Source organism: Caloenas nicobarica, chromosome 3 (genome assembly GCF_036013445.1).
Source record: "Caloenas nicobarica isolate bCalNic1 chromosome 3, bCalNic1.hap1, whole genome shotgun sequence".
Lineage (NCBI taxonomy): Eukaryota > Metazoa > Chordata > Aves > Columbiformes > Columbidae > Caloenas > Caloenas nicobarica.
In genome coordinates, this window is record NC_088247.1 from 52,802,019 (window position 1) to 53,058,992 (window position 256,974).

The 256,974-nt window shown below is 41.2% G+C and overlaps 4 protein-coding genes and 1 long non-coding RNA gene across 10 annotated transcripts; 3 read left to right on the forward strand and 2 right to left on the reverse strand.

The window, feature by feature from the left end:
* The first annotated feature begins 4,626 nt into the window (after nt 1-4,626).
* On the forward strand, nt 4,627-9,590 carry LOC135987269 (uncharacterized). Of its 3 annotated transcripts, none has more exons than XR_010605985.1 (3): nt 4,627-4,754; nt 5,628-5,912; nt 9,428-9,590. It is a non-coding gene; the product is annotated as an uncharacterized LOC135987269 (long non-coding RNA). The 3 variants fall into 3 exon arrangements; XR_010605986.1 differs by lacking the exon at nt 9,428-9,590 and adding an exon at nt 8,438-9,420; XR_010605984.1 differs by lacking the exon at nt 9,428-9,590 and adding an exon at nt 7,419-8,423.
* A 578-nt stretch (nt 9,591-10,168) lies between these two features.
* CEP85L (centrosomal protein 85 like) lies at nt 10,169-161,611 on the reverse strand. Of its 3 annotated transcripts, none has more exons than XM_065630892.1 (13): nt 161,556-161,611; nt 111,886-112,047; nt 82,416-83,182; nt 42,632-42,753; nt 28,892-29,009; nt 26,944-27,120; nt 24,496-24,648; nt 24,067-24,221; nt 22,318-22,435; nt 21,943-21,993; nt 16,313-16,420; nt 15,727-15,940; nt 10,169-14,607 (listed from the first exon to the last, which is right to left on the reverse strand). In XM_065630892.1, exons 1-13 carry the CDS (start codon nt 161,566-161,568, stop codon nt 14,444-14,446), a joined length of 2,322 nt encoding a protein of 773 aa, XP_065486964.1. In that variant the 5' UTR covers nt 161,569-161,611; the 3' UTR covers nt 10,169-14,443. The 3 variants fall into 3 exon arrangements, with proteins under 3 accessions (XP_065486964.1, XP_065486963.1, XP_065486965.1); XM_065630891.1 differs by lacking the exon at nt 161,556-161,611 and adding an exon at nt 128,778-129,063; XM_065630893.1 differs by lacking the exons at nt 10,169-14,607; nt 15,727-15,940; nt 16,313-16,420; nt 161,556-161,611 and adding exons at nt 17,335-19,143; nt 128,778-129,065.
* Nucleotides 60,958-69,554, forward strand: PLN (phospholamban). Its single transcript, XM_065630894.1, has 3 exons — nt 60,958-61,112; nt 66,409-66,443; nt 69,082-69,554. Exon 3 carries the CDS (start codon nt 69,203-69,205, stop codon nt 69,359-69,361), a length of 159 nt encoding a protein of 52 aa, XP_065486966.1. The 5' UTR covers nt 60,958-61,112; nt 66,409-66,443; nt 69,082-69,202; the 3' UTR covers nt 69,362-69,554.
* Nucleotides 161,612-205,481: 43,870 nt separating the features above from the next.
* MCM9 (minichromosome maintenance 9 homologous recombination repair factor) lies at nt 205,482-252,827 on the reverse strand. Of its 2 annotated transcripts, XM_065630758.1 has the most exons (13): nt 252,648-252,827; nt 251,588-251,858; nt 246,764-247,077; nt 244,650-244,731; nt 243,344-243,544; nt 240,737-240,862; nt 239,333-239,452; nt 219,131-219,305; nt 217,050-217,252; nt 216,115-216,318; nt 214,540-214,622; nt 209,839-209,984; nt 205,482-207,657 (listed from the first exon to the last, which is right to left on the reverse strand). In XM_065630758.1, exons 2-13 carry the CDS (start codon nt 251,736-251,738, stop codon nt 206,088-206,090), a joined length of 3,375 nt encoding a protein of 1,124 aa, XP_065486830.1. In that variant the 5' UTR covers nt 251,739-251,858; nt 252,648-252,827; the 3' UTR covers nt 205,482-206,087. The 2 variants fall into 2 exon arrangements, with proteins under 2 accessions (XP_065486830.1, XP_065486829.1); XM_065630757.1 differs by lacking the exon at nt 252,648-252,827 and having other exon boundaries at nt 251,588-251,923.
* On the forward strand, nt 221,363-232,813 carry ASF1A (anti-silencing function 1A histone chaperone). The gene is made up of 4 exons (XM_065630759.1): nt 221,363-221,711; nt 225,270-225,385; nt 229,844-230,020; nt 232,316-232,813. The coding sequence occupies exons 1-4, from the start codon at nt 221,603-221,605 to the stop codon at nt 232,526-232,528; spliced, it is 615 nt and encodes a 204-aa protein (XP_065486831.1). The 5' UTR covers nt 221,363-221,602; the 3' UTR covers nt 232,529-232,813.
* Nucleotides 252,828-256,974: the final 4,147 nt, after the last annotated feature.

A 256,974-nucleotide genomic window follows, 5' to 3' on the forward strand; every position in this document is an offset into this window, starting at 1 on the left:
AGGTCCCCAAAGCCTATGAGGCTTTCTTTCCAAATCTTTGTCTGCAGAAGTGTAATGGAAGAGACTTTGAAGTCTCGCAGGCACAACCAGTGACCCCTTTCATTTGCTTCCCTGCACATCTCACTTTGGAAGAGCAGGTTTATAAACAGACTGCTATAGTTTGACTTTTTTTCAGTACTTCTAAATAATAGAGGTGCCTGAACACATCTGCAAAAAAGGTAGCGAGCTGAAGGGTTGGGATGGACGGTGGTTGGTCCCAAACATCTTCAGAAGCTACTGCACTTCCTTATGGAGAACTGAGATGTGACCATTCTCCTCTATACGATAATTTAAGTTTTGCTAAAAATGTGTAAACCTCTCCTGTCTCCCATTTCCAGCCAACACAAATTCCCAGTAGGAATGGGGCAGCTTTATTTGTGTGGTTGGCTGACGGCCAGACACCAGCAGGAGCCTGGGCAGCAGCACAGGGCAGATCAGCCTGGCCAGCTGGACCCGCTGCCCCGTGTTTGCTGTCAGGATAAACAAGTTTGCAGCTGTTGTTATGGAGATAAATTAGGACCAAAGGCTGGTTTAAAATGCTTTTTTTCCCCTTGTCTTTGCAAGAGAAACAGAACAGCTAATGGAGGAAGCAAATTCCTTAGCGCATTAATAATGTAGCCAATGCGCCCATTGCTAGGGTAAGTGTTGTTGGTGATTAAATAATGACTGCTGATAAATCACTAATAAAGATAAACGTTCATCCAAGACAAATGGGGATCCGAGCCCTCTTTTTCTTACTGTAGAATGCAGGCATCCGAATAGTTTTGCTGAGAGTACTCAGGGAAAATTGCAGAGCAGAAATGAAGCTTGAAGGCTGGGGAAAGGATCTTTTTTATTACTATTATTATTCCCAATGATGTCTCTACAGCCATGTTTGTGCTGCTGACTGAAAGGAGACCAGAAACGCAGCTCTGCTCCCCAGGGCCATGCTCTGCTCAGGGGTCAGCCCTGCTGATGGTGTGAAGTAGAGCTTGGGAATAAAGGTGGCAGCTGAGCCCAGAGCCTGAGCCTGGTCCCTCTTTTATTATACACAGCAGGAAACTTACTGCTACCAGCCATTAGAATAACTGCTGAGAGCCATGGCAGGTAATTGGAGACAGGGAGCACAGCGCATGGACAGTGAATTTTCTTTAAGGAAAGCAAAGGCACCTGAAGAACCTCAGTGTGGGTTAAGGAGAGCAGCCCCAGGCTGCAATGGGCTTGGAGGAGGTGGGAAGGTGCTGGGGGCTCCTCATAGCACCCCCAGCCTCCCAAACAGCTTTCTACCCCAGGAAACAGTGCGATGGGGAACACACTGGTCGGGGTTTATCGTGTCATATCCGAGCATATCCTTGCTCAGATGAGAATGGGGAACACTGTGACGGCACAGATCTGCACCAAGAGCCAGAGGAGATGGAAAACCAAAGGAGATATTTGTTGCATCGCTGCTGCTTTCAACCATGTCCTGGTGGGAAAGTCCCTTTTAGGATGACTTCTTCCTGTACACTTTGGTGCTCTTTGCAGCTATTTTTTACAGGGGGCACCACAACAGGCAGAGGAAGGTCACTTGAGAAAGGGACAGTCACACTGGGGCAAGTTTGAACGAGCCAGCATGGTGGCTGGTGGTGACAGTGAGAGTTACCACGTCCCAGCTGCCAGAGCTGTGGTGTCTGGTGCTCCAGGTTCACTGTGCGCTTGCTCTGAAATTCATCCCTCATCACGCTTCACTGAGCAGTAGAGCAGGGTCCTACACCAATCGTTTGTGGCCAGCCAGCCCAATGCTCAAAGCTTTTTTGTGCCCAGAGGAGAGTTGTGTGTTCAAAAAGACACTGCTTGTGGGAGTCTCTGCATTCACACATTCAACCTTAGCCTGGGGTTTTCAAAAAAGCCAGACTTATAACATCCATGAGCTGTGTTTTTAAATTTCTAGGTTTTTCTTGGAGCTGGAAGTTTTGTTTTGTTGGTTTGTAGGTTTTGTTTGTTGGTTGGTTTGGGTTTTTTGTTTTGGTTTGGGTTTTTTCCCCCCTTTTGCTTTATCTCCCTTCCTCTCCCAGAATGTGCTCTTTTACAGGTGACAACTCCCTGAATGACAGGGAGCATCTCGAGAAGGTCCCTTATGCTTTGAAGCTCTCCCTGAGACATAGTGAGGCAGCCAGGCATGAGCAATCCTGACATGTACTGTATGGGTTATCTCTGTGTCGGTGATGGTTATGATGAAACCTCTCTAGCTTTTTCCCTTTCTCCCTCTGGAGAATGAAGAGGATCAGCTTGTTAGAAAGACTTTGATGGCATCTACTGCCTGTGCTTTGAATGAGGGGGCTGTATTGCACAGGATTTTCTTGGCATGAATGGATAGTCTTTATTCTTCAGGTGAATTCACCTTATTTTCACGTGAATTCAATACAGTATTTTATTAGCTGTGCTATTGGACCCTTTTCTCCAATCTGCTTTTTGTTTCTTTTGCTTTAAAGAAACTGCTGGTAATACTGATCCAAAAGGAGGTACTGACAGTTTCCCATTTTGTTCTCCTCTTCATAATGATCTTGGTAGTTACAGGTGCTTACATACTAACAAATTAACATGAGTCTTAAAGACCTGATAGCCATTTCATCAGTTTTTCTTTTGCAATAACTTGTTATTCCACTTGCAGAGTAAGTTTTCTTCTTCCTGGTCAGTACTCACATGCCCTTACCCTTTTAACCAGCAATGGTACGAGCGTAGTATGTTGTGAGGACAGCCTCCTCGCCGGGCAGCCTAGTGATGTGTGCTCTTGCTGAACACTGAGCCAAAAGTGTTAAAAAATACTAAAGATGCACTCCATCAGTAGATTAGCCAATGTCTTTCTGTAGCTGTGCTCCTCAAGGCTGCCCCTCTGTAAAGGAGAAGCCTTTACTTGAATAGAGTCTATGTTGCTTTCAGCCAGAGGCGCTCGGGTGTTTCTAAAATGGACTGTGACAGCGTCACCTTTGCTTCTGCACACTGCAGTTGGGAAGGGTTGTGCTGTTGAATCTGCCTTAGGAGAAGGCCAGACACATTATTCATTAGCTAGCAAAATGTCGAGTGGGTGCAGGAGCGATTGATGGTACAAAAAGAAAGTGTATGAGAGCAGGATGCACAGGGTTTTATGTCAGGATTGGCTTTGTCTCTTGGTTTTGGTTTGTCTGTGCCAGGTATGGGCAGCAAGGGCTCCCCCAGCTCCCTTCCACTCTTCCCAACGCTCAAGCCAATCCAAGTCTCCCTCTCCCTCTCCACTGCCACTGTGCAATGAGGCAATACAGCAAATGTCCTGATGTGCTTGCCGAGTGCCTGGAGTGCAGGCACAAAGTTTATCCAAGGAGGAGCCACGGGAGGCAAGGCACTGGAGTGCACTTCGGCTTGCTGTCCTTCCTTGTATTGCAAGGATGGCAGAGTGAGAGAAGGGTCATTAATACCTGGGATCAGCTTTTAAAGCGTTACTAAGTGGTAATGAAAATCTTTGAGTCATGGCTGAAGAATATTTTCACAGTACCTGTTGGACTAAGACGACCGGTGCTACCGGTCTGTGCCATGAGGACAAATCCCCAGTCAGATGCTGCTTCTGCTCAGCACGGGTTTGCCAGCACCTGGGAGCATTTGCTGCTTCAGGCGCATCAGCAGGAGTGTGGGAGATGTAGTCTACACCAAGCAGAGTATTCTTCATCTGGCACAGCTAAAGACCGGTCCCTAAAATGCAGTAAGATACCCAGGTAGAAAGACATCCTGATGGGCCTTCTGCGCCCAAGAGAGGAGGGTTAAGATCCCATAGAGTGGGGCTAAGATTCCATGCAGCTGGTGCTCAGGCATGAACCAAGGGGACAGAGTCAACTGCTTTTTTCTTTTTAATCTGAAGGAAATTGAGGGCACTGTAAATACACCACTTGTGATCGCCACAATGCTGAGATCTATCCACTTAAACAAATCCTGTACATTTTGTTCTGTACATTTTGTCCTCATCAGTGATTTAAATCTCTGTTTGCTTGGCCAGGACTCTTCCTTGCGAAACTACTTGATTTCTGTAATTCTGATGTTCCTTCTCCTGATTGGGAATGAGAGAGCATAATGTCTGCTGTTTGTCAAGGGATCAAACAGCTGTGCCTGAGCTTTTGAAGTTTCTCACAATATTTTCTAGTTCATTTTCCCTTTAGCGTTGCTCATACAGTGCCAAAAATATGAGCAGGGGCCTTTTGATTAGGAGAATTAAATCCTGGAGTGATGCTGGCATGCAACAGCAGCCACTGCTGCAGTGGTTCTCACCTCCCCGTGTCTGTACCTTAGAGGCGAGTGGCACCGGGAGGTGCCACGGTGGCTACTGGCACTGCAGGATGGGGAGGAAAAGCACTGGGGTGCAGCTGGGAAGAGGTGCCGGGAGCTGCTCCTCCGTAAATTCAGGGGCAGATGGACACAACGGGAGAGCAGTGAAGGCAGCATCAGCTGCCTGTGGCAGGCAAACCTCTGCTCCACGCAGCCCCGGGATGCTGAACGATGCTCTGCCGTGGTGCTCGTTTCCCAAGAGACCACTTCCCAAAAAAGCCACATGCCTGAGCAACGCGCTCGCTTTTTCCGCTCTCTCGGTCATCCCTCTGCAGGCACGCGAGGCAGCAGTGTGCTGCCGCAATGCAAAAGGACAGGGTGACAGTCCCCGAACCACGGCTGAGTGGACCCTGATGGCGGGGAAATCCGGCCGACCCAGGGAATTCAACAATCAACAGGCTGATCTGGTACGTGATGAAAGAAAACCTAGATTCTGCACTAGTTCTACAGAAAAAGGAGATAAAAATAGTTCTGTTTTCCTGCAGCAGTACCCGTGAATCCAGAGAAATTGTGCTGTATGTAAAGGAAATTATAACTTTTTGGCTGAATTTGGCCCTTTGGGTACTAGTCAGGAAACTTTTTAAGGTTTGTTCCCCCTCACCTCCCCATTTTATGAGGAATGGATTTAGTTCTGTGCAGCTCCACTAATCTTAGTTCTGGGAATAGGACTGTTTTCCTGGATTACTGATTGCCATGGGGCTGCAGGGGATTTGAGACAGGAGATGTAGTATCCCAGTTTTGTGGGTAGATTGAAAACCACTAATTTTTTTAACATCTAATTTCATATACACAGTGAATGCTGATGAGTGGAGATGCTATTCAGTTCTTGTGGAAATTTTCATCCAAGATGCTTTCCAAAGGAGCCTGTGTAATCTCCACTTGACAAACACATACACTGAGGCACTGAGACGGAGCTACTTGCCAAAAGCTGCCCAGCTCACCCCAACCAGAGCAGGCAGCACCACGGTTGGGCATTCTCTGCCTATTTTGAAGGACATGGCACCTCTGAAACAGGTTTCAGGCATGCCACAGATGTAAGGTTGACCTCTTCTTGGTTAGTTTGTATCACAAAGAAACAAATTATTCACTCTGTACGCGGAAAAGATTAAAAGCATTCAAAAGTCAGATTTAGAACGTGTAAGTCCAGGGCTAATTAATTTCTTTTTATTAGGAGGCCAGTTTATGTAATACATTTTTTTTTCTTTAATTAAATGAACGGTGGTCGGTATTGTAGAAATGTGCATATAAATAATAGTACTATGGTGCTGTGATATTTTTAGAAATTCTTCCTGGACATTTGTGTGAAGCCCTAGACTTCAGACACAGAAAATATCACTACTGCCACTTCAGACTACATCTCTGTGAAACCTCCTTGAAATTCACTCTTCTTCGGTAGCTGCGTGGTGGCCTGTGACCTCCAGCAAGATGCTTTGCCGCTGTTTTACCATGGCCTATAATCTCATCACAAAGGTGCCCTCCTGGGAAGCAGCTGTTACACGTTTGCACCCTCTCAGCCTCTGGAGAAACAAACCCAGTGACAAGGGCAGGTCTCGTTTCCCAGGCAGGTTAGTACTGTTCCCTGGGGTCCCCCCTCACTCACCGCAAATCGGCACCGTGAGCCCCATGCAGCAGGGGCAGGAGCAGAGCACTCTCGGGTGGAATGAGCAGAGGGTTGGCACCTTCCTCCTGCAGCCTGAAACATAGAGGGAAACCGCCTCCCTGTTGCATATTCACCCCTTAGCATCAGAGCTGCTTAAGATGAAGGTCCCTACCAGCTTCAGACATCCTGAAACAGAAATGCAATCTGATGGGGTATAGAACCTTCTCAAACGCATTCGTGCTGTAGCCCAAATGCCAGCCCATGGGTCTGTAAACGGCAGCAAGGGCACAAGGCTGCTGTCGGCAGGACAGCAACTGTGCTCTTCTTTCAATCTTGTACCAGGAGCCACTTTCCTGCTCTGCCGATGGACACACTACACCATGTGCCCTTTTCAGGGGCAAATAACAGGGGGAAATAACAGTAGCACCCCTCCTTTTTTTTGACAAGTAAGAAAAGCCCTCAGATAAAATTGCTGATTTCTTTTCCGCAGAGGAAGGATTTCTGTTTCGGACTCCAGAACTGCTGGAAATCCTTTAATTCTCAAGTGAGGTATTATAAGGCCAAAGTCATCTTTTGTTTACGCAGGCTGGGATGAGTGATCAGCCTTGAGAAAGTAAAGTTTAGCCAGTGACTTTTTTTTTTTTGCCGAAGTATCACCTGTGTATTTATTCTCACATTCTCCATATATTTTGGATTCAGGCTGCACGAACTTTGCTTTAAGCTGTCTGGGATCCCCATGCGGTGAGCTGCTCTCTCAGCCATTGGGGTAGTTTGCGTGCTGACCTTCATAGCCACCACAGTAGCACGTTGGGGAAGATTTGGGACTTTTTTGAAAATGCCAGCACTTTGAGAAAACAATTTGCTTTCTGAATTGGTGAAAATCGAGGTGTTTTCAGCTCCTCTTACCTCCAAGACTCAAATGGATGTCTCTGAGATACCAGGGTCTGAGCGGACCATCGCTTTTGATTAAAAGTCTTGCAACACACCCCATGCTGGGCCATACCCAGCACCAGGAAGGTTGTTAACCTGCCATGACTGATTTTGCCTGCACACACAGTTTGGGCTGGCTCCATGCACGCAGCCACCTGGGCAGGAGCAGTCCCGGGCTCTGAAGCTGCCACCGGCCAGGTGCAGGATATACTCACTCACTGGCTCTTCATGGTGGTCGTTAACTTTTATGAATGAGGGTGAAGGAAAGGGTGTTGGAAACAGATTGATTATAATCAGCTTTTGATTAAAATGTTTGAACCATAATTTATACTAAATCACAGGAATTAAGGCAGCGGGCAATAACGTAACTAATGATCCAATTGTCACTGGCTTGTATAATGAGGCCTGTCTGGGGACCGATCAGATTATACCATCAATCAAACCCCTTCTCAGCACTCCCTCCTGCAGCAGAGCTCTCTGCAGGGCTACATACACCTGCATCAGCTCCCTTCCAGCTCTAACCTTTGTTTTTTCTCCCCAGAATGATGAGTTCCCATGAGGGGGGCAAGAGTTCCCATGAGGGGGGCTGCAGACGGCTGAAGTTTGATCATCTTCTGGCCACTTCAGGGATGATTTTTCTGGGACGTGGCTGTTAAAATCTGGCCTCTGGCTCATCCCACACACCACGGCCAGTTTTGTGTCTGTGAGGCCACAGAATCACAGAACGGTTGGGGTTGGAAAGGACCTCTGGAGATCATCCAGTCCAACCCACCTGCTAAAGCAGGTTCACCCAGAGCAGATCACATAGGAATGTGTCCAGCCGGGTCTTGAATGTCTCCAGAGAAGGAGACTCCACAACCTCCCTGGGCAGCCTGTTCCAGTGCTCTGACACCCTCAAAGTAAATAATTTTTTCCTCATATTCAGATGGAACCTTCTGTGCTTCAGTCTGTGCCTGTTGCCCCTCATCCTATCATTGGGCACCACTGAAAGGAGTCTGGTCCCATCCTCTTTGACACCCACCCTTGAGATATTTATAAACGTTGATGAGATCCCCTCTCAGCCTCCTCTTCTCCAGGCTGAACAGACCCAGCTCTCTCAGTCTCTCAAGAAAGACGCTCCAGGGCTCATGCAGTGGGGAACAGGCCCCGTGCTGGGCCAAGTTATGGCTGGGACTGGGTCCTCTCCCCAACATAGGCTGACAGCAGCCAGGCTCTCAAATACCCTCCTGGGGCCAGCACAAAACGCAATACAACACGTTAGGTCTGGGAGGAGTTTTTTGCATCTCCATGGAACTCAGGGACTACCTGTATTCTCGGTTTTTAACATAGGGAAGATGAGCTTTTTTGGATACTAAATTCTATTTGGTTCCCCCTTGAGGAGTTTTCAGTCAGAAAACTCTCTTACCACAAACTTTAGCATTACAATTCACTCTCTCAGCAACAAACCAGAACTTGACAATGGTTTACCTTTTGCTTTCCTCCAGGCAAATGCTTTCACAGGTACACAGACCAGTAAATCAGTTTTCTGGTCTATTAATAACTATGGGTTGCATTCTTCAGGGGAGCTGCCAAACCGCTCATGAGTGAGCCCCGAAGCATTAGCTGAACCTATCAGGTATCCCACAAACTGAGCTGGCTTCAACTCCACAACTTGAATCACACCTTCACCTCTGTGAAACTCAGACCTGGGACACCAAGGAAAGAAGTAGAAAAGCACCAGCCAACCCCCAAAGGCGGAATAAATCACACAAAGTAGGAAGAGATATATGCACATACTAAACCATCATTAAATGGTGTCATTCACAGTATATGCTTTTCCTTGCCACTTGGAAATTCTCCAGGTATACTGAACCCATTCATTTACAAAACAACCCACCCAGCATCATTAGCACAACCTGCAGAATTGCTTAATTTACATAACATAGGTGATGTACCACAGATTCAACTGTTGCAAGTTGTCCCCATTCAAGATGCTGCAGTGTTATGTGCAGCATTGTTGATGGTTTCATTTTTATCCACATTTGGAGTTGTATTTTGTTTGTGGCATAAAGGCAAGAGAACATTTCCTACCACTACTATTGTTAGCAGTGCTTTAATCATGACACTTTGAAACCTAAACCTGACTTTGAGCAGCAGTTCACAAAAGGTCACCCTCAGAAATCTTATGGAAAATTGGCATCTGTGCAGCCCTTCACATACATTTATACAGGGCAGAGAATGTTTTCAATTGAGCTAGAAGCCCATCATTCAACATTCAGTCAGAAGGCTGGAGAAAAGCAAGTGATCTCTACCATATATAATGCATTAGCTAATTGCAGTGAATTTCCCAGCGTCTTTGCAAAGAGGTAGTGTCAACTCTCGTGCTCCATGCCAGGCAGCATGCTGGGGTAGGAGGGGGACACCACTCCACATACAAAGCTCACTCAGCACTTGGTGCTCCAAACAGGATCTAAGATTTCTCGCAGGGAGCTGTCACAGAAGAAACCACTTTGGGGTGACCCCACTTTCCTCAGCACATTGACGAAAATCCTTAACCTTTGACTTTTCCAGAGGCTGCACTCACTTGACACGGAAGGGAAGTCATCGTTGCTGGGTTGTGTTGGACTGTACTGACCCACAGTATTTCATGCAGCAGGGATTTCAGACTGCCTTTACTGCTCAGTCTGACCAGCTACCCATCTGTGCTTTCTAACTGAAAAATAATAATTAAAACACATCCTTTCTGATCTTCAGTTTTCTCCTTGGTACCATACCTGCTGCTGGTTTTGTTTCACCATCCCACTTTGGTGTTTTTGCCCCGTGTGACTGGCTTGGGGGCAACCACATGTTCCAAAGCTGATGAATCTTTCAGCATGTTCAAAAGTAGCTATCATCACACTCCTGCCTACTGTTTCATGCCAACTTAGTCTTTTTATAAGTCCTACCTGTTATCTCTCCAACCACCACCCGAGACAGACAAAAGCACCACCTGCCCAAAGAGCCAGCAGGGACTTCACAAGGAACTCTGCTCTAAAATACTTCTGTTACACTGATATATTTTTGCTACCAAGGCCTTGTTGTTTGTTTTTTAAATTAATGCCAGGAAGAGAGCTCAGTCAGGTTGTATTGAAGCAGAACTACAGACCACTGAAGGGAAGCTGGGGTGAGTGCTGGGAAGATCCTTCACGATTTGTCTCTTGTCTCCTGCCCTTGGTCCAGCTTTGGTCACTTCTGTCACATGCTGCATATTGGACAAATGAGAAGCATGAAAAAAAAAAAATCACTTTTGTAACAAAATTTATTTTTGCTCTGTGGATACAAATCCCAAACATCAACAAACAAATTCCAGTGGAAAAATACCAGTCATTAACAATGAAAACTTTTATTATTATTTAATAAATAGAACTTTGGCATTCAAAATTCTAGCTGTAAATCCTACTTTAAAAAAAATTACAAAAAGAGGCAAGAACAACAAGCCTAAAGCTGAGCCAGCCAGTGGCTCCTTTACTTTTTATAATGAACACATTGTGATTTAAGTCATGACAACTCTATTTACATATGAGGTATTCTGAGAGGTTCAAAAATTGAACCCAATTTACACAACTACCAGTCTTCAGGGACTGATCCAGTACATATGTCAGCTGTGCTTTTAAAAGATAGCTCCAGACACTCCTACCCACTGAACTAGTGATATACTGCAATTAATATACACAAAATAAACACATTATGATTTGAGTTTCCTGCTCACGCTTCGTATTCAAAACCGCTGCATACTACGACCAGCCTAACATTCAGAGTGTACACCCAGTACGCAGTTTAAGTACTTCTGTTTCTAGACGTTATGTGAGAGTTGTTACTATAGAACGTTATAAACAAAACACTAGCGGGTAAGAGGAAAACAAGGTGCAGTCATCAGCATTCTAACAACTTATCTCAAGTTCAAGGGGAATTTACACTTACTTCAGGCACAAAAGGCACAAAGGTATGCAGCTGTGGAATTAATATTGCTAATGAGCTACTGGAATAAGTCATCCCTTTAGATAATAACCACTGATTTGTTTGCTGCCTAAGAACGTAGGTTAGATCAGAAGATCTTTTCCCCACTCATGACAGAACTTGTCACATCAATGAGAAGAGCCCAATTATACCTCCAACTCCACCTGTGGAACATCATTGACACGGACAATGAAAACTGGAGCAAACTACACGCACACGGAGCAAGTGCAGCGCGCCGTGTCTGCCTGCGCCAGGGCAGCAGGTGGGGCAGGATGCATTTGCTGGCTTTGTGCTCTTACCCTGCAAGAAAAATGTCCAAAAACTCATTTGAAACAAAAACCAGGCAGCGAGGGGGAAGGAAGCCAGGAAGGAAGCCAAGGAAGGAAGCCTTTTGAAGTGAAAAGGACAAAACTTCAGCTCCGTAATGACTTCACGGCCACTGGCAGCTGCGAATGCTGGAGCCTGAGTGGGTGGTTTGAGCCACCCCCACAGTGCCACACAACTGTCACACTACTGAGCTGCGCAGCTGAGGCCACCAACCTACACCACAGTCACACAACTGAGCTGTGTTACTTCTGTACAGTAAATACACAGCATCGGCTATAGCTTGTCCAAATACAGTTACTCTCCAAGTCTTCTTCAAAATACATTCTTGAATACAGTAGTTACTGTAAATATTTTCTAAGGGATTGTATAAATTCAATCTGAAACGATACAAAAAGTTACTGTACAAATTTGCTGACAGCCAGAACGGTACAGTGTCCATTCACTAGAGGTTGTTATTCAGCCCTTGAGATTGTCCAATAGCTACAGAAAAAGTTGTCATGACTAAATCTAAGCAATTCCAACGTTAACATTCATTAATCGACTTTGTATTAAATATGCTGAATGAGACCACACACACTATATTTTAACCAATTAAACAACCATGCATATCTTAGACAAAGCTTATTCCATTTAGAGGCATCTGTAAACTGATGCATATATAGTAACTGCTACTACAACAACAGGCCAAATTTTAAGAAATCAAAGCAAAATACTGTATCACTATAGTCAATTGGTAGCCTGCATCTTTGGCTCATACATCCATCATTTACCTCTCCACTGTCATTTGACTGAGGCAGATAAACTCAAGGGTTTTTAAAATCAAGTGCTTTAAAGTCAACATAAATATTACAGGTTCTGTAATAAAAATATTACAATGCAAAATTACAGCACTGCAATCAAAGTATTACAAATAAAATGGGACCTCCTTCCTGAGGGACTTTCAACTAATACTTGAAGAGCATAAAAGCTCCTGAAGTGCTTTGCAAATAAAAATTACTGATCTCAACTCTGCAGTGCAGTGTCACCGTTTAACATGAGGGACACCAGCCAAGTGACCAGCTTAATAGTTCAAAGTGACTTAAAATCTGCTCCTCTCTAATTGCTCTATTAAACTCTTTGTTATTTCCACCCAATTTAGAAAAGTGTGTTGCTTGGTAATTTTTTATAGATACGTTTCTATCTAAGGAAATAATAACATGTAACTTAGGTGTTTCTTCTCTCCCTAATACTTCATTATCTGAAATGCTATTGCACTCTGACAGACACAGATGCCATGAACAGGAGACTGTTGCTTCCCTGCAGGGCCAAACCCCACAAACCGCATCGAAGGAACGAGCCCAGGCCCCGGTCACAAACGCCAACACTGTCAGAGGCACAGGAAACTCTGCAAGCCCATGTGCACAAAGATCTTTGTTTTCAGTTGTGCCCTAGTGTAAAAGCGCACCCTCAAACCTACAGAAAGAGCACTGAAATTTAAAACAAAATGGCCTTGTTTTTTACCTTGAAGTAGAGATACTAGGCATTTTTCACTTGAGATTTCATCTAGACACTGTTTTAGTGCTCACAGGAGCTGAACAAGTCAGATTAATCTATCTGAAAACACCATGTAGCAATAACATAAATAGTAACCCTATTTTTCACAAATTATTCCATGTGTACGTTCTGGATAGAGAAAACTGTCAAATAAATAAGTCCACATAGCTAAAAAAATTAAATCACTAAACTATATATATAAAAAAACGGTAACTGTTTAACATTGAACAGAAAGCAAAACATCACGAAGTTAAAACTGGTAACCAGTCTACATTGCTATACAATTTTTTTCTAGTAACATAAATATAATCAGAAAACCAAAGATATTAACACTTTTGCCATAAAAATCTTACCCTAGAATTGACTTGGTTCTAATCGTTAAGCTTTCTATGAGATTTCTGCTGTTACCCACACTATGGGTCAGTTGACTGACTTGCACATTAGTCATTTGTTAGTCACAGCCTTCTTTTAATACACTATATGTAACTGATGCCCATAATTTCCTTAACAGTGGGATTTGAGAGTGATTTTGCTCTTTGCAAGTTTTTGTTTCCTTCAGTTAAATACTATTTTACACCATGCATAACTGTGCAACTAACTTGCAGTAATGTTCCAAGAAATTAGAAGCATTTATGTCATCTGTCCCATAGGAGTGGAACAGCACAGCCAAGTGACACTCACTGAATAAACTATGGAACATGATCTTATTTTTTTACCGTAATTGCTTCCTACATAAATGGAGAAATCAAGAATTCCCAAACAATGCGGAAAACTTTGCAGTCCTCAGATAACCAAATACTTAATACTGCTAAGTGGAATCGTTCTGTTATAAGCCCTGATTTTATCAAATGCCAAACACCCGGTTTGCAGCCTCAGCAGAGGCCTTCAGGGATGGAACACAGACCAGCCACATTTTAAAATGGGGATGACATAAGAGAAAAATAAGTATGGTACAAACGCTAAAATACAGTCTTTTTTTTTTTTTTCCTGACAGCCACATACTATGCTGCAGTTTCATGCCTTCCAGCTTATCTGGGTTTGTCACAAACTTCAATGTTATTGAAACTACTCACAGCGATGTGAGAATGCTTAAAACCATTTTATACAGCTATATTTTATGCACTTCATCTGCATAAAGGAGTTATAACTTGGTTTGTTTCCGCTATTGGGCAAACAAGCTAGACATCCATTGCTAGAAACATCTTTCCTATATAGAATTTTTTAGGCAACTTGAAGAGTAAATGCTCCAAGATTGTTCCACTTGCAGTTCCCAGAGTGAAGTGCAGTTGCAGAAGCCTCTGGCTTCACCACATACAGCTCCAGGTCCTTCAACCCTCTGCTCTCATTTCAGAACACAGATAATTCCATACAAACCCTTGATGAAGGAAAGGACTGAGACTAGTAGCAGCACAGCTGTTTTGATGCTCTGATTCCAGAAACTAGGTGAAGTAATAAAATGAGCCCTAATGAAGGAAGCAGAGTATCCAACTGAATCATTCTTCACAGCTTGTTCCTACATTCAGTAGTTTAAAGATTTCTTGTAGTTTGTACCACTCCGTTCAAGCGATGACCCTCCCCTCTCCACCAGACTCCCCAGATTCAATATGCACAATTCTCAGAGATGCACATGCGATGCTATTTGCAGTCTTCCGATATGGCTCCTTAACAGAAATGCAAAGACCTGTGACACAGCAGCATTTAATAAGTCATTTGCTACTAGATGAAATGTTGTCATTGAGTAATGCAATTGTCCCCCATGTCCTGAGCGTAACGGTCCGACATTATAGTCCTTAATTCATCAATATCTTTTCGTAACTGACAAACGTCCAAGAGCTTCTTCGAAAGGGTTTCTGTGCTGTGGTAATTTTCATTCTCTTCAGCTGAACAGCTCAGCGCTGTGAAAAACAACACCTGAGGTTAAAGCTCTAGCAACCACCCTTTGTGAATACGTCAACTAGTAAGTCCCCCTTGAAATAAGGGGTAGGTCACTTCGATTACATCAAGACAAATAATGCTTTAGTATGATGAAAAGCCAACAAAATGTGGTACTGTGTGAACTTAAAATCAATTCAGAGCCCATCACTACTTCTCAGAAAAACACGCTTTGCTGTTTGCACCAAGATCGAGACATGCTGAAGTCCAACAGATCTCAACAACAGTGAAGAAGAACTGGCTTAGAGATTTTGGAGGTTTCCACTTTCTAGAGATTTTGGAGGTTTCCAGCCACTCAGAAAAGAGAGGTAGGAGGGCCTGGGAAATGGGGCCATGTAAGGTGATGAGATGGTGCTACAGATAAGCTGCACTATCCATCCTGCTGGCTGATGATGGTCTTGTGGACTTTGAGACTAGAATATGCTGCACTGCCCAGTACTTCAGAGAGTTACAGTGCAAATGAGCCTGTGTGGCATGTAGTAGCTCTTGCTGCACGGGACACTACGCTTTTACCTTTCTACCTTGCCGAAGGCCCAGTTCAGCAACGAGTCTATCTGGTTAATTCTGCTTAACACCCAGAAAACAGTATGATACATTGAGGTAAAAAAAAAAAAAATGTAACAGTTTATTAAACTTGTTAAAAGAAAAGACCTAACACCAACTCACTACACTAAAGCTTTGTCTGACTGGCCTTAAGAGTCTGCTTCTCATCTCCTGGTTCAGTTTACCAGCTTAGCACGTGCTGAAGCCTAGATGTGCCATTAACAGCACTGGAGATGGACTTGCCCAGCACTAGGCTTATCTAATACATGCAGACACCCAACCCAGCCCCAAACCAGACATACACACAGCTACCTTCTCTCCTGACATGACAAAGACCTGTGTAGTCATGCATTTAGCAGCTCAGGTCTACTAAAAAGCCCAGCTTTTCCAGAGAGCTCCAGGAGTGTACTTCATGCACAAGTCGCATATCATGGGGGACACTGGCCTGTCCAGCTGCCAGGTTCAAGCACCACTTAGCTAAACTGTTATTCCTGTGTGCCAAAACACTGTTAAGCATTGGAATGGCAACAATCACTTACATCTGATTCCCAGCAGCAGGGAAAGGTTAGGCTCCTTGCCTTGAGCTCTCTGGGTGAGAATACTGCATAGTGCTTTCAAGTCAAACAAGCAATGGGACATCTCCTTGAACAACTGGTCTGCGACTGGCATCTTCTCAGATACTGGCTGCCTGGACTGCTCCACCTGCCGCATCTGCTCCTTCAGGGAAGCATTTTCCTCCATCAGTCTTTGGTTCTTTGTGAAAAGCAAATAGGAAAAAGGAAAAAGTTAGTCTGCAGCATGTACTGTAGCAGAAAGTTTCCTGTTTCAAACCACAAACAGTATCATTAAACATAATTAATTTCCGTACATGTAATCAGTATTTCTGTACCCTTCCAAAGCTCTTACGTGGCTGTCTAGTTCATGTTATCATTGCTTAGCAGCCTTCACTCTTGAAGCTCTCACTTCCTGAAGTAGGGATGGTATCTATTATATGTCTGCACAGCAGCCAGCACGGTCAATATGTATTTAAGCTCATAGAGCTCTACCATGAGATGTTATAATCAATTTATAAGGTTCTTCCCCGCTGGTGTGGCCAGGGGTTGGGTTTTTAGAGTCTTTACTTACTTCAGAGAGAACTTTGTTTAACTGCTCTATATTCTTTTCTTTTTCTTCAAGATCATTTGTCATCTTCTGAACTACCAGCTTTTCTTGCAAAAGCTTCTCTTGCATAGACTAAATGGAATGAAAACACAGGTGATTTATATTAGCATTGACAAAAAATGCACCCTCAGTAAATTTCTAGAGTTTCAGTTATTTATTGCTTTTGTATTAATTCTTCATTTTTTATTTTCTACCATTTTCACCTGGTAATATTCAACCGGATCTCAATAGCTCTCTGTATACTAAGACAGCTATTCCAAATATCAGTGAAACTCTTTCAATAAGCACTACCTGTTTAGAAACAAAAAGACTATGTATGCAAAACATTCCTCCAATACGGAATGCATGAAGTCTAAAATAACCAGGCAATATTGCTTATTCTAACCAAATTATTTCACTTTAAATAAGCAGCAAATTAACTACAGCTAATCTTCATTTGTGCAATTCCAGGTTGTAACTGAACTTTTTTTTTGGCCTTTATTTTCCACAAAGACTGTGATTGGACTTCCCACAACCTTTTGCAACACAGAACTCTCTTCCCTTTCTACACAGCTGAGAAGAAAGCCTTTGACAGTTGATACAGCCTCTTTAAAACCATTGACACACAAGATAAATCAGAACAGCCTACACAACACTACTGTGCTGAAAAAACAACAGCAGGCAAAAAAGTAACTTTATAGTAACTTTTACTGTAGTTTAGAGTATCATTTTCAACAGATACAATAATTACTAGTTTCTGTAATGAAAAGAGCGGTAGGTTTCTAGGATGCTGTTTTACTTAAGCATTGGAGCTTTCCAGGACTGACTTCCAGATCAGTCACGAGCAGCAACAAATAACTACTGCAACATGGAATCAGCTGCTGTCAATTCCCCAGTTTCCGCCTACAGAGTTGAAACTGAGAAATTCAGAGATATTTCCAAAGTGGATTTTTTTTTAATGAATTCAGCAAGACCACAGGTGTCTTTGTTGTTAAAAATCACTCATATTTATTCCACTAGTGGGCTTTTAGATCTGTAGATATGTCTTTCCTAGAAAAATTCAGAAAGAGGGGTATTCAAACCACCTTATCTGAATACTAATAACAATGAATAGTGATTAGATAAACTCCGGATAGTTTAAAACAGACAGATCCTTTCAGCTTTCACAAAGGAAAAAAAAAAAATCCTCTTCTGTCATTAATGGTATTACTCACAAATCCAATGCTGTGCTAGCACAGTGCATATAAAGTGTCCTCCTCATCCCTAGCTCAGCACGTTAATATATTAAACCTGTTGCCCAATTTCAATTATAAGATGCAAATCCTATCCCATCATGCTCAAAATACCGCTGGAGCACTGGTGACAACGGTGCATGCCTTGGCACAGTTTGACTGTAACCTTCCACAGAGTGGAACCAGAGGCCATGATGGAGGGAGGAGACGTTGCATTTGAACTGATTTATGGAATGACACTGTCCCAGAAGAATGTTTTTTTCTTAAATCTCTGTGGGAACAATCCTAATGATACTTCTTCCAAAGCAGAGAGAACTGTCTCACAGGGAATTCTATATGGTAGCTTCAATAAAATGCTGTAGAAAGATCAGTGTTGCTCTTTAGTAAGAGATATGTTTAAATTGCTGCCCTGTGACTCTGCAGCTTTATTCAAAGACAGAAAAAAGTCCAAGCTCTCCACTTGACCAAACCACAGCAAATTGTGTCAACCTATGTTGGCTTTGGTGTCTTAGGAAAACAATTTGGCTTTGGAAAAGAAGCCAAATTTACTCTTGTGCAAGTTGCTCCTGAGACGTATGAAGAATGGAACTTTCAGGGCACCAGTACTGAGGACTGTAGCACATAGGAGAATATGTCTATACATGGGCCTGCCCTTTACCATGTATGTGGCCTATCACTTGGCCAAGAGGCCATTTAATTGACTTGCCAGCTGTAAGAATTATTAGTGCTGACGAGAAGGCAGGAAGTAACGAGAGGCAAGGCTGGGCTGACGGTGAGCGGAGTTTTCAATGGCCTGGCCACTGACTAAATTTCCCAACGCATTCCGGTCAACACCGCACACGCAGTGAGAAAAGCCGGTACTTTGTCACACCCTCTGCAAAACTGAAAAACAGCGGTGCTAAAGTTTACATACTCGATAAGGACTAAAAAATCCACACCTTATTTTCATGTAAGTAATAAGAATCAGTAGTCAGAGCCCAGAAACGACTGCTTGTTTTTAAAGCTGTTTTCACACACTTGACCTGCTTCTCAGTTCACCCCCCACAATGCCCTGTGAAAGGAAGAGCTGCAGTAACGTGGATCCTAAAGATAAGCTGTGCGAGAAGTCGCAGCTTCACACTCCAGCGGGAGGAAGGGGAGGAAGAACGAGGGCCCTGCCGCACGTCAGAGGAAACACCCGGGGCCGGGTGAGGGCAGGAAATAGCTCCGCTTCAGAGATTTCCCTCGCTGTGCCTGCAGATGAGTTCGACCCACAGTGGTGTTAACCTATCTCCTTTAGTTTTTTTAAAAAACATTCCCTACTGAGAAAAATGGCCATATTGAGTCAGACTGAAGGTCTCTCTCGCCGTTGGTCTGCAGCCAAACAGAAGATGCTTTGGGAAAAGGAGGAGAACAGGGCAATACAGTAATAGCAGGTGCCCAAAACACCCTCCCAGCTTCCAAGTATCTTCAAGAGTGTTTGATGTGCTTCTCTTCAGGGACACCCAGAGCCCCAGTCACATGTAACAGTACAATCACTCCCACGTTTCATGTTTGTGTCAACGCCAAACATTGAAGGTTTGACTGTGCAGCCTTTCTGGGTACCTGGTGAGGAATACAGGTTCAGAAATATCGCCTTTCCCAGTGTATTTTCAGAACTGCATCTGCTGCTAAATTTACATGACTGTGCAAACTACTCAAAAAACAATTTCTAGAATACTCCAAATAACGTGCACATGTTCAGCTCATGAGTTGTACCATTTAACAGGAACTACTGGAAGTGGAAATCAGTGTTTATTTCTAAAAGATACGCCTAACTTCTGTCATTCTCTGCTACCTTAAAGCTCAGAAATAAAACACATGCTTACCAGCTTGGCCAAGCCCACAGTGCTCTGATTTCCCAGTGCTCACAGTGCTGTGAGTCATCCATACTTCACCCTTACTTTTTCCATACAATTTCCAAAGTTACAATTTGGTGGCATTACTTCCAGCCTGGCACAGTTTGTGTTTATTGTGACGCACAGGATTGACAGATGTACTTTGGGTAACACAGGCATTGTACAACCTGACTTATTTCTACTGTATTTTTCACACCAAACCTGTTAATTGTGTGATATCTACATTAACCATGTAAATACAGGTTTTTTAAACACCACTCTCATCCATAATTTTTCTGAAGACGTGCTATATATGCAGCATGACATCTTGTCAAGACCAACCAGAATTTTAATCCCTCACACTCAGGAGAACAAATCAACCAAGCAAAACCATACAAGGAAGATCAAAATCATTCCACTATGATTACAAGCAAATAGAAACTGCTGTCTGAAACAGAATTTCTTTGTTTTCAGCTTGCAAGTTAAAAACAATGAACTAAAATACCTTCTCAAGTATAAGTTTAGAACATGGCAGAAGACGGGAAATAAAATGAGATCTTCTGAGCTGAAGATAAATTGTATCTCTGTGCTGATAAGGGAATTCAGTTTCTAATGAACTAATTTTCAATGCTTCCCAGGGAACAAATGGGGAAGGTAAGGGACATCAAGCATACAAAGAAGCCACTGTAGTCTACAAGTAATTTGAGGGCTAATACCATTTTCAAATCTTCTGTCCTTATACAAAATACCTCAAAAGAGGAAAAGAGAAAGTCCCAGATGACAGAACACCCCTCTGTTCACAGACTGTCACAACCACTCAGCATTTCCCAGTCCCAGCTCCCTAAAGTCGCTTCCAACTAAGCACACAGAACAGCCACCTGTGTAACATGCATAAAGATTGCTAGTCTCAAGATAAAGGTGATGGAGACAAATAGATCAGAAAGTTTAGAAAATATGAAAATATTTAGGTTGGTGATAATACATTTAGGCAAGTTGTGCATATTTCTGATAAGCACAACAAATACACATAGTATATATGTAAATATTCTTAACTAAACTATGAAGATCTCAGAAAGGGAGTTCAATTAGAACTTTTTAAAAAAATTATGAAACATCAAAAACCGCATCTTCCTGTGCCACAATTTTTGCATGTAATAGGCTGTTCCATGAAAACATCTTTATTTAACAATTTTTGTCTTCCTAAAACCAAGAGAATCTTAGATCATTTTGCTTTTCAGTTTACAGATGCATGTTATGTTGCAACTTAAATTCCTCTACTGCTTCTCTACAGATGTATTTAATACATTTTAATTTAATTAAGCAAAAATATGGTCGTAGACAGGAATGAAGCCTGCTATTTACCTGCACAGTAGAGAAAGGACACAATTTAATGGTGGAAGATAATTTACTTTCAACAGCTACAAATAAGCAAACTTGACTCCAGTGTGCAAAGTGAAATAAGAAAGCACATTCTCTCAGCCAGTGGTATGCAAGCAGTTTCTTGTCTCTTGATTATTTGGGTTCGAGCTCCGTAGAGTGCTCCCTTCCACTTTGGAAGGAGCAGGCATTTGGCTGATTGTTTTATTACCATTTTGTTGTTCTTCCAAACCTAATGTACACAGAGCCAAAGCAGAAGCACCTTCTCAAGGGAAAACCCTGTCACTTCTGTCTTTCTGGAGGGCAAGGAAGCCAAAAATGTGGAGACATATGCCAATCTAGAAGAATGCAGCTAGAATTCATTTAATTTGGCTTCAGGATTTGCTGAAAGCAGATGTTTGGGGCATTTTTTAAATGCTCAGATTTTTCTAGAGCATATCATACCTTCTTCCCTATTACCTGTATAACATTTCCTTTTCTCCACAACAAACTCTGGTCACTAAGTAACTTTCAAGCATCAGGAGGCTGTTGTGTTAATCTGATCCACGAAGCCACAACTGACTCCCAGCTGACAACCTCTGCTGTCTTGAAAAATCCTTGGCTCCAAGCTAGGTGCCCAAGACCCGCCAAGAAAGTTACGATATCGAAGTGAGTGATGAGTCAGAAAATAGTTCAACAGGCACCTGCTTAAACAACGTGAAATGTGAAGCGGCACGGTTTAGAAGGGCACCTGTCTCTACTAAAGATGTCAGCAGTGAAGCTCCTCATAAATACCGCTTTTTGTACTTTGGATGATCATCTGAAACCCAAAGTTGGATGAGAGGCTTCACCATTACTTACGGAGGCAGTCCTCACACTTGAAACAGGCAGCTCTCATATGACATCCACTAGACCAGCAGAAGAAGGATGCCATGTAGCAACAGTTTTTCACTTCATGCCAAGTATTGGCAAAGTGCTAAACCATACAAACATCAATAACATTATGAGCCTGTAGGAGAACACTGGTCAACTACAGGCCATAAGATTAAGTTCTTGGCATTTCTACCTTTGCTTCCTATTTGGGAAGATAAAAGGATGAAATGCAATTTCAGTAATGTTACCTTTATGAACTAAAAACAGAGTAAATAACAGAATGTACACATTTCCTTACCTGCATGTCTAAAATCAGTCCAGCTATCTGATTTTGTTGATTGTCTATGACCTAGAATATAAAATTGAGCAATTTAAAAGGCTGGAATCTCTTTAGATGCTTTTTTTAAAAAAATCACCTTACAGGTATGTAGCCATAGATTTTTAAATGGGATCTTTGAAAACGTCAATGATAAGACAGAGAGTTTAACTCTGATAAAAGAGGAAATTCAAGCAAAATAAATGTACTGAACAGAAACACGTATTGAAAAGAAATTTGAGTTAGCAACAAGGGTATAATTCTTTAGTGAGATATTTATTTCTAAAATAAAAAAAAAATAAAGAAATGCAGGACTCATGGTTAAAGATGTCCCCAGCAGATCATTTGCAGACTCACCTTACTGGCTTTCTCATTCTTTTCTTTAAGACATTCATTCTCGCTTTGAAGCTGTTTTGTGTCCAACATGGGAAGGCGAATACCATCTTCCAGGCATTTTTCTACTTTCTGCTGTAAACTGTCATCCAACATGAAAGAAAAATTAAATGCACTGACCGAAACCGAAAGGGCTGTGTGTTCTAGTAAAAAATTAGAAAGTTGCACCATCTTCCAACCAGAACTGTAAAACCATATCAGGTTGAATCCAGCCTTACGAATGAGCAAACCAACAGGGGATGAATGATGCAAAAGCCTAAATTACTGAAGTTACTGCGGCCCTGACAAGAACAGATCCATTCATGCAGGAATGGTCTCATGGGCCAGATTCTGTGCTGCATCTCCCAAAAGGCACAGCTTGAGCAGTATGGTGTAGGGAGAGCGGGCAGAGAGGAGCAAAGAAAAGCTCTGTGGTGTTCACAGCTGCTCTGTGCTCCAGTGGGAGGCAAAGCCAGCACCAGCATAGATCAGAGGAGTCTTTAAACCTCTCAAAATTACCATAGCTTCAAAATCAGACTCTCTCACTGTGGCATGTACAGCTCAACCCAGAGTCCAGAACCAGAGGCTGCACTGAGGACTGATGGCCTGTCCTTCATGCCCTCTGTGACGTGTGAGGGGGAGCATGAAGCCACTCCTGCCAGCTGCTCCCACACGAGGGCACAGCCTTCAGACTCTCTGTAGCTCAACTCAAGCTCCTCGGTGTAGCCAGAGGCTTTGCCTGCTCACCCTCTCTCAGAAAGGAAATACATTTTATTAGTGTTAATCTTGCTGTCTAATTTAGAAACCAGAGGCCATCTCAGCTATTTGTAGGCTTTCAAAAACGACAAAATGATCCTGCTCTAGATTATGATGGCAGGAAGAAAAAAGGCCTTTCATTGGTAAGATGGAAACAATGCATCAACAATTTGGCTGGCAAGGTGTCCCAACCAGCTTGCCTTTCATCATGGAAACACTTTCAGACTCCTGTGGCATGCACCTTTATCCAATGGAGGGACAGTGAACTGTAGTAACAACCATATAAATTATCAAAACTGATTCCCTCCTGCTTCACCTCTCCCCCCGCTCCTTTTTTAAAAAAATAAGCGTTTAAGTAGCTCTCCTGATCTACAATGTACCATAGTAACAGTGTCTCCATGTCTCATCTGGAATCTTCTCCTGGATATCTATCCCATTTGTTTTTTCATAGTTATGCAAGTTCAATGACAGCAGATTAGCTACAGCTAAACCTCTCTGTAAATACCCCCACGCTCAGTGAAAAGGTAAGAAACAGCCACAATTTATCAAACTGTTGACCCTTCCCCGATATACCCATCAGCTAATATCCAAGGAGCTTTTCCACAGCTTGTGCAGGATTAGTTATCAAATACGAGTGCTGACAGCTTCTATACAATGCCCCTTTGCTGCACACAGTTATTCTATCCTTTATCTGGGAGCAGGCTATGATGCCATTGCATGTGTCCCACATCTTTAAAAAAAGATAGTAAAGAATGTCCTAGGCAGACTCTTCTCTGTGTTATTACTTGCAACTTGACACAAATCAAAATCTTACTGGATTTCCTATTGCACTACATTGTCATTCTGCACAGTAACAGATTTATGCCATGAAAAAATCATCAGCATTGTAACAGATTTAAGAGTGTAAATAATGTTAGGTCTTGACATCGGGTGGGAAACACACCCGTTTCAGGGCACAGCTCCAGCAGCTGTTCATACCTCTGTACTGTTGTGACCAGCTCTTTTTCTTTTTTCTTCTGACACACCAGTTGCAATTCTCTCTCTCTGCACTGTGATCGGGCCTCTGTGAGCTTCTTTTCCAACTCAGTCATAGTTTCTTGAAGTTGCTTGTTCTTCTCTTCTAGAATTTGCAGCTAACACAGGTTACATTAGTCAGACACGATGTCACATCAGCAAAAGGGCTTGCAACAGGCCACAGCCTTGCAGTTACCTTCTGTCTAATCTTGGGCCCATTTCACTTATCCCAGTATGAGAATCCCTAATAGCTACAGTGCTTTCTAAAACATTGAAATACTTCTCTTCCTAAACAGATGGGGAAAAAATGTGTTGAAACAACAAGATTTGACAACAGATATTAGGGAGTTTACTTGTATTTTTAAAACGTAAACCAAACTCCTTTTACCTTACCTGTTTACTCTGCCCTTCTATATCATCCAGCGTTGGTAGGTCAGCCAGGTATTTTTCTAAGGTTTCAATTCGTCTTTGTTTTTCTTTGTTTTGCTCAGACTCTTTCTGGTATTTCTTTTTCAGGCTATTAATAAATCGGTCTCTAGTTTTAAGCTAGAAGAAAGTAAATGTTTTATGATTACAGTGGAAAATAGACCTGCTTTAGAAGCAGACGCCGATCACTCTTCAAGAATTGTACTCTCAGCTGCATGAAATGGTTGGTTACTGCAGAAAACAAAACCAAAGCATGATTAATTCCAGCAGCTCTAAGTCACAGACTCACACATGACTTCAAACCACAGTTCCTTCACCTCTGCCCAGAACACTCCATGTACCTTGAGATATAAAAACATTCTAGTTCAACAGTTTAAATATGCTTTATTTTCTCACCAGTAGGGAAGTTCATATGCAACAAATGATAAAGAAATATTTTACTACTACTTCTTCCTCTGGCCTGGAAAACAACTTAAAACACAGGGACTTAAGATGCCTGTAGAGAAGGTGTGTTAAGAAAGCCACTATTCGGTTCTGATGACCTCTGATGTAATTTCAAGACTGTATCAAAGTCAGATTTTTGGCTCCAGCTCTTCTTGGGTTAATTTCTTAATTGTCCATCAGTCTGGAAAAGTTTTTTTTCTTGTTCTGTTTTTTTTTTAATAGTGTTATTGTTGTCTGCACTCCTGGTACTTATTATACTTTGCTTTATTGCTTAGGTGAAAAAAGGGGAAAGGAAGGCAGAAAAAAGGAGTATTTTCCAGTCATAGTCCAAGTTAATAAAAAACAGTATCTCTCTTGCTGGAACCAAGTTGTAGCAATCCACAGATAAGAAACGCTTGTCAACTACAGTAAATGCAAAACATACTTTTATTTTGGTGCTACAGACACCCATCTCACTGAGAAATAAATGTGTGACACTGTCAATGCAACAGTAACAGAGCCTACTGAAAAGTTAGAGTAAATAATATCTGGAAAGTTTCTTCCAGAGATGGCCTTCTGTATGGGCCACAAAACCAAAGACTGCCAAAAGGCTGGAATTCTTTCTCACCTCAATGTTAACACCATTTTCCCCACTCCCTGGCCAAATCTGGTTTTGGGATGAAAAAAACTTACCTTCTCCAAAGAGTCAGGCATTCGCTCGGAAATAACCCTAGCATAGCTATTGGCAACAATCCCTCTGATCAGTACAGAAATTCTGTTTTTGTCCCCTAACATCGGTCGCTGACCCGAGACACTAAACCTTTGGGCCTGGGCTGCTCTCCGGGTGAGCACAGCAGAGAACTCGAAATGGCAGAGAACTCATCCCCAGGCTCAGCACCCAACAGGAATGCTGCACAGCTCCTTCCACCCTTTGCAGTCTTCCCTCAACCAGAACAATGCTGATTTTATTACCAAAGCACATGCTCTCCCTCCCTGCCCTTTCTCTCCTTGAGAGCCTTTTGTTCAGCAAACAGAACGTACAGCCCACCCTGTGACACGAGCACTGCTGCACAGGTCCTTACCACTACCACCGCCTGCAGCAGCATTTTCTACACACTGACTAAAAGCTGAGACAGGAAGAAGCAGCTCCATCCAATTTCTGCCCTTCCTGAACGCTACCCTTAGTGAAGAGCATACTGAAGGGTTCATAGGAATTAGCAAGGCAGAATTCAAGATGAATTGTGCTTTCTTCTTTGTCTTCCCATGTGCCACTTCACTGTATCATACTGCTCCTACCTCTGGAACCTGCATTAACATAAATCTAAGTCCTGTAGTAAGGCCCAGTGACCAAAGAAGGTATCAGTGACAATGTATCCCTAAACATGAATTAAGAGCCACTTGGTCAATGGCACATTCCTGCTTGCAATAAAGGCAGGCTATCAGAACATTCAAAACTACCCCTGGGTATTATTTCAGCCTCCAAAGGAACTCCTTGTCAAGAAAGCCCTGCCCAGAACACAGCCATCTAAGCTCCTTCTTTGCCTCAGACTAAAGTCTACTCTGCACATTCCAGCAAAGCTACAAGAGAATCACTTCTGCTTAGTAGGCACGTACAAGCTCTAAGTACATCTCAAAGCATGAGGCCCACACTTACAGGCCATGCTGAATATGGAAATTTAATTTTCACACTCTGTGGTTTTAAATGAAACTTTATTTACTGTAATAATAAACACTTGAAGCTACATGAATTCTCAGAGCTTAGCAGCTTTCTTCGAGTTTAACCAATACCTTTTTAGGATGCATTAACTACAAGTTCAGATTTATCCATTGCCAACACCTACAATCAGTAACTATCCATCTTTCTATCACAGACAGTTTAGTTATCTTTTGAAAACAGCTCAGCAACCCACATACTAAGATGTTTTCTAGCAAATAAAACATATGCTGCTATAACAATGTCAAAAGGAAATTTGGAACATGAAAGACACTTACTTTCTCCTCCATCTTCTTTTTCTCCTCACTAGATTTGTTTGAAATTTGTTTTACGAATTCACTGAGTTGTAATTCCTTATTCTCAGCTGCTGCAATCTTTCGCTCAAGCTCCTCAAGGTGAGATGTCGATCTTTCTGAAACATGTGGTTGCAGTGACGTGCTCTCATACTGTGGTTGCTTAAAAAAAGAAATAAAATAATAATACAAATGAACACACACATACCACCATATACTTAGGCAGCACAGCAGAAAAGAGTCCTGCATTTTCTTCCACTGTCAGGAAGGATGTGGTTTGGCTTTTCAAACACTAAAATACAGACTAACAGCATGTATTTCAGTAATGTTGAGCAAAAAAAGTAAAGAAGCCTTTGCATTCACAACACAAGCAAATGAACATTGTGAGGCCACTTTCCCCTCAGACTTATGGAAGAGGTGTGACCTTTCTTCCAAAGGAAATGCCTGAAAATCCAAACAAAAAGTGTTTTCAAAAGAAATCACTGCCATTGCATTATCATATCATCCTCTAAGAAGACAAGCACTCTATTAAATGGCTATGGCTATAGTAAAGTAAGAGATGCTCCAATCTCAAGATCCTTCCAAAGCAGAACATTAGTACTACTCAAACCTTAAAGTTATCACACCTGAGGTGCAGAGGGGTGCGGGGACAAGCCTGAGAATACAGCTACAGTCAGAAGGCAGGCCTCCTACCTTCTGGCCTGTACACCACAACCCTCCTCCCTTTCCACTTCATGCAATTCAATATTACTCTTCTACCTCCACTGCCCACAGACAGAAAAGCACGAAATGGAAATCAGCTGCATTTGGGATGAAAAAGGAGATGCATCCTATTAGGCTTTCAGTTTCAACATTCTTTTAACAACTTCAACTGGTATCTTTAAAGAAATTACACAGGCAGTATTTTTAACTAGTAACGTTCCTTCAGCAAAGCATTAAGCGATTAAAACCTCCATTACAGGAGATTTGCATTTGCAAGTGAATCTTGTAGAAAGCACACAATTCAAGGAGAAAATCCAATATATTATAAACTTTCTTAACTCCTTGAAATATGAAAGATGAATGCACCTGCTGCTTTATTCAAAGTGTGTTGTGGTACACTAAGATATGTACACTAAAACTTCAGTTTCTGCAGGTTTTTTTTTAATCTTAATCTGGACAGAATTTTAAAGTATTTCATAAGAGAACTTCTGGAAGCAGCAAAAACCACATTCCTAGATGTCTGAAAAAGTTTTTGAGTATGTAACTTCAAGGCTCTACTTTAATTTCTCTCCTGTCTCACACAAACCAGATTGTCACCTGATGCACAGCTGTGTTATTCTAAGGACATAATTAATATCATGCTGTAGTACACCAGCTGACATCCTGGTGCCATGTTAGTGACAGAAAATAAAGTAATAAAAGAGGGACAGAAAAGCTATTTCTCTGCGAATCTGCCTTTAATATTCTTTCTGCATTGCCTTTTAGATACGTGTTTTGCAAAAGTATTCCACCAGTCTGTCTTCACACATCTGTTCCACCTATTTATCGATACAATCTAACCACCCCTTTGGGTAGCACCTCCTTCTCCTCAGAAAACCTTCTATCAAGTTGCTTTCAGATACTCTTAGCAAAACTACTTTATCTTCTAATACCTCCCTCTGTAACTGTGCTGCAGTCAGGCTGTTAAGCCCTTGTTCTTACAGTGTCACAATCCCTCATTCTTACTCCATACAAGTATGTACCTAACGTTAACGTAACTTACATTTCTGCAAATGTAAACTACAACACTTAGAGGGTATTCTCCTCCATGTAATTCACAGCTATACAATTACACAACCATCAATGATCACAAAAGCTCTACATTTTAGCCTGTAGTAAATTCTGAACATGCTTTCAGGTGTCAGTCACTGGGCAATGGAAAGCTTTACTAACAGTAAAATATCCATCCTACCTGCAAATTAGTCACATAAGGTTCTTCGCAGTTTGCAAGATGGCTCAGTCTTGCGTGTTGAGCTCGTAATTCATTCTCCCTTATTCTCTGATGCAAATTGTTAATTTGCTGCTTTTGCCTGTAATACACAGATTTTATTTGAAAGGAAAGAGAATGGAATAGAGATTAAAAAAACATAGAACTTCAGACTTATACTGAAGAATACTGTAACAATGCTATCAGATTACCCTGGACCTACATTAGCTGTGGACTTTTTCCCACAGCAGCCAAACCAAAACTAGTCTAGTTTACCACTGGAACTGGAATCTCATCAGGAGATGAACTATTAAACCACAGTTGACACGTATAATAACTAACTTAAGCATATCCCAAAGGATCTCTGCTCAATTGGCAATAATAAACAAAACTTGTAGAAATATGACTGTAAAACTCTACCAATTTAGAGGGGTTGAGGGAGGCTTCTGTTGCCATTCGCTCCTAGGGCCAGAAGTGTAAGCAGGAAAAAGCCTACAGAAAGCAGAATGAAAACAAAACAAAACTGACATCTTCATTTTACTTGCATTTCTGCTCAGCCTCTCTCTTTTTGCCAAAGCTGACTTTTGACACAGGTTCAGGAGATTTACAAATCAAGGGGAGCAGAAAGAACTTAAGAAGAAAAAACTCATTATATAAGATAGTCAGCACGGCTCTCCTGCAAGGTCTTCTTTTTGCTTTGCTGAAGACCTTCTCCTCAGCTGCTTTACGTAAGATGTTCCTTACTCCTCGGATAAATACCGCACTGCATACTAAGCCAGAATTAACCTGTTACACCAATGGCTTGGCCAGCGTGCAGCAGAAACAGTATCACTGTTATATCACTATTTAATTATATCACTATTTAAATCATGACTGCATTTGAACCAGCATGGCAGCAGGGCAAATAGAAGGCAGGTCTGGGCCCCAGCCTACGTTAGAGCCTGCGAGATGCACTGTGCTCTCCATGGTGTGATGGGCACCTCAATAATAGACCCCAGAACAGCGCTGTCAGCACCCATCAGAAACACACACAGCAACCTGCTCAGTAAGCTTAAAATCACTTTTGTGCACTCCTTTAATTTCCCTTTGTACCTTTTTTTTTTAAAAAAAAAAATACCAGGACATATTTGGATGCAAGCATGAAATTGTTTCTCAAAGCTTCACCTCTAAGCATCCAGTATGATCAGCTTTTCTGGAAATGATGATGCTGAACTGAGATTACTAAAGCCCATGCTAAGAGGATATAAATGGCAAATGCAGGTTAACGTCAAGGGAGAAGACCTGCCAGTGCACACAGTGGAAAAGCAAATCTTCTAAAAGTACAGAAAAAAAAGATCAGAGTTGGTTTGATTTTTTTTAAATTTGGAGAGGGTCATATTTAAGAAGAGCATCTTGGAAATTTTACTGTAAGTGTAAAAAATATGTATTATACCACCTATAAACTAACACAAAAGATGCATTAGTTGAAAGTGTGTCAACTGTAAATTTTAAGAGGAAAAATAAGATGCAAAAACCCAATTAAAGGGAGTATCTTAGCTACGTACATTGTCCTATCTAGTCACCAGCCAACTGTATCTCAATTATCTGGTTTACAAGAGGAATTCAGTATTTCAAAAATAATGAATATATTACAAGTTAAACTTTTAAGCTATACACATTACAGAAGACATGGCGCATGCCTGCAGAATATCTTTATGTTTCCATATTTTTTATCTAGAAAGAAAAGTAATGAATGGAAAACCAGCATAAACAAGTTGCAATTTGGTAGTATCTTAGAACAATTCATTCAATGCGATTCTTAAAAACAGAGAAACTGAATGTATTTACATGATTCCATCATAAGCCTTAAAATATTCTGCATCATCACAGGTGATTTTGAGGCTTCCCTCTTCCATTCTACTATCTACATGGAACAAGCTTGTACAAATAGAAAAGGAGTACGTAACACTGAAAGATTTCGTACACTTCTGGTTGGTGTCTGTACGATGACACTACAAACAAAAAGCTTCACACCTATTTTGGAAGAAAGGGATTTAAGATCAGGTAAAAGAATCTGCTCTTAACTTGTAACAGACCTTATATGAGCCCAAGAGTTTGTATAACCATATGAGAAAATAGAAAACCTTGATGACTTCTGTGCATGCTTGGTCACAGAAATCAAAATAATTTACTGTGAGTTGTCTTAACCTACAAATAGAAGTAATTTCTCATTTTTTATCACCTTATTACTTACTAGACAGATCTATTAAAATCTCTTTGCTCCATGTGTTTTGAAATTATTTATCCATTTGTCACTTATCCCTTGAAGGCACTAAGTGATTTTCTGTTTGTGGCTGACTGGAACTTAGCAGTGCCTTCTTTCACAGGCAGGATTTCAATAGCCTGAACTAAACATTACAGCCTGGAGTACATGTTTTAAAATATTTTTTAACTTCTAATATAGTTTGAGCTACATTACCATATTTCCTTTCATAATCCTTTCCCTACCATACCAAATCCCTGCAGGAAAAAGGTGAGACAAATTAATCCGTGATGAAGCAGAGCCACACTAGCACAGAGCATAACTAGCTTGCTTCTTTTCACTCTGCAAAGCATGGAACTCTCCCCCGTTAGAAAACCTTGCCAACAAAACACACTGTACAAATGTTTTAAGGCTGTGTAGATCTCACGACTTCTTTGCATAACCGCCTCTCTGAAAATATCATTAACCTCATGGCATCCAGAAACAAAAATTCTGAAAACAGCCCAGCATTCAAAGCAGAATAGAAGATAAGCACCATAGAAACATATTTACTATTTACATACAATCCTAGACTTCATACCAGATGCATTTTATCACTGATGTTCTCATATGCTAAGACAGTTTTAATCCTGTTAGCCCACAGCTGTTACTATTAATCCTCTGCATAACCACAGGCTGTGAACTTTAAATAAAGGGAGTGTAGAGAAGTTCAAACGCTCTCAGAAACACAGCTCACGTATTGCAGGGGAACACTGTCCCCAGAAGCCTCTCTATTACCAATCAATCATCCCAGCACTTTCAAAAACAAACGAAAACAAAGCACACCAAACCAAAAATCAACAACAAAACAACCTTCAGCATTAAGGTATCCAAAATTCTGCTCAGATAGAGGGCAACTGCCTCTCTGGGTAGGCCAAAACCAGATATAAATAAACCTGAAACTGAGGGATTTTACCTTCTAGGCAGCAACGCTACTGTCACCCTGTACCAGCTCTAACATTTATAACCTCGTGTGAATCCTCTGTGTTCGTGGAGGGCCAGACTGGAGCAGACAAACTCTGCAGCTGTTGGGACCAATGCTGGCAAACTCTACTCTTCCCTTTCTCTGATCAGCTGCTAACACACTCAGCTCTTCCCAAGGGTTCGAGATGTTCTAAAAAAAGATTAAATTCACTTTTTTGGGGGTTTTTTTTGGCCACAGATGCTAGAGCTACACAGCTGCACTGCATCAAACTGACTTACTCCTTTTCCTGTAACTTTCAACGCAGGAATTTCATCACTCAGTCTTACACAGGAATGAAGTCTTCAGAGACTGAGCTCCTCAACCTTTTGTGATTCCAGAAGCCATCTGCATACCAGTGGGTGCAGGCTGTGGTCTGAGCTCAAGGCATGTGGGAATCTGACAGGAGCCCACCCTTGACACTCGCGTTTACAGAAACCAGACCACCGCTCACACAACCAGGTTCAAAGAAAATTCTGTACCTAAGCACCATGGAAACGACTTTCCTTCACAAAATCCCTGATTTGTTTTGGTTTTTTTCCATGAGTGGGTGTTACAATTCTATGTTGATGGCAAAGAGTTATTGGCATATTACATGAACATCATGGGAGTTCTCACATAGTTTTATTCAGCTCCTCTGTCTAAAGAGAAAATACTCCATAAATTTCTCTTCGTTTGTCTTGACATGTCCCCCGCTTACACTCAGACTTCAGGAGAACAGAAAAGGAGGCAACAGCCTTCTCTAAAGCCATCAATCAACCAAAAAGATTGAGAGGGGAGAAAACTTTGTTAAAAAAGTCACAAAAGGCAGGAGGAATGAAAAACATCCTCTTGGGAGGGACATTTAAAAGTATTCCTTATTTAAATTGATGCTTCAGAAGAACATGTCATTAAAAGATGTATAAACTTGAACTCTTCTATCCAATCAATTAATACAAACATTACACTAATAACATTGTTTTCACGAACAGTTCTGGCATAAATCTTTCCAGCTGTCCCTCAAAGTGTAATATTGTCTCCAGGAATGGGATGGCAGTGCAGAAGCAAACAGACAAAAAGAGAACTGAAACTCCTTTTGACCTAGGAGAAGACTCTCTGGTACACAGAAGACCATGGCAGTTACCCACAGAAGAGTTCTACAATGAAGACACTGAAGGCATTGTCAAGTATTTTTCTTCAGATACAATGATTTTAGGGCTTTTTTTTTTCCCCCTCAAAAGCAACCTGCTTGTTGTATTTTCACTACCATTACTATCATTATTACTTTTGTTCTAAAAATTTCACTGATACCCTGGACTATGCCTTTTCAACCAATTTTTTGAACCTCCAGCAACAATTTATAAATATCCTGAGATGGAATCCTCCCTGTGCTGCTCCCAGGTGCACTCTTTCCGAGAGAACTCAGCTGAAGTGACAGGTTATCCAACATACGTGACTTAAGTGTTCTATGTGCTCTGGGGTCCCCTATAACCACCTGTTTTGTCCCAATTCCCATACGTCAGTTATTCACACACTAGCTAGATTATTTATGGAAAACTCCACTATTTTCACAACGTAATGACTTTGGCTTACTTCCAGGTCTTGTAAAACGCACACATCTTTTGTTCTCTTTTCTTTATTTCATTGTGCATTCTTAATTTTTGTAAACAATATTTCAAGGCTTCAGTCATGTTTCACTACTGCAGATCGATGACACATTACATGGAAGGAAAAGTTACAAACCTAACATGGCAGATCACAGACTTTTCTCATCTTTCCAGAATTGCCAACTATTATCGCTACACAAACCGCTGGCACTAGAGACTAGGCTACCTAAAATGTTGATTCTGCAAAGCTATTTTCATGGCATTTAAGGAGAGCAGTTCTCCTTACCTGGCTTCCTGCCTGCCACAGATACCTCCACTCCCAGAGGGACAGAGGGACATCTCTGTGGTGAGCCCAACAATTTAAATCAAATCAAAGCACATCAATTATCAGGAAGCTAAAAGCCCACACTTGAAGGACTGAAACCGATGAGGTGACATATGCCAGCATGGTTCTGGCAGGTCTCTGCCAATGTCTTTTGCTGCAGAAGAAAGTAAAAGCCCTTGATCTTGAACATTGCTATGTTTGGGCAGAAAGTCAATTCTGAGCAGCAAGCATTTGAGAAGGGTGGTTCACTAAATGTCTCAAACTTCCACCTTTCTCATGCTGAGGGGATGGAGGGCAAAAGTAAGTCCCAGCATACTTTCAACCAGTTATGCACCTAAGGAAAACAAACACTCTTTTTAAGCCCTTGCAAACAGCAAAACAACCCACCAGCAACCCTCTTCTTTTGTAACACAACAATTAGCATGGCCTAACATCAAATAACTGCTTCTAGCTTGCCTAAAGCCAGGTCTGCAAACAAGCAGCTCACTTTCAGTCAGTATATGGAGATGACAAGAAGAAAATGCACTAAACATTGTGCTGCCCCATCTGTTTGGGGACAGGCTGCTGGTGTTCCTGCTATGCCCTGGACATCAGCCCTCAGCCCCTCACCAGATCATGGCCCCCTGTCCACCAACTCAGGCTCCCCAGGAACCCCTGGCCCTCGTGGGACTGGAAGGGAGAGAGCAGAGTGAGAAGTTACTGGGGTTGAAGGAGCTGTGGGGTTAAAAACAGGGACAGCCACCTTGTAATCTGAACAATGCTGGCCCTGAGCAAAACTGTGGGGCTGGTCCCTGGAGCTGGGGCCCTGGGATAACGCTGAAGGCGAGGGACTGACTAGGGAGGGCTGCTGAGGAGGAGAAGCAAGAGTCCAGGCAGCACAGCTGGGGCTCTCCATCCCCTCTCCTGCACACCATGGGTACTGCTCAGCCAAGCTGCCACAGCTGGAACAGCGACCCACCCCCTGCTGTGCCCACCCTGGCACTGCTGTGCCAGCAAGAGTTAGTGCTCTTCTGCACATCCGAGAAGGGAGAAAGGCAGGCCAAATACTGGCCTTAGTGGTAAGAGCATCACCGCACTGGGACACTTGTATTTAAAGACTGGACTTAGAAATGTGGGCTAAGGAATGACCAAAAAAGGTTTCACATGTGTGTTTCAATTACGGGTCTACTAAATTTGCAGTCTCTCTGTCCACAGACAGTAAGGGGCTGCTTCTGGTGGTGCATCTTCCCTGTGCCACTGTTCTCTGCAGACAAACACGGGGAAGGCAGCATACTGTGCCCCATGAAACTGCAGCCAAGCTCCCTCCATCCAGGGTGACTGTGATTCTACTTACAAAGCTGGCTAGAATCCAGAGGAAGACTACTGCTGCCACTTGACGCTAACTGGATCCATTCAAATCAGCAGGGGGAGGAGGGGCACAGATATCGATTTTGATTCATTTGTAGTTCTGTCCGTTAGGTCAAACAATCCCCTTTGAAAGCTCCAGTCAGCACGAAGGACATGAATAGGAGAGAACAGCACTCAGCTGAACACACATAAGCCTGGACTGTCTTCAGAGAGCAGCATTAATAATAAATAAGCTGCTTAATATACAAATTGCTTCTGTGTATGTCTCAAAAACATTAATATGAGATAACTGACATTCACATCATTTTCTCATATTCACACAGGACAAGCGGACTGTGGACATGTGCTTACACAGGACAGACACTCATATATGCATTCGTCTGGAAATAAACCACATTTTCTTCAACCTGGGACCAACTCATCTGTTCTCTATAAACCCATCCTACCCTCACTTATTCTAACACGAAAGAGCATTTAAAAACCCACATCTGCCAGAGAAGCACTTCTTGCCCTCAACTTTTAAGAGCCTTCAATTAGTGTAAATCTAAGTCCTACACTACAAATCAAGATAAAGGTCCAGGCTCTTCAAACGCTTCAGGGACTTTAGAAGAGAGCTTCTTCCACCACAGAAGGGACACTAGTAACTTCATAAAAAATAAAATAACAATTGGTGCTTACCTTCAAAAGTCATGAGTTAATGAGAATGACTTGTTTTAGGTGAAAATGCTTGAGCAGATTTCTCAGAATCAGGATACAAAGTAAATATAATATGGATCCTTGTGTATTACAGATATAATTTATTCCACTCCACAGTTGGAGGTATGCTGCTTTCTTTTGCTGCTTACGAAGTTGGATACTAATTTTTATATCCCTTTGTTTTAAAGGCATGATCCCTTGGGACCAGAAGTGCAAATGTGCAGCGTACTGATAGGGAAAGAGATCAGTAGTAAACAAAGTCCTGAAAACAATGTGAATACATTTTCTATAATTTGGAAGACAATGCCAAAAAATTCCAGCATCAGCAAAGCTCATGAGAAAAAAATTATCTCAAATTTCCTATGCAATAAAGTCTGGGGGTTGGGTGAAATTAAGAGCCTGCAGTTCAAAGTGAATACTATCTTCCTACCAGTCACAGGAGAACTTATCTTGAAGAAAAGATGGGAACACTGCTGCTCGGAGTCCAGAGTTGATCTCTGTTCTGGAGGGACTGTTATTAAGTGACTTTTCTGGCTTGCATAGGAATTTGAAACGCAAGCCTGGCCCACAGGAGGTAAGCTAGTGCTGAAGCAAGGCAGGCAGGAGCACAGTCAGCAAATGCACTCTACTTTCCAAAATGCTCCAGGCTGCTTAGTCAGGGGTTGTGCAGCAGAGTGGGACACAGACATAACTGCTCAGAGGACTGCACCCTTCCTCCCATGGGGGGAGCTTTTCAACTCCTGCAGTCTCCTGACAAGACAAATAAAGAGCAAGCCTTGCACCTCCCCTGCTGTTCTCAGCTCTGCCAAATACTAGAACTTCCTAAAGATACTTCGATCCATAGGACAGAAAATGGCTGAGCATCAGTTCCATAGAAAAGGGCCTGGGATTGCAGCTGACCGAAAGCACACGATGTTGTACAGCAAAAGGCAAACACTACACCAGCACGGTCTGTGAGGCAGATGAGCGCTCAGCCGCAGGGAGGCCTTGACCGGCCAGTTTGGACGCTTCAGGGAAGAGGTACTCCTCAGCTGGAGGGATCTCAAGGAATAACAAAAGCTACCAGAGGTCTAGAAAATATGACCTAGGCGGAAAGACTAAGTCATATTAGGAAAAGTTTCCTAATGTTTCAGCTAATTACAGCAAGGCTGCAGAACATCTGCTATTGCAGATAGCAACAGCACAGACATCTACCAGGAGTGACACCACTACAACTTGTCTTCCCTAGGGCCTGGAAGAAAGGTTAGATAAGTCCTTTCTAGCCCTACACTCTCTCACTAATGCCAAGATATACACCATTATGTGAAAACTAATGCTAACAAATTCCATTTCATTGATATTACTAGTATTTACCTCTGAAAGGGTGAACTTTTACAACTGCTGAAACAATTACTCCACATCAAAACCTTCCTGGAAGTTTACCAGCCCAAGATACAAGAGCTTCAACCACAAGCTACCTGGGTGACTGCTGATACCAGAAGATAAATGCATCTTTTTTGATCTATTATTGCAAGCGAAGAATATTTTACACAGCAAGACACTGAGGAGGTTCCTCACAGCCCTACTCCCTGCACAGAACTCCCAGTTACACATGCATGTGTTCAGACCATGGGTGGCAAAAAACTTCAAAGCTTCCTCAAAAATGATATCAAATTATCACTCAAGTGGATATGCTAATGCTACAGATCTTAACAGACCATCTCGAGAGAATAAAAGCTTTACACCAGAAGTAACATGAGTGCTACCAGAGCCCATACAGTTTGATGTCACCTGCTGAAGTCAGGACAACTTGACACAAGGCAAAGAAAGTCTAATTCTATTGTCCAAATGAAAACATCATAATTCAGCTACGGATGGAAAGCTAGTGATTTGGCAACTTGTTTTAAGAATGTGAATGTTCTTATGCCTTGAGGAATGACAGCTATTCACTAAAATTATACTTCTGTATCTACTCTTCCTTAAAAAGCTGTTCAAATGCCCTTAAGCTGTCTGGCAGAGAACATCACATGCACAGTGTTACTCTCAGCAGCTGATGTCATATGTTCAGATATTTGGCATTTATTCACACACGCCCTATATGCAGTCCCTGCCAAACTAGCAGTGCCAGGACCACACTAGAGACATCTACGGTGGTTGGCCAGTCTCAAGAGGCATTCGCAAGCGTACCAGATGCTGTAATTTCAGTGTTGTTGATGTACTGAACAGAGGAGCAACACAAAAGAATTAAAATGTGATGCTGTAATTTTCTAAACCAATACAAACACTGTTGGCTCCCTCTGGTGCTAAATATAACGTAGTGTTACACACTAAACTGCCAGAGTAGTAAGGCAATGATAAAATCCAATCATTTTCTACAGTAGGTGACAGACATTCCAGTAGTAAGTGTTACAGCAGCAGATTTCATCTTACAGACAAAATCATTAAATCCTTATTCACAGCCTGTAGCAACAGCTTTTAGATGGAGAAGACAGGACACACACCTTTAAGTAGTGACATGGCAACCCACGCACGCACGTGCCAGGTTCCCTTCCTCACGCCATGTTTTTGATTCCTTAAAAGTATGGTCTCCATCCCATTTTTTTAAGAGCAGACAAACAATTTCAAGCTCTGATTCATTAAACTGGCAGTGATTCCTGGAGTAGTTTTAAAAGGCAAACCAAAACCACTTTTAAATCTACCCATTTATGCTGTGTATACTTATGCTTAAAAATATACATTTGTGATGCCAAATGGACTTACAAATCAAATTGATTTTAACTGATTATTACTAAATCTGCTGTTTGATACAGTGTGTGGAATAAAAATCAAACCACTTGATCTATTCACAGATGCAAGTGGCTGTTTGGGTTTTTAAAAATTCTTTGCACAGCTTTGAATTTCCAGTGATACAAACCATCTAAATATGATGACTTACACTGAAAACAATATTCCTTGTATAATTTTTAATGACTATTTGAAACTTGCTTCCCACTATTCCAGACTGTTAGATTTCCAATGCAAAATAAGGAGGTTTAATAATCTAATCCAGAAGGGCTGGATTTTGGTTGCCTCTTTACCATCATCTGGAAAGAAGGGAAGCAGGCAGCAGGTTTTCCTTCCTTCTCCTGCCCCTCCTCTCTTTCTTACCAAGATTAAGGTAGAACAGCTGAATGATACTGCCCTGTACAGAGCCCTGCACATTTTCTACTTATCAACAGATTTAAGCACCGCTATGCAGAACAAGGTGTGTGGTGCCAAATCATGTTGGTCTCCTGCACCTCCCAGATTAGCAGGATCTAATCTCTCCCCCATCTCTCTCCAGCTTTTCTCCCCGCCCAGAATTAAGCAAGTCTTGCTGGCATCCTCCAGTCACCAGTTTGTAAATTCAGCATCAATTCTGTAATTTAACTACCACCATCTTGAATCCTAATTAACCACACTTTAGCAAACTTTATATTTTTATTTTAGGTCACTATTCCCAAATAAATTCAAGTTCTGCAAAGAAGTTTTAAGCAAGCTCAGGAAGACTAGGAGCTGGAAGACTCATGTGTACTCATGTGTTAAATCTGGAAAATAACAAATTTTCACTTAGCGCCTTGAAGAACAGTATTATTCACACTTCAGTCTTCTTAATACCCTACCTAATAAGAAATATAACAGTAGTGCTTTATAATGGGGTTCTATTTCTACAATTTTGGACAGCAGCTATATATAATTTTCACCATGAGTGAAACCAAAAATATTTTTGTCATAGAAAACACTACCTCTTCTTAAAAATAAAAAACCACACCTGTTGTAAAATCTTTCTAAATATGCAACATCACTTTGTACTAATTAAAACAGATGGGCTTTATTATTTTAAAATAACTTTACTTCATTTTAAAATAATAACTTTCAAGGCAAATATTTTGCCCAAATGGAGGGTTCAACATTCAAAAAAATCCCTTTTCTGGGATGTATTATTATACTGCATTATTATAATTTACACCATTCTTAACTGTAATACCAAGTGTCTACTTAAAGGAAATGACTGTAACATCACTAAGTGGTCTTTTGTTTCCCTTCGATAGCTTCCAAAGCGTATTTTGCCTTTTCAGTTGAATGAAAAGGAATTATGTCAACTGAGTTTCGCTCATAAATCCAGAAAGAACTGTTTTCACTAAGTTGCACAAAAGTATGACTTGTACAAAAAAGGAACCAGCACACTGCCATTGGATATCAAGAAATAGCTTTTCTTCCTCAACATGGACAGTATCAAGTAACATCAGCAGGCAACCAGATTACAAACTGTCACTTTGGAAACTTCACTCTTGACTGTAAACGTATTTCCAGAGTGTGAAGAATAATGTGAACTGCTTCTTTAGTTGCCATTGTATAACAAGCCTCCACGGCGAGCACAGAGGATGACGTGCTCAGCAGAGGCACCGCAGAGAGCCCCAGCCATTGTGGGCAACGCGCTGACTAATGCTGCTGACAGCTTGGGCCCCGAGAGGTGGGCTGCAGGTTATATAGCATCACTACTGGTATAGCAAGCCTGAAAAAAAAAAAAAAATCTGTAATTTAGACAGCTTTTAAGCAGCTGATCAAAAGGCTCTGACAGAGGAGATCTAAGCAACAGTTCAGAATAATTCCATTTTTAAGTGCTTATTGCCTTGGGAGACCACTACCTCTACAGCAGAGCTGGCAGAGTGGGATGGTGTATCTGTGCCTCAGCTGCTGCAGTTTGTAACTTTATACTCCACCTTCAGATGCAGGGGCAGGTAAACACATCTTCACATGCCACAAACTGGGGAAGCTGATGCTGACCTTCATCACAGCAGGTCAAGGGAGGCTCCTCTCCTCCTCTACTCTGCCCTGGTGAGGCTGCATCTGGAGTACTGCATCCAGTTCTGGGCTCCCCATTTTAAGAAGGACAAGGAATTACTGGAGGGAGTCCAGCAGTGGGCTACGAAGATGATTAGGGGACTGGAGCACCTTTCTTATGAGAAGAGACAGAGAGCTGGGTCTGTTCACCCTGGAGAAGAGGAGGCTGAGAGGGGATCTCATCAACATTTATAAATATCTCAAGGGTGGGTGTCCAAGAGGATGGGACCAGACTCCTTTCAGTGGTGCCCAATGACAGGATGAGGGGCAATGGGCACAGACTGAAGCACAGGAGGTTCCATCTGAAAAAGAGGAAAAACTTCTTTACTTTGCGGGTGCCAGAGCACTGTCTAGAGAGGCTGTGGAGTCTCCTTCTCTGGAGACATTCAGGACCTGCCTGGACACATTCCTGTGCAATCTGCTCTGGGCGAACCTGCTTTAGCAGGTGGGTTGGACTAGGTGATCTCCAGAGGTCCTTTCCAACCCCAACCATTCTGTGATTCTGTAACCACCACAGTATCAGCAGAGGTACTGGCCAGATTACATGGGGACAGAAACATGTTCATCTTAAACCACTGCAATTCCTTGCTCTGTTGCAACAGAGAGAGGAACAGATCTTGCACAAGCATAATTTTCCATGTCCCAAAGTAAATCATGCCCGAGTTGTCTATCTCCACTCATTAAAAGAAAGGAACTGCTAGATGAAATATAAAAACATTCACAATGGATGCCTGACATTACTGTTATCAACACACACCTGCTTTACACAGTTCTCATGCTGTGGAGCAAACTGTCAATAAGAGGGCACAACTATTTCAAGATCAGAACAACCACTCCTCTTTCAGCCAAGAGCCAAGAGTTTATTATCAAAACACAGACTAAGCCAAATGATAATTAGGTCAAATATAAAAATGCCCTTCTTAAATGTCCTACATCCAAACTCTGCAGCTCCTGATGACATCTAATAATTTAGCTTGAGCTTCATTAAGCTCAAGCCCTTTACTAAAAGCACATTTGCCTTGTTAAGCCTTCATTTTCTCCAAACAACAAGAACTCCATTAATTACTTCAGATATACTAGAAACTTCACAGCAGTGAGTTGCTACCAAGGCCCATTTCAGATTGATAGCAATTTTAATAAGAAGTGATGTATTTACTGACATGTAGATCCTGGATGTAATATTTTATTATCTGAATAATATTAACAAGCATTTGCAGAGGATTTTACCACTGAACGTTACTGCAAAGGCCAGTTTCTCAAAGCATTATCAACTGGCTTCAAATACATTGCATCACTGTACTTGTTATGGAAAAGAAAAATCAGTGCAGTTTACCATTTTTTGTCTTTCATTCCAAGACCTGTACAAGCAGAAAGATCTCTGATACCACCCCCTAGACTGGTAAGACGTGAAGATGGGGAAGCTGACAGCAGAACTGGCTGTCTGTCTCACTCTCCCTTTTCCATTGCAGAGGCATTAAACCCTGAAATAAATTTCCAATTCTGTAAAAGACTTTTAGCCAGCTACCAGCCTTCTCTCCTAGCAAGGATTAGCTCACATATTTGTGCATAAATATTTTCTGGACTGGAATCTGAAAATTTTACTCAGTAAGCAGCTCTCCTGAAAGTTTCTACATCATAGCTTTTACATTATCAAGCCTAATCAATGCAGCAGAAGCAGGCTACTCACCGATCGATCACAATCTCTTTCTGTCTTAGCAGCCCCTCTTTAATTTTCATTAGAGATTCCCAGTTGCTGAAGTCCTGATAGCTGGTAGCTGGGTAACTTTGACGAGATGTTCCTGTTGGAACCTGCATAAAATAATTGTAGAATTAGCCTCCAAAACAGTAAAGATAAATGCCTTAATATCTACGAGGATATTTAGTAGTTTGTTGTTTCAGAAACCTAACCATAGTTTTCCAGTTTAACTCAGGCTTGCTTTATTTAGAACAATTGGATTTACAAACAAGTTTCTTGAAACAAACTTGAGTCACAAGTGTCAGTGATTTAAAAATTATTTTATCATTTCTCTCCTAAAGAATTCATAGCTCTGAAAGCAGTTTGAAATGAAAAGCTCATTTAGAATTTAAGTACTTAATTAAGATGAACATGACAAAATGTTCATATCCTGCTGCAATGCTGTAGTGCTACAAACGAGGTAGCTTAATAGCTTTAGACCTGCTGGTAACTGCAGATAACAGTTACCATTCTTTTCACTTGTTTGACTCCCACCTGTAACTTTAGCATTCAGAGAAACTCCCCTAGATTTATGCCTACTTAAAAGACAGAATATGGAAATGTAACTCTGGGTAAATTTGAACTGTTTTCAAGAATAAGTTTCACAAACAACATGTTTCAGGCTTTCCTTTCATCTTCACAAAAGCCAGGCTATGTCTCTCAACAAACTGAGTATACTGGTTGAACTAAATACGAAAACCAACAACATTACAGTTTGGAAGTAAACACCTAACTGGGATGTTTAATCAAGACATTTTTATACTCAGAATAGAAAAAACATTACAAGTATTTGTATCAGGAATTCACATAAGGGAAGGTTTAAGTTAGAACTTCTGTGATCAGACTGAGGGATCTCAGCATCGTCTGCCGTGAGGTATCATCTAATCTTCTACCAGTTTTTTTACCACTGAAAAAAAAATTTCTCTTTTTATTATCTAGGAGGCATCCTGGGCTATGTTGCCTTTTTATGTTTTTGGAAAAGAGTAGCGGGGAAAAAAAAAAAAGTGAAAATAAGGCTATTTTTTTTGCTAAGTTTAAATAGATTTTAGGATATTTTTACTTGTGTCACTCTAAAATGTTTTAGATTTCATTTGAAGCTACAATAAACTGTATTAAGACCCAGACATATCACCAACAACCAAAATCACATAAACATCTGCTTGACTTTGAATTCTAACACGGAATGGAGAGACTTCATTGCCTAAATCCCCGTACCACGATGTGCTGAAGTCAGGAACCAACTACTGACAGCTGTGGTCTCTTCTGTAAGCTGAAAAAGTATTTTTTCCCATCCAGGCCTTAATGACTGGATAACCGGTGTTCTTTGAGGAAAAAAGTAAAATGTGAAATAATATTGAAATCAAATCTTACCTTAAAAAGGTTCACTGATTTGTGACTATGGTTAATATTTCTTGTCCTATGCTCATTCATTATAACATCCCACGGGCAATAAAAAACATGAAACATTTGAAAATTTTTTCAATTTTTGCACCTAAAGAAGTGCCTCCTACAACTGCTTACTAAAGCATATTCTAGATTTGAAACTTTCATGGGAATAAAACATGCCACATTTGCAATTTCTAGGAAGTCAGTCCACTAAACCTACACTTGTTCAAGGAAGTTCTGTCAAAGATGGCACCGTGCTCTGCTGGGAAGCGAGGAATGGCAAAGCTAAGTGTTGCTTGGATAAAGATCTATCACTCATTTCTTAACATTTGCAATTGATTTAACAGTTGTCTTGCTTCATTTTTCATGCACAATGATCAATATTAGCATTAAAAAATCCTAAATTAGTGATATCGCCTTGGCCTTTTTTTTGTTTGAGCAGTACTCTAATGAGAAAGATAGCAAGCCATGATTCTTCCTGTAAGTAATACATGTGCAGAGTCTGTAAGGATCAATGAATCTAAAATTAATTTTGCCTGGGTCAATCCAGACCAGATAACTTCAAAGTCATCTTTGGTGCTTACAGAATACCTTAGGATTGTCACATATTGTTCTGTATTACAGTTATCCATGTGACTGGCTGAATTAACAGGCTCCAGCACAAAGCTATTTCACTGAAGTCTCTCTTAGTCACAACGTGCCATGTCGTGCAGTATAAAGTGACAACATCAGGAACTGTCACTGTACTTTGTGTCAAGAAATTTTTGCTTTGCTTCTCCCGCTAGTCTGCTGAATGCTTTTCTATATCCTCCTCAATACTATTACACTACAGTCAAAAAAAAGAGAGAAAGAAGCAGTCCTTAATGCAGTTGGGATTAGATCTTTAGTATTCAGAGACAGAAATTCCATCTCTACCCAAAAGAAACAACCCACAAGAGTTTGACATGATAAACAGCTAATATACGGCTTTATAAAGCCAAACCAACCCATTATTGAGCAAGGTGAACTTTTTCTTTCAGACTGAACTATAAAAATGACGATATTAAAGACAACTATTTAAATGTGAATTCATATTAACTGAAAACATTTTGGAAGCCACCAATGGTTTCTCTAGCAAAAATCTTCAAAGCAAGTCCATCACTTCAATCAGCACCTTTCCAAACTTTATAGTTTGGATTAAAATTAGAAAGAAACCCTTCAACCTTCATACAATAAGTGACTAAACAAGAAGTCAATCAAATACTAAGGCTGCTAAAAAGCAAGGCAATAAGTTTTGCAAAGTTAAAACAGAGTAATATTTTGTCAATTAGATGTTAACAGTAGTGTTTGGTTTTGTTTTTTAAAAAGTCTAACATATATGGCCTCCTTAGCTGACTGACCAAGATGCTGCTTGGCTTTGGAATATATCTAATCTTATAGAGTACAGGCCTGCTGTATTTACATATATAGCAACAAATAAAATATTATTTTGTATTATAACTGTATGCTTCAATTTGCCACCCTGAGCAGATGAAAACAACAACAAATATTTCTGTTTCTGACATTGTGTTTCAGACAAGTAAAAAAAAAAAAAAAAAAAAAAAAGAATATGCTAAAAATACTTCTTAGCACTGCCCAGAATAACAAGACACTTCACCCATTTATGAGCACATGGTGTTGACTACTCCAAACAGCTTTCTAGCTGCTTTGAATGGCGTGGCAACACAGGGGGTCCACTACATTTGATCGTTTTGTCTCCTAAGGACATCAAACCAAATAGTGAGAGCAAGATACACTTTTAGGACTCATATACAGAAAGCCATCCACAACTCCAAGTCCTCAGCTTGAATCCTCCACATCTACAAAATAAAACACCAGCCTGAAACACATAGCATTCTTTTCCATCTGCCCTAGAAAATACAACTATTTTTGTCACCTGGCACCTCTTCCAAGTATCAGCTTTGGACTGAACGTCTGTTCAGTTCAAACTGTATCCTTTGCACACTGGCGTCCAAAGGTCCTCACTAGCTTGTTTTTTGACAAGGGCTTGGCCTTGACTTTCACGACCTGGCAAGCCTTCAAGTCACTGCTGAGGCACAGCTAGCTGCTGGGAAAAAAAATAAAAAAAATCTTTGCTGTACTAGCCTATATGCAAATATTTATTACTGGAACACACATTGCTGACTGATTCCATCATGTTTCTTAACAGTGGGAAAATAATTTTTCTCTGGAGTAGAGGGTAACAACATTTGGATAACTTAGGCCAATAACGGCTGTGTTTTTAATTACGCTAATTAAAATTATCTTTTCCAACATGCTTGCAGTTTGTCCCAGAGGCCCTCCAGTGTCGCAGCACACAGAGTAACACAGCATTCCATGTTATATGCTGTATCACAAAGAAAAGATGGACTCCAAAAAATGTTTAAATGACAGCTAATCTCAAAAAAGCAATAGATTTTAAAGATTTTTTTTTTCCTGAAAGTTGCAGTTTAAATAATTTAGCACTGTCTATACTACAACTGTAAAGTCTTCATAGCCCATTACTAACAGCAGAGCACCAAAAGTTACACCAAGTCAATGATCCCTTTTGGCCAACTGCTTGCACTGCCCTACGCTACCATAAAGCCCCTCCATAGGTCTCATTTTTCTCTCGCTGCATTTTACAGGCATTCATTACTCAGGAGAAAGATAATTCCTTGTATCCACAGCTAATCCAAGGCAAAAAATTGGCACAACCAGTGTCAGCAGGAGCACAAATAGTTGCTTTGGTTGGACTGACAGTGGAGGAAACAAATTGGAGCATCCCCAGGGGCTGTGCTTCAGGGGCAGAGGCCTTGCCCTCCTACCTCGCTGGGTGACAGGGAGAGAGAAGAGGTGGCTGTGGCAGCAGCAAGCCCAGATGAACTATTATCAGAGAGATGCCTCTTGCTCTTCGCTCCCCTGTGATGGGAAACGGATTAGATGTGTAATGGCAGAGCAGCGGCCACGGACGAGCTCTGCAACTGTTCCCCACCCTGGGTAAGAAATGAAGAATTTACCCATCCCCTCCTCCCCAAGCAGATTTCTTCCTAACATAAGGGCGAGTGGTTTGGCTCACAACAGCTCCTCGAATTCAGACAATCTCACAAGATCATCCATCTTCTTGCCAGCAAAACACAACAGGGCTGGTGGCTCCCATGCAGGAAAAGAGAAGAGGCTGGAACCATGGATCAGGCCATAATTTTGAGTCACTTCAAAGCACCGCAAGTAATCATTTCTATTGAAAGAGGCTGTGCCTTGCTCATGTGCACTAGAAAGAACAGAGCCACAAAGAAGCATTGTAACAGTTTCCCAGATGGGTAAAAACAAGGCTATGGCCTGATTCAAGAAATCCTGACTTGAGGTGTCTGTATTTCACCACCACCTACATACTCTGCTCCATCTTTGCCTTTTAGGGGAGACAGTGTTTCTGCTCAGCAGGATATAATCACTACAGTTCTTGGCAGCAACACCTGGGCTGTATCACATTTTGCTATACTTTTACACATCTCCAGCAGTCATGGGGGAGAGAACATCCAATTGTGCCCTTGCACCCTTATTCCAGCCGTGGTACATGTGGTATTCTTTGGAGAATTTTTAGTAAGGAAGAGCACATAATTAAAGTCAAAATTAAAACATCATCAAATTGTGAGGTACTAAGAACTGTATTGTAGAGAGGTTAGCAAGGACAACAGCAAGTGACGAAATCCAGCACATTAAAAAAAAGATAAGAAATTTAAAAAATGAATAAGGCTTGGGGAAAAAAAAAAACAAAAACAAAAACCAAAAGCCACACAAACACATTCTTTATATAGAAATGCAACTGCAAAGTAATTAAGATAAGAGAAACGACAACTACTAGGAAGAATTACTTTGACAGGAGTTCACAATTTAACCTGCCTGAAAAATCAGCTTAATGCAACTCAGGATTGCTTATGTATGATATGTCAGGTCACAGAGAAAGGGGGTGAGGGAAAGAGTAATACAGTGACTTTAAATAGCTCTGGCATAAACCCAGCTGGAAGAATACGTTCAGTTCTGGGCATCGTACTACCAGAAAGTCACTGAAATAGTATAACATGTTCAAAGAAGAGCAACTCTAATGATTAACAAGCTTAGAAAGAGTGATTTATGAGTAAAGAGCTAAATACCACAAAGGCTGAAGAGACAAGAAATCAGCCTGCAAATACTTTGTTTCCTAGGCTGAGAGTCCAAGCTTGATGGAATGAAAATTGAGATATGACAATTTGGGCTAAAAGTATCAGGAGACAAAACCAAACAGAGCAAAAGCAACCCAAACTAAAAAGAAGGGGGAAAGTACTGAAAGCATCTCATGAACAACCGAAAGAAGATTCAGATTTTAAGATCAACACTGAATAAATTTTAGGAGGTAAAGGGTTAGTCAGTCCTTACTTGAAGATACATCAGGATGATTTCTTAGGGTTAAATTATGCTGGGAACAAATACATGTGACTAGAGTTAGAAATGACTATACTATGCTGAGAGGAGAATGGCAGCTAGGCTCCAGCCTCGTAAACTGAAAAACAAGATCAAAACTCATTTAAGAAAGGGCTTACCTTAAAAATATATAGCTATAGTTGAATTACATGGATGCTACACTAATGATTTCTACAGAATAAGCAGCCAGCATGACAGATGCACTAATTATCATCTTAGTTTGCAGAAGTCTAAATTGGCGTTGGTAATTTGGAATCTAAAAACTGACAACCAAAAAAAAGGACAATTCCCCACCCCATTTTCATGGTTTTGGTTCGGTTTGGGGTTTTTTTGCCATTAGAGAACCAGACCCATTCACTTCGGCGTTGCACTGTCACAGAGGGATTTACAAAGCAAGCACATTAAGGCCTTTGCTAGTGCACTAACCCGCTCCTTCTCCTCTTTGCAGCAACTGTTTAAAATTGGGATAATGAGTTGTTCTCTGCAAGGGGAAGCCAACATGCCTCTCTTCAGTGAGATGGAACCACATTATTGCATCTGTTGTATGACTTTTTAAAGCTTTTCCAATAAAAAATTAAAATGCTAATGCTGGCTATTTACACACAACATCACTATCATTGTATCCTTTAGAAAGCGAAAAGCTTTCAAAAAGAATAGGCAGTAACAGCATTAAAATCCCTCCAAAAAGCAGCACTCCCTCTAGCCATTAAACTTTTTTCAAGAATGTTTGTCGAAGCCTCCTTCACAAATGAAATACCCAATGCACACAAGGCGTCACACGCTTTATTAGAGCTCCTATGGACTTGACCCACATAAGCCAGAAGGGAATCTGACTGTCCTACGAGTTACTGTTATTTGTACAGTTACTTCTTCCCCAGCGTTGTTTATAGTGCAGCTGAGGCTTCTGAACTTTATCAAGGTCAGGTCTGATAACCACAGCAAGAGAGGAAGACGTGATCCCTTACCACAATAGCTTACAAACGAATTAAGAGCAAAGCATAGCAAGTATGTTGTTGCTGGGATACTAAGAGAGATGAGAGAAAACAAACGCTAAGGTCAGGTATGCTATGCACCACCAGGGAAAAAAAATAAATAAAAAACCACAGACTTTCGCTACTGATGGCATAGTTATAGGATTTTGATGGCAACTGCACTGTCACTTAAATGTGGCATAAATTTACACTGTTATCAAAGGGAGAGTGCCTGTTCTCCTGCCCCCTCTCACCACTTCAAACATTCATTCCTTTCAGCTCCCTCCTGACAGCCCTGGTTCTACACTCTCCCTCCATCCCATACACATGATGGTTACTTGTACCGAGGTCAGGCTCCTATCAGATTCATTGCACAAGGCCATGTGAAATCTAGTGCTGGCACACACTGTTAAGTGGAAAAGCAGGGTATGAGATGACACATTTTGCAGTGGCACAGCTTTGTGCTGGATTAGTATGAACATGCAACCACAAGTTGAATTATCTCAACTCCAGACAGTGCCAAACGCTCCAAGAGTATGAGTTTGTGGACTGAATATTTTCTCAGCTACTGAAGAAAAATACTGCTATGTATTTGCTGTGACACTGTCAAGTCACCGGCCAAGATCTGATGTTTAAATATGCAATCAGTTTGAGAAAAGGAACTTCCACATGAAGGTGGCATACGAGAAAAAAAGAAAAAAAAACCAACACCAACACACAAACACAAAAGCCTCCTGCACTTTATCTTTCAAATAGTCCTGTGCTGGTTATCTGAATTATGATAGCACACACAGGACCAGCAGCAGAGTCTCAGCCTACAGTCTGAGTCTGTATGTGTGACAGATCTGTATGTGCTCAGAATCTGCATCCAGCAGGCTTACTGAATAAACCAGGAATATAACAGGGGATTTGTAATGCAAGTGAACCGAAATGCTGCCCGCTGCTTAACTGACAAGGTTTCATTCCCTCTAGCATCCTTGATGGTTTTGTGCAAAAGTCTCAAACAACAAAGAAAGCCGCCTCTGAAAAGACTTTGCAAGATCCCTGCAGATGCACGGTGTCACCGTGTGAGGCAAGGACAGCCTCATGACAAGAGGCTGCAGCCACCCAGCAGTCCTCCGGGACCTTCTCATCTCTGCCACCTTCAGCGACTGCCTTCAAGGGTGACACCGGCACTCCCAGAGCCACACATGAGATTATATACCCTCTTCTGCTTATCATCCCATGAATGATTACACTTCTCTTGCTTTTATGTGCTGTTATAACGTTCCTTTATACTCCAGGCAACGCCAATATTATTTTTGTCAGAAATCCTTTCCGTTTATATTCTGGCAAATGTTATGAACATGAAACACTTCTAGGTGCCACTTCATATGACGTTAAAAGCAACAGTGCCTGGAATTTTCCACTGATAACAATTGGGTCTTTCCTAAGTATAGAAGCACTTGTTTTATTAAGTGTTCATTTTATCTTCCAATTACATTAAAATGCAAATGTTCTTTACTAAAAAGAAAAAAAAAAACCAAACCTGGAGATGAAAGGGAGCTTCCATAAGGAAAAGTAGCACGACCAAAAAGTGGCTACAGTTTTTCAAAGCCCATAAAAAAGACCATTGTTTTAAGTGCTGCAGAAATGTAGGACATACACTAATCACTAAGAAATTTTATGAACTGTACAAGTAAGACAGAAATAGATTAGAAAAATTGAATAATTGGGAAGTCAAGATAAATCACAAATCAACCATGAATGGAAGCACCCCTAAAAGTAAAATATCTCAGTCACTTGCACTCAGGCATCTCAATAGAGTTCTAATCTTCTATAAAATCTTTGTTAAATGTACATTGCTAATATGTACAAATACCTGTTTACTAAGGGCCAGTGTTGATTGCTCATTCATTACTTATTACTCCTGCACACAGCCAAAAGAGTGGATGCAAAAGTGACCTAGAACGCAAGCCAAAAGGTATCTATTTTTTGCCAGGCTGCAGGAGCTCTGCAAGGATGAGTAAAAGGTGCCATAAGCCTGGCACAGACACCAACAGGAGTCCTTCTGTAACACCAGGGTGATGAAAGGGAGTGCAACTTGGGAGAATATGAGAAGGGAAAAAAAAGTGAATATTTACTTGCTGTGCAGTAATTGCAAAAGAAAATTTAAAAGAACCTAGTAAGCATCAGATTCTCGTAACAAAACATGAAAACATAGAAAAAGAGAAGTAAACCACTCTGAATTGAATGTGAAGCAGGATCATATATTTGGGAAAACTGATGCTCTGCAAATTCTTTATCAAAGGTCCCAATTTTTCAGACAGAAGCTCTTTAGATTCTGTGACGGGTGTTGGTCCCTGAACCAGAACACCGAGCCTCTCCTTCTGTATTGTTTGTTTTAGCTTTTAATGACTTTAAAAGAAACATGAGCCTTGAGTGTAATACACACCACATTTAACTGAAGTTAAAAACAAAAATCTCCCACAAAAATAAAGCAGAAACATTCAAAATATTTATACGACTACAAACTCACATATTCAGACAAACTCACAAAAGCACACTTTATAAATAGCAATCCAGAACTAGTCTCCACGGACACTTGAAGACAGAATGGAGTCTGGCAAAACTACTGGAACCTGTGCATTTCAAGTTTTGCAGATTCAACTTCTGTACATGTTACAACTGAAAGCACACAGGAAAGGAATTATTAGGTAATACACTGTTTTCCACTCCCTTTTAGGCTGATAAACCAAAGTAACAAAGAATGCCCTGCAACCCCCACTTTGTTCTTCTCCAGCTCTTACTACCATTAACATAGATTTTAAAAAGACAAGGATATTCTATAAACAGCAGCAAGTGAGGGATTTAGTAAAATCACTGTACTGGGGATTGGAAGACAAAAACAAGTTCCCTACAAAAACAGTCTCATGCAGGGTTAATAATATGGATGTTAGAGCTCTGCACAACATGGGTACAGTCCTCATTTATGTGTGTTGGTGACTACCTTGAAAAACTTAAGCAGATAGAAAAATTGGAGGCATACTCATATTTTCTGACCCCACTGCAGGAATTCTTCCTGGAGGAGCTAGCTGTGTTTCAGCCAGCAAACCATGCAGGACAGCACGTGAAAATATTTCCATTGTTTCAGGGGGGGAATTCTACCACCAACCCTGTACAGCATCACATAAATAACAATTATTCAGCCACTTGCTCCAGAATTTGGGAAAAAAAACCCCCTAAAACCAAAAACAAACTCGCATGGAGACACCATGTACCTGCGTGATTTTCTAAATTTCAGAGGGAATTGCAGAGCCTTGGTACCTCTGACAAATCAAGTCCTGGAATCTCACAAGGGAGACATTTGAAAATCGTGGCCTGAAACTTCTGCGTCACTGACTGAAGAAATGTCACCAGTTTAACAACAGACTCTCTGGGAAACTGGGAACCACACAAGCATGGAAGGCAGTCACACAATTTGTGTGTGGAATAAGTGACGGATATTTAAACTGTTTGGCTTCAATCCAGATTATGAACCTTTCCCACTTGAGTTTATGAGGGGTACTTGAAACGCACTTGTCTCTAACAAAAGTAGCAGGATGATGTAGGGGTGCGTTTGCACATCCGTGTCAGTGTGTGAAGGTGTTTGCCTTCTTTGGGAGATAAAGTGGCGGGGGGGGAGCCCCAGCACCTTCTTAATATAAGCAGAAAGCACAGGAAGAGTTTGCACTAAAACACAAATATCGCTTCCACCACCTGCAATTTGTACTTGTCACTTGTAGGTCTCCAAGTACCTTGAAAAATAAAGTATCCTTATAATTCTCATTCTACAGGAAGGAAACAGAAGAGTAAAGACAATTTGCCCAAGGCTCTGCAAAGAGCACCAAAACACAGCAGAATCTCTAGTGTGGAAACCATTTTGTAAACAAAATAAGAAAAATAAACCTCTTGAATTAAGTTTTTGATTGAATTTAAAAGAAAAACAAGGTTCTTATCCATCCCTAACATCCTTGGAGCCAATACAGAGACAAAGCTGTATCTTCTGTTAGAGAGGATCTGAATCTACTTTTCATCATGCTGGAAAACATCACACACACAGAGGAAGGTCTCCTGATGCTCCAGCTGGAGACTCCTTTTTGTGTCAAATACTGAGAGAATGAGAGGGGAAAATGATTCCCAGCATCGTGATGAGCCACTCTGCTACAAGTGGGACACCTGCAGCAAACCCTTCCTAGTATACTCCCTAATAGTGCATCAATAATATCAAACATTTTTAAAGAACTAAAAGATGGTTCAATAACAACTAGTTCAAAGCTGTATGTACACCTTTTCACCTAGTTCCTCTGTGAGTGAAGCTCAAAATAGCTTTCTTACAGTCTTTGAAAAATAATCAAAAGAAACATGCGCAAACCTGGTACTGCAGACGAGATTCAAAGTCATCATTTTTCAAATTCCAGTCCACTGCTACTTCCATGAAGCTAAACACTATCCACTAGTCAAATTTAAAAGGCTTGCTAATTCTCAATTCACCTCTCTACCCTGTCATTACTACTCTATCACCTCTCTACCCTGTCTATCATTATTTTAGACAAAAGGAAATCTGCAAAGTCCTCCATAGGTGGAAAGAAGCACCAGGAAGCCCAGGTGGTCTGTAAGGAACTCAGGAGATCCTCCATACTTTTGCCTTTGTAGTCCTATGTGCTAAAAAAGTCATAATGAACATTTAAGCAGGTGGGCTTTCCAGCTACTGAACCCTATAAGCATATTTGAACACCCTTTTTCCTTTCTCTTCCCTTCATCAACTATGCTCATACTCTGTCCATAGTGGTAGCTAATATAATGTATTAAACTAACCTAGTAAAACTGTATATCCTTGATCAGTATACTTCTTAATCTACATAGGAGTTACTGCAGTCTGAAGAGTCTGAAGAGATGTTTAGTCTCTTCTTCTAAAACTAGTACTAGAGTAAGCCAATATAACATGAATTAGGCAACTGTATTTTAACACAGAAGGCGGCTCACACAGAAGCTGGCGAAGTTCATCTGTCAGAATGAACTACCTTTGTTTTCATTTTCTAATTCACGGAGATGTTAATGCTATTTTTATACCAAGTACTCATGTAACTGATAAAAAGGACTCTATTTCAAAACCACAGGACCAATTCATTTGAGGCCACAAAAAGAGGCAAGCAAAATTTCTTCTGTAAGAAGAAAGTCATAAAAGGCGAAAGAGAAGCTCTCCACATCATCTCGGTGGCCCAGCAGTGACAGCCGAAAGGACCTTCGAGACTCTACTTGACAAAGTTTCCACATTCCAGTGAGTGACAACAGAACTTCCATGAGGGAAGCAGCTGCCTGTGACAAAATACATAGTCACAAAATATTCGTAAGATCAGGAAATCTGTTCTTGCTATTCAGAGATTGTCTAATCCAGAGGAGTAGAACAACGTTTTTATTTTGGCATATCTGAAATAGAATAAAGAAAAATATGAATTTTTGTACCTCAAATTCTCAAATAATAGAGTTTAGGATCTTAATTTGCTGAGGTTCTAGGAGCGAAACAAAATTTTATTTTCAAAATAAAGGATGTTTTTCCTGCATATGTAATTGTGAAACAGCAATTAATTTCTGAAGAGGTAAAACACATTCCTCTATTTAAATAAACTTCGGTGATTTCTGATGAATTAAAAAAATACCTTCGTGTTTTAGCTATGAATTGCAAGTAACAAAGAAAGAGATAGACAGATGACATTCACTATGGGAATTGTGCTTGTCTGATTTATAGCCACTCAAAAAAAAAAAAAAAAGAGCAGGGCAATGAGTAGATGAAATAAGTGAAAAGAAATGCGCCATTCTGTAACACCAACCAACAGAAAGAAAAGTAATTATGGTTCACATTTTCCGTATGCACATCTCAAAGCAGGACTGGCCTGAAAACCCTGTAACCATCTGACATGTTGATCTCACTGAAGATCCCAGGGAGAGGCAAGGTGTTGTGGCCACTGGTCTACACGCTCCCACTCCACACTACATGAGAGTGGTCACTGCAATACTCTGCACAAGAGAATTCTCCAGCTTCTCAATGCTACTAACACGCTCACGACTTGGGCAATGTTTATGCACTTCTGTTAGGACAACTTAGAGCTGAAGATAGGTAGCAGCTGAATCTAAACCCCAACTGTTTCCCCTCCATTCTGCAGTTACTGTTTAAGTGGAGATAATCCAGCACCACCACTTCGCAACTGGAACATGGTCTTCCAACTTTATCTCTCCTTCATATGCCTTTGTCCCACCGCTCATCCATCACTCATAACATGTCAAATAACACAACTAATCTCTGTGCTTCCTAGAACAGCTTATCTCAAAGACACTCAACACAGTTTCTTAGGTATAAGCATCTCAGCACACCACCTAAAGCACATTGTTCAGCTTAACCAATTGAGAACACCAGTAAACATCAAAATACAGTTCTCCTGAGCATTTCATAGAAATAAAAAACCTTCCACTGTAAAGAAGATGACCAAACCTCATGTACTGTATCATGTTGCAATTTTGAAGACACTTTGCACCACTGCACTTAACTGGTACTATTCAATTATTTGATTTTCAATCTAGTAAAAAAGTACACTTCATTGATATGAAAGCAACCAGATATTTGAAAGAGCATGGCTTTTTGTGCTGTCAATATTTTATGGCAAAATATTTGATTCTGTGCTAACTGTGTTGCCTCCAAGTGAAATAAGTGCTCCCTATAGGGATATGGGGAGGCCACTGTGGATTTTCCGAGCAAGAGCCAGACAAAATTTCTTGTTCCCCTTCTTCTCTCCTAACACTGGGTCAAAGCACCAAAGACAATAAACAGGCGTTACACTCTTCTGAGCCCTGTGATCCACCTCAGCGGTTAAAATTTCATGCCAGTAACAGCAATTGAAATGAAAACATTCAAGCTGACCTTTCCAAAAACGTCTTTGGTTAGTAACAAATCAGACTACTCGTCCTGCCAGAGCATTCCCAAAATGAGAAATATTTCAGTCCAAGCTGTATAATTTTCTATTAATTTGTTTTGTACAGTTTTTTAAAATCACTTTGCAGTGGTACATTTCAGAAGTTGCAGCTTCAAAAAATTAAGTTCACCTTGTTTATGAGGAACAGAATGCGAACATCAGACTAATTTAATGACTGTCTAGTACTTATGAAAAGGAAATACTTCTTGTCTCAGAGGAGAAAAACCCAATGCAAAGCCTAGATTTCTCAGCAGAGCTGTTTCCTGTAATACTGACTGTAAGTCTCACTGTAGAAGCAGCAAGTCTGCAGCCTCAGACAGGTAACTTCGTCCATATACACCCAAAACCCATTGAGACTCCAGGGGTGAGTGAGAATCACTAAAGTCAGATAAGCATTACTGGATGCATCAGGTAAAACACACAAACATATCAGTCATAAATCTATTTAGTACAAACAAGAAAACTCAAAGGCACAAAAAAAATATCTCCGCATTAATTTTGGGTCACAATAACCCCAGACAGCACTACAGGCCTGAGGAAGAGTGGCTGGAAAGCTGCCCAGAGGAAAAGGATCTGGGGGTGTTGATTGACAGCCAGCTGAACATGAGCCAGCAGTGTGCCCAAGTGGCCAAGAAAGCCAACAGCATCCGGGCTTGTATCAGGAATAGTGTGGCCAGCAGGACTAGGGAAGTGATCATTCCCCTGTTCAGTTTTGGGCCCCTCACTTCAAGAAGGATATTGAGGTGCCAGAGGGAGTTCAGAGAAGGGCAACGAAGCTGGTGAGGGGTCTGCAGCACAAGTCTGATGAGGAGCGGCTGAGGGACCTGGGGCTGTTCAGCCTGGAGAAAAGGAGGCTGAGGAGAGACCTTATCACTCTCTACAACTACCTGAAAGGAGGTTGTAGCATGGAGGGTGTTGGTCTCTTCTCCCAAGTAGCAAGTGATGAGAGGAAATGGCCTCTAGTTTCACCAGGGGAGGTTTAGATTGGATATTAGGTAAAACTTCTTCACAGAAAGGGTTGTCACGCATTGGAACAGGCTGCCCAGGGAAGTGGTGGAGTCACCATCCCTGAAGGTGCTTAAAATATGTGTAGACGTGGCACTTGGGGACGTGGCTTTGAGGTGGACTTGGCAGAGTTACCTTAACAGTTTGATTCGATCTTAAAGGTCTTTTCCAACCTAAATCATTCTATGATTAGGTTATCTCCTTATCTGATGTAAATCTGGAATGCTGTTCACAACAGCTGAAAACATTGCTTTTCCTATAGTTTCAGAAGGAATAAAAAACTCCCATCTCCCTTTAGGTTGTATTAGACCTGCAGGACAAATATAACTGAAGGATACATTAGTTGGGTCCTTTCCCTTCAGAGATTAGCAAAAAGTGTCTCGTAAACCACATTTACTGATACCTGGATGGCAACAAGCAATCACACATGCTGCACAAAGCATCCAGAATTGGGCCAGAAAAATACTGGTTACAGAAGGGGAAGATCTCATTCTAGTGTTCAGCTTCAATACCAAAATCTGCTCTTCTATCCCACCTACACAAACAAACCAGTGCACATCTGTGGGATTATCCACTTCACCCTTCTCTTCAAGTTACTTTTAAAGCAAATGTGTACAATGCAAGAACCTTAGCCATGTGAAATCGTCAAGGTAGACTTGCAGTATGAGAGCAAACTGGAGCAGCACCATGAAATAATGCACTCACCTGAGTACTCAAACTCACTGCTGATTTTCTTTACTTGTGTATTATAAATTTCTATGCAGTCATGGATTATCAACAGATCCAGATACTGACATTCAAACTCATTACACAGGTTATACAGGTGCCCAGTGTCTACAACTGGAATTTTAAAAATTAGCACACAAAAGGCAAAAATATAATAGTCCAGGAAATTATTGCCAATGTGAATAGAAGTCTTACTATTATTTAAAGAAAGAAGCTGGTATGCTGAAGTATAACACATCTCTTTTTGGACATTATCCCAAACATCAACTGGTCTCTAAATAAATTTATGAGAGGAAACATGCTCTGGTGGCAGACTTCTAATCCCACTGGAGAAAGCCCAGATCATCTCCATTTAAGGTCAAACAAGCAACAGCTGCACATTTTTGTTCCCCAGAACAAAATAAAGCAGACCAGAACCTCCAACACAGATTCCTTTTTAAAAGCTTTTCCTTTGTGATATCCATGGGTTTCTGGACCCATTCACTCAGGGGTGAATCAAGCAGTACAACAATGTGCTCATATATACTGTCTATACCTGTCAGACTGACACATCCCTTGAGCAGCACTTTGGCATCTGCCTCAGAACCCCACCAAAATCCCTGTGAGTTACACAAGGGAATGACACTAACCCGAACTAGAAAAATATTCGAGCGCGCGTACCCAAACAAGCTTGTTGTCAGAGAAACAACATCGATACAAGACGTACAACAACCATGTGGTCTGAATTTGTGCGTGTTATTGTTATTTAATGAATATATTTTCAGTCCTAAAATTTCTATCCAAGTTAGACATTTACAGAAGCATGAATTATATTTCTGAGATACTACTACTTTTATTAATGCCTTACCTTGCACATTTAAGTATCATCTCTTAAAAAGAAGACTAAGCTATGAATGTGTCAGCAGCTCACAAACAAAATCAGCATTCTTTTGAGGTATCTTATTTCTAAAAAGCTCTAAAATGATGATTAGGTCCTACTCGCTAACAAAAAAAGCTGAGAATTTGGGGTGGAGTAACTAAATAACATGATCATTTTACAGCGACTCAGTAAAACGGAAGAACTGGCATCATAGCTACTGCAGTGCTGGGTGTTGGACTTTAATAACAAAGTACAGAGGTAAATTTCAACAGTAAAAGTTTTGTATTACATCTTACAAAAAGGAAACAATGCAATGATAGCAGTACTTTTGTTGGATGACAGAATGCAATAAAACCATGACACTTGCCTCATAAAAAGGCCAAATACAGTTTGCTTGACTGTGAGAGATTTATAATATTAATAATGCCATTATAAGTGAATTATGAAACCTTTTGCAGTAGTAAAGAACTATCACTCCTCACTGTGGAGATATTCAATTAACTTTCAACTGAAATATGTGACCTCAGATTTCCTGAGTTTGATACTAAAGGATAGCAGAAGTTGTCAGATTTATTATATTAAAACTGAGTTTCTAACTTCAACTATGTTATTAACAATTTTGCAGAGAAGCTAAATCTTATTTACAAAAATGAAAATAGAGCTCAGTTTGAAACAAGGTGGTACATTGACTCCAAGGTCTTTTTGTCTCTGGTTTGTAGCATGAATCACAGCAAGGCTTATAGGGAATACAGAAAACCAAAAAAACTAAGCAAAAAACACCCCTCACCATGTCTGGTTTTCTGCTCAAAGCCAAGCACTAATCTATGCTAAACAATGATTGTCAAAACTGGATCTGTAAGCGTGCAGAGTTAGGCCAAGCTGCTGTATTTTTGCCTGCAATTCCCAAATCATGAAAAGGCACCCGCTGTCACCTGCATCTGCATGCTGAGCTGATGCTGGATGCTCACACACTCAACAGGTCGGTCCTTTCACACCCAGGAAATCCTCCACTTCCCAGATGCACAAAACCTACTCCTCATATGCACTGTGGTCTGATTTGTCATTTCCCAACACAGGATAATGTACATAATCTGCAAAGTAGCATCCAGCTGCTGCTCCTATCCAAACAGAATGGGTTCTCAAAAATCAGTTTCCAGCCACCCAAGGTTGGGGGGGGGGGGGGGGCGAGAAAAAGGTGGTGTATTATGTGTTTTAAAGAAGAGGTTAATACTTCAAATTATATAGGAATGATACATTTTGGAGATGAATTTATAAAACACCAGATTTTATTTGGGAAAAAAAAAATTCCCCTAACCCACAAATTAATTTAAAAGGTTGGAAGAGGCTTGAAATACAGAAAAATTACATTAGTTCAAGCATTGTCAGAAGAAAGATGATACTGGAAAACACACATCATACACTGTAAACTGAATACCAGCTGCATAACAGGATTTTCAAAACTATACATACTGAAAGTGTAGTTTAAGAAATCCGTTGTACAAAAGAAAATCATTTCCAGTAAAAAACCCACATGAAATGTGATCACCCACACTAGAGATTTAGGGGTTTTTATGATGAACAAACATTAGTGTAGCAGAAGTACCACATCCAAAGCAGCTCCCAGAACAAATTCCCATGCAAGTTCTTGTTAAAGAAAAGGCCAGGTGTGAGGAAGCAGCTCCCTCCGCTTCCCCACTGAAGGAGCCCAGACCCCCTCACCCCGGGGCTGCACGGTGGGCTCCCCGGCACACGGCTCCCCTTGCCCCAGGAAAGTTGTTGCCTGTGTTTAGTATATCACGGCTGTGGACAGATTTAGAGGAGCCACTGCCTGTGTCCCAAGGCAGAAATGCGACCAATCACAACTTGTGGGCTGCTGAATGACACCGGCAGTCCTGCCTCAAACTTTTGTTATTTCTTTCCCCTCGAACTACTTCAATTGTTCCCACAACTTGGTCACAGACTCGGGACAAGTTGCCAGAGATCTACAGACACTTCCCACAGCCTGGAGCGGGCTCCTCTGTGCTTCACTAACAGCCACACCAGAGGTAAGGAACCTCTTTTTTTATGCTTTTAATTCTTACAGCAAGGCACTGTAGCTGTAGTTTTCTACAAAAACTCTGCTACTCAAATTAACAGCTGGTTATAATTGCTTATCAAAAATACAGAAATGTAGGCATTACAGCTCTGAGTCAAAAATATAATGCTGTGGGGGACATATTTTAGGGATAATAAAGGCAACTGAGATTTTTCTACATGCTGGTGAAATACTAGCTGTCCTTGGGTAGATGATTCACACAAGCAGCAGTACACCAGAAGGTGAGAAGCTTTCATTATCTTCCTCAGACCTTTGTCTCTCCTTTTAAATTTAAATACTTTTGTTGTTTTAATACAAAAAATTCACAAGGCAAGTAATTAAGTTAAAGATTTGTAGAGACACTTTTGTTTCCCCAAAGCTGCCTATCCACAGCCCAGCAAAGATAAGTGCTGAAAGAGCTTTTAACTCAGAAAAGCATTTTTCTGATCTAGCACATTGAGAAAGCAAACTTTTCTTTCTATACAATGAAAAAATACCCTTAAGTAAAAAATATAAACATTTTATAGCAACACCAGAACTGAAATTGTATCATGTTACTCAAGCTGCAGTTCAAGCTACAGAATTTATACAGCATTCGTGCTGTGAATTCCTTTAAAGGTGTTATTTTCTCCTTCTGGTCATTGTAACTGCCAAACTTGTCCTAGAATGCTTCTAATAACAGATAAATCATTTAGCTAGGATTTGTAACATCATGAACTGAATTTTGAATGCAGAAAGTAATCCGTTCGTGTCCAACTAAGGAAAGCACATACACACTGTACAACAAAACACAACCCCAGCTTTAAAATGACTGCAAACAAAAAAGAGTGTATCTCAAACAGAAACATGTCACAAAGGACATTTTAATATTTAGATATACAAACATTTTTTAAAAGGAGTGTGATTAATGAATGTTAAGGTCTCTAAGGAATTCCTCCTCCTCACAATCATGTTCCCCCTTCACTCAACTCACACCTTACTACTTATGTCTGCTTAAGGTTCTGGTTTTAGAAGAGACAGACTTAATATAGACCTTAATCTTGTGAGGTGTGTTTTCCCTGTTAACGAACAGACACACCTCATTCCTTTTCCTATTATTGACTGGTAGGTACCAGGCAAAAATATAAGCAGGTGCTTGGTTTTGTGCTCAGCAGCCTTATGCCAGTTTTGAATAGACAAGCACTGGAAGTGTCCGGACGTCCTGTTACTCACAAGGCAGACAATCTGTTATCGAGTTCTCTGGAGGCTGTTTCCAGGAGGCAGAAGCAGCACTTCGACCTCCCAGTGCCTTCAAACCAACATCTAAGATGAACAAGAAGATTGAGAGACAGACTTCTGTCAAGGCTAAAGTTAGAGTTTAGTTTAGTTTGCATTTATTCTACCATGCAGAGAATGCTTCTCTCCTAATACATATGCTGCATAAACTCTCGATTTTTAAAGGTGTGTGTAAGTATACACGTATAGATGGAACATACACACAGAAACTTGACTGCTGTAGGCAGCTCTTTACTGGAACGCATCCATAGCTACCACAGGTTAGATGCCCGTGCAGCTGAATTCTGTCCTGTCACAGAGTTAGGGAACTGAAAATAGATAACATTGCGGCTCAACTGTTACATTAAATCTAAAAATTTCACACCGATAGCATCCCATGTCACAGACATCCAAACCCCGAGTAACGACAGCTGACAGTCATGACAGAACCATGTGCTTTCATAGCAGGTGACAAATGTTATGAATGACATGTGAAATATCACATTTAGTTGATGGCAAAAACCAGTTTTCTGGGGTTTTTTGCCACACTCCTCAAGACAACAAGTTATCTGTATTCAGAGAGATTCAGATCTATGCGTATACCACGTTTCTATTTCAAAATATCGCATTTATTTTTCATCCTCTTAAGAGTTATGTTGTATAATATGAAACTCACTAAAATCAGTCTATAATCAGCACAAAGGTGATTTTCACTGATTTTTTCAGACCATCAGCAAACAAAAATCTGTGGGATATACCTACACAGCTACAAGAACAGCTTTTTATTTGCTTTAAGATTAATTTGATTTAGGAATATCCTAACTAGGTAAACAAAAAAAATCCCACAGGAAGTAACATTATGTTCCCTAAACTACAACACACTTTAGAACTAGAAAATTGCTCTTGCTTTCTAGAGATTGATATATGGCTTAAGAGGACTTTCCTGGCATCAAGTTACTTCTCAGAAGTTGAATTTGTTTACTATATTCTTCTCTCAATCGATGCCATGTTGTTGTCCCCAAGCTGCTAAAAAGGTTACTGTTACTCATTAGGCAAACTATCTGTTATGTTTTCCATACAACACCACAACTTGCAGCATGCCCTTCCACTTCCACCTTTTACACATGCTAGATGTATTTCAATTTGCACTTCAGTTCCAATTGCACTTACTCCATTTCCTATTAGCAAGCAGTGTTATACAAACCATCAGGTCCTAAAACCAAACTTGAAACTATAACAAGTCAGGTAGTCAGTCCATGCAATGGAGGAAGGAGTTAATTTCCTAGAAGAAGGTTACTGCTTAAAAGGCAAATCATATCAACAGATGGAAAATGAGTACATAGTTATTATACATCTCATTTTGATTAGGGGAACAGATGAGTACAGAGGCTGAAGCACCTGGCCAAGATCCCCCTGCATGGTCCTGCAGCAGTTGCAGGGAATTTGACACAGAGTTTATAAAGCGGCCCAAAGCATCAGCTAACAGACCAGCACACCAATTAAGTCCCAGTTATCCACAAGGTATGCAGATAACTTCCAAAACCCAAAATGCCAAGCCTGATGTGTTCAGCTATTCATCAGTGTAATGTCTTTGTATCTACACTTTTCGCATTTTCATGGACTCAAAATACAGGTAAAGGCTCTTACTGGCGATCTTGCTTCTAGAACACTGAGAACACCAAAGCTAACCCAAAGGGTGATTGTAAAAATAATTAATAAGAGAGGGGAAAAAAAAAATCTAAATTAAAGTGAGAGGTTTTTGCTATCCTCTCCCAAACATATGAAAAGCATTGACACTTCAGTACCAGACTCTAAAACAAAAGGTAAAAAGACTGATACAATTTTAGAGTTTGCTTTTCCTATTATCAGCACTTCCCAAACCAAAAAGTGAGCTGGATTGTTGCTTCTTCCTTTATCCCAAAGAAATGTTTTCTGCATGGGACTGAAAAAATGATATTCTACGCCACAAGTCAGTCTCTCTAGTTCTCTTCAATGACTTAATGTACTCCAGCTGCAGTTTTATATTCCTTTGCACAATTCCTTGCTCTTTTTCCACACACCCACTCTCTTCCTCTGCTGTACCACTGTCTACATTCTTGCCTTCACCCACCCCAGTCTTTGGTTTTGACCTCCAGCCCTTTCTTTCCTCTTTCATGCCTGCCTCTTAAGAAACTAAAACAAAAGCAACACCACAAGAAAAAAAAGCAAGCCACCTTTCTGTTTTCTGTAGTTAAGCTTTTGAACTGGCTAACACCCTTAATACCCTTCTTCACTGACACAACTGCTTAGTGCAACACTCAGCCTAAAATCAGAATAATCAACAGAATTCTGCACCCTAGTGTAGATAAATACAAAATCCAGCTGCTGGGGTAAATCCTAGCAACTCACCTCTAGACTACTTTGTTCTTTTTACAAAAATATAAAATTTTTTAAAAATGACATACCTTTATAAATCACTTCTATACTTGAAAACCTGTACGTGACTTCTGGTTTATCCTTGGAAACTTACTCACTGAAGTGACAGCAGCGAGACCCTCTAGAGGTCTCTAGAGTCAATTCAGACTGCTTCCTTCTTCACTCCCTTATCACCCCTCATCTTCCTCAGTGAAAAAGGACAATTTTCAGACTTGGAGTTCTCAACTGCAGTGACTGCATACCGTCAATGAGGAGGTATTTTACAGCAGGGTTCAAAACAAAGCAATACAACTTGGAACAAGATATATACATTAACAGAGGACAGCTAGTGAAGATGACACACATGCCTACACATCAACTGCAGCTGCTGTGCACAGGCAGAGCTTTAAAACTCTGCAATCTCCTATCCTCTTGGGGCCACACAATCCACCGACAATGGCGACAAAGGGCTCCAGGTTCAATTCAAGTGACAGCATTCAGTCCTGCATGCAGGGTTCTTCTTTGGTTTAGCATTGCACACACAAATCTTTAAACCTATCTCCTCTGATCATGCAGAGAATGCCTCTTCCTGCCTAGGAGTATCACACTGCTCACACAAACAGCTACAGGATTCTCTTTGGCCAGGTAATTTTTGGTAACAGCTCTAAACACATACTAGACTATGGATCACATAACTTCATGTGACTTTTTGCATAACTATGTTTATAGTTATTAAGACATTTATTTTCAAGTGATGAAACTGAATTACTGGCTTTCGGGGACATCTTACTGTAAAAATCTATGCAATAGACAGTTACACAATATTACTTTTTAACAATGCCTTTTCAGGGCTCAGATATGTCCAACCTCTTCTATTCCACTGATATCATTGCTGCATTTAGTAAACATATGACAGGAAACAGGCCTTGTCTAAAATTGCTGTGGCATTTTCAAAGGAGCCAAATTTATCCCATGTGACTTCAACAGAGTCAGTGCGGTTGCACCAGGAACAAGTGTGGCCTACAGCTTTCACTTGGGTCACATATCTCCTCTCATTGTGAAGGACACCCAGGAACAGAGATAAAAATAACCTAATATAAATCAGTGAAACAGTCACATGTCAGCAAAGAAAGCAATAATTGTGATCGGTGACTCATTTTAGGGCAGCGGGCACAGGGGATCCCCTACATAGTAACATGCAGGGTCAGCCGTGTGACCCTTCCTGCAGATTCGTACTGTGCACAAGTCAAGCCTTTCGCATCCATTAACACCACTGGATTAAACACACAACTGCACAGCAACGCAGGCAACAGCGGCTCTTGTGCAATACTCAGTCTTGTCACACAGGAGTAACACTGCTTGACTTAAAAAAAAAAGTCAAATATAGCTTGTCCCTTTGCTGCACTTTCCTTTCAAGAAGTGGTATGTGCATGCATAGTATTTCCTAATATTAATCTAAAACACAGGCATGGAACTAAAGAGCAGAAAACAGCTGCTATTTTTGGCAATGATCAGCCTTCATTTCAGTGTAATTATTTTTCAGGTTGTCCATGTTGACCTTGATAGCCACCCATATGCAGCTGTGTTACTGAGTCTGTTTCTCTTTCTGCACACTTTAGGTGGGTGACAGCGTCATGGAGGATTAACAAGCAAGGTATGTGTTTATTAGTTGAAGCCATGCACTTCTAAAGACAAACTTGTTGAAATACAGAAATGGAATTTGCTTCCTTCACTTACAAGAAAACTTCTCCCACAGACAAACTAGATAAAACAACATCTAGGCATTTTAAAAAATTCCAAACTCATGAGTTTTGAAATCAAGAAAAGCAAGTTACTCTCTTTTGACCTTTCCTCATCTCTTTTCTATGCCATTTTCTAGCTGTAAAAGGTATGCATTTTAACTTACGCTACCTTCCTTTTTTTAAAATCCTTTTGTATCACCTGTCAGGTCATGTATGTTCAAACAGCTCATGTCAGTCTGACAGCTTAACTGAGCTTTCTGAGATATTGCCTGCTCCCTCAGCAACATCAGTCAACCTCTCCAAAGGAAGATAATTTTTTTCCCCTCCTTGATGGATCTTGCCATCTCTTCTCACCTGTGCTGGCCTCGCATCTGTGATACCCAACCAGATAATGCTGACTTTTACAGAAGCATTTCAAAGCCACAGGTCCTGCACCTCGAGTCCTGCAAGTGAAACACATGCAGCAACACAGCAGCACGGCTGCTTGCATATGTGCAAAAACATATAGTACATATTTTACATCGGTAAAAACTCATGCTGTTCCGGTCCTGCTGAGGGCAGACAAGACGACAGTTATGTTGTTGTAACAGGTCACACAGAGCCCAAAGACTAAAGGTTGCACACCCTGTGCATTAAAAAAATGATGTTAAGTCATCCTCAGGAAATACTGTTCTCTGTGCAGTGTCTGTTGCACAAGCTGGTTACACAAAGTTTTCTGTACTAGTGTAAGTCTGTTAGTAGCTCACCCACCGTGCCTTGTGTAGAAAAGCATAAACAGCATAATGCACCCCAGCCCGTACTGAGCTGGAGAATGAATGTGCCTTCAGCCAAATCACTTGAGAATTGCTGTGCACGTCTTGCTTTTACTGCACTTGGGGCAGGCAGTGACCAGCAAAGAGCTAAGCACAATGTACTTGGCAAGCACCTGAACTGCTTAAGTCACTACAGCATAAAGTCATACAAAGCTGAAAAATTATAGCCACTATGAAATTATAGTTACTATGAAAGTCAACTATGAAGTTCCCGTTGTGTGTTTCATTAGTAATAAAGTTAAGATCAACTATAGCTAAAAACATCATAACAAAATCCGACGTTCAGTTTTGAAATGAGATGTCATTACATGGAATCCTCTAAAGGTATTAAAATATCCATGTGTAATCTGGTTTCTTTTAAAAGTCTCCCTTTAAATACCAACACTGCCACTGGCAGCACACCTATTCTGTTCATACAGCACTATTTGACCCTGCAGTCCAATGTGGAGGGACTAAAAAAAGAGTCTGAAATTCAGACACTTCTGTTTCATTTTAAGGTTCTTCGAATTTGAGCCACATCTAAAGAAATTCATGGTCAACGAAGTGTCTCTGATTCAGTCAGGATCATCATGTAATTTGGGTGGCAGATAGCTAAGCAATGGTTTTCCTTCCTGTGGCATATATCAGTAGATAGAAATTTCATTTATTGCAGCCCCGCCCAGGGGAAAAAAAAATGACAAGAGGCGGCCTTCTGTCAAAGATATGACCATGGTATAAATTCATAAGACATTTAGGGGCAAGTGCAGTTTTAGTAGTAAAGTTTGAGAGCTGTATATATCATCATCTTGAAAACCTATTTTCCACCTTGCAATAGCACCTGCAGAACCCATCTCATTATGAGCTAAGCAAGCATGTATCAAAGCCAGCCTCTTTCCATGGAGGATTCATACTGCAGGGTTTTACGCCACAAATATTTATTTAGAGTTTTTAGACAACTGTGCTTCCGTTTGCCACTACTTGAAGTAAAACTCTCACTTAAGAGACACAGTTATATACTTTATACATATATACACTATATATGTACGCTTTATGTTGTTCCTCATAGCAGCCCTCTACCATTGCACCTACATTTTGTAAACAGATAGTCCTAAATGTGTAACAACAAAAAAAGTAGGCCTTACTCTGTTTTGTCTGTTGAGAAATATACTACTAAAATTCCCTATAGCAACAATACATAAGCTTTTAATTACACACCATAAAGAATTTTTACTTTGAATGGAAATGCTTCAACAAGATTTCTTTTCCTCCCTTCCAAAATAAGATACTGGTAAATCAGATGATCTGCCTGGGTCAATAACAGGCAGGCAGCGATATCCAGATCTCCTGGGTGAAAGGTCTGTGACACCAGCCATATCACCAGGCTTTCATATGTGCTTGAACAAATAAAGCAGGGGAGTGGGGTGGGTATGGAAGTCAGCCATCGCCTTTTCACAGACTGAAGAATGAAAAGATTAGGATCTAAAGCAATGATCTGGGTAAATTCCACATACCCATAAATTGCATTTTACAATTCTTCACCACTGCTAAGAAGCAGGTGCTCAGTAGGCTTCAAGAAGAAAAGCAGAACACAGATCACAACTTGAAAAACAAAATGTTAAAAATTCTGTTTTGAAGTAAGAACACTGTAACGGCAGTCTGTTTATGTCAGGCTTTTTAGAAGTTTAAAACGGCCTCCATCTGCATTCATTGAAACACTTGACTTCTGCATTTCTAACTCTTCACTTTCCTGCTTTCCTAGCTCCACAAAGGCTGTCTAAAACAAAAAGAAGATAATAGGCACTTTGCACTGTTCCTGACAACTCTTCTTCTTTCCTGCACTCCTAAAACCTCTGATTTGTGCCCTCTGCTTTCTTGTTGCCATGGAGAAGGTCCAATACATAACCCGCTCTGCTCTGCGGAGAGCCTCAACTATTGAGGTCAACCCACAAGCACGCCAAAGGCTCCAAGAGCTCTTTGTGAATTTCTGCCTGATTTTAATTTGCCTCTTGTTGATCTGTATCATTGTGATGCTCCTCTGAAGCTCCAGCACTTCTCTGCACTGTCCTCTAGGAAAGTCACCCCAGAGGGAAGAGCCACCTACATCCACAACTCCCAATGCACGGATCCTCTCGCGAGAGGGGCTGGCACTCGGACTAGAGCTGTACGCCAGCCCTCGCTCTCTTCTCTTACTACCTGCTACATGTATTAAAACCATACTTCTTCTGTGCAGAACAGTGTGTAGAGCCTGTCGTTAAAAAGCTGTGCATGACCTAATTTGTCTGTCTCAACCAAGGGATGTCTTTCTGAATGGGGTAAAGTACTGGCTCTTCATGGAGTTGGTAAGCTCCTCAATGTTGTAGCTAGATCACACAAACAGCAGCTTCACTTTTGGGGGGGCCTGAGTGGTTTCAGGTTTCTCTGAAAATCCTTAAACCCTTGGAGAGGATCCAAATTTGGTCCATGTCTGCCCAAAGAGCTCCATGCACACAGCCCTCAACGCATCCCAGGAAAATTGCTCTGCTTAACTCAAGGTGTTCCATCTCTCCATTATGAGATGAAGGCATCCAAACTGAGAACAAACCAAAAATCTCTTCTAATCCAAAAATAACAATTGCTTCTTATGCTGTTCTCCCTATTTAAGGGAACTTATATATACATATAGATGTATATATGTATCTATTCACACACAACTTGGATCTGGGGGCGGAGAAAAAAAAAGCAACTTCATTCATAGTATTTTTCACTAGATACATCCCTACAGAACTAAGTGACATCTGGAAAGTTCTTTCAGTGTGGTTTAGCAGGAAAAAAATTGACACTACGACACTGGTATCAAAGATCTAATTTTCTATAGTCTTTTAACTGACATGACAATTGGTACAGCTCAGAAATAATTCTCAGAGTTCTTAATATTTGGCTTCAGACAACTTTATTATGGTCTGCTGTAATTTATGTAATAACCTCTTTAGCTTAAAACTACAGAAAACTTGGTACGTGCCAGTGTCACACAAAGTGGCTTATATCTGATGTGGTAAAGAGAAAGGTTTAGGTCACCCTTACTGTTGTGATTGACATGTATCATACAAATACAAGACACTACCACCTTCAACAGCAAATGCCTGTTAGAGAACAAGCACATATTTTCCTAAAATAAATTATACATAAATAAAATTAATTACAAACTATTACACACAGGAGGGAAAGCATTGCAGAAATATCTTTTCAACTTGTAAACCACAGTCTATACCCGTAAGAGATGAAATTTCTATTCTAGCATTTGTCAGTAACAAGACTGAGCAGTAGACTTCCAACCCTCCTACAGGTTGCTGGTTTTCAGCTAAACTCCTAGGTGCTTTATGCAGTTTTCAAATTGAAAGAAAGCTCAAGAATCAATAGACAGAGGTCAAACAGACATCCATTTTTTTAAACAGGCATCCTTCTCTACCACTCTACATAAGCAATCCTATTGATGAACACAGTAAATCAAAACAAATTTACCTTAATCTTGTATTCTGCCTTCAAGACTTAATATTGCATGAGTAGAAGTTGGCAATGAACAGGTGAGCAGGAAGGGAAGAAATCTTTGGAAAACCTGTTTTCGATAGAATGCAAGCAAGTGCAGTGGTGATTTACTTCCTATCTGGCAAATAGATATGCTCAGACCAGACCTCTGAAATAAGGTTAATCGCTAGAGGAAATTAGCTACTGCATAAGGATTAGGGGAAGCACTGATGAGATCGGCAACACCACCCCTGCTTGCAAGTTAGTATGTGAATTATATTGATTTAAACTGTCCATATGAATTTCAATTTCCATTTCATGCATTCTGACCGCTCTCACAAATGCATGAGATTTTAGTCAGTGAACTTTCCCTATTAATCCGTCGTCTTAAGAACAGCCACAAACACAGTGCACTTCATAGCGGGAGAGGGCAGAAAATAGAAAAATCTCAACTTATTCTCTTTTTAAATCTATATTTTTGTGATGGATAGGATTTCCAGTTTTAATTTGCTTTGGAGGTGTTTCAAAAGACTTCAACTGGAAATAAACAACAGTTTTCCAGTACTGAAAACTCCCTGAAGAAAAAAGGTGTTAAGAGCAGACTACCAACACATACATTCTGTGGACACGTTGGGATTATACTTTCACAAGCCAGTAACACAGGGTGTTTCAAAAAGATGGACCCAATTTGAAATCACTACTGCTATGAAATCGGGTCCATCTTTTTGAAACATCCTGTATATACAAGTTAAAGTAAAGCATTGCTAAAAGAAATTCAAAGCCTCCCCCCCAACCCTGCATAGAAACAAACCCACCCCTTTCCTCTTATGTACCCAAAAAAACATTATTTATTTAAAAAACAAGAAATAAACAAGAACAAAACAAGGTATAAATAAATTGGAAGCCCTACTGTTACTTTACAGCAATGCAGATAAGTTGCATGTACTGTATGGTTGATTTGTGTCTTAGGGTTCTGCTGATCTGAAATCTGCTGCCATCCTCTATATCACTCAATGTCAACTGAACCCAGAGTTTGAAAAAAATAAAACCTTTTGTATATAGTGCATTCTTCTTCGTACACTTATATGGGCTTTAAAACTAACATCTACTGTATTTTTATTTATGAAAATGACTGCTTGAAAATATATGAATGCATAAAATAAGATACTTACTTACAATTCCATTGAGAAAGAAGCATCCATTCTAGCACCTACATATTAAAGTTATGTGAAAAAGACCTAGTCATCACACAGCCTTCTGGTTCTTTATACCTCTGTTTATTCTGTTTCAGTTTTCAACGGTAATTTTGCCTATTTTGTGATGTCCAGATCACTTACACGTACCTAATTCACACTCACCAACTAGTGCACATCAGCAATCCTAATTAATTTTATGAATGTGTAATCTAAATCTCACTACTTTTATGAGCCATAATAAAAATTCCAAACACAGCACGTAGCTTGGATTAAGTTTTCATTTCTCTGTTCCACTCCACCCAAGGCTACATCTTCCTGCTAAGTTCACCTTACACACTAATAGTGAACAAACCCAGCAATTTTACACTGGAAAAGAGTTGAATCAGGAACAATAATATGCCGGTTTTAAAGATGTCTCCTCAGCCAGCTCTTCAACAAATATTGATAAACCTACTCATTTTTCTCTAGGTGAAGACATGATCCATTTCAGAATTAGAAATTTTGTTCTGATCGAGACTAGTCAGTAAGGCAGCTTAGAGGACAGCAGGTACTCGCATTTCTTCACTAAAATTCAGAGCAGAAAAATGAACGCATTCATTCAGAGAGTATTCTGGGTCATATCTGGAAGCATACTAATATACTACAGATTACAGACCACATATCTGTATTTGTATGGGTATTTAATAAATAGTGTCTGTTAGAATACAATTAAAAAAATATTTGTGAAGTCCTACAAGATCCATAGGTATTTTCAATTTAACAACAGATGTAGTCCTTTTAGCTTTGACCTGGATGTTAAAAACTGGAAAAAAAACCCCAAACAGCCAACACCACCACCACCACCACCACCCCTTCTTTTGGTTATGGAAGGAGATGAGTGAACATCTCTTGTTCACTGCAAGGATTAAAAACAGAACCATATATTTATGAGGATTACTTTAAAAACTGATGCTCCTTTCAGTAAGAATCCTGGTGTTTTAAATTATTTAAAATAGGCTCTAGATTTATTCTAGTATCTGACCATTATAGGCCCTAGATTCATTGTAATATCTGACCATTAGTTTAGTCAAGCTGATTGCTCTATAAGCCTGTTATTTTATTTAAGATAAAAGAATGCCAGTTCATTTTCTGCCATCAAACTACAAAACTATAAAACACTACCCTCTTGTGATCATTCCTAAAAACTTAGCTCATTATTAAAAGAAAGTCTTGGCAACATTTCACTGTTAGGGCTGAGTGGTTGTCTTTGTTTCTCTCATTTATATATATATATATATATATATATATATTTCTATATATAAAACACAATTGCTAAGTTATTAATGCTATCTTAAAACAAGTTGTTACGTATGTGCTATTAAAAGCACTAAGGATGCATCCTCTGCCAGTGCAATCCAGGTTCTTAATAAGGCGTTTGCAAAGCCACGGTGACTCCTGCCCAGCGCTGCTGGCAGAACAGAGCATGGCCTCCCACACTGGGCCGTGCCAGGCCCTAGAACCAGGCCCTAGAAGGGTAGGAGACACTCCTGGTCACAGAGGTACATTCTGCTCACATGAGTAACGTTTTCTCTTTTGAAGTGAATTTTCAACAATCTAGTGCCGAAACAGATTAAGTCTTGAGGATAGCCATTCGTTTGAAAAATCTAATGGGCCTGAAGAGTACCACACACATTTAAAATTGAAATAAATTAAGAGCCAAACTGTATAGAATTCAAGTCCTTTCTTCATTAATCGGTCCTTTGCAAGTTCTTCAATAGTGAAATGAAAACCATCATTAATTTTATTTTGTTTATTATTATTTTTAAGGTATTTGGGAAAAAAAAAGAGTCCTATATGAACATCCAATTCTAGTTACTGTAAACAAACATATTTCTCTTAAGTGGCAGAAACTAAAACCAGGTGAACAGCTGAGGACACGATGAAATTCATATAAATCTACATTGCTGATGACTGAAGGAGCAACCCAAAGCTACAATCACGAGTCTGCTGCAAGCACAGGAGGGCGGACTGATGCACATTATGGATCTCGCTAACAACAGAGGTCTCAACTTGATACTCAATTTTCTGCTCATAGTCTTGGTTCTGGTGCTCGCATTTATCCTTGTGAAGCTGATGTGAACTTTTATGCAGTTCTGGTTCCTTCTCAAATCTTGTTTTGAGGGTTTTGCAATGATAATGTAGACACTTCAAACTATCTGAATATAAATATGCAAAGACCGCAGAGACTGGAACAATTAGAGAAAGTGTTCACATTCCGATTTTATCGGAAAGTGATCCTAAAAGTTGCACACAGTTACCTACCCGACACTGAGTAAAGAAAGCATCTAGAGCACTGCTGAGTACGTGAAGAAATCCAAGGATGTCAGGATATCAGCAGTTACTGTAGTTTTCTCACTGCTACAGCTGACTTTTTAAATATCTACAACAGATCTGCAGCCTTCAAGGAACGTCACTTCTGCAAAGGGGACTACAGAAATCAAACTTTTAAAATGGAATTTCCGTAGAATGTGTACTTCATGGGAAATGACACAGATACAGCAGGAAGGCAGAATGAAATATGTTCACTGGGTTGACAACATGCATCAAGTTATCTGTGGATGGCAAAAGCAGAGATGATGTTGATGGAAACAAGGATATCCATGAAACAGAGATAAGTCAACTTTAAATAAGAAAGCATAATTGTTAGTTACATCTTTTTTCATACCTATGGCTCACAGCAACACCGTAAGAGCCAGAAGCCATTAGTCTTACCCAGCAGTATCAAAAGAAGCTGTCAAAACAACTGAAAACCAACCATTAACAAGGAACTCTGCCTACGAAGTCCTTAACCCCGCCACGTACATAAGTAGTAGGTGCGTGTGCTCAAACGCCAAGAAGTGTGCTACATCCTTAGGTCGGATTTACCACTTAAGCGCAGGTCAAGTGTGCAGCGTGGGAGCCCTCAAGCCATATCTGACACACCACTTGCTACGTGCTAGTACAATCATCCAGTCCATAGCTCGTCCTCATATTAAGCACACAACAGCAGCTTCTTACAGGACCTTCTTCTACAGCCCTTTGCAGGAGGATGCACTTTCCCCACGGGTCCCTGGGAAGGACAGTGACCTAGAGGACCTCGCTTCTGCTGGTGTTATTTGCCCCGAAGGTACCTTTACACACCTGAGATATGCTGGGAAAGATTGGGGCCAAAGAGCTTACTCCTGGCATCCCTCTTTTCCAAGTACAACGTGGGAGCCAAGTACACCCACGCATATGCATTGTACAGTAAACTTAATGCGATACACACACAGCAGATGTTGCTCCTGGGGCGTGGGAAGCCTCAGCTTCCAGCTCACTACTGCCAACAGCACATCCCTGATTCTGCGCATACACTGTTGACCCAGCACTGCTCACAGTTGCTGAATATCATACAGAGCTGATCTGCTCATGTTCATACTCATGATTTCCAGATCATTACTGTTGTTGTGGAGTGCTTTAGTTATCTGGAGGAGACCCATCTAAGTTGGATCTACAAAAAGACTTTTCAAAGGAAAAAGCCAGTTTGTCTAGGGAAAAAAAGTTCTACCATTAACAGGCATCCACATTTCGCTCTGTGCTACCTGCTCCAAAGCTGAGGCAACACCAGCTGGGCAGCATGGACAGTCTCTCATCAGCCCCCAAATATGTCCAAATAAACATTTAAAATAGCTTCTGCAAACTAAACATCTATAGCTTTATGTTGTTATAGTAATATCAATTCCTGTCTGTTTGCATTTAAAGCAGAAAGCTCTGCACAGCTACATCTCTGTAAGCACTTTATCACTTATTTTGATCATCTTGAAATATTCTGCTTTTAAAAAAATCTGTAAATTTATATACGAGGAATATGTGTAGTAACAGTTACGCAGTTATGTATTTAGGAGGATTTCTACTAGTTTTTTTTTTACATAGACGGCACAAAGTGTACCACAACCACAGAAACTGATATGAAGCCCGCTCCGGTCTGAAAAGGAATAAAACCAGTTTCCCCAACAAAATGGCAACTCACTGATAACTGCGCAGGCCTGCACAAAGCTTATTGTCTGTATGCTCTCCTGTATATTCAGAAATTTTCCTACCTTATGGAAACCACTATCATAAGTTCATAGTGAAAAATCAGACGAATGAGTTAGCCCTGACAAAAATAAAAACCACATATTCCTTTTTATTAAGAGAAGAAAGATGAGTCTACTGCCACCAACAATCACTTCCAGATGCAAAATTACATACAAAGTCAGTCTATAAGAAACTCTGCCATTAGCAGTTAGAAACAGTCCCAAGGTACAATGCCAGTCTCCTCTCAGCCAGCAATGAAAATTACAGGATCTTCAACAAATGTTGAAATACTCTGCTGAAAACTGAAAGATGCATTTTCCTGAGACAACATATGAAATTGGCAAAGATATCAGTTAAGCGATGCCAAGTCTCTTTTTGCAATCAAGCATGGTTCAAGTTTGGTTTCCCATCGTCTGCCAGCACGTACTCCAGACTGAGCCCACATATGCACTGGAACAAATGCAGTCCCAGTTGTTGAACTACTAACTTCACAGCAAAAGGAAAAAAACCATAAAAGCTTAATTGTGGCTCACGGTGAATGAGTTCACTCTGCTAACTGAAGGTGACAATTCTTCAAGTCAGAAAGTTTTATCTTGCTGGAAATATGGTTTCATCAAAATGTGACATGGGAAAAAAGTTGGTATGAATCAGTTTTAGTTTTCTGATCTGTCAGGATCATAAGTAAAACTAGTTTTGAGTTGACATTTAGGAATGACATTTTCTGTAGCAACAATATTATATGAGGAATGTTGTAACTTTTTCTTTCAAATAAAGTTTTACAACTTTTGTTTACCAGTGTTCAGGTATGCATGCAGTTTACTTTCTTCTGTGTTTTGTAATGAAGATTGTTTAGTATCTCTAAATTTCTCAACACATTAACATTTCCAGTAACTTTTATATACATAGTATAAAAAAGGCAGTAGAGTAAACCACATACATTAAAGGAAAAGTATGCATTTAAGCCATTTCCATCTGTTATCTCTGCTATATTCTGACACAAATTAGCACACCATGAAGAAATCATACATATATCCCATACACTGGAAAAAACAGAGATTCATCATGTGATGCCTACAACATTGTACAGAGCTAATAAGCAGATATGAAACTTTCTGAAACCTTGCTTCTCACTGTATTATCTCCCACAATTTTAAATGCATGCTTTCATTTTAAACCTAATTCCTTGACTAGCATACAGTATGTACCTAGATATGTTCAGATAATACAATAGCTAACAGGATCAGTCTTTAAAAATGCTTTTACATGAAAACATACAGCCTTTCAATCCAGATTTGTATGGCCTCCCAGTTCAGTAAATGGGAACTGGTATCATCCGTTATTAGCATTTTTTCCCTTAACACTTATCTAATCACACCCTTACTTACTTTGGGGGTTAAAAAAATAAAAAAGTATTAAAATAGTAATGTCTGCTGACATATCAGTGGTACATTGAAGTGTACAGTGGAATATAAATTCTGCATGGAAATTATTTTCATTGAAGGATTGTTAAAATCTGGTCTGTGGAAATGCGTAGGAGAACATTCATCTTCAAAAAGCACACATTAAATAGTACACATTAGGTAGAGAAAAGAATTTCCATATACAACTCCATGATGTTGCACAATAACCACAGACCAGATCCTCTCCAGATATTTATTTCTGAAACATACAAACATCACATCCACAGCTGAAGAAGGCACCTTCTCTGAAGATGCGTCCTCTTGATCCACAGCATCAGTTGCAAACCCGACATCATCCGGAAGAAGAATCAACATAGCTGTAGGTTTTCTACCCAACACTCTGAATTTGCCTTACAGTGCACAGTAAACACTTTATTTTAAAAATCATGGTTTACAATTGGAATGGAAAAGCCACATTACAGGCCTTCTAATTTGGGGAGCAAAGCGTAACAAACAATGGGTAGATGCTGAGTTCAGTCAAATTCAGACTATTAAGGAAGGAGACAATCTTAATTTTGAGAGTAATTAACCTTGGAACAGCTTTTAAGGGCTGTAATACGTTATGCTTTACAATAAACTTAAATTCAAAGCTTGTCCGATTTTATAAAAATAAACCGTAATTCAGAGTTTTGTGGAGTAAGCTGTTTATACTAGTCCACAAAGGCATAAAAATTTACTTGTAGACTGTATTAAGTCCAATAGCTGTTCCTGAACTATCAGTCCTCAAAATCAATGCAGAAAACTGTTGAAGTGTATTCTTGCTTCCTTAGTGATGGCTGCCCTCTATAGCTCTCCTACCAGCCTACCTTGGAGATACACAAGGCTGCTTTAGATTATCAGTTAAAGCTAAGTTCATTTTTTTCTCTGTTGATGGAAATGGTGGTTTTAAAGTAAAAAGATTATAAACTGTAGTTTTTTCAGTCCTGTAAAAAACATTGTATTTCCATCAGCATACATGCTCATTAAAGGCAAAACAGCAAAAATAATCTCCACTAAGGGGAAAAGAAAAATAGAAATGTTTCTACAGGGGTGGGTTTTTTCCCCCTTTTATAAATCACCAGCTTCCTCTAGCAAAATCTGCTGCTTTCTGCTCTCTCTCTTCTGTATGTATATATTCTACTTAGGAAACTACAGTTTTCTTTGTTTCTCAGAAACAATAGTATATCAGTTCCCAGGTGCATATATGGTGATTTAGGGGGGTGGGGGAACAAACAAAACAACAACAATGCAAAACAAAACACCCCTCCCCCCCCCCAAAAAAAAAAAAAAAACCAAAAACCCAAAAAAACCCCATAGCACAGTTGTAGTATCATAGAATATCAAGTTAGAAGGGACCCATAAGGATCAAATCTAACTGTGTGCTTCTTGCAAGACTACCTAAGACTCAACCATAGGACTACGAGCGTCATCCAGGCACTCTCTAAACTCTGACAGACTTGGTGCCATGACCACTTCCCTGGGGAGCCTGTTCTAGTGACCAACCAACCTCTCAGTGAGGAACCTTTTCCTAGTGTCCAACCTGAAGTTCCCCTGATGCAGTTTCATACCATTTTCTCATGTCCTGTGACTGGTTACTAGAAGAAAGGAGATCAGAAACTCTGCCTCTGCTGTTCCCCCATCCCTCCCACCCCATGAGGAAGCTGTAGACTGCCATGAGGTCACCCCTCAGCCTTCTCCAAGCTGAACAAACTAAGTCACTTCAGCTGCTCGTCATAAGCCTCGACCTCAAGATCTCTCACCATCTTTGTTGCCCTCCTCTGGACACTCTCCAGTAGCTTAATATCTTTTTTTAATCCTGTGGCTCCCAGAACTGCACACAGTGCTTCAGGTGAGGCCACACCAGTGCAGAGCAGAGTGGGACAATCACCTCCCTCGCTCGGCTGGCAATGCTGTGCTTGATGCACCCAGGACACGGGTGGCCCTTTTGGCTGTCAGGGCACTGTTGGCTCATGTCCAACTTGCTGTCAACCCAAAGCCCCAGATTTCTTTCCACAGGGTTGCTCTCCAGCCTCTTGTCCCCCAATTTGTACGTATAACCTAGATTAACAGTTGGACTCTATGATCTCAAAGGTCTTTTCCAACCAAAATGATTCTATGATTACCCTGTCCTTAAGCTAAGGTTTCTTAAAAAAACCAAACCAGAACAACAATAACAAAAAAACCCCAGGTGTCAAGACAGGAAGACCCATTCTCCTTTCTTCACCTCTTCTGCCATCCCTCCTCAAAGCTGTAACTTCTGGGCAGAAAGAGAGAGCACGGAGGGACAGTCAGCAGAGGATGCCTGTAAGAGCCCAAAGGCTCATTGCTCTTGCACACGGTGTAACTTTCTGTTTCCCTGGATCCTATTTCACAACATCTCATTTGAGGAAACAGATCACATTTCAAGGCCCATCAATGCAATTTCAAGTCATACCAATGAAAGCGCTTGCTAAGGCCACCAGGAACCTCCTCCATACCCCTTGTGCCCTTAATTACTGTCAGACCCCTCTGGCGCCCCTTGCAAACAACCAGAGGGTCAGGGTAACCAGACCAAAGGCTGCATCTTCAAGGACCTCCCCTGTTTTCCAGAACTGACCGCACAGCTGACAGGATCATTGCTTCCTAAGTCAGGGGCTAGCTGGACCCTGTAACACATATATCAATACTGATGCAGGTATAAAAATAAAAGGAGCAAGAAAGTTTTAAGCAAAACTTCATCCTGTAATCTTACAACCTCAAAAACCTGAAAAGATGCAGCACCATTTTATGAATTCAGCCAAAGAGATACATAATGCTTGTGCTCCCCCTATTGGCTCTGTCCTCAAAAACACAGTTCAGCATCAACGCCTGCAGCAACATTTTTTAATAGCCATAATAATACCTGTAGGGTTTCATCTGTTTCAAACGTGAAACTTTGCTTCCATATAAAAAGATGACACTATATTTAATCATAGAGTGAGAAAGCATTTATGAGAAGACAAAAGCTGGGAGTTGTTTTGACCTAAATAAGAGTTTCTGAAACACTCATCCTTAACAAAGTGTTGTAAAAGGTACATACAAGATGATGAAGAGCCATATACCTAAATGAAGGAAAGAAGTAAATAAAGCTTACTCTGAATATATATTTAAATCCAGAAAGAGAACCACCGGGCACAGTAACCTGCATGCGACCCTCCCAGCCAGCCCTGCTGATGGCTGCAGCCAGTGTCACATCCCCCAGGTGCTCGGGAGGACGTGCAGGAAGGACTGGGCTCAGCTCCTCCGCAGCACCCTGCTGTCGCCCCGCAAGCCCTCCTGTGCTCCCCAACACCACCGGCAGCTGCCAAGGGTCCGTCTGGCAGTGCCCCTGACCCAGCCTCAGCAGTGAGCCAGCTTCTGTCACCAGCTTTGAGAGGACACCAGCAGCCTCCTTTCTCTACCTGGGTAATTTCTCAATGTCAAAATCTTCAAAAAGCTTAGAGAAGGATGAGTGTTTCTGTAGTAATAAAGGTGAAGTGTGGCTACCTGGAACAATGTCAGCTTTTTAGAGAGATCCTTAAGGATTAATATTAGTTCAGCCATATTAATCAACTTCAAGTTAAAAAAAAAAAAATATTAAGAGCATGACTGGATCTTGAGAACCTCCAAACTTGTCACTCTTTCCCTTCAATACACAATGGAAGAAACGACAAAATTTGAGCACAACTTTCTGTAAATTACTTTATATATCTTCAGACTGGAGAAAACAGGTATTTGCACATACAGCTAGACTATCTCTGCTTGGCTAATACCTTGGTCAACCTTAAATTGCCTTTCAGGAAAATCTACATATTCTAATCCACTTGAGATCTTTTTTGGCAAGCCAAGTTTACTTACACTGGTAAAACCAAACATTTAGATTTAAAATACTGCTTTCCTTCACAAACTATCCTTTCCCATTAGGATAACAGCTGGAAATTAAGATTGTGAGTTGTCTTGTTAGAAAGGGTTATCTGACTCTTAAACAACATTTGATGTTTTCTATATGAAAATACTTCAAGTATGACACATAAAACCTACATGTTATTTTATTTAAATACACCAGATTAGCTGACTATTAGTTGACTCTAACTAACAAGCAGTAATTCAAACTGAATTCCATTTTTAAGTCCTAGTCATAGTGATATTGAACATTCATCCTTCCACCATGCAGGAATCATTCTTCTTTCAGTGAACGCATAAATGAAGCCTCCTTGTAAATACATTAGATCAAAATACATTCACAAACCCCCACTACACTGTGACCAAAGACTCTCTTAAGAGCTACTGAAAATGTTGATGAACCTCTTACTTAGTCCAGCCTCAGAAAGATATGCTAGTCTCATGCAGACACGCACACCTAATCAGAGTAAACCTGTTGCTGTAAATAGAACAAGGGGTAATGATTTTAAACTAAAAGAGGAGAGAGATTCAAGTTAGACATGAGGAACTTTTTTTTTTTTTTTTTTTTTTTTTTTTACATTGAGGGTGGTGAAACACTGGACCAGGTTGCCCAGAGAGGTGGTAGATGCCCCATCCCTGAAAACATTTGAGACCAGGCTGGACAGGGCTCTGAGCAACCTGATCTAGTTGAAGATGTCCCTGCTCATTGCAGGGGGGCTGGACTAGATGACCTTCAAAGGTACCTTCCAACGCAAATTATTCTATGATAAACTGTCAGCAAATGTCAGGGGAAAAAAAAAAAAAGTCAGCACTCAGGTAATAAAGAAACACACAGTAGCATTCCCAAAGTTTAAAAACATCATCATCACCTGGTTAAGAGGATCTGTTCACTTTCTGATTTTATTAAAATCTGGCTGATGTTATTCCTTAGATATAACACATGGTGCCACATGATGGCACCAAACACCAAGCTTTAGCCTTACCTGCACAGGCTGTTCACCTCCTGTTCTAAAATCTTCAGGCTGCTGCACATGCCATGCAGCTACACCGTAGGGCTCCCCAGCAGTCCTGCAGTCCAGAGGGTTTGCACGTAACTGTTCTTTAAGCCACATTTGAGTCCTCACTGCTGGCTGTATGGGAGCTCCACCCACAGCCTGTTGTCCCAGAGTTGCGTATCTCTGTCCGAAAGCTTCACAACTGGCTGCCGTAGGTTTGCTTTCAGGTAAGGCACTGTAGGTCAAGTCTAAGGCATGTCTCCTACTTGAGGAATCTGAAACAAAATCGTCTTTGCTGCACGTTTCAAATTTGTATTTGCAGTCCAGTAGAGAAGATCGCCTTTTCCCCATTTCTTTGTCCTCAATTTTTAGCAACTCCATGCTATCATGCAAACAACTCGGCCCATTTGTCCTTAACTGTGGTGACACAGCTTTGTCTGTACTAGCCCTGGAGTCCACTGAATGACTACTACCATCTTGGCTGAAGGTATTTGGTGAGCTGAGTTTAGACAAGGAGGACCATTTTCTTACAGGTCTTGCATCTTTCATGTCAAGAGAATTGTCCAGGGCACCCGGACTTCGGCCTCCTCCTGACCGTACAAAGCTTGTACTCCATTTTGATCCATCAGACTTGAAAGCTTCCCTGTGTCTGGAGAGTGAAGAGCTGGCATTAGACGGCATCACATGGGCAGTGGGAATAGAAACCAGTGATCGGCTGGGCTTAAACGAGGATGTACCACTTGAAGTTGAATGATCTGGGAAGAGAGATTTATCATGTAAGTAAGTAAATACAGAACTCATATATTAACATCAGTGCCCAGAGGGAAAACATCAAATTTGAGGTGAAATGCAAAAATAGAAGTAAACGGGTTTCTTGACAAAAGAGGGTCTTCTGAACCATTCAAGATTATGAGAATCGAAACCTATTGAAGTGGGAGATTTTCAAATTTATTTTGCTCAGGTGGTGCCACCATCATAAAAAGAGACCTGTACTAAGCGGTGGCAACAGCAGCTACAGATACAATTTTCAGGCTCTGGGCAGAAGTAGCTAGTAGGGGGCTATGTTTTGGATTTGTGCTGGGAACAGTGTTGACAATTCGGGGATGCTTCAGCTATTGCTGAGTAGCGCTTACACAAAGTCAAGACCTTTTATGCTTCTCACAGGACCCCATCAGCGAGTAGGCTAGGGGTGCACAAGAAGCTGGGGGATATCCAAAGGGATATTCCACACCCTATGATGTCATACTCAGCAATAAAAGTACGGGGAAGGTTGGCTGGGGGGTTGCTGCTCAGGGACTGGCTTGGCATTGGTGAGCTGGTGGTGAGCAACTGCCTGCATTTGCATCACTTGTCTTTCTTGGGTTTTCTTTCACTCTGTTCTTTCTCTTTTCCTTACAATGTATTATTAATTATTATTTTCAATTATTAAACTGTCTTTATTTCAACCCACGAGTTTTCTCACTTTTACATTTCCAATTCTCTCCCCCATCCCACCAGGGGGTGGGGGCAGGGTGGGAGGTGAGTGAGCAGCTGTGTGATGCTTAGTTGCTGGCTGTGGTTTCAACCACAACAATTCCCCAGGTGATTTGCTAAAAAAATAAGATTTTGAAAAATTTTATGTTCCATTTAGGTTTTGTGTTATTTACAGACCCAAACACAATAACACATAGATTTCATGAATTATACTACACACAGTTTCTATCTCAAGCTAAAATATCAAGAACGGATAAATGAGCGAGGTGATATTCAGGAGGGGATGGAAAAGCAAAGTTGAGAGATACAGGAGAGGTTGCTGGGGACTGGCTGAGCGCTCTCACACGCACAGCGACATGTGCTTGGCACCACAGGCTGTGGACAACCAGAAATAAACACCTAATCCTCTCATTAGAGGATCAGCTCCTACCAAGTCACATGGCTGCACCTTAGCAAGCACATATTGCTCATTAAGTTAATGGCAGATAGACAGAATGAAAGTGCTCTAATTGAAAGATTCCTTTGAGGTCCTTTTTGCCAAGAGTGAGACAGATACACTCTCCCTATTTCTCTCACCCTAACTGAGAGAGAACTTATTTCTTAGGGATTTGTCAGCTGGTACAAGAGTTCCCAGTGGGAAGAAAACAAACAAACAACCAACCCACACCACAAAACAAACCACACAACCAAAACACACCACACACAATTGCTGTAGAATTGGCATACCCAGCCTGATGGCTAGTACTAGGTTCATGTGATTTAGTGAAAGCCAGAACACACTATTAATTGGGCACCCTTTCAAATGATCTATTTGACTCAATATACCATGCCACGGAGAGAAGTAAGAGAGCTTCCAATGGTGCAACAACTTTTTTTAAATGGCAGCACTTCTTTTTCTACTTATCCAAATAAAGACATCCTTATCCCCAACTTGCATACTCCTTCCTGTTTGGGACCAGACTTCCTCACTCCTTGCACAACACAAAATAAAATAGCCCTACAGCCACACTCCTCATGAGAAAAAATACATTGTAGCCCACAAAATCTAGTTCCTGGATTGAGACCTGTTTATTACACACTTGTCTTCCAGCTCCTAAAGGAGCCAGGGCTCCTAAGGTGGGAATTTCTGCAGAAGCCTTTCTGCCTCCTACTGAGTCACTGTCCCACCATGTACCCTCCTGTTTCAGAGCATAAGCCCACACCACCTTGTCTCTTGCCTCTACCCAGCCACCTATTTTCACAGCAGCTACAGAACACAGCTATTAATACCTTTAAGACTTGACAAGACTGTCAGAGCTGGCTGAAACAGACCAACGGTTTAAGTGTTAATCACAGGATGCTGCTGATGGCCACAAAATACACACAAAATGCTCACGTTGGAGAAAGTGAAATGGAGAGAAGAATACTACTAGCTTGTTACCTGATGGATCATGTTGCTAATAAAGGTGAGGTACCGTTTTTTACATGCAAGAGGAAAGATCTTCCCACTCCTCCCTGCACTACTTTCTTAAAAAGTCTATACTGCAGGGAGAAACTTCTTCCTTGGCTTTTTTTTTTTTGTCTTGACATTGCTTAGGAGGTGGGACATGTTAAACCCGAAGACAGAAGTCCACACAACCCCTTTCAAGTTGAAGGAATTGTGGTCTTCTGACCAAACACATCTGTGCCCACGGCTATTGCATCAGTGGAGGCAGAGCTATGCAATACTACAAGTTCCAAAAAACTGTGATATGCCTGCCACATGTAACTAAACTGCACCTGGCAGAGGCAGAACCAGCTTCTCTCAGCTCTGCCTTCCTGGTAGCGCAGCTGACACTTGCACAGCCAGCCACTACAAACCAGGTAGGTACATGTTGCTACACTGCATGGCAGGGCCTGCAGCTGCCAGCCTGCTCTGCAACAGGAATAAAGGTACTCAGTCATCTCTGGCTGAGGACACCAAAGCAGTGACAAGAAGGTGAAAGAGGTACAGGACATGATGGAGCTGGAGTCTCAAATATCTATGTTATGAGACGCAAAGTACAGGGTTAGGGTCCTGCTTTCTGGGGGCATTCAGCAGAACAGCAGGGAGATACTCCTGCTCTCCTCCTACTCTCCTAGCTAGAGTAGGGAAGAAAACATAGTAGAAAGAAATGCACCTCTTCTTGTACAGGTAACTCCTTAGTCTGAGGCTGCTGCCTTTATAGCACTAAAGCAAACTAACTTTTGTTATATACCTTACTCAGAGCTGAATCTGACACTGCACAAAGTCAGTTCTGAGAAAGGAGCAGTCACAGGCTTTTTTATATCCAAACAAAGTATATTAGAATTCAAAAAGAACTGATTATGGGGACCCATATGTTTGGCTATACATATTTCTACAAGTAGAAATGTCACATCTGCAAGAGAAAGGTAAGTGAAGAAACCCTATCTGTATGCATAGATCTGCAAAAGTTAAATACAGTTCCACACCTAAAAAATTATAGTAGTACTCAATATAGCATTTTCAGTCTGAATTACTGATTTAACATCACCTACACACAGTCTTCCAACTAGAATTAAAACCTATAATTATTAGAAGTATATGATCTTCAGCTGTTTTTATTAGAATATAGTTAATATACGATAGGTTTTTATTTTTCCCTGTTCTACTCTAAATTTAAGCCCTGAGTTAGATTCAAACTTCTTTTCCTCACTTCTGATTCTAAATGCCTCTAGCAGATTTATACTTGGAATGCCATATACATCCAACTACAGCTGATGGACGTGTCTGATAATTAATCTGAAAGTGAAACACAGCAATTTTGGCTTCAAGTTGTCCTAATTAGTCTTCCCATTAACGCTTAGTGAAACATATGAGGAAATTCATGCCACTTCTTAGAGCATATTGCTCCAGTCTGCCTTGACTGCATGCTCAGCTGGAAAGAGAGCCGGTCTGCATTCCGAAACATCTCACAACACAAAATGCATGACATTCAGAAATTTCATTTAAAATAAGAGAGAACCCAGAAAGTACCATGAAACTTAAAAGACATAACTACTACTGTAGTCACAGAAATAATCTCCATCTGGCCAAATCCTGCCAAGGACTACTTGATCCAAGCAGTAGATTTCTTCCCTTCCGTACCGTCAAGGGCAAGCAAATGCCTAGTTGAGAACTAAAAGTGCTCTCCTCTCAGCATTACTCAGTTTTCACTTAACTGAGCTAGTATTTATCTGAAGATTACAGGCACTCTTTCACCTGGCTTGTGTGACTCCAGAGTCTTTCAATGCTTAAGGCTGCTCTCACTAATGAAAACTTAAAGAGAGGAGAAAAAAAATTCTAGCTGCTACTGGTTTTCCTTTGAACAGCATCAATGTTATACGTCAAATTTTGCTCTTCAATTATCCTAATAACTTTTGGGGGGGCCCACTACAAAGCTCTCTGGAGCACTTCTCTAACAGGTGTGACATTTTAATACCTGATCCAATACTTCCCAAATCAAATAAATAAGAGTATTGAAGAAAATGCATTTTAAAAACACACCATAAGATTTCTACCCCATAACAGCAGCAGACGGAATTAAAAAAAAAAAGCCACAAAGAAGAGTATTTCATATGTCTTTCTTACTATCTTGTGTTACACTTCTGAACTACTTCATTACTCCATATCTGGCATAGAAAGTAATGTAATAAAATCAATTTTCGTCTTAATAAAAACCTAAACACAGGCAGAAAGCACAGCAGACACTCCCTTCTGAAGAAGAGGGAGAAGAAAGAAATCCTCCAATATAAAACTAATGAACACCTCCTACCCATTCACATTTTTCCTGTGCTATGCTTTTTAAATCACTAGTGCCAACTATGTTTATCGAAACAAGAAAGTCTCTGAAGCAATTTCTCAGGCCAAATACACAACACAACCATTCGGCTGCTTAAAATCCTCATGTGTTGCCCAGGCCTACCGCTCAAGAGACAGAAAAGTTTCACTGTAACTCTGAACAACTTCTTTAGCTGCAAAGTGACACTAGTGCTATAAAACCCCCTCTACAAGATATATTTCTATATGTGAAGTTCTTCACTAGTGCCAATAAGATATTATCAAACAACAGCAATCAGCTAATACAGTCACCCAGTACTAATCGAAACCAAAATGCGTATGCTGCATGTGTTTATGGGATGCATGTGTGTCTAACGCCATTGAAAACAGAGAACCTTCCTTGTGTGAACGACTTTGAAATTTGATATTCTATCCACGCTATAATTAGAAAGCCCTGACCACGGAAAAAAACACCAGTATTAAAAACAGCTGACCTTTTCTTCCTGCCCTCCCCGCCCACCCCCCAAAAATACTGACACAGATTACCCCAATCCAGGAAAATAAACTGAATTGTTCTTATTAACTGGGAAGAAGATAAATAGAGGAAGTCAAGCCTCCACTATAGAAACTGAAGATCTTGTACCTGACTGCGGTTTAGTGTACAGAAGTTCTTACATCCATTATAGGATGTCCATTCTTCTGAACGCTTTTCTGAACTGCTCTGTAACTCTTAACTGCATGGAGCCCGGCAACAAGCCACAAGCAATTACAGCGTCCAACATACGACTTACTGAAGTGGCCATGAGCCTTCACTCTACCACACCAGCATGTGGCTGCCTCCCAAAAACCTTCTGCAGAACAGCTACTTTAACAATAGAAGCGTTTAACTCTCCCGAGAGTTGGTCAAAAGACACAAGACCCTGGGATGACGTGCCATGACAGCAGTATTCACGCCACACACGTGTTCCCCCCTACCTACCTGCTTACAAATTGGACCGGCCTTAGTGCAGCACAGATAAACCAATGAGCCAACAGAGACATTTCAAAACAAACAGGCAGGAGGCCAGCCCTAGCAAAAAGCCCTGCAGAGACTGACTCAACACCTCTGGAAGCAAAAACATGCCTTTGCAGTAGCAGTCACAGGAACAGTTTGGGTTTGGTTAGTTTATTTGGGTCAGGTGGGGGTTTTTTGTTTGTTTGTTGTTGTGGGATTTTTTGTTTGGTTGTGGTTTTTCGCTGGTGTTGTGGTTTTGTTTTTGTTTTTACTGTTGAGAATCTTCACCATTCTCTTTACAAGCCCTGTTCATATTATTTCAAGTTTACTATGTCAAAATGTAAGAGGTGAATGGAGAAAACTCTGCAAATAAATCTCTTCCAAAGAATAATCAAATACAAGCATGCATCACAGATAGCCGTATCAGAAACGGAAGCGCTGCAAACACAGGAGAGAACTGTTCAGACATTTAACAAGTTCTGTATGAGAAAGCAGGCCAAAATTGCTCATACTATTCCTAAACAGTACTTGTTTACAAAGTGCTGCGTTTGTACAGGAGGAAACCAAAACAAAATAACCACCAACAAAAAAAACTTAGTAGAAGCAAAATATAATTTAATACTAAAGTAAGAACGCTAAATACTAAAATACTTAACTGCCAGTAAACTGAGTTGCCTATGTCACACCTACCCCCACAACGCAAAAAGTCACATGGTGTTCAGAAGCAAGTTCATTTAATGTTATTCAGAAATAAGAAGTAAGTTCACTGGCTTCCAGCATCACCAGTTACCACACTGGCAGCATCCATCAGGACTGTTTTACACAACAAGTGCATAGTAAACTCTGAGGCAGTTCTACTTTAATTCGAACTAATTCCTGTAATCTACTGTGTTGCATACCAAAAAGAACACAAGTCGTACCTACAAACTTGCTAGTTTTAGAAGCAGAGGTAATTTAAAATCTACATAATTCACAAAGAATATGAACAGTACATGCCTGAATAATACAAATGCAAACTTTAAAGGTTGCAGCTGTGACAGAATCTTTAAAATCTGAAGCAATTTTGTTGTTTTTATTACTTCCCTTCAAACAGCATCATCATCGAGTAAGATGTGTGATGAAATATTGATCAAGTTACTACCCCTGAGCAATGTTATTGTAGAGAGATGGGAGAAGGAATAAATGGTAGGTCAGCCTCAAACCTGCAGAAATCAAAAAATACTACAAGAGCAGTTTGAAGGATTTTTAGTAAATGGAGCAGAAAGCAGTGTTGGCAAGAGTGAAAGCTGTACACAGAAGTACTAGGGCAGAATACACACCCAAGGAAGGAAACACAGAGCTAACACTTGAGTTCCAGCAAATAGTAAACAGTTTCTCTGATACCCTTGCGAATAAAAGGAATGCTACATATGTATGAAAGTATTTTAACAGAAGCTTGCCTAACATATCCTATCTAACTTATAATGAACTGGCCACTTGGTATCATCTTCATTATCCTCTTCTACAGTTAATGATTTTCCTGTTTTCCATTTGCAACATCTCACTCATTTCCACAACCCTTCCAGCAAACTCACCTTCTCCCTTGTTTGCTAGAGAGGTGATAAGGTTGCAACAATCCTACTGAGTGTAAGAAGCAAAGATAATACTCCCAACTTTCAAAAAAGGGGGAGTGGGAAACAACTATGTTCTGAAGTTTGGTTAATGAAGCTTAACACGAAGTCATTGTCACTGAACAAGAAAAAAGCTGTAATTTTATTTTGCTCAATAACAAAGTATTTAGTCGTAATCACAGAATCACAGAATGTTAGGGATTGGAAGGGACCTCAAAAGATCATCTAGTCCAATCCCCCTGCCAGGGCAGGAACACCTAGGTGAGGTTACACAGGAAGGCGTCCAGGCGGGTTTTGAATGTCTCCAGAGAAGGAGACTCCACAACCTCCCTGGGCAGCCTGTTCCAGTGTTCCGTCACCCTCACTGAGAAGAAGTTTCTTCTCAAATTTAAGTGGAACCTCTTGTGTTCCAGCTTGAACCCATTACCCCTTGTCCTACTGTTGGTTGTCACCGAGAAGAGCCTGGCTCCATCCTCGTGACACCCACCCTTTATATATTTATAAACATTAATGAGGTCACTCCTCAGTCTCCTCTTCTCCAAGCTAAAGAGAACCAGCTCCCTCAGCCTTTCCTCATAAGGGAGATGCTCCACTCCCTTCATCATCTTTGTGGCCCTGCGCTGGACTCTCTCCAGCAGTTCCCTGTCCTTCTTGAACTGAGGGGCCCAGAACTGGACACAATATTCCAGATGAGGTCTCACCAGGGCAGAGTAGAGGGGAAGGAGAACCTCTCTCGACCTACTAACCACTCCCCTTCTAATACACCCCAGGATGCCATTGGCCTTCTTGGCCACAAGGGCACAGTGCTGGCTCATGGTCATCCTGCTGTCCACCAGAACCCCCAGGTCCCTTTCCCCTACACTGCTCTCTGACAGGTCATTCCCCAACCTATACTGGAACCTGGGGTTGTTCCTGCCCAGATGTAAGACTCTACATTTTCCCTTGTTATATTTCATTAAATTTTTCCCTGCCTAACTCTCCAGCCCGTCCAGATCTCGCTGGATGGAAAGTCATTTACTTGTATTTCCCTACTTTCATACTATTTGAGCCCTGTTTTCAGCTTAACACAAAAATTTGCCCTTATTTCACTCAGATTTACTTACTTCTCCAGAATACAGTATTGACAAGGAACATAGCCTATAAAAGTTACTAATTCAATTGTATTCAATTATAGTAGTTAGGGTACTGAAATATTGTTTCAGGAGTCTGCTCTTTGAACACCACTCATCAGAACACAGCATTCTCCAGCTTGATTTATTCAAAAAGTGGCGTCCCATAGTTGAGAAGTCATCACTGTACATCATCAGGTTTCTACCACACTTTCCAAGATGGTAGACTTGGCAAAAGCCTCATTAGTGAAGCTGTTAGATTCCAGCAATAAGAACAAGCAATTAAATGACCACATGAAAGGGCAGCATCTTCATATGATGTCGCCTTAGCACTACAAATCAATCTCTGCATTCCAGTGACCACTTCAAGAGCCAAAATTCCTAATTCCATCAGTTAAGTTAGATGACAAGAGGCAATCTGAGTATCTTCCCACAGAATTGTACATGGGTGATCAAACCAGAATCAATGCCAAAATGAAGGACACAATTAAGATTATACATTTGCTTTCTGAGGATCATACATTATCAGCTTAAAAACCACTACACAGGAAAGAGACAGGCTCAGTAGTGTTAGTTTTCTCCTATGTTCTACTGCAGTAAGGTTTGAGGTTAAAGTTCCCAATATTAATTGAAGTTAAAAGACATTTGGCAGAATGACCTGTCATCCAAACCATCCCCTATTAAAAATTAATGTACATTCCCTTGAAATGCAGAGCTGATTTTTTTGTGTGTGCAAGAAGATAGCAGGTCAAATGATCCACATGCTGCTTAAAAAAAAAATTCCTTTAAAGTAGCTGTTTAGCAGTATCGATTATCTCAAGTCTCAAATAATAAAACCTTTCCAGTCTATTTCAACAAATAAAGCTCAACAAAAACTTCTAACAACATTTTGTGTTTTGCAACAGTTGACTTCAGAGAGTGTACAAAGCTAGTGCAACAGTTTTTGATAGAGGAAGCAAGTACAAACTCCACAAATAAACAAGAAAAAGGAAACACCTATGAGTGGTACAGTAAAACTCCTGGGATTTACTGTGATAAAACTGAGGTTTTAACAGGCACTAGGTATATGCGTGCAGATGGAAAAAAAGTTAGAAAGAAGAAGAAAACCTCCAAGCCCCCAACATATCACACAGACCCCAGGTACACATACTGCTTAAGGGATTTTAACATAACTGGTATTTTACTATTTAATACAAAATAGTACTGCCTACTAATATTTCTGTGCTGTGACAATTTGCCTAGCAGTATCTAGGCTAATAATACTCAGATGGGGAATCCACTACTCCAGAAGAGAAACATCTTCAAACAAATTTAATAACTTCCTACTTTTGAGCCAGATCTGGGTCAAATTAGCTCGCTCACATGAAGCCCATATTCAGAAGATGATCTAACAGGGAGCTGTAAAGAAGAGTAGCACTGTACAGAGGTGGGAGGCTGCCCCTCTAATATCAAGTCAGGTCCCAGTGCTGTGGCAACAAGGACAGCTTCAACAAGGTAGCACACAGCTCAAAAAGCAGCAGAGATGTTTTACAGGAAAAGATTATTCAGCAGAAAGAAATCATTACACCAGAGTCAACTACTGCAAGTTTCTATTCTGTTTTCCCTACTGTACTCAATTATTACAGATGTCCATGTCAGAGAAATGTTGAAGTACAGATTCATTAAAAGCACACAAGGCAAATACAATACTATGGGGTATTTAACTGAAGCAGAAAACATTTCACTGACTGTACCTGATCAGAGTCAAAAGTAAACAGCAGGTAAGCCCAAGAGCAAGTTTTTATTCTGTGTCAGTCAACGGAAACAGATTTTTTCATAACTACTATTGGTCCAAGCTTTCCAAGTCCATCCAAAATGAAAACTGGGTTTCTGAATCTGATTTGTCTGCTAAATTAATCTACAAAGACAAAGGCTACCTTACATAAAACGTCCTTAGATAAGAAAACTGAGCATGTTAAGATCAAAGTATGTCCTAAAAGAATGAACTCGTTTTACCAGAATACAACAAACCTTTTGATTTACGCATTTTGCCTCCTTATCCCAAGGACATCACACACCCAGTGCCAAATATAATTGTGATTTCTGGAAACACAATAAAGGATGCTCTGAACCCTCATTTTCAAAGTTAAACTTTCACAGCAGCAACTGCCACACACACAAAGAGATGGCCCCCCCATCCTCAATGCTTTCTCTTCGTGTATCCCTCTGCTTACCAGCTCTTCTGCATTGAGCTTTCGTGCTATTATTAGTGCCGCACATACACGGTGTTTGACCGAGAACTGTGCTGCACAATGTTCACATGCTGCTGTATGAGTACATGTGAGTAACACTCAACTGGCCACCACAAAATAATAAAAATAATATGTACAAAATGTGGATGCTCTATATATATGAAGAGCAGAAACTGAACAAAAAAGAAATTTTGTACCCGATAGTATCTATGTTCCTTTTCCAGCAATCTGGAGCTATTTTAAGAAATAGTTATATAACTAAGTAGAACAATTTTTATACTAACAGCTTCTATTCCGACCCCCCAATAAGAGGATAAAGCAACATTCCAGAACAGTAGTCACGTAATCAGGCAACTTCATTTTGTTGAAATAAAAGTATGAGTGAAAACTTACACTTCCACAGGGATTTTTTTTTAACTTTGTGGTTAGTTGTTTCTTTTTTTTTTTAAAAGCCTAGATCTTAACTTGCATTTGCCTTTTTATGAAGGCCATCTACAGCTTCCAATTCCATTTTCCAGCAACAAGCACTTAACGGTGAAGACATGCAGAAATCAAATATCCCTTTAGGACCTTCATTAGAAGTAATGGCTGAGGAAAAAAAAACAACACAACACACACAACAACAACAAGCAACACACACACAAACAAAAAAAACCCCACAACACAAAACAACACAACAAACTATGGATGTCACAATATACGTGTCCTCCTTCCTTTCAGAATCTGCAAGATACCCGTGCCAAAAATACCATCAACTTCAACAGCCACCAGATACTCCCTCTTGCTGGCATTACTTCGTCACCCCAGCTAGGGATAACTCCAAAAAAAATGGAGTAACTTGGCTCATCAGAGCAGAAATCCACCCCTGCCCTCCAGAGGGGAGAAGTCCTGGGTATTTTTCTTATCTGTAAGAGAACACTCAGTAGCAGGAACATACCTACCCCTCCACTTTCCTATTCCAAGACAGAAGCTGTACTTTCTCATGCTCCAAATGAAACTTATTTGTATTATCACAACGTTCTAACTTACTTCAGATGTCATCTCCCGCAACAGCACTCCCAGATTAGCTAGGCTGATACCCTTCAGCAGAGAAACCACCTCATCTAAAACATGAAGGTAAAAGGAGGTGCACACAAGGAGAGTCTCACACAAGGAGAGTCAAAAGGAGAGAATCCCTCTAACCCAAGGGACCACAGCAAAACCTGAGGATTCCCATAGAGCACTGTCATTCCATGCAGTTAAAACTGTGTTGCTGACCAAGGTGTATATCAATCCCTTACATTTTATTCATAAGTAGTCAGGAACAGAGCCTACAATTTCATGTCAAGTAACTTTAGAAGGTTAAATCCTACTTTCAGCTTCCAAGGAGACTAGAGTTCCTGGCTAGGTTTTTGAGATTTTTCTCTCTGCTCTTACTAAGATGGTCTTTAGCTTAAAAATATCATATTTAGATTCATCTGGTACCCGTTCTGCTAACCATTAAGCAGTGGACCTCTCATCTTGGTTCACAGTCTGCCAGGAATAGTTCTTTCTAACAGGAGCAGCAGCTTTCATCTTTACACTAGTCTACATAGCGTGGAAGACAAGACATACCTTAATCTTCATTTTCTCTCCCAATCTCATACTCCAACCCCATTTCCTCTCCTGATTTCCCCCATCTGAGCCTTACATGCAGCAGTCATCCTTCCAGTCTACCTCTGCATTCTCACTTTGGGACCTCAGCTCAAAATTATAATCATAGAACAGAATAATTTAGGTTGGAAAAGACCCTTAAGATCACCAACTCCAGTCGTTAACCTACGACTGCCAAGTCAACCACTGAAACATCACTAAGGGCCACATCTACAGGTCTTTTAAATATTTCCAGGGATGGGGACTCAACCACTTCCCTGGGCAGCCTGTTCCAATGCCTGACAACCCTTTAATGGGTGACCTTTCCAAGTATCACACAGGCTTCTGTACAACAGTGCAAGACTGTCTGTCCACCTCCTTCCACCTTCCCCCTGCTGCAGGCAAAGGTCAGGCCACGTCACCAACCACAGCCAGCTTGGTGCAGTGCTGCCACTGCTAGGTACTGCTTGGAAGTGGTTAACGTACCATGAGCAATTTACTTAATGCACTTTGGGAACACCTGCATCAAGCACTAATCCCTTCCAAGGGCCAGAAATCTTTGCCAGGAATCCCAAAAATTCAGCTGTTGCCTCAGGAATAATTTAGCTCACTGGGGAAGTCTCTCCCCTTCAGATGCTGATCCCCTAACGGTGAAAGACTGATATCCTAACAGTAGCTTATACTCAACTGGAATAGGTTTGCTGAGGACCTAACAATCTTGGCCTACCTAATTACTTACCAAGACATGGGAAAAACCAAGATACTAAAACAACCTAATTAAAAAACAAGCAAAAAACCCCACCCCCATAACATAAAATGAATACACACAAGAGCAAAATACAGTATTGTAGAAGTAGACCTAGCTATTTTCTACCTTTTAAATTCTTAGTTTTGTTACTCTACCCTTCATTTACTATACAAGACACCCTCCTTCCATTCACGTTTCTTGGACACCTTAGGTCTTGGGTAACAAATCAACAGTATACTCCACATGTAGGTCACCATCTGGAACCCAGCTCAGGTCTGAGGATTAACCTTAAATTGGATTTAAGCGTAGCTCTATTTCCTACAGAAGAAGTCACATTTTATACTTCAAAAATTAAGCATTGTTAACCTTGTTTCCCAAATAAAGAACAGGAGCCAAGTGTTCCAACAAGAAGCCTGATGTCACTTAGTAAACCTCACCTGCTTCGTCCCACCTTTCTCCACTGAGCAATAGTGGCTACCCTGGTATAATGTATATATTTTAAACTTTGCAAATTCAAGCAGAACGAAAAGAAGGAATAAACTGGGGGGGAAAGGGGAAGACTCACCTGGAATTCTCAGCATTTTCCTATAGCAACCAAAAACTTGATACTTGCCAAAGGAACTTGACATTCCTATTACTAACAGAAACATTTCTGAAAGCAACAGCAGCAAGAAGATATGGTAAAGTTACTAAATTCCATCCTACAAAACTGATTACAACATAATAAACAGATGTGGAAAAACCTCAATTTTCCTGCACCATCTAGCTTTTACCATGTTGACTCTAGCTTCTGATATTTTCTTTTTTTCAGACGCATCTGTGAAGCCATGATATTAAGACCAACAATAACTGAACGTTGTTCCATTTCTAATACATAATTTCTCTACAGCATAAAACAAAGGAGAGGGATTCACATTTCTGTAACACACATAAACAACCTTGCCTCCAAGACCTCCACCTTCCCCACACACACTCTGAGGACTTAATTTTGCTTTTTTTGGAGGACAGTTGATAGTCCAAGCATATGTTAATAAAGCACTAGTAAAATTAACAGTGTTAATTCAGAGGCTATAATTAGAACTGAATCTTACACTCTTAGGAGGATTTCTGTTCTGTAAAAAACAAGCCTGCCCTCCAGAAGGGAGCTATACTTCCTTGTATGTCCACCACCGAAGATAGTTTTAAAGGCTAGAAGTAGGAGAGGGGAGGAAAATAAAAAACTACACCACAAAACATACACCAAAAAAACCCCAAACAAACAAACAAAACACACACCAAAAAAAAACCAAACAAACCCACAAAAAACAAACACACACCCACACACACACACACAAAAAACCCAGCACAAACACCACACAAAAACAAAAACACCACAACACAACAAAACAACCAACTACCAACCACTCTCACACATTATCATCGGAATAACATTACTATATTACTCTGAAGTTTTCCTGGAATCTATATGCAGATCTTATTGCTTACTAGTATTTCTTCACTTGATAGCAGTCTGTTTCTAAAGTAATGATAGTTATATACTATTCATCTGAACCTGTATATTTTTTTAGAAATATCCTGAAAATTGAAGGCCATTTGTGTCCTTTGAAAAGGCTGAAATATCCGCCTTATCTATAACCATCTTTAAATAAACAGATAACAAATTAGGAGAGAAATGCATAATGCCCAGTGTAGTCTTACCCTCTTTTATCCCAATAAAATAATTAGCTTTGCAAATAATTTCTTAAAAAAACAAACAAAAATCGAGACACAAACCAAAAACGTTAACAGCAATTTATTACCTCTCTATTCTTTCACTGGTAATTCATTTCTAAAGAAGTTAGTTTGTCCACTCATTGTCTACGCCAGAGAGAAGACAGAGTTTAGTGCCCTCACATTACTGTGTTTGAAAAATTTTATAAACTAGCACACTAATTAAATGAAAGTGACAAATCCAACGAAAACATGAGAAACGTAAGTCATTAATTATGATAAATGCTTTAAAAGAATGTTTCTCATCCTGAAAGACCAGAAGTTCCTTTGCCAATTTATGTGTATGACAGGCACCATTTGGTCCACCAAATCCATCCTCCCTTGTATGAAAACACAACACTAGCTACAAATGATTAAAAATGATCAGATTAAAAGACTTGATCCACTGTAGAGAACAGAACTGTAACCAAACTCACACTTATGTATTTGAGATAATTTCTGTAGTCTTGCAAGATAAAACTTCCTAAAGCATTCAAAACAAAAAGACAACACAAACACACACCCACCCCATAATTCTAAAAATCAGTTTGGCATCTGAATTCCCAGCAGTGTGGTTTACCTACCACCTAAATGAGATGCTGGTTCAATGCCCACACGCCTCCCTGAGCAGCGACTGAATCCCCAGCATTACTGAGCACAGCCTCCATGATTAAACAAAGCATATCATATGATATAAGAAATGCAGAGCTATTTTAAGTGCTGCTACCTGGAATGCTACCCAGTCTTCTTGGCACTAGGTCCTAGACAGTATTAAAAAAACAAGAGGGGTTCACCGTTTACAAACAACTAACAGGCTTAAACACAATTACTTCTTTTTTTTCCCCAAAGAGTTTGCTGATCAATTCTCTCTACACCCCATGAAAATGAGAAGACAGAGACTTTGCATGTCCATTTTGTTTTCTGATGTGCAGTTACGAGCACAGAGCCAGAGGTGGGAGAGCAGAGAATGTTTCAATTGCTGCCTTTGATAATGGAAAGAATTTAGTGTTTATGAATTTATTTCCAGTTGTTGGCTCATATATTTGGATATTTATAGTACTTATCACTATGGCAGCCAAGCACATTAGCAGTGCTCTGACCCACGCAAAACAATACAAAACTATTTCTTCTCCACTCTCCAACCTATTAAGAAACACCTCAGTTGAGGTATTACAAGCACAGCATGTTCCAGAAATGAAAGATAGAACTCTTAAAAAGCTAGACTCAATTTCAGATGTTACTTTTTGGATCAAAACAAGCAGGGAACGAAGTATATCATAAAAGCTGGTGTGGGAGCAAACAGCTCAGCAGGACCTGCTCTCTGGCTCTGAAGTCAAGTCAACTCCGTAACCACTAGCTCAGAGAGTTTGAATCATCCACTTACAGCAAGTATTTCAATTAAAAAAAAAAATGTCTAACGATGTTAATAATTGAAGTCATCTTTCACCCCAGAGAAACACGAGAGAGCCATTTTGTGCAATGCAGTATCTAATGTGTTCTCCAGTGTTACCTAATAGTACCAGTAAACCCCTAACGTAGCAAACCCTAATGGCATCGAGCCCACAGCCAACTACCGGGATGAAACCTGAAACTCTGCAAAGGGTTGCAATTTTAGAAGCTACACACAGATCTTCACATCACCACTCAAGTGGTAGAAGGCACCTAATGCACTTCAGCTTTAAAAGAGAGGTTGACACGAATTATTTCTGATAAATCAAAACTAAGATGCTTCACATTCCATAAAATATTTTTTATAATTGAGCACTGGTCAATTCCCTTTTGCATCCTGGACTAGCATTTGTAGGCAGATTAGGCACAATTACAACACTGAAATGATGGAGCAGTAGAAACAGAACTGCTTTAATAACGTAATTATAAATACTGAATGCAAGAACAGCTCCTTAACAGAGAACCCAAATATTTATCCTTTCTGTACCGCACTTTACTTTTAGATTTTAATTTATATTCTCACGTATTATGGGCCAAAAAGATCAGTGATGTTAGAAAAACAAGCATGTTAACTGTGTTGTACATACATGTACACATAAAAACTCTCATAATTTCATTAATATGCATTATCTATATAAGCACATATAAAAGAAATAGATTTAACCAGCCTCACAAATCAGTACATTTCAGAGGACAAAAAAAAAATAAATCCATGTTTCTCTGATAAACATCTTCTGAAACACGGAACTCCACCATACATCTCACAGGCTTCATCAAGTCCCACACTTGCCTCCCAATAGCTGGAATAATACCCACTCATGTAAGCAACAGTCTACTTAATGTTCTTCAACTCTTACAGTAAATTAAGGGTGTACTACTCCCATGGGAGTATAGTACTTCCAAAGTCATATAAACAAGAACTCTTGGCAGTAAGTAACATGGTTTATTAATTCTGCTAGGCTATGCTACCTGCCAGAACTAACAAAGTAAACATTCATATATATTCATAATATTCCTACCTACTCTCAAATTCCCATTTCATTCCAAAAGTTCAGAAGCACTTATTTAAGAGCTTCTGAATTCTTCACATTCATCATCTCCTTTGAAAATATTCCATCCAAATCTCCATTGAGAATTAAATAAATTTTAATCTCTGTTAAACTCATGGGTAAACCCCAAACCTGCCATTTTTGCTATTCACTCATTGTGAATATATACCCTATATACCACATCTTTGTTTCCTGCAAGGGTTTGATTATATCACTTACTGATATTAGTCTTAACGTAGAAAAACAATACAACTCTTCCAGACCTCATTTTACAAAAGAAAACTAGGAAGAGAAAAAAAAAAAAAAAAGCCAGCAAGGAAAGAAAGACAAAAGTATTACCACACCATCTCATAAAGGTATCCTAAAAGCAGAAATCCCAGCAGGATAAATCAAGGTCTCTTTCTTCTCTTATTTATATCACATATTATTCTTTTTAAGCCAAAAAATTATTCTCAATAACCAAGTTTTACAAGAATTGAGCCATTAGTAACACCAGAAGTTATGACAAAGACCATAAAACAGGAAGTCCAGCCAGAATCGACCTTTCACCACTTTCCTTTTTTTAAGAAACTGACACCGAAAGAACAGAAAAGTAACAAACTGGAGCAGTTGTGTAGGTCCAGCTAATCCAGCTGAGCATCCTGAAGTCCTCTACCACAGTCCCTGCAACACCAAGGAGTAAGTTCATTTGAATACCTGGTGGAAGTGATAGAAGTTTCCTTCATGGAAAGGTCTGAATGTGGAAACCACACCTATCCTGAGGACTACTTTAAGTTAGATTGGTTTTCCCCCCTCTTCTCCCTCAGTCCCATCAGAAGGGAAAAGATGGGGCAGTAATGAGACCTGACCAGGAATAAATACTGACGCTGGTGACACTGATGGGATTTGAAAGTAAAGTAAAATAAGATCAAGTTCAGACCATGTGTCACAGGGACAGTCTGTTTCCAGTTCTACAGAAGCCATGAATTGCTTCACTCCAGATTTTTTGCAAGCTGTATTAGATAACAGATATCCAAGCAACCACCACAGAAAGTGCGACTGTTTTCTTCACCAGGGGATTTTTTCATCATGAGTATTTTTTCTCCTGGCCTAGATCAGGCAAGAGTTGTTCTTCCACAACCAGTATCACACAACAGAATCAACTTTCCCAGTGTAACTTACAAACTCACAGAAAAGCCATGATTTCCAAGACCTGCGAACAGTCTGGCCTTCCACTCAGTTCCAAGTCAGAATGATCCTTTGTGGATCTACAACATCAGATTTGCATCAGGATGAAAATAACCATGTTTTGGTGGTGGATCTTTATACTCTGAATAACTTGTTTGTTCTAGTTCTCCCCCCAGACAGAGAATAGCAACACTCTATACCAATAAGACTTGTGTATACATAAAAGTAGAAAGTCGTATAGAGTTTAAAACATCCTAATTCACAGCTTAGCACCTATTCAAGTTAATTTTAGATCAGGAAACTTAGATAACCTAAAGAAACCACTAGTGTGCATTATTACTGTGCCAAATGTGTGTGTAAAGGCAGTCTGATTTAAAAAGCATTGCTTTTAAGAATCCCATTAAAACACAAACTCAAATAAAAAGATCATTATACTAGACAACCTTTTTTCTCTTTATCAAACCACATACTAAAATACCATCTCTACGAAGAATATCATTCTGATTTTCATTGTTATTAGAAGAAACTTCGAAAAAGTTGTACAGAGGACTGCTGAAAGTTTTTCCTTTAGAGGAAATAAAACATTGCATTTTTTCTTGCCAGTCATCTTTCTCCCTCTAAGAACACACATAATCTTATTCTTACATATACAGATATATCACCTGTTTTGATTTGTTTTCCCTCATCTTCCTAGTTAATAGACATCTTAAAACACAATAAACACACAGAAGATACTCTTTAGATCTATGCAACTAGCATTTCTGACTAGGGTTGCCTCAGAGTATTTTTCTGCAGAAAAAGCTCGAATATTTACTAAAAAGCTACTTATTACGTAAGTTTTATTTGTTTTCATAAGCAGAATGAGGCATAAACTTCTCGACCAATTACATAGGATAACTACAATACAGGAATATAAAACTGCAGTGGAAAAAACATCACTAATGGAAGCTTTTTCACTCCAACAATTTCAAAGTAGTTAAGAGGCAAGAACATACTTTAAGAGGATTATCATCAATAGAGGGTACTAAAATAAACCACTTCACAAAGCCTCCATGAGGTCACTTCATGAGAGGATTTGCTATCACTGTGTGGCTGGGGAACATTGCAGGATTTCACAGCGGGGCAAATCCTTGGGGATTGTATTAAAAATGGAGAAAAAAAAACCCCACCAAACCCAAAGACCAAACACTAACAAAAAGGGGGGGGGGGGGGGGGGGGGCAGAAACACACCTCACAACCAAAAACCATCAAACCCCTCCCCCCCAAAAAAAACAACACAAAAAACCCAAACAAAACCAATAAACACTAAGCCAAATCAAGACACAAGTTTCCTCTCACAGAGGCCAATATTCTGCCATCCACAGGATGAGGCTTAGCTTCTGCCTTGTAAATAAATATCATTTTGAACAAAAGGAAGTCCAGGATTTATATCCAGATATGACAGACCTAACGTTAAGCCAAATTTTAAGGGAAATAAAAAGGACACCACAGGCAGAAAACCGTGGAGTTCAAAGAGCAGCACGCAAGACTTATTACACCAAAAAAACCCACATTTTAAAACCCACTCTTTCAAATTTAAGCATTTTTCAGTATCACTGTCAAGTCACCATGACACAAAGCAAAAAAGGGTACTTTTAAAAGTGAGACATAGCCTAAGGCTTTCTTAGGAACTGGGTTAAAACTGCAGCACATTCGGATGTCTTATCTGTAGTGTGATGGCCTTCCTGTTGAACTGTTATGTTACAGAGGCGAAAAGAGTTTCTCTCAAATGAAACAGGGCAAAGTAGACAAGGGTTCCACCACTCACCCTGCAATCAAAAGGCTATTTACTGCTACATTTCAATGACCACCCTGCAGCAAGAACACAGGGCCTCCAGTTTTTTGGCACTTTTTTTTCCTGGCAGTACCAACACTACTGATATTGTCCTAGATCTGAACAGAGCCACAATAAAAATCTTTTTGAACAAGTTCATTTTAGTCCAGTTCTGAATCCAGTGCAGCTCTCAACCCAAATAACAACTGCTGATTCTCACAACAGGTCACCTGGTGCCACATGGCACATCCTAATGAATGCAGTAAGTAGTTCATACGGTGTTGGCAAAAACTGGACAAGAAAGACTTGTCTCTGTGTTTTGTATAACCAAGACTATTCTACAGACTATGTACAAGCTTCTTCCAGGTTACTTCAAAATGGCATCTACAATATTATCTTTTGTACACAGTTATAAAGCTAAATTTCAAATGGAGGAACATCGATCCAGGAGATGTTCTCACTTCCACTCTCCTGATATATTTCATACCAATTCTTCTTGAACACAAGCAGATTTTGAATTAAGGACCTTCTTTCACCACATCCCTAAAACCTCATTACTGGTAAGAACAAAGAACAGTACAATTATGAGCTATCCAAGAAATCAAATTCACTTATACACCTCTGCATTGGAAAGTCATCTTCTTGCCATTAAGACCAAATGTTAGTGATACTGGTCAGTGCTCAATTTTCTTCTATCTCAAATACTTGTATTTACAATGAATTAATGACATGCTACTTTCACATTTGTATTTTAGCTGGAAATACATGATCTGCTCAGGTTTCCAGTTCTTTTGTATTACAAGTACTTAAGTCTACCTAAAGAAAGACACAAATCCTCAAGTCTCCAAAACCTCAGGAAAACCATATTGAAGCATTCAGTACAAAGGGTCATAGACTGTAGGTACTGTGGAGATAAATGAGGAGTGAACTTCACAAGCAACCTAAGAATGCAATGTGATGGAGTTAAAATATGACCGTCAACTCCAGGAGCTTTAGAAGTGTCTAAGAACAACAAAAACAGAGCAGAGAGTATTTAATACCACAGCACACAGGTGACTGGTGTTTCATCTGCAGTTTCCTCTTCAACACAACAGGAACATGAGAATATCTGTACTGCACACCTTCTAAGGACTGCAAAACTCACAAAAACTAAGAATCATAGAATCGTTCGGGTTGGAAGGGACCTTCAAAGGTCATCTAGTCCAACCCCCTGCAATGACCAGGGACATCTTCAACTAGATCAGGTTGTTCATCTACTTTTAAAGAAAAAAAGATATTTAAGGTAACTTCTAATTACTGTAATATTACCTAAAACTAGAATAACTTACTACGAAGAATAAACAAAGATTTTTCTTATAGATCAACAAATCCTTTTAGGCTAGACAGCCCTTGTTTTTCTAGGTCTATTCCAACCTCTTCTCATCTCAAATTACATGTCCTAGTTACCTCTTCAACCTGAATGAAAAATACATGTGTATAACTTTTTAATTCAACTCCTAAAAAAAAAAATTATAGGACCAGTAAGAAAGCAAAAAAACAACCACCCGCCACCCTCTGTAATCAACTGAAAGACTGCTGTTAGCTAAATATAACATAAAAATACAGATTAATTCCACTGTCAGTTCAATTCATAGTTTTCATACATTCAAATTTGGCAAGTGCACATTAAAAGGACACTTTTCCAGCATGAAGTTGTGCCCTTTCAGTGGCCAAGTGACCTCTGTGGCTGACTATACTTCTACAACACAGACTTCCACGACTGCAGCTGACACAAACACAATCATTGTCATAGCAAAATCTTATCTGTCAGCCCTTTAAAAGGAAGAAAAGAAAAAAAAACAGAAGTCTTCTTTTGTCATGTTTGCACTGGGAAAAACTCACAGCAACCTTCCTCCTAAATTTGACTGGGTAAAAAGCATTTAAGATGGTTCAAAGAAAAAAGCATAGTAACAATAATAATTGCTTTAAAAAACAAACCAGTCAGGGTTCTCCAAGGCATTTAATTTATCATGAGCAACAACCTTGCACTTAGTCTGCCTGAAAATTAGCAGGCCAGCTGTTACCAATCATCACTCAGGTGAGCTTACTGCAAAACAAACCCCCATGAGCAGCCAGGCAAACATTCTTGCAGGCTTTTTTTCCCCTTACCAGTTCCCACAATCAAACTGTTTCATTCCACTCAAGACCTGGGCTAGCTAGTCAGACTCATTTGCTGCATATTTCCTCTCTTTCTCATACAGACACTGAATTCCCCTAACCTGAACGAAGTCAGTGATGAAGGGAGATGGAGTAACTACACTTCATGTAAGAGTGGGCTCTGCACATTGTTCTCACTGCTGCATTTATACTGCTAAAACTGATGTTAAAAAGTCCATCCGACTTACCACAGAAGCTCACAAAACCACAAATAAGGCCCTGAAAAAGATTCTCTTTAACAGGTCTTTTCTTGCTCAGCAGCAGGCTACAGGCAACTCAGTGCCTACGTCCCAAATCTACAGTCTACCACTACATGCATTACTGTGTCTATAGTGGAAAGGATTAAAAACAAGACCTATGATTTTTTTTCCCCCCCAAATAAGGCTGCAAATACTACTTGAATACACTCATTAAATATTGAGTAGCTAAAGAATGTTTCCAGTGTTCATAAGGTAGATTAAGGCTCAAAACGTTCTCTCTGCTGCTGCTCTGAAACTGATGTCTACTCCTGTTTGCTTCATGAGATCCCAAGTTACAGAGCTGATGAATGGAGGCCAAAGAGGTTTCTTTGACACAACAGTGGCAAGGAAAAGTGCAAAGTCCTCCACAAGGTCTCTCAGCAAAAATGTATAATGCTTGGCATGCAAAAGTCTCATGATACTAACCTAAATATAGACGAGATCATCGTATGATGCTCCTTATTTTTCCATCAGAATGTCAGATATCCATCACACTCCAAAAATCAGGTTACAGGACATATTAAAAACAACTCCAAGATATCACCTGTGCACGATGCAAATGATATGGATGAAAGGGGCAGAGATGGCACTGAGTTTGGCTGGGACAGAGTTATTTTTCTTCACAGCAGCTGCTATGGTGCTGTGTTTTACACCAGTGACCAAAACAGTGTTGGTGACATACTAGTGCCTTAGCTATTGCTGCAGAGCGCTTACACAGCATCAAAGCCTCTGCCACCCCTGCGAGGGGACACACAAGAGGTTGGGAGAGGACACAGCTGGGACAGCTGACCTGAAATACCAGAGACATTCCATACTATACAATGTCATGCTCAGCAATAAAACTGGGGGGACAGGTTTTTTCCGAAGTATTTGCTGCTCAGAGACTCACTGGGCATCAGTCCGCTGGTAGTGTTTTTGCATCACTTGATTTTTGTTTGTGGTGGGTTTTTTTGGTTTTTTTTCTTTCCTTTCACTTATTAAACTGTCTTTATCTCAATCCACAAGTTTGGGTTGTTTTTTGTTGTGGGTGGTTTTTTTTTTCCTTGCTTTTGCTTTTCTGATCTTCTCCCCCATCCCACCTGGGAAGAGCAAGTGAGAGACTACATGGGGGAAACCAACCACATCATCTCAAACACATTAATTCTGCCATAACTCTAACAGTGACACAGCTTCCAAAATATATATGATAATCAGGCAGAACACTCCCATTAGCTGGAGAAAAATCCTGCTAGTATTTATGTGAAGCAAACTGAGCACATGCATACTGTGAACTTGTTTCTATAGAGAAACTATCACTAAAGGCAGCAAAGTGAGGCTAAAGCTGCATCTATTTCTCTCTGAAGGACATTCACATGTGGAACTAGTGAATGCCTTCAGCTTAGTTCAAGCCAATTTCAAATTCTGAGTACACATGTTCACACAGGGAGTATTCTACTGTCTCTTGAGGTAACTTATTTTAGTGCAGACTTACTAGCATCATTTCTTCCTATCCATTAAATCCGGGAAATAGATTACTAAAATTCTGAAATAACCCATGTTTAAATTTTGTTCAAATCCTACCAAAAAAGCTCAGAAAATAAACAGCCAAGCTCTGAGCACTAATATTTATATTCCCCTCAAAAATACAGAGTCTTTATTCTAACAAGGAATGACAGCACCTCTTTTACAAGGAACACAGTCTAGTACACGCTTAAATAAAGTGCACATTTCTGATTGTCACAATAAATAATATCCAAGTAACATAATAAGGCTGACTCATAAAGAGAGAGACTTGGCAAGCAGGGAGGAAGGAAAACAAGGAGAAATGCCTCTAACATCACTTTTCTACCCTCCAAATAAACAAGCTACTTCACAACACTTACACCACTACTTGCCAGGATCCAAAGGGATGAAGATTAACCACACCTCAAATAAGCTCAGGGACTTCTCTGAAAATCCATCGTCTTCCAAAATTACTGAGCACAGCAGACAATGAGCACCAAGTACATTGGCAGCTCTCAAGATCTAGGATCCTTGTGCTACTGCACCTTCCTGACATTAAAGCTGATAACGCAAGCCAGTACACATTCTCAATCTTATTATCTTTAGCAGCGTGCTAAACTAAAAGAACCTCCCTCAAGATACTCTTAACTAGATTTGTCTGCTGAAATCCAGTTCTGACTTTCACTATATTCAATAACTGTATTTATTAAATTTTCTTTTTTTCCTTCAGTGAAAAGGAATTAAAGCAAAAAAAAAAAAGTGTTAGAATACCATGCTGGGGAGCTGCTGGAAGAAGACTGCTTGAAATAGCAAAATCAAATAACTTTGGAGCTGGCTGTACTGTGTTCCCTGACGTACCAAGAAACGCTACAGTTAAATTGAACTAATTACTTTTTAAAATCATTTAGAAAGGTAACATATTCCATTCAAAATGAGAGACAAGAGATGCCCCTGGACCTCATAACATTAAAAGAAGTTCCTATTCTACCAGTTAAGCATTCCAGATAAGTCATATCTATACAAAACGCAGTAACACTATATCAAGCATGCTCCATCTAGTCCACAATACTCCCTGAACCACCACCCATGAAACTCCTCTCCCAAAGGCAACTTCTGTATATAGCTATGGAACAGCATCTTAAAATGTGACCAAACCACACCTATTCAGATCTCTATATGAAAAGAGAAACCATTACCCATCCATCTTAAATCAACATTTCTACCGTGGAGAAAAAAAAAAATTAAAAAATAAAAATGGGTTTTTATAAAACTTAGAGTAGCAGAACATCAGCTCTTATCTCTTTCTTCAATATACTTCCATTTGAAAGGCTTCAGAGTGGCACAAAGATGAGACACAACATCTTCTAACTGAAGGTTTTCAGAGCTTTATACCTGCACTTGTTCATTACGCAAGAGGCTTTTATTGGCCACCCACCACCTCTTAACCAGTTCTGAAATAGTATCGACAATCATCTGGTCAAAGTCTGAATTTTAAGAGGCAACCTATATGAAAAGACCTACACATGGCACAACTGTCAGCTGTTTGTTGGGAAACATCTTTTGTCCCTATAAGCATAAGCCACAAACATCATGTCTGCCAAATTCAGAGTTGCCAGTGAGAAGGCACAGAAGAACAAGAAAGTTCAAATAGTCTTCACTGACAGTTGAACATCTGTTGGCCACCAACTAAAATCTTTTCTTCCACAATTCATCCTGAACACACCTTCTACTCTGTCAGAAATGCAGGAACTTTTCAACAGTTTCGAGGCTCTACATTTCACTTCCACCATACTTCTTAACAGAAGAATATGACATTTTTCTGAAGACTAGCTGCAATCAATGCCCAAGAGTAAACTATTCAGTCAGAGTTGTGCAGTAATAACAGAGTTGACCAGCAAGCAGAAGTAAGTCTAAAAAGAAAAGAATCTAGAAAAGACCGTATCAAAATCTTTTCCTCCTGCTCCATATGGAACACAGTATTTTTTTTCATCTCGCTCAAAAGCTGATCTGAACCCAGAACCACTCACTGACAGAAAACCAACCAACACAACCACATTAACTGTAGTTTACAGAGAGATAAAAATGCTTTTTTACATGACTCCTTAAATTAAGAGCACCCTGAATTAGAAATTTAAGATCTATTCCACCCAAACATCCCCACATCTACAATTTCTAAATCTCTCTCCTCAGCTTCCCCCAGTGCACATCAACGTTGCTCAACTTCAATAACAAAACTCAACTAGTCATTCCATTTCCTCATTTTCCTACCTTTGCACAACATAATATAGAGACAACCAACTGAATACATTTTAACAGAAGATTTCTCTTCCTCTTGCCTTTGTCAAAACCCATCTCCCCTCCAAACCACATAGGTTTGAGCCAAACACAAGAGCCACTTTGCATTATTCTTTAAACCCCGCACTTTCAAAGAGAATGAATGTTCCTGAAATGAAGCATCAGTAAGATGATGAATTTGAAGGAACATCTGAGATGCAATGAAAAAAAAAAAAGTAAAAATAGATTTTAAATACATTTGTGCTCTACTCCCTGTCCCTGCACCACCGTATTTACTTGTAACTACACATCTGCACGAATTAATTCACCTTCGACTTCCAGAATTAAAAGTAAATGTTAATTCTGAAATAAGTTTTTGATTTTTAGTAGGCATAACAGAAAGGAAATAGCAAGGCCACATTTCATTCTCTGAGCTCTGTTAAAAATTGTAATGATCTGATGACTTGTGAAAAAAATTCCCCTCCGAAAAATCCCCAAGGGCTTCTTCCGGAGCATCACATTGGGAGCAGATGGCCAGCATCAAGTCTGCAATTACTAGTCTGGCCTGGCAGTCCCACAGAGCACAATGATGTTCTTTTCTTTTTGTGGGCGTGGGGAGGGGGTCTCTCAAGAGATGCAAGCAACTAGGTATGGTAGGCAACAGCACTTTCCACTAAAAACATACATATTCATTTGATTTCCAAAACTGTCATAGGCTCCTTCAATCAACTTTCATTTTACATATATACCCCCCCCTTTTTTTTTTAACATTTTATTTTCTGCTACTGAAAAGTTTCTCATACGAGGTGGCAGGAAATATATAACATTAAGGTTATAGTAGAAGTGACCATTGTCAAGCACTGCCAGAGGCACAAACATCATCAACTATCTGCTGTTGCAATTTTTCCCTCTTTATTTTACTTTGAGAATCCCCAAAAGCAGCTTGTAACAATGCTCTATTAAAAGCATGCAAATGGACAGAGTTATTAGTTAACTGGTAACAAATGCCTATCAAACTTGTGATTGTATCAGTGCGCCACCCCTCCCACCACAGCCCCTGGAACAGTTGTTCTGTTCTCCTCTTTAGCCAGGGGACAACTGATGAGATGGTGCTGTTTCATTTCCCCTCCTTCCTCCCACCCCTCAAATGGGGAAGCCCTGAAAGGGGGGGCAGGGGAGAACATGTTTTCAATTCAAATGCTGCATCTTAAAATACTGTTGTGCAACACTTGGGTGAGTCTGATTGTACCTATATATATATACGCACACCACGAGAGAGCTTTTCTCCTTCTGTATCTCTCAAAAAATACAGGAAAAAAAAAGCAATAAGGCTTCCACATTAATAACCATTTACTATTTCAGTTTTACACCAGAGAATTTCAGTATTTGACTAAAACCTTTTTTTTTTCCCCGAAGCCAACAAAGGTTTAGAAATGAAAGTGAGGAGAAAGCAAGCTGTGAGGACTGTCCTATGGAGCTCCTTTCCAACTGACAGATGCAACAGGAAGAGCATGGAAAGGATTTCCTCATGTGCAAAGGGGCCTGACAGACTGAACTGAGGCATTCCGAGCTCTCCTCAGGAATGCTCAGACCCCCTTATAGAGACTTTTGTCTCCTACATGGATTGAGCATTGCATACTTCGTTTCTACTAATTCTTCCTGTTCTTCCTCATTTCAGCTACCCCTTTTGAAAAATTTATGAGGCATAGAAAGGTGCTGGAGAAAAGTATATCACAGTTCTCCTGTCACTACTTTAGTCTTGAAAATCTTACTGGGAAATAAGGCTGTGCAAAAAGAAAACCTTAAGCCTTTTTACTGCCTAGTCTCCCTCTCATTCAGAGCTAACTCCAGTGACAGATTCCATAGGGAGGATGCCAATGCTATGGAGATGCTGCTATCTTAGAGGCTGAACCCCACCCTCAGAAGATCAACTTTGAGTAATAACAATTTAGTCTGCACTAAATTTAACAACCTTTAGATATCATTGGTTTTCCTCACAGGTCTTTGATTACATCTCAAATGCCATGCAATAAAATGTAAACATCCTTCCCACCCAGAAGAAAGAAATGAGAAGACAACACACCCCATTTTCCTCCCAGCCGCAATGAGCAAGCTCTCTTTCCTGACACACACAATAAATACCAGAAAGCATTGTCCTTTCATCAGCTCCCTCAAAAGTTTCTCTGCTTTTACTACTTGTTTATCAAGCACTGTAGTACAGGATACTACTTCTCTGTGTAAGCCTGGCACATCTTGTAACTGCAATTATCAATAGATCTAACACAAGTACTGGCTTCGTGGCAGAGATGCAAGTTAATGCGCACAACTCATGCAGAAGTAAATTAATTAAACCTCACCAAAACAATTACTTGGCCCAGCCAGCAAAACAAAGAACTGCACATGCTCAACAGCTTTGGAAAAGTACCTTTAAAACATTTTGGATAGTTTCTCTCTCAGAAACATCCAAAACTTAAGCGTCAACTCACCTTCCACACTATCAGAACAGGAGGTACCAATCCCAGTGTCCCCGCTGTCGGAAGCTATACTGTGTCTTCTGACAGGATTGCTCTGACTGCTGGACGAAATGGTTGCGGACTGCCACAAGGATTCAGTACCAGGTAACCATCCCACTGAGGAATAATCTGGGCCTATAAAGAAGGAAGCCAGAAGTCTGTCATTATAGATACAGTAAGTACAGAAGTCAACAACAAAAGATGAAAACTGAATCCCATGTTTCATAATTCAGATTTGAGCCAGACTCTGTGCCACTGTTTAGGGGCATTTTTTTTTTTTCATTAAAATCTTTTTGCTAGGTGGAAACATCCCCAAAAACCCCAGTAAATACATTTTTACTACTTAAAAACATAACTCTCAGACTGCTCTTGCACTAACTCTAACAAGATATTTATCATACAATTCCTATCCTAGAACTGATTCTCAACTCACAGCAGTATTTTTGTATTACAAGCATTTAACTACAACCTGAGAGAGAAATAAATTTTAGGACAGAAACCAGCTAAGATTTGGTGAGTGAAATAGCCATTTCCAACTGTGCATAAACCATATGACCTAGGTGATAGTCAGCAATGAAATCATTAATGCTGACATCTGAAGTAATTCATTATGTTTGACTGTTTTCAGCAGTTTTCAGTTATTAAAAGATAGACTACCAACTCAGGCAGCGACATAGTAGCCACACAAAAGATGTCTCTGTGAGACATCTATACGTCTAGTGGTTTGTTTCATTTTGCTTATCTTTTTAATTTAAATAATTGTTAAAATATTAAGTTTTAAAGCACAATGCAGTTCCCCTGTTTAAGGAATTTTTTTAACTTCATAGTTAGCCTCAAGGGAAAATACACCTCAGAATACAACCCCGGAAGACCATCACAATTTCCAATAGCCAATATCTAAATCAGAGCGTTATTTACAGGCAGAATACTGATGATCATATTTGCACTCCAAACCAGCAAGCCACATACAGAACCTCAGAAAAAAGCACAGCCTGCTCTTGATTTTATATATAATCATATACACTCCCCTTCTAACAGTTCGCTTTGCATAACACTTTCAGCAGGAAATGACTCATGATGAAGTATCAGTTCACATACAGTGTCTCTTATGCTACATGTGCTTATTTTTAGGTCATTTAAACGTTTTCAGCAGTGTTCATGCAAAGTTGTAACAGCAAAATGCCTCTGCAATGACATCTGCAGATGTCATTGCAGACTCCAGCTGTACTTGTTTCCCAGTAAATCAGTTTTGAAAAGGATGTAAAAATTAATACGTGTGTAGATATATAACCCCCACATACACATACCTATAAAAATATGTCTACATACATACTGCCCATATAGCAGCCAAATCACTAAACCTACTAGCCAGAGTGGTAACAGCTGCTTGCCAAGCCTCTTCTAAACCAAGGAATACAGAACAGGCTTCCCTACTGTATGCACTATTTAAATGTAACCTGACATCTAAGACAGTCTACTTTCTGTAAGTAGGTTCATTGAAGTCTTTGATATATCTATCTCAATTGTCTCGACTTCATTCTCTTTTGAGGTTACTGCCTCTTCTTCCCTTTAGCACATTTCCCTGTCTTTTCTCAGAGTCTTCAGGATCACTCGATTCTCCTCCTCCTTCATTCTACTTTAGTCATACCTTGTGCAATGTATTTTCTTCTCTCCCTTAAACTTTTTGCTTTTCCTCTCAAAAAGCTTCTTAACTCTTCATTATTCCATGGAATAGCTTTCAAGCCCAAGGTTGAGGCAGCAGAAGACCAGAGGACTCAGACACAAATGCCATTGCCCGTGGCTCACCAGTCACACCCTGGAAGGAGTTCCCAGCCAAGATACTCAGCGAATGCCACTCCAGGTGTCATTCTTCATACCATCCTCTCTGGATCATCATCTAACCTCCTGAAATATGACCATTTCACATACAGCTAGTGGGAAACTGAGACGTTTCTTAGCCTCCTACCACACAGCATATTTTCAACTAAACACTCTGGCTGCTTTGGGCACAATATTTTTTTTTATCCCTCCCTTGAAATAGGTCTACTTTACACAACAGTTCCACTTCACACTTCTCAAGCTGCATCTAACTATTCCAGCAAGAATGAACCTGACTTATGGGAACCCAAGCTAATTAAGCCAGAGACAGTTCTGATTCAGAAGACATTAAAAAAAAAATTTATAGAAGATAAATTTAGTTTCATTTACGCTTTATTATGTTGTTCTCCACAATCCAACTCTTTGATGACATTTCAGCTTTTATAGTGTTAAACAAGTATTAAAAGAAACACAGCAGATAACACTACCACTACTGCACATTAAATGAACACAGCATTAAGTGTCAAACTCTTTAGACCTCTTGGTTAGATGACTGTTCAGGATGTGGACCTATAACCATCCATATGCAGCCCTCCATAAGAGAAAGATATTTTTCACTTTGGTGGAACTTTGAGTAATAAAAGCTAAGTACACCACAGAACAACAGAGTAACTTCGGTAGAAAAAGACATTTAGAGGTCAGCTAGTCCAAGGCCTGGCACAAAGCAAAGCCCATTAGACCACACTGCTCAGGGCCACGTCCAGCTGAGTTTTGAACACCTCCAGGGACACAGATTCCACATCATCTCTGGACAACCTGTTCCAGCATTTAACTACCATCAGTATAAAGAAGATTCTCCTAAAAAACTCATCAGGGCCTCTCATTTTCCAAACATTGTTGCAATATATTCCAGAAGATGCAAAAATGCAGTGCAACTAGACCCTACAAAAAGGGTTAACATACTAGAGGGCAGAGAGTCATCTCCATTGGGATTTCTATAGGTACTGTAAGTCAAAGAAGTAAAAGGCATAACGAAACACCCTACTGTAACCTGCCCTGAACATTACACCTACAGGCAGTCTGGACACTCCAAGGCCCAAGTGTGGTGCTGAAGCACAGGTCCAGGAGGACGTGCTGGCACAACACAGAATTACCACAACACTTTCTGGAGCACCTTTGCACCTAGGGGCAGTTCACAGAATGGTTCAGCATTTCTAAGTTAACTCATGAAGCCTCATTCTTGAGCTGGTAGGCCTGAAGAGGCAAGTGCTAGTACACATCCATAGCTACACACAGATCAGCATGAGGCCAGCAAGAGTTTTTCAGCTTCGGCTCAACATGGACCTGCCAGATCCCATCTAACTCTCCAGAGAAACACTCAAGTCTCTCTGCGCGGTGTTCTGGGCTCCAGAAGGGTCTCTTCACTCAGGTGTTCCATCCCATTACCACTCATCACACCCAGCTGGCTGGGCTGTGTGCACCAGGACTGTCCCCACGGTGCCATCACCAGGATCCTGCTTTTCCCTTCCAGCCTGTACACAGAGGCATGGAGGGGAGCTGGGATGGGGTGGAACCCTCTTGTTTCCTCGCTCTCTGGGCTTCTACTGCTTAGGAGCAGCCTCTACATTTAGAAGGGGTAAGTCTTGAGAAACAGAATTGCTTTAGAATCTGAACAGGTAAACAGTATGTGCTTTTTAACCTATTTTAGACATGCAAACAGAACATGGTTGCCCATGATCACTTCAAGAAATGCTTTCTCTTTGCCTCCCACAGAAGTACTGACATTAAATATGCTACATTTTTTAAAAAAGATAGCTAATGACATATTCCAGGAGTCTACACTTTTTAACGTTTCATGGCATATCTGCATCAATGACTTACCTTGCTGACCTAATGGTGATTCTGCACAACAGAAGGCCATTTCAAAAATAAACTGTCTACATGAAAAAGAGCTTTTCAAAGCTAATTGAACCCCCCCCCATAAATGGCCAAATAAAAGCAATGAGATAATAGAAACACACTCAATAACTAAGTCTCACCGGTAAGTCGTGTGTACCCAATTCAAAGTGCCAGAGAGCAGACCCCCTCCCCATCGCTGAGGGAAGGTAATTACAGAAGCTGCAATAAGAAAACATAACCCATAAAATTAAGGTCTTATAGACCTCAGTAGTCCAAGTCATTATTTAAAAATTCATTTATTAGTTTCATTATTGGAAACTGTCCTTCCAAGCCAAGTCCTGAAGAATCACCGATCGCGACACACCCTGTTCTATGCTCCCCATCTCCTTTCCAACAGCACTCTGTAAATATATGATCCTTGTGCAGCAAACAGCTCACACTAAACGAACCAAGCGTAAGAGGGGGAGAATATACACAGGATTCCCCGTGCTGCTCAGCACGCACACCTGCTTTACCCTGCTGCTCTCATCTCAAACCTGCCAATCAACAGCTCGTGTCCATCTGCCCAAAATACAGAGTGGGGCAAGAAAAGCACGCAAAAATTTCTAATAGATATTTGTGCTGCAAGGTTTTAAATTACCATATGACTACAATCATTCCTCACTGGGTCAGGAAAAATCTACCTTTCCTAGGAATTAACAGCAGAGAAAGAAAAGTAGTGTCATCTAACCTGGCTGTAATTTCCAATGACAAACATGACAAATAAAATACAAAATCCCCAAGATCCCAAACAAATCTCAGAAGGAGCCTTGTCTATACAAACACTTGACTGCTAAATATACCAACATAGTGCTGTCTTTCTAGCCTAGGCATTTAAAACAGATCAGTTAACAACTAAGCATATAAAGTGCAGGAAGTAGATTATTTATTAAAAGAGAACAGTTGTTGAAATTTCACTCCACAAAAACACATATCTTTTTCTATGTATTACAGAATGCTGGCAGCTACTGCAGGCAGGAAGGCACCTAGTTAATTCTGGATCATTACCATTCTTAATTTCAGTGGCACGCACAGATCCCACATGATCTACATACATGAAATAATAACAACTCCATCTTTATATTTGGTTCCTAAAATACCTCTGACATGCTTGAATGTAAAAAATATTATTTTAAGTGACAGCTATGATACTGTTATTTTACTCAGACACTGAATGTAAAGCAACAGCAGAAAACTTAACTGCCTTTCACAGCAGATATATCTTAACTAAAGGATACTGATTTTTCTATTCCATATCATGACTTTGACATAGATTGTGACTAGAAGTAAATCACCCGTGCTGGTCAGTGTGAATTTATACAGTCAAAGGATTCTGAGAAGGACATCTCACCACAGTACTACTGAAACTGACAACTACACAAAGCTCCGTCTAGTCATCATGGATGGGACTGGGCTGTACAACAATATTTCACTCCACGATGGCACCGAAACCTGCCTGAAGCTCTTTCAAGGGAAGAGAGTCAGCATTCCAGCCCAAACACACGGCCAAAGTTACTCGGTTCACCCTCACCATCAGCAACTGTACCCATAACCCTACTAATTACACTAGATCATATGACAGTATCTTGAAAGAAGTCAACCCACCTTCAGCCGACCTCCTCTACACCTACCCACACAGTCCCCTGGCACAGCTGAACTTATCCCAGTTGCCACTTCTCTCCCCGCTTCCCCATTCTCAACAAATCTTTCAGGATTCCGCAGCCTCTCTTTTGCACTCTCTCCCTGTCCCATAGGGCTATGTAACCACACATCTCTTCAAAAGTAAAAGTCTAGAAACAAACCCACAGATGGTCTCTCAGTGAACTGTTTGCTATATTGTAGGAATAAACTTACTTCAGTTAGAAAACATTTATATCCACTCATCATAGCTGCAAGATCATTACTGCTGAAAGATTAAAGAAAACCTCACTCTGGCGTGTGTTTCATGTACAACAATTCTTTGCCAGTCAATATTCTATTTTTTTTTCAACTGCTGGAAAGATGACAAGAATAGTGAAAAAAGGAAATGGAGGCGTGGGAACTTAAAATGAAAAAAAAAATTCCCCAAAAGTAGATACAAGAGTAGATGTCATACTTTAACATATGTATTTATATAGTGGGGGTTTTTTTAAAAAAAAGCTGACAGTCAGATGATAGAATGGTGCAACAGCAGCCTCCTTCCATCAAAGGTGAAGCAAAAGATAAGCTGGATTCATTAAACCCAACATCCTGAGTTCCTTGCAGACACAGGCCAAAATAAAACCTATATAGACAAATACTCTTGAAAATAATGGTAAAAAACTGTCATCCCAACCCTGACACCTAGACAAATATTTGGTAGATGTACTTCATGTCCATGATACTTCTGCAAAACACACTGCAACTTTTGTTAACACGCATGTCCAAAACATGTTCCAGGTCTACAAGGCAACCTCTTCTGAGAGGAGTAGCAGACTGGTAAGAGAGGGTTTCTAACACTTTCAGGGAAGTTGGCCAGATTACAGTTTCAGGACTCTTTTTACAAACACTCTGGAGGTGGTGGAAGCTCACGGCTCAACCAGCTGGCCAGGAACTGAAGTACCAGAAGGCCCTAGTCCCTCCTCTCACATGAATGCAGCTGAGTAGGTGGTTGCTGCAGCTTAAACTAAGTGCATAAAGGAACAGGGCCAAGTGAGACGAAATAACAGCCCTAACTACTGATTTTTTACATTTCAGTTTCCCAAAAGTACTCCACAATGTCAGATAGCTAAAGTATGATTCATCCTGAGGATTCATATCCTTTATTAGTGTGCTTTCTTGACAGAGCCTGCAAGCTATTCAACTAACTTCTCCTAGTTTTTCAGTTGAAAACTGATTAAAGCAATACTAAGTATGAAGAAAGATAAAAATGTGCTGATACAGAGGGAAACGGGGGAAAGAAACACAACAAACAAAACCAGGAATGCAAGAGTTTAATCAGAAGAATACTGAGAGACCTTTTTACCAGCATTTTTTCTTGTACAGCCTGATAATATACTGCCTGGCACGCAAAGGTCCATGCCTGTCCTCTGTACTATTAATGTGCAAAAGACTTCACACACTAGAGATAGACAAAAACATAAAATAGTAAAGGAGAAAAATGAAAGTAGAAGAGAGAAACACAAAGAAAAAAAAAATCCTCAAAGTACAGTCTTCAAACTAAACATGTGCCTGATTGGCAGTATCAATTAGAAGAATCTGACACGGGTCACATTTTAAGGAATGTAAACTTGAGCTCCAACTTAAGAGAGCTAAACTTTAAGTAGATTGTCTCACCAAACCTCTGGCTTCTTTTGCCTCTGGAATTCCTTAATAAAAGTTGAACCATCTTCCCTCCCCCACGCCCTGAAGTGGCTAAATGTACAAATCTCTCATCAGAGATAATAATAGCTATAAAACCTTTGTCTTCTATATAAAACAGTATTTCTGTGTGAACTTCACAAGCCAACATTTTTTTAAGATTTTACAAATGTGTATGGTACTGCACAACAACAAGTTACAAGGTTTCCAGTGCAGGGCAGTATGCAATCTAGAAGAAAGAATGGGAACTAAGAAAAATAAATACATCAATTGGACAAGCTTTAGAGAGTATTGCCATAGCAATTAAAGACATAACCAAGTAGCTCACTCTTTATCAACCCCGCACACAGAAAGCAACATGTGCCCAGCTCTTTTTTTCCACCATGGAGTCCAGCTGGCCAGCTTATGCCGCTGGCTAAAATGGGTTTGAGCTGAGAATGCTGTTTGCCATTAGAGCTAATCAGATCTAGCGGTCAGCTGCTGTGCAGAGCCTGGTCACCTTTCCCGGCCACACATTCGCTGCTGCTTCCCCAGCACAAGCCCTGCCCCGCCAGACCCCGTGGAAAGTGGTTCAGGAACAAAGTGTCTCCACTTACGAAAAAGGTTATCTGCTAATTTGATTTCCTAAGCTGGCTCAGTAAGAGGTCAAGGTAGAAGCAGTGCCAAGAAGGGAGTGGGAACGCACAGGCACACTGATGCCTAGCAGCAACCAGCTAGTAACTAGGCTTAGCCCTACTGCCAAATTGCACATTAAAGGCAGATTCTAAACTGGAGAGAAATAGGCATAAATCTCTGCTGACTTCACTGTGGAGGACAAAATCTGTTCAACTAGCAGAAAGCTGTGTTCAACATAGCATTCTGCTAGCTAAAAAGGTAGCAAGAAAATCCTTACACTGACACAGTTGGTAATAATGGACTGTGCCTCCCTGATTTCTATTCTAGACAGTATGTAAAACAAGAAGTCAAATTCATAAAACTTTATAATTTTTATACAGACAGTACTTAGCTGTAGTTACTATCAACCCAACGATGAAATTCCTACCCATCAGGGTGGCGGGGGGGGAAAGTTTGCTGTCATTTCATCATTGACAGGAGCAAGACCAGGAATTCAGTCCAATTGTTGATGGCACTCCTGTGAGTTTTCCGGCTTCAGACAGAGCATTTGCATAAAACAGAACTTCAAAATACAAACTGCAGATGTTTCTTATTTCACATTTGGCACACAGACTACATATATTACCTCATGCCTGCTATGCTGGCTTGCCTCTTCATCTTTGGACTCAATGCACTATTCACCCCATGGAAACACAAAATGATATTCTTAGTTTCCATTCACTTCCATATAGTACTGCAGAGGAGAAAGCTACCTTTTAAACTGACAAAGTTTATCACAATATGAAGAGGAGAACGTTTAGGAAAATAAACACATTAAGGTATGCTTAAAGTTAATATAAACTTTGAACAACAAGCCCTCAGGGCATGCAATCAATTCCTACAGTCTGTTAAAAAGCTGCACATTTGTAGGTGACCAGCTGAATCCTTCCCCTATCAGTAAAAAAGCTAATGAGCACAAATTGTCACCTGTGTTTCAGGCTTTCTTGCAGTTTAGCTTTATTGGTATTCAAAACCACTACCAGATAAATTTTTCTCCTATTTTTTTCCTCCAAGTTGTCATTCCAACATTTTTCTTGCAGAATTACCTTTGTCCTCTTTCTGTTTAAGGAGTTAATTCAATCTCCTCTATGCATGGGGAAGAGCGAAGTAATCACAGCTGCTAGAGAGAGTAAAAAAATACTAAATGCTTTTAAGCAGTTCACACACTTACCAAAGTGGATCAAATAAAGGAGTCTAGTAGACTTACTTATTTCAAAACAGAGCATAATTTATCTTCTCCTTGTAATCAGACACCAGACCCAAAGATATCCTTAATACTAAAACAAATGGTGAAGACGGAACCCAAAAATAAAAATAAAATTCACTGAAACACTTCACTCAAGTAAAACAATACAAGATTTTTTTTTCCACCATTTTTCAAAAAGAGGTCTAATGTGCATTGTACACACAACAGGATCTAGTTTAATATGGATGTACCAGAGACCAAGCCTCCAGACTATAGAGTTTTAGTGCATGCCAACAGAAGTATGTAAATCATGTAAGGGAGCTTCCTCACTGTTACATTTGGGTTAAAAGGATGAAATTCTTGCTTCACTTCAGTCATTAGGAAATTTTCCTTGCAAACTTCCAATGCTTATGTCACAAGATACAACTTTTCCCCAAGCTCAGCTTCTCAGCTTCCACTCACACCTATTCAATATAAGCAAGGACAATACTCTGGGATTTTAAAAGAGCAAGTAGTAGTTAAAAAAAAATAAAATCTTTTACACTCTACACCATCAACCCTACCTAGGATACTTCCAGTCAAAACCAGTACTTCTGTTTCCATCTTAACAATGATCACTTTTGATGTAAAACTTTACATTACAATAATTCTACCAACCACACAAAAGCATTGTCTCTAGCAAAAGGGATAAAGTTTTAAGTAACTGTATTTTCAATGCCCTTTAGAGCTGCTAGCTGGATCACTATACTCCCACTTTGTTTTCTTACTCATCAGGCCTTCAATCGGTGCTAGTCACTGAGCTTTTATACAAAGCATTAATTCTCAACTATAAGAACATCTCCAAAGATTCAGCATTGCCAAAGGTATAAATAACTTCGCTGTAGGGTAGGCATTCAGGAGATAAGATACCATCTTTTAAAGAAATACAGACTTGAAAAAAAGTCTTATGTATTCTGAAACATTTGAAAAAGTTGCAGCTTTCCACACCATCTGGAAACTATGCTACAAAAGCAGTAAAGCAGACATTAAAACATAAGATACCTTATAAGGAATCTCAGATCTGACTCCAGGACAATTCAAGAATGTTTCTTGTCTGAATACTACACCACCAATCTCTTAACATATTAGGAAGTTGAAAGTTTTACAAGTATCATTTGCTTTTCTACTTGCATTTGCAAGTCTACTTGAGGAATTTTAATCAATGGAGGCAGCATGACTTTTCCTTGACACTACTTGCACTGCCCTTCCTCAGCAAGACTGAAATAGTCTCCCGCTACCTCTCCCATCATGATCCATTATTCTGGACTCGTTTCAACATGTATGCAAGTCCACTAATTGGTGGAAGCTACACTGTCCAGTGGAATTAACGTCACTTTTTCCTGGTCCTCCCTTTTAATCTTCCTTGGCCTTCATGGTAAATCTGAGGATTAAGTATATACTTCCTGATGTCAACAGCAGTGGCAAAGGAAGATTGTGGTAGATTTTCCACTAGCCCTCAGCTGACTGAAGAGCCAGCCCATTTGACTCCAGGTATTCCACACCCACCTGACACCAGCATCGATGCTTCCTGCAGCAATGTCTCACACCAGGGTCATATAACTGTAAATAACCCCTTCAGTATTCAACTTCAGTATTCCCCTGGCCCAGGTCCCCAAATTAGCTTGCCGTAAGGTTGAACAAGTGCTGCCGTGGGCACACGGGAAGAAGTAAGGATACATGAGCAGAGGTACCAAGAAGGGTGGGAGCAACTACTCACTAGATTATCTTAGCTGTGAAAAGAAATCATAGCCTGCAATCCACCTGCATACACCCCTTCAGGCAAAAGTTTGCCTGTCACGTCTTCCCACATTTCAGAGATTATCATACCTCGAAAGAAAAAAAAAAAAAGAAAAAAGAAAATATTTCAACATCTGCCCTCCTTTTATTTGTGTTAATGCCTTGTTTTACAAAGGGGCCATTCGATTCTCAAAAACCAGCAAAGGTCCCTGGGGAATAAGGACAGAAAGACACAGTGCCACTTCCAGCACAGCTGGCTGCAGAGAAATGGGTCACTTGAGCGTAGCTGTGCAATCAATAGGACGTTCAAGCCTGGGCAACCCAGCCAGATGCTGTGGAGAACGGTGCCCGGGGAAAGCTATCGTCCTCAGGGGAGACTCCAGAGCGGTCAGCAGTTCTGGGGCACGTGACGGATGATGGGACAGGACTAACACAAACCTAAGGACACTTGTGAGGGTATTTCCATGAGTTATTCCCCGCTGCCTGTTCTCTTCTCCAGCCACCCACCTCTGGGCCTCTGCAGCCGATCTGTGGTGTCCCACATGCCACTTTTAGAACCTCCTCAACAAGCCCTCGACAGCAAGAAACTCCCATGTGGGAGTTTAATACAGAAACTAGAACCTTATTACACTGCAGTGCACCTTCCCACACCTTCCCCTGCTGTTGGCAGGAATAAACTTTGGGGCTATATAGTGTCTTATTCCAGGTCTACCAAAATAAATACTCAAAACATAATGGCTTCCTTCTCCAGACGCTGTACTGGGTGCAGGTGCCCAGGTGCTGGTGGGGGGCTGCAGGGCAGCCTCTGTGAGGAGCCCCCGGGGCTGCCCCATGCCAGACACGGCCATTTCCAACACACCCACCACAGGGCATGGCTGGGCCCAGCAAACAAGATGGTGGCGCCTCAGGGAAAACGCGTGTAAGGACGGTCAAAACACTGCCCAGGAGTGATGTGTGACAGGAAAAGGTGTAAGAGACAGCCCTGCGAGCCCAGAGGCAAGAGCTGGAGGGGAGGAGGATGATGAGCTGCAGCCCTGGGCACCAGAGCAGAGGTTCCCTGTCAGCCCCTGGCGAGATCAGGCTGGAGCAGGGGAATGGGGTATGGAAAGGAACTGTGATGGAATGACCCCATGATCAAGTCACTTTTGTCCGTGACAGTAACAGGTAAGCCACCTCCCTGTCTTCATCTCAACACGCTACCTTTTCCACCCTATTTTCTCTCTCACCTCACTGAGCAAGGGGAGAGAGTGAGCAGCTGGGTGGGTATCTGGTCGCCAGCCAAGGTTAACCCACCACCACGGTCAGCAAAAAAGCCACTTTTCGAATCACATAGCAAATACACTGAACATGCTTTAAAGAAAATCACAACCATGAGACTGTTTTATTGTCAGCATACAATTTCAAGAAACATTTGAGCATCTGAGAGACTACTGACAACTACAACCAAGTCAGCACTTTTTCAGCCAAAAAACCACCAGCATGGGAATCGACAACTAGTTTACTCTCCAACTATTAAGCCACAGGCAAGTTAGATGATAAAAACAAGCATCCAAAGGCAACATGCAGAAGGCTGAGCAGTTGATATTGAACAACTGTGTACTAACCCTCTTTAACTAACCTGTCTATAACAAACAGGTTTTGCCTCCAACACTGGCAGATGACCACCTCTGGCTACAAACTCAGGTCACGCAAGAACTATTTGATTTAGGAGGCCTTCAGCTATTCTTACCACCATGCATCATTACTGTATTTGGCAAATTCTCCATATTTTGAAATGCATGGTTTCTTTAACAGGTGTTAAATGCCTGGCTAAAAATCTTAGCATAAATCACTTGCAACTGTAACAAGCAATATTTGGTAGACATAAATCCCAGGTGTCCTTTGGAGAAACTACAAGTGCTCTTATCCTAACTAGCACTTCCTTCATAACCACCCCCTAATGCAGACATGATGGCTCAGGCTGCTTTTTACTCCATACTTACTCTGTACAACTGTTTAAAATTAATGCATTCTTCTCAAAATCATTAAACTGATTACTACTTCCTTTAATTACAATTTTAAAAGCACAGAATTACTGAAACCACAAGACTATATTCAGTCAGTAAATGTTTAACATATAGTTAACATACAGAAGATTAGAACAATTGCCAACCCCTAAAACCAACAATATAATACGACTTTACATCTATCACTCTTTTCTTGCTAAGCCATTAAGACATTCATGTTTTGTACTTATTGTGTGAATGGATGCTATGTCCATAAGAGTGAATTGCCTGGAAGAAAAAAAAAAAAAAGGCATTGTTTTTGAAGGGAAGCGAGTAACTCCTGTTTACCAGCACTCAAACATAGAGTGTCATTTCACGTCACTGGGATCTGTGAAATATAGCAAAGGCCATTCTAGCAGCCAGTCTCGCAGCTCGAATATTACATTTTTAAGCTCAAGTAATTCATCTTTACAGTGCACCATATACATATATATACACTTACAACCAGTAAACAATTTGAAGTCTCCCCTTGGTAACACTAACTCACTATTTATTGCCTTGCCTAACCTGCAAAGATGAACTTGCCTTCTCCAGATGTCCTGAGAGCTGTCACATCCCAGCTGCAGACCTCCAACAGCAGACCAATAAAACTTGTTACAGAAGTGAAACCACTGGATTTCTGTTCCCCCTTCACCCCAAAGGATGAAAAGAGCTTTGTCGTCCCCATCCTCCCCAGCCTGGCTGTGCTGTGAAGCTGCCTGTGAACTCCACGGGTACCCCAAGGAGGCAGCACCCCACCAGCCTTACGTGTTGTGACTTTATTGCTCCTGACACTTTGATTGTGACATCATTAAATAACCTGTCAGACCCACATGTGTCACACTTGCTGCCAACAAGGCATAAGAGAACATGGACAACTTCTGGGACTTGTCTTACAAACAAATGAAGATTGCCAGGGCTGTAGGAGCAGAGAGGTGTAGGCTACTATTTTTAAGGACTGTCAATCACATCTTTTTGAGCACCTCACTTGTAGTTTTCAGCACTTTTGTCACCTAAACAGCTATTACCAGCCAAATTTCAGTAGTGGTCAACAGTTGGTAATATTGGACAGTTGAGAGAAGCTTGACTAGAAGTGGTACTAGTCTACTGGAAGTAATAAATACTTGTTATTTCATTTTAAAGTGTGTTTGTTTCACTTTCCACAGGCATCTGTTGGACACAAATGGCCTAACTGAATGACTGCTCACCCCAAAGGAACAACACACATAGATCAACACTTTCATGATCTTAAAAGTTATTAACCAATTGTGCATTTCAAATGATGCTCTCGGTTAATAAACAAAGGGCTTGAAACCCTGCATGTCCTTCACTGCAGTTATTTAAATTCCTGCAGCATAGTGGGTGACTGCTCTCTTTACAGAGGTGTAAACTATGCTGCAAGGTTTTCATAAACAGTTAAATGTGTACAAGACTAAAGACTGTAAAGTCAATCATATACATTCCAAAAATAGCAATTTAATTTTTCAGGACAGGTACTGAGACTCAGAATTTATTTTGCATGGGCAGCAAACTTTGTCATTAAAGCCACTGTTTAAACAAGAAGCGCCCATCAAAAAAAGAAAAAAAAAAAGCAGCATGCAAATGAGACAGCACAATTTTTTTCAGAGGATACACTGCTATTGAACTGAAAAGCAAGATCGGTTTGAAAATGACAAGAGGGAATAAAACTGAAGGCCACACATTAAATACTCCCCAAGAAGTGTCCTTGCCTGTTCCATTTTCAGAAAATCAGAATTAATTTGCATATATTACTGAAAATCTGAACATTCCCCTGTGTAAATAGTTGCAGAATTCTTCAGTAGGCACCTTGCTTTTTAAGGGAACTGTAACATTTTCAAACAAAATCACACTTCTCAACACCCACCTCCATAGGTAATTGAAATAAAAGTATCAAAATAGAAAGCTTTTTGCTAATAAACACAGGTTAACAATACATATTCATCAACTGTTATGCTCCCAGACCAATATTTAACAGACATTCAGAATCCATAGCAAGTAGTTGCCATTAAAGAATTAAACATGTTTTGGCAAAAGAAAAATTCCTTCAGCCTGAAAAACAAACGCTTAAACTTCTCCTTCCTAGTAGGATGCTACTGTTCTGCAACAAAATACTTTTCTCAGGGACAGCTTCCTCTTCAAAAAAAAAAAAAAAAAAATCTAACCTGGCAATAATGTAATAGTACAGGATGTTAGTAGCCATCACCTCTTCATTAAAATATTATATCTGCATGGAGCTAATTAACTTCCTCTTCTTAAGAGCGATTACAAACACCTCAAAGACGGATGAAGGGACTACAGTGGTGGAAATTATAATACACAGATCTTATCTCAAGGTTAAACCTTCATCCACTTGCTTTCTAATTAACCACCACCTTTTGTTAGTCTATCTTATCTCAAATTAGAGATTTTTCTACAAGTTTGACTACTTTACACTTCTGCTGCTTACAGATTTATGTACCTTTTGAACTTCACCCTGAGTATTGAAAGGACAGAGGGGATGGGCGGGGCAGAAAAAGCAATGCACAAAATCAGTTCAAGACAATTCTGACAAAAAAGCAAAACATAGATCCAGATACTGATGGATCAGAATTGCTGACAAATTTAACACGGCACTAAAATACTTTATTTGACCCCAAACAAAAAGGATGCCACAGTAATGAATGGCACAACCCCCAAGTCTCCTGTAACGAATATAAAAATTAACAGTCAACAATCTCTGTAATGGTCTAAAGTTACTGCCAGTGTGCCCTTGTGATACAACTAACATTCCTGCCCCAAACACAAATAACCCTGCACTCTCCATGAAATGAACTGTAATCTCTACACCTAGTGCTCCAAATGTCCAGTATCTTTGCAAGCTGTAGCACAAAGATAACATAACTCCATTAAAAAAAAAAAAAAACAAAACACACAACACTTCAACAAGGCAAATGTGTTACACAGAGAAATTAATAACAGTACAGAAAAAAGGAACAATGTCTTCTTTCACATAATAGGGACTGAACATTGCACTACTTGCAGAGATTGAGGCAGCTGCTGAGAACGTCTTAGCAGCTCTTGTATGTTCAAGAAAAACCCTGTCAGTCGAAAGCAAAACAATTCTGCTATTTAAATATGCCAACTAACTGCGTACATATGCAGTCATATTTAGCAACCCCAAAATTAAAACACGAATCCAGATTTCTGAAGCAAAAAAATTATTCCAACACTTGTAGAAGCAGAGGCAAACCACAGGACTTCCACAGCGATCAGCAAGTCAAAATATCATAAAATATCTGCAGGAACTCTGCCAGAGTAAAGCAGGTGATATAGGTGGCAATATTTTCAAATCCTGAAAAAGACATCCAAGAGAGTCGGCACCTATTCTTACCTGCCCAGAAGGAATGCTTGCGTGTCTCTGCGATCAGCTCACCTATTTTCCTGTGCCAGCCTCCACGGCTGAAAGTTAGCCTGTCACTTACGGATAGGATGTCTCCCCGGTAACAACCTAACCCCAAGTGTAAAATGTCAACGTATCCCTTCCAACCTGCAGGAACTAGGCTATAATTAATCTAGAGACACAAAAGTGCTGCAAAAGAGGAAAAAAAAATAGGACTCGACCGATTTGTTGCAGTCTAAATTTAAAACGAAAAACGTAAAGGGAAACAAGCTTCCAGCTTCTGCCTAAGGGTATACTAACAAAACGAACGGGGGGGGGAGGAAGCCTAAAACAAGGAAACAGATTATGTAGGTTAAGCTCAGCTTTTATCATCCGCTGCAAGGGCCAGCTAAGTAAACACCGAGCCCCCCGGCCAGCCGGCCGCACGCCGCCTCCCCGGCCCGGTCGGAGCCCAGGCGGCGGCGCCGGGCCGGCCCCCGATCCCTCTCCGGGAGGCCCCGCCGCCACGTCCCCCCTCACGGAGCCGGGCGGAGGCGGCGGTAACGCTTCCCGCCCGCGCCGGGGACGAAGCTGCTTCCTCAGGCATTTCTATGCGGAGCCGGGAGCGAGCCGAGCCGGGCCGGGCCGGGGGAGGGGAAGCGCCGCGGCCCGGCTGCCCCGCCGCCGCTGCCCCACCGCGGCCGGGCCCCGGTGCCCGCCCCCAACCCCTTCCCTTCCCGCCGGGACGCGCAGGGGCCGCGGGGCTCCTTACCCGTCTTGTAGCCGCGCAAGCCGAGCTGGGGGTGCAGCCCGCCCCACATGGTGCTGCGCCGGGCCGGGGGAGCCGCCGCTCTCCGGCAGCGGCCGCGCGGAGCTGCGCGCTGCCCGGCAGCCCCGGCGGGTTAGCGCGGCCCGGATGGCCGGCGGAGGCGGCCGCTCCCGATGCCGGCGGAGGTTAGCGGGGGGCTGCTGCCTGCCCCAGGGGCACCGCAGCCATGGTGCGGGGCCGCGAAGGGCGGTGGAACCTCGCCACCCTCTCGCGGGAGACAAAACTTGCTTTATTGCGCTGCTGCTGCCGCCACCGCCTGCGTCTCCGGCGCTGGGAGCGGGGCGGAGACAGGGGCGGGAGCGCCGCGGTGCTGCCGCTGCCGCTGCTCGGGGGACGAGCCGCTTACATAACCCGGCCCACGGGGAGGGGGCGCAAGGCGAGCGGCCGCGGGGGCCCGGGGGCGAGTGTGCCCGGGCCGGCCCCCGGGCGGCAGCCCCGGGGTGCCCGGAGAGGCGGCCCCCGCGCCCCGCTCAGGCCCCGCCGGGACCGCAGAGCTGGTTTGGGCGCTCCCGGTGGCTTTGGCTTTAGACACGTACCGCTCCGCCTGCCCCCGGGGCTGCCCGGCCGGGAACCGCGACCCGCGCCCGGCGCGTCCCGCCCGCCTGACCGGGGCCAGTTAGCGACGGCGGGTAACAGTCACCCGGGAAAACAGTTAACTGAAAGCACTTAATTTGGTATAAAGATAATTGGTAAAGAAAAGTGAAATGCCTTGCTCCAGAATTACAGCATGTGAAGTGCCCGGGGCTGGTATGCGCAGACTTAGTAGAGGTTATAATAAAATCACAGTCGTCCTGTACTTTCATGTTTTAGTAAGAAAATTAAGTGGAAAGAAATAAGAATCGTAATTTCATTTGAACGATTGGTTTCACCAGAAGATCCTCAGTATGATCCTAAATTTAATCCACAGGACTGGAAACAAACTGCTCCTCTCAGCAATAACTCAAACCCAGTATGAGACATTCCCCCTTCATCTCCAGAGCTGCTTTGGGTCTGCTCCAAATACTTAGATAATTCTGCAATAGCAGCTTTCGTGTTGCTGTTGTTTGCAACTGCAGCCCAGTGGTCCCCATTGCAAACTGCCTTCTGAACACGTGTACCCTGACTTGATCAGCAATGCACATTGTCAGACAAAAACATAAAGAGACAATACTTGGACAGCTTCTAACTTCAATGTAAACATCCCAAAATTACAAACCACACCACCACGAAAATAAGAAAAGCAAGGCCTTAGACAGCACTGCATAGTTACGATGGATGTGATAGCCTAGGGAGGTGAGGTGAAACAGGAGCCATTCGGTATTCGTGTGGAACCGTTCACAATCAATAAATAAAATCTGTGTTCAAACACTTCCTGCTGACCCGATGCATTTTTAATTAGTAGCTCATGATCACAGACTAGCTTTTATCTCTTTAGAAAGTTATATGTTATATGTCAGCACAAGTCATATTTTATTTATGCCTAGCTAGGTATTCATAATGTACTCAGTAAAAAAGAGGCCTGAGAAGTACTGGCATGAGCATGTAGAAATGCTGCATGTTGTTATTTGTCCTCTTTCTTATTTGTATAAAGCCCTTATCTACTCACCGAAGACCTGACATGACACGCATTCCCCACCAGCTTGTTTCAACTATGGAGTGTAACTGTCACTAGGTGTTTTGTAGGTACAGTTGTAGAAACGTAGGCTTTAAAAAGTTAGTAAATGCTGAATAAAATCCTCAAATACTAAAACTCCAGGAGAACCTGTCAAAACCTTCAGACTGTTGCTAGAGGTTCCTCTGAATGATAATAAGTTGGAAACATTTTCAACCACAAATACTGGCTTACAGTAGAAGACCAATGCAGGAAAATAAATCACAGAATCACAGAATGGTTGGGGTTGGAAAGGACCTCTGGAGATCATCCAGTCCAACCCACCTGCTAAAGCAGGTTCACCCAGAGCAGATCACATAGGAATGTGTCCAGCCGGATCTTGAATGTCTCCAGAGAAGGAGACTCCACAACCTCCCTGGGCAGCCTGTTCCAGTGTTCTGGCACCCTCAAAGTAAATACATCTTTCCTCATATTCAGATGGAACCTCCTGTGCTTCAGTCTGTGGCCGTTGTCCCTCATTCTGTCTTTGGGCACCACTGAAAGGAGTCTGGTCCCATCCTCTTTGACACCCACTCTTGAGATATTTATAAACGTTGATGAGATCCCCTCTCAGCTTCTCTTCTCCAGGCTGAACAGACCCAGCTCTCTCAGTCTCTCCTCTTAAGAAAGGTGCTCTAGTTAGTAACAGACCAGTGAAATTGTCCAGCCTTTTAACCCTGAAGCCAACATCAATATTGAAGCATGTTATGAGAGCATTGTAGGTAAACATGAATATAAGAAAGAAGAGAAGCTAAAGTATCTTGCAAAACACTCGAGACCAAGAAACCTGTAAACATCTTTGTTCAAGACCTCTTTAAAGGACTTGTCTGCATGTAACATTTGTTGCATGCTATTTTATTGGATAAGGATGTGTACTTAGCATATTTACACAAGGACCCAGTGAGCTGTGAGGAAGCTGAATATCAAGAAGTGGAAGGCATGTAGCAGCAGGCGAGAAGAAAAATGACCGCATTGCTGCTGAGCTCTGGTGTTTGTGATGCTGTCCTGTAATGCAGCTGCAAGAATGCAGAGGCATATCATGACCCCAGGAAGCTGCATCCGTGGAAAAGGTGTGGTAACACTTCATCCCTCTCCTAATAAATGCCACTGCCGTGTTTTTATGTACCTTAGTATCTCCATTCATGGAAACTTTACAGTTTCCTATGTATCTCCTGCCTACTCATGAACAATACCACAGAGGGAACAAAAAACCAAAAAAAATAAAACACAGATTAAAAACTCCCAAGATGAGGGTGGCAGAACCCAGCCACGTAGCCTGGCTGAGTCAACTCCAATAACGCTGCTGGCGGGGGAGGTTGACTCAGCAACGCCGTGTCTTTCAAGGTGTCCCCGCTGCGGCATCTGTGCTTTGACAGTGCTACCGCTCAGAGCAGAAAGAAAAAAAATGTGCTTAAATTTAAGCAGTCAGATAACAGAAACTGACACACATTTTGTCTGGATTTTAAATTATATTTATAGATATTTAATGTAACTAGTAAAGCTCTTTCACTATGAATAGCCTCAGCGCAGGTGTCTGGAAAAGGGGTAAAACTGAAGCAAGTAGTTTTACTCTATAAAGAAATTTTGCTTGTTAATGCTTTATTCACTTTCCAGCAATGTTTTACATCTGCAGTCTGCTTATGTACACAGTTCTAGATCAGGAGCAGTATTTGCTTTAGCTTTTCAAAAACATCTTGAAAAAGTGTGCTAACTGGCTTGGACCTCCTGCCAAGGTGAGTTTGTGCTATTTAATAAGCAAGTTCCTACTCTCACATGGATCTGAACTTGCAATGCAGCGGCCCTGAGGACATCCCAAGCTTCTCTCCTTAACAAGGCTCTGTTGTCCCACCTATGAGGCCCAGCCGTGCCCAGGTGGTGGGTAGGACTGGCTCTGGACCGTTCTATGTGCATTTGTCTCTCTGCACCTCACGGAGCCCAGCTACACTACCATGACGTGCATTAGCTTATCGCTTCTAACATCTCTTGGGTTGGCAAGAATTAGTAGCGAGGCAATCTGTGTTCCAGTTCTGTCCCGCTCCAGAGGGGTCTCGATGCTGGGAAATGGCAGCGTGGTAGGAGAGAAAGCTCAGGTAACCTTACACGTGAATCAACGCTAAGTGGAAACAGCCTGCGTCCTGGCTAATTATTGTGAAATGTGATGCTCCGGACAATGAATGGACTCAAGTTCTTATTGACTGAAAAGCCTTCTCCCCACCTCTTTCTTCTGACACAAACTGCACCCTCTTGGCAGGATCAACAAAGAAAAATAACAATAGAAAGTAACAGCTTAAGCATTGGTACTAGGCAGATGCTGTCTCATTAAGGTCAATTGCAGCACATCTTATCCAAGGACTTGTGATCTATTCCCAGGATGAGAAATCACATCTTTTTTTTTTTTTTTTTTCTCTGAGTGAAAACATAATGCTCTAAATGGAATTAGGCTGAAGCATAACCTCTGAAAGCAGCATTTTTCTTTGATTAAAGCCAGAAATATGTTCAATATTTTTTTTTCTACACACTTGCTTTCAAATTTAATAGAATTAAAAGATTATTAAAAAACCCCAAATGCTGAATAGCTAAACATTATTCCAAGAGAATGCAGACTATTTCCCCTATCTAATTAAGACATCAAGTATATGTGTATTCTATCAAAAAGCAACAGCAGCATTTCTGCAAGCGCATCTATATTGTAAATGACTTTGAAATTAAAATCACAAATTTTCTATTATTAAGTTGCTTCACTAAGTACAGAAATCCTTTTCCTCCACCCACAACTTTTTCAGTTGAACACTGTGTCCTAGCAAAGTCTGAACAGCCTTTAAGAAACCTTAGAGCAATGCCTTCCGTTTTTCAAAAAATAACTATGTATGTCACAAAGCAAGATGTTAAACTCTGTTGGGTGGCACTATAATTAAGAACAGATTAGCTTACCTAATAAACTGCTTGCCTGCTGGTAGTGGCTTGTTGGCCTACAAAAGACTGAAATGTTCCACTAAAAGTACATTTTGTGCACTGCACCACAGTAACAATAAACTGTGTCGCCTAATATCTGCAAAGCAGGCATCATGAAATAACACTGTTTATACAATGTTTTTATTTTTGCCCTTTCTACAAGGAAATGTGAGTTCATGTCTTCCACAAAAGAACACAAATCGATATCAATTTGAGTATGCTTTGCACAGTGCTTTCAGTAACAGCTTATACCATGAGAGAGAATAAAACCATGCAGCTTATTGTTACCATAGCTATGGTTTATTACCAGCCTCCTGAAATTTCAGGTTCTTCTTCAGAATCAGATTTTCACCTGAGAAATTATTTGCATCGTTGCTCGAATAGTCAGAGATTTACATGGTTCATTACTGGTGGGTGGGTCAAGCACTTTTTTAATGTGTCATATGATTTTAAAATAAGTCTAAGAGAGTTAAATCAGCTCTGTGTCATCAACTCTGACACTGCAGGAAGAAGAACACATGCAGGTGGTGGGATCCAGTGGCATGTAACCAGTAGCTTGTGAAGATAATCAAGAATTTCCCAGGTGTGTTTCTCTCAAAGGGAAAATTTTGAGTTCTACTATTCTACCTTCCCTTATCTCCATTCTGTCCTCTCCCGCAGGCAGTGTGAAAGAAGGGGAAATACAAATGGTTTGGGTGGGATGGAGAGAAGAGGTAAAACCCAACAAGCCACAGACAGGTAGCCTTCTTCTCCCAGGCATCCAGAGTTGGCTCCTAACATGTTTAAGACCCAGACTGCCTGTACTGGACCAGCGAGGCTCTTGCCCTAGCCCCCGTGGGACTCACCAACATATTTACCTTCCTTTCAGGACATAACACTTGAACAAAAATATTTTTAAAAAATTGTTTCTCCTACTCACATTGCATGACTCTTTTGCAGTCTCTCCAGTTCTCTTCTTGAGCCCACTCAAGTCACTTCACTTTCTGTGAACACACTGTCTCATTTTAGGAGCATCCCATCCTTTTTTTTTTTTTTTTTTTCCAGTAGGTCTAAGACAAAAACAGATAGCAAGCTGTAAGGACTGAGACCTCTTGGTGATATTCTACATCTATTATGATGATGAAACATTTGATGAAGGCCATATTTGGGATCTGTTGCAGTCTAGACGCTTCTTTGTAATAATTAATACAAAATGATAATTTGTTGCTCAATAGTGTTATTTGCTATTCATCAGAGAGAAACACCAGCAAAATGAAGAAATGAAGGCATAACTGTGCTACCAGTCATTTAGACCAGGCAGGCACAATCCAGTTTCAAAATGGCTATACCAAAACGCCTTCAGTTTGGGATTATCAAAATACTGAAAAGAAGCCTCAGCAGCGCTGTGGTTTGGGGTTTTGATTCAGCTGTCACTGGCAATGCTTGAGTTTTTATAGTTGACATTTTACTTCAAGACACTCATGTTTGACTTTCCGTTACACACAGATAAATGAGTGCAGAAGGATAAAGCATTGGATGATATTACTATAGGATAATTTGCAGATTTTTAAAGTTTCTTTATGTAGGTTAAACTCCACCTCGGATGTGAAGTAACTGCCACATTAGGAGCACAAAACAGCATTTAGCCTGACTTGTTTAAAACCTACCTGCTTTAAAGGTTAATCAAAAAGCACATCCCCTTGTGCATTAAAACAAAGGATCCAACCACGCAGTGAGAGTCCCTGCTCCATCTCTGCCTTGGCACGAAAAGGAATAAATCCCATTTTCCTTTTGCAACAAACATCACTGCCAAATTCTATAACTTCTGAGAAATACAGAATTTAAAACTACAAGTGATCGTATACAGGAAGGCCAAACACACTAGAGTGCAGCCAGCCAGCAATGCAACGTTGTGTGAATACTTGGAAATGGAAATTTCTTCCAAATGGCCATCATTATCTGCTTATAGCCTGAAATACGCAGTTTGTTTACTCCAAGTCAGAAATATGACCTATGAACATCACCAGTCAGAAAATTATCTGGTCACTTGTGTTTGAGCCAAACCCAGTACTGCTGCAAAGGGATGAAATTTCAGTAAAGTCAATGGAGTTTTGCCAGCGCTCAGTTTAGTCAGCTCAGTGCTGTCATATGCCCATATGTAAAAGTTGGACGGAAAAATTTATTTCATGCTTTAACTATAAATACAATTATCTTCTTGAAGCTCCCTGCCCCATTTTTAACTCCATTGACTTTTATTCTACAAAAATTGCGGACATTGATTCGACAATAATTCACTACTATATACTATAATAATGTGTCAGTATATACTTTGTTTTCTCTCAGCAGAGAGAGGTTCATGCCTGCAGTGAAAGGTTCATGCCTGCAATGACTGGGTATCCTATGCTGGTAGAATAAAATCTAGTTTAAAAGGACACTTTTAGACCCCCTCCTGGACACCCCCTGCCAATGTCTCTGAACCAGCCCACTCCCTGTCTAATGAGGGCTGGCAGCTGTCAGTCACAGCACTGCTGGGAACTTCCCAGTGCATGGGACAGGCAGCCTAGAAAACACTCTCTGGTTTCGTTATGCCTGAGACTGCAAAGCACAGTTTGTTTATATCCTATGCTTCATATCCTTCAGTCTTTTTAATAACATTCTCACGTTAAAGTGATTATTAGCACACACTTTTTTAGAGAAACCCAGTTCACCAAAAAAAGGTGGAAAATGCCTGAAATGCCAAAGGTGGCTGTACAAGCCTGTATTGACCACAGTGCCCATCAGATTTGTTTCACAGGACCTCAGGGTTAGTGTATGACATACGTATGAATCCACCACAGTATCCTTAGACTGTTTTGCTTTTGACTTAAAATTAACACAGACAAGAGTGTTTATTAAAAGTAACTTGGCAACTTGGGCTTGGCTGTACGATCATTCTCTGGTATTCTACTTTTACCACATTGCTTGAGTGACCGAGTTGATCTGGGAGGCATTTTAGTAAACATGCAACCTGATCTTTGGTCACAGAGAAAACAACAAGAAATTGAGCTTCTAAGTGAGCATGTAACTTTAAAGGTACCTAAATAAAAGAAGCATGGAAGTATTGCTGCTTGAATTGTTATGGGCTGTCCCACTAATTTAGGAATCCCGTGACTTAAGAATTGCATATCATGTAGTGCACCAGTGCACCATCTGAATACCTCAAAGATCTGGTTAAATCAATTAAAATTAAATTGAAGAATCATAATTCCAATTTTCTGGTTAACACAGGACAGTATCGTACCAATATGCTCTATACTTTGACCGTTTAGTTCTCAGCATTACTGTCTTCTGAGCCAAGCATCAGACCGTCCATCCAGAACATGGGAACGTTGCCCCGAGCTTCTGAAGGAAGACAGATTGCCATCTATTCACAAGGTAAAAGTAGCTCGAACCACCCAAACAAAATGCATTAGTGGGAAGAGATGAATAGCTTATCTAGAAGTTTGGAACTGGCCGCATCCTTACAAAACAACATTATGTATATGCTCCCAATGTGAAAATTACAAAAAGCAAAAAATATACTGAATCAGGACATGGCAGTCAGTGCAGGAAGCTAAAATGGACAGCAACATATATGCATTAAGCATGTGCAAGAAGTAGTCACACACAATACTCCCATCTGCAAACTACTCCAGCGAATGCTCCGTGAAGTCAGTTCATTCATGGAAGTCCTTGCTCAAAGACACCACTGAGCTTAGATTACGAGACTTTCACGCTGCTGGCCCTGCTGGAACGTGTCGCCAGCAGCCACCACGACAAGGTCTTTACTTAGCACAGCCACAGCGGCTAAAAGATAGAACAGAAAAATGAGAAAGAAATGAAAAGGAAGCAGACAGCTGTAATAAAGTATCTTTAAATACGTGCAAGTACTACTTGTCTTTCACTTCTACATTTGAAGATAATTGCTGCAAGGATATGGTCACAAAATTTGGATTAAATATACAAGTAAACCATGTATTTTGCTTTGTTTTAAGGGTAGAACTCAAGAACTCATTTAAAAAATGATAAATTGGATCACATATTCCAAAAACATGTTTGTTGCATTTATGTTACTGGTTTCAGATGTTACTGATATGCCAGTACACATAATTTTAAAGCATAAATCTGTGACCTCTGAAAGTTGACTCTAACAGACCTCTAAAGTAATCTTAAAGATCTAAAAGCCTAGAAGCATCTAACAAATTCTAAAAGCACAACATAATCAAACAGTAATACCTACTCAATGCTATATATCCTTGAACTTATATATTTCAGTTTAAGCAAACCAGTCTCCCTTGCACAGAGGTAGGAAAACAAAGCTGTGTAAAACAAACTACCAACCATTTTACTTGAGCCTATATTTAGCATTTGCTGCATTGCACTTTAATTTCTGAAAGTACCTCTGCAGAAGCATCAAAAATCACTAGAAAAGAAGTTGTTGGGTTTTTTCGTAATGTCATCATGAGGCACATTGAATGTTCAGAAAAAAGCTTCACCTTGCAAGATTTCCGCATCAGTTCTGAAGCACAAAAAAGTTTTAAAATCTTGATGAATTACCAACATTTTGTTTCCCTCAGATAACCCTCTTGAAGCTCACCATCACAAACAGAACATAACCTATTGCAAATTCAGATTTGGATGAAAATAGATGAAAATAAAATATTGGCAGATTAGTTCCTTCTTTTTAAAAAAGCAGATAAGTCAGTAAATACAGTAACTTCCATTGGGCTAGCAAGTCAATTTGTGAGCCAAGGTCGATCAAATATATCCAACTTCAAGTTTGAGAAACTCCGAATTGTTTCCTCATCAAATGAAGTCCCTAACTTCCTCTCACTGTGTTTTTTAGCATATTTTTTCATGTGATTTTCAAATATAATTTTACAGCAAGTATATATAGGTAGTCAAACTGGTAAGAGTCTAGTTTGCTAAAGACTCTTTCACTTAAAATACAAGCAAGCAATGACTGAAATAGACTTTTCTTGCAGAGTCCTGATCAACCATATCTACAGCTGCAAGGATTTCCCACAGAAATCTTTTTCCTCTCCCAAGTAGCGAGTGCAATGTAGGGTTTTACTGCCCCTGGACCTCTGCCACTTCAGACATTTGCACAGCACACGGCACAGGGTGCATGCAGCAGGTCCTCCCTGCCTGATGGCAATTCCCTACAGAGCAGCACACGACGGACTTGCAAGCTCCTTGATGCGCTGTGGTTGGACTTACCAAAAAAAAGGAAAAAGGGCAGAGATGAGTTATTAGTTTGGTGCAGAAGAGGACAAGGGCTCGGGGTCCCTGTGGCTCTGTTCTGCAGGGAAACTCTGCTTGATGCACCTCCAGGGTCCCCAAGCCCACTTGCAAAGGCTTGAAAAGTAATTTGACTGACTGGACCTCAGTACTGACTCTGATGACTGTATGCAGGATGAACAAACACATTAGGACCACAGAAGAGGTTATCCAATTAGTTGTGCAACTTAATCACACAGTTTACCCTCTCAGAAGACCACATTTTTGAAGGAACTTGGGGCCAGGATTTCCCAAGCCCTCATTCTCCATATGGTGAGCTCTTAGCAAAATCCGCCTGAGAGAGAGTGGGACGGTTTGGCACAGAACCAAGAGACAGAATTCTGAATGTGCTCTTCCCCCACCCACCCTCATCACCTCTATTTTCAAGTACGAAACTAGCTCCATATAAGTTCCTCAGATTTGACAGTTGGTCACAGTTACAAATTTAACAGATGAGTGTCAGACTGGGCTTACTGCTCAGCAGAGAACAGACAGAGACTTGCCCCTGTAAACATGTCACCATGTCATGCTGCAGCACTTGCTGGGTGGGAGATGAGCATGATGCAGGTCGGCTCCCACTCTGTACACATCACACTTCATCTTTGATTCAGGCACTGCCAACCGCTTCTGTCCTGCTCAACTACTGCAAATGAGTAGGCAGCTCATTTGGTGGGTTGCCGCTATCTGCAGAAGTAACTGGCAAATACATCATAAGAGGGATTCATGATGATAATACGTGTGTGTGTGTGGTGAGGCTTTCAAAGAGAAGGTGTAAAACATCTGTCCCTCCAGGCCTCCACGGCATACAGCCCCTCCTCAAAACCTTTCGCTCTTATTCTGACTTGCACTTATCGCTTCCAAACCAGCGGGAGTGAGTCCCGTTGTGGTCATTTCAAAGATGGGCGCACGACAACCCACCATAGAGTTGAGGAGGGAGTTCAGGGCTCTCCAGTTCTAATGCTTCCCTGTTAGACAATGCTAAATGTACTTACTACCCATAGAATTGTGTATTCATAGCTTGGCAAGCTGAGGTTTTGCTAGAAATTGATTTTGTTGTAACAGTGATATCATTATTACTAACCAGTTTCAAGTCTACTATTTAAATTAATTACCTTTAAAAATACACAGGGTGAATGCAAACAGTCCAATTAATTCTATGCTGTGCATAGCTATTAGAAAAAATGACATAATATAGATAAAATTGTAAATGAATGTTGTTTACATAATACTATTAAATACTATTTTCTGAACACTTTAATACTTCATAGCTGGCTAACAGAGAAAGAACGAGTATACTAGAAAAGAGATTTTTATTAAAGACAGCTTTGATTTTTCAAACACCACATGTTTTTCTGTCTGGCAGAGTATCAGCTTGCAGGTGAAAACTGTTTTCTCTTGGAAAGAAGAGGTGAGTATAGGATGTACCCAAAAAAAGACAATTATTCTTGGCTGACCTAAGCAGAAGTATTGATTTATATCTCTGAATGGAGTTTCTTAATACAGCAGGTAAGTTTTCAGTAGCTATACAGATGGGTTGTTTTCTGTTGTGGATTAGTTTGTTGTTTTGTTTTATTCTTCCCATCTCCCCAAAAAGAAAGGCAGTTGAAATTAGCAGCCAGTTCATAACAGATTTCGGACCCTTAACAGATGGTAATGAAGAGAGTAATGGGCAGTATAGTAAAGAGGGTGATTTTCCACATCTAAGTGATAGGAATGATGGGAATTAAGAAGACAATTCTGAAATAACATTAACTTCCAGACCACAATTGAAGCATAGTTAGCTTTTCAGAAATAAGAAACAGGCTCCTGGTAGGAGGCCCTGAATTTTTATTTGCCTCTCCAACAGCACAAAGTGTGTCATCAGCTCTCACTAAATAGCAACAGTCAAATACAATGTTCTGGATGCTACAAAGAAACTTACATCTGTACTATCAAATAATGCCTTTTTAGAATTTTGTCAGTATCAGCTTCTAGAGTTTTCTCAAAAACTCTTTGGTTCAGAAAGTGTGGACACTTCTTTGATATAAGTTTTAGGGAGACAAATAAATAGAGCAATGAGTCTTTCTTTTCTTGCTTTCATGCAGTCAGGGCAGTCAGAACTGAAATTCATCTTGGGGGCAAATTCTGTTCCAAATTAAGCTGATGACTGATTTGCTAAACTCACACAGGGTCAAAACATCACAAGATTTGCATTTATATCATGTTGTGTCTTCATCCAAAGTGCTTCAGAAGGCAGTAAAAAAACCAAAGGTTATTCGTCCCCTCCATAAGAATGTAGTGGCATTCAGAAAGGGAATAAAAAACAGAATGAAAGAATGAGAAAGAAAGAGAAAGAAAGAGACAGAAATAAAAGAAGGGGGAGAGAATGAGAAATGAGAGACAAAGAAGCAGAGACCTAGAAAGCGAAAGAAAAAAGGAAGAGAAGTGAAGAAAAAGATAATGAAGGAAAAAGTGGAAGCAAGGAAGGAAGGAAATACAGTTTTGGAGAGACAATTTATTTGTCTTGGAGAGGGGGACAGGGAAGTTTGGAGGGCAGCATTGCATTGATTCCTCTTCAGAATAAGTTATAAAATTTGACACGCACATAAATCACATACAGATAACTGTAAGCAAAATCCGCCTGGAGCCCCCACTAATCAGCAGACTGTAAAGCTTCCAGAAGGCTCAGCTGTTCCTGTCCTTCCAAGCACATCCTCGCTCAATGCTTTGCAGTTTGCTTACAAGCTGAGTTCTTTTTTGTCACAGTAAACAGACAAAGAGAAATTCAAACCAAACAGCCGAGCCTGCTCGTTGGCTATACGTAGAGGCTTCTAAGAAAGAGGGAAAACAATCCCAGCTAGCCTGAAAGCAAAAGGACATTGCTGAAAGACAATGATTTCCCTCCCCCAGCTTGCATTGTACTTAGCCTTCCTTGTATCCAGATCATTGTTAAATGAGAGAAAGATACAATAAAAAGCCACGGGGGAAAAAAAAAGAAAGTAATGGACATATTTCCTTCTGGGCATTAATATAATCAATGAAACAGCTACTTCAGTTACTTTGTTCGTGATCTGTCCTTGTTTCCATTAGGAAGCCACTTCCAGAGGTTTGCAATTCCACTTACAGAGTCCCCCTTCACAGTAAAACAGTGTTCAAGCACAATTATGTGTTTCCAAGTGGCAAGATAGTACCATATGTTAACATTTTCCTTCCAAAGACCTGGATACCACAAGTGAAAATTGTGCCTTGTCTCCCTGCATGCTTATATATGTCTTAATTAACTGATCACAGCAATAATCTCAGCTGAAATGATTCTCAGTAAAAGGGTAGGAGGGAGCTGCTTTTGCAGAGCTGGATGAAGCTTTTCACTGAGCTACTACCCAGGCAAGATCCAAGAAACTACCAGGGGCTTTGGCTCAGCACCTTCCTGAAGTAGAGGGGATTTGAATTTTCTGAGACTGAAAGCAGAATTCTGAAAAAAAGTCTGATACCTCCTAATGTGGCACTAACTGCATTTAGAAAAGTTCAGTCATTGTTTTTGGAGGGGATTGTCCAGGTCACTGTAGAGAAAGGGAACCACTCTAAAACTAAGAGCAGAATCTACATTCAAATTCAAATCTTTCTCACAATCTCCCAAAGTACTTTGGATCCACAATCACTTTGTAACAAGCCAAAATTATCTTGAAGAATCATTAACATTTGCCCCATTGTCTTAGCTTTATTTTTTTCCAGTGACTGAACGACTTTTCCCGTACCTTTTCTGCTTGGTGGTGGTGCTACACAGCTCGGTATCCCCATCTCTCTAGTATATTCAGCAGTACAAGAGAACTCATGTTCCTGTGCTCCAGCTGGAGGACTGTACGGAACAAAAGTTTTCCATGGTAATCCATTCAAAGTGACAAGCCCCCATTTCTTAATGTAATGAAGCAACACTGAAAGTACTGAGCAAACACTTAATAGTATTTATGGTTTAAACACATTTAAAATGAAGATCCTAAAGTGTTTTACAAGAATAAACTATGCTTCACAAACACCTCGCTGGAATTTTACAGTGTCCATCACAAAGGTTTTCCAGCTATGGATTATTTTTGGTTCAAGTTTCAACTAGGTAAACTAAGGCATTTACAGAGGCTGAGCATGTGTCCCAAAAGTACAGTCAATTAGCTTAAATTCCATTTTCTTTTTTTACAATTTAAGACATGATGTATGCATAGATCTAGAGTGAAGGTAAGATGGTCTATTCACATCATCCTATAGATGAACAGAGTCACAAATGTTTATTCAGCACAGGGCTGGCTCACTTTGGTAGACTAGTGCATATTAGCAAACTGAAAAGGAATGCAGCAGCCCATCTCCTATAAAAACCACTTGGCTATTTAAGCCTACACGGCACCAGAAATAGACTTATATCTCACAAACACCACCAAATGTCAGAGCATATCATTTATTAATTGCACGCTATATTATTTTTCAAATCAGATTTTATGTGACCCTTACTATATAAAGCTGGAGGAATATTCTCATACACTTGAAACACTTCTGCACCGAGGAATTATCCTACTTTTAAATCAGTTTACAGACTGTGCAGTGAAGGTCAAACTACAAGGCAAAAGATTCAGATTTTTGAGTCTTGCCCCTGGTTCAGATACTGACCCCAAACACATTCCCTAGTGGTTTTTTTGGGTTGGCTGGTTGGTTGGTTGGTTTGTGTGTGTGTTTTCCTTGTTTTGTTTTGGTTTTAACATTACCTTGTACTGAGACATTGCTGGCTCTGCTTTCTTTTGTCCTATAACATCTTTTATTGCTGTCCCTCACATTTCCTGCTTGCTTAAACATGACCTCTGGAATAGTCTGCTCCAAGCTGGATAAAGAAGAACAACCCCAGTACTTCCTAACGTTCACGCAGCCACTGTTCACCCAGGTGAAGATCACATGTAGTCGGGTCTGTAGTCTGCAAACCTTCCTTCAAATGCTGCCTTCTTTTGGCCAAGTACGGACCATAATCAGTTTTAGTGCCTAGACATGTAAAGATGGTTCAAGTTAAAAAAAAAAAAAAAAAAAAACAACAAAAAACCAAACCCCAAAAAACTAGCATTTGATGCAGGCAGACAATGAAGCCTTAGGATACAACCCTGTATAATAAATCTATTCCAAATTGCCAGTATGGGACATATTTTGGACTGTACGGTTTTACACAAGGAGGATGTGCTCTGATCTTTTATGCCTCCTCCTCTAGTTAAGCTAGGTTTTCACACCGACAGCAGAGCTATTGTGTGCATGACATTTACTGCTGGAAACGGATGCTGTGTCCTGGCAATGAATGGAAAATCTGAGCAGAAGCAATGAAAAGATATCTTCACAGTGTTCCTTGGTCTCTTGTTAGTCATTCAACGTAGAGGAATTCAGCACAGAGGAAACATGCTGGGTGAATGTCAGTGTTCCCAGCTCTGGCTGAAGGATGAAAAACCTTGCTAAAAAACAGAGCATGAGCACTGAGCACGACAGCCTCCAGATTTTCAGTGCACATCAATGAAACCTTCCTGACAGCAAAGTTCCCGCAACCCAGCTGGGGTTTATTTGCAAAACATACAGTTTTCCACATAAGAGAGCAAGCTGGGATGCTTTTTTTCAGGTTGTGTGGAAAAATCTAATTGCTCTGAGGGATTTGTATTTAGATGCAGCTTTGCAGCATGCAGAAAGAAGATGTAGTCAACAGACCAGAAAGTAGAGTGTCAACCTGGCCAGAAATTCCCTAGCTTTTTATAACCTCATTTGAAAATGGTGTCCATGGTGTACGGCTGGATCCCAAGGAGCCAACACAGGCTCTTTGTGCAGGCATTGCTTTGAGGCATCCACTTATTATTTCACCAGGTTTTATATCACTTACAGACTTCACCAGAAAATGTTTTTCTCGCTGTCTTAATCAGTGTCCTCCCTAGAGAGACAGCGAACCCTTTCCCAGCCGAAGCACCAGGCAACCTTTTATAAAATAATCCACAGACCACTTCGCATCCCAAATGCTGTCTGTTTGTGTGCCTGACCACTGTGTGCACAGCCGGGCACCGGGAGGGGAGCGGAGCCAACTCCAAACCCTGCCTGGCACAGGCTCCCTCGTGATCCGACAAATGCACAGGGATCCACAGCCCTTCGCCTTGCAGTGGCTTTGTAAGGAACCATCTGAGGGTGTACAGAACATGAATAAGCCATACAACACAAGTCGTTTAAAAGTAATCAGGGTTACTCACGAAAGTATGTAATACATTGGATTTCTAATCTAGAATTCACGCCTCTTTCAAGTCAGAGGCCAAATGAAAGACTGGCCAAGGCACAAGACAGTTGTTGTAATCTCCCTGTCCTAAACTATGCTGGGAGGATGACATTCTACTGACTGATATGTTGTGTAATGATCTTTTGCATATCATTCTTCATGCAATTAGTTTGAAAGTTGCTGCTAAAAGACACATTGAGGATTTATGCCCTTTGTTTTCTTATTTTCTTCACATTTACATATTGAAAAATAGAGAATGTAACCAGACAACTAAGGTGGCACTCAAAGCTTTGTTCTTTTGGCAGTACCATCCATTATAAATGTTACTTACAACAGCTGTAGTTATAAACTGTACCCTTGCTGGCAATGTAGATTAAAAAATAATTCACATTTTTGCTGTTTGCAGATTTTAAAAAATTGACTGCAGAAAAATGATCTGACAATATATCTAAAACCTGTTTCCTGCATGCTTTCAAGAAATCAGGGAAGGAGAGGGAGGAATTAATTTGGTGATTTTTTTGGTAGCTTTTAAAGAAAACGGACCTTAATCAGAGGCTTTGATTTCCAGAAATTGTTAGTATATTTCTCTTAGGAAAGAGGAAAAGCTTCTCTTGCTTTTATATCATTACTACAGTTTATCATTACATATGAGCTTTTTGGCATACAAATTTTTTCTGGCAAATCATGAGGAAGCATGGCTTTGGCTCTTAAATGAATTATACTTGCTTAATATTTACATTTTTTCATTACATTTTTACTTAATAGATTCTAATAGTCACTGAACAGTGTATTTAATACACAATGCAACTTTAAAATGTCTATAAAAATGCTACTGCACACAAATGTTTCCACAAGAGGGTTAAAGTTATAGTAATTTGGTATCACGGCACCAGAGTGTGAGGCATTTGGTGAGTTTTCATACTGGACAAGCAAGAAAATGTAGTTATCTGAAATAAATAACTTAGAACAGATGAAGTAAAATATTTACACAGGCCCAAATCAGTCAAGGTGCTTGCTTCACAAAGCACATTCACATTAGTGCTCGTACACTAAAAAGCACAAAGGCTGCACATGAACATAAAATCAGACAAATGCATTTACAAATCAGGTTCCAGGTCACTGAACAAAAGATGTTGCCATTGACACATAGTCACTGGTCTATAAAGAGAGATGTATATAATCTTAGTCTGATTTCCAGCAGACAGCTGGTATTATATTGCAAAACCTGTTGCATCACAAGACCTTACATCAACATTGCCGTGTCTGTAAGGTAACCACTACTTAACAGGTAATAGATTCTAGACTATCAACAAATCTCTCACTCATTTACGTGAAATGTAAACTGATTTCCACAAGCTACATCAGCACTGTCAGTACAGTATTAAGTCTAGTAAAATAAGACTTTCAAAAATGTATCAGGTCATTTCACAATCTGAATACATCTCTAACGAAGATCCATCTCTAGTTTTTCAGAAACCTGTTGTCAAATAAAAATTCCCTTGGCTTGCTTTACCAGAAGAATCACTGCAGACATCCCAAATCAACAAATCACTGCGTAATTCATAGTGATGGGTTATCAAGTAACTGATAGAAAATGTTGCATGCATAGGACTAGACTCAGCTTAGAGGAGTATGAATGTCCCACCGCCATTCCTAGATTGGCATTATTAGTGCCCTTATTGATACCTAGCATCAGTGCGATAACTTTTTTTCTTAGTTTTTCCTGGGGGAGTAAAGATCAGTTTAGATGTGGCCTTGTTCTCAGTCGGGATGAGCAGATCCCTGGTTTTCCAAACAGGTAACGTGTTCCCTGCGCTGCCCGGTGTCCCGGGAAGCCTGGCTGCATGGGGGCTTGCCTGCCAAAGTCCCCAGCCCCAAAGCTTCCCTGTAGTTGCCTTCCCAGGCTCCTGCCTTGGGGAGACAGTTGCCCCCTGTCCTGCCTGGGGACCCCCTGGAGCTGGGGTGCCTGGCAGCACACCGAGCTGGGGGCACTGAGCCACATCACCTCTGCTGTCGCCTCTGGGCCAGGCTGCCTCCCCACTTGCTTCTTCGCTGAACTTGCAAGAAAAATGGACATCCTGCTGCAGGAAGCCTTGGTTCCAGTGAGTCAAACAGTCTTCTGCTGGAAAGTCTTGACAGAAAGCATGCAAGCAGTGCTCCTGCCGCCCTGCACGGAGCCACTGCCAAGCAGCAAGGTGTCCAGCCAAAAGAGGTACAGGCTTTACCCTCAGAGCAGCAGGCTTTTTGACAAGAGCTGCACTCCTCCTGGGCCAGAAAATGCCTGGGAACACTGTCCTTTCCTCCTGAGACAGCACAGCTGCACCTTGTCTTCCGAACCGGACGCTGTCTGGCTCCAAAAGTGATTATCACAGTAAATTTTCCCAGGAGGAAGGGCATTTTTTAATATTTATAGCAAGATAGCAAAACATACAAACAGAAGAGACTTTACACCAACATGTTTATGATTATTTTTCTAGAGCACTCACAAAAAGCTGTTGTGTTTGGCAATGAATTTAACAGTCACTTGTGTTGTTGACCTCTTTACTTTTAAATAACACTCCTAAATCAGTTAGCTGTATCGTTTTATCTGTCCGCTCCATGATGCTTCTGCAGGAAAAATGACGGCAGGTATGTGCACCTCCCATATTTGCACACTGTAAAACTCATCATTCGAGAAACAGGAAAACACACCCCTATGAATTTTGCACAGCCTAATGCATCCCCCAAATAAAAGCACTGAAGAAAACTTTCCTGTCATTTTATCTTTTACTCCCAGATCACTTTTTGTATGTGAATCAGCGAGAAGAGTCCCAGCTGCAGAAAGTGCGCAGGTTCCAGCAGCAGCAGCAGCGTGCTCAGTAGTGGTCACGGTCTATAGGTCGCGTCTAGAAGAAGCCACACAGGAATCCCAGGGGAGATATATTGCTTCAGATGGGCCACGTCTACCTTCCACCAACAGCTTTCTGGTTTTCTTTCCCCTCTTTTCTATTTTACGTCATTCCTCTTAGTACTGAAACTATCTTAGGTTTGGGATCTAAATCCAGGGACTTCTGTGAAAGTTTTGACCCAGACCTGCATATAAACCTTGTGAATCCAAATGTGATTTCTATTCTGTTACTTCTGGGGTTTGATTTTTTCCTCTATTCAAGTCTCACTTCTTATTGTAATCTTCATAAGCAATTATACAGATGTGCGGGATTTGTTTTACAGGTTCAACATTTCACTCTCGGCTGCTTCAGAAAACAGACAGACCACTTGTGCTGAAAGTCTTCTCCTGCTGCCTCTGCTTCCCCAGCATCGCTGATGGTGCATTTACATCCTGAAGCAAAGGGCCCGACCAGTTCCTGTGCATGGTCTGAGACAGCGAAAGTGCCATTATCTACGGGCCAAAACCCAACCCAAACAAACGCAGAGATCTAACTAACTCCAAAGAAACTTAAAAAAACAGGCTCCTCTGGAGAGCTGCTCCTTCTCCAAAGGATTCATTACTTTGCCTACAGATCACAAAAATATATAATGGATCAAGAAGACAAACACCACTACAGAGACAGCAAGGCTGTACGTGTAAATCCTATTCTAAAACATCCTACATACAAAAACCAGTCACTGTAATCCCTACATAAAATATTCAGTAGGTTTTTAGACTGTTTTAGGAAACACTAGAAAATATTTTGTATACTAAACAAAATTAAGCTTTTCACTTTTTGTCTTATAGATATTATTTTATGGCTTTCCATTCTGAGTCTTTTCTTTGAAATTATTCTGTACAAGTCGCACAGGGGAAAAAAAGCACAGTTAAAATCATGGAGCCATATTCTGCACACACTCTACTGTAAAACACAAGTAACTCTGCTGACCTCAGTGGATTTAAACTGGATTTATAATGAAATACAGAAATTGTCCTCTACTTCCACTGATTAAGCTTCAAAGTCATTTACTTATGACCTTTTCAGAGCACAAAGACATTTTAGACAGTGTTACATAAGCGTATTGCTAGCTACAATATCTGACTTCAGTGAAAAAACAATGATGGCAACAATTACAGTTTCTCCCTCAATCTTCTTTAATATTACTGGAACCAAAAAGACATTTCCTTTTCTGAAAGCTCAATGATATTATCTTCGTTTCTGATCCTGTTCTTTAGCTCAAAGAATCACAAAAGAAACTTACTTGGTAACATAATTCACTCCCTGCAAAATATCATTATTTTTCCTTATACGACATAATTTTCTCCAGCATCCTGCCAAATGTCCCAAATGATACAGCTTCTAGCACTTGTCAGGAAACTATTCTACATTCTTGCCACGATCTCAGGCAGAGTGAGTATGCTGGCCTCGGGACTGTGAAATAATAGCCTAACACAGAGTGGTATCTGACATGCTTAGAAAAAATTAGGAATGGGATAAAAAAACCCTCTAAACCCTAAACCAAGACCAGGTCCCTGACATGAACCTGAGCCAATACTACCAAACATGTCAGGAATTTTATCACTTTGCACTACCCCAAATGTTTTCTCTCTGGAAAGCACTCCCCATAGCCTCTGTCATGGAGCGACGCATCCCTCTCATGGCTTCACTTGGTGACATTACAGCCCAACACAACATTCATGACATGAGAGACATCTCCTGAAACCTGGCTTATCTTTGCAACCATGCCCGCACAACTCCTTCACGACTGGGAGCAGTTCTGACATGGAGGTTTGCAGTATCAGCGTAATTGCACTGGTGTGGTGCATTCAGCCACAGGTTCCATAGCACGAGGTTTGCAACATGGACATAAAGAGTGGAGATAAGAACATGAATTCATGTGTGTAAATACATACTGCACATTCTGACTCTCTTGTTTTCTTTCTGCTCAGTTATCAATAGTAATTTTCCAATCTGCATGGAGCACATTTTGAACTTAGGAAGTCCTTTTGGCTACACGGAAAACTTCCATTCATTCTGTTGATCAAGCTTGACCCACCAGAGTAAGAGCAACAGAGCTCTTCCATCAAAAGGTAGTTCCTTTTGTTTAAATACAACATTAGCTGTATTTAATAAGTGTAAAAATCTAGATATTTTAGCATTACAGCTGTACTTTTCCATCTTAAAAAAAAAAAGTTTCATGGCACTGACTCACAATCTCCCGCACTTGTGTAGGTGTTTACTGTATGAAGCCTTATTTTATTTTCACATTTTAAAACTTTAAAATTTGAAAATGTGAATTTCACATATTCACATTTTACATATATTTTGCTTGGATTTAAATTATGGTAGAGTAGGATATCTGATCCTATTTATTACATCTACAAAACCTCTGCTTTCTAATAAGGTGCTAAAGGGCTGTGACTAGCAGTATCACAGGTAAGGAACAAGCCACCTTATATAAACCTTCTCTTGCAAAAATTAGGCTTCCTCTTAATCCATAGCTAGTCAAAACTGCTTTTGAGTAATGTATCTCACATTATCAACTGGAAAAAAAGCCTGCAGTTGGGATACATTGCTTTATCATCTATTACATTTTAAAGCATAGGCAATTAAAAACCAGAACTTACAAAGCCCTAAAAATAGTACCTGTAAGTGCTTTTCATCTGTAAACCACATAAACTATGTCTCATTTTTGCAAAGTTACATGCTAAAGCTCATGGCAAACTGAGAAGACCATTGAAAATGACTAGGTTAAATAGAGACGCGTTTTCAACCGTGATAAAAATTAGGACTAATTAAGCTAATAAGACAAATCTGCACATACATCAGGAGGAGAGACCACGACAGATACACTCTTAGAGGCAGTGGTAGCAGCAGGTGTCTTCTCCCCAGCAGCTGCCAGTACAGACAGGGAGAGTGAGAAGGAGAGAGTGATAGATTAGATAATATTCCCTGAGTGCCACAGCATCTTTATTTTTCTAGGTAACTTTATATACTAACCAAAGAGAAGAGCATCATTCAGAATGCAGGTGGTGTGTAGTGACACAGAAGGAAAACCCACCCACAGCTTCACCAGCAGCTACTGCGTAAAAGCCTCATCTTCATTCACACTGAGGTCATTCAGGAGGAGGAAGAAGACTATGTATAAACAAGGACTTCCCCCAAAGCACACAATTATACATTGCTCTAGAAATAATGTTGTTATTTGCTGTGAACATGAACACGTTGCCTTTGCCTTGACATATATTTTTCCATAAATGTCGGAATATTTATGTATCAGCAGGACCATTATCCTGTGAAAAAGACCCATTTCTCTGATGTTACCTTCCAATGATACCAGAGTATAGTCCTGTCTGTCGAGCTGCTAGGGAGCTAGCATTATTTACAAGTAATATTCTTTTAAAACTAGCTGATTCTTAAATAAAAAAGGAGATTTTTATGACTGTAAGGCTATAGAGAAATAAATGGCCTTTTAAAAAAGTACTCAAAATGTGGTACTTGATTAATGATAGAGTGGTCAAGTATCATTTCCCAGCCTCAGATAATAATATTCAAGCCCTTTCAGGCTTTTTCCATGACAAAATCAATTCATGCGACTACAAGCCCATGTGTGTAACATACTGTGTGTTTTTACCCCTTCACCTCGGCATTTGCTTTTACCAGCTACTTAATTTGGTGTTGGCCTTTATATACCACGGAATACTATTAACCCGTGGAACATCCCTTTTCACAGATATAATCTCCTAATTAAACATGGAGTTAATTACCTCTGCGTTTATAGCCTTGATTAATTCCAACAAGTAAACATTTATCTCCCTTCCACGCCCAATACAGGGAACTGTTTGGGGTGCTTGTTTATCCCACTAAAACCCCTCCCCCTGAAAAATGCCTCCAAGCAATGGCTCGCTCATAGCTTGGGGAAGGAGGGACTGGCTGTCTCCACAGCAGCATTCCTGACTCTCACAAATAGCTCTGCAAGTCCTCCAAATACAGGAGCTCAGGCCAAATAGAGAATTGACTGCAGTAAGATGCCTCCTATCTCATCACTTGGCTTCACAATTACTTCCTCAAGTCCTGGCAGTGTGAGCCAAAAGCTCCCTGACACACAAGAAGCAAGCAGGGCTTAGGAAACAGAAATGGCAGATTCCTCCAGCTGAAACACAACATGCTGCTTAGATACCAGTGGAAGAATTGTAGCTCATCCATGGCAGGTTGGAAGTAAAAGAAAGACCCACAACCATTCTCCCACCTATGAGTTAAGAAATTAAAAGACTGAAACTGGGCCTTTGTGTATCTCCATTTAATAGCTTACAAATGAAGGGAAATCTTTACTTCATTTGCCATCATGCTTACAATGACACGAACAATTTATTCCATTTCAATTAGTTGTTATTATTATTCTGCTTCTATTACAAAACCACTTAAAGGCTCCAGCTGCAGCCTTATCATATAGGAACTACAAGTAAGAGCAAATAAACCTCCTTTATGCAGAGAGGTGGTGCTGCTTTGAGTCAGGGTCTGTCTTCACTGGATAAGTTAGGATGCAGTAGCGAGAGTGTGAATTTACAGCCCACAAGCTAGTCTGCACTAGGTTATTGCGTGGTCACCACGAAAGCAGAGTAAGTTACAGTAATACTTATTGTATACTAAGAACATCCATAAGGAATACAGTACAAAGTGGCTAATGAACTATATGTTCACATCCTGGCTAAGTTGGCACTAATTTCTTCCATGTATCAATGTACAAGCTAAATTAGAAACCATATGAGTTGGTACAACCCATGTTTTCTTCCGTGCTTTAGCAAAATTAAAACCAGAATCACTAATAGATTGAGATAGGAACAGGCAAGGAGGGACCTGTACCCCAGCAATCCATACGAGGATCAGTGCTCAGGCAACCTCCAGCCCAGCTTCCCCTCTGCCCCAAAGCTCAGTGTCCTGCCCATGGTTCTGGCATCCAGCCCAGCTCCCTGTTCCAGTCACCCACTTTCCTACTTCTCCAGGGCTCACTGCAGCCGGTGATGGCCCCAGCCATGGACCAGCCCAGCAGCCTGTGTCCTGTGAGCGTCCTGACTTTGCCCTGAACTGCGCCATGATGATCACAGTTAGACAAACAAAGGAATTTCCAGTTTAGCGAACTTAGTTATCTTTGATTTAAGTCTTGTCAAATGCATTTTCCTCCTGATGTAAGTAATGGGAAATTCCAGGAAATCATCAGTTAAACCTGAGGAAAGTCTGAGGGGACGTTTGGCCTGGCTGGAGACACAGACAGAGTGACCAGTCCTGGAAAACACAGCCATGTTTGAGCGTGCTGCTCTAGGTTTTCAGAACACTATTTTGTCCCAGATTTTAACTCAGGATATGCAATTTTTCCCCATCTCCCCAAGCCGTGACCATGGGATCACACTGGTCCCTGGCCCTGGGGAGGAGGGTGAGACAGGTACCACAGGATGAGATGCAAACCCCCACGAGGGTGCTACACATCACTTGGCCTCCAGCCCAGGAAGGGTCCTCCTCCTGATGCCAGCGCCAGGCCACCGGGCCTGATGTGGTAAGCATGGCCCTCATGACATCTACCTCTTTCCCAGGCTTAAAAGCATGGAATAAAAGGAGAGTAAAAGCCCTGCAGCTTTTGCAGAGAAGAATCTTTCCGTCACTCCTCGTCTCTGAAACCTCAACCTCTTGGCTGGGGCCCATGGAGCAGGAACATCAACACGGGGTTATTCATCCTCACCATCTCTAGCAATACTGCTCACCAGAGACGTGTTTCTTTCATATGCGTAAAACAGCTGTCCAAAACAAAGGATCTAAACACACATTACTACTCTTGTTTGGATATTGTCCAGATGAGCTAGGCAAAAGCTTTTAAAATAATAATATGGTAAAATCATACTGCTATGCTTTTAGAAATATATATTAAAAATTGTAACTGCTGGAAATATTCATACACAGTTCTGTCATTTGGGCACATATTTTTATAGTTTGGGTTTTTTTAATGAGACTAACTCTTTGCTCATATATTTTCTGCTCTGTTTCTCTCATGAGCCTGGATGTTATTTCCCCACGCCCTGCCCATCTCTGGTCAATCACATCCTCTTCTCAGCTTCCTCCTCGCTCTACTTCTATGTCCGCTTCTGGGGTCGTGCCTTCTCCTTGTGGCTCACCTTCTCATAATCTGCTTTACTTGGGGGTTTGCTCAGAGAAGCAGCTTCCTCTTGTTACGGGACCTCTGTGCCTGTGGTCCTCTCTGTTCCTCTCCACTCCCCTCCACGGTGCTGCCCCTCAGCTCTGCCCCGAGGAGCTTCGGGAAGCTGAACTTATGAGTATGGACGGCATCATTCTGAAAGGTGAGTCAGTTCATGTAAAATGGAAAGATGTGCTTTTACAGCACTGCAGCCACCACGGAAGTAAATTCACCTCTCGGCCTGGAAGCAAAGCTCTTTTAGGAGAGTTTTTGTGCCTAACTGCGTATAATGCTCTGCTTTGTAAATTAAAGCACGACCAAATTCTATTATGTGAAACTGTAACACCCTCCTCATCACACCAACTCTGAATTACGTGCTGAAAGCTCCAATTGCAACCACTTGAGCAACAGGACAGGACTGGCTACGAAGGCAGCTGGCGGCAGTACGAGGGCTATTTTGGTTGCTGGAAGCAGCTACGACCCATTAGCGGAGGGGCTGTCCAAGCTTCTTGGCTTTGCTGCTCAGCAGATCAAGCTCGGCAAGGCAGAGCTCTTCCCTGCGTCCAGGCTCCCAATGCAGCTCCAGCACGGGGGCTCCTCAGGGAGCTGCACTGTGCTCCCCAGAGGGGCCCCCGCAGCCCCCGCAGCCCTCCTGCCCACTGCCCTGCATTTCCCTAGGAACACACTGCAGCACCAGCGATTAAAACAAATGTTGTAAGAGAAAAGCGTTTTCAAATAATGCAATTGCTCACACCCACACCCAAAAAAGGGAAATATTTATAAACAATTCTGGTTTTATTTATATAGTTTCCATGGAGCTACTCTGTCAGACTCCATCTGTGCTTTCCCAGAGACCGTCCTCCTTACGTTGCACGTACTCTCAGCCTCTAATTTTTCAGAGATTAAGGGAGTGTGATTTTTTTCATAGACTGAGAAAAACTGCAAGCCTGAAGAAACATCACTCATTGAAGATGATGCATTTAGTCAATTTATTATAAATTTATAACAGAGGGGTAAAAAATGCCAAAAAAGTCAATGGTGACAGAAAAGACCCTACATCTACACCATAATGTATTGAGGTGCTGCTGTCAAGTAATGTTTCCTACTGGAACCTGGTTGTGGGAGATGAGGCTACTGTGTAGAAGAGGGTCATAAGAGGTCAGCCTATTTCCCTGAACGTCCAACGGAAGGACAGTGTTGTGCGCCACAAGAATCAGTCTGGTCCCGTGCACAGGAGGCTTTTGTTTCCTGTCCTTACTGCTGCACATAACATGCATTTTGTGTACAGCGTAGCTCTTCTACCCACTCTTCAAACACCATTTCTACTGATTTGTGCTGCTGTTACGTAAAAAAAGGTGACTGCGGTGCAGGATGTTTCCTGCAGATTAATGGCTGTGTGGGAGCTAATGGTGGTCCATAAGTAAGGTGAAGGATATTAACTCTAAACAGTCAATAAATCTTTAGAAAATGCCCTGACCTCTGTTAGTTATTGCTATTAAAAATGGAAAAAAAATCCCATGCATTTTTTCTGTATGACATAGCCACCGCTGGTATGCGTAGAATATATATTAGCGAATCTTTTGGCTCTCTCTCTGTACTGTAGTCATCATAATTTGTGATTTTGAGGGAAAGATGTGCATATGTGCCGCGAGGAGCCGGGGAAGGAAACCATTATTGCTTTGAAAGCCACAGTCAGAAATTAAGGCTCAGTTTTTCATTTTTCTAAACTGTCTTAACTTCCCTATAGCATCAGTTTCTTAATCCTTCCTGTTGTTAAAAACTTTATGCTCCAGTCCTCTGAGCCATTTACTTTATCCCTTCCCTTGGGTACCTCCTATTATTTTTATCTCAGAAGATTCACCAGAATATGACTGCATGGTGTTTGTGTGACAGACGCATGCGTGTGTGGAGGAGGAAATGAGAACAGAAATGTGCCATCAGCATTTGAAAAGGATGGTAGGGTACTAATAACCAGCAAGCAGCTCTGAATGTATTATATATGGTAATGGACAAAGTGGGCAAAACTACACCTTTGCTAGAAGAGCGGGTTATAAAGGAGAAGAGACTAAAAGGAAGGTAGCTGCCTCTACTTATTACTTGGCGCTTTTACTGAGATCTTTGTGGTACAAACTTTTCTCCCCTGTGCATTTCATTGCACTATACGTTCCTCCTGTCAATCTGCTTTATGGACATTTTATTAACATGCTTTTAAGAACCTCTCAGAAAGGACTTCAGCTTATGTGAGGACTAATAAGATTTCAACACTCTGTGTCCTTGTCCCTCACTAGACATCACTGCACAAACTGTTCCAAGGAACACTTACGGATGGGACACCACACTGTCGCCCATAAATCCAAGGGCAGCAGATGGAAAAATTAAAACTGTGAAGACACTAAGTGACACCAATTAATTAAACGAGGCAGAGGAATCCTTTAACAAATGCTATCCTGCCACACATCCCAGCAATATTTTAAATATAATGCTATCATCTTTCCATCAGAGTCAGCAGTAGGTGCAATAATCTTTCGATAAGATCCTCTGCCTCCCGGCAGACTATTGAGAAGGAGATGGAGGCCTGACCAAAGCCTGAAGTGACTCGGAGGATGATGAAGGCACAGTGTAGTCCAGCCCCAATTTAGATACTGATGATGCACACTGGAAAATATCTTTAAAAACTTTGGTAGCAACATTTTAAATTCAAGGCAAATGCTGGGTCTACATTATTAGAGCAACTTTAGTTATAAGGCCAAGGAGAACTGCGAGTTTTAACAGACCTGGTCCTGTCATTTATAAGTGGACCTAAATTACAACACCTGCCACTCTTTCCATCCTTTTTGCTAATCCTCTTCTCTGCTCTCTCAACAATATTCACAAATGCTACTGTCCACTGACAGCAAAGCTTGGGTTTTGCATGGCGTTTCATGGACTTCGTAGTCCGTACATTCCCAGGGACTTGTAAATGACGGGTTGAAAATTATGAATCTCTCCCTGTGTAGAGACCTTGCATAAGCTAAGACCACCTTCGCTGTGCAATCCCTCATGGTTTCCTTAAACAAGTGCTATCCTGTGTGATCAAACTCCCTTTGCACAGATGATGCACATCAGTCACGTCACTGCCCTGTTAATATCCATGTAATTCTCTTCCTCTCTATTGCCGCTGGTTTTGCCGTGCTTTGTACATGCTGACCAGCAACTCAAGTAATTCACCAGCCTGAGGAAGCTCTTGACTTTACTCTTCAAACCTGTATTCTCCTTGCTTGCAAAAGAAATCTTGTTGTGACCCCTTCTGCCATTATAACTGCATTAATGATTTTCTCCAGGAAAGCTGGGACAGTACTGGCAGATAACAGATATCTACCGACAGTTATCACCTTGAACCTGTTGCTTAGCCTCGGCAGTTTGTCAGGGCCACTGATCTCACCACACCTGGGATGTTTTTGGGAGCCAGCCTTGCCTACCACCAGTGATTCCACAGAGGTTCTTTGTGAACCATACTGCCAAACAGCTCACAGCTGTCAACTCTTGTCAGTTCCACACACTGACCGCTGGCCTGTTCCTCAAACATGCTCCTCTGTACTGAGAATCTTCTGAGAAGGACTTAATTTCACTGATCAGCCATCTTATGGTGACTTGTGCAGCTTAGCAGCTCACCTGTCTTAGACATTATCCGCAGAATTGACTTCCCTTATTCTTTACTAAAGAATCTTTTTTTTTCTTTCTGTTTATTATATACGACAAGTGACATCCTGAACAGACTGGCTCCTCCTCCTCTGGACCATCTTGCTAAGAGCCATCCATTCCCTGGACCTTTTTTTCCCAGCGACTTCTGGCCAGTACTCTTAATTTTCTCCAGTACAATACAATCCTCAACATCATCCTGCTTGTAAAGGTCTGTATTTTGAATGCCATATTGTCTTTAGCATGCCTTTTCCTGAGATCATCATATATTCAGCATTGGTGATCTAGAGTCTGCCTGGTAGTACTACCTTCTTAGTCCTCATTATTTTGAATGTCCTCTCTCATCTTGAAAAATCTAAAGATAATTCTGAAATTTCAAAGTTCCTGGCAAAGTGGTTTATTTCCGCCTCAGCTGTTTGCTTGCATTTTCTGCAAAGATTTTAATGTTTTCCCATTCATAGGGTATATGCCCCTCCACACTGTCCCACTGCCTCTGCCTTTTCACAGGCCAAGATATCTTCTAATATCAAGGGTACTTTAGCCACTTTCCCAGCATATTCAAGGCAGAACTTTTCAGGACTAATTTAATTGCCTGTAGATACTCCTCTGCACTTTGTTCTGGGCTGTTGCCAAAAGCGTGTAGCTCACTATCTTCTCACAATCCACTTTCGTCATGGGTCTTCCTGGCATCTTCTATTAATATCTTGATTTGCCTTCACTGCTCCTGCTGCTATGAAGCAACAGGATATTTGCTGGAAACTTTGTCTCTGAGATAAACAAGGACCAAGCGAGTTTTCAGAAAAGAATCGCTCTTCATACTGTCATTACTAGGTGGAATATCTTAGGTCAATCTTCTGTTTAGTCTGAACATTATAATGCACATGTAGATGCTGTAGTAAAAGCTTTTGAAGAGAAATAACCATGCACTTATTAGTTTTTAGCTCCCCATCTGCACTTACTCCTGCAAGGTATCAGCATCTGGATAGTCCAATCAGCACTCAATACACAAACATTTCTCTTGAACTGCTCTCTAGACCTTTGCCCTCATAGCAGAACCATTTGATCTCCAGAAGTATACAGGTAATATGGATGGACTTCACGTATGTGAAGTACACGACATTCGCAGAAAAGCAAGTCTCTGAGCTCCTCTAACACCTTCTGAAGGTCTTTAAAAACGGAATGTGTATGTGACAAAGTCACTGGGGTTTAGAAGAACACTCTGCTTGTGAACTCCAAACTTCACTAACTCATAACAAAAACATGAATTAAAAACTCACATCTAAAACTTCATAGAGAGACATTTCAAAATAAATAATTAAATAAATATTTTTGCTCTATATAATATTGCTTTGTATAAAGACTTTGCAGAAACCTCTAGTTTGGAATAGGCATGAGTTTTATGAGAGGTGCAACAAAATATCTAATCTTAACTTACATACCCTATGATACAGAAAACCATTTTATGAATTAGAGGAGCACTGGGCAGCGAGACAAGCACAGAATCATATGACAAACCAAATGCATTATTTATTATTTGGTAGAGCTTCTGTAATACAATTCTGAACATTGACTTATTTATGAAGTGCAGTAAGAAAGAAATGGAATTGGTATGTGAATAAAATGAGATTTTATATTCACCTAATACGCTAGCTAACTTTGAAACTGACAAACATGAGCTGAAAAGATGCCACGATGTTCTTAGCCACAACTTGGGAAATATTAACTTAAATACATCAAAGCAAATGAAGGAAGGTGCATATAGTAACCGTGACAGGTGACACCCAGCTTCTGGTTCCTCAGGCCACCAAAGAGCTTGTGCGGCAGCAGGAATGAGAGCTTCCCTTGGCAAAAAACTCATCCTCCTCCTGAGCATTCATGGCAAATCATTCGCACCATTGCCAGGCTGGGCACTGACAGAGATTTGGGTTGGCATCACCAACACTAAGCTACAATAATCCTTTAAAATAAAACTTGGCAGCAGACAGCAGGAAGGTGACTCAGAATGCAAGATCCTGTTCTCCACACTTGTCTGGCCGTGAGACCCTGCTGGCACTGTCAGTGGTGATGCCCACCAGCGCCAAGCCCAGTGGTGGTTTCTCTGACACAAAGCCTTCTGCGGTCTCACGGGAGGCAACAGAGACAAGCTGAATAGCAGCATTGAAAAATATCCTCTCTCTTCTTTAAATCACAGCCAGAGTGTCGGTACAGGATGTGTGACTCTCCCAGAGAGCAGCTCTCTGGCTTCCCGCTGTCTGGTGTTGGATTTCCAGTTCTGCAGCTGAGGTACCTAAGGTTGCCTTGCAGGGCTCACTGAAATGCAGGGTAATGCCCAAGGGCTGCGCCTTTCTCTCTATCTCAGAAATGGAAATTAGTGCCTATTACTGAGGCTGCCATCATAAGTCACTGGATCTTGTGGTTCTTCATGTAAACTACAGGGGTCTGTTTGGGCCTTCAAATGTCACTTCGCATCCAGTTAATGATGTTTTAAGTTAGTGGAAGGGTAGAGGGGAGTATTCAAGTTTGCACAATCTTAAGCAGAAAGAATCTTTAAAGTGATGGTGTAAAGAAGCCTGGAGTGTCACTGATGAACATACAGCTAAATTATTTATTTTCTTTATTATTCATTTCACCCATTAAACCACAATAATTTTTGCTCTCATTTTTTGCATTTGCTACTTTTCAAGTTAGTAGCTTTCTTTCCTTTTCTGAATCTCACTTTTTCTACAAGCAACAACAGAAGTTTTGCTTGGCTAAGCTGTAACTTAAAACCGATCAAAGACACGTTAAAGAAGTGAAAACTTTTGGGGTGACTGGAGAGCACAGTGTCACAGGTGGTTCATCAGCTTTAAAGAGTGGCATCGATAGTTTCCAAACATGCACAGACTGAGGAAAACTCAGAGTGCAAAGAACAAGCTGTGGCTCTCTGCTGTTCCATGGCCTGAAAAGAACAGCCTCTATGGGTTGCTCTGCGTTGGCTCAGCTCCTGCATTACCAGCAAAACAACTGCCTAGCAACCCAGCTTTTCCCACAACATTTCCTCACACACGTCTTGTGTGCAGAAAAAAAGTATAGAACTTAATATTGTCTATGGATGATCCCTTTATTTGAGAGCTTTATTCAACCCTCTGTACACATTGGAGCTGTAACTTGCAAGGCAATTGCTGTTGTGACAGTGCAGACAAAGTCAAACCAGCCCTATCCGTGCTGCAAGCCGTGCAGTGACACGGTGCACCCTGAGCAGGTTATCTGTGCATCAGGCAGACAGCAAACTTGCTGCTTCCCTCCACCACATTTCCCCTAACAAAGGCAGGAAGCCATGACCGTTAGCAAAAAGGTGCAGATATCCTTCCTATTGAAAACCCTGGCTTGTGAGCAGCAAGGGGCTCTCTAGCACACACTTCGCGACTGTCAGGAGAGTCCATCTGAAGGCATAAATAATTCAGTGGTTTAAAAAAAGGTGCTGGTTTGAACATACAAAATTGCTTTTTCAGATACTGCCTTCAAGGAACGTTTACAGCCATCCAGTATATTTACTAATAGTTACGTTTGCTTATCTGACATCCCAGCTGCAGCAGCATCTTGCAACTGAATATTTAAGCTACTTCCCTCACAGTTTCAGCACCAGTAAAAGAAAGAGATGCCTTGAATCTTCTGCAGCTGTTCCTGAGCACCGTGCTCTGAGGGCTGCAGATATCCAAGTTTGCCCATATGCTACCTGGAAGCACAAGCCTTCTCATCTCTCTAAAAGATAGCACTGTTGGAGAAGCACTGCAAATAAGCTCTAACCAGCATAATTAAGACAGCACTCTTAATCAAACACGCAGAAATTAAGGTAGCAACTTACTTGCTGTCTTCATAACTTCCTCAGGAACATTGTATTTTCAAATGAGTGTAACAGGAAATTGTGGTAATTACGGGTAAGCTACGCTTCTGCAGCTCAAACCACCCACTGCAAAGTGCAAAGGCAGTCAGCACAGGATTGGTAAGCAACGACTGACAGCCGCCTCCCCTTCTGCTTGCACTTTGCATGTAAATCTTAAACAGACGCCATGAGGAGTGAAGTTGCTTTAGCAAAGATCCACATGAAATATGTCTGCAAAAAGGCTTTATTACTCCTGTGAAGTGCTCTGAGACCTACGGATGAATAGCATCCTAGGTGTGCTATCATTCATTACTGATTTTATCCAAAGAGGTGTTCACTGTCTTTATTAACAGCAACACTGACCTTTTACAATCTCCTGGTCACGTAGGGATTAACTTGGACTTCTGTTGCACTGTCTTTTGCTCCAGTGTGGTGGAGAGGGTACTAAGAAAAGATGTGCACACCTGTGGGTCGAGTAGTTCCAAAGACAATTCCACGTGCATTTGCATTCTCAGCTGAGGCAGAACTTTGTCTGCAGTGAATCAGGACCCTCCTCCCACCTTCCTTTTACAGCAGCATTTCATAGTAGGGCAGCTAGCTGAAAGTGTGCCAGCATCCCACAGCCATTAAGACAGGAACTACAATATCTTTTTTTGTTTCTGAATTAGCATCTGACAGATGCAGAAAGCTGCCATTAATATCCAGCTCACAGAAATATCTATGTGAGACTGAACTAACGGAAAATCTCTGATAACATCGGATGCTGCAGGCAGTTTGGCATGTGTTGAATAACTGGATTGCCTCACCAAAGTTTATACTTTCAAATCTGCATTTTTGTCAAAGTCAGTTTAGCACCCACTGGGTGGTTAGGTAAGGTAGAGACTAGCAGCAGAGCAATGAAATATTGATGCAAAAGGGATGAAATGCTGTTAGCTGACTTGTAACTGCAAGACCAAATTCTGACTGCTCTGACACCTGAAAAATCTTGCAGCGATGGTGTGACTGGAGAAGACGGCAGAATTACAGAAAAGCGCAGTTGTACAGGATTTCTGAAGGGCACATCTAGCCTACAGAATCCGTGTTTCTGGGCACAAGTCAAGAAACTTGCAGAATGCCTTCAGGATCTCAGTCTGACTCTGCAGGGTTAGCGAGCAGGGAAGACTGTTTGTTTGTACGCTGAGTCAGCTCCACGACATAGACCCCAGGAGGTTCTGCTTACATGGCAACATGTCACTGGAGAAGCACATGTAAAAAGGAAGCATCCGTGCCAGCAACTAAAGAAAGTTAGCAGTGGCCTCTTGAATAACACAAGTAAAAGGGCATTAAGACTCCCTGAGGGAAACATTTTACCTAGTTTCAGTGAAATGCATCTGTTTTCTTTGCATTTTTCCCATTAAACATATCCATTCTTTCCTCACTGCATCTGCAAATAGTCTTAGCAGTGATGCCTAGAAAAACATAATTTGAACTTCCGTAGCCTGCACCAAATGCACCTGCCGTGCGGGTTATTTGATACCCTAGGTAACTTTGTCACTTTTTAAAGTACCTGCAAAGGTAGACAAAAAGTACCATCTTCCCCTCTCCTCCCCTCTCCCACCGCACTGCTACCACCACTATCGTCAGCAGGTAACTGTGCCAGATGATTTGACAAGAAAGGTGGCTATTACTAGCTGACTAAAGGGAAAGGCTGTCCCCTGGCAAATCAGACACCTCTGCAGCTGATCCAGAGCTAAAGGCCCTTTTGCCCTTGAGTTTCACCTTCTATTTCCTTTCTGGGTTCCTCTTGCCTTAACCCTCTTACTGTTTCCTTTTCAAGGGGCTTTTCACTTTCTATCTTCCTGACTTCTCTCTTACTCCTAGAATCATAGAGTAGTTGAGTTGGAAGGGACCTTCAAAGCTCATCTAGTCCAACCCCCCTGCCATGAGCAAGGACATCTTCAATTAGATCAGGTTGCTCAGAGCCCCGTCCAGCCTGGCCTGGAATGTCTCCAGGGATGGGGCATCTACCACCTCTCTGGGCAACCTGTGCCAGTGTTTCACCACCCTCATTGTAAAAAAATTCTTCCTTATATCTAGTCTAAATCTCGCCTCTTCCAGTTTAAAATCATTACCCTGTGTCCTATTGCAACAGGCCCTGCTAAAAAGTTTGTCACCATGCCCTCCTCTTATTAAAAAAAATTCTAATAAGTAATGATACAAACAAAAACAAAATTAAAGACCTTTTTATGTCTTGATTGTTTCCCTTCCTCTTCTTCCCTTCAGTCCATACTGTACAACATGGCCCTTCAGGATTGTTTTTTCTCCCTTCTCCCCTTGAACCCCCGCTTAGCTTTTTCAGATATAGCCATAATTTCTCTTTTTTTCAGTTTAACATTGCTAAATCCTCAGTGGAAGTTCATCCAGCTGTCCTGCTGTCTCTCTTTTAGTCCATGACTCTGGCCAAGGAACCCCGCTTATTCTGAGCCGTACTGCACGCATGTGACTGAACAGCAGTATGGGAGGAGGACCCAGATCCTACACACCAGGGACCAGCTTCACAAATGGATGTGCATGTTGCAACACCCAGCTCTTAAGTGACCGGCTTTCTATTTAACTTCAGAGCCCTAATCCCTGCATGAAACCCTACAACAGCTAAAGGAGAGTGGCACCTGAACTGTTACGAGCAAGGAATGCTTTCCACCTGAGCTCTGCGAGGGGCTCAAACGCAGGTTCTGATGGTTGGTTGTCTGACTAGCTGCCAGCAAGATGCCTCGGAGATGCTGGGTGTTACACGCCTGGCTCTGCACTGCAGGCAAGCACTCCCATCCTGTCTGTGCCCATAGACATGAACTCTGTCCTGAAACTTGGCACCTGCACCAGTGCTTCTTCACACATGTTGTCACAGTCGCTACCATCAGAAGACCTCCAATTCTTAATTAACCATTGCTTGGACCAGTACATGGAAGTTTCAAATTCAATTTCTACCTTTGCAAATCTATGTTTTCTTGTCTAGATGCTGTAACTGTCAGATTATGTAACAAGATATTTCTGGCCTTAAATGTGTATTAAAATTTTCATTTGACTAAGAGCAAGTCACATACCAAGAACTTCCCTGGAAGCAGTTCAGTTCGCAGGAGAGAGATGTCAAAATAGAGGAGCTACTGGCTTTGGCCTCAGCATGGGATGGGATTCTCTTGATTCCCTGTGTTGAAAGTATTGCACCTTGTATTGAATATTTGCACTGAGTATCCCCTTGGCCTTGAGGTTTCAGCATTCACTTAGGTTTGGGGGAAAACCATTTATTGGTAGGATATGTAATGTTAAGTATTCACAAGAGTAGGAGGAAGAACCCAAGTCTTCTTTCCCTCCCCCAATCTAGACAAGTAGTCTAGTCATGAAGTTACTGTCTAATTATTTCAGAAAACTGTTCCATTTTGCAATAGAAAAGATCAAAGCTGCCTCATCCTATAGTATTATGTAGCTAATTTAAGCATCCATAATAGAGGTGAGTTCAAAAACTCATTAACAGAAGATGGACTTGAATTTACACAAGTTTTTGAACCACTGTTTTATGGGAGAAATGTCTTGTACATTGAATCAGATTCCTGGAATACCAAATGCTCTTGCCAATGAGCTCAGTAGATATTTACTTAAAATAAAGATCTCAGTCTAGCTTAGCTACATGCCCTAGGTAGCAACGTACTGTACACAAAACATACACTTAATTCCTGAGGGAACTTCACTGCTAGAAGGTTGGCACACAGAAACTCCCATTTGTGTTTTGCACAAGTACTGCAGGAGTTTTGAAGATATGAATCTTTAACTCATATGCGCTAGTCTTTGTTTTTCTGATGCAATGCTCTTGAGGTTAAATGAAACACTGAAGTATTTTTCCTTACAAGGAGATATATCTCCTCAGGGAATTAATGGGGTTTACCCATTGCCATTTTCTCTTAGGACCCAGGCGAATATTCAGATAAATATTGGTGAGATAAATATTGGTCTTGGTACCACTGATTGCATTTGGGTAATATTAGGCCATTACCTGCCAATGGGTGAATCCCTCCATTGCATTTATGGAACTATTTTCACTTGGTGAGACACGTTGCTATCCTCACCCAAACAAGGTAATTGCAAGTACAGCCATTTTCTCTTTGGAACAAATTTTAACAGTTCTCAGAACGATCAGATCTGCTAAACCAGATCTATAATTTAGGTCTATGATTGACATCTGAAAATGAAGGCTGTAGAGGTTCACTGGGTGGAGAGATAAATACCTTTGGGCTAAATAATTACTCTAAAAATGTCTATTTTGATAAATGTTGCCTGAAACAAAACCAAACCACAGTAATTCATATTTAAAATCATGGTTGTCTGGAGCTGATATTACCATCTATAGTAAATAGATGCTTATGCAAGTTTATTTTTTGAATGAATAAGGAATTGGTCTGGAGTTTAGTCTTTTTGTTATGCAAAGCTCTTTCTTCACATTAGCTATTCTCACGAATGGACAAATTCCTCAGCAACATTTTAAAAATATGGTTACTGCTTCTTACTTTGTTTCTTTAATTCAGACTATGTGGCTTCACTGTGTGGGGACAAGGAGAAGTTAAAACCAAGCATGGCATCAAATCTCTTTTTTTTAAAAAAAGGGAAGCATTTTCATTTCAAAGTGCCCTTTTTAAGGAAGAAATCTTGAAGAATAACTCAATCACAGAAATGTTTTAGGGCTGCTTCTCCTCCACTCCTCATAAAGATTTGTTCCCCACAGTACATTTGTTAGTTTTTTGCAAGCTGTATGTCTGAAATCGATACTAGACACTTCCTTTTCAAATTCAAAATTGATTTTAGCCAGTTAAAAGACAGCATCCAAACAATTCCTTGTCATCTTTTCAGAAAATTTATTAACACAGCTGGAAATAACCATTCAGCAGGAATCTCCACAGTGCGTCTTACAGGAAAACAAAACAAAACAAAACCAAGCAAACAAAAAAAACCCCACCACAAAAAACCCCACACCAATGAAAACCACAAAGACTGTTCCTGACCCACTGGATTGATTCAGACCATTGCGAAGGAATGGTTAGCAGTCTAAGGTGAGGTTTAGAAATGTGGCCATACTGACATTGTGCTGCAAAAATGTGTAAAATAAAAACAAAATAAAACCCATTTCCTTTATTTACCTCAGCAAGAACACAAAATATGGAATCTCTGTCAAACTGCCATATTTCCAGCATTTCCGGCATTTCCAGCTGTGGTCTCACATGGCACTCCTCCTTAGCACTCGGGGCAATTACTTAACCACAGAATAGATTTCTTTTATTTCACTTTGCCCGTTCCATAGCTGTTTATCTTGACCTTACTCAGCCTATGCACAAGTTCAAAATCCATTGATTTAAAATGTGTCTTTACACAGAAAGTGGACAGGAAGGGTCACACTTCTGTGGTTTGCTCTTCACAGACTTTCTGTTAAGTTCACTGTTTTCACTGACAACATAAGTTTCTGTATTTTTCTAAATTCCTAGAGACCCATGGAGACAACAAGAGGGAGAAGGAACCACTGATCCTAATCCACATTGTGTATGATGAAAAACTTTTTAAAATTTGGTCCTATTCACTTGCAGTTTATAGAAACCTGTGCAACTCTTGGCGTTCCCCATCTTTCTTTTCAGTATAACTTCACTTGAAAGATATATTCTGTTGGTTATCGGCAATTCATAAAAAATCATTGTAAATTCTGGTACCAAATTGATTTTATAAGTATGGCAGCCTAGCCTTGTGTGTTCCTAGATGTAAACATAGAATACCTGACTCAGTGGAAGGAACTCCCTTTTAGTGGTAGGCAAACATAGAACCTAAAAATGTAGAATAATTTTGATTATTTTTTACAGATGGGTCTCCTTAAGGACTTATGGAATCGCGTTGCATTGATACACTAAATGTAACATCAAGCATTGACATCGAATTTGTTTCATTATTCATATTCATTTTAGCCAATGAAAAACTGTTACCTATGAGACATATCTAGGTGCTGGATTTTTTTTACAGTGCAGGACACCCCATGAAAATATACATAGAATCTATTATCATATATACAAAAACTTCTGTGAAATACAGAATTCAGTGTGAAATGTCAACTTAATGTGAAAATCTTAGCCTCTTGTTAAATCATCTCTCAATCCACTTTTTTTGTCAGAACTTGGGTCACTGAAGAGATGTACTGAAAATATTTACAGGCATAGAGAATCTAAACAAAGACTTATTTCAAACCTTAAAAAATACATTTCGTATTTCTATATCCAGGCATATTCTGTATTTCTCTTTTTTATTTAAGGGTTACATGGCCTTTGCAGAATCAAGGCTTCAGATACCTTTTTGCCAGTTAAGAGTATCAGATAAAATCTCCTCCCCTAAATCATACACTTATAAACTATTATGATGTTTCTCTTGTTATCTGGTATCTCAGTTTCTCAGTCACATTCTCTTAATTACCATTTCCTGAGATTCTACTTAGCATTGGACACTACTGCTTCAGAACTGAGTAAGGTATTTTGAGTACTAACGAGTGATCACACCAAGGATTTAAAGCACAGATCACTGGAATTTTGGCATTAATAGCCTCCCTCCTTCATCCACTAACTCTCAGCAACAGTAATTTCTGATTTTTAAATATACACTTTGCATTTCAAACTCATTAAAATATGCTTGTGATGAAGTGAAAGTTATTCATTAAAGTGACAAAAGGTTTTAGTAATAATAACCAACACAAAATGACGGCAGAAACTGCTATGCATATGCATGATCCTACCCTGACAATGATGAAGCAATTAAGTTAAAAAGCAATCTTGCTGCAGACTGAAGCAGCTTCTCTCTGCCAACACCTCAGTGTATGCTATGCCAGTATTGTCCACTGCCTTATTTTTGCATAAGTAAGAGACTGACTCTTGAAATAATTATTTATCTCTTATCAGTATAAATGAATGCAGAAACACCTATCCAGGCCAAATCGTTTTGGGTCTGCCAGGTGATGTTTCAAGGTAGAGATAATTCAGAAAGAAAGAAACACTTTGCTGTAGGGTCTTTTTGCGACTGATGGGAAAGGATTCAGGTTGAGAGTGTATCAACTTCCTGTGGTCTCAAAGCTAATGTATTTTTTTTTACCAACTATAAGCTATTGATCGAGTGAATAAACAGAGAATTACAATAACTGACTGTTTAAGTTAAAGCGTTATTCCCAACCTTTTATTTATGGAGAATACTCTGTGTGAAGTAAAATCAATTGCTAAGCAATGGGCCATGAAAAGAAAATAGAACGCGTAGGATATGGAAAGAGTAAGAAATGTGCAAGTCCAACTGCTAGAGACCAGGTACTGCCTGAGGGCAATGAAGTCCTCAAAGCCTAATTATAGATACAAAGAAAGACAGGAAAATTAACTACTTTCTGCATACCTGGTATTAAATGGACATTTACTTTTGTGTTTTGGTAGTCAGATTTCTACAATATATTCACTTGGCATTTCCAAGCAGACCCATTTCCATGTTATGTATTAGGTCAAGGAATACCATCAAACTAAAATGCAAAAAACTTCTCAAGAGCCACACATCGACGAACTCCTTTCATCATCTGGGTTAATAGCCAGAGGATAAAAAGCCCATACCCAACAGCTGTAAAAACCATACTTACTGCCTAATGAATCAGCTGCAGCTGAGGACCTTCTCTGTAAACAGTTTTACTAGCAGTATTGTAAGTAAAATAGTGGCATTTGGGAATTCTTGTTCTACACTGACAAAGATTTGGTCAGAAAAGATCTGTGAAACGACTTACCAGAGATGATTTACCAGGGCAGTGACAAAAACAACTGTGACAGGAATCAAGTCTGCTGCTCCCTTTCCTTGTCTGTTTCCTAGAGCACATTAACAGAAAGATTTATTACCAAAGATATTTGCTTGTAAAGCAATTACTATCACTTCAGGAAGTGGTGAATGAATGCTTACTACTCTCTCTTTAATGATCTCTTTATATTACTATAGTCTTTATTTCTTTATAGACCTTTACAGAACAACTGATAAATTTAAAAAACCTGACAAAACCCATGAATTACATATATTGTAATATAGAAACAGTAATAGATAGATAAATATTGATGCTTCTAAATGTTCTGGAAAGATAAGCTGCAATAACATACTTGAGCACTGATACAACACTTCCAACAAGTATCCACATTATTACAACGACAAACAGTGCTGACTCTTTTAGAAAATATATCAGCTGCTTAAAATGTACCAACTCTGTGCTACAAAAAATAGATAAATCTGTATGACACAAAATGAAAAAGAAAACTCTCTCAAGAGGCTGTAGTAGCAATGGCCCAGTCCTGCTCTCGTGGTCTATGTTGTCCCTCCCTGGTGTGAAAGGGCTCTGCAGGCTGGCCCGGGGATTTCAGGGTAGGAGGCTGCTGGGGCAGCCACAAAACTCCCCTCACGTACATATGAGAAGCACATTAAGCCTTCTGGGATCAAAGGCAAACTTTAAGTCAGAATTTAGCTTTTGCAGTTAACTCGAGTTATGTGTGGGGTACCGGAGTGACTTAACCAGAGCACTGTAAGCAGAAGCTTGCTTGCAATCGCACATTGCCTAAACAGAAAAACGGGGAGGAAGAGAGAGGGGAAGAAAGAGAAAAGAAGGAAGGAAGGAGACGTGCATCAAAGCAAGCTGGCTGGCATAGCCCACGTCTTTGAAAGTAAGAAACACTAGAGCCAGACAAGAAAGCAGCCAAAAAGATAAACCAGAATCCAAATGCTCTGCTTGTAAGAAGGGTGAAAATCTCCATTTCGAGCTTATATGTCTGGGTCTCGCAGCTGGCGGGCTCTGCCCAGGAGGAGCCCAGCAGCGGGGCTGGGGGCATCGCCGGGGGTGCCAAACCCAGCGGCCAGCTCCAAACAGCCTCCTCCCTGCCCACCCTTGCAGCTCAAGGTCTGTGTTTCACTTCCACTTAAATATTAAGCGAGGGGTTTCACTGAAACTATTGCAGCTGTTTACAGGCATGAGAATAGTGGGATTTACCGTGAACAGTCTGGAAAGACCAAAACAACATTTGTTTTGTTTAATTTAAAAAGCTGTCAGTTTTCTCAGTTCCAAGAAAACCGAAGTGATGGCAAGAAACGTGATTGTGCAGATTGCATGAACTGGTGTTAATTACTTTTTAATCACTGAAAATTAAATTAGGCTTGAAATATACATTATTTATTTCTTGTCTGGGTTGTCCAAAGACAGTGTAACAAGCTAACAGATACTGAATTATAATTAAAAGAATATACAATTATATCAATTCTAGAGATGATAAGAAGGATATGCTGGCTGATCAACATAGAATTTGTCCAATTTACAGCATGGTTTATTTAAATAAAACAGTAAAATAGAAAAGGGTATAAAATATTATCTTTCATCCTAACTTATTTTGTTTATTGTTTTTCATTTTTAACTACCTTGGAGGGGCTATTTGCATGTTTCCAGACATTGTGAAGATTTCTTTTCCTGACAGTTTTATAATCTCATTGACTGTCTTTGGTCATGACCATCAGGAAAGAGACATCCTTAGGTCTCCAGGTACTGATGACAGGGGCTTAGGAAGCTTCAGGTAGCCCAGCTTGTGTGGATCCTTTCTGCTCCATGGTCATAGATCTTTCTAGAGTACATGAATTTAGAAAATGGGTCCTATTTTAATTAACATAATAGCTCTCTTTTTAATGGCATTAAGTTTATTGCATTTTAGAGGGAGAATAACAGCAGCCTGATCTGTTTCCACAAAAGCCAATGTCAGTATTAATATCAGGTACAGGAAACAGACTGGTCAGACCTAAGTAATTCCCAAACTTTTCATCATAGTACAGTTGAACAAAGCTCTGGACAAATGAGACATTCCGTTTTCAGTGCTTTATGTTCTTCCTCAGAGACTGAGGAAAACGGAACAAAAATAAAGGTGTTGCAACTGTTCCCAAGAACAGTGACCTCTGACATTGCCTTTCAACCAGGCCAAATAAAAAGTCAACCTTATGCTGTTCTGCAACACACAAATGCTCTGTACCACATGCTTTTCTTGAAATTCCCCTGTCCTTTCATAATTTGAGTTATAACAAAACCATCAGTCATCCACTAAGGAGTTAAACCTCAAAAGGTTAGGAAGGTATCCTGATAAATTGTGGATGTTTACTAGAGCTTTATTCATGTAGGTAGGGCCATCTGAGGTGGCGAAATGAATCTGCTCCTTTGAATTGGAAGTTTGGCTTTGCCAGCTGCTTTACCATCATTTTTAATGGTGCTGGTTTCTAGTTAAACTGAAACAGTTTGACCCATTCTGTGTCAAAAACAATTGATTCTCCTTTAAAAGTCCTGCTGTGAGGTACATAACTGTAATTTTCATTTTTTTAATGCAAGCCTGAAAGCCTAGAGGTTCATGAACTCTCTCCTTCCATCTTTTGGTGAAGAGCAGAAAGAAGTCCAGCAACATACCTGTAACTTGGGATGGAGGGCTCAATTCTTTCCCCATCCCCTGGGGTCTGGGACAAGTCTGTAGCACAAGTATCATCCCCACAGAGCTTCTCCTGGCCTCTTTCTGCCAAGATTCCCTGTGGTCTTCCTCTTTTACACCCCGGGTAACGGAGCTGAACACCAAGAGAGCTGGTAAAAGATAGTGAGGGCAGTAACAGCTTGGCTGCTGGGTCCTGGGGAAGGGGCAGCCTGCTGCTCTGCCCCACTGACCGGCCAGTTATGCCCCTTGGCTGACCAGCTACCCAGGCAGATGTGCAACAGCTGCCCCAGGGCTCTGTGCGAGCTGAGGGGTCTGTCTCTCAGGTGGGGATGTAAGCACTGAGATGCTAGAGGGGAGGAGGTGGCAAAGGGCACGGGGGCAGAGGTGGCAAAGGGCACGGGGGCAAATGTTGCCTGTTGGAAGAGTTGGGAGCGAGATGGGTGTTATTGCAGGAGGAGATGGCTGTGGTCTAACATGGGGAAGCTGGAGTCTCCTGTGGTCTGCTCGCTGGTGAGGCCAAGGCGGCCCTGGGCTACATGCACAAAGAGCAGCTGTGAAGATGGGACAGGAGAGAGGCTGTTGTGAGGGCACTTCAGGCTCCTGGAGCTTGACCGACATGTACCATGAGCAGGGCAGGGCCCAGCAGATGGGGATGGGATGTGGTAAAGGCCTGAAGATAATTTGTACAAGTGGGTGAGGAACCAAGCTAACAGTCTACTGAAGCATTGTTTAGGGGTTCCCTTTTTGCTTAATAGAAATGTGTATCTTAACTATGCTGGTACTTCTGAGGCTATAAGCACCACAAATTAGAGGTTCCTGGGATCATATTGAGTAGTCCCAGAAAAAAACTTGAGGATGATGAAGCTGAGGGGATTTGTTAATTTGAATATACTATTTCAAATCCAGCCTTTCTGCCAATGAAATCCCCTAGCAAAAAATATCATCTCTATAATTGGCAAAACATGCTTTCAAGAAGCAACCATTTACAACCAGCTGCATAGCCAATGGAAATGCTGGGTCCCCTCTATTCTTTTCAAAAAGATTTTTTGATGTGAATTAAACCAAATTTCTACCCTACAGATATTTTAAAAAATATTTAGTTATGCCTACCTTTCCCTGTTCGGTCTGTACAGCTCATTCATCTTTGCTCTCAAATGAGGACTGAATTATACATAAATCTAAATTCTTCAGCAAGCAAAAAGTTGTATGTAAGAAAGATCAGTCAGAGAATCTGAAAACTGATCTCTTGGGTGAGTCTTGTATCAGCTGGAAGTCATCAAGAGGACAGTGCTAGACATGCTATTTCATATCTGAATCTGAGGTTAGAGTGACAGTAGATACCTGGTGGTCGTCCATGGCAAGTTTGGGATGTTTTTGTCCTATGAAATGCTACTCTGATGTGCTTAACAACACCCTCCTGAACTCCTGGAGAACACCTCCGCAAATTTCCTTCTCTGCAGAGAAGGACTAGGGAGATTAAAAAGGAGTCATCTAGGCTTATCTAGATTACTTCCTATACCCTGATAGATTGGTAATGTCGCACAAGCCATAATTTGAAGTGCTTTGGCAAATGCTGACAAATCTAGGTGGACACTCTGTGAAGACTTCTGTAGTGTCCAGACAATATGCGTAAGATGAAAAGAAGAGGGAAGGGGAAAGCAAGTTTTTTCCCTCCCACCACCACTCATATCTCATTGATGATAACCCTTAAGACCTGAAGAAAAACCTACAATAAACTGGGCATTTTGTGGAATGGGACTTGATCTACAATGAGGATGAAATGTCCATCGTCCTCTGGAGTACCAAAATGCCAGAGGCACTGTGTGTGATGGACTAAAGCACTTATCTGCTCTGACAAATCCCTCTGCAATTGCTCCAAAGCCCAGCTGAGGCCAGATGAATATCTCAGAATTCTGCATATTTTCTGGTCATTATTGGTCTAACAAATAATAATTTAACAATTTATCTAATGGCTTTTAAAATGCAAAGGTTTCTGAATGCCTTAAAGGTACAAGTAAATTCTCAGAAAAGACATACTGCTATAAAAAGGATACAATATTGAAATAAGTCGAGCATTAAACTGCATCTGATAAAACCCAACAAATTCCTACAAACATACACATAAGTGGAAAAGAAACACTATTTTTTTTCTTTTTACAAAGCCTCCAACTGCTGACCTTGAGCTTCACTGGATATGAGTGAAAGACAAGAGAAGAAACTTTATTTAAAGAAATACAAAAGTGATTTGCAGCCCATTTGTTGACAGCCCCATAACACTGTCTGGCACACAGCTCCCAATCTGGGTAAGAAATCTGTCTGCTCGCATCGGGAGGATGGCTGCAGATGGAAGCGGCTGCGCGGAGGAGCCCAGCCAGACAGTGACAGGGTTGCTTTCCTCAGGAGCTCCAAAATCAGAAACAAAACAGTGAGGCCAAAATTTTATTTTGCATCAAAGCATGTCAGGATTTTCAGCCATCTGCGCCCTACTGTTCTCTGGAGAGAGAGCAACCTTTGACACGCCAGCTTTTGCTGATAGAAGAGGAGTGACTAATTGGATTCCTAATCCATTAATACTAATCTTTTCAGTGAAGTGACAGCAAGTGTGACCCATCATCTTTGCTTCCCCTGCTGCTTTATGTGGCTGTGTAAAACTGGAGCACGGAGTTGATTGCTGCTGCTCACACTTCACTGGGGCGATCTCCAAAAGGCTCTGTGCAACCTGAACTAATGAGCGGAGAGATGCAGAAATCTCAGGCCAAATTCAGCCCTGTAGGGACAGGCTTTACTTGTAGGTAAGTCCATCCCCTGGTACTTTGGAAGGAGTTACACATATTTACACAGGAGCTGAATTAGGTGTACAGTTTTAAAGTTCCTTTGTGAGCACGATTTATTGCAATCCACAGAAGTGAAAAGCGGTTAATTTTTTTCCTGTGTAGGGATGAGCAGGTTTTATAAAGGAGGCTGTATAATATAGACCCTGTCCCTCAGATAAAAAGATGCTAGTGATGCAAAATGTATTGCTACTTTAATCCATTAATGACATATGGTAATTACATTGTGAAGTTCCCTTTTTTTTCCTGTTAAATTTAGTGAGACAGAGCATGAAGGCTTCTATCAGAAGAATCTATGAGCCCAGATAATTCAAGAGAAGTGCTCTAAGTAATCTGAATCCACAAAAATTACTCTCGCTGCTCTTTCATTCTTTCCTCCAACTCACCAGCCAAGCACAATCCAGTGTCAGCTATCACCCTAAACATAGAAAAAATTTGTTGGAATTGAGAAAAGATGTTATAATAGTGTAAGATCTACAGCTAAAATGCAGGAAACTGAACTGAGGGTTTTAATAACCCATACACTTTTGCTAGAGAACTCCCAGATGGGTCTCACTGAAACATGCATGTTGCAGTAAAACTTTCCAGCATTTGGTTTTAATTTCTTAGAGTGTATGGATTTAAAAATGGATTTTTAAGAGGACATATAATGGAATCATAGAATAGTTCAGGTTGGAAGGGACCTTCAAAGCTCACCTAGTCCAACCCCCTGCAATGAGCAGGGACATCTTCAACCAGATCAGGTTGCTCAGAGCCCTGTCCAGCCTGGCCTTGAATGTCTCCAGGGATGGGGCATCTACCACCTCTCCGAGCAACCTGTTCCAGTGTTTCACCACCCTCATTGTAAAAGATTTCTTCCTATCACTAACAACTGCCACATTTGGGGAGCTCGCAGTCTGAAAAGTTTTCGATGTAGATCATTAGATCATTATTGCACCGACATGACTGAAACAGGTAAAAAAGTATGAACAAATAAAGGGAGAATATGCATAAAAGAGGGAGAGAGAGGGAGGGAGGGAGAGAGAGAGAGGGAGGGAAGGAAGGAAGGAGGGAAGGAAGGAAGGAAGGAAGGAAGGAAGGAAGGAAGGAAGGAAGGAAGGAAGGAAGGAAGGAGGGAAGGAAGGAAGGAGGGAAGGAGGGAAGGAAGCAAGGAAGGAAGCAAGGAAGGAAGGAAGGAAGGAAGGAAGGAAGGAAGGAAGGAAGGGGAGGTGACTCAAGCCCCCACAGAAACCATATGGCCATACGCTGATGCTGCAAATTAGTGCTGCTGTTCAGATCTGTTGGTGGGAGCTGTGGCAGAAGCGCTAGCTGATGGTCTTGGAGCACGGCTGGATGAGCCTGTATTTAACATGCCAGCAGCTGTCTGCGTTCTGTCTCCTCTGAGGTTTCTGCTGTGGCTGTGCCCCAAGTTGTAACAGGTGACAGCAACTACGAGGAAATATCTAACAAGGACAAGAATTGAGGTTATTCAGATGAGCCTGCAATAAGATGAGGACAGCGGCAAGGCCAAGTGGATGGAATCAGACTACAGAGGAAAGCTCGGTTTCCTGTCCTGGAGCAGAAATAGTAACTTCTACACCACCAGCCCCCACTCTCTCTTTTTGTAAGCAAATTGAACTCCTCACACTACACCCTCTGCAGCAGTTTAAGAGACTCTCTGGTAGAAAGACAGAAAGTAGGTATCCTTATCACAAGCCAGGTGCTACCTCCACATCCATGAACAAGTATTTTATGACTTTTAGAAATGATGTATGCTCCAAGGCTAGACTCACTGAAGTGGAAGAGCAGAGAGAACGGCGCTGGAGGCGTTCAGGAACGCGGCAGCCCGAGCCTACCTCCGGGCTGGATTCCCTGAGCATCCACACAAGCAGGTTGTGTCTCACCATCATGAGCAGCTGAGATGGGACAAGCTCTCTGAGCCAGGCCCAGGCTTGTGATAGGAGTAAAGCATGGGACATACCAGCGTTGTGTCCTGCCAGTCTACAAGCGCTGTGACAGTCTGTGACTTTGGCAAGCTCCATCATGCTGGCTTTCCTTCTTAAAAATACATAGCAATGCTAAGAAGGAAAGACTTCATTCATCTGGTGTGGAACTCCCACTTTTGGTGGGAGCAGGAAGACAGCCCACCATCACTACGTGTATAGACAGGAACCCCTCTACCCCAACCTGTAACCAGGTTTTGAAGGTTTAGTGGGTAATTTCTGTTATATGGGGACACTAGCACTGTATTTGTACTCCAAGTTTGGGTTGCATGGCCATAACAGAGGTGGTTTTAAACTAGATACTTGCATGCTGTTAGCAGGAAAGCTGTAGAAGTACAGAAACCAATGTGTGCTGCAACATCTACCTGAGAAGCTCAGTAAGTTGTCAAGCTGTTAGTTTTAAGACATCTTTGGCATGCCTACATTAACTGTAATAACAATGTATTTTGTCACACTCCTGCTTATTTAACTTTTGACAATATCCTGCTTATTACACAGAATATAGAAAGTCCTGTTGCCCTTTACACAGCAGGAATCAGAGTCATATTAGACATTTTCATCAGCCAGCATCGGACAGCATAGCCCAGCACATATTTAAACTTTGCTACGTGCCTGGGGTATTCAGTTACTAAAACCAGCTTGACTGCTTCTTATGTTTGCCTCTTATGCCCATCAGTCTTGGTTATGATTTAGCTATTTCCCCAGCTGAACAATGCTAATGACTTTGAAAGGCAGTTAAATGGAAGATAAATTTTGATTAGTATGTAAAAACCTCAAGGTAAGCTATGCTAGGGTATCTTTTTTTAGTCTGAACTACTCATACAAATGACTATCTATATCTGTTCAGTGTACAACAAAGACTGAAGACTCCCTCCACACACACACAAAATTTCTAGCCACCCTCTACCAAAAAGCAATTATCTCCCACACCTTCCCAGGGCGTTAGTATAGAGCTGAGCTGAGGGAAAGAAACATGAAAATGCATCCTACCATAATGCTTTGCTGTTGTTCCTAACTGGGCTGGTAAGTTCTAGTACACGCTACTAGCTCTAATTGCATGAGAGGGTAGCAAAATGAGTGCAAGTTATTATACATAATCAGTACAGTTTCATGTGACCATTGCTGAAAGAATTGTTAGAAGTGATGCTTAGAGGTGTAACAAACGTCAGTTTATTTCCCTTGTTGAATTGTACAAGAGAAGGGGGGCAGCATGTGAAACAGAAAACAAATACATTCAGAAGTGATAAAATAAATTGAGAGGACAAGCAACTAAACAATGTTGACAAAGCAGACAAGGACTGGGTTTTGTATCTTTTTTCTGGTAGACGGTTGATTCCATTCCAGTAGCTAAAAATCTGACCTGAAGTCTTGCTTCAACATTTATTTTATCATTAAACTTATCTTGTGTTACAAGTGGAAGACATACTGGAGTTAAAAGGGCAAACTGTTAGCTATGCAATAGTACCATGCCACAGCACAGGGTGTTTACAGATGCCCTGAGATATAATTACAAGACCCACATGAGAAGCACTTTCTGTGAAGCTGGTGCAGGCCTGTGAGAGTGTGAATTAAATCTGGTATGAGGTTTTAGTACCAGAAAGTCCATTTGATAGGCCCAAATAATTGCTGTTCTCCCAGGGGAGCAAACTGCTGAAATGTACCGTGCAGTTCCACACAGACTCTAAATCATGACAGTATCATGACAATTTTAGGATAATATCTCAGTCCCCTCATGCTTTAGAACATTGTCCAGCCTCTAATTCTGGGACTGCAGGGAACTTCTAGAGATTTTTTCATTACAGATCAGAGTGAGTTTTGCTTTTGTTGTTGGCTAACCCACTTTTTTTTTCCAATCTTGTTTTTTCCATGCTGGCCACAGAGTTGATCACTGAACATATGCGCGATACCGACTCCTGTTTTCTGATGTAAAACCAAAGCCAGAAGTTAGTGTAGAGGTGAAGAGAAGGTGAGGCAGCCATAACCATTTGCAAAGAGAGTCCCAAAATGGATGAAGGGACATACACAAAATTCCACCTGTAAGAGAGCAGCCCGTGCTGCACTGCAGGCAGTAACTCCATGAAGGACTCCACTGAGAAAAACCTTAGAATTATAGAATCATTTCAGTTGGAAGAGACCCTCAGGATCATTGAGTCCAACCATAACCTAACTCTGGCACTAAACCATGTCCCTAAGAACCTCGTCTAAATGCCTTTTAAATACCTCCAGGGATGGTGACTCCACCACTTCCCCGGGCAACCTGTTCCAGTGCTTGACAACCCTTTCTGTTGAGAATTTTTTTCTAATATCTAATCTGAACCTCCCCTGGCACAACTTGAGGCCATTTCTTCTTGTCCTATCACTTGCTACTTGGGAAAAGAGACCAACACCCTCCATGCTACAACCTCCTTTCAGGTAGTTGTAGACAGCAATAAAATATCCCCTCAGGCTAAACAGCCCCAGCTCCCCCAACCACTCCTCATAAGGCTTGTGCTCCAGACCCCTCACCAGCTTCGTCACCCTCCTCTGCATTCTCTCTAGTATTTCAGTGTCCTTCTTATGATGAGGGGCCCAAAACTGAATGCAGAATTTGAGGTGGGGCCTCACCAGTGCCAAATACAGTGGTGCCATCACTTCTCTAGTCCTGCTGGCCACACTATTCCTGATACGAGCCAGGATGCTGTTGGCCTTTTTGGCCGCCTGGTCACACTGCTGGCTCATATTCAGCCAGCTGTCAATCAACACCCCCAGATCCCTTTCTGCCAGGCAGCTTTCCAGCCACTCTTCCCTCTTCAGTGTACTGAAGAGGGGGAATTCACAGAGTTATTTCTCTTCCTTTCCCTTCTCTCAGATAAATGAGTCGCAGAGAATGTAGGAGACAGACTGTATTTGCATGATGAATTCTGTGTCCTGGCCTAAGAAGTGATCGGAAAAGTAACAGGAGCTCTAAAAAAAGCATGTTCTTAGAAACCACGTCATCTGAACAGATGCAGTGCTGTTAAAGTTCACTGGATAAACTAGGTTTTATTTTCTACATCTCTTTAAATACAGTAACAAGAAGTCAGCAGGTTCATGGGTACATACCCACTGGAATGTTTTGCTGGACATTAATAACTCCACAGTGCTAGGTTCCAGCTATGTGGGCCAAAACAAACACAAAACAGGTTTTGGTTTCAATCTCGCTCACAACCTCTGGGAATTACCTTGAAACTTCCTGTTTTCCCTGCTACCTACCCTGCATTTCACAGCCTACAAACATGAGCTAGTGAAGAGCTTTCAGAGAGTCCTACTTGGAAGGAAACCAAGGAGCGAGAGAGCAGCTTCAGAGTAAAGCAAGTTGCTTGAAAAATCTGCCTGTGAAATACGGGCAGGGAAAGGGCTTTGTGAAGAGGAAACCATTCATCCCAGATCCCTTTCCAAAGTGACCGTAACAAACCAGCAAGGTCCTCACACTTAACTTCAAAACAGAGCTGCCCCTCCAGCTCTTCGGACGTCTCCACCATACTCTGTACTTGCGGGCACTGAGAGGAACACAAAAGTTGTCCCTGCTCTGTGATTTTATGTGAAGGGGGAAACAAACATTTGTTTTACTGAGCAGTGATACTTCTCCATGTACAAATACTCACTTTGATTTGGCTTCAGCTGCTGCATGTTGGTTGTTACTTTCCTTGTCTCTGCGTCGGCACAGGCCAAGGAGAGCCTGGAACACTAGGGTGGCCACTTGAGAACTACCATTATTGATTTTCTAAAGAGTAAATTTACACTTTTTAAAAAACTATTGTAATGTTCAACAAGACCATCGGTGAGCAGTGGGCTGCTATTTCATGTCCATCCACAGGCAGCAGTGAGAGACAGCAAAATCTTGAACAATTTAGTGCTTCTTCATGTACAAACATTCAATTTGACTGGGCTTCAGAGGCTGCTGCTTTGCTGCGTGACAGTCAGGTTCTGATGTCTGTGGAATAAGTAAAGCCTTGCCGACAGCCTGGTGACTACAGCCATATAACCAGCCTAAAAGTTGGACCGCTTTTTGCTTTATTTCCTTACTTTAAACAAGGGGAAACATAATTTTTAGCCATTTATTAGTAGCACTGAAAAATTTCACATTCTCACAAGCACTTTAAAAAGGCTTTGTTCTGAAAAATAATAATCATCATCTTTCCCTGCAGTATATAAACCTCATGAGTATCTTTAAATCTGCTCCACTTCTTTGGGCCTCAATTCAGCAAAAAACTAGGACATTCATTTATGACCCATTTTCTATTATTAGGAATAAATCAGTTTGCAATAGTAACAGATTTCATAGAACCCAATGCTGTGATAACAGGAAAGACAACATACTGACATTTGTTGCAATAGAAACAGGTGCACAGCATCTTTTTTACAGGTTCTGGGAAGCAGATGGTCATTATACCACCATAAATAAATGCCAAAAAATATTAGGTAGAATTTTTTTCCACACATTATGTTTCTTATCCATAGTCCAAAGTTTCTTTTAATCACAATTATATTTCTTGCAGAGATTCCAAATTAGGGATTTTAAAAATGCAGTGATTAACAAGGCAAACAAAGAGTCTATACTAAAAAAATGCTTTCAAAGATATTCTTGCCAAAAGCATGTCTGTGGTTTTATAATGAATACTATCTAATTATTCATTCCTACCAACACTACAAGAGTAGGGGGCTGGAAGTCCTGATTCCCACCTCCGCTCCCCCATAATCATCCTCACATTACTCTGCCCTGGCAAGAAAGTAAAAGCTGGCAGGTGCAGTTTCATTTCTACTCCACTCTGGCTTTCCAGCAGACTATTGCTGGTAGAGGCAGGCCCACGCCTCCAAAGCCATGAGGTAAGCACCAAATGGTGGCATTTAGGCAGAAACAAGTAAGTCGTTGTGCTGTCTAGTGTCAGAACTTCCCCACCCATGCAGCACGGCTGTGTGTGTGTGCAATACAGTTACAGCATGTCTTTTCTAAGGCACGTGCATCTCGCACAAAGGCCCTGGATCCCTTCGGCCGGCACATGATGTGCTCTGACCGTTGCTGCTGGTGACCAAGGCTCTTGGCTGTTCAAATCTCATCATCTTAATCACCTTCACATCCTGCTCCTCGCACTCCTGTAGCCATCCCTAACTCCTCATGCCACCAGTTCCGCATTACGGTGGTGTGTCCTGCCTTCTTTTTGTGACTACATGTGTTCAGGGACAGTTTAGTGGACGGGAAATAAACAGAAGGTTACAAAACACATCGAAAGGCTGGAAAAAATTAGGGAGAAGTATCACATGCATTTGACCTCCTGCTACGGTCAACAGCTACTTCTTCCCTTCTCTTCAAGCTATCTTTACTAAATAAATAAATAAATAATCACACAATTAACAGGATTTCTAATGGACTCCCTCACACGTTTCAGCCACCAGCAGGCTCCAGTTTCAGGTATCTCTGTGTGCCCTGTCACTCCTTGGAGCTGGCTCTCACCACACCAGGGATGCTTGGCACATCCTCTCTGACTTTCTGCTGCATTTGCTCGTTGGTCTTAGGTACATTCAGCATCTGATGAAGCCTTTGCTCCAGGATTCACACTTGATCCAATACAGTGTTTGAGCACCCAAGAACCTCTCCTCTGCTTCTCTCCAGAGGAGTACCTCCTGTTCATTTTCTTCCTGACACAGCAGAACGCTCTCCTGGACTAAGCAGCAACCATTTTGGGATCCTGCCCTTTCTGGTTGTCCCACAGCACCTTAGCCGCTGTCTCTGCATGCTGGACCAAGCACTTGCGCTGAGACTTCTCACTACTGCCTCAGGACCTTGTTGCTCATGTTGATGTCCTGCAACATTTTCCCCTCTTACTGTTCTCCTGCAGCATCTACTTATTCTGTAATGGCCTTGTTCAGCTCGGTCATATGCAAAACCTGGGCTAGATAGGCCTTCGGTCAGACCCTCTATCACTACTTTAATGCGTATTTGTCCTGAACTTTCCATGTCCCTTCATTGTCCTCCAAAACCTGCATGCCTGCAAGCAGTTAAAAGAAGAAAAGAAAGTGTATAGAAACGCTGGCCTTTGTTTTCTTTGCTGTCTCCCAGCACATCTGCAAACAGCCGTCCTTCTCTTTGGCACTCCTATAACCCGCTCGGGAAGCGGTGCTTCTGTGGGGGATCCAGTTGGCTGCCCTTCCCCAGGAGGAAGGGATCTGTGCCAAGGAGAACGGCCAGGCCAGGCTGAAACCTCCCTCTTAAACCTCTTTTATCATTGCTGAGGAGCCCAACAGAGGCCACAGCCGTGTGACCGGCAGCCCTGAGCGCACGGGCCTTGCAGGAGGTGCAGCCCAAAACCTAGCAGGGAAACACCGCTCTGCCAAAGAGCGTTAGTGGGACATCTCTCTCCCAGGGAATAAACCACCAGTCAGCAGGGGCCGAGAGATTCATGCCCTGCTCCTGTATTTTTAAAATCAACCATCTTTGTCTCTCCTGAGGCACAAAATAAAATCTTATTCACAATAACACTGATACAACAGTTTCTAAAACCTTCCCTATAAGGCCCTGAAGGGAGAATAAAGCTGAGTGTTAACCTAACTATGTTTCATAAACCAGAAATCTCAGTATTGTGAGCTAGGGAGCCTCCGATGTGACTACCCTCGTCTTTGCAGCAGCTCAGTTAGGAAAGGTATTTTTCCTTCACTACTAGTGAATAGACAAGTGAGTAGTTAATGGTGTTTTACAAGTGTAAACCATTTAACATTATTCCCCTGATTTTTGGTACAGCTGCAGCAAGAATCAAGAACAAACCAGCTGATTTCTGTCAGCTCTGTCTGGAACAAAATGTGGAGGCTGCATTGTTGTCTGCAGACTTGCTGTTCCTACTTGGAGAATCTTTTCACCAGCCTGACTGAATTACAACACAGCACTACCAAGGAATTCACAGTTCCAAGGAAGTTTAAACTAAAGAAAAATAATGCAGAAAAAAAAAATTAAGTGGCTTTTTAAAGACTACCCAGAGGCTGATTTCACACCACAGGTATTGCTGTGACTGTATCTTCTGCAGACATGTCTAACCTAGCATTAGAAGTTGCCAGTAGCCTAGGGTCAGCATTGTAGATGTGCAGGGCCCCACACTGATGCTGTTCTGTAAAATCAGTGGCAGCACTGAGGATGAAACTCTAAGGCTATGTCTGTGCTAGTAAATAAAATAGGCTAGGCACTTTTCTGTAGCCTGAAGCAATGCAACATGGCCTGGCACATGTACACAAAGCTAAACTGTTCCCCTTTGCCTCCAGACATGATCGTCTTGTCTGAACCACCCATTAGGAAAGGTCTGTAGCATCCAGCCCTTTTTGCTTCCTGCAATATCGCTAGCTGGCATGGACCAAATCTGTGCCATGAAGCATTGTAACAATTAAACAAGGTGCATGATTGTAGACCAGTGCCCTGGTCCTGTTCCACTTTCTAGTATAGGCATAGCCTATGGGTGGTGGCCTTCTAAAGCCTTATAAGAGGCTTTCTGGGGTCACTCCAGTTTATCAGTTTTAGTTGTTTACCCCAAGCCTTGCTTGAGAAAAATAGCAGTGCTCTGCAGCTCACTCATAAATAGGTAAAGGGCTTCTTTCGCTTGGAAACAGTGAGTCATGAACATTTCTAATAGTGTCACATGTAAACCATGTCAAACAACCAAAGAAGAACTTATTTTAGAAAGCAAAACTAATAACCATGACTGCCTAGTTTGTGAGCAGACTTGAAAATGAGAAGAAACTGGAAGACATAAATGGGATAATTTTGGGGAACAGCCCCCAAAAGGAGGAGGGTAAGGAGGCTGTGATGACACAGACACTGGGGTTACTGGAAGGAATCTCAAGGTGAAGAAGTTGTTCTTGGGGGCTTGGGGACAGCCAGAATGGTGCCGAGATGGTGAGGGGAGCTATGGAAATGGCAGGGGGCCGTTGGCAATGGCAGGGAGAGCAGAAGACACCAGGCATGTTTGTTACAACAAAGTCTTCTCATAATGATGAACTTCAGCACAGACATCCCCCCATTCACCCATTCCTTCTGGGGATATGGCAGGTGTCTCCTCAGCTGGTTTTGCTAAACCCAGCTGCATTTAACATAGAGCAGATTCCCTCTCTGCGATATTGGGTGATGCTGCTTGTTGGAAAAATGCACTAAAATTGTTGTGCATGTGTTTTTAATCACCATTTGCAATAGCATAGTCCAATAAACTGTAAAAAGTTATATATAAACCAAATAAAAAACCTGAAATATTTCTGAAATTTCAACTTTCTGTGTTTCTCCAGACTAGAAATAAGTATGGGTAGTGTACAGTTCTCTCATTCTCCTGGTTTTGTTGCTAACATATGCATTGCAGACTGGATCCAAAACTCACTGAATTTAAAAGGAGCTTCAACACAAAGAAAATGGTCTCAGTGTACTAACTATTGACATGCACATTTTGAAAACCTCAGCATCATAAGCTTATGAAGCTTTGGGCTTCTTTGACTTAGTGCTTAAAAACAGTGAGAACAATAATAGAAAAAGTATGTGCCTAATTGCATTTATTAAGGGTCAGCTCAGTTTAGAATCTACCTTTTGATTTCCGCTGGAAAAAGCTGTACAATTCAATTAGGATTTGATGATATCAGCACTGATGCCACAGGCGCAACCCCTGTCCCCTCAGGAAGGGCAATCACTTCTCCACTGAAAGGCCTGATGCACATTAGCGCAGTGGTTTGTGGGTTGCTGAAAGCTTTCAAATTATGTGTTTCCACAGTAAGAGGGTATGCATGGGAAAAAAAAAAAAAAGGAAATTAAAAAAAAAATTTGACTTGTGGGAACTGAGCAAGCTGGTTGCCCACCCTCCTGTCCTCCTTCAGGGGATCAAACACCCAGAGGATTGTCTGTAGCAAAGAGAACTGAAGACAGGGGATCTGTTTAAAAACGCAGAGGCACTTTCCTTTGCAGAACATTTCCCTGAGCTCCGGCCGCTGCCTCGTTTACCCAGGCCAGGCTGAGGCGGGGGGCAGTGGCAGCAGCTCCCCGGGGACAGTGGAATTCGGCGGGGACGGGGGGTGCTGGGGCCGGCAAGCGGGCCGGGGCCGAGCGGCGCGGTGCGATGGCGTGTGGAGGCACAGGGCTCCCATGCCTGCGTGCGTGAAGCCCGCGTTTGTCACAGGCTGAGGTCAGGCCGTGGCAATGCAAAAGGAGGCGGATCAAAAGCGGGGTTTCATCTGTTTCTTTCTCTTGGATCTCATGCTTGGAGGGCAAGCCTGTTGGAGTGTGTATTTCAGATAGAGCGTGGTGGAGAATAGCAGTACTGGAGGCTACACAGCTGGAAATCAAGTAAGAATCAGGCACAAAGCTCTAAAATGCTGAAAAAGAGGAACAAAAGAAGGAAAACACAGATGCTTAATGCAGTGAACACATTTACCTTTTCAACACTGATCTTTTGGATTGTAGAAGCAGGAGTGAGGGAAAAGTTACAGATAAAAATGATCTGAAGAACACATTGATTTTTAAGAAAGACAATATTCCTTTGGGCAGTTGTGACGTAAGACAGAGTGAACTTGAGGAACCGATCCCTGAAATTATCCTTGCTGAAAAGTACTTGAAGAGGAAATTCAGCTGTGGTTTGAAAGTGCAAGGCCTTCCAGGAATTAATCTGATCTCCCAGCTCTGCTTGGCACCATGTCAGAGGGAGAGGAGCTGGGAGGTGAGCAAGCCCTGAGCTCAAGGTATCAGATGGTGGTTTTGCTTTTCCATCCCCTGTGAGATGGGCTGACTTAGGAAAGCACCATATTTATGAGCAATACTTTGCAGCACAACTTTAACACATTTAAAATGCACAAATAAATCTGAACCCATCTAGTAACTATTCTTTGCAGTGTGACAAATAATGTTTCAATATTTGTATGCCCAGGCATCAGTAAACTTATTGAAAAATAAGCCTAAAGCGCTATTTTTGCACCTAAATTAGTGGCTTGCTTTTCAGATATCCAAGCTGCCCAGCCATCATCATTGACTCCAGAGGAAGACCTTGGAAGCAGATCAAAAAGAGGAGAGGAAGAGGGGAACAAAACAGATTGTGGAGCCAGATCCTGCTTTCTGATTATTTGGGCCCAACACCGTCACAATACACCTGGGAGTTGGTGACGGGAAGCTCTGAATTGCAGAAATGGCCTCCAGGTCTTTTGTCTGTGGAGCAGAGTACACAAAAATCAAGCAGCCAGCAGCAAAAATAACATTTACTGCCTTCTTGTCTGCAAAATGAACGATGACACACTCTTGTGCATCTGGGGGCCGCCGCAGCATGAGCAGAGGTGGGAAGGAGTACACCATGACATTAATTCTTTAGCAGAACAAGGAGTTACCTCAAGGGCAATCCTACACTCTTTCACAAGGATGTTCATGCCACACACGACTATCTAGACCCCTTGTGCACACAGAGCAGCTGCTAAAGGACTGCACAGTTATTCCTCTGAAGCTTGCTCCTCTTATGTCTCTTTGTCCTCCAAGCTAGAGAAAAAGAAAAAGCCCCAGCAGAGTAGATATTTTAGTGGCATGACATGACCAGGAGCTAAATGCCATCTGCTTTCTGTCTTCATTGTAAAAATAAAAGTTGAGGGCAGCAGACATGACTTGTTACAATTTCCTGAGGCTCAAAAGCCTCAGGAAATTTAAAAAAAAAAAGCCAAAAGGGAGATCTGAGCATGGATTTGCTTTCCACACTTCACTTGCTCAGCATTTCTGCCACTGAGGCAGTGAAGGCTGGGATCTGCTTCTCCACAGAGGCAAAGGTTTAAGTACTGTGAACAAGAGACAGGCAGTGATTATGTTTTTCGTGTTAACTCAAATAAAGCTGTCATAGATGAAGCCCAGCCAGCAACTGAGCACCACACAGCCTCTCACTCACCCTCCCCTGGTGGGATGAGGGAGAGAATCAGAAGAGTAAAAGTGAGAAAACTCGTGGGTTGAGATAAAGACAGTTTAATAGGTAAAGCAAAAACCACAAATGCAGGCAGAGCAAAACAAGGGATTCGGTCACTACTGCCCATGGGCAGGCAGGTGTTCAGCCATCTCCAGGAAAGCCAGCCTCTATCACATCTAACAGCTACTTGGGAAGACAAACACCATCACTCTGAATGTCCCCCCCCCTTCCTTTTTCTTCCCCCAGCTTTATATACTGAGCATGACATCATATAGTATGGAATATCCCTTTGGCCAGTTGGGGTCAGCTGTCCTGGCTGGGCCCCCTCCCAGCTTTTTGTGCATCTGGCACAGTGTGAGAAGCTGAAAAGTCCTTGACTGCTTAGCAACAACTAAGTCTTCTCTGTGTTATTGGCATTATTCTCATTCAAAATCCAAAACACAGCACTGTACCAGCTACTAGGAAGAAAATTAACTCTATCCCAGCTGAAAGCAGGACGAGAGTGTAGTTACTATATGTCACTTGTGAGGGCAATAGCATATGCACGTTACCCTTCACACTGCAAATTAGATGAATGCCAGTTAGATTAGTAGTTAAATACTATCAGAAGCAACAAAGTGGCATCAAGATCTGCAGCCATTCTTTAATGAATTTAATGAGGGAAGAGCAGGTGCTGATGGTAGAGGTGATGGCTGAGATCTCATATAGTCTGCCATCTATCTGCTTCATCTGGGACTGACTTGATCAGAAGATGAAACACATTGTCATTTATAGATATATGTTTTATATAATGGGAAAAGCTTTGCTCATTTGCTGAGACAAAACTGTTTGCATGTGGAAATTTAGGAAAGCGCACGTAAATACTTCCTCAGCTATGACTTTTTTTCTAGAAAAGCTGAACAGAAGTATAAGAAATAAATGCTATGAAAAAATGTGCTGCATAAAAATTTAAGTTGAAATTAACATAAACATGCAAAAATTGCTTTAAAATGTTAGGACAGCCTCAAAAATATCCCCATGCATAGACAAATTCTGATATCATCTTAGTTGAGAATTGTGAGAAAGATAGGAATTCCTAACAGAAGGGAATGAAAATCAAAGCAATTATACGTTAACAAATGGGATTCTACCAGACATCATCTATTTCAAAGAAAAGTACCATCTGTCACCCTCACAAAAAATTCAGATTTTGGAGCTCCCTCTGCTGGACGCAGGGACTTTCGCGTTCCTTTCTCTCTGCTCATCCACCACAGAAACTTAAAGAAACTCGCCACCTTTTCAGCAATAAACTGCACATTTCACATGAACATGTGCTATCAAGGAAGAAGAGACTTTTTTTTCCTCTACATAAGGGGAGCAAGTGCATGTAAACCAGTACTGCTTGCGCTACATCTGGAAAAAGCATCACAAGTGGAGTTTATAAAGATTGACTGCACTACCAGTGGGATTACAAAGCTTGCTCCTCCCCCCGCCCCTTGTTTTCTTTTTTCTCTCTACCAAATCAATGGAGAATCAATAAATCACTGCTTAAAAAATAAAAGAGAGCATTCTCAATAACATTGCTGCAGGAACAGGCCTTAGAGGAAATGCCGAATACTGTATTACTCATGGCACACACGCAGCAGAGCTGACAGAGTTATGATAAATTCACACCCAAAAGTGTATCTGTAAGTGTAAGTGGGCAGTGCCCCAAATGTCTGGTTTAGTTCTTGGTGCCCTGGCAGACCAGTGCTTTGGGGCCAGGGCCTGGAGCATGTCAGAAGTGTGTCAGCTCCGGCAGGGTGCCAGTTTAAACAGCCAGCTTAGGGTGGGACAAACCTGTTGGGGAAGGAGATTTCTTCCTTTACCGAGTATAAAAGGCATTTAAACGTCTTCCTCAAAGGGGCCTTTCATCAGTTTGTATCACCTCTGTTCCTTTATTCCTCCAGCCTTTTGTCTGTGGACAGGCAAGACCGCTGGCGCCAGCTACTCTGCTCATCGCACCATCATTTAGTTCAGCAACTGCCTAACCAGGCTGGTGTGGAACACTCTTGGCACAGCTTATTGGCAAGCCTGGATACCTATGTGTTTAAAAAAAAAAATGTGTGAATTCATGGTCCCAGATCCAGCATTCACAAGTTGCAGATGGAGTCATTTATGTACATATATATGTATGCATTCTATGCATGTATAATGGGTATAACAAACTCATGGTAGAAGAGGTAAGAAGTGGAAGAGCATCCTTGGGGATATGCATGTGTGTGCCTGCGTGGGGGGGTGTGTGCTCTCAGGAGGCTGAAATATGGTGGTGAAAAGAGCTATATAAAAATAAGATATTGAGGTTGCGAGGTCAGCACTGAATAAAGTGAAAAATGAGAAAGGATGGGGCCACTGAGAAGGAATAAAACGTGGGAGAGCAAAGGAGGCAAAAAGGCTCAACCTCACAGGCTGCAGAGAAGGAGGACACTATTGTAGGGACAAAGGAAGAGTGCCACCACATCTCACAGTCCTCCTGAGAAATCCCCCCTCACGCACAGCATCAACCTACACAGAGAGGAACATGAGACGTCACTTTTTTTCCTCTTCTAGACAGCTAAAAGAAGTGTCTTATGCTTTCTAGCTTCTTGATACTTTTCATCTTTTATTCCCATAAACACAAGCCCTCCTTGTTTAATGTTAGGTTTAAATACTTTGCTGAAAATCTTAAACTCTGTATGATAAATTTTGGTCATTAACATTACTCACTACTATACTGTAAATATTGTCCAAGATGTAATGATACCAGCAGGGCTAACCCAATGCAGGCAGTGGCACCACTGCTACAAATTTAGAGTGAGTGGCTTAAATCAATACGGCACTAAACAGACCACATTCCACTTTGATAATTACATTACACTGTTGAATTTAGAATGTTATTTTAGTGACATTGGTTCTCTGAATATGAGATCATGTCTGATAACTTCATTTAACTTTATTTAGTTTACTCTGTTCAAGGAGAGTAGTAATAGGGATGTAGTCTCCAGGACAGCTGTTAAGAGACTGATATTTATTTCCTGGGTACAGTTACTTGGCAGAGGATAGATCTACAGAAGGGTAATACCACTGTTTAAGGTTAGGCGTCAATGCACATTAATTCTAGGAGTTTTGTCCTTTTAACCTTCTTCCATCTTTAAGTATTGAGCACAAATGAAATATGCAACTATTAAAAATACCACGTTGCAAATTAGTCACAGGAGAAGATATATCTAATAGGGAAAACTGGATAGACAAACTGAGTCAAAAGAAAAGAGATTATTCTTCCCTTTATTCAGTACTTACTGTCCCAGGAACTCGATGGCATGCAGACCAACAACTGCCTCATGTCTTCAGGGTACTATTTCCACGGCTGCTGAGCTGGGTGGGTTCTCAGGATCCCCTTGGGCACAGCTGGCGGCTGCAGCTGCCTGGCCGGGCACAGCTGGCGGCTGCAGCTGCCTGGCCGGGCAGCAGCTTGGGCACCACAGCACAGCCGGGAGCGAACACTGAGGAACAGAGGGCTGCTGTTCTCAAACAGGTGGGTTTTTTCTAACCTTCTGTCCCCAAGTTATGTTCCTAACATACACACTTGGTTCAGAGAGTTTTGCTTGGCGAGTACTTTTTTTTGCCGTCGCTACCACTTCATTTATTGTGTGACCAGTAGGGTTGTTTTTTTTTCTTTCCGTGATCAATCACACCTGTGGATGGGAGAGCATAGGAAACTGATCTGGAGCTTTAATTGGTGGCCTGGTCTTTAAGCCCACCCAGGAGCCTGTGTGGGAGTCTGTATTTTCCTACTTTGCTGCTTTTTTTTTTTTTGAGGGGCTTTCTTCAGAGAGGCCATGCTATGGGAAGGATTCCTTATTTTCAAGCTCTGTTGCTGGTGTTAGCTGTGCAAACTCCTCACAGCTCAACTGAGGCCCACACCGTTAATTTCTGCAATGCCATAAGAGCCAAATAGAGATTGCGCAGTTCAATGGTCGATGCTGCTGTTATCATGTCTTGGGATGTGTTCCTGGTAGTCATATTAAACAACAACGGTTAAAGTTGTTTTCTTTCTCACCATCAGTTCCCTTTCTGTTTTGTAGACACCTAGGAGAAAAGGGTACCTACTTGTACACTAGGTATTGGGTAACAGAAATTAGGATTATACAGAAAGAGTGTGACAATATGTGTGGCAATAGGCGACAACAGCTGTTTTAGGGAGTTGATATTGGATGCCGATATTTCAGCAGCTTCTGTTTGATTACAAGTCTTGAGCGACTACACAGTCTGGAACATTGGAAGAAAATAAAACAGAGGGTCCACCCTTGGCAGGTTATTAGCTCACATGGAACAGAGATGGCATCTGCTGCCCTCTTCATTTTCACGGTGTTTACTTTCACACCAGTACTTTAGGAAACATCCAGTTCCAAGAAGCTGAACAAATATAGAGAAAAACATCTATTTTTACTCAAATCGTGCTTTTACATCAAGTCCCCAGTGCTTATTGAGTGAGTGTAAACTGCACAATGCCACCTAAAAATAAGCCCCTATACAATTTTTAGTACCAGAACATAAATCCATTTATTTAGTGCAGGGAAACCATATCAACTGCTGTTCTTACTGATTCTGCCAAGCTTTTAAACTAAACTTAGCTGGTTTTGAGGTACTTTTCCTTTCCAGTCTATTTCTCTCAAGTTCTCTGTTCTCTCCCCAGAAGATCACCAGCTTCGTCACCAGAATGTTCTGCAACCTGAGCTAACAGTGAAAGCATAAACTTTTAACATCCCAAGATATTATGGGCTGCAGTGAAGGAAACAAGTTGCCCTTGACCTTGCAATATCATGAACCAGAAGGTTTCTAGTGGAGTCGCTTTCCCGTCAATGGGCTCATCAGACTTCAGCCATATCAGGGAGGAAAAGTCACTGTTAAATGTCTAAGTTATCTCTCCCAAAAGAAAAAAAAATAATGGTGGACATATCAGTGAGTGTATAATAATAAGCATAATCTTAAGGATAAATATTATAGATCAAGGTCTCACTTTATGAGGGACTGCTCTAATCCTTGTGTTGCAAGAGGACTGCATGATTTCTTCTTTTGGAAGAAAGGTGAGCTGGTGCCCTGTGCACATACTGATAACCTAAAAACACTTCAGGTTGTGAAAGCCAGTCACAAAGAGACTGTATCTAGGCTCTCCTGATTTCACAGCTGAGCTCCTGCCAGAAGCTTGCAGTGCTGCCTTCTGGGGTGTGCACCCAGATGTTTCCCATGGAGTAAGCATTGAGCCTCAGAAAAAGGGATGGTGCATGTTAAATTCTAAACAGGACAAAATTGAGATAGCTTTGGGGCATGCATCTAGATCCAGGACCTAGAAAGTGCTCCCACGTCCCATAATTTGGACACAGTGTAGGGTACTGAACTAACGCCTGCAAGTTCGTGTTGCATGGATTTCAAAAATATTCCTTCACATGACTTTTTTGACGATTTACCTAGGCAGTTGCTCCAAATTGCAGCTAGAACAAGCCATCTAAATGCTTCAAGAATATCCATTCTGAAAGCCATCCCTTTCTTCGGCTTTTGCTTGGCCTTATAATTTAGATAATACACTAAATACTGTAATTCTGACTGCCACTTCATTTTCTGCCTGTATTTCAGTCTACTGGCTTAGATTAATTTAAAGCCCAGTGTCTCTGCCCCTGCTCTGTCCTAGCAAACAGATGTTCCTGATCCAGAAACCGACAGTTAAATTTAGTAAACATTTAATGCTCATCTCCTGTACAATCTAAACTGACACACTGACCTAATTAGCTTGTTGGCATCACAAACACTCTCTTCTTAGGGAGGGTGCCTGTTCTGCGGCAGTAACAGGAACCAGATATTTCTTGTATTGTTTGCCTGTTTTAAGCATCTCAAACAGAACACTTAAGAGGCTCTGACAGTGGTATTTTGGATGAAGAAGTAAAAGTAAATTGGACTCTGAGTCTATCAGTAATATCAGTTTAGGAACCCTGCGTTCATGAAGCAAATGTTTTTACTTAGTTCAGATTAAACGATACAAGTTTAGCATGCTGGGAGTAAAAACAAAGATTTTATCTTCTTCTTCATTTTTTTTTTTTTTTTTTACAGCAGCTGTATGATGTTTAGATTAAAACCCTGGAACTTCTTAATAAACCAGATAAGGCGTTTTCTGGAATTCATCTTTTAAAATTCGTTAGAGATCTGAAGTTAATATCACTTACCGACTTCTTCTATGAACAAAGCCTTTTGGAAACATAATTTTAACTTAGATAAATGGGGAATGCGTTTTAAAAAAAGGACTTTATTTTATGCACATTCTCAAAAGTAACCGTGCTACCTTGAGTCCTGAACACTGAGCAGAAACAGAGTTCCTTGACTCAGAATGGGAATTATTCAGTGAATGGACAACGAACTGTTTAAAATCTGCAGCTTGTATGTCTTTACTTTGTATGAGGCACACTGCTGGCAAGTACACAGCACAATGAAATAATAGACCTGTAGTAATACCTGCACTGGCTTACCTCTGTATCTGTTGACACCTGTGACGTGTACTTTCCGCCCTTGTCATAGTGCCAGAGGAAGGGAATCTCGGGAGTGACCCCTGTGGTGCACTGTTCCGCCCCAAGACAGCCTAATGTTTGTTTAAGTTGTCTTTAAAACCTCCACTGACGAAGCTTCCACAGTCTGTCCGTGGCCACCAATTGCTCAAAACCTGCACCAAGCTTTGCTGAGGTATCTGCTGGCGGGCAGGTCTGCAGTGCCCTGGGGCTTGCTCCTGGATGTGACAGCAAGCTGGCTGGAACCCACGGCAAAGCGTCAGACTCACACGGGCTCACCAGGCCTTGCTCCTGCTTCGAGACACACCTGAGCAGGTGCCCCTTGGAGCAGTGTAACCAACAGCACAGGTGGTCCCCAGCACAGCCTGAGACCCGGGCTCAGCCAACAAAGTGGAGGTGCCTGCTGGGAGGATCTGCAAACAAAGCTGTGGCAACCTCCTGATTAAAAAACTGTCGACTGCCCTCAGCACAGGAAAGACATGGACCTGTTGGAGAGGTCTGGAGGAGGCCACAAAAATGATCAGAGGGCTGGAGCACCTCTCCAACAAGGAAAGGCTGAGAGAGTTGAGGGTTGTTCAGCCTGCAGAAGAGAAGGCTCCAGAGGGACCTTGTGGCCTTTCAGGGGCCTATGAGAAAGATGGGGACAGACTTTTTAGCAGGGCCTGTTGTGATAGGACAAGGGGTAATGATTTTAAACTGAAGGAGGAGAGATTCAGGCTAGACATGAGGAAGAATTTTTTTACAATGAGGGTGGTGAAAGACTGGCACAGGTTGCCCAAAGAGGTGGTAGATGCCCCATCCCTGGAAACATTCCAGGCCAGGCTGGATGGGGCTCTGAGCAACCTGATCTAGTTGAAGATGTCCCTGCTCATTGCAGGGGGTTGGACTAGATGAGCTTTGAAGGTCCTTTCCAACCCAAACTATTCTATGATTCTATAATTCTATGACTTATGTTAGAAGCAATGAAGGTTTGTATACAGATAGACGCTGGAGTTTCAATTTAAGCCTACTACTGGTGCATGACAAAAAGCTTTGATAACTCTGTCCCCAAATCCTGTAGGTCCAAGACCATTTTTGCTGATGAGTTGACTGTCATCACTACCAGGTGTGTTAGAAAAGGGAGGGAACAAAGTGGCTGAATTCTGTGAAGTATTAATCACCTACCAAACAAGAATTTGAATGGAAGAGAAGCATTAGGGTTAAATAACAGTCTCCTTAGCCAAAACATTCATGGGCAACTGGAAAAAGCTGGGGAATGCTAAATACTTCATCAGAAACCAGGAGTAAAGAAATGCAAATGTGGCCAGTTACAGAAAGCATGTTACTATTAATTTGGAAGAAGGGGGTTAGTAAATGCATGTGATACAGGGAAGCTGGCAATAGCACTCTGAAGATGAGAGAAAAAGAAAGGAGAGAAAACTCCGGTGGGTCTTTTTAGCAGGTATTGGTAATTATGGTATTATAGTACTGGTCAAAGCTGTTTGTTTACAATTCAGGAAGATTTGTCTGTTGCTATCAGTAAAAGAGAATAAGAATAAAACATTTTTTCCTGATTCACAGAGAAAGAAAAAGTCTCTCCTGATAATACTCAAGAAGAAAGAGTTTTCAAGAGCGTTCAGCTCAAACCTGGTTTGCTACCAATTAAGCTAACGTTAATCAGCTTATGCACTAGCATAAACATGTTATTGAGGAAAGGATGAGAGGTACCAAAACTGTCCCTGCCTTGGACACTACGGACAAGGAACTTTCCATTGTGCTGCTCTCAGTGATAATACTGAGGGGCTATTTAATTTCTCTCCAGTTCCTTTTGCTGAAAGGAATAATTAAAAGCAGAAGCAGTCCATGACTACATCGAGAGAGCACCTGAACAGCTCATTCCATAAGCGTGCTGGTGTTCAGTCTGAGATTTCGACAGTGAAATGACTTCCAGTAACATTTCTCCTTGGCCAGGACAGTTTCTTACCCTGAGCTGAGGAAGGTGGAATGCCAGAAGGGTCCAGGTCTTTGTGAGCCCATGCTGAAGGGGCGGACTGCTGAGGGGTATCGGGTTTGCTTGCCCAATCGTGAAGAAAGCACTCCACAGCTGACTCTGTGCCCCATGCCCCTTCAGTGTCCTGGCACCCGTCATATTGGAACTAATTCTGAAAGTAAGAAAACATGTTGTGACCAGGCCAGGGCACTCTGTTGAGATATCATATGTCTTAGTCTGGAAAAGAGCATTTAATAGCACAGTCTGGCTTTTCATCACGGCTTACTGTTAAGTGCAATGGATTCAGGTAATAAATGCAAGAGTGCAGATACGTAATGTATTAAGAAATAATTTAACATATCATTTGATAATTGGAAGATCTTACAATTGTACTAGAAGTATTTATTCTAACCAACAATGCTACTACAAAGACTTTTCAAATTATATTTTAAGCATGCCAGGAGAGTACTCCTACCCAAAGAAATGTGGGATCATTTTGCTGTTGAGATTCCTGGGACCGGGGAAGGAGCAGTGCAGGCAGCCCCCGTGGGCGGTGACCAGTCGGCTCCCAAGTACTTTTCTCGCAGGAAAAAAAATAATTCAGATTTTGGAGCTCCCTCTGCTGGTTCTACATCAACTTCCACTCACAACTGCTCTCCTTTCTCCCCAGCTCCCGATTAACACATAAACAATTAATTTCATGTATCGTTGTATTAAAAAAATAAAATTTTCTTTAGAAAATACTACATTGCTTATCAGAGTATGGGTCTGTGATAGTTGATATTACACTGGAGAAAAATGTGATATTCCTCTAACAAGGAGAGAAAAGGTTTCTTCTAAGTCTAGTTTCAGGACTTGCAAATATGCAGTGCACGCCTGCAAGTGTTCAATGAAAGCATATGCCTCTGTCACTCCATTCTTCCATAAATTCTTAATACGTGTGCACTCATGTTATGTGCCTACTTTAATTTCTGTTATAGTCTGCCTTACTAAGTATAAAAAAAGTAAACCAGGAAGAAGACACTATGAAAATGCTGTGCAAAAACAGTGCAAGCACACACCACCAAGAAACTACGTATAGGGCTTTATACTCATCCCTTATACAGCTTATTTAAGTGTTACATGGTCTAGAACTTCCCTCATTTTTATTCAGAGTATTTTCTTATTGGCATGTAGGTAAACGGCACTACAGAGTTTGTTTGCTGTTCTAAGCTGTAACCAGGCTCGATGTGCCACACAATGCAATCACACTTGTATTTCAGGCGTACCTGTTAAAAGACAGCCAAACAAGTGAAAAAGAACAGTCAGACATCAGAACCAGTGTATGTTCAAGGTATTGCTCAAGTTTCATTGCTTTCATCACTTTCAAATAGAGCTCAGGGTGGGCTTTTTGTATCAATTGGGTCACTTTGCTTATAAATTTAGGGCTGTTAATCCAAATTCTCAGAGATGAAAACGCCCCTCTCCATTTTGATAGGCAGCGACTCATCTCCTATTGCCTTGCAATAGCTATGGTGTTACAGTAAGTTTGCAGAACAGCCTCCGAAGTGCATGGGATCAAACTGGAGACCCAAGCTTTCCTGGGCCATGCTTTTGCTCTGCATGCAGCAATCTCCCCTGCAAAAATTACAGTTTTCAACTCCAACTTCTTTTGCAATTAATACCAAATGGCTTTAAAAAGCAAAATTTCATTATGCTCAAGTATTTTCTGCATGGATTAAAGGGGTCTAAAAATAGATTATAGAACTTTTCTTCCCATTTTCTTGTAGCTAGTCCACTGAATTTGCAGGTAAGTTGCAATAAATTCCAACTAATCTGAAGTCTGCACATCAAATTGTAGCCTATGAAAATTTTAATAGTGGAGGTGTACAGCCCTCAATGAGGCTGATAAAACACTAATTGAAGAGCCACAATGTAATTACAGGAACAGCTGATTAAATCAAGATAGCACTTAACAGAAAAAGATCATTTCAAATGTAATGATTACATTAGATTATATCATCATTGCAGTGACACTGCTGAGAGGTGATTAGAGATGGAACTTTAACTTTCAACTTTTGAATGATTTAATTTACATTTTTTATTCACTAATATAGAAAAAAAAGTTATATTTTCACTGTGTTCACTGAGAGAACAGTATATTTGTAGTTCTAGTTTCCTTGAAGAAAAGGTTTCTTTCAAAAGATTGAATGGCTATTTAGTTCTGAGTATTGATAACTGGATAATGGACTCATAAATATATTCCACTGAGCTGAGTCTCGTGAAGGTCATTAGGAAATAATCCTACTGAAGTCATTGGAAACATTCCTTCTGGTTCTAGCAGAAACTGCAATAACCCTCTAGTGACTTTAAAGTTTTGGATCTTCCTAACAGTTTATGGTATATTTTAAATTATTTTGGCGTCATTATTTAAACAAGGAAAAGATCTTCCAGTGATGCTGTTAATCACTAGCTATATAGTAGAGCAGAGCTGTCAGTCATAAATATTCAGAAACTGTAAACCAGACACCGTAAAAAGTGGTTTTTAGCAAAAAAAGTTCACTTGCCACAGTTTAGGAGGAGTTTCTTCTACCTCTGAAGGTGACTTTCGGCCATTTCCCCCAGTTTTCAGCCTTTGTGTCAAATATTTCTGAGGTTTCCCGTGGCTGTAATTAGCTCCAGGTGTTGCTAAGATGAAAGCTGAGGCCGCTTGCATACGTAGAGTCTCTGTGACTCTGCGAGGAGCGCACCCGCTGCAGTGAGACTGCCCTGCCGTGGTCCTCGGCACGGATCTGCGCGCCCCTGCCCACCTGGCAGCGCAGGGTCCATCTGGATCCGCGGGCTGGAGCGCATCACTTGACCCTTATGCTGATGTGTGAGTGGCTACGTCAGCTGCCACCCCATATTGCTTGGGGATGCTTTGGGATGCTTCGCTTTCCACCGCAGGGTGCTCACCCTGTGGAGTTTTGGAGCTGTCAGTGGGCAGCGCTCTCTCCTAGCAGATGGCCTTCTCTTTCTGAGGTCAATCTGTGACCTGAAAGAACCTCTTAAAAAAATCATTGCTCTAGTGTGTAGACACCTTTGCATTCAAAGACAGGCATCTTTACACCTCCACATCTCCATGAAAGAGGGAATGGAGTAAAGCCGCTGTCCTACTAGTAGTGTAGAGGAGGAGCCAAGCTGCATGAGTCCTTCAACACAATCATTGCTTCCAGACCACTGAGATGGGCTAGAAGCAGAACTGCAGGCGCAGCTGCTCCAATTGCTGACTGGTCTCTCTCCCACTGAAGGTACAGAGGTCTTGCTTCTCTTCTGTGTGACGTTTTGTTCTGACAGATGACCAACAATTTGTGGCAAGTAGCTGCCTTGAATGGAGAAGGAAAACACTTCAAGACAGAGGCAACTAAGATTTCTGGAAGTGTGTGGTGCGCTCAGCCAGTGTCCGGCAGTGAAGATGAACAATGTGAGGATGCTGGTGAACATGGATGATGATGACATCTGTGAACATGCAGCTCCCACTGTTCTTCATCCCTGCTTTCAGTTGCCAGGGAGTACAGAGCTATAATGTTGACAGTAGCAACAGGGCGATTTGGGAGGTGATATCTGCTGGTCAGAAGATGCCAAACAACTTGAGAGTTGTAGGTTTTGCATGTGTGAGCTCTTCTGTTGTGGACTTTGATGACACATGCACTTCTTTCCCTGCCTTTTTACATAATCTTACGGTAAGTATCTCGTGACCATTGAGTTCAAGTTAGGAAATGTTACTGATTGAAAAGTCATTGCTCCAAAGGATACATCTTCCTAAGTTGCATTGCAGTAATATATTTTGTTTGTACAATAATATTTGCATTATTACATGATATACATGATATGCATTTGTTATGCATATGTTATTGTGTATATACAGTTATACAATTGCACAAATAATTATGATGTGTGCAGTTGTAATTACACATATTTGTTCAGAATAATCAAACTTGGTAAGAAACATATTTTTATAGTCTTTTCTAAAATAGCTGTGTTCTTTACTCATTAAAGGACAATGTTATTCCTTGGAACTGTTAACATTCTTCTGTCTAACAGGAAGGAAAGTATTGATAAGTGAAGGCACACCAGATACCTAAGGGAGATGACATAATTAGCATTCATTATTAATGAAGCTATTGCCTCATTCACATGAAATACAGAGCACTTAATGCTCTGTTTACCTCATCTTCCCATCAATAAATACATTCCCTCTAGAATGTGATGTTCTATGTCCTCATTTGGGAGATCTGTTCACATTGAATCCACTAATTAGAAGTTTCAGTTCAGTTTATATTGACTTTGCCTTGCCTTTGATTTTAGTTCACTTGGTTTTGTAGTCTTGACGCACATCCCATTATGATATTTCATACATTAATCTATGTATCTGACAAGAACCATGACATTTCAGCTATTGTCCTGAGAATACCATGAGCAACAAGCAAACTCAACCATGTAAGGTTTTTTTCTGCTTACTATTTATTTAGAACGAAAAGCAGCACATACGCTGGAGTAAGACTGGCTGGCAGTCGGCACAAGAATGTGTTAGCAGCATAGCTGATACACATGGCCCGTATTCCCTTTTTCAGTTTGTCTTCTGCCACATTTTTTGTGTCACGCCTAAAATTTTCATAATGCTGGGAAGAACCAAAGGCTGGTTTTGTCAGACGTTTGCATGCCAAGTGATTCCTATTATAGGTTGTTTTACAAGCTTAAGAACTAGGTGTCTGCCCCAGAATTGCCATAAATAAGATGAGCAACACTTTCCAGGGGAGTTTTGAGGAGAGCTGGGCTGACATTGCAGGACCAGGCAGTGACAACAGTCCCGAGTTGCAGGGACAGAAGGCAACAAGGGACTGTGAGGAAGGGAAGGAGACGAGGAGGTGGCTACATGGGTGGCAAGTAACGATGGAACCAGGGGCACCAGTCGCAAGCCGTGTCTGATACAGCACTGCCAATGGTCTCCAGCAAGACTGGACTGTAAGAAGGTCAGGAACCACATCTTCATACTCGTAAGTGCTGTAAGATCCTGAAAGGTAACAAATATCCACATATTCTGCTGTCTCTGGGAAGAACTTCAGGTGATCCTGAAGAATTGGAACTGATTATTAAGCGTAGCTTAATAATGTAACTGTTGAAGTTAAAGAAGCCAAAAACGTTAGAGGAAAATTGGATAGAAAACCAGTTCCTTTCTGCCATGCTGCCTTTTCATTTCATGGAAGTTTCACATAAACCTCTATGGATTGCACTGTTCATCTTAAACAGTTGTAGGCAGCGATGCCCACAATGAATGGGTAACAAATACTAGATGGCTGTATGTAGCATGCTGGGACTCATCTGCAAGTGAGGTAATCAATAAATGAAGAGATGAATTAAAGTGAAATTTTAAAAAATCACTGAAAACATTTTAAAAAATAAATTAAAAAACAACCAACAAACCAGCCGAAAGGTAACCAACCAAACAAAAAACCTACAACAACAAAAAACAAACAACAAAAAACCCCACACAAAATCAAACAAACCCCACAAACAAACAAACAAAACAAGCCAAACCTTAAAACAACAACCAAAAAACCACAACGGGTAAAGACCTCAATAGAGATCTGGAAATAACCTGTGGCTTTCTAACCAGGCACAGCTTTTTAGTTTATCTTCACCTTACGAAGATGCTGTCAACAGCATCTAACTGAGAACGTCAGCCCTGGCATGGCCGATCGCCTGTTTCTGTTGAGGTGCAGTAGAGAGGAAGACTCTTGAGGAAGCCTCTGTCAGCAGGATTGTTCAGCTAGGAAAGAAGTGAGGAGGTGGCCATCAGAGAGGTCTGTAAAACCACCAGCGATGTATGTAACCACAGAGAATGATTACTCACAGCTCCCCTCTCCTAAGTACTGGCGAATGGGAAGTGATTCCGGCACTAAGTACAGCAACCTCAAGATAGTCTAGAATATCCTACCTGGGCTCCTAATTCAGAGGAGCGTGGGTCTCACTTAAGTCCAGTCTTGTATCGGCCAAGGATGTGCCTTCCGCAGCAGAACTGCCATGCAGGAGGATTAAAAGAATTATGATGAAGCATTTTTTTACACAAAAACATAATTAAACTGTTGGGTTTTTTGCTTTCCGCCTCCCTTTCACTCATCAGCATGTCTGCATGGGCCATCCAGGAGAACAGTACTATGGGACAGCTGGCAGTAAAACCGTAATATTGTCCCACACTGACATGACGTAATCTGATTTTAACCAAGGCAATGGAGTCTGGCCACTGAGTATCTACCAACAGCATTTCACTGCTGCTCACAAACGAGGACCTGATCAACATGCTGCTAGAACCAGTGACTTCTGACGTTTGGTTCAACTGGGTTTTAAGACAGCAACATATATATTCACCTTTAACGAACCAGCCTCATAAAGATAAAACATAGCTTAATAAAATACTAGAGCATTCAACAGTAATAATTAGTTTGATATGCATTTGTCTATAGTCACCCTGAGAAGACACATGAAAATGAGGCTGAGGGGAGACCTTATCACCCTCTCCAGCTACCTGGAAGGAGGTTGTAGCATGGAGGGTGTTGGTCTCTTCTCCCAAGTAGCAAGAGATAGGACAAGAGGAAACAGCCTCAAGTTGCGCCAGGGGAGGTTCAGATTAGAAGTTAGGAATTTCTCCATGGAAAAGGTTGTCAGGCATTGGAACAGGCTGCCCAGGGAAGTGGTGGAGTCACCACCCCTGGGGGTGTTTAAAAGACATATAGATGAGGTTCTTAGGGACATGGTTTAGTGCTAGAGTTAGGTTATGGTTGCACTTCATCTTAAGGGTCTCTTCCAACCTAAATGATTCTATGATTCTATGTTTTTGTATTATTTGATCACAAGCCCAGAGACGCAAGCATTAAAACAGGCAGGGGACAACAGCTGAGTGCCTGGCCAGGAAGGCAGCTGGTGGGAAGCGACTCCTCTGCCCGTTGACTGCACAAAGTACTCAGTGAGGAAATTCATCTGCAGGTTAGCCCAGCAAACTGCCACTGCCATAATGGATCAAATCTTCCCATCACTGGGCTACTGTAGCACTCAAAAAACATCAAAACATACGATTGTTTATGGGGGAAGTTGCTTTAAAAAGGGAAAGAATTTAGCAATGTTCCCTGCCAAGGCACTGACAAATGGGTTCTGTAGCAATGGCAACAGTGAGGAAGAGAGCAAATCATCAGCAGGTATCATGTTCTTACTACTGTGTGCTTCTCATTATCCTGAATGCTCTGAATTCATGCTACGGATCAGAAGCAGTAACACAACAGCACCATTTCAACTGGTCTGGCAGAGAAAGATCTCAGCGGTATTTGCTTTTCCAAATTTATTCTTCGGTTACTTACCCAACACATTTGGGTAAGGAGGACCTTTTTGCAGACAGTTTGAAAGAACAACAGTGGTTTTTTCTCTGCTAATATCGAAAAGACGGGCCTTTCTGCAAGCTGAATAGGATGTCTCTGTGGCTCCTCTTCTTTGCTTCTAACTAGGAAACAAAGCTGCCCAAGTGTCCTGCAGGCAGAGTGACCTCAGAGTGATCAGAATTTGCAGTATCCTTCCTTGATACCTTTTGGCTTTCGTTCCATTTCTCATGTTACATGAAGGGAGAAGTAGATCCCTCAGATCTCAAAAACCTCTGCTCAATAAAGAAACATAATTCCATTTCATTAAGTAACACACTGAGTACTTCTAATCTGGGGAATCTGAAGAGATAACTTTCTTTTTAATGATATACTAATATATTATCCCTCAAAAATTATTAACCATGTAGACACTACATAGAATGAGAGAATTCACTCTGCCTAAGTTCTACAGTATGTGTTTGCATTTAGATACCCAAAACACAACTGAGTGGTAAAGAGCAACCCAGCCGTGCTCTTTTCAGGGCTGCATTACTCCATTGACAATTAAAATGTCTTCACTGATCTAGAAAAGTCTCCTGGGCATTATCAAATTTGTTCTTATGTGCTCAAAGTACTTGGGCTTCACATTCCCTCATTCTCTGAAGTTTTGCAGTGTTTTAACTCTCCTGGTTTGAAGGGAGCTGCTTCTAAATTTAAGCAAATCAAGAGAGAATCAGACCTTCTTTGTGCTAGCAAGGCTCTCAAAGGATTTACTGTACTGTAAGCAACCACTCCATCCTCCGTTTACCTTGAAGGTAATAACAAGAATGTTCTGTGGAGAATTCTAATACAGAAGAAACATACCAAGCAACTCACTGAAAATAAAACTAAGGCTTAACTTTCTCTGTAAACATGTAATGCATTACTAGATTAATTTCCTGTTAACAAATGAATGATACAGGATGCAGCATGCTCTAGAAGACGAACTGCATGTCAGATGCAGTGAAACTCTAATCACAATTAGAATTGTCAAGTAAACATTATCTGAGTCAGAACCAAGCTACCCTAGTGTAACTCTTCAGCATGCTGCTAGGTTTGCAGGGCAGCTGTCCCGTTTTCAGCTGACATAAAGTTAATTTTCTTCCTCGTAGCTGGTATAGTGCTGTGTTTTTCATTTAGTATGAGAAGAATGTTGATAACACACAGATGTTTTAGCTGTTGTTAAGTAGTGAAGGACTTTTCAGCTTCTTATGGCATGTCAGGTGCATAAGAAGCTGGGAGGGGGCCCAGCCAGGACAACTGACCCCAACTAGCCAAAGGGATATTCCATACCATATGATGTCATGCTCAGTACATATTTTGGGGGAAGCTGGCCAGGAGAACTGCTAATCAGGAACTGGCTGGCTATTGGCTGATGAGTGGTGAGCAACTGCACTGTGCATCACTTGTTTTATATATTCTTTTATTATTATTTTCATTTATTATTGTTGTTATTATGTTCCCTTTCTGTCCTATTAAACTGTCTTTATCTTAACCCAAGAGGTTTACCTTTTTTCCGATTCTCTCCCCGTCCCACAATAATAGCTTATATGCCAGGGCTACGCCTGCATTAGAGCTGCCCTGGTTACTGAGGACACCCATACAATCGCCTGAAATTCGTTCTCTCTGCAATGGAGAAGTGTATGTTTATTACAGAGTTGGGTTTTGATAAAATGACCCAGAATACAGACACATATCTGAACCAGTGTATTTAAAAATGAAATTTGAAAAAAAAAAAGAAACAGAAAGAAAAATCTCTTGATCCATGTGTTCAACATCAGCAGTGTGACAAGGAACACAATAACCAGAGATGCAGCAAAATTGTCATGATACTGGTAATACAGAAATACTTACCACAGCATGATGATAAGTCACAATATTGCTAACTACACTGAGACAAACAGCATATGTAGATAAACAAAATATAATGACATAGTTTTAGCATCATCATTTTTCTAAAGTGGCATGGTCATTCGAAAGGACCATCTGAATCACATATAGTTCTAAGCATTATACAAAATAAACCACAACCGTCAATTAAACCTGCTCTTCTGCAAGATTCACTCTACTCTGGATATATAAACATAGCCACACAACTCTTCAGGTTACGTTATGTCAATCAAAGCAGTCAACCAATATAAGCAGTCTTGGGAAGAGTTTATAAAGCTAAAAGCCACGTCAGGCCTACAGTATATGCAGTCCTTAGCTGATGCAAAGTATATGGCCCATAACAAAAGTATGTTCGTTGGCATCAACAGAGGTCCAGGGTGATTATTTTTTAAATGCTTTGTAAACTATGGATACAACTGATAGAAGGATGGAGATTCAGAATGGTATGTGAAGTCATTAGGAAGAGATACATGTTAGGTTGTTGGATTTTTCCTAACCTCTTCATCCCAGTCAAAATCTAATGTAGCATCATCTAGCTCTGCTATCGAGAACAGAGATTTCTGTGGGACCACAGTGGCTTTATCAGCATTTCCCAACGCAAAACTCTTCCTTCTGCTAGGATTGCTCACGTGCACCTTCAGCAATGGGCCACGGCTTTCCTTGTTAGTGTCCGTTTTAATGGCAGGTGAGGTTTCCGATTTTGACTCAGGACGTGATGCAAATGCGAATGTCGACAGCTTGGCTAATGTGCTGGAGCGCACCTTCTCTCTGCTTGGGCTACCAAGCTTCCCCTCTGCCTCCCTTTTCTTTTCAGTGGGTGGAGATGACGTGGCATCAAAACTGACATCAGAGTGTGTTGTTGCACCTCCTCTGATCTCTTTTCCTAAGGCCTGACTCTGTTGCTCTTCTCTCCCATTATTATCAATTGATCGTTTTTCTGAACTATTGTTTCCTAAGCGAGTCAATGTCATCTTGCATTTCTCAGGGGGGCAGCATTCTTCTGGCAGCTGCTCTCCCTGGAGCTGCTCTCCAGGCTTAAAAATAGTTTCACTCGAGAAAAGAAAAAATTCCTCATTTTTCTTTTCTGAAGAATGATCAAGTTTTGTCCTTGGTCTGAAGGAAAATTTAGCTAGTTTAGCTGCTGGAGGGCTTTCACTGTCAAGGATTTGTGGCTCATGGGAACTTACTACCTTTGTTTCCTTCACTACTTGACCTTTGCTTCGTTTTCTCATAGAAGTTGTTGAAGTTTTCGCTGCTACAGATATGCTGTTCTTTCCCTCCCCTAGCACAGAATCTGTATCACTTGAAAGATCTGTCAGGCCAGACACAGGTAACACTGAAGGAAGGGCCTTTGCCTCCGGGTCTTGTGTACTTGTAAAGAATCCACGTGATTTTTCCCTGTGTAGTCTCTGCCAGCTTTTAGAAACCCGTTGTGTAATAACTGAATCCTGCACACTACTGCTTGGTGATGCTGGCTCTTGAATATTTGCTTCTGAAGAAAAACACGTGTGTTCTTCAGTCCTTTTCCTGCTTATCTTGGAAACTTTGTCCTGTTCCAAAGGAGCATGTAGCTCCACAGTTGCTAGTGACTCTCTCGTTCCATTTCCCTTCCTTGGTCCAGAAGCACGTGTTTCTTCAGGACAGGATGTCTCACACAAGGTTTTTGATGCCAAGTTACCTGGAGATATCTTGGGCACTGGAGACTTTTTCTGAAAAGTTTCTTCAGCATCAGTGTTGCTCTCTTCCAGGCTATCAAACCATGCCAGGCTGCCATCATCACCTCTCTTTCTATGTTTAATCAAGTGCTTTGTATTTTTGTTATTACCACGTGCCGAGTTGCATAAGGGTTCTGGATGTATATCCCCTTCACAGCTGCCTTTGGGCAAAGAAAGCTGTGGCCTGGAGTTACACTCTTGTTGATTTGAAGGTTCTGGCTGAGACATTTGCTCTGACTGCCCAAATGTCTCCTCGTTCAAGCACTTTGTAGTAGTATTGAAACTAGTTTCTTCAGGCTGCAGCTGGTGTGAATTCTCCTTTTGTAATCTATGGAATGAAAATAAAAAGTAATAGTAATTTATTTTTCATCTTTTCTTTCTTTATTGCGTTAGTGATGCTTAATATGTATGAATGGTGAAAAGCTACAAATAATGTAGGTCACAAAAACGCATTATAAGTACCACATATAGCTCTGAAAGCTGGTGTTGCAGTCTGTGATCTTTCAGCACCTTCTACAGTAAGTGGCAGAGTTTAGTGTCCTCTATAGAAGACAGGCAGATGGACAGAGAAAGCAATCATCTAAACTTCATTATCTTGGGAAACCAGCCAAAAAAACAACCAACCAAACAGCTTTGCACTACTTACAGCCATTGCTAGAGTCCTTTAAGGATTACATATTCTGTAAGTGTATCTTCTAGAATGGGAACCTTATTAGATTTTATCCTGAGCAAGGCAAAGCCTCAAAGGATATTTCAGAATGGAAAATCTAGTGGTTGCTGGTGGTTCCTCCCACAATTGCTATGGATCCAACAGGTCAAAAACTCCACGTGATAGAGTGAAAGCATCTCAGATCATCTATAAAAGTTAATTATCACTGTCTGTGGCTGTTAATACTCCCAGGGCACTCAAAACCAACAGAAGTGCTAGAGCAAGGGTCTCCTCCAATCTTGGTATAGCTGATATTCTGTCTATTGTATCTAAACGTACAATTTCCAAGGGAGAGAGCATCCTACTTTTTGATAAATAGTGTTTCTAACCATGAGTGAAGAGCAGCCACATTCTATCCCGAAAGTGACTGCATTAGGTAAAATGATTCCTATGCATTATAAATTGTTTCTCTGCTATATGAGAGATAAAACACTATATTGACATGTATCTTTTGGAATAATTATTATCACGATTTACTAATATTCTTAAAATTTTGATGGAAAGTTGCAGAAATGATCTGACTTATCAAGAAAGGCTGAAAGATACCTGCTTGTTTTATTGAAATGCAGTTTGGGGGGAATGCATGGGATAAGTCTTCTAATACAGAATAGGTTGTTTTAAAGAGGACATTCATTTAATATTCTCTAAGCTGCTTAAGAGGTGGGGAAGAAGAAATGAGCTTAATTTGCAGCATAGGGGATTCAGTGGGATATTGGGAAAACCTTTATGAGCATTAGGATGGAGAAATAATGGAACAGACTTCCCAATGGCAATGGAAAATCCTTTTCATTAGGAGGCCTTTGGAGCAGATAACACAAGCACCTGCCAGGAAGGTCAAACACAGACCTGATCCTGTGTTTGTATTTGACCTCCCATCCTATCCTACATTTTGAGGATCCCTTATGAATACCTCTGTTTTAAAAATAGCTTTGTCTGTCTGTTGGAGATAATATCCCACTTTCACCTGCTTTTATTGCCTCTGTGGTTACTTAAGGTGTCCCTACTATAAGTTGCTATATAAGTCTGAAAAATATTTAAAGGAAAAAGAGTGTTTTCTCGCTTGTTCTTATTCCATTAGCTTCGATAACATGGATATTTTATCTTCCTTTAACAATAAGAAAGTACGAGCTTCTTTAGAGCCTAATCTCATTTCGGGAAACAAATGTTATTTTTTTCTATTTTATTTCCTTCCAATCCTAGTGTTTTCCTCTCAGCCACAGTATGTTAAAAGTTTTCTATTAATAACAGCAAATAAAGTTTCCAAAGATTATTGTGGTGAGCTGAAAACTAGAGATGAGACAGTGAAAATTCCACCATGTAAAAAAGAAAAATCACCCAAAATAACAGAACTTCATTTCAGGCTTATATTTTCCATTAACAGAAGGGGAGGGATCCTCACAGGCCCAACACAAAAGAAGGCTTAAAAAATATGAAGCAGATCTGCTGTATTTTACCAAGCAAATAACAAAAGGTGGTATAAAATTATTTGCTCAGCTACAGAATCTGGCATTTTGACCCTAAGTAACTCCGCTGAAACTTATGTGAACATAGAGTTGATATATGAGTTAGGAACTGATTAAAGCATTCTTGAATTCTTTGTAAATTCTATAACCCAGGGACATAAATGATCTCGTAATGATCTCACAGTGCTACTTTAAAACAATCTCCCTGCTTACCCATGTCCTCTAAAGAACAAGTCCCTTCCCAATGTCAGATTCTATTTTTAGACTCTCTCTAGATATTATCGTCAAACAATTGTTTCTCACTATTGAATTATTTTGTTACTCTGCGTATTATAACCTGTCAAGTCTTTGTAGTTCTTTGTGCAGAAGATCTTGCAGCTCCAGTTGCTCCAATATGAGTTCACACTGTGTTCGGTACTGTGCCATTGGATCTTCTGGAAATGAAGTGTGTAAGGCATTGATGCCTCCAAGAAGTGCACCCCCCTATGTCACCAAAGAGATTTAAAAAAAATAGAAGCTATCTTTATTATTCAGCACCAAATTTAAACAGCAGAGACAATTTTATACAAAATTCTCCCTTAGATATTTTAAAGCCGAAGGTAGCAAATATTTACCAAGTAACTGCATTCACAGAAATAATCCTATTAGGTCTGCTCACACCAGCAAAGTTGCTCATATACATAAAGCAATCATATGATCAAGTCTGCAGTTTACTCGTACTGCTTTATTTTTATTTATACAAAAAATTGAAAGTCCACCTAAGGCTTAAGAACATCATGACTAAAAATGGAGAGCAGGATTAAAGAAGTTTTCCAAAATACCTGTAAAAATTCTGCCCCCGTGAGACATTTTTATAACTGAAGAAGTTCTGACTGTTAAAAGTTTTAATTAGCTTTGCCCAGTTATTTAAATGGAAAGACCTGGGTATTAAGGCTTGTCAACATAGGGTAAATTGACCAGCAAAAATATTTCTGAATAACTCTTTGAGAGTAACTATTTCGGAATCATTCCAGAGAGCAAGTGATTAGAATCTGGGACAGTTTTGCTGTGTCTTGTGAGAAATTAAGTAGTTTTTATTTGGAACAGAGCATCTGCACAAAGTGATTTGTTCCACAACAAATAATCTAGAATAGCTCTGCAGTTAATTGTTCTTTGGGAAAAAACCCCTCACATCACAAACCTACTTTGCCACAGATTAGCTAGCATTTACCACTCCTGTCTAGTCTATAAAGCTCAATACAACTAATGAAAAGATGCATTTCACGTGCCACGAGAGCAATAGCAAAAGTCAACAGGGTCTCTAGAACCAGCAATTGCTACATATGGCATCACATGGACCACACACTTCCATTTGTGGTAATTTTAGTTCTTCCATTTTGAAATGTTAAAATTTTCTATTAAATGTAAATAATTTGCATTGGAAAAAACATTATTCTGGTGGCTAATCAAAGCCCTCTAAAACTACACAGTACTAAAACTAAAACTGTCCAGGAAACTATTAATGCATCCCATGAAAGTTATCACTCGGTTGTTTGTTTGTTGTTTTGTTGTTCGGGTTTTGTTTTGAGTTTTTTTTGCAGATTGCTTCAGAACATGATAGATCTGTTCCACATAGAAGTATTAGTTTGTAGCCATGCAAAAGGTTGTTGTAGAACCTCTCTGCTGTATTTGTCTCAAGGACTGTAAGGTTGGTAGTGAGGCAGGGACTGTAGAAAGGGAAGTCCAGTCTCTTAGTTAGGACCATTAAAAGCAAAGAAAGAGAACTAGATTCTATCTCTGACCTTAGTTACAGTTTTTGCCATTCAGAACGAGCCCGTTAAGTAAAGGTTTTGAAAGGCAATAAATCTGTAACCGGGAGCCTGATGCAGTTTGTGCAGAGAAGGAAACTGCAGTCAACAGAAGTGCGCTCAGACATGCAAAGTGCTACTGCTTGGAAACTGGGGCCCTGACCATCTCTCATGGCGTTTGCTCCAGTGGACAATTTCTTTTGAGTGGTACGTAATTCAGCTCCAGATCACAGAACAGGAGCAGCACCAACCCATCACTTCACAAGGACCAGGTAATAAACAAAACATTGAGCAAAACACTGACAAAGGATAGTTGCTTTTGGCTTGAGTATTTTCAACCCGTGACCCACGGATCCAATGGAAAAGAAAAAGAATACGTGATTTGATATCTTGAGATATATGCCCAAGGGGCACAATTATATCTTGTCCTCACTGACTTTTCAGTGCTTTACTTGGCTATCACAACGAGTTTCTTTTCAATGTTCTTTTGTGTGTGTGTGTGTCTGAAATTTTAAGTGGGAATTTCAGACATCTGTTAGTTTCATTCCTCTGCTGGTGCTTACGTCTCTGACATATCTGCCCCTCTGAGACTCTGAAATACTATTTTGAGGAGAGGAAGGTGGCCATGTGACAAATCCATACACTGTGGTACTGAGGGCAAAGGATCTAGAACAGAGAGAGAAAAAAGAAGTATTACAGGGAAAGTTAGCAGAAAGGAAGGGTGTAAACGTGCCTGAGGAAAGGAAGAAAAAAGGTAAAAAGGGAGTAAAAGGAGAGGGATTGAAATGGGAATAAAATAACAAGGAAAACATGAGAAAGACAGAGATGATGTTAACAAAGAGGAAATGAGGCAAAGAAAAGGTCAAGTGAGGGGGGTTAGAATATGCTCACAAAGATGAAGTAGGAAAGAGAAAAATAAGGGTGAATTAGGACGACATAAAAAACCCCGTAATAAATTAGGGTGGTGATGATAATGTGACAGTCCTCCTTCCCAAGAAGGCTCACAAGATGTACCTGAATGCAGACCCATGAACTATGAACTTTGATTTTATACTGGCAAGAATATGACTTTCTGTAGAAGTTGCAAAGATGGTGTTGAAGACAGAGTTTGCTGAGCCAAAAGGTGGCAGCCAGTCCCTCAAGAATGACACCAGCACTTCCCCATTTACAACCTCATTCTATAGACTGACGATTAGGCAGGAAACACAGGATGTATCTATACATAAAGTTTGGGTTTTTTCTAAAAGACACAATTTCTGAAAATAAACTTTTGCATGTTACTTCTGGTTTTTTTCCAATAAAACAAATAAATCTCATCCTTCAAAAAGAAATTATTTTAGTGATTCATTTATACTTTCCAGGAGGAAAGTAAAATTTGGTCTCAAATAGCGGATCTCAAATTTGCAGATTCCTAGCAGAAATTACCACATTTGCCTACTTGCTCCTAAAAAGTGAAGAGTGAAGCAAATATGATGAGCATACCAACTACTCCCAGGTAGTCTTCTCCAGTCATAATTCAAGCAATTTTTTCTGTGTGTTATTAGACAGATACTTGCTATGCAAACTGCAGCCCTTGAGGGCAGGACTGTGTAAATATGAAAAAGTGACCCACTGTTAAAACCGTTCTGTTACATTTATTCATTCTGATGAGGTAGAAAGATACACAGATGACAATACACTTTCATTATTATTATATACATACATTCCATTTTCATGTTATGAAAAAAAATTTTAGTATTTCAGATTTTTGTATCCAAAACCATATCGCTGTGAAAACAGTGTCCCACCAAATTCTTATCTAGTTAATTACAAGTTTAATTACATTCAATGAACACTTATGTGGCATCTTCTGCTGTTTCAACTGGATATATTAGTCCAGCTTCTCATTTTAACTTAGATGCAGTGCTGTCATTGAAAAGCTGAGCTCTTCAAAACAGTGCAAGATGAATTGCAGCAGACAGCGAAATAATCTTTTGCTACTTAATAAGGTCAGGCCCTGTAGTATTTTTGAGACAAATTCCATTTGCAACGCTGTGCAGTAGATTATCCATGGCACAAACTGCAATTAGTCTCTCAGCCCTCACTGGAAGAACAAGGGAGATCAGAAGTGCCTACCTGCCATATATGACTTTGTGCATTTATCCTGAAGAGCTTTCTCTCCAAGAGGAGTACATCTCCTCTCCTGCAAAGGTCTCTAAGGTCCATTGAGCTAATGGGTGCTAAGTAAAATTGTTTAAATTTGTATATATTCATATCAACCTATATAGAAACATAGGAAATGCCATTTTGAATCAGACCAGTCATCTGTGCAGTGGAGTGCAGAATCTCTGACAGAGCCAAACCCAAATATTTCAGATGTGCTAAAAACCCCCATGCATAACTCTGGATAATCTGCTTATAGTAATTTTTTGTCTACTCCAAGGCATGAAGATTTATTTCCTTTAAAAACAGTCTATTTGAAGCAATAGCGTCTATATTATTTTCCATATTTCCATTTTAAAAAAGCTTCTACTAGATTCATATTGCTTTTAATTATTCTAAATGTGTTGCTTTTTCTTTACATTCAACATCTTAATAACGTTATAGTTAACCAAAATCTAGCTTCCCACATTCTTTCAACGCCTTTTTACATAGAAACATGACACAAATCCACGTGATAACTGGAATGTACAGTTTTCAGTGTACAGCAACTAAAGTTTTGAACTTTTAATGTTTTGTAGAGTAAAATTAGTCTTCTAGAAGTTCTGAGTTCTAGTATCACCACCAACATATTTCAAAATGATCTAACAGCAAAACAAAGTGTGCGTTTTGGCAACTGTTCGAAACTTGCTCCAAAAAATTATTTGGTTCTCTCATACCTAGTTAATGAGTGACAAGATACCATCATGGAAGAAAAGCCCATCAGAGGCTACTAAACACAGTGATATAGACACAATTTCTGGCTCAAGAGGTCTTTCAAATGTACATTACCAGAAGTCAATAGTAGGACAAAACTTCACTTTGTCTGTAGTCCATTAAAAAAGGTACCAGGCCTCTACCACCAACCCAGATTCTCCAGTATAATCTCCATTTAAGGATTTTAATGATCAAAATGGACTAAAAGTGACTTGTCAAGGTCTCCGATGACCCACTTTCCATGAGCCCCATGAAACTCTCTCCAAAGAGATGAAGGGAGCTGACGTGTCTACACGATAAACTGAATCCCTTAAATGTGGTACCACAGCAGTGGCAACGTCTGCAAGAACCCTTACCTGCATAGAAGATTCCATCACTGATACCACAGTTACAGCATCTTCCACAGTCACAGTATCCCTAAACATCAACCGGGCGTGAGCTATCAAAAAAAAATGGGCATTGAAAGCAAGTGTTACCAAAGTCAAAAAGCCATTTTTTTTTGTACTAGAAGGGACAGCACACTTCTTCACATTTCTTCAGCTCTTCAAACACTTGTGCATGGACGTAACTTAAACATGAATATAATCCTTTTGATTTTAATGTCAGTTTCAACAGGAATTGGAAAGCTTAGTTTTACTAGTAAAGAATGTAATGTGACTTCCAGATTACAGTTACAGTGACAGTTCAAATAGAGACACTTAAAATGCTAAAGTCAAAAAGTGTAAAGTGCTGGGTATCACAACAAAGACTGTGGTATGAAACATCCCTATCTATATAGGTACGTGTCATCACCATAAAATAAAAAAAGAAGTCTAATTTTCATCACAGGTCAGAAAATATTTTATTTCCTCTAACTGGTCTGTGTCACAAATTTAGTGTGATTTTAAATGCTTTTCTCTACAATAGCTTTATTTTTTCTTCCTTCATTTTCTTAAGTCAGCAAAACAAAACTGATTTTCGTAAGTGGGTATAATGCAAATCATTTACCACATGAAGCTCTCCTCCTAATGGGCTGTGGAAACACAGTCCTTTTTTTCAGCAAGAGAAAGGCAGTTAATTAATAACATCTATATAATACTTAGAAAGAACAAAACGCTACTAAAAGCCCCTATCATGAGAAGGCATAAGAATGGAAGAATCACTGAATCTGAAAATAACATGTGAATCTCTAGAAGTTAGGCATGTCTTTCATTTAGATAATTTTTCCCCCAAATGGATAACAAAATATAAACATCTGATGCAGGAAGCACTACATTGCTAACTGACATATAAAAGCACAAAGACCATTTATGATTGTTTCACAAAAATACAGTACATTTTTTAAAATTCACCCTGAAAATATTTGATTTGCCATTTTATAAAAAAAATCATGTTAAGATAGAGACCTACTGTTTCCTGTGTTTGTGTTCTTATAAATGAAATATGATTTGAACTCAAGAGTTGGAAATGTTGAAGTCCTGTTGCAAAGTACAGACTTGATTGTTGATATTTAAGGAAACAAAAATGTGTTATTATTAATATTATTTTAATTTTAGAATAGAAGAAAATACTTGACATCTTTGCTCAGGCTGAATAGGATGGCAACCCAAATGACATAAAATAAATCCCGAAATTGTTTTTCATAGAGACACATAACTTCTGACAATTTTCTGTCTAATGTGATTTCTTCCAGTGGTTTTAGTTTCTGTTATGGTTGTGGGAATGACAAAATCAAAACCCACTCTGATAAGCTAATTGTAACACCCTTTCCCACATTTGAAATCTCCAAACCCAAGTTTCTTCAGATTTGAAAGAAAAAACAATACAAGAATCCCCTGTCCCTACCTCCATGGAAAAGCTGCTACTCTGCTTACTTGCTATAATTATACTCCTGATCTATTATTTTATAAAGGTTAATTGTTAGCTTTGAAACAAAACTGCTATGGCCTTACCTTCTGCAAGGCGTACCAAACTCTCTAATAAGCGAATTGTAGTTCGGGCGGCATTTCTGCAGTCATTCTGACGCTGCATTTGATAGTAGCGCACGAGGATCAGGTTGCTCTCATCAGACAATTTTGGCTGTATACTTTTTATAAGGCAGAAGTAGGTTTTCATCTTTTCCATGCTCCAGAGCTTTTCTGATTTGCTTGGGAAACCTGCATAACAACTGCTTAGTCAGTAATTTTATAACAACAGACATCAAGCTTTTTGCTGTGAATTCCTGTTAGATAGGCAACTGAATATAAAAGACACATCACTGTATTTTGGGGCATACCAGGTTGTCTGTACACAGCTCCTCAAGGACTTGGTCAAATTCCAGTGTGCAATCTTACATACCATCCAGTCTCTCTCCTAACAAAACCCACAGTGAAGCCTCCAGTAATTCCAACAGAGCTGCCGTCAGATTTACTGCCCACCAGATGGTACAGTCAGTGCTAAGTGCTCTAGTATTCCTTAAAATGTAAAATGCCACAGGAATGTACGTACCTCCTCTGGCTCTTTTACCTGCTTTGTAGGAGCCAAAAGCTACCTGCTGTATTCTGAACATGGTTTGCAGGGAAACACCTGCATGGTGTGTAGGATCTGCACATCAAGCAAGGTAAAGGCGCAAGCTGGAAACTATCCACTTACTGAGCAGTCTGGGTGGAACTCTCTTGTAAATGATCATATAGTAGAAGTAGAATGTTCTCAGCTCACCCCTACTAATCAATTACTGATCTCTGTCTTATTCCTACTTGAAAAACAACCATACTGCAGGAAACTACCACTGCGAAAATGCAAATGCTGATTAATATGAAAGACTCAAGAATAACAAACTAAACTGAAAGGTGGGGAAAGAAAAAAAAAATACGACGACTACCTTATAACTTAAAAAGACTCCTCTTACCTTTATTTTGCAAGATGAAGGATGAAATTATGCGGTCCCATTCCTCATTCTTCGTATCTAACAATACTAAGACCAGGTCAAATCTGCTCAACAGGGGACTGCCAAGAGCTATGTTGACAGAGATCGACTCATTAGGGTCATAATGGCCTTTTGGGTTTGTTGCTGCCAGAATAGTTGTCCTTGTATTAAGCTTGCACACCAAGCTAGAGAAAAGTATAGTGAAGATTATGGTTGGGTTAAATTGGGTAGGGGAAATTATTCCAAAGTGTTAAAAAAACTATCACATTTTAATGTTATGAATAGCACATCTTACCCTGACAGACTGAAAGAACTAAACAATATACACGATTACTGTATTAATATATCTTATACATATAGCATTTCTCAGTCAGAGAATTGCAACTAAACAGAAAGACAGTTATCAGGATACCAAAAGTAACTAAGAAATATTGCCATGAATAATCTCTATACACAGCTAGGTCCTGTAATGTTGAAAACCAATGTAACTTCTCAGAAATAAATATTACTTTGCTGATTTATACAGTATAGAAACACTTTTTTAATGATGAAAGTAGCATTTTAGCTGAATTCACATTTTAAGAAAGCAAATTAAAATGTAATAAAAACATATGTTTTATTCCTATATGTAAACATGTTATGAATATGAACCCAACCAACCAATGACGGTAGCCATATCAACTGCTTATCCAGGGAAACAGCCATTTTCCTCTCTTAACCATGCTGTCCTGGCATGTGTTTTTAGATGTGGGGAGATATTATTTTTATCCTAGTAGTCCAAATGCAATCCTTTCAGTTAAGGCAGCAGGAGAAGTATTCTAACTTTGGTTTGTCACTGAGCTATTTCTAGTCAGCTCCTGAGTAACCGCTGCCTCATGTCCAAAATTCTTCTGTAACCAAGAGGAGGGACCACAGATCTTCTATTAGCTTACACCCAATGGGAAAAGAACCTTATCTCCCATGCACCAAAATAATACCTCAAAATGCTTAACCTATCTGTGCTAACATACTACTCAAAAAGTCCTCATTAGATGTTGTCTTTAAAAGTGTGCAACTGAAGCTAGATGTGCAAGTTAGCAAACTGTGTTTTGGGGTCCACAAAATCCAATCAAGTGCAACAAGGAACCCAGCGAAAATATGGCGCTATGTTACTAAGTAGATAAGACAACCGTAGTTCCAAATATTTGTCCCCCCCAACTGCATTACTGGCAAAGGTTTGTAATCTCCCAGGTGAGAGTGACGTTACTTGTCTGTTGTCTGCTGAGCATTAGATCTGTCCTACAGGCAACAGCAAAATGTTCAGCAAAATACCAAAGAGGCAGATTAAACGGACAGATGACCTGAGTTGTGAAGCACCTAAAGGAGGAAAAAATGGCATAAAACTGAGGAGGCTGAAGAGAGCTTCAGCAGAATGCTCAGAATAAAGAAAGGACATGAAGAGCTAGAGGGGCTAAGAAGGTGTGACTGGAGCAAGAACTGAATAGAAGATGACAAGGAGGAATGTGGAAAGGGTGGTGCCTTTTGAGCAGCAGAGATTTCAGCCAGAAAATTATTTGGGCCTGGAAAAAGAAAGTGAGGAACTAAAGGTAAGCAGGAGTTAATATGTATGCCATGCCCAACATATAAAATTCAGCAGCCTGGAAATATCTTGGTCTTCTTTCATTACCATGCAGTATTGCTGGATTTTGGAGATAAAAAGTCCTGCTTTCTGGGTTCAAATAAAAAGTTCACAAAGTTCCTCATTTCACATATGATTATTATGACCATTCCCACCAAAGGACAAGTCCATCGAGTCTTCTTAGGAAAGTGCCCTTGCCTACAGTGGCAGATTGAAAACCCAGCAGTGAAGAGGGTATGTATTTATACTGGTCGCTTCCAACATCTGGTCCAGTGCACTGTCCTTTGAAATGCAGACTCATCTAGTTTAAGAACACCAGTGAGAACAAAACCATGTAGTACAACAAACAGATATATTTAACCAGCATGACAAACCTCCCTCCAACTTGTGAGTACAAGAGAAACATCTTACGTTGTTTTATCACATATGTTAACATGCCACTTACCCTGCCTTTGCAACACTGATGGTTTGTTGCTCCATGGCTTCATGGATACTGGTTCTATCGTGTTCTTTGATACTATTGAACTCGTCAATGCAACAAAGGCCTCCATCTGCAAGCACCAGTGCTCCAGCTTCCAAGTTCCACTCCCCAAAGTCCTTCACAGCAGTCACTGTCAAACCTGAAGAATCAATTATTTCAGTCAGTCTTTTCCTTAAAATTCAGGAGTGCACTTGAGTGAAAGAAAGGGACCCGGTGCCCTGGCTTGTGCCACGGACAGAAGGCAAACCAGCAGGTTAGATCCACCACATACCTCTACCATATAACTCACTTTACACCTACTGGTAAGAAAACCCACTAACATTTGGCAGGTTAGCCTGGCTCTGCAGAACAGATGCTGTTAAGCTTTCCATGTTCTACAGTGACTTGTTTTAGGACTTTGTTAGTCGAACAAAAGAGACTGGAGTAAGAAGACTAAATCTGCCAGATCAAATTGAAAATTAGGACAAACGCAAAGATGGCAAAATTATGGATGCATTCAGCTCCTTCTCCCCATCAGCTACTAAAACAGACAAATACTTTGCAGCTGCAAAACAAAGCTTAGAAATAAAATATTATTTCAAGTGTCTTTTAACTTCTGGCCCCAGGAAGTGGGGACAAATTCTCACCTTAAACTAAGGCAATTAAATTTCTTTATGAGATTTTGGGTTCCTCTAAGCAATAAGCAAAAATGAAAATCCAAAGGATGCAATGCAGGGAGGGGCAAGGTGGGGGAAGGGTTCCCAGTAAATCTACACGATACAAACCAGGAGCACGGCAGGTCGAAAACTCTGGACAATTGTGAAAACAGCCACTCAAGTATGTGGAGCTCCTTTCAAGCCTTCTACTCCTTATTTCCCATCTTCTTCTCTATCTTTAGCCCTTCCTTTTCACTCCAGTATTCAGCTCAAAATATCCCAGTGGTTGACAAGCTGCGACCAGCCTAAAATCTCCCGGAATGCCATGGCAAAACCTGCCCAATAATCCTCCCCCCCAACTTCCCTTGGTTCAGGGAGCAGAGGCTGTGGAGGCCTCATCGCTGTGCAGCCCACCACAGGAGCTATTTGTTCACAAATGGCCAGCAAAAACGTATTGGAAATACATGCTTCCTCATGATATAACAAGTACTTCGGCTTGTTGTGAGGAATCTCCTCCACTGTGTCCAATCTTCCTTGGATTCCCAGACTCTGCACTGAACAACTTGGGCAGTGAATCACATAGCTGAATTATAAAAAAGGAAAATAACCTCTAGCCTTGTGTCAGACGTGAGGAATGCTATTCAACAGTGCGGCAAGCAACAGATCAGGCACGTATCAGGCTGCGACATCCCCTGTGCCTGGCAAGCAGAGGATGCGCTCCTCCACGGGCTCCCGCGCCACACAACATGGCTCCCTTCACGGGCCTCTGGCTGCCGCGCAAACCGCCTCCTCTCTCCTCTTCTCGCTGCACAGGGATATGCGGTTTCACAGTTCATGATGTTACCTAAGCTTTTCTTTATAAATATGGCAATGGGATGGCTTCTCGACAGCACGGCTGTGCAGAAGCCACGCTCCGGTCCCCGCACGGCCACTCTGGCCGCAGCGAGGTGGGTTCGCAGCCGACTCTGGCCTGTGCAGGCGGCCCATCCGCACCCCGAGCACCCCACCAGCCAAGCCCCCTCTATCCAGGGGGCACCCCAGCAAGCACGGTGCCGTCACACCACCGCCTGGCACGCCAGCCTTGCCCAAGAGGCGAGCGCCACGCTGCTGACCGGGGCGGCGCGGCCCCGCTGGGGGGCTGCCCGGCCTAACGCCCCCAAACAGCCCCCCAGCCTCAGGGGTACCCAGGACCCGTCAGCACCCAGCCCTAGCGAAACCGGGTCGCCGCGTCGCTCCGGCCGCCTTTGGGCACAGAAAAAGGAATAATAATAAAAAAATAAAAATTAAAATAGCCGAAAAAGAAACGACCGCGGGGAGCGCGGCGGAGCCCCACGGGCTCGGACGGGCGTGGGCGGGGCCTCGGCTGAGCTCCCGCCCGCCCCGGCCCCGCCCCTCCCCGCGCGGCCCGGCGGTTGGCGGCCCGTTTCCCCCCGCTCGCCGGGCGGGGGCGCTGTGGGCAGGCGGCGCGGGCCGAGCAAGAGCGGCGGCGCCCATCTTGGTGCCGCGGGGCGGCCGCGCGCGGGGAGGCGGGCCCTAGCCCGGCGCGCGGCCAATCCGCGCGGGCGCTGGCGGCGAGCAGGGCAGAATGGGCTGTAGTTTAGCGAAATAGGAAAGCGGCGAACAGTGTGGAGTGTTCCTGGTGTAAATAAAAGGGGGGAAAAAAAAGTTTCTGCAAGTCGCGGCCCTGCAGCCTCGCTCAGACACTGGCACGGGGGTTTGTGCGTTGCAAAAAAACCAACACACTGGACTTTATTGTGCGGCGTGAACACGCTCTTCCTATTGTTTGGGTTTTTTTCAAAATATGGCAAAGGTTCAGGTGAACAATGTAGTGGTGTTGGATAATCCTTCTCCTTTCTACAATCCTTTCCAGTTCGAAATCACATTTGAGTGCATAGAGGACCTGTCGGAAGGTGAGTACGTTTCTCCCCGATACGGGTTTTGTAACCCCGGGCTCTTCGTTCCAGGGGTTTTAAGGCTTAAACTTTGCACAGGCCTGCTCCTACAAGCTAACAGTTTCTCCTTCACCGCATCGCCGCGCCGAGCCGAGGGGATGTGCTCGCAGCCGCCCGAGCCGCCGGCGGAAAAACCGCTTCTCGCCGAGCCCCGCCGGGGAAAGTTGGCGGCGGTCGCCTGCCCGGGCCGCCGAGCCGGGGCTGCCTCTCCCCGCCGCGCCATCGGCGAGGCGAGCTGCAAGTTGCGAGGAACTTGTTTGAGTGGTGGTAGCCATGTTGCCAGCTTTGTGTGTGCGTGGGGGGAGCGAGAGGGAGAGGGTTAACCGGGCTCGGCTGCCGCGCATCCCCGCGGGGAGAGGGGCCGCTGCGCCCGGGCGTTACTCGCAGCGCGGAAAGCGCTCCGGAGCGGGCGCTTCGTTGGCCTCGTGCTCCATTTTAACACTTGATTTTTTTATGTGTTTTTTTTTTTTTTTTCCTAAATCGCTGCGGGAGGCAGCGGCGGGCGGGCTCGCCCCCGGGTGCCGGCAGCTGGCTGCCGCGGCGCGGTGGGTGCGCGGGGCCGGCGGCGCGGTTCGGTTCGGTTCGGTGGCTGCGGGAGCCCTGCCGGTGGGGGAGGGGGCCGGCCGCCAGCCACTATTTTTGGAAGTCACTCGAAAGTTACCGGCTGCCGCCAGAGGGGGGGGTGCGGCCCCGGCGGCGCCGCCCTGCAGCCGCCCCGCGGGGACCCCCAGCCTGAGTTTGGGGCGCCCGCCGTGCCCCACGCCGAGGGGCGCGCCGCACCGCCGGCGGGCTCCCGCCTTCCCCTCAGCCGGGCGGGCCGCGAACCGCCTGCGCCTCGGCCGCGCTCCGCAGCGCCGCCCCCCGGCCGGCCGTGCCGCCGCTCGCTGCGGGAGTCGCCCCGAGAGGCCGCGCGTCGCCCCTCGGGCGGGAGTTTTGAACGGCGCGGCTGAGGGCGAGCGAGGCGGCGGCGGCCCGGGAGGGCGAGCGGCCGCCGGCAGCGCGGGCGGGGCGAGTGAGCGGCTGCGCCTCCGGGAAGAGGAGGAAGCCGCTCGGCTAGGGCTGTCTGGCCCCGGCGGGGTCTTCGCGCCGCCCGCTCGCCAGGGAGCCCCGGCGGCCTGAGGGCCGAGGCAAGGGCGGGCAAAAGGAAAACGGGAGTTGGCGGGTGACAGCGCCTCGCAGGCTTTCTCTGTCGTTGCGGTTAAACTCGGCTCTCCCCGCCTGCTTCCTGAGCAGTTTCGCTTGTGCGTGCCGCCGGCCCGGTGACAGCGCGCCCGGCGCGGAGGGGCTGGCTCGCTCCGCTCCGCCGCCCTGGGGAGGGACGGTGGCGCTGGCGGGAACTTCAGAGGAAGCCAGGGCTGAGCCTGGGGTTTCCTCTAGGTTGCCGCCCTCGTCTCCTGCCCTTCTACAAGCGACACACACCTTAGGCGGAGCTGCCCCAGCATAGCTGCCCATCTCCGGGCTGCTGACTGGATCTCTCTAGTTAGTCTGGCCTCCTCTAAGAGGCAGCATCAGAGCCCTTGATGGCAACTGCTGTGGCACAAGGTGTTGTGCCTCTCCTTTGTGTTGTGCACAGCTGTACGTGACGTGCTCAACACTCTGGATTTACGTTAGTTAATCCTGGACAGTCAGGATGAGAGGAATTGTAGATGGTCTAATGCAAAGTTCTCGGTTCCCCTCCCCCACCTAAATGCAAGTTAAGACTACAGGATAAATTCAGGATGAGCACTGCTATCTTTCACACTTAAAAATAAGATTAAACATAGCCTTTCTATACCTGATGAAAAATTTGCTCTCCTTGCCTTAGCTTTCACATGCAAATATGTCTGTTTGCTGTGCTGTTTTCTTTTCAGCCAGTCCTCTCTACCACTGATCTTAAATTCATGAAATCCAGCCTTCTATTTTTTTTTTAAAGTTCTTATTCTGTATCAAGATAACTAAACAGCATTTGGATCAACCTATTAAATGTATAATTTAAAACCTATTTTTTGAAAGTCTGTTTTTCAGTAGTAAATACAACTGGTTTAGAATGAACTTTACACTGTTCTCCTAGAATAATGGCGCATGATAATGTAATAAGTAGTTTTTTAAAAAGTTCTCACTTCTTGTAAGTGATAACTTACACTCAGATGCCGACAAAAGAGGTCCTTAATTGTCCTGGACGAGCAGCCTGCAGTACTAGCAATAGGTAGTACTACATGCTTACAAAGTAAATAAAAACCTCTGGTACAGTACATGGCCAATTGTGCTGTACTGCACAGAAGAGTAAAATCCCTTCCCAAGCCCTGTTATGTTACTTAAGCCCTCAAAACTGACATTGATGTTAAATGTGATAAACAAGAAGAACTCATTAATGAGGGGAGTTGCAATCCTAAAGCAGACAAGCTCTGTTTAAGTGCTAAATTTTCCCATGCTTAAGTTCCATTCCTGCATCCAGCAACTATAATGCAGATCTTTAGATTTTGCAGAGCATAGTAATAAAGTAAATGTGATAGGGTACAGGTGTGTGCGTTTGCATAGACAATCAGGGCATTGTTCTCAAAGAAAAATATTTAATATACCATGTATTTTTAAGGTACAGTTTTTAAGCAACAGTTTCATTTAAAAAAAAGACTTGGTCATAGTTTTCTGTAATGGTGATCTTTTTTTTTCTCTCATTTAAAAAAAAAATCTGTCTCTTAAGATTAGTTCTATATATGTATCTATGCATGTGTTTTTTGAATCAAAAAAGTGAAAATGAAAAGCTGGCCCAGGAAGAGCTAATGTGTGCTAAACTGCAGTTTCAACTTTCAAAGACCTGTGCTGGAGAGAGTGAATTAGAAGAAGATGAGTTGTAAGAAGTGTTTGATTTTTGGTGCACTACTTTAAGAAGCAAAATGCTATGTTTACTTTGTTTACTTTTTTTTTTTCTGTAATTCCATTTCAGGGTGTGGTTAAAATCCAAGTACCAATATCTTCAATGAGACTATGATCTAATCGTATTATCACAATTTTACATACTTCTCAGGTTACACAAGTTACATGTGAAGGAATGGGGGCACACAGTGTGCCTGGTGCTTATACAATGGGTTTTCTAATTCTATTAACTACCTTCCATGATCTGTATAATTTAAGGTGTGAGGTGTATCTGTGGAAGGTGGGAATTTCTTTTTTAGACATGAGTCAGTATTCAAGGCATGCAGTGCGTTATAGGCGTCTACAGGCATCATCCCTGTGCTGTGGCCGTTCCAGCACAGTTTCAGAAGATGCTGAACACAGCTCCCCAATAAGTAAATGGGCCCTGTCCTCTGTATAAAATTTGAAAATTAATCTGGATATGAAAACAGGGATTCCTGTGGTACTGACTAGAGAGAGATGGTGGGATGGTCTAGTTCATGAGGATAAATTTCCCCAGTGAAGATGGGTCCTTATTCCTTTAGGCCTGTTGCCAAATAAAAAATTTCAGGCTACACAACTCTGGATAGGCAAGAGTGTAAGGCCCTTAACTGTAATTGTATTTTTTGTTTTGTTTTGCTGTAGATTTGGAATGGAAAATAATTTATGTGGGTTCAGCTGAAAGTGAAGAGTATGATCAGGTGTTAGACTCTGTTTTAGTAGGACCTGTTCCTGCGGGCAGACACATGTTTGTATTTCAGGTAAGTCTGATTTAACTATTTCTTAAAAGTGTTGTGTTAATTTGTTTAAAGATGATTGTATTGAACTAAGAGGCACTTGAAAAAGTAATGGTAAGCTAGAAAAATACTTCAGTTAGCTCTTCAGGTATGATAGACCTTCCCTTAAATCTGTTCATGAACTGATACTTCTTGCCTGTGGTATTTCCATGGTAATGTTGTCACCTGTGGTATCAATAATTAGAGATAGATCATGGAGTAATCAAGAGTGCCAGTGACCTGGTTTACACCAGCACCATCAGGCTTAACTCTACTGCAGTTGGTGGCAGTTTCAGACAATGGGGAGCGCTAGGTTAATGTAGACAACATATTCAGAAGATCAGGCCAACAAATTGATTGTAAAACTCAGCCAGAGCAACTAAGAGTTAATTTCTATTTGGCAGGCTAAATATTCAACCATGATGTTTAGGGAAGTATGCGACATCACAACAAAATGCAGCAATTTGTAAAATAAGACAGAATTCCAGTGGTAGATGGCAGGCATTTGGGACATGTAGATCAAGACTGTCCAACAAACTCTGCAGCATGTGACAGTCCTATGAAATACTGCTGTTAAAGCCAGAAGTTACTAAGAAGGCATAATGAAGGGAAGGAAGACAGGGAAAGAGCGAGCACTAAGATGGCTTACTAGCCAGTTCTGGTTTCATTTAAAGTTGGTGAGAGGGGAAAAAACCAAAAGCAGACTTGTTTAAATTCTTATGGAAGCTCTTTTGGCTTGTTGTCTTTGTGGAATGGGTGTGTTTGCTTGGTTGGTTTTTAAATCGAAGCTATGATTTAGCTCACTTTTTCTTCTATTAATCAAATACTAACATTTGTCTTGTAAACTGAGAGCAAAATCTATCAGCAGAAAGAACAGATTGAAATTCAGTACAGCTTATTGTATAAGAACCATGTTACTTTCCCAAATACTATACATAACTCTTTAATGGCAAATGCATCCTGGAGTATGAGCATTAAAAAAAAAAAAGGTGCTATGGATACTCCTTCTTATTTCTCACAGTTACTGTAACTGTTTTTAAATAACATCAACATTTGTGAGGCATCTTGATTAATCCCGTAAGTTCCAGGAAACTATTTTCTTACAGGACAGGCTAAAGAAATAGGATTAGGCTGGATGTTACGTTTATCAACCACGTATGTGCAAATCAGTCCTGAAATATTCGTTTACTCTTGGAGCTGGGCCTGTTTTTTTCCATGCTACAAATAAAGCCGATGCATAACAAATGCATCATTTATTAACTGTTCTTCTGTTATCAAGCTATTATAGCTTATGGCATTAATTGGTCAGAAATAGGTGATCCTCTGTTGCCCTCAGAGGGGCTACCTTGTAGCACTCTATCCAGAGAAATCAGCTGGTGTTTACATTTTTTAATTTAAAAGATGCACTGTTCTAAATTAGGTTACGAAGATTTCATTGTTGATGGTGATAGGAAGGAGCAGGAGGCAGGTGCCTAAAAAAAATTGTGTTTTGGCTGTATGATTAGGAAGGCCTTGAAAAATAAATTTACCGGTCTTTCAGCATCTATGGGATGGACTTATGCATTGTATCCCAGTTATAAATGACACTACAGCTAAATTAGGAGTAGATGAGTAGATATTTTGCTTAGATTGGAATAGGTCCTGTAAGAGAGTCAAGTAACCCTTCTGTGTTATAATAAAATATCCCTTTTATTTCTTATGGAAGTACTGTTGGTCTAAGCATATTAGACTTCAAAAGCTCTGGATTTCAGGTGAGGGTAGAACTCAGCTAATGTGTACGCAGGAGACATCAGCCTTTGCTGATGACTGAAGCTGTTATTCACCAAACTGAGGCAGCTCGGGAGATGGAGAGAACAAGCAAGTGAAGTCCATGATGGGGCAAAGCACAGAACTGCAGGAGGGGTATAATGTGAAGAAAACAAACTGTGTTCACTAGGCAGAGCACAGGGAAAGGACCTTTACAGAGGTATATAAAATTTTCACCTAAAAATATGCTGTAGATTTTTCTAAATAGGAAATGGCTGAAACAGCAACTAAAATGGAGTACAGCACAGATAAAATACCAAGGATGATAAAACTATCTTTGTCAAAAAGCAGCTCTGTATCAGATTTGGAAATCAGCCTTAAATACAGAAAGATGGAAACCTGTTGTGCTTTTCAGACTTACACAATCAGCTTTTAAAACAAACAAAACAAAACTCTAACTATTTAAAAATATTTCAATATTAAAAGCCCACAGCTTGGCCTATTTGGTTCTAAATACCAAGATACAAGTAGTTAAACCTCTGTGCACTTGGGGATTTGTAATACATTCACAGAAACTTATTTTTGAGAATATAAGCACATAAATAATTTACTGTCTTTAAGTGGGGATATGACCTTACACTAACTTAGCTACTCTGCAGTAATAGCTATATGAATAAGTGTATCATATGGAAAAAGCAAGATAATTCAAGACAATGTATATGTTGAGTGATTTCATGAAATTCTTACATAATTTCTAGCTTTAAAATGGCATATTAAGATAGTGATTTTTTTTTTTTAAATGCAAAAGTTAATCCTACTGCCTCATTTTGCTTACCAAAATATCTGCTTGCAGCTGCTCACTTATCACTTGGTCATACCAAGCTCTTTTTTTTTTTTCCCCACCTGTGTATGATTAGGTGTTTCCTGGGAAATTAAGAGGTTTGACATCGAAGGCAGGCAGTTCAAAATTTGAGAAAAGTTTTGGTTTGTGTGTTTTTGTTTTGGTGTTGTATTTGTTGTTGGTTTGTTTTGTTTGTTTTGTTTTTAACAGTCTTCAGTGTTTTTTCCAGTCTGCAAATCAATGCTTGAGAGTTAAGCAGGATTAAAACTGAGTATTTTCTTGGGTTTACAACTGTATTGTAGAATATTACAGGCCACAAAATGACAACGGAGCCTGGAAGAACTGAAATCCCACATTAGGGTGTAAGTTGAGTTTCATGGGGTGGTTAAATGGAATTGTCCTTTTGCCATATATTATTTTATAACTGCCCACTGTGGAATTTCAAGTAATGAAGTGCTCCTGGGCACTGTTAGAATAAGATTACTGAATAGAAGTAGTGATTTCATCTGTGTTGAAAGTTCTTGTGATTTCTTCAAGCTTCTACACTTGTCCTATGCCTTGGTCATCTTTTTCCATTCCTCTATGCAAGATGTAAAGCTATTTGGTCATTTTCTGTTCCCTTCAGGGCTGGAGGAAGTTGTTTTCTACCTGATTACCTCATTGCTTCTCCTCCTGCTGGTGTATTTGTACCTTAGAGGCCTGACTCATCTAATTCTTCTGCAAAGTGCCTACAGCATCTTATAAAAAGCTAGACTGGTTTGAAGGCTTAGAATTGAAGTAGCAGAGAGCAGAAGCCAATGAAGCTCTGAAATTTCACAGTGCTGCAGCATATAAATACTACAGAAAAGTAGGGATGAGAGGGCCAGTAGGAATTAACGCCATTCATCCTCTGTCGTAAGGCAAGATTCATTTCAGCCGAACCATTCTGACATACATTGTTAATACTACCAACTTGTAGTCACAACACAGGTGTTCACTGTTGGCTTCAGATCTTCATGTAAAATTGTAAATATGAAGCTGTTTCATTTATGCTTAGATTGCTGTTACTTTAAATCTTACAGCAGAATGAGGCATCACATTTTATCTGTAAATGTGTAGTTAGGAAGCATTTTAATGGACTGATGTAAGCGACATTTAAAGAGACAAATTTTATTGATTATTAATAAATGCAGAGCCACAATAAGTACGGAGGTTGAAGAAGATTGAGAGTTGCCTATTAATTGGGATTGCATCCTGGCTGAAAATATGCGAGGTGTCTTAGAGCGATGATGCATTTAACTGCATATGTTTTAACCAACATAGGTATGTGGAAGGAGGTGAGAGTAGTTTATTCCTTTTGTAGAAATCTGTGGGACAGCTCAAACCTCACTGTAACATGTCCCTTTTGCTGAAGTATAAATTGCAGTCTGTATTTTTAAGGTTTTAGTCTTGTTAAAAAGACACATACAGAACAATTCAACCCCAGAGGTACCAAAAAAAAAAAAATCTCTTGCTCCTACTAGATTACCAAGATGAGCTGGAGAACAATGGCACTACAGAATTGGAGGGATGCTTGTACGCTTGCTCAAACAACAGTTTGCTGTTTATATATTTAAAAGCAGATTTGGATCAAAGCTGTCTAATCACCCATGAGAAATGTCAGCAGACAGTCTTACTGTATTCTAAGTAATTCTGTCTTTAGGGGATAGTGTCCTAAATTCAGGGTTGATGTTGTTGTGAAAGCAGGTATTCTTTCTGGTTTACCTGAAGAACAATTTTAAATACAGTCACTACTCAGCTGCTAAGACATACTATGTAAGATTCACCTGTGGTATCAATTTTATTTTAATCTATCTATCTTTCCCTTTCCCATTTAGGCTGATGCACCTAACCCTGGGCTTATTCCAGATGCAGATGCAGTAGGTGTAACAGTTGTGCTAATTACATGCACCTATCGAGGTCAAGAATTTATTAGAGTCGGCTACTATGTAAACAATGAATATACTGAAACAGAACTGAGGGAGAATCCACCAGTAAAGCCAGATTTTTCTAAGGTAAGGCACATTTTGTTCTAGTCATATATCAAAGGTATGCTTACAGAAAGAGGTTTTTAAGTAACAAAACCAAACCCCATGTCCCTTCATGAAGTGCATGGAATGAGGCATCAAATAATGGAAAAGACTTGAGGGGACAAACTACAAGTGCCCTGTAGTTACCATAAATTTGGAGAACATTGAGAAACCTGCAACAGTTTCCACCAGCTTGAAGCCTTAGCTGGACTTCATTATTTTACACTGACTGTGTGCAATAAACTGTTGGGTTCTCTCTACCAGCACCACTGTTGACAAAGTGGCTCTGTTCTTCAGAAACACAAAATAATGATTTTTCTAGGACAGTCAACCTGGAACTAAGTTTTAAGTATTAATTTAACACAGTTGTTATCCAGCTGTTCTAGTGTTAGAGCTGCAGTTTCTGCAAAATAGTAACAAACTGAAGAAAAAGTTACATATAAAATAGAAGAAGATGGGTAACCTGGTAAGAGCAGGTTAGATTATTACTTGATCAGTAGACAACTTGACCAATGAAATATACAGATTAAGTTTAAAAAATATGTATATCCTTCATAGCAAAAATTAAACCAGGACTAGAATTAAAAATTATGTGAGATGGAATTATTTGAAACCTAATGCCTTGAAGAGAAGGATCAAACATCAAAAAAACTAGTCAGAATCCTGTGAAGTACTCTACCCAGGCAGACTGTGTACAAACCAACAAGGTTCTACACAGCATCCAGGCTTGTTTTCATGGAAGATTTTGTGGAGTTGGGTTTTCTTTTTATGAAAGCTGATGTACATGTTTATGTTCCAAGGTTGTGTGATGGTGAAAATTTCGTTATTTCTCAAGTTTGCATGACTTATATGACTAGATATACAAAGAAATGGATGGGATAGAGCATGTACTGTAATAACTAGTAAAGAGATAATCCCCATAGTCCCTGAAACTGATCTTCAAATGTAACTAAAATGATTTGGTATGTAAATTGTTTTTTAAAAGTCATTAATGATTTTTCTACGCTTAACTTAATTTTCAGGGTTGCTCAGTATGTTCTCAAAAATTGAAATTGCTGTTAATTTTGAGGATTCTAAAACTGATAACACGTTCCTTTTATTTTCATCATATACTTATTTCTTATTTTAGGTGTGAATGTTAGAATGTTGCCTGCCTTTAAGCACTTGAATTTAGAAATGCCTAGAACTACTTGTCTTAATTGTCTGATTTGTTTACGTAAAATGCTAGCTCTGCTTCTATGACAAAATAACAGCAAAAGCTATCATGTATTTATATAAAAAGTCCTTAGTGTGACTTTGGGACAGAATTTAAACATACAAGTAGAATAGAAGGTTATTAAGCATATTTAATTGTAATTGATGGGTAATAGACCCTGCTAGGTTCAAAAAAATAAATGGTTTTGTTAGTTTGCATAAGGGGTTGGGAAATATTTAATTAGAGTGCACTTCCTTGGAGAACAAAATCAGCATTACTACCAAAGCAAACTTTTCCTGTGATCAGTCTTAACTTTGATAATGAGTGGCCAGTGGCGGTAAGTTGCTATCCTCTAGAGTTAACTATATATTATCTTGAAAATGGTGAAAGATTAAGGGAAAGTGAGCATTTTCTTTTTTGCTGCATACATAAATGCAACATGTTTTCAAAGGAAAATGAAGGCTAGTCCTGAGTGTAAAATATATGACTAATGTCTAGGCATATGCACTGCCACAAATATTAATATCTTTAAAATCTAAATAATGTTTTTACTTTAAAACTTTAGTAGACAAATTAAAATTCAGTTAGTAAAATCCATCTAAAGCATGGTAGTTTAATTTAAGGGAAGGTTGTACTCTTCACTGAAGACAGTCGATGGAATTGATACAGCTACTGCAAACACCATAAGTTAGATGCAAACTTTTATGAAGTACTGTGGTTTGCAAAGTCTTTGTTAGGGTAGTAATCTGCTTTACTAAAAGCTGGGTAAAATAATAAACACTTGCACTTTACTTGCAGAATTCTCATACAGCCTTGGACTCATGGAACAGTTTAAAATATCCTCTCAAGAAAGTGTTAATTTTGCTGAGTACGATGTTAAACTAAATGAACATGTGGTGTGTTTTAAGCATGCTTCTGATCCGTAAATAGTAGCTATAGGTACACATTTATATTAATTACCTTTAAAAAAAAATTGTTTTACACATACAAGGCTATGGGGAATAAAAGGGAAAAAATGTATATGGATTATGTAACATGTACATCTCAAACTGGAGTTCATGTACATATATTTTCTTCTCTCCCAGCTTCAAAGGAATATTTTGGCATCTAATCCCAGAGTCACAAGATTCCATATTAATTGGGAGGACAACACTGAAAAACTGGAAGATGCGGAGAGCAGTAACCCAAATCTACAGTCACTGCTTTCTACAGATGCGTTACCTTCAGCATCGAAGGGGTGGTCAACATCAGAGAATTCATTAAATGTTATGTTAGAATCTCATATGGACTGCATGTGACCAACCACCATCATTTTGGTACTGTACATGTGTTAAACTGTAAAAATAACCAGAACTATTTCCCTCAAATTCCGTAAGTACATAGTTGACAAGCAATGTGAAGAACTTGTTTTGAAACATCCTGTAGAAAGTTTATAAAAAAAAAAAAAATCCAAAAAACCCAACAAACAGTATTTGAGCAAATTGTGGAATATAAATACAACTATTTTTAAGTAATTGCCTTTTTTCTCTAATGTGTTATTCTGTGTGATCTAGACCAAACCTGATTAAAGTATATATATTCTCTCCCCTCCCCCTTTACTTTGTAAGCACTATTAAACTGAACGTTAAAACATTCAGGCAAAATGAAGGAATAATGCCATGTCCTCATCTCTGATATCCAGATTGCCAAATATGAAGTGCCCTTTACAGCAGCTTAAGAACCAAACTGTTATTAGATGAAGTGCAAAGAAAAAAGTACATATTAAAAAAAAAAAGTCCAAAAATGTCCTCTTGCTGTGAAAGCAGGCAGCACAGTGTAATTTTAGGTACGAGCTTCTTTTCCTTTCAAGGCACATACTTGTTACTTAAAGCATGCAATTTGAGATTTACCATCTGTTATCTTGGATTTTAGGACCTTTTTTTTTTTTTTTTTTTTTTAATCTCCTGCTGCTCCTGTTTAGTCAAACTGTGATTTGTTAAGGACAAGGTTTCCTGGGAATATGGGTGGGTATCTCAGCAAAGAACTCTTTTTCAGCCACCCTAATAGCACACACAATTGGTTAGAAGGATTCAAGCAATTACTGGAATATTTAAGAATCAAAAGGAATAGCATAAGTATCCAAATAATGCTCTTCTGCAAGATGATGTACAATTGCTGGTTGGTATGTTTATTTTCAGATATGGTTTATTCTTGTAGTCTTTTTAACTAGTCATAAGGAGTCTAGATGCTTTCTTCCAGTGTTTTGAAATGTCTAGAATTTAAAACTTTTCTGTATTCTCTCTACTGTTGAAGACAATCCCATGCACCGGTATAAATGAAGATACAAACCCTGCTGTGGCAGCCGTGACATACTCAAGAATACACTGCCTGCTCTGAAGCTCTTGCACTGAGACATCTCTGTTACCTGAGGCATCCTTGAAGATAAAAAGAACTAGGCAGTAAATTGTAAAAACTTAAGACGTTATTATGATACTAACAGTTGAGTTATTCCTTCCAGTCCTCATCAGCCTTAGATGTTTACTGTGACTGTGTGCATTTCAAATTGTAATCTGTCATGTCAGATTACATGAATATAGTTCTGCTGGTTACTACTAACTCCACAAACTCTGAGCCCTTGTAGGTTCCAGGCCCTTAAAAAAAAAGGTAGATATCATGATGACTGACAGTGTAGCTCTGAATAAAAACAGAATACTTCCACTTTCTGCATTCTCTAATACGGATGAATATGTCCCAAGCAGGTAGCACGTGTCTTTCCACATCATTAGTGAAATTATCTTCATTTCTAACGTATATTTTTTCTAAATGAGAAAGGAGTGACCTGATCTGAATGTACATGCATGTGTTTCTTTCTTGTGTGGAAACTAAGCAGTACATAGGGTAGCTGAATGAATTAACAAAATCCATTATTATTTGGAACCCTAATTCTCTGTAATTGTTTAAAATTATGATTGGCAATTTAAAAATATTAATATCCGTATGACTTAACAGAAAGAACTGGTCCCCCAAACCAGCAGTTGCTTCACTGGAGGGCTGAAATTATTTTAACTTCTAAGAAATATCTTTTGATTTTCAATTATATTGCAACCTTAAGGTCTACAGTGACATTTTGAGATTTTTCATGCACTTTATTGTCCTATTTATAAATGTATTTAAGATATCGCTTAAATGTAAGCATGTAAATAACTTTGTCATCTGTTAAAAGATTGACAGGCTCATGGAGCCTGCCTTGAGTTAAGGCTACTGTAGTAGTATTTCAAACCCTTGTACCTATTGAAGATTCAAATGAAAACTGATCAAGTACAAGCTGTAACCAAAATCCATCCATCTGTAGCATGAGGGCTGCTTAGAAGCGTATGACACAAAGTGATGGAGGCAGACTGTATTACTACTATTGCAGAATCAACTATAAAATACAGTCAGCAAAACTACCTCACCCAGAAAAACAACTAATTGAGAGAAATCAGAAAGCAAAGATCTATTGTTCTGTTTGGGAGGATAAAAGCTGTGCATGTGAACTCAGGTGCAATAAGTTTCAAGTGAGACTGGATAGCATAATGCTGCCATGGGATTTGGCACTACCTTACCTGATACACTAACACATCCTAGATATAGCTGACCAGGAAAAAGAATAATGCTGCTGTGCTCGGTGAAAACTGCAGAACAACCACACCTCATGAGAGCACCTTGTGATCTTTGCAAGATAAACAGTCTTGCTATGCTTTTTGAGAGACTGGATGCCCCTCAGGCCTTCTACAACTTTGTCCAGATCTCAGCAGTCCATACACTGTCTTCTGAATATCACATTTCCTGGCAAAATCACATTCCAGAGAAACAGAATTTGAGAAACCAGATTGCAGTGCTGCAGAGGCTTCAGGTCTGATCATTAGGCAATGTCACAGCACAAACTTAGTATTAAAAGGTACAGTGCATATAAAGCATCTGCCTGATTTCTGAAAGTCTTGAAACAGCTGGGCTGTACACGTGACACATACACAGCTGGTGTAGACAGCACAGCGTTACAATGTCAAGGTGAAAGGCGAGTTTACCGTCCGACAAACCTCCACTTGCAGAGTCCACCAAGATGCAGGAGAATGCTACAGATCCTGTTGACAGGACTGGTGATGCATGTCACTGTATTTTTACCTTAGCTAGATAGACTCAATTCCATTAGGAGATTGTCATAATGCCTATCAGAGGTACAAAGAAGTAAACAGCTCAGACAAGGTAACAGGGATGGAAAACAATGTGGGGTTTTTTTATGTTTAGCTTGAAAAATACTTGTCCCTGCATCTTACAGTCATAGTGATTTATTCATGCATCACCTTCAGTCTGAATTACTATGACAGTCTGAGCTTGATGGGGCAAAAAGGCTCCATCATAATGCAGGCTGGTGAAATTTAACCTTTCCACTGGTTACAAAGCTCCACTGAAAGAGCCAGCCCTTACTACCAATCTTCAAGACTGCAGCAACTCAGAACTTCTCTACAATAACCACAGTAGCTCAGAAGGGAGACAACTGTTGGCACCTGAAGCCTGCCTACCAGGGAGAGGCTTACTATCAAAAAGAAAAATGTTTCCCATTGAGTTAGTTGCCTTCAATGAGAAGAGAAAAACAGTGGCAAACAGCTGCTGGCATAAAATGGACAATGTTAGATGTTGCAAAATGTCAGCAGAAATGCAGTACTCTCAAGGCTCTGTAGAAGCTGTAAGAGAAGAGACCAGAAGGCAGCATTTCATACAGCTCAGAAAGGCATATTGCACAGAACTGGAGAGCTGGAGAAACAGCTGACAGTCTCCCAGATTTTTAGACAAGCTGTTCCAAATACAGTTCACAAAATTCTTTAAGCAGTCCATCTGTAGAGGGACACACCACCAAACAAAACTTTGCAGAAACCTGAACAGCCAAAAATGCCCCAGGGAGCAGCAGAATAACTCTGGCCCAGGTGCCCACAAGCTCCAGATCCAGGAGCAGCAGACACGTGTTGGTACCTTCCCCTATGGAGTCAAACACGCCACTCGATTTCTGCAGCTATCAAGCTCCACGGGAAAATGAAATATTTTCGTACGAGTGGTTCTCTCATGTAATTATGGACAAGTAGCACTATGGCTCTGGGGACTGCAAAACAGTTGGTTAAACTCAGTGGTAAGGTAGGAACCAGCAGAGAGAATAGGTTAAGCCTCACCAAGTCTCCTTTTTTTTTTTTTTTAATGGAAAACTGTGTATCAATTTATATAAATTAAAGGCACCTGAATGGCTCCCTGTCATTCTCACACCAGAGGCTTTGGGGAAGAATGAACCAGGCCTTTAAAAAACCTAAACACTGTGTAGACAGAACCAGACAGTGGGACACATGGTTCCCCCATCTTTTATTTACAAATCAAAAAGTCCTACAGCGGTCAAAGACTTTTTGCCTTTGAATTGTTGAATGTGTGCTGGCCTTCTGGCTGCCAACTTTGTGGAAGGAACAAGCCCTGGTTCCTCATAGAAGTCATGAACTTGCAGAGAACTCTCAACAGAAAATCTCTTAAGTGTTTACAAGAAAGGCAACCTGATAAAACAAACTCAGAAACGTTATCTAGAAAGTGGAGGTAAGCACAGACTCTGTTTCAAAAACACTGGGGGAGGCAGGAGCCTGTTTGAAAGAGCAGAGGCCCAACAGCAAATGAAGCTGCAGAGTTATGTTGCTGTTTTCTGAATTTCTATGAGGCAGTTCCAGGTAGGTCTGGATGGGGTAATGGGTTGCAGTGAACACATGACACTGCAGGGCCCCAAAGCATCGCAGTACATATCAAAGCACACGGTACCTAAGGTACAGCAGGAAATAAAGGGAATTTTGGCACAAGGAAAATGTTAATGATCTAATACACTGCCCTGTACCAATAAATACCTGTATAGAAAACCAAGGAAAACTGATTTGATAGTGTTGGAAGCAGATTCGAATTCTATGGTTGATATAATAAATAGCTCCTGTCCTAAAACAGTACTGGATGGGTAAAGGGTACAAAACGTGTTAATGCATAGAATCTCACTAAAGGTTGGTTAGATATCGGTGGTTTTCTCTAAAAGGGGAATCCAAATCTAAGACAGCTTTTACCTCTTCTCCAGGGTTTACCAAATCTCAAGTGTATCTTTTGGCCTATGTTAATTGCTGCCTCTGGGATTACAGTTGAACTGCAATCCAGACTGCTTTTTATATAAAGTAACTAGTTGAAAGTAGAACTTATGGATTTAGTCTTTGTACACTGGAGGGGAAAATGTGCATCAGGACTCTCCAGAGAAAGTCGAAACTGGTTAATTTGAAGTGTGCAATTAAAACAAGGAAAGTAAAACAATTTAATAGTTCTCTAAACTCATCATTTGGAGCTTCTGCATGAAGAGCAAGTTGACAAAATCAGCGTTAGGTTGAGTTGTAAATGTATTCATAAGTAAGACACTCCTTGCACAGGGAAGGCAAAGAAAATAATTGAAACTACATCCAAACCCCTGGGCTAGAAATTAATGTTTTAGTCCAGCAGTTCTAGCCATAGAAAGGTTCCCTGAAATTAAACTACAGTTAGTCAGATTTCTTGCTAGGCACTCAAGTTTCACTTGTGGTAAGGGTCCTAAAGAATTTTAAGGTGGAAATCTGGTGTACCTGCTCTCTGATTTTGGGAAAGAGCAGAGGGCATGAAGAGAGACAAACTTTTTAAAATACAAGGAATATTTAAGTGAAATGTAGATGATCTAAATACCCAAGACAATCCTTTCACAAAATGAAACTCCACCTCTACACATCATTACAGCCGATTCTAATCGCATGCCTACCACTGTAAGCTTGTAAACTGCAACATTGGTTTTCAGGGAAATGTCTTTGAATGTAGCTATCATGGCTGAGCTGGAAAGCAGATCATATGGAAAATGAAGCACAGAAGGGAGGTGTGGCAAAGAAGGCAACAGCAACATTAGAGGCCAGGAGCAGCTGACACATGGAGATAACTAGTGACAAAAGTGGGCAAGGTCAAATTGAAATGCCTGGCAAAATTTCACTCTGGGTCACTGTCAGTCCCCTAGCTAAATTTCAATTATCCAGCCTGTTCTCAGTCCTTAACACAGAACAAAACATGGAGAAAAGGTTATGCTGAGCCAAAATGTTCTCTCTGGCTTCTCTCCAGACCCATTTGTCACCAGTTTGCATGGAAAAACAGAGGCATACATGTTTCATAACAAGTGCCCTGCACACAAGAGTATGTATGTTCAACATCATGTTCCACTTCCGCGGCTACGGAAGACCCAGGATGCACGTGTACACATAGCTACGGAACTGGAAAAGGTTTATTCTCTGGTTTTCCCATGTATAAATAATGCTGTTTCCCAGACATAAAATGAAAAGCAGCACTATCTGAGAAACATTCAGGTTACACATGCTAGCTGAGACACCGGGGTTTGTCCCTAGTTATTTTGCCATTTTGAATGTACTAGTAATACAGTCATTTGCTCAAATAAAGTAATTTGCAGAGGTAATCTGACCCTGTACATTGTCCCCAGAAAAGTTTTTAAAGATATCTGGCATTCAGAGCCATCTGGGACATACCTAAATTTAACCAAAAAAAAAAAAAAAAAAGCTTGCTCACTGAAACCATCTTGAAATGAACTTTATGAGTCAGAAATAATTCCTCCGCACAGGGGTGAATTTCCAGAAAATAAGCAGAAGTCAAACTGGCATCCAGCCAGAACATATAAAAGAGCAGAAGAGAGGAGAGTATCTGTTCAGGAGAAACCAAACGATGCTAGCCCATCACACAGTGTGAGCTCTGGAAAGATGTCAGATTTGTCATAGCTGGGAAGAACACTACAAATACAGGTCCAGATCATCCTCTGCTGGCAAAGCAGCGAGAGGTGCCTCTGGGTGAGGCTTGTAAGCAGCCCTGTTAGCAGCTCATCACACCGCTCGGCTGATAAGCGCAGATACTCTGCCCTTCTGCAGAGTCATGTCAAGCCTCATATGCTTCCACAGCAGTTCTTTGCTTCAGCTGTGCGCATACCACCTGAGCACATACGTTCATATATGTAGAAGGCCTCTATATAAACACACTCCAGCAAAAAAACCCGAACCAGCACCTACCTGCACTCGTAGATCCAATTCCTGCAGTAAGCACAGACCGTGGTATAATCTTTACTGCATACTTGAGAAACTGAGATTTCCCCGTACCTGGGTCTCCAACCAACAAAAGATGTGATTCACCTTGGGGGAAAACAGTGATGTAGGAGTATACGGTTCATATACAGAGAAAGATATACACAAAATGTTCTGAATTAAATAATACTTCTCATTATTCACCTCAAGTTTGGTACTACATATACATTACAATATGTAATTCTGTTTAAGACTGTACTATTTATTGGGCCTGATAAATGTATTGTTTAATAAAAGCATCCAGTCATATTGCTGCACCCAAACCAGATATTTAGAATTAAATACTTTAATAGTATTGGCAGGTATTTGACATACTTCCCATAATGTGAGTTCTTACATTTTAGAATACTAATTTCTCAGACTAAGCTCACTCTTGGACATGAAACAGGAGGATACCAGGGTTTAGTTATCATTCCACTGTTCAGTTACTTAAATTACTGTGAAAAGGACTAATAAAATCAGTAGGTTGTTTTTCTTAACTAATTCTGTTACACTGCCAACAGTTACACAATGTAGTAATAGCAAAACAATGCAATTACAGAAGTAAATAATTTGGCTACTACAATCTCACTAAAGTGCTCTAAAATTATTTCATTGTCTTCAACAAAAGATTAATTAACCCAACTTCATTTCCAATATAAAAGCTCTAACCTTATTTAGCTACTACGGCATTAAGAAAGTTCTGTATTTGTATATACACAGATATTCTTTCAGAATTATTATGACCTACATGGATTATGACCTGTGTACCACCTGGCACACAGCATATTTGCCATCTAATAACAACAGAAGGAGAATCAGCAGGCAAATAAGTTACAGTAACAGAACTAAGTGAGATGTGCTGACAATCACAGATGGAAAAGTCTGGCATTAGGAAATAAAATGAATCCTTTCTTTTTTCCTTTCAATGTACTACCATGATCCACATTAAGGAAACATTAATATTCCGTCTTTTGATGCCAAATACTGCTGGGAATATTCTACTAGAAATAATTTTGAAACGTCACTTATACAATAAAAAGTGAGTTTATGTTTTATCTAAACCAGCTACTTTTAATATTCTACCTAATGAAATCCTGGATGCCTGCTTTTACTGGGATATATTTGGGAAAATTTAAAATAAAAAGAGGAAGTCTAGACACCCACTTTATTTGTCTGACATTCTGGAAGAATACTCAGCATTAATCAAAAATTGCTCTCACTCAAGAAAATGGGATCATTACGCTTCTGAAACCTTACTAGTTTGATTTTGGAGGGGGGACGGATGTGGGTGAAGACAGGGATGGGAACAACTGTTACAAAGGATGCGATACTATTAGAAACAATACTAACCTCTGACTCGAGTTCCAGTGGCATCAGTCCTCTGTACACCACCAGCAAGCACCATGGCTACGGCCAACTTCACCAGGTACAATCCGAAAACTTGAGGACATAAGCTAGCCAAAATTTCATTCCTCCCTAGAACAGAAGCAAAAAATGGCACTCAACCCCAAGAGCAAAACTTGGTTTCCCTTGGACACCTATGTACGCTTGAAGTTCCATGTACACTGACAAATAATCGTCCTATATCCACAGTCCTATGTATACCTACAAATAATTTGGGTCTCCTTTCTGAACAAGAAAAGGGCACGGAGGAGATTTTTTTAAATTAATATTTTATTTTTTAAATCATTATTTTATTTTTTATATCAGGCCCAAAGCAGTTGTTTGATCCAAACTTCCTTCATTTTAAAAGTTAAGTCTCGCATAGTCACAGCAGCAACACCAATCCTATCGCATTTTAAGGAATGTATGGTCTGGATATCCTGACAAAAGCCACAAATGAAATGCCATCATGCAAATTCTTTTGATTCACAGATTAAAGTGTTGGGGCTATGAAGAATTAAAACTTAAAACTTTCCAGACTTCAAAATATCCCCCTGAAAACTGGTGTGTTGTGCATTTAAGAAAACCTCTAACACATAAAGTATTTTGCCTGAAACCTGTGCATCCATAGCATGGCTCATTTTCTAATAATTGTCTCGAATCTCCTTTGACCCTTCTGTGTCAAAGGTCTGCTTTGACCCTGTTCTCTTCCCTACCACAGTCCCTGTCCTGCAACAGAATATTTCAATCTGCTCTGATAACGTTGTTGGCTTGGAAGGTGTGTAACAATCAATTTTGTCTTCCAAGATTCTGATACTGGCAGCACATAAGGGATCACAGGTTTCACGCCACACATTACTCCCACTTAACTTCATGTTTTAAATTTAGATACAAGTACACGGTACTGGCAAAATATGTCAGGACCAAATAGATGACTTGAGGCATATGTGTTTCTTGTGGAAGCCTTCTGAGTGAATTAACACATCTTTGTGCAAAAATGAAATATTATAAACTTCGGTCAGCCATAGCACAACTCAAGATTTAACTGCACAGTTGCCTCTATTTCACTTCAGATTCATTTGTGTTATCAGTGCTGAGCAGCTCGGCAGTTCCACTTCTTCCTAGACGGTATCCAGAAAAGATAAAATCACCTACGTAAGTTCTCTCAGAGGCCGGCCACGGTAGACTTCCTCAGGACATCTAATACACAGCATCAGGAACTGACTGACATAAAATTCAGTAGTAACTATGATTATCTCTTGAAAAACAGTAAAAGTACATACATCCTGTTGGGAAATGGCCTATGTCTTAGATTCCTTAGTCAAATTTGATCTCTGCCCACACCTGAGGCGACTCAGACAAACAGCCTGAAACAGACATCTCAGGCAGTCAGGGTCCTTCTAATTTCCACCTCAGTTTTCTGGTAGCCACTTCATATTAATTTATTTATTCTAAATGGGTAATATCGCATAAAACCACATTGCTCCCTGCAGGCTTCCAAAAATTGTCCTGAGAATGGAAGATTAAATGAAGCTCAAAGAAAGCTTTCAAAGAAGCTCCTGAATTACTTTCCGAACAGTTCTAACCAGGGCGATAAGAAATGTTCTCATTCCAAACAGCAGGAGGAAGAAATGTTCTCATTCCATCAGCAGGAAGCTAGCAATTAAATCGCTTTCCAGGAAATGGAGCTCTGAAGAATCTTTGCCATTGACAAGATTTCCAATTTCTTACGTGAGCGCTCTAATTTTTAAGCTGACATGGGCAACATTCCCACCTGCTTTTCCTCCTGTTTGTCTTTTAAGAAGAAAGACCAAGCCCTTTTCAGGGTTTTAAAAGGCAGAGCGTTAGTCTGAGACAGTTCACCGACAGAGATCCGACGGAGCCCATTGAGCTTCCCTGCAGTTCAGGAGGAGGCACTCAGGTTATGGAGAGGGACAGAATTCCAGACACAACTCCGGCTCATATCTAGGTGGTTGACTGCAGACCATGGTAAGTTTAGGAGCCAAAATACTAAACACTCTGGCTGTTCTGGAAGCCACTGTGAATTGGGAGACTCTGTCATAGTTGGTAGGAGGCCCCGCAGCACTTACTCAAGGGTCTAGGCATCAGTTTAAAGATGAGATGTGCTAACTATGTGGCAAAGATTCACAGCTTAATTTGGGATGCGGAGAGAGGGAGTCAGATCTCTTGTCCCAAGGTCAACAGCTATGTTGACTAAAAGCAGATCTGGTCCACACTATTTCTTCTATGAGGTATGCTTTTCCTTTGTTGATTATAAAACTTTTTTTCTTCTCTGATACTTACATTAGTTCTCATTTCTTGTTAAATGTTCCACAATACACTTGACTAGAAAGCTCAAAAGAAGGAAGATCAATGCAGTATGCTCAGTACTTTTTTTCCCAGTAATATTAAAGTAAGAATTTCATATTCCTGCACTGGGAAAAAAAATAATTTTGGAAGAATGGGTGGTGGGATAGGATAATGGGGGGAAAACGTGTTCAGTCACTGTATTTTCACTCCTCATTTCACTTATATCTGAAGGCATATCCAACTTAAAAGCTTTCAACTACTAACCTGCTAAGGGATCATTCCTATGCTCTTCCCAGAAGTCTTCAAATTCCTTTCGGACTTCTTCATCAATTACAATCCCTGCTAGCTGCTCATTGTTTACTTTAATGTAGTTGGCTTTCAAAACAAGCTCCAAGTCACAGCGTGCATCCTCACGGAAAGGTTTCCACCTCTGCATTACCACTCCATACACTGTGATGTCATCTCCTGGAGGTAACAACAAATATTAGTAAAATAACATCTCACTTCATATATGCAGATATGTCAGTTAGCTGTAATGCATAATCACAGAATGTCCAAAGTTGAAGGGACCCACAAGGATCATCGAGTCCAACTCCTGTCCCTGCACAGGACAACCCCACAGTTCACACCGTGGGTCTGAGGGTGTTGTCCAGTCTCTTCTTGAACACTGTCAGGCTTGAGGCCGTGACTGCCTCCTTGGGGAGCTCATTCCAGTGCTCCACCTCATAACAATGCAATGCAAACAAGCAAACCCAAGCAAAACAACAACAATAACAACAACAACACACAATAAAACAACAAAACAACAAACCCCACACAACAAAAAGAAAACCTCCTGCAGTTAATAGAAGTCTAAAACAAACATTAAGTAAATTGCTTATGTCTGTGGTAGGAAGATGCTATGTCTTTCTACTTCTGTTTAAGTTAGGTGAATTCTTAAAGGAGTGCTTCTGCTTCTTTCCTCTTTTAGAAAAGAGTACACACTAAATTGTAGCAGCTCTTCTTTAGTTACATTTACTATACAAAAACATTAATCAAAACTTATTTGACTTCCGGTAACTTTGTGAATTCCAGAATCACTTGTTCTGGCCACAGTTCTCTTCTGAGAAAATACAACCAGAGATTAACTGCTTGTGGGTATGTGTCTATTTGAGGATTTTTAGACAAGTCTTCATAAGTTCTCCTGCCAGTAAGCTTCCTTTTTGAATGCCAAGTAGCTTTTTCCACCTGCAGGAGGTCAGGTTACCCAGCTCTCTGAACCAAGAGAGGGGGCCCACACACTGTGTGATGGTGCAGGCAAATTTCCTCTAGAGGTCTGGTGTTCCCACACTACTAAGATTTAGTATACTTTCTGTATGTCACCACACATTACGTTGGGGATGTCTGACGTTTTCTAGAATAGTCCTCAACTGCCATGCTAACGTCCAAGCTGAAACAGCAACGTGACAGATGAACATATCTCATTCAACAAGCCCTCAGCACTGACAGCCTACTTGGCAAAGAATCATCTCAACTGGAAAAATAAAAATGCTGGTGGTACAAACACATGCGATTTATGCCGTATCCTCACCAGACTTGCAACTGTCCACCAAGTCATCTTCCAGAATAACCATCATGCAACGAGGGATACTCCCAACAGTCAGTCTTTGGACCTAGGAGACAAGAAGGAAAAAAACTCTTAAGAACAGCACCTTTCAAAAGCCATTTATAGCTGCTCTGGCTTAAGCACCTACATTCCTCTCCTGAAACTGAGGTCAGTCCTTGCTTTTTCTCACCAAACTCCCACAGTAAACTGCTGCCATGAACTTAATAATGGAAGTTCAATGCTGATATTAATGGAAACTGGATTGGGCATTAAATTAGTTGATGGTGCTCAATCCTGGGAGATGCTGTGTGATTTCAACACCTTGCTGTAGAAATCTCACTAAAAGAGGTCATTTGAAAGAGCCGATTTTTTTTTTTAATAATTTGAGATATTTTTAGATACTTCTTCAACATGCAAAGTTGACTTTGGGTACTGAAGCATATCCATGAGTTAGATAACCGTTCACTGTAGTATATACTGAAAGATTAGTCTCTATATTTTTCTGGTGTTTAACCAAAATTTGACTAACATTTGAAATGTTAGTTTACACCTAGGTGTCAAGGATTAAATCTACAACAAGAAAAAGCAAATCACACACAACCAGACAAATATATAGTGAAAAATGTGCCAGTAGCTCCTGTAATTCTTCTTCTTTTCTCCAGGGCAAAGTCTATGCAATCTTGTCACACTCTATTTCCAACCAGCAATCTTTCCATTTACTGTTAAAGCTTGCAATAGTTTTTAGAATATGCACTGCACAAGAACAACAACCAGAAGTACCTTTTCATTCTGCAGCACCAGTCGCATGTGCTAGAATTCCAGATTTATTCACTCTCTAGTGCCTAGGAAGGTTAATTCATCCTTGGGTATTATCTAAATGGCCACAGGCAGTTCACATCACTGTCAGTCCTGGTGGCACATGCACAGCTACCGGCAGAGCTCAGTAGGAAACACGAGTGAAATTCATTCCCAGTTTAACTTTACTGTGTTGAATAAGCCCATGCTGCTGAAAATCCTTCCCATCATAGTGGTCTGTGTGTCCCAGAGTAAAATAAACAAGCATAAAGCTATAGAAACCATATGACAGAAACAATCATTATATGAACATGTAACATAGGGCTTATTTCCTTGAATTAGTTTTATTCCCTTAATTTTTTGGTATCCTGAACTTTTCAAGGCTTTGTTTCTTATTTGACACATTTCTATTTTCATACATTCTTCATGTAGATCGGCACCACTATCCTCTTAATAAAATAAAGACCCTGAAACAACTAAAGATATCTTAGAAAAGATTTATGAAAAAGACACTGAGCATACAAACAAACACAGAAACATCACCTGTAATATACCTTACTTATTCTCAATTTTCATACAGTATAGATTTTCCTGTGCCAGTTCTGTCTTAGTTATGTGCTACCGTAAAAAGAGGCCCAATTGTTTCTTACTCCTCCAGCTTGGCTGTACTTCCACCCCGGGCTCCCTTCAGAAAACCGAATGCAAATTCTGTGAGGAGCACACATTCAATAATTGTGGAGTTCAATACTGGCTAAAGGAAACAGACCATGTATTGACCACACTACACTGCCACAGCTGGCCTTGGCCACCACTGGGCTCGCTTTAGTCCTCAGAAGCGATGTTGAACATCAGCATCATGTACAGTACGCGAGAGAAACAACACTCGGTGTCATAGAGATTCAACATGGAAATGTAGTCTATCGACAGACCCTGGGTGTGCTGTACATTACTGAATGGAGTTACTTAATAATGGAATTCTAGTCAACATGTGTCTAAATTTGTAACTCTCTGACTGGAAATCTCTGACCAACAGGCTCTCTGGCTTCTTTCAGTTTTTTTCAGGCATTTGTTTTAAACAACAGTAGAATCTGTAAAACTTTTCCACTTATCTTAGTATGGAAAACTTATCAATGATAATGGGATAAACTTCATTCTTTAACAGTCTCACCAAAATTAGCGGAGTTACCTTATTCCAGCAGGAAATTAAGCCCTCAAACGCCTTCTTTAGTAAGTTCATGCTTTTTGCACTAGAGACAGCTATAACTTAATACCCCCACTTTTTCTCCACCTTACTTTTTTTTTACCTGTTCCTGAATTTTGATTTCTTGATAGTCTCTGCAGCAGGTAGAAGAGGTTGTTCCAGAGAGACAGGTGAACTTGGTTGAGTTGCAGCCTTCTTCATTGAGACAGGCTGATGGACGACAGAAGGCGTAGTACTGTTCAAAGTCAGCCTTGACGACAAACACGTGCTTGCACTTATTGCAGATGTAACTCCGTTCATACTCCAACACTTTCACCAAACTGGTGCGTATGACCGTCCCAGTGACAGACAAAAAGTGACCCACGTCCCTGGTTTTAGGAATGTGCTCTCGAGTCAGCTCTGGGCAAACAGGCAAACCTGTTAAACAAAAACATGTGCAGCATAAGGCTGTGCATATAAAACACGGACTTAAAATACAGTGAAACAGAAGGACTAGAAAAAAAACACCAGACATATTAACAGTAGCCGTTGTTATTACTGTTTCACAAACGTGATACAACTATTCATCTGTTGTACCTTAAATCTGAATCAGAAAATGTTGCCATTTTACTCTCCCACTCTTGCCAAGGGCTGAATAGTCAGGAACAGTTTCCATTTGTGGGAAATGGATCCTGATGTTCTCAGATCTATTCATTAATTTAAATGAGCTTTTGGCAAACGCCATTTATTCTACAACTGGTTTATCTGGATTACAAAATTTTAGTTATGCTGCTTTATGGTGGTTCAGACAAGTCTAACTCCTAATCTTGTGTGAATTCTCAAGTCTAAGCAAATTTAAAATTCATAGTCTGTGAGCACTTGACCTTAAATTCACATTGCATACCATACTCAAGCACAACAAAGGTGGCGTAAAAAGAATACAAGTGGGTTATGAACACAACTGAAGAAAATCCACATGTACATTCAAATGAATAGTGACAGCATGTTTTCATGACACTTACTCTCCTTTAACTCCACCCCAACAGCCAGTTCTGTGCGGTACCGATTCCTCTCTGGCAGTCACCCGTGTAGCCAAAATCCTTCGGAAGATTAATCTACCTCAACAGCCTACAAAGTCTTTATAAAAATAAATGGGCTCTGAAATGCGCGCCTGAGGACAGCATCAAAATATTGCGTCTTTGGAAGTTAGCATATGAACTACAGGATACTAACAATTATAAACTTAAAAAGAAATTACCTGCTCTTACAATAATTTCTTAGCTTTACTTCCAAAACAGAGCTAGGAAACAGAGACGCAAAATAATAAATCTGCTGCAAAATGATGTTTCTAAGGGGATCAAAACTATTGGTGCATTTATGTCAAATCTTCTTAGAAGCTTTGGCTGCTAAAAAAAAAGACCTCATATATTTATTTCAGTGTTTTCAAAACCAAATGCTTTATTTCAGATATGCTGAAACATTCTGTTTCAATGCTGTTAAGCAGTGTTTGACCTTTTGCATTTGTTTGAAGAAAATATTTTAAAATATTAAGCTAATTTTAAAAGGTAAAAGAATAAAGTGAAAAAATATGTAAGGTAGAAAGGAATTAAATCATCTGGAAAAGAAATATAAGTATCATGTAGAACTGCAAACAATTTTTTTTCTGATTGACTGTAACAAAGCTATTTACATATTCTACCAAACCTGCTGAAAATTTTTTTTCTCCCACAGGTTTGCATTTCTATTCAGTTCAGGAAGAAAAAAAAAAAAAAAAGATAAAATCCATTAATTTTCCAATTGTTTCAGCATCTTCTTCTCTCAGCTCAGTATTGGTGCAGCTCAACAACCTTTGCAAAATACAACACATCTTACACTAGAGAGAGCTCCAGCACTGTTGTCAGGATTTATGACATGATCAGCTGTGAACACTGAAGAGACAAGAGCCTGGATGGGGTGAAAAAGAGGCTTCATTCTGATCATATTAGACTGCCTGACGAACTCTTTGAGTACGTGCCTCTTTGAATCAGCTTCACTATATTAGTAATCATGTGTAAAACTGAAATACTAGAAGCAGCTTGGCCACCAGTAACAGACAGAGCGGTGCTCAGGCTAATGGTAACTAAGGAAAAATCTTTTAATGGATTTGTAACAAAAGCAGAAGCTATACAATCAAATTCCTACAATGCTAAAATTCAGATAGAGAACTCAATCTTTTACTTTCTTCAGTGAGCCCAGGGCAATCATCCATTGATAATCACTGCACAGTCACACTCCCTGAGTCCTTATTTGATCTCCTAAATAACACAAGGAAGAAACTTTTCACAATGAGGGTGGTGAAAGACTGGCACAGGTTGCCCAGAGAGGTGGTAGATGCCCCATCCCTGTAGACATTCAAAGCCAGGCTGGATGGGGAGCAACCTGATCTGGTTGAGGATGTCCCTGCTCACTGCAGGGGGTCGGACTAGATGACCTTTGAAGGTTCCCTCCAACCCAAACTATTCTGTGATTCTATGCCCTGCCCATATCAGTATGAACATACTATGATTGCATTCATATACCTGGCATAAGCAGAAAACACTTTTCCTCGCTTCAGCCCAAGCCTGACATGCAGATCCCCCCTACCCCACTCCAGGTAGTTTCCTGCCGCTCCCACCAAAAAGAGTGCAGCCCCTTCTCCTCATTCCCTTTTGGCACAGGAATGGGAAGCAGCATTCCAAAATGAGAATCGTGAAGGTAATCAGAACGCGGCATCCACCTAAAAGGTAACAGTTATCATGGGAAATTTTGGGCCAAAAAAAAAAAAAAGCTTACAGATCATTTAGCTTACTGCTTTTGTTTCTTCAGCAGGGCAGTACAGAACATAAACCAAACTACATGGGCAGATGTTCTCTTGATCCAGCTGGACCTTATGAGGACAACCAACCCCTGCTTTTCACCAGTTTCCCTCCCGTTTAGTGACTGAGTGATTTATGAGTCTGCCAAATAACTTTTGCCATCAATGATCATACTTGCTTTTATTAGTCACTAAAGCTATTTGATCAAATTTGGCTAATTTTGCCTGAGGTTGATTAGGGAATATTCAGACCAAACATCACTGTGGGAGGAATGGTCAGCTCAGCAACAGGCTGATAACAGGAGCAGGAATGTCCTAAAGGCACCGCTACTTATGCAGCGACCATCTACCCCTTGCTTTACTCCTTCTAATACCTCCTGGTAGCTTAAAATAACTCTGCTTTCATGCTGAAGCCCCGACTGATGCAAATACACCCAGAACACTAGGAGGAAAGTGTGAATTCACTCCTGTTTTTATGGGTACAGGAAGATGCTTGACATTTCAAATTTTAGCACAACACAGAGGCCATCCTCTTACACCACATACCCAGCAGTGGTATACAAGCTCCATAACACTTAAATAGGCAGCAAGACGTTTCGGTTTCTTTTTTTCCCCTAAAAAACTTGAGAAAATAGCATTATGAGACCCACAAGCTAATTGTATTTCTGATGTATGTGTTCTAATGACAATATTTTGAATGAAATTTACTGGGGCAAAACACAGTTCTATTAGAAAAAAACGTTATTCATACAAGTTCAAGCTGCCAAAAGAATGAATGATCATAAACCACCATGGCACAGGGCAGAGTAGGGAAACATGGGTCACCAGCTCTCGGCTTTGCAGACAAGACAAGACAGCTCCAAACAGCTACAATCGGCAATGACCAGAAGGGATGGTGCTACCACTGACACAGCTCCCCACAACAGCCAAAACACGCATTTTAACCTCAGAACTTGCACTCCACACTTACCATACCTCGAAGCTACCAAAAATTTTCTATTAATAAGGAAACTGTAGTGAAAAAAACAACAAAATCCTCATGCCTTCCAACAGCTCATTCCAATTTTATAACAAGTAATTTTATGAATATTATTTAAGCATAAAGTTTGACAATTTCAGATTAAGTTGTTAGAAGACAACTCAAAATTGAGACTTTGCCTCTTCTGGGAGATAGCGGGAGCCAATAAAGATGTGGTAAGGAAGTCAACCTGAAAGAAAAACTATTATACAAGCTACATATCTTCTCCTATTTTTTTTTTCTTTAGACCTTCTGGCTAACAAGAGAATTAATTTGAGACCACCCACTGACTTGAGGCATCTTTTTCCCATGGAAAGGTTTTGATGTAAGTCCTGATCCAGCAACAAACACCAACCATTGCACATACGCCATCAAGGATGCCCACAGCTTTTTCCTGGACTGGTCTACACAGCTGCATGTGTTCGCATGTGTTCTTTTCTGTTTAATAAGCACTAGCCATTCTCTCCTGCTTCAAACACTGAAACTGCAAGAATTATGGAATCATAGAATTATTTTGGTTGGAAGAGACCCTCAGGATCATCGAGTCCAACCATAATCTAACTCTAGCACTAAACCATGTCCCTAAGAACCTTGTCTAAACGCCTTTTAAACACCTCCAGGGATGGTGACTCCACCACTTCCCTGGGCAGCCTGTTCCAGCGCCTGACAACCCTTTCCATGGAGAAATTTTTTCCTGACTTCAAATCCGAACCTCCCCTGGTGCAACTTGAGGCCGTTTCCTCTTGTCCTATCTCTTGCTACTTGGGAGAAGAGACCAACACCCTCCGTGCTACAACCTCCTTTCAGGTAGCTGGAGAGGGTGATAAGGTCTCCCCTCAGCCTCATTTTCATGTGTCTTCTCAGGGTGACTATAGACAAATGCATATCAAACCAATTATTACTGTTGAAAGCTCTGGTATTTTATTAAGCTGTGTTTTATCTTTACGAGCCCGGTTCATTAAGGGTGACGGGGTAGAGTCACCACCCCTGGAGGTGTTTAAATTAAACTTGCTCCCCCCAATAGTTCGTTACAGAATAAGGGAACTCGGCAGCGCTGCCCGGGAGGTGCCCCCGGGCGCCCCTGCGCCGCCACTCACCCGAGACCCTGGCGTGGAGGTTGTGCTTGGCGCCGAGCTGCGTGGGGGCCGCGGCGGCCTGCAGCGTGTCCTGGGCCGCCCGGCGCAGCGCGCTGTCGAAGATCGTGAGGACCTCGCTGGGGAAGGCGTTGAAATACTGCCCGACCTCCATGTTGGTCTCGAAGAGCGTCAGGGCGTCGACGACGACGGGGTAGTGCGCCTCGTCGTCCGGCTCCCTCAGGATGCCCAGGATGTCGTCCCTGTGGTGCTCCAGCACGTAGGACTCGAACACCTGCCCGATGAGGTTCACCTGCTCCGCGCTCAGCACCATGTTGCGCCTGCAGGCAGCGGGGGGCAGAGGGGTCACCGAGGGAGGGTTTTGGGTACGGTCGGGCGCCGATCGCAAAACTTTTTACTCGGAAGAGCCCATCGCGGAGCCCGGCGGGGGGGGAGGGCGGGGCGCGCGCCCCGACCCGGCGGGAAGGCCGCGCCACGCGCCGCCTCCCACAGGCAGCTCCCGCCAACCAACCGCCCCGCCCCGCCCCTGCCAGCCAATCAGCCCTGCCCCGCGTCAGTCAGTCATCCCTGCCCCGCCCCCTGTCAGTCAGTCCGTCCGTCAGCCCTGCGGGCAGAGGCGGGTTCCGCGGTCCGCACGCCCGCCCGCCGGGGCCGGCAGAGTGGCGGGGGCGGGCGGGGCTCGGCTCTCCTCTCCTCTCCTTCCCTGCCCGTTAGTGCCAGACTGTGAAGCCACCCGGCGGCCGGTTCCTCCGCTCGCTCGGTGGGGCCGAGGGGCGGGGCGGGCGCGGGGCTCTGCCGGGCCCCCCGCTCCCGCCAGCGCGGCAAGTTTCGAACGCGGGCGGGCGCTGTGCGGCGGGGCGGGGCTGGGCTGGGCACGGTCGGGTCTGGCCGCTCGCTGCCTCGGCCGTTCCCCTGCGGGGCGCTGCCCCGGGTGCGTCCCGTCCCGCCTCCGGACAGCGCGGGTGCGCTCCCAGCGCCCGCAGCGCCGGTGCGTGTGTGCGGGGCCGCCCCCGTCCCCGCGATGGGGAGGCGGGCAGCCCTTCGCCGCCGCCCCGCTCCGTACCTGCAGCGCGGGCCGCCGCCGCCCCTCCGGCCGCGTTGCCGCCGCCGCCGCCGCTCCCTCACCCGGCAGGAAAGCCGCTCCGCCCCCGCCCCCTGCGCGCCGCTCCACGCCCGGGCCCGGCGGCCGCCGAGCGGGGCGGTGGGGCGGAGAGCGGCCGCGGAGCCGCCCGGCAGCGGGGCCGGGGGAGGGCGGGCGCCCCCCTCGGGCGCCTCAGCGGGCGTGCGCGCGGGGACGCGCCGCTTCCGCGGCCGCGGGGGGGGCGGCGCCCCGGGCGCACGTTTTGGGGGCGGCGGGCCCGGCTCCCGCCGAGCAGCGCGGTGCCCGGGGGGCGGCACGGGGGCGATCCCAGCGGCTCCGGTGCCGTGAGCCAGGGGCACAGCAGCGGAGTCTCGCTGCGGCGGCGCCGCACGCTGTCGTTGGGCTGAATGTCAGTGTGCCCCCGGTGCGCACAGCACGGGAGGATCGCAGCTCGGGGTACGCAGGGTGCTGGGCAGCAGCTCGGGTGGCCCCAGGGCAGCTCAAGCTCGTATTTGTTGCCGCTTCTTGCAGCCACCCCGCCCTCCCGGCTTACAAGTCCCGTGAAGTCGAAATTCGGCTTTTTTAAAGCGAGCCGCCCATCAAAGCGGTCGGTTCCCCCTTCTTCATGAGGGCACGTCACAGCAAAGTCCGAGTTTGGAAATTTTATTTTTAACGTAGCCAGAAAATAGGGTTTGCTGAAGGCTCAAAATATTTTGCTCTTGGCCAGGATTTACAGCGTGTTGTTTTGAATAGTTTCTTATCTGTACGTTCTTTCCTCTGAGCGTGTATTACAGCCGAGTGACATGCTTTGACTATTTGAAATATTTTATTTTTTAAATAATGAATCCTGTTTCAAAATTGAGTCACTGCTGTAAGGAATGAAACTGCCAAGTCTTGTGATATCACAGAGAATAACTTAATGCCCCCTTCAAAGTGTTCGAAGGATCTTAAAACTTCTTTGTTGAGCTCCTCACTCCCAGGACCTCCCATTGTTGGCTTGTATTAATGCAGAATTATTGATATGCAATCAAAACAGAAATCATTACCCATGTAAGATCTTAACCAAAAAGTGTAGCATACTACCACCAAGGTATCAGAACTGTGCCAATCGTTCTATCACAAAAAGATATCAGAATATATAAAACTCATATTTTAATATAAATTTTAATACAATTTTTTTAGTTGGTGGAGGGGAAAATCAATGCTTTTCAAACAAATATCTTTTAGATCCCGTATTTTCAAGTTATGATATATAGCTTCAATATCTTAATTAAACTAAGATAATTAATTTGAATGCCTAAATGTTTTTTCTCCCAATCATATTCAGATATATGATCTTAATGAATAAGAAAGCTACAGCGGTTACTTCATCTCTATTAAGTGTATTGACTATCTCGCCATCCATGAGTTGGTCCGAGAAACATTTGGCCAGCAGAGAAGGGATGAGGCTTGAAATGTTTGGGCAAAAGCTTGTTGATGGATGTACAGGTGCTTTAAATCAGGAATCATGTTTATCTGAATTGCTGCTCCACAGACTATTGGAAGAGGATTCCTGCGTATGACTCCTGTCTGATAAATCAGTGGATAGAACTTCGGTTTTCTGTCCTGCACTGTTTGCAAGTACGAACTTTTTCAGAGTATTTGTAGATGTTGTCCTAATCCTCATCTGAAGCAAAGAGAGTTTTGTTTCCCAACGAAGTGTAAGACTGCTTCAGGGGCTTATAAAAGGGAAATGCTTTAACCCTTAGATATGTCTCTAGAAGCAAAAACCATTTTGCTTTATGAAGTGGTCTTATTCTAACTAATTGAATGGATATGGCTGCAAAAGCACTGCTGAGATCTCCACCTAATACATAAATTGACGACTATGAAAATTCAAAACTCTTTCTGATAAAGATTATCCTGGGTGGAGTGTCAAGTAAGCCCTGTCTCCGCATTACACTTTCAGCGTCAGCTTTACTCAGTTTATGGTGCTGTCTTGCACCAAAACCAGGCTGCTTTTTTTGTCACGCTGAGACAGCTGTTTCTACACGTTTGTTAGATCAGGACAGTGACCTGGCTTCTGGTATGGCAGAGCTGGAATTTTCCTGATTTCCTGGAGTTGTCTGTCTGTGCTTCCTCAGACTGTGTTTTGTAGCCCAAACAACTAGAGCAACAGGATGGAAAGTAACGCAGCAGCTTGCAACTGGGGCAGGGCATTACATCTACAGAGCAAGTCACTGATACTGGTGTGTAAAGGCTGCAATTAGGCAGTGGCTACTGCAAGAAAAAAACTCAAGTATTTATCATTTTATTATTGTCTATTAATAACTAGTATCTGTTATGTTTTTTGTTGAGTAATGAAGAAATGTTTACTCAAAAAAGCAGTCATCAAAAAATACATCATGCCCATGTGAAAATCCATGAGGTAGCCCCTTTTGAAATCATGGTGCAAAACAGGACAAGAAAAAGTAATTATCTCAAATGAGTGGATGGAGACGGTGTTGGCAGTTACCAGCCTGAAAAGCTCTCTTGTCCTGGGCTTGTCCTGGTTTCCTGCTTTGTCTTTGCTTTCCAATTTGAATAGCTCTGTTCCATAAGCCAATATTACTATTTTTGCTTTCAGGTCACTTCTGATATTCATGTGTGGTTCTGACAGAAAAGACGAAGAATAAAAACTCCTCTGTTTTTCAGTTTACAGAACATAGTGTGTGCCCTCAATCTGGAAGTGTCCCAGGAGAGAACCAGGGCTGCCTGCTGGTGCTGTGGTGGGGGCGGCTGATGCGTCCCACCCCACTGTGCAATTGGGATGCTGCTGGCAAGGCTGTGTGAGCACAGAGAACGGCTCATGGAATGCTTAGGTAAAGCCTTAGGCTAAGCAGAGTGAATGTGGTCGAATGTTCATGTGAGGGTAAAGCTTGGGCTTTGGTCTGTGCCCAGAGGCAGGTCTGTTGCCGCCATGGCAGGTGAGCAGCTGGAACTGAACTCTGGCTCCAGCTAAAGACTCAGCTGCTCTCTAAATTTTTTTGCTACTCTGTTGGGTTGAACGTGGAAGGCCTGGTAATTTCCAGGAGTACTCATTCTCGTAATGAAGGCAGATTTTTGGTACTCATTGAATTCTTGTGCTCAGCCGGCTGTTTATTGTGAACAGGCCTCTACACTGTGCTTAACTCTGGAAATACTGAGTTGTCTTAGTGACAGGCAATTTATAAACTCATCCTTAAGACTGTGCAGGGCTCCAGAGAGGATCAGTAGTTCACCTCATAGGTCTCATTGTTAACTTAGGAACCTGCAGTGCAATTTGTATGGTCAAGAAAACTTGAGTTGTCTAATTGTGTTACGTGCTTCAAAACAATAAATGTTAACATGGTTCTGCGGTAAAAAGCCCAGTGTTGAGCCCTGCAAATATTTTGCCCTCCCATTAGCAAGAGAAATGGAGTTCAGCGGTTGGTCATGCTGAAAAGTTCTGTTTCAGCTTGGCTGCCTCGTTTTGTTACATAATCCCAGTGCTATCCACAGGTGCTTCCAATTACTGTAGCATATCTAAAGAAATACACTGCAAAGTAAATTAGCTTTACAACTACAAGCTGACTTCTGTATATAATTGTAGATGGCAATGAGTCATATTTCCATTTAAAGATTTTTTTGCCAGGGAATGTATACATAAATGAAACTGGTACAATGCCCAAAAGTAGCTAAATAACAACACTACAAATTAGAGATTTGCCTTCATTATAGTAAAAAAGAAAAAAAAAAAGGATTAGCATTTGCCTAGGAAGAAAAAAAAAAAAAAAGGCAACATCATGCTAGGGTTCCTCACACCTAAATTTAGGCAATGGAAGCACTTAGATTTGCTGTTGCTCTACAGTCTTTATGTAGTCACGAGAGGCAGGTGGGCTGATTCACCACCCTCCAGGCTGCCTGTTGACTGCAGAGGAGGCTGAAGATCACTGTTCTCTTAAGTGATGTGATTCAGTCATTTTCTAAGGGAAATAAATTACAGCAAAGGAGGAAAACTTGGGGTCTAATTTTCTCAGTGCAGAATTAGTGAAATTTACCTGTGGATAGCACAAGGATCACGTAACAAAATTCACATATAACTTAAACTAAACCTTCAACAAGCGAGAGATTGCTCTGACATGGTGAACAGGTCTGATTTCTGATATGATGACTGAAGTCTCCTTATATTCATTAGGAATTCCTCATGTCCTATAGTTTTTAAATAGAGTTTCAGAGTAAAACTAAAACTGGAAAAATGAATGACTGTTATTCAAAAACTAATATTTGAATTTTCTAGCTATAGTTACTGGGATAGTGTGTTTGTTAACAA

Coding starts and splice junctions, on each gene's coding strand:
- PLN (XM_065630894.1), top strand. CDS start 69,203: ATGGAGAAGGTCCAATACATAACCCGCTCTGCTCTGCGGAGAGCCTCA.
- CEP85L (XM_065630891.1), bottom strand. CDS start 128,826: ATGTGGGGCGGGCTGCACCCCCAGCTCGGCTTGCGCGGCTACAAGACG. Junction 83,183..111,885: donor CTGTTCTGATAGTGTGGAAG/GTGAGTTGACGC, acceptor CTCTCTTCCCAG/ATCATTCAACTTCAAGTGGT. Junction 29,010..42,631: donor AAAGAGATTGTGATCGATCG/GTGAGTAGCCTG, acceptor TGTGTATTACAG/GCAAAAGCAGCAAATTAACA.
- ASF1A (XM_065630759.1), top strand. CDS start 221,603: ATGGCAAAGGTTCAGGTGAACAATGTAGTGGTGTTGGATAATCCTTCT. Junction 221,712..225,269: donor CATAGAGGACCTGTCGGAAG/GTGAGTACGTTT, acceptor GTTTTGCTGTAG/ATTTGGAATGGAAAATAATT. Junction 230,021..232,315: donor TAAAGCCAGATTTTTCTAAG/GTAAGGCACATT, acceptor CTTCTCTCCCAG/CTTCAAAGGAATATTTTGGC.
- MCM9 (XM_065630757.1), bottom strand. CDS start 251,897: ATGGTGCTGAGCGCGGAGCAGGTGAACCTCATCGGGCAGGTGTTCGAG. Junction 243,545..244,649: donor GGTGGACAGTTGCAAGTCTG/GTGAGGATACGG, acceptor TGTTACCTCCAG/GAGATGACATCACAGTGTAT. Junction 217,253..219,130: donor ATCAGTGTTGCAAAGGCAGG/GTAAGTGGCATG, acceptor ACTTTTCTCTAG/CTTGGTGTGCAAGCTTAATA.